The sequence below is a fragment of the Thermobia domestica genome, chromosome 4 (assembly GCF_964235325.1).
Source record: "Thermobia domestica chromosome 4, izTheDome1.hap1.1, whole genome shotgun sequence".
Taxonomy (NCBI): Eukaryota; Metazoa; Arthropoda; class Insecta; order Zygentoma; family Lepismatidae; genus Thermobia; species Thermobia domestica.
The window spans coordinates 225,665,188-225,943,039 of record NC_137457.1 but is presented as its reverse complement, the minus strand read 5'-3'; the positions used below and the strand labels follow the sequence as shown (position 1 = coordinate 225,943,039).

Sequence of the window (277,852 nt, the reverse complement as noted above, 5' to 3'; positions counted from 1 at the left end):
TCACAATCCTACTCAAATCTTCAGTAAATATTGTTCTATAATCAAAGTTCGGTTTTGCTATTAACTTTTCCACCCTCATTGGATCACATTCTAAGGTAATAGATGGCCTCTTTCTAATGTTTTCCATTGTTTTACCAAATACGCTATTGTTCATTAACTTGTAAAAATCTTTCTCGAAATCATTCTTACCTTTTGTTCTCATATTTGTATTTATATCAATATATTCCTTTAACCAGTTTTATTGCTTGAACTCCAATACTCTATGAATTTTCTTTAATATCATCCCAAGTGACATATATAGTTTTAAATTTCTGTAGTGAATAACATATCTTTCTTTATTGTAAAGCGTTGTTAATAATTTTGAATGTTTCGATCCTGGTGGACACATATTTTCTGGAGCTAATGGTAGATCTGTATGTTTATCATGTAAGTATTCTGGATATTCTAAATCAACTTCTAATATGTAGCCAGTTTCTGAATCATCTGGAACATTCATTATGTTTATGTAAGGTTGAACCCATTTAAAGTCTTTGTAAGGCATGTACTGACTCATAGCCCATCCATATAAATTATTTGCATCTAGATAAGCTAAATACTTTGAAGGTTCGTCTTTGTTATAATTTTCCATATACTTATTATTTGCTTTTACATATCTCTTACTACATTGTGAAATTCCACCTCTTATACCTTTTTCTATCATTAATATTTTGTCATAGTCAATTAACATTTCTAGTTTGATCTTCGTCATCTTTAACATTGAATCCCACGATAAACCAGGAGCAGTGAAATACCAAGCAGGATCTAAACCATATGCTTTTAAACACACATCTCTAAAACTTTCAAATACATCAGCTAATATTAATACATCTGTCTTGTTATAAAGTTCTGTATATTCACCTAGATTTTTAATATTGAATGACTTCCAAACATTTTCCGCATGCTCATAATCTTCATCACTGATGTGGGTGTTAGTAAGTTTATTAAAGAACATTTCTTTTGAAGGTAGTTTTGTTTCTTCTAATCTTTCAATTGAGTCAATATAATCATATGGGTACAAACCTTTTTAATTACTAAATCTAACAAATCATTAGGGAAGTACTTTGACGTTTCTCTATATTGTTCTTTTGTAAGATTATTTGCTAGTTCTGCTAAACTCCTTGGCACAAACCTAAATGAATCTAGAAATCGTAAATTAATTCCATTCTTTTTATCAACCTTCACATATTTTGAGTATGTTATATATTTTTCCTCATTATTTGCAATTAGTTTTATTTCATTCTTATCATAAGCAAGTTCTTTAACAAACAGGTGAGTATCATAACCACTTAAGTTGTGAATAAATACTGGAATAAAATTAGGATTTCGATAGCTTAAGTTACAATAACTGTGAGCTGCACCTCTAAACTTCCCAGTTAAATGATCATGATCTCTTACTTTTGCCTTATTTTTATTTATATCCTTTAAACATTTTCCTAATTCATGTTTCCATTCTTCTAACTTTTCAACCATGCTATCATTATCTTTAGCGAATTGTATTTTCTTATTTAACATATTTATTTGTTTTTCAATTGCTGGTGGTAAATCATTCAAGTTTCTCTCACATATATGACAACTATTGGAATTATTATATATATCTCGTTCTCATCTTTAGTTAGGCCATTCATTTTAACTTTTTTGTTACATATTTTCCTTATTTCTATTGCTTCTTGTTTTAACTTCTCCACAAACACCTTTGCAGCATCTAAACCAATATAACTAACAGGACGTTTATACACACCATTTGAGTATTTGATGTAATAACAGAAACTCATTGGTAAATGCTTTTGATACTTCACAGTTTTAGAACAATTATGGTCTACTTCCATTTTACATAACATACATTCAAAATCGGCATATATCGCAAATGGTACTCTAAATGATCTATTATAATTTTGGAACTGTATTTGATTGTCATATGGTTTTGGAAGTTATATTCTAACAGATTCATGCTCCTTACAATATAGTTCATGTTGTTGTAATTGCTCCTCATTTCTAAAACGTCTTGTTAAACACCTATCACAGAAGTATAATTTTTCAGTATGTTTTGTTACTTGACTTCTTATTAATCTCGATAAATCCTTTATCCAACAAAAATGACTATTATTTTCATCTTTTACATATAATAAATTAACGTGCTTGTTCTGCTTATTTTTTGTGATTTGAAGTGGATATATATTATATTCATCATCAGGGGTGCCCATCCCCCCCAAAGCTGATGGCGCGCTCCCCCCCAAAACTAATAATCTCTTCCCTCCTCAAAACTCAAGTCCTCTAAAAACAATTGCCCAGTGTAGCAGTAGTTTTTATAGTACTAGTAATTGTTATTTTTGTTGTTGTTTTTATTTCCTGTAGTAGTATTATAGAATGCTTGTAGTAGTAGTAGGGGCAGTAGTAATTATAAAAATGGCATTACTTTTATTAGTAGTCTTGGTAGTGTACAATACTAAATATGTTCTATAAGGATATTGAAGGGTATATAAAAACTTCTACACACTGTGTATGGCACAGGTATTCTTTTTTTTTTTACAATTAGTAGTATTATTTTTTCTTTATAAAATATTGATATAATTCCCTTGTACATGAAAAGTAAGACGCAAGTTACAAGTTATTGAGTTTGATACCAAAAGAAAATGTTATCCTCGAAATTAGCCTACAAAAAGAAGTGATATCCAACAAAAAACATTCCTGTAAAAGAGCAAAGTACGAGTGGCCTTAAAAAGAATTGAAATCACAAAAATAGGCGCCAAGTTCTGGTGGACAACAGTTACAAACACTCACTGGCTCACTTCAAATTTAGATTTGAAACGGCTGTTGTCTGTATGGTTACCACTAGCTCACAATTATGTCAAACTACTTTATAATTTTCAACAGACAACATAGGCAAGTTTCAAATCTAAATTTGAAAGTGATTCCTTGAGTGTTTGTAACTGTTGTTCACCAGAACTTGGCGCCATCCTTTCATATAGCAACTTGCGCGGTACTTCATTCATAGAGTTTCTAAGCAGGAGGTAGGGGGATTCATTCTCGAGATGTAAAAAAAAATCGCATCGTGTTCCAATGTTATTCTGACGACAGCAAAATTACTTATTCGACATTAGAGTAAAATTCTTCCCCAATGTTTTTATTCCCCCCAATTTTTTTCTCGATGGCACAACTTGCGGCATTCATCCTTCCTGTGGGCGGCCCTCTCTCTTAAAACGAACCAACCTTTCCTTTCATACGGCTACTTGCGCGTCATTCATCGAGTCGAAGCAGGGTGTACGGGGGTTCACCCCGGAAAATTTTTGAAAATTAGCTTCTCAAAATCGTGTTTTAATGCTATTCCGACAGTAAAATTGCTAGTTCGAAAGTAGAGTAAAATCCCCCCCAAAATTTTTCTCAATGGCGCAGCTTGCGCCATACATCCCCCCTGTGGGCGGCCCTGTTCATCATCATAACTATACACGTTAATGGATATGTTACTTCTCTTTTCAAACTTTACTATATCTTTTAATTGTACAGGAAATTCAATACCATTAAAATATTTATTTTGTAATTCATCCACAATTTCTGTATAGTGTGAAGGTCGTTGAGGATCTTTTTCTGCTGGTTTTAAATAACTTGCAATAGAATATAAGAAACATTTATTATCTTTATTTTGAACATTAATTATTGCTTTCTTGTCTTTAATTGGTTTAGGAAGGTCAATGTAGGAAGAAGCTCGTAATGGTACATATTTATTTAGTCTGATTTCTAAATGTTTAATTTGATGTAATGTCCATCCTGATCCTCTACCTTGAAATTCCTCCATCTCTCTACATAGTTTTTGTTTAGCATAGGTTATATATTCATCTAAGTCAGTTGATTGTAATATTCTTTCATTCATAGTTTTAAAATTGCGTTCTTGTACTTCTTTATCTTTAATATAATCACAAATGAATACAAGGTTGACTTTTAATGGATGGTGCTTTAATTCTTCCTTGATTTTGTTAATAACTACTTTCCCACTTATATTTAAAAACTTCACTGGATCTTTATATCCTCCTGTGTTTTCAATTGTGATAGTTTGTAATCGTTTCTGTATTGCTGTTTCCTTTGTTTCTACTTTAATTGGTATTCGTTGTGGTTTCGATTCTTCAAAAACATCTTGTTTAAATGGAAATATGTTTCTAATTTGTGATCTGTTTTGTTCATCTTCATATTTTTTAATACGGTCAATAAGTTCAGCCTTTCCTAATTTAGAATAACCTTTTATTCCTTTCCTTTTACAATGGTTTTTTAGTTCATCAACTTTCATTGTGTATATAACTTTCAATTCATCTGGTTCATTTTGATATTGTTCGATTTTTTTGATTAATTCACTCTTATTTAAAGAACTATAGTTACGGATTTTCTTGACTTTACATATTAGTTTTAGTTTTGTAATCGACATCTTCATCTCCTCACCAGTAAAATTAACATTATTTATACTCATATGAAAAAATACTGTATCGTTTATTTATATATTTACCAATTTTTTAGTTCATTTTCATAATATTTTTCTCATGTTATATATACCAACATTAGCATACTTATTTTTCCTAACACAACTGCTAATACTTGTACACTCCTGCAATTGTCTACATATATTAGTGTGTTGTGTTAGTATAGGGCTTTTATGAGATTACCTCATCAAAGTCATTATTAATATGATAAAAACTGAATCATTTTCATAAACTCACTCATCATCATAATTATCATTTACCTTCTTATCCTATTTACCTTTAATTAAATAACTATAAAAGATAACATTTATAATATTATATTACTTTTATTTATTTAATTATTATACAAATTATTAAATCCTAACCATTTAATAAACCCTAATTATTTAATAAACACTTTATTACCTTTTATGAAATAACATTTATAATATTATATTACTTTTATTTATTTAATAATTATACAAATTATTAAATCCTAACCATTTAATAAACATTTTATTACCTTTTATGAAATAACCATAAAAGATAAAATTTATAATATTATATTACTTATTATGCAAATTATTAAACCATAACCATTTAATAAACACTAACCATTTAATAAACAATTTATACCTTTTATGAAATAACATTTATAATATTATATTACTTTTATTTATTTAATTATTATACAAATTATTAAATCCTAACCATTTAACAAACCCTAACCATTTAATAAACAATTTATACCTTTTATGAAATAACATTTATAATATTATATTACTTTTATTTATTTAATTATTATGCAAATTATTAAACCCTAACCATTTAATAAACAATTTATACCTTTTATGAAATAACATTTATAATATTATATTAATTTTATTTATTTAATTATTATGCAAATTATTAAACCCTAACCATTTAATAAACAATTTATACCTTTTATGAAATAACATTTATAATATTATATTACTTTTATTTATTTAATTATTATACAAATTATTAAATCCTAACCATTTAACAAACAATTTATACCTTTTATGAAATAATCATAAAATATAACATTTATAATATTACATTACTCTTATCTATCCAACTATTATGTGAATCATCAAACCCTAACCATTTAACAAAAACTTTATTACCTTTCTTTCTCAATATTTTTTCAACCAAATACTCATCCTTATATTTAGTTTTCAATAATTCTGGTTCATAAAATCTTCCTCTAACTTCTTCATTGTTTAAATCTTTAATTTTATATGTTGGTGGATTAGATGGTATAACCTCATTAATAACAAACACTTCTGTTGACCAATTTGGTGTATATCCTTTTTCAAACAAACCTTTAATTTTACTTATACGAACATAATCACCAATCTTATACTTTAACTTAACAGACTTATATTCTTTCTTATATACTTTTTTCAATATCACATGCTCATTTTTCTTATTCACTTCTACAGGTTTCATGTCAATTGTTCTATGTACTTTGTTATTATATTCATCAACCAAACCTTGCAATATTTTTAACCATTTATAATTACCTTGAACAGTAATTTTTTTCCACATATTTTGTTTAAGTGTTTTGTTAAACCTTTCAACAACAGAAGCTTTTTTACCACTATATGTTGAGTAATGATTGATATTGTTTTTTCCCATCAAATCTTCAAATTCTTTATTATAAAACTCTTTACCTTGATCAGTTTGTAAATTATTAGGTTTTCTTACTTTTAACACTGATTCAAATGCTTCTGTAACATTCTTACCACTCTTATCTTTAACAGGAACAGCAAATGCATATTTTGAAAACACATCTATAATCGTTAGCAAATACTTATAACCTTTATTTAATTTTGAAACACCTTTTAACACACCACTATCCATTTCCACAAGATCCGCTTGCCATAAATCATCTATACCTTTAACAATAACACTTAACCTAGGATAATTTTTTCTAGATGGTTTATGAATTTCTTCTATAATATCTTCTCTAATACCTTCACCTTCATATAGTCAATCGCGCTTTTTAATGAATTGAGATTTATTAGTATCACATACAACACATATACCTTTCTTAACATATCTCCCATTCTTTGTCTGTTCTATTCTAATGTTATCTATTTTTGTATCTGTTGATTTCTTACACTTAACACAATACATCATTATTTATTAAAAGAAAATAATTAAGGTTCTCCTTCTATATACATAATAACTTCCAATAATTTTCCTTCTTCCATAGCTGAATTTTTTTGTGCTTGAAACATAATTTTATCACCCTTTTTAATGTTTAATGGCAAATTTACCACTAAAGTATTGTTCAAAAATATATCTAAAAAGTATCTATCCAAACTTAATTCCATATGCATTATTTTTCCATTGTAGAGAAACTCATAATCATTAGATAAATTAAATATTCTGAAGATTGGATTTGGAACATTTCTAGTTCTCAATCGACATAATAAATTTATAGTTTCTTTTTGCATAATTAGATTAAAAGTTTCCTTTTTCATCATTTGGAAATCTTGTTTTGTTGTAAGTGTATTTAATTGTGATGATATTTCTGACTTATATTGATTAAATTCTGAAACAGGAACTTTTGCTTTAAATAGAATAGTAACATTATTATTGGTCTTTTTAAATTCTTCCATATATTCACCTTTTAAAACCTCAATATCATCTTTCTTTATATGTGTGTCTTGTAATGATTTTAATACATCTTCAAATTTGTTTCTATCACTTTCTAATTGGTTGTTAATGTCGCTTTTCACTAACTCGAGCTGGTTTAACGTAATAGCATCTTGTTGATCAATACCATTAGTTATATTAACTAATCTTTTTTGTGTAAAATCAATCCAGGATCTATAATTTGTTGTGAAAATTTTATTTAGTTCAGATTTAAAATTTGTACGACTCATTAAATTTTGATGTGTGTCTCTTTTATATTTTTCAAATTCTTCATTCTTAACAACATTATCTAAATTCCTTAACTGCTCTTCACTAATATCACTTACCTTACTTTTAATATTACCAAAAATATCCATATTTATTATATAATAATTTGAGTTATTTAACAGCAAGTAAAACAGTTATACGAGCTCCACCAAAATCAATCAAATCACCATTCTCATCTTTAATTGAAACTTTGAAATTATTAAATTTATTCTGATGTATTGGGAAAAATATCTTTTCATTAGGTTCATATATAATTGGTTCTCTAAACTCTGCATTTGTTCTAAATGTTGCAATTAAGTCTGTTTCGTTGTGTGTTGTATCATTGTGTTTTAAAATCATACCTTCTGCTAAATCACACTGAATATTTATAGTATCAAACGGATGAAACATTGGCACCTTATCTCCAACATGTTCTATATTTTCAGCCAAGTTCTTTTCACTAAAACCTAATACAGTATTAATGGTATCTAAGGTTATATTACATTGCTGGCTAAATATTTTAACTCTATTTTTCCTTCTGTTCTCAGTAAATTGAATATTTTTAAAAGGATCGTTGGTATATGGAAGGTTTGATTTAATATATTCTTCTAATTCCTTTAAATTATATTGGCCAGGTTGAACTATGAATTGTTTTGTAAATTTTGAGTTACTATTACAAAATGTTAATTTGTTGTTCTTTTCTGTAATGTTTCGAGTTAAGTATGTTGTGTAAAATCCTGCAACAGCTACTTCTAAATCGTTTTCAAATGGGTAATGCAATGACATGTTTAATACAGATGAATAACCATTTAAATTAAATACCTTCATTTATTATATAATAAATAACTAATATGGATAATTGGGATATTAAAGTAAGGTTAACAGAAGAAACGGCGAAGAGTAAGAGGAATGGAGAGTTGTTACCTGATGATATAAGATGTTTAATAGTTGGGCCTAGTGGTTGTGGTAAAACGACGTTAATGATTGATAATTTTTTGTTAGCACCTAAATGGTTAAAATATGCAAATGTTTATATATATTCTAAAAGTTTAAATCAACCTAAATACCAACACTTAATACAACTTTTTCGAGATATAGAACGTAATATTAAAGACACAATAGCAATAATAAAAGGAAACAATGAAGAGATTATTCCATTAGATGAATGTGAGGACTATTCTGTGGTAGTATTTGATGATTTCATATTAGAAGAACAAAATCACGTTAGAGAATATTTTACTCGAGGGCGTCATAAGGGTTTGAACTGTTTCTATCTTGGACAAACATATTCTAAAGTGCCAAAACAATTAATTAGGGACAACTTAAACTTTCTTTGTATATTTAGACAGGACAATGTAAATTTAAAACATATATATGATGAATTTGTTGCATCTGATATGTCGTTTGAAAAATTACAATTATTATGTAGCAAGTGTTGGACTGAAGAACATGGTTTCTTAACAATAGATATGACTAGGAAGGTGAATAATGGTAAATATAGAAATAAAATTAAAGAATTTCTAAAAGTGTAAACTAAACGTATATGAATGCAGGTGAACGTATATATTATGTTATGTTATGTTATGTTATGTTATGTTATGTTTTTATTTTTTTCTTTATATAATAAATGGATGTTAATAAAGCTAAGAAGTATATTAAGTTAAAAGAAGAACTTGTTAAAAGATTTAAGGAAATTAAACAAAGTAATCGAAGTAAGTATGAAAAATTTTAAGAACAAGATCAGCCTGTTATTGATGCAATTAAAGATTTAGGGCAAGATATATCAAAAGTAGCAGAAGAAAATAAAAATCTAATTCAAGAGTTAGTTCCAGTTGTACATAAAAGTGCTAGAGTGGATTCAAGCTTATTAGAAACACCGCCTATGTATGATAGTCCTATAAATGAAAGTGATACGCCTATAACAGAAGAAATAAAACACATGAAAAAACAAATTAAATATAAAGTAGAAGGAATAGAATCTTTAGCAACAACTCATTTTGGTAAGATTGCTTCAAGATATTATGCAACTAGAGATGATAAAAGTTTTGGAATACAGCCATATGATGAAGATGGGAAAATTATACATATGATAGGAAATGCGGAAGTTAAAATTCATGGTGATGATTTAGTTATTAATAATCGACATTATACAGGAACAGAAGGTTTATGGGAATTATTGACAAAACATAATCCAACAAATTATAATGATGATGATCTAGAAAAATATAAACAAATAGTAATTGATTCTAGTGTTGCATTTCATAATAATGATCCAAGTACAAGAAAACAAAAATCTAGTAAAGGTAAAAAATATAAAGAAATTATCAAACCTATTTGGGATGAATATATAAAACCAACAACACCTTCAAAAAATACACCAAAATCTGGAGAAGGAATAAAGGTATATAACGAATTATCAAAAGAATACATATGGATGGATGATGTGAGAAAACTGATTGATCGCTTGATTGTTATTGATGGGGAAGAAAAATCTGGAAATGATAACTTTTATAATGGGCTATTTCCACGCGTGACGCACTCTACAAAGGAACATGCTCGTATATTTTAAACCTTAACTATGGTAACGAATGTAACGATTTTTAAATACAAACCACTAAATATGATTATAGAAAGGACATATTATAATTTCCAGATATTGGTATTTTTGTATTTAATTATTAAAGTACCACGTTATATTTATACACTAAAATGTGACTCACACTACAGAAAGGGGAAGTAAAATTTTACTCATATTTTGAATTTAGTAAATCTTCCTCCGTATGACTTTACAAAATGTATTTTGTACATAAACATTTTCCAGAAGGAATGCAGTGTTCCCACAACCACCGTTTCATTCGCACTTCACTGTAGTAAACATATGACAATGGAATTTCTCTGTGACGCACACTACAGTTCACTTGTGACGCACACTACACTTCCTTCAATGACAACACTTATATTTTCCTATTGTTTAGAATCTTATTGATTGTTTGAATTTGTTATTCATCGTACCTCGTACAGCTGTGGAATGTATTTCCGAAACATGCTACTGAGGTACTCTGTTGGTTCGCAGTCGGGAGATTGTGGGTTCGATACCACTGCCGACCATTATGACGGGTTTTTCTTCTTTTCCCTCAGTCCTACCAGACAAATGCCGGGATGGTACCTAGCAAATCCACTCTGGACGACACTTTCCCAAATCCTTTCCTTAGTGTAAAATGGCCTCTTAGCCGTATCTGGTGTTCGTTAAATAAATAAAAGCATTTTGGTGATTCAGTAAGCATATTGTTTCTTTTATTTTTTCAAATGCCTATCGATACCTGCAGTAGTTTCGTTTCAATAATGTTTGTTAGAAACCAAAACGCACTTTAAAAAAATAGGAAACTGAGGTGTATATGTCAAAAGGTATTCGAGAAATGAAAGAGCAAACTCAACTATACTTATTGAGCGACCAAAAAGGATTTAGCATGTTTCGGAAATGTGTAGTTTTCACTAAAATTTATTTGCATGATTATTGTGTTTTCCGGTACATTTTCTTTCAGGGAACCCCTGCTTGTCCTAGTGGCTAGCACGCTTGATTTCGGATAGCGTGGTCCCGGTTCGAATCCCAGTGGGGTTACAGTTGAAGGACCAAATGGTTAGAATTCCACTATAATCAGTAGGTCCACGTCATCTTTAGCCTAGCAGGCATAACCATGGGACGTTAAACTAAATCAACCCATTTTTTTCAGGTTTTTAAAATAATTTGCCTGGTGACGCAGTATCAATGCATGGTATAAAAACAGGTAGTTTATTCTATAGTTTTTTCATCACTTCCTTTAATGTTCTTGACATTTTCTCTTTCGGCACTTTGCCACTCTCATCAGTAGTCTATTGTTGATAGGTGATTTCCATATTCGTGTCCATTGGTTTAGTAGAGTTGAGAAGCGAAACGAACTTTGGTAATTCACCACATTCTTGTCAAGTATGAAACATACAGGTCTCAGATTCATCGTCGCACACTACGAGACGAAATCAGATCATTTGTGCTGTTTGACAGAAATGAACATGAATTTAACAGTAATCTAACATTCTCGTGATTGATACGCAGAAAGATTTGGTGGTGTTCGCGTTCAGCAGGCATGTTTCGGCCGAAGTTCACAGAATTTACAACTTCCAATCTCTATATCAGGATTCTGTTTCTTGCCTGTTAAGATATTTCATCGCATAAATAAAACTGAATAACTGCTTCTTCAGTTGCCGTTTTTGATGAACTTTGATCTAGTGTCTTGGCTGGCTTTTTATTGTCGGGTGCAAACTGTTGAAACAATTGTTTAACAACAACCTTACGCTTATTGGAACTATGAGGTACGCTTCTCTTAACTTTAGCCATAGCTTTCCCATATGAACACCGAGATGAAAACACTTTGTTAGGTGAAGATGCACTGGTACTTGTTTATTTAACCTAGCATCAATAGCTGTGCTTAATTTCTTCTTCTGACGATATCGTCTCATTTCTTCCCTCTTCTTCTTTTGCATATGCTCCTTCTATTCAATTGTAATATTTTTATTTTACCTTTCACGTCTAATTCTCTGTTTTTGAGTCTCTTTTCTTCGAAATTCGGTATTATTTCCGGGCGTACGGAGCCTTTCCGTGCTCTGTTTTACGTTGTGCAGCAGTTTTCACCATGCTTGAACGTGACACACACTACCCGTGACGCACACTACATACACTTCAGTAATTGTAAGTCTGTGTTTATTTGAGTTTCCAAATCAATATCACGGCAAATAGTTGCTCTATCTATCAAGAAGGAAAATTGAAAGTATTAAACCGTTACATGCAATAACTAACTTTCAGCAGGAAAAAATGTGTTTTTTTCGTGACGCACACTACAGCACAAGACCAGTTTTCTAATATGTAATACCACTTAAACAGCTGAAAGTAGACAACATTCGCATATGTAGTGATACACAATACGGTACTCTGCACTCAAAATTGTAAACACCTTTTTCTTCTCTTCTCAATAAAATGAATGATCGACAATTAAATGTCAGTCGATATGCCTTTCAGCTTGTCTCACAGAGCGGCCATATTGGATCAGCACTGTTGTCAGTTCAGCACTGTACAAACTGCAGCAAATTATATAGCATTCATAATTTTAGACCTCAATCGAAGATATGGGTGACAAAAACAAGCGAAACACATAAGTTTAGAAAATACACTTTTGGTGTACATTCCCGTGGAATTACCCAATGAGAAAGTAGGTATTGTGGATATGATTAATTCTAAACTTGCACAATTTATTCCTAATGATCCAAAAGGTATAGGTTATTTGATAAAGATATTGAATACGCTGCCACCAAAATTTTGGAATAGTGAAAAGTATGGAAAAGGATTAGTAAATGATTTGATTAATAAACTTCCATTTGAGTTGCATATTCCAGGATTTAGATTTTGCGGTCCGGGTACAAAACTTCAAGAAAGATTAGAAAGAGGTGATGAAGGTATTAACAAATTAGATGAGGCTTGTAAAGAACATGATATATACTATAGGGATAATAAAGATACAGAATCAAGACATATTGCAGATAAGGAATTAGAAAATAAAGCTTGGGAAAGAGTTTTTGATAAAGATGCTAATTTAATAACTGAAAAACTACCTGCTCTTGGAACTGCTTTAATGATGAATACAAAAGTAAGATTTGGTTTAGGTTTATAAGTAATGAAAGTAAGATTAGGTTTATAAGTATTTTTTAGATTTAGGTTTATATATGTACTTTTTATGGAAATTTTTCATAAAAAGCTTTTAATTTATATAATAAATATGCAGTTAAAAGGTTTTACATTTACGATTCCTAATCAGGAACTTAAACAATTAAATATAGATCACATTTTAACTAACAAACAACTCAAACAAAAGGAAGCAAAACTAAGTAAAGGACAATGTATGTCTCTATCTCTTTCTATACCACAACTTAAGAAAATAAACAAAGAAATGAAGGCAAATGATAATAAAAATCATTATGGTGGTTTTATATTTACTATTCCAACGATTTTAGCTTTAATAGGTGCTCTAGGTTCTGTTGCTGGAGGTGCGGCTGCTATTGCTAAGACTGTAGATGATGCAAAAAAGAATAAAATGGAATTAGAAGAACAAAAGCGACATAACTTAGCAATGGAAGAAAAACAAGGTGGTAAGCTTTCAAAAAACGTAAACTCCAAAACAGTAAAGAAAAAGAAGAAATTAAACCTTTAAGTAATTTAGATCTAATACAACTTGTTAAAAAACTTAAGATAAGAAACTTTAGAGGTGTATTTATGAGTGATGAATTGCCTAAACAACCAAGGAAGAATGAGTGTGGTATTGTTAATTTTGATACGTCTAAAAATATAGGAACGCATTGGATTTGTTATTGGAAAAAAGGAAATAAAAAGTATGTGTTTGATTCATTTGGAGGTAATCCACCAAAAACACTCGTAAAATATCTTGGTCATAATATAGAGTACAATAGCAGCCGTATACAACATTTTAACGAGGTAATTTGTGGACATTTATGCATTACAGTGTTAAAAATGTTTACAGATGGGTATAGTTTTTCAGAAATTATTAGTCAGTTGAATAGGAATAAGGATATTTGGAGAAGTTATATTTAAGTTTTTATGGGTTTATTTTATGGGCTTAATTCATAAAACGATTATAAATATTTTTTATAATAAATATGGATAAGATAGAATCATATGAATTACAATCCTTTAAACCTAATCAAAAAACAATCGAGAATTTAAATAAGCCAAACAGGTCTATTGAATTTGATATTGACGTGGGTGATGGCTTCATACATCCTTATTATGCTGATATTTATGTAACTTTTGAAATTAGAGGTAGAGATGGTGATGGGGAATATACTACTGGTCAAAATATTAGACTTATTAATAATTTCTTCCCACATTTGTTTTCTCAAATTCAAGTTAGTAAGCATGGACAGATATTAGATATTATAGATTATCCTGGTTTAACTTCAACAGCTGTAAACACATGTACGATTTCAAAACCAGAGGCAAATCACTATGATGAATGTGGATGGGAAGGAATTACGTGGGCAAGAACAGATGAAGAAATAGTGTTTTTGCTAAGACTTTTACCAGGATTTTGTTCAGATTTTAAAGATATTATGTGGAAAGGAGGTTTGAAATATACATTTAAAAGAAGTGGTTCTGATGATAATGCATTTGCTATTTGGAAAACAAAAAAGCAGGATGGAACATATGAGAATGATCAACCACATCCAGGTAAACTTAAGATTACAAATATGGAGTTAAGAATGCCTATTGTTAATTATGAACCTAACTATGTCATCTTGTTAAGATCTAATATGTTAAAAGAAGGTAAAATTCCTATTTCATTCAACACGTATCAATGTTTGCAGAAGACTGTTAGTGGAAAGTATTTAGAATTCGATTTAACCACACAATTTAACTCAAGTGAATTTGATATGCCTAATTTTGTGATTGCCTTTTTCCAAACTGATAGAAATGATAATCAAGAAAGAGATTCAAGCTATTTTGATCATTGTAAAGTTCAGAATATCCATTTTCGTAATTCTAGAAATGAATCTTTCCCATTAGAATCTTTAAACTTAGATTTTGCAAAACATAAGTATTTGAAAGTTTATGAAATGTATACGGTATATAAGCGAGCTACAATTGGAAATACTGAGATGTTTTATTATCCTAAGGAATTTTTAGAAAATAGGCCGATGTTTGTAATTAATACAAGCAAGCATAAATCAGTAACTGTAAGTGATAGAACTAACTTGAAACTGACTGTTAATTTTGAAAGCGATGTACCAGATAAAACAATTTGCTATGTTGTTATGATTGGTAACAAAAATTTAGAGTATGATGTTGAGAAAGAAAAAATAATTGAGAAGATATAAACCAATTATATGTTTATTAGATTAGTTTAGTTTGTAAGTGTTTTTATGATATTATCATAAAAACTTATTTAATAAAATGACTATTCCAGATAACATTCCACGTGAGAATTTAATTGTGTTAATTGAAGATACTATATTAAATCTTGAGAAGTTATTAATGAAAAACAAAAGAAAGTTTAAGAGAATAAAATGTGTTTATATTACTCTTATTACGTTATCAATTCTATTATCAGCTTCTACAGGGTTCATCAATGTGTTTATTCCTGTTACAGTGTATTCAATTATTACAACTGCATTTGCTTCGGCTTCTGCTGTTATCACTGGTCTATCAACACGGTTTAATATAGCTTCAAAGAAAGAATATTATAAAAATATGGTGAATCGAATTCGGCTGTTTAAAGATGAGCTTAATGTAATTAAGCTCATGAATGGTGAATTAACAGATGAAAATGTAAGAGATATTGTTAACAGAATCAATGACATACTTAACGAAATTCGAGGCTATTAGAAACTGATTTTTAAAAAGTTTTAATATAATAAATACGATGGCGAGTCATATTGAACTTTTAAATAAACTTGGAAGTCTTGAACAAAAACAGGTTATTGGATTAAGAGAATTAGAATTAAATACAGAATATAAGATTGTGAAAATGGAAAATATTAAAACTAAGTTTGGAAAGAGCATTTTAGTTGAATGTGAGGAGTTTAAGGTATTTCTTCCACCTAGATTTACAAAACACTTAACAGATAAAATGATTGATGAGATCGTTAAAGATGGAATAAAAATCAAATACACTGGTTTAAAAGATAATTATCCAACTGTTGAGTTCTGTATGTAATTTCAAATGATGATCGGTTTTGTGAATCCAAAAAATGATCAAAAATATGTTGTTAGAAGTAAAAAATGGAGTGAATAGAATGGATCCTCAAAAGAAATTTATACTTACTAATAACTTCAATGTAATTGTGAAAAATGTGCAGACCGAAGTTCAAGTAGTTTTTGATATTAACGGCTGTCTATTCAGCTTGAATTATGATCAGTGGACAGAGTTTAAGAAGTCATTGTTTCCTATTGAGAACGAGGTTAGCAGAAGATTCCATTATCAATATCCGAACTTGTAACTATCAATATACTAATTTGTAACTATTATGTAATTATGTAGAATTTAGTTAACTTTTATGGTAATATCATAAAAGTGTTTTTTAATTTTATTTTACTAGATTTAGTGATTTTTATAACTAGATTTAGTGATTTCTTTTTGTTTTTGTAACCAGATTTAGTGATTTTTGTAACCAGATTTAGTGATTTTTTGTAACTAGATTTAGTGATAGAATGCATTAGAAGTTATTATGAGTAAGATAGAAGTTATTTGAGATGTGATAGAAGTTATTTGGGGGATAAAAAGTGTTAAAAATTATTAGGGGGTAGATTAGAAGATATTTGGAAGCAGGGGTGTGCTATGTTATTGAGGGGTGGGGGTGAAAGTGCGCTAGAACATACATTTATCCCCTACTGTGAGGATTGGACGAAAGAACACTTTATACGTTTTCAGAAGCGTGTCGGCGTTAAGTCCCCAAGTAGTGCTTGTTAGACGCATATACGCTTTATTAGTAATGTCTTTTAAGTGAAGTTTCCAGGTGAGGTGATGATCAAATGTAATTCCAAGATATTTGACTATTTTTGTAGGTACTAAGGGTGTGCTGTCAACTGAAAGATTGAGAAAAGTAGGGTTGCGCTGGATACGGGAGCGAGCGTAAGGTGGAAGGAAGACTATTGTTTGAGTTTTAGATGCATTAATTTTGAAGCGCCAGGGATAACACCACGTGACGAATGTATCGATGGCTTGTTGCATATACGAGGGCTGCTATATATATTTCTGGCCTAATAATGAAAATACGAATATTTATCAACGAAAATGGTTTTATTGTTTTTCAAAATATTCTCCATCAAGATTTATACACTTTTGCATGCGCTCAAACCAATTTTCGAAGCACTTTTTCCACTCCGATTGAGACACCTCCAAAACATGGTTTTTGAATGCTTCAACAGCATTTTCTGGCGACGAAAATCGTTGACCACGCATTTTTTTCTTGATGTGTGGGAATAAAAAGAAGTCATTGGGTGCCAAGTCAGGGCTGTACGGCGGATGACCCATCACTTCGACGTTTTGGCCGGTCAAAAATGCGCTGGTTTGAGCCGATGTGTGAGAGCTCGCATTGTCATGGTGCACAATGATTCGTCTTCTCTTGTTCATTTTTCGAATTTCTCCGAAGACTTCAGGCAAACAAATGGTGGTGTACCACTCAGAATTGACCGTCCTACGTTGCTCAAGCGGAACAGTCGCCACATGACCAGTTATGCCGAAGAAACAGGCGACCATTTGCTTCGAAGTGCTTCTTCCACGAACAACTTTCGTTGGATTTGGCTCGTCTTGGAAGACCCACACGGTCGATTGCTGTTTTGTTTCGGGCTCATACGCATAGATCCATGATTCGTCACCTGTGACGATCTTATAAACGTCTTTTGAAGCACCGCGATCGTATTTTTTCAGCATTTCTTTACACCAATCCACACGAGCTTTCTTTTGAGCGATTGTCAAATTGTGCGGGATCCAACGAGAACAAACCTTTTTTACGGCCAGGTGTTCATGCAATATCGAATGTATGCTGGTGGAAGAAATGCCTAGGCATGCCTCTATCTCACGGTAAGTCACATGACGGTCTTGCATTATCAGTTCACGTACGGCATCGATGTTTTCTGGCACAACGGCTGTTTTTGGACGACCTTCACGGAATTCGTCTTTGAGCGAGCGTCGGCCACGATTGAATTCGTTGTACCAGTTTTTCACAGTGCTATAGGATGGTGCTTCGTCGCCATACAAAGATTTAAGTTCATCGATGCACTCTTGTCGTGATAATCCACGTCGAAAGTTGTGAAAAATGATCGCACGAAAATGTTCACGAGTTAATTCCATTTTTTTGCCAAGTTGATTTCTTCAAGTACCTGTAAAAGAAAAAAAAATTGTCGTAAGTCAAAAAGTTCTGAGTACATTTATGCTACAAAATGTCAAACTTTCCAATGGAAATGTCAGATTGCACCTGGCAACACTTAGTGTTGCCTAGGCCAGAAATATATATAGCAACCCTCGTAGACATTGATCTGATGAACAATATTATACGTGGCTAGTAGTGCAGTATCGTCGGCGTACTGGAACAAATGGACATTTGTTGGAAGAGAGGGAAAATCAGCGACAAACAGAATATAAAGGAGGGGAGAAAGTGCAGAGCCCTGAGAGACACCAGAGTGGATGAATATAGGAAAAGAAAAGGTGGAGTTAATGCAAACGTAGGCCAGGCGACAGGTGAGAAAGTTGAAGATGAATCGGATGTAAGATATGGGAAGTTTAAGCTTATTGAGTTTATAGATCAGTGCAGGATGCCATACCATATCGAATGCCTTTTCGAGATCAAAGAGAACTAAACAGAAAGGGCGTGAAGTATTGTAGTGATTGGTAATGTAATTACTGAGCCTGAGAAGTTGATCATTGATACTATAATATGGACGAAAGCCAGCTTGTTGAAAGGGGAGTATGTTTCTAGACGACAGAAAGATATGTAAGCGTTTAACTATGATGCCCTGTTTAAATTAATATAGATGTGAGTTGGATTGGACGGTATGACTTGGTGTCAGCGGGAGGTTTCTGTGGTTTCAAAAACATGAGTGTCTTAGAGGTTTTCCATTGAGCAGGAAAGTAACCAGTACGTAGGATGAAGATATAGATGGCCGATGAAAGGTATAGAAGGGAGAACGGACTCTCTTTGATCTGGCGATATGTAATGTTGTCCAGTCCAGGATCAGTGTTGCGTTGTTTGCGAGAATCAAGGTGATGTCTGGAACTGTGATTGGTGCTGTTAAAGGAGTGTCAGGAAGTGTGATTTATATGGGGTTGAACATTAGGCGAGGTTAGGTTCAGATGATCAGCTGAATGTGCGTGATGTGGTTTTGTAGACGGGAAAGGAGTAAAGATACCCTGCATATAACACTGTTCAACAACGAAAATGTAAATTGAACAAAATCAGCTAATTCTTATTGACTTTGTGGTGCTGATCACGAATTTGAAAGTTATTTTCGAATATTAGCTCTACTTTTCGTTTTACAGGCATGTCTAACAATAACGCTTTAAAAATAAATATATTCGCTTCGTTTTGGGTAAAATGTTACACTGATCCGGAAAACACTGCAGAAACTATATGAACTCTTGGTTTCATTGTGTTCCTTATCAAAATAGTGTTCTGCTATTGTTAGAAAAGACAGGTTTAGTGCAGTTATCAGCGTTTTGGGTGTGACGTTTGTGCAATGCAGGACATAAAAATACAACTACAAGTACGCAAAAATACTGGTATTTCGAATGTATATTTTTAAATAGTTGTCGGAACTATTTCAAGTGACATTTTGAGGATTTTAATAAACAAAAATGCCGCGAAATTGTGTAAACAGTGCGGATAGCTTCTGCTACGTGTGTGGGGAAGTGACATTTTCCTCACAAAAGCAGACTATAACACCGCTAATAAGAAAAGCCTATCAATATTACTTTGGTTGTAAAATTGGAGACCAAGATAAATCTTAGGCACCCCACATTGTGTGTAACACTTAAGCCAGCAATCTAAGAAATTGGATTAATGGGAAGGGGCGCTCAATGCCTATTGCAGTGCCCATGATTTGGAGGGAGCCAAGCGACCACATCAGAGACTGTTATTTTTGTATGGTTCCTTCCGTCAAGAAGGCAATTTCCACGAAGAAGGAGCGGGCCTTGATCTATCCTAACATTCCTTCTGCAATGCGCCCTCTTCCACACGGAGAAGGAATACCTGTTCCTGACCCACCTAAAGAATACGATCTTTTTTCTGATGATGATCAAGAAGTTGAAGCTCCTGAATCAAGTACTTCGAAGGACCCTACGTTTGTTGTAGAAGAACCTCCATGTGAACCACATAGACTTACTCAAGAGGAACTAAGTGATCTAATCAGAGACTTGGACCTCTCGAAAAGCAAAGCCGAAATTTTAACGTCACGCTTAAAGCAATGGAATTTATTGCAGAAAAAAAGTAAAAATTTCAGTGTATCGGAATAGGGAGAAGATGTTCACTTCATTTTTTACTATGGAAGACACACTTGTGGCATGTACAGATGTAAATGGTCTCATGAGGGCACTTAAAATTAATAACGAACCTACGGAGTGGAGGCTCTTTATAGATTCGTCCAAGGTGAGTTGAAAGGCAGTGCTTTTACATATTGGAAATGAACTTCCTTCAATTCCTGTAGGTTATGCAGTTCACATGAAGGAATCTTATGAAAACTTGAAACGTTTACTTCAAGCCATTAAATATTACGATTTTCAGTGGCTCATTTGTGGTCACCTTAAAGTAATAGCTAGGTATGCAGTTAGGGTATACAAAGTATTGTTGCTTTATATGTGAATGGGACAGTAGGGATCGTGGATCTCATTACCGCAAAAGTGATTGGAGTACCAGAGAAACTCTTCAGCCGGGAGTGTGCAGCATGAACCACTGGTGGATCGTAACCGAATTTTGCTTCAAGAGCGTGAACCAAGAGGATGAGGCCTATAAGTACCTAAGAGGACAATTCCCTCGATTAACTGATGCCAAAGTTAAAGAGGGTGTTTTCATAGAGCCACAGATTAGGCAACTATTCAAAGATCACAAGTTCGACGAAATTCTCCAAGGTGGGGAGAAAGCTGTGTGGGAAAGCTTGAAGAGTGTTTGTTCACAGTTTTTGGGAAGACAACGAGCAACAAATTACAAACAACTGGTAGCAAAGTTGTTATTGTGCTACGAAAATCTTGGTTGCAATATGTCTCTGAAACTCCACTTTCTTCATTCACATTTAGACTTCTTTCCCGAAGATTGTGGAGCAGTAAGTGACGAACATGGTGAACGTTTCCATTAAGATATTGCAGCCATGGAGAAGAGATATGAGGGAAAGTGGAGTTCTAACATATTGGCTCACTACTGTTGGACTGTTGCAAGGGATGCTCCAGATGTAACCTACAAAAGGCAAGCCAAGCGAAGACGCTCAAAATAAACATAATCCTGTACAAGGGATCACTTGAAACTTTTATCTACATTGCAGTGTAGTTCTTGCACAAAAAGGTATTTGTACATATTTTTCATGTTTTGATGTTAAGACTGATTTTTATTACGGAATTGTTAATGTTTAACTTGACCACGGTTACTTTATTTTCTGTATCGCTGTGAAACTGGTATTTGCGCAATTTTGAAAAAGGAAGTACAAGGGTATAGAAAGCTATAGGTTAGGGTACTTCTTAACTCCCCAGCTTATCACATCACAGTGAAATATATATATATATATAAAGTGAAATGTAGGTTTTTACAAGGATTTTGCTTAAATGTTCTATAAATATTAATACATTTGTATATATACAGCTACTGTTGTACAAGGGCGTTTTTTTCACAACCTGATCTAAGAAAATTCTTCTATTATCATTTCCTTTCATATTATGTTTAAATGAATGTAAAAATCGCAATTTCAAAGAATTTACATACTTTCGATCAAAATTTGTTGAACAGTGTAATTATCAAAGGTATTGGCTTTGTCAAGGTCAGTATGTAGAGGTTGATTTTGGTCTATTAGAGGATAGGTTGTACGAGTGTTCTGCCCAGTAAGAGTCTTAAAGCGCCTCCAGTACTGACTGGGGTGTGCTATAGTGCCTAGGTGGTTACAAGTTTTGATTCAAGAGCGTAAATTGTATGCCTTAAGGTAATTTCGGACGTGCGAAGAAGTTGACGATGATGGTGAAGGAACTCGACGTTGCCAGTATGTAACTAATCTCTGTATAACTGACGGGAGCGCTTAATGAGAGAAAGATAATGTGGAGGAGGAGGAGGGCGAGAGAAAGAACATTTAGATGAAGGGATGTATTGGGTTTTGGCAGAAGTGATAGCATTTGTGATAGTATCCACACAAGAATAGAGTTCAGACTCTGAAGTAGGAGGCAAAAGAGTATTTACGGTTTCCTGTATACAGTCTGTATTTTGCCCAGTCGACTCGATCAAAACGCAGCCTAGTACGAGTAGAGGTGTTGGATCGATCAATGGTAGCTGGTCTGAGATCTAGAACATCGATCGTAAACTGAGATGCGAGATTAGAGGAGATTATGACGGCGTCTGTTGTAGTCCGACTATCGGGGCGAGTAGGTTTCGGTGGAGGAAGTATCATGCCGGTCGTATGACCGGTGATAAAGTTATGAAAGCGGTTTCGTTGTGCTTCGGAACGGCTATGTAGATTAATATCTGCCATTATAAGATAGGTACGAAAGGTGTTAGATATATATTGAAAGAATAGTAATGGAATATTATGGCCGGGCCGCACGTATACTGTAACTAAGGTTATGTAGAAGTTCTTATAGTAGACAGTTGTGAGAAGGTGTTCAGGTAGGATGAGGACAGGCGAAAAATGCTGACGGTATGAATGGCAGGCGAAAAGCCAATAGTAACACCACCATTGGCACGGCGGAAGACATGTGGATTGTCGTGGCGGATAAGCTGGTACCCAGGAAGGCGACAATGGAGTTTGGAAGTAAGGCAGGTTTCATTCAGAATGAAAGTATTAACATGCTCTTCTTGGAGTAAGGCTTGAAACAGTAGTTTATGCTATTGCAAAGAACGAATAGTTAGAAATAAAAATGTAAGCGGCGGTGGCTCAGTGGTAGAGTGTTCACCTCCGGTACTTGGGGTCCCTGGTTCGATCCCAGCTCGCACCCTGTGGACTCTGTGGTGGACAAACACCGTGCTTGTGGGTTTTCTCGGGGTACTCCCGTTTCCTCCCACTTTCTTCATTCCACCATTTCACTCATCTCTCATCATCACCGTTTCCTTTAGCCTAACCGGCATAACCATGGGACGTAAAACTAAAGATTTCATTTCATTTTCAAAAATGTAAGCCCCATAATGAAAAAAGAACATGTATTGGATAATGAAGGAACTAAACTGCTGTTTCCTCAGTGCTGGAGTGAAAGTAAACATACGGTCCAGTGTATGTGGCATGGAGATTTGCATGAAAAATATTTGGCAGCTAACTGTATATGATGTAGGATATGAGTTCGCAAGAACGGATGTATGTTCTGGAGTAATAAGGTGATGAAAGAAAGCAATTATGAAATGATGACAGGTGCGTCCAATGAAGGTAGTGGCGCTGGTTGTGCTTGTTCCGGGAGACGTAATGAGACAACATTCTTTGGTTTAGACTGATCTGGTGATGGTTTAGATTGACATTTATAGCTATAGGTTGAATGTTTTCTGGACAGAGAGAGCACTGAGGGGGTTGCTGCATATTGGAGCATGTACGGGTCAGATGCGAACCTCACAGTAGCCGCACTTTGGTTGATTATGGCACTGATTAATAGGATGTTGGCTATAACTTTCGCAACGCTCACATCTAATAGGCACGCATTTAGATGTGTGAGACGACTCTACACGATGTCGTTTCTTGTAAATATAAGCTCCTAGATCCAAAAGATCATTGATGGTCTGCTGAGAATTGATGAGAACTCACACCATGTATGTCGGGCCTTGGTTATTGCGAATTCTCAGGCATTTAAGAATATTATTACCTTCTAGGGTGAGTTCCTCCAGAACACCTGTGTCAGTATACGTAGGATCTACTCCACGAATGACCACGGAGAGAGTAGGTGATCTACGAGGTGGGGGTGATTGCTTTAGATGTGAAGTAGAGAGAGTCTTGAGAGTTGCCTTTGTGTCGAAGATTTCGTAGCTATAGGAATTCAAAAGTTTGCGAGAGAATTCTGAATCAGTAGTCTTAATAATAATGCCATTTCGAGTACGAACTAATTGAGTAATAGCAGAACGTGGCATGTATTTGGTAATTTGCAGAAACAGATGTTTGAGGTCCTCATACTTAGGATCGTAGTGTTCTAAGAGAAATGAGTAGATTGGAGGCTTGAGTGTCTCGTGCAAAGTTGGAAACTGGTTCGTGTCAGTCATGTCAACAGACATGGATGAAGTATCTACTGGAATATCGTCATGAAGCTCATGTAGTCTCTTGGCTTGTGGGTGTGAAGTACTATTTGAAGCTATAGTGGGTGAGCTTGAACGAGAATGACTATCTAGGTTCTTCTCCAGAGATCGTGCCCTCCGTAACCCTGGTTTCCCAGACGTGGTAGAGGGGGCAAGGAGAACAGGTGGTAGATTAGAATTACAACCAGCCAAAGGTTGAGACGCCATTATGAAGATGCAGGCACTCCGGCCCGATGAATGTGTACAGAGTGAACCAGGTGAAGTAATAATATAGGTAAAGAGAACCCCGTTCGGACAGGTTCTCAGCTAGGCTTGAAGTCGTTTTTAGACTGCGTCGGTTTACTCTGATATTGGCTAGATCAGTCTGCCAGAACAAACACACAAGCTTTCAGCTTCTCCAGCCGGGAAGAGGATACGATCGGAAAAAACAGCCGTACTGACGTGTGGTACATCACAGCTGATAAGTACGATAGTGATATCAAAATGAAAGATGTATAAAAGCGCGGTCGTTCGTTCGTTCATAGCTAGTCATAATGACTAGCACCCTTTTAGAGGGTTACGCCCTCTCTTAGGGAGTTCTTTATGATAATAATTTTTAGGGTCTTAAGGATCTTTCCGATCCTTAACATTGGTAGGAAATTAACGAGGAATTGCAGTTAATTTATTATTGTACAGAACTGGAACAGCAGAAATATGATAGTAAGAATGGGTACCTAGTGGTAAGGCATATCATATTTATACAGAGTGTGAATGATGAGCATGAAGAATGAGGCGAGGTGTGTCATCACATCGCAACACTATAAGTGTTGGTCAGACAGACGAAGATATCTTCTCGCCTATGGGCTTATCGAGGTTTCGACGTAGATAATGGGAGCCCTGTTGGTAGCAGATGGATTCAGCGTGTAAATGATGGAAATATGAGTGGAAGGTGATCATGAACTTGATCGTCTGTGAGGAGCTCCTGGTCTAACGCGTCAAGGGGTAGAGTGTAGCAGTAGAGAGTATAGAGTAACGATAGCGGTGGGGGGTATAAAAGCGCCTGAACTCCAACCTCTAATTTTGGATTTCAAACCTTTGACTTACGGTTATTTGTGATTTCACGTTTAACAGAGAAAATATTTTAAAGTATGTGTACTTTAAACAAATTATTTAAATACATCTTTTTCTTGTAAAATTTATGTTTTAAAGCTGTTGCTCAAAGCCTTTGTATTTTAATAAGCCTTCTCCAAAATCAATGCAAATGAATTGTACTGCCATCTTTGGAGTTCTTTTAAACTATTTGTTTGTGGCCAATCCTTTCGACAATGAGATCTCGGAAACTACAGGCTCTAGAAAAATGATGTTTTCACTAATCGATTACAAATTTTGCATAGGTTGTCCAGTTCTAATTGAACCTTTAAAGAAATGGCCATTAATTCTTTATTACATTTTTACGGCTACACTGGAAGTGTTGAAATTAAAAAAAAAAAAACTAACGCATCATATCCTATGCATTATACATTCCAACACCACATTGTTGTATACACGGGTTGAATATGCCTCGGGCGTTTGTTTCCTGGCCAAATAATACTGAAAAAGGAAGGATAACCATTTCTCCGGTCTAAGATAAATCTTTATTTTTGGAGCATTTTGCCCAATGAACACCATATATAACTGACATTATAATTACTTATGTATCTAACGTATTTGCTTATTACATACTGCATGCAAGAAGAAAGAAAACGGTGGTCATACATGACTTAGAAACTCCAACCGGAAATAGGCTTACATTTTGCAAATTTTTTTATTAAGACGTCTTTCACTTGTGTCTGTAAAGGGACATGTACAGATGTTGTGAACAATAAGAAGGAGATTTATGCTCATATACGAATGATGCGCTGTGTAGGGAGCGCAGGTTCAGCTAGTATATATATATATATATATATATATATATATATATATATATATATATATATATATATATATATATATATAAAATTAACAATCACTATGTTTGTGACTCTAAATCTCCTGAACCGCCTGAGCGAACTCGATCAAATTTGTAACGTGGATGAGGTTCGAGGCTGGGCTGGTTTTAATCTATCCTCTTTGATGGTAGAACTTAGGGTTTGAAGGAGGGGCTATAAAAATAAATAAAACTTAATATCTCCTGAACCACTAAACCGATCTTGATCAAATTTTCAACATGTATGAATTTCAGGCCTGGGATTTTTTTTTTATGATTTAAATTTGACGGAACAACGTAGGGGAGGAGAAGGAGGGGGAGATATATAAAAATCAATTTATATAAGACTGAAAGTTACTTTTTTTGTAACTTAATAACTCTTGAACTATCCGACCGATCTCAATCAAATTTTCAAGATCCATGAGATTCGGATCTGGAAACATTTTTGTAATTTCACTTTAACGGTAGATCCTAGGAGAGGGGGAGAGGAGGGGACGCATAAATAAAAACTTATAAAACCTAATCTTTTTAACCACCCAATCAATCTCGATCAAATTTTCAACATGTATGAAGGTCGGGCCTTGAGTGTTTTTAGTCGTTTCACTTTGACAAGCCAACGTAGGGGAGGGGGGAGATATATGTAAAAAAATAAAAATAAAAATAACTGCTTTTGTGTCTTCATCACTCTTGAACCACCCGATCGATCTCAATCAAATTTTCAACATATATGAGCTTAGGTGCAGGAATTACTTTAGGCTATTTACTTTGACGATATAACGTAGGAGAGGGGAGGGGAGAGAAATTTAAAAATGATCAAAAATGACAGATATTAGGGTTGAATCTATAGTTTTCGGGCTCGATGAGAGAGTCAGTGAAACTTCTGATGCCCTTTCAATCCAAGTTCAGCTCTGATTCTTGGGGAGGGTAATAAACATTTAGAAATGATCTAAAATGACTAATATTATTGTCGAGTCCATAGTTTTAGGAGTACCTGAGATTAGCAGTGACAATTCTGTTGCCGTGTACCGCAACACGGAGGAGGGGGAGATATATATATATACCGTAGGGGAAGGGGAAGGAAATTTAAAAATGATTATAAATGACCGATATTAATTTTGAATCTATAGTTTTCGGGGTCAATGAGAAAAACAGTGACACTTCTGATGCTGTTTCAATCTAAATTCAGCCCTGGTAGTTGGGGAAGAGAAGGGTACAACGTACGAGAGGGAAATAAAAATTTACAAATGATCGAAAATGACTAATGTTAGTGTTGAATCCATAGTTTTAGGATTACCTGATATTAACAGTGACAATTCTGATGCCGTGTGCCGCACCACGGAGGAGGGGAAGGGTAGCTATATATAGTATAATAATAATCGAAAATGACCAATATTAGTGTCTAATTCATAGTTTTCGGGATCATTCGGATCATTTCCGATCCGGTTTAAATCTAATATCAGCCTCGCCACTCGGGGGAAGGGGAGAAAGAGATATATAAAAATGATGAAAATGGCTACTATCAGTGTCGATTTTGTAGTTTTCTGGGTCGCTTAGATGAACAGTGATACTTTCGATCCCGTTTAAATTCAAGTTCAACCCCTCAAATTGGGGAGGGGAGGAAGGGTTATTTAAAAATGACTGAAAAAGAGCGATATTAATGCTCAGTCCACATTTACGGGGGTCGCTGAGATGAACGGTGACACTTTCGATGCCATGGCAGCAACATTGGGGAGGGGGAAATATCCACGGTTTTTGGGGTCGCCGAGATTCTCAATGAAATTTCCGATGCTCTTTAAATCGATGCCATTAAAAACAAAAACAGCATATTTCACGGATACTAAACACATGAGATACGGAGTTGTGCATTTAAATTTTCATTTCAACCCAGCGAAGCAGGTAATATATGCTAGTAGTAGACTAGTTCTGAATAAATACGTCATCGAGGAAACAAAAAGTTACTTCCGTATTATATTGTTTCGGTTCTTATTAACATAAAAAATATACACTTTCTATAATGTTTTGTAAAGAAGAAAAAATGGATGGAATGAAATGGGATTCGATCTGGTGTCAAAACAGTATAAGAAATACCAATCCGCCACTCTACTCACTGGACCACACAGACTACCTTTTGTTTCTTGTCTTTTTCTTAACAAATAAATGTTCATGGCTATAGAGCATGTCACTTCCAAACTTAAGACAACAGTTTTTCTCTGTTTCTAGTACAACATCTTGGTTACAGATGCTAATTTATATTTGGCAGACAATTTACACCCTAGATTTAAGCCAATAAATGCAATATTTTACTCTACTTTCCAGTTCCTTGATTCAGCTCTCCCCCTATCAGTCGTGTTAATCCCTCTTCAATAATGCTCTGCTACTGCAAAAATCCCTCGAAAACATTATTGCCAGTATACACAAAACCGTACATAATTTTGTTTGTTGCTTATATTTTTATTATTTTATTATGTATTTTGGAAATATCTCCTTAGATGGATTGCTTTCTATTATTTCCACTTACTGATAACTGAATTTTACTCATAAACGTAAGGAAAATGGAATAATTGCGAAAAATCTTGTTACTGTATACGCATTTTTTTTCTTTTTTAGCATAGGGGTACATCACGTTGTGTGTCTTCGGCTTCTTCGAAAGTATTCGTAAGTTCTGAGCGGCTGGAAGTGCGGCTCTGGTTAATCCTTGTAGCAAACGAGGAAAACGTAATACAGTGCGGCTAGTGAATATTTTGGTCTCAATGCTAAAGCATACGGTAATCCGTGCACAGCTCTTGCAATATTATTAAGCTACAGAAGGTCTTTCCTGCAATTCTACTCTATATAGCATATCCAACAGTACAAATTCAGGACACTGTTAGACCAAATATCATTATTAACTGTTATTACCTGGCTTAAATTAAGCGCAATTCAACTCAAATGAAAGTACATTTATTCCACTAAAATAGCTGGTAGTTCTGCAGCACTTATACACAAGCCGCCCCTGAAATGTATACCCTTCATCCGAAGTCTGAAGAAGACAAGATGCTAGTGAAACGAATTTGCCGCAAAGCAGCCGATACTTTTACCAAGGAGGATTTTAGAAACTGTATCTATAACAACCAGAGCAAATGAAGCAGCAAACACAATTTGAATCAAACCACCATGAGATGTACCTGCATACTGTACGTGTCAATGAAATAGCCTGCTCTTGGATCCTCATGACTGGATGACGATAAAACGATATATTCTAGATTGTAACATACGTAGGTACATACACTACCATGGGACTATAAACAGGTATCAAACCGAGTTCAGAAGGTCAGTAGAATAAATCTAGATCACTCATTTTCTGTTAACATTCACTTTCTCTACTCGGTTAATAAATAGCAAAAATGGCGATACATTTGTTTGGGTACAGATGTTATCGGGAAAATCACCTTATGCTTTCCTATTTGACAGATGTAAAGACTAATCAACTAACATTTCGAGATGAACGACTTACAAAACTGAAAGCTGGATTAAGTGCTCTACGTAATGTCCTAATCAGTGATTCAAGCAAAGAGATTTCTTCAGCACAAGAACCATTGTTGGTGACATTTTAGAGGCGTGATAATGAACATAAAACGGTGATAGCCATGTATATAAAGCTCAAAAAGATGTCAATAAGATCTTTGCCGTTCTTCTGGCGCTTCAGTACGAGTTGAAGTTTCTGCGGGATCAATGTATTTCTAGTTCGGGTGTTCAAAACATTATTGCGATTTTTTGCGAAAAACTTGTTTTGCTTCCTCCTCTCTTTGGTATGATTTAGGGACAAGAAAACAAGTTATTTCCAATACCAATTAGAGTGAGTGATTTCCACTCACACTATTGTAAGTAGCAATTCTAATCAACAAAAATCGTATAATCGATATCCTACCATGTACATTGGGAAAGCTTCCAATAAAATGAAAGCTACATGGCAAATTATTCGGAAAGAATCTGGGGAACGAAAACCCTCCTCTAAGATAACTAGCTTTTCTTGTCAAAATAAAATTATTAAAAATACGACTGAAATTGCAAATGCTTTTAACGATTACTTCACGAATGAAGTGGAAAAGCTTATTACTAATAACGTGAACAATAAACTATCTACACCTCTGGTGCTAGGGGTCTTGGGTTCAAACCCTGCTCCCGCCAAGTGAACTTTGTGGTGGACAAACACCGTGTGTGTGGGTTTTCTCGGGGTTCTCCCATTTCCTCCCACTTTCTTCATTCCACCATTTCATTGATTACTCATTATCACCGTCTCCTTTAGCCTAACCGGCATAACCGTGGGACGTAAAACTCAAAATTTCATTTCATTTCAATAAACTATCTAGCAACCAATACGTTAGTAGACATAACGATATTTTCGAAAAATCATTGTTCTTGCACCCAGTAACTAGTCAGGAAATCATAATACTACACTAAAAATGACAAATAAGAGTTCTTCAGGATATGATGAAGTTCCTGATAAAATTCTAAAGCAATGCTGTTATGAAATTGCTGATATCTTATGTTTCATAGTAAATAACTCATTTAGTAGTGGCGTTTTTCCTGAGGCATTGAAGCTAGCAGTTGTTAAACCCTTATATAAAAGTGGCAAGAAAGAACTTACATCGAACTATAGACCAATATCATGTCTGTCTACCTTCTCTAAACTTTTTGAAAAGCTTATGTATATAAGACTAGTTAGCTTTCTAAATAATTTTAACTTAATATCTCCTGCTCAAAATGGCTTTAGATCAAATAAGTCTACTGAAACTGCTCTTTACTCCTTTCTCTATTCTGCTTTAAATTCAATAAACGCTAAGAAATATACAACCGGCATATTTCTTGATCTTGGCAAAGCTTTCGATACAATTGATCATCAAATTTTACTTTAAAAATTGCAAGATTATGGTATTAGGGGAAATGCTTATGAGTGGTTTAAATCGTGTATATCCAACAGAAGGCAAACTGTTGAAATTAACTGTCAAACTCGAGACACTCAGGGAATAAGCAAATGTTATTCAGATACCAAAGAGTTAAAATTTGGAGTTCCTCAAGGTTCCATCTTAGGCCCTATTCTATTTTTAATATATATAAATGATTTGCCACAATGTTTAGACTCTGCTAAAATTGTTCTGTATGCTGACGATACAAATATATTAGTAACTGGAGAAACTTACGTTGAGTTATGTAATGCAGTAGATTCCACCATGTCTGCCGTCAGTGACTGGATGGATATAAATAAACTAATACTAAACACAACAATGTCTTCGTGCATGTGCTTTCACGTAGCAAAAAACGAGATAAGAAAACGCCCTTGTGTAACAATTAACGGCAAAACGTTGAATTACGTCTCGGATATCAAATTTCTTGGTCTTTGGGTGTCAGATACATTAGGTTGGAAAATTCACATTCAAAAATTATCTAGTAAATTGGCTCAAACCTGTTACATGTTAAAGCTTTTACGAAATAGTGTCAGTCAACATGTTCTGCTCACAACTTATTTTGAACTTTTTCATTCTAATTTGAAATATGGTATTATATTCTGGGGATCTACTGCACTGCTAAATTCCATATTCGTTTTACAAAAGAGAGCTTTAAGGTTTATGACCTGAAGTAAACCTCGAACTTCTTGTAAACCTCTATTTAAATTTCTTGAAATTTTACCTCTTCCATGTTTATATATATATATGAACTTCTAAAATTTGTAAGAAAAGATATACAGATAGATACAAGCAGCTTCCGGTTGAACTCAGATATTCATATGCATAATACAAGACAAGCGTCTGACCTTCATGTAGAGTCCTCACGTTTAAAATTACATAAGAATAGTACATTTCCTATGGCAGTGAATATTTATAACAAGCTTCCTTCCACTTTAAAAAACAAAACATCTGGTTTCAATAAAGCAGTCAAGTCCTACCTACTCGAGCACTGTTTCTATTCTGTAGAAGAATATCTCGCCTGTAGTAAATAATGTTTAAAGTATATATATTTTGTATATCTATAATGTAAGGTTTTAACTGTTATGTTGTTTTATATCGATGTATGTAAATTAGAATAATGAAAAATTGTACCTTTTTTGTTTTATATAAATTCACACTATTTTAATATTGCATGTAGATTTAAATCTATACGTATGTACACATTCAGTGTTCTTATGACGTGTCCAACTCATACGTTCACGTTGTGAACAATTTGTATGAAAAAGGATGAAAATAAATACAATACAATACAATGAAGTACTTGAAATTATATTTTTAATGTACCATATTTAGCATTTGGTCCAGTCGGTTTGCTATAATTCATTAACACATATCATAAGAGGAAGAGATGGACATAAAAACCTTTTTTAAAGTATGTGAGCCCATCTTCCGTTGTCCTTAAAAATCCGCGTTTGAGGGGAAAAGGGGCAAGTTGTAAATACGAGGTCAATATGTAAAAGTGACGTGATTTTCTGTCTAATCATCATGGGAAATCGAATGAACCGTTTGAAATTAATATTTGAATACATTTAGTACTTGGAAGAAAATGGTTAGCTGACGTCCACTGGAAACTTGACAAAACTTCGATATAATTTAAAGGCTGGTCAACTATGGTTAAATATAACATTTCAGATGGAAGTGAACACGAGCACAGAAGTAACATCGGATTTAAGTTTAACAGTGAAAGTAAGTGAAAAACAATGTGATACGCGAAAACGAAAAAAAAAAAAAAAAAAAACGTAACTTTTTATAAGGTTTGAAGACATGATTAGCAGATCCCAACGGATCGGCTATTTCTTACGCATGTCTGAAGAGTTTAGTTGCGTTCTCAATTGGTATTGACTGATTTCGGCTATATTAAAATTTGTTTTTTATTAAATTTCATTACTAAACTTCACTTCAATCCCCATAACTTCTCCTCGTGTGTATTTCCACATGATTTTTTTTTCATGCAAGCATAATTGATCATTCTTTAAATAGTGTCCAAGTTCGCCAGCGGGCGCCAGGTGACCATTACTTACAAGGGGAAAGCAGACTATGTTAAACCTAAATGAACTTCGGGCCATCCTTCGCGAGGTAGTAGTGCACATTCAGTGTTAATATTACAAACTGGGAGAGCACAATAGCCAGAAATAGTGAAGAAAAAGCGTCTTAGAGATCCCGACACGCGCATATATGATGCGACGTGTGAAGTTATCATGCAACGGCGTAGCAGAGTTAGGAGCATCCACGACCTCCGTTCAAAGGGTCCCGGGTTGGATTCCTGCTCGAGTTAACTTCTTTGTTTTTTGCTTTAACCAACAAAGTAGCCATAAAATATTAATTCACCATATGCATATAATGCATAAAACAATAGGAATGTTCAAATCAGTTGTAAAATCTTTTAATGTTCCATGTTAATTAGCAATAAAATGTCACATATTCCGCGTTGTATATTGATATCACGAGTTATATTTTGCTTAGCACAGTCATTGTGTATTCTTGACGCTTCGTGTCTATATCTGTGGACAGTGTGCGAATTACAAGGGGGATGAGGGAGAAATTCCCTTTAATAATACTGGATGTATGCTATAACCACTGGCGTCATTTCAGACTTCGCTTGAAGGGGGCAAGAGCACCATCGACATGACTTTCATGTTTTGTACTAGTATATTAGTAGACAATCGATTAAAGTATATTTATTCATCAAACTCTTGAGGAGCAATTGCCCCTGTTCTCCCTAAATGACGGCCCTGGCTACAACTGTCATAGTTTGCCATGCTATTGTCGTCTGAAACACAATCCACCTCCCTTGCAAAAGTCCGGTCAATTCGTACACTGTTCACAGATGTAGACACGAAGCGTCAAGAATATTTTTACACAACGACTGTGCTAACCATAACCCGTGGCATCAACACACAACGCGGAATAGGTTACATTTTATTGCTAGTTAACATTGAATATTCAAAGTTTTTACAACTGATTTGAACATTTCTATTATTTTATGTATTATAAACATATGATGAATTAATATTTACTTGTACCTGCAAATGGTCACTTTTTTTGTTAAAGCAAAAAACAAAAATTACTCCAGCAGGAATCGAACCCAGGATCCTTTGTACGGGAATCATGGATCCTCCTAACTCTGCTACGCCATCACTTAATAACTTTACGCGCATTAATAACTTAATAATGTTATACATGCAGTGAGTTGGAATCTTTAAGACGCTCTTCCCCCACTATTTCTGGCTATTGCGCTCCTTCAGTTTGTAATATTAACACTTGAAATGTGCACTACTGCCTCGCGAAGGATAGCACCAAAGTTTATTTACCAAAGTCTACTTTCTCCATGTTAATTAACTCTGATCGGGCTTTTCTCATGTTACTTTCATACAATACATGTTCTAAGCGAGGAAAGGAGTATTAAAAATATACTCCAAAAAGAGTTTCTGACGAATATCTCATCATAGGAAGATGAAACTCGACATTTAAACTCCTCCTTAGAGATCTGTGACCACGTGGTCCATCGTTTTCAGAAATTCCAACTCTAGCAAAGAAAGCAAGGCAACTGCTACAATATCTTAATTTCCCATTTTGTGTTCATAAATTGGCCAAAGTCAGGAAGCATTTTAGCTCTTTAAAATAAATCTAGAAGATATTTACCAGTTGGATTCACTTGGATCTTTTTCATTTCACTTCGATTGATATGCTATTCTATTGAGGAACAGGTTTGGATATTTCGCAAAAAATATTTCCATAAACTTATTCTTCTCGATCGAAGAATAAGCATTTCAATTAGTTCGTGTCTGACCTTTAAAGATTACTCCGGCCTATAATATTAAATGAATTGTGTATTCTATTTTTCTTATTTTTAGAGTATATTTACCGATCTTTTGAACCCGTATTAGGAACCTAGAAGCACAATTTTAGGAAGCTAAAAATCAAGTTTAATTATGGCTCAAAATCATTTTCTTTCTTTTATACGCAGATTTGTGACTTTAATCTACAGGGTGGGCCATAAGTCCCTTACCACCCTGTGCAAAATCCGTGTTCGTGGAAAATAGTGAACAACAACCATGTAGTAACATACTAGGCCGAGGGGGAAGTCGGATTGTAATGGTGACCAAGATGGCGGCTATCTTGAATTCACGTCAAGATATTTAAATGGGAACATGGTCATGCGGCACATCATCTTGTCGTATTTTGTGTATTTTTTTTTTTTACTCTGTGAAGTCCTGTAATCGCGGCATAATGGGAAAAGTCAGAGACATTTCTCCACGTATAGTGGAAGTTGTCAAAACACTTTTGGCGGAAGGAAGATATACACAACGACAAATTGCTAGTAGAGTTGGGGTAGGGCAAAAATCTGCGAGTAAAACCTTTGTTGCAATAAACAAGAAGCAAATGTATCAGCAAAATAGGGTCGGGAAGTGTGGGCGAAAACCAAAGCTATCGCTAAGAGGTATCAGAAAACTAAAAAGATTGGCTCTGGGAAACAGAAACGCAACTTGTAGAGACTTAAGTATAAAAATGGTTGAGTATGGTGCAGACATTTTGCCTGAAAGTGTTCAAAGGATCCTTTGTGCTGCAGGAATAAAAGCACAGTCCAAGAAAGAAGCAAAAATTACTCCAATGATGGTAAGAACCGCCTCGAATGAGCACGAGGCCTAGAATTAGACTGCTGATGAGTGGAGAATAGTGTGTTTCGGTGATGAATCATGTGTTTTAGTGTCAGATGAATATTCACAATATGTGCGACGTCGACGTGGGGAAGAATTCAAGTTGGAATGTCTCCAACAAACCGTGAAGTATTCTTCTTCAGACACAGTCTGAGTTGTGATGTCTGTCTTCGGGCCTGGAAGAGTGTATATAATAGAGGGGACAATGAAGCACGACCAATACTTACAAGTTCTTCAAAAAGAACTAATTCGCCAGACTGTAGTCTGGTTTGATGACGCACACTTCATCTATATGACTGATGGAGTCCCATGCGAATGAGTCAAAGCTGACAAAATTATTTTGAGAACAACGAAATTTGTGTTCTTCAGTGGCCGGGCAATAGTCCTGATATTAATCCGATTGAAACCCTTTGGAGCGTTATGAAGGGAAAGCCAAAGAAGAAGCACGTTACAACGAAACATAATTGATCGAGGAGATTAACAATTTGTGGCATCATGATACTGGATTGAAGACAAAATGTGCTAAACTCGTACATAGCATGCCACAAAGGATAAAATATTTAATAAAGAATAAGGCATTTCATATGAAATATTAATCTTTGTGAGAGATCATTTTCTTGTAACTATTCCATTTCATTTTTTGTTTCCAATTTGGATATACACACTATATAGTAATTATATTTGAATGCACGTTCGCATTTGTTTTATTGATATAGAAAAGCATGTGCCACACCCACTAGAAATTAGAGCAGAGTAATTTGGACTAAGTTCGAACGTATTTTCTTACGTAATATTGTAACAACAGTAAAATATTCAGAAACTGAATGTTGAGTCTAATAATTTGAACAGGTCTGTATATTTTATTTATGGAAAGAAATTTACAATGCCCTTTTGATCTACCTAGGTAGAATCATACTTGCAGCCTTATATTATTATCTCAGACAAGAATAAGAAAAATCTAAAAGAATGAAGCCATATATAAAACTCTAATACTACGTACACGCAATGGCTGTTCCTTTGACGAAAAGAAGAAAGTAAATACTACAAATAGTGGCTGTTCTTTCGACAAAAAGAAAAAGAAAGTGCACTTGACGAAGATTCGAACATGGATCAGCTGATTGGTAGGTTTGAACGTTACCCACTACGCCACATACTCAGGTGCTTGTTTTCTTGCTATACACTTTAAACATTCAGCTTGTGATATTTGTTTCCGTCGTCTTATTACAGTTTCTCTGCTTTCCCTGCTTGTCACACTATTCGTGTTATTTGTGGTGTAAATTGCATTTGCAAACGTAATGTATTTTGTTGTTTTACAAAGATCCACAACGTTAAAAGTTTTTAAGATCAATTACATTACACGAAATGATTTTCTCATATCTTCCATCGCTTCAAGGGGCAAGAGATATTATCCCGCACAAAACATGCATTTTCTTATGTGACAGAGCGTCCCTTTATCAGTATACTTGCTTATGTAATATGTTATTTTCTTTGAGAAGAACCATGTCGTAATTGTACCTGTAATCCCCAGCCCTCCTTTGTTTCGAGTATTTTAACGTGACGACAACTATCCATCTTTAACACTGCACTATAACCAGTTCTTTGCATGTGCAAATACTCTTTATACTCTTTTAATAGATGCGCATCCTGTGCCAACAATGTTAGATAGTTTAGAGCATATGTCCTTTTCCACACGCTCATTAGAACATACTGGTACATGTCGATTTTTATACGTAGTTATTGCTGGTTATTTGGTTTGTCTCTTGCCAATGAACCAAACGGCAAACAGATTACTCCGACGTTTGTTCAAATATCCCGTAACGACTTGCCTGCATGTTACTTTTCAACTCACAATAGAATTACTACAGAAGGGTAACACCAATGAATTCTACGTAAAATTGCAGTGCTATTTGATATGCCACATGTAATATATACTTTCTCTTTTACATTGTGAATCCAAATTCAAAATGGCCACTTTCAATATGGCGGCCATAATGTTCATATTCTCCAACATATGGATCTTTTCATGCATTTACTAATAAACATTTGACCTTCATTTCTGTCACCATTCATGCGCGGAACGAGTGTTTCCTTAGCTTTTCGTGTTGTTGAGCCCTACGGTTCGCCATATTTCTTCCGGCGCTCATGCTTCTCTATGTTGCCCTTAGCCGATATAAATTTGCATATGTACATAGTTTCACACTCTCTTTTATGTCTGATACGTGTTGTTCAGCAACTCACGTACCCCATTCGGACCATTCCCTGATGCGAGAGCAGGGTAAACATATGCAGAAGAAAAAGTTATTAATACATGATGAATGACGCTGCCAAGTAAGCTCCAATTCTCCCTCGTCGTGGAGCCAGCTGAAACAAAAGGAGTAACAAAGGATACCGTAAGATGGAGTTACTTTGCACAAGATTTAAGGAATTTTAAAGAAAATCACAAGTAACTTACAAACGTAATGATTTAGAACACTGTATTTTACACATATAATAGCTAGATATACAATGAATTCATTAGTGCAAGTTCATTAGTAAACATTCAATATGACCACAGTTATAGAAATATAAACTTTGGTGCAAAGTAACCCAACAAAAAAGTATGTTTAACATACGAACATAATGTTTCTGGGCAATGTTTTCCCTTACTATTTATACATTTTACTTTCTACACAAAACTGTGTACAGTCAACAAATATTGATATTAGAATGATGGTACCGGTATTAGTACTTAGTTTGAATTATTGATATTTGTAAAGAAAATTATCTATTTTCTGGTGCCGGTACAGGAACCACATTCTAATTGTTTAGCATATGTCCCACAAAAATGGAACAGAAAAAAAAATACCCGTGAACTGATTTACCTTGGTTATTCCTTATGTTCAAGAATATAATCCCAACCGTAATCAGTGGAAGATTTACGGTGTTTGGGACTTTCAGACAGAAGCCCACCCAAATTGCATGATTTCTTTTTTTAAAAATCTAATGTTAGTCATTCCTATGCGTATAAGCTCCAAGCCCCCCCCCCCCCCCAAATCTAGTGATTTCTAAAGAAAAAAAAGAAAAAAAACGAAGTCTTTGTGAGGCCCCCTCAAACTACCTTTCTGGATCCGCTACTATTCATAATTTATTTTCCAACAAGAAATTCATGCCGGCATCTACCTACGTTTAGAATGCAGGAGGTTTCAGTGGTAATAATTTCCTACCTAAGCAGTATTTTGGACCGGTGCAAAGTAACCCCGAGTAGAAGCTGAAGCCGCCTTTTCCCCGTTTTACTAGTTTTATGACTTTAAAACGTTTCATACTTCAATTTCAACTATTGCATCAAAGTCCCATTGTACACAATAGTATGCTACAAAACTGACTTTGACGGAAATTCTTGCACGTGATATATTTCCAGTTTTGACGGCCTTTACAGTGACTGTTTTCCATACTTGTACAACAACGAACCCTCCCGGTAATTAGAACTAATGTTAACCGCGAACATTATAGTCAAAATAGAGTTAGATGTTCTATCTTACGGTGGAAGTTGAAACTTCCTCTTTACAGTTCATAGTTTTACAAACAGGACTGTGAAACTCTTTTCATATTTTGTGCAAAGTAACCCCTGATGTGCAAAGTAACCCCGCCTTACAGTACCTAAAGGATTCTTACCAAAAGGGGAAAAAATACGTACATCGTAATGCAAGCGTGCACATAATACTCTTTTTAATATTTTAAATTCTTTTTCGGCGCCAAAGTTGTATAAGGTAGTCAAATATCTTCAATTGCATACCTTAAGGAAATAGCCATAGATGGCTGCTTTTACAGATTCGCTACTCTACTCGCTGAGATCACATACTACATGTGCTCACTGAGCAGCGAAGAATTCCCAACTTAACTGGCCAGTAAAGTTATCTTCGTTCATCATGTTCATTACAGGTCTAGTTCATTGTCTGCCAACTTACATCGAGACGGCTCAAATTGTTCTTATTATATTTACATTATATTCATATTTTCCGAAAAGACCTCGTATTCACAGTTTGTTTAGCAATTGACGTTTGTCTATACTTAAAGTGCACAAAAACAACAATTTTTAGAAAATATCCTTAGACCAAGCTCACACGATGTATCTCCACCTTCAGTTCCTATGTTATTTACACTACAACAGTTTGGGGACAACTCACTATTGCGAATGTCAGCTAAACAAGTTTCAACATTCACATGGAATTATATATCCTTCATTTCATGCTGTGATCAATTGCTTATTCTGATAGCTGTAAATAAATAACACACTAACATCAGCTAGTGTTACAGACGTTTTCGAAACAAAGATGGAACTCCGAAATGGATGGATCAGCATGATGTATTTTCGACATCCGTGAATTCAATAGCCACCATGGGAAGCAGGATTGAAAAAAATCACGTTATTTTTGAAAAGAGAAAATTTTTGTAGACTAAAATTTGAATCACTCGTATCTGATTCTTTTTATATAAAAACGGAATATATTAAAATAATATCCCCACTGCAAACAGCAAAATTTTTGTATTACGTTGCGCAACAGGAATATTTTCTTTTCAAAGGTTATATATAAATTAAAATCAATTGTTTTATACTCCTTTCATTGTAACTTTCCCATGCTGAGTATCCGTGCCCTTTGCTTAAAATTATAAAATTATTCAAGGTAAACTTACATATTAGCATGAATTTTGTATGAATTTAAGTATTTGATTTCAAGTTATCTACATTCAGTATGACAAAAATAATACTAAATGTAAGATCTTTTAGTAGTAAGAGGTTTCTAACCAAGAATGTCTTTCTTCTCGAATAATTTTCCATTTTCTTCCTATTTACAGTATTAAAACTAGTTGGAATGCTCGTTCTTAGTACGAGAAGAATAGGTTTATGGTAAATACGGGAAAAGTACATTTCAACTCCCTTTGGATGCTGAAGTTCTTCACTTTCACTTTTACCCGAAAAGATGCCATTCATAAAGGCGCCTGCAATGAGTCTTTCTCTCCCTCCGATGGGCCGTACTAAGGTCATGTCTACGACTTGGCGTGAAAAAGCGCTACGACGTAGCCTTCCCAAAGCCGGTTCATTTTGGGAGTCATGATGCATACACCACACACACGCAAACTTCACGCGATAGTAGATGCCATTCATTTTTTCCTGTTTGCAACCATTCGGATCGGTCGATTATAGGAGCAGGGGGTAAAGATATGTGTGTGTGTGTGTGTGTGTGTGTGTGTGTGTGTGTGTGTGTATGTGTGTGTGTGTGTGTGTGTGTGTGTATGTGTGTGTGTGTGTGTGTGTGTGAGAGAGAGAGAGAGAGAGAGAGAGAGAGAGAGAGAGAGAGAGAGAGAGAGAGAGAGAGAGAGAGAGAGAGAGAAAGAGAAAGAGAAAGTAAACTTTCCAGTTACGGTAGAAAGGTTCTAAACTAAAACTTGTGAAATGTTAAATGAATTAAATCTTTTTTTTTTCAAAAGTTTCCTGTACAATATGAAATGATTAAATCAGTACATTGTCAAAATTCTTGGCTCATTAACTCTAATCTAAAAAAAACTATATACTTTGTTCTACTTTCATTATTAACATCTTACTATCATACAGATTACAATGAGAGTTTCAGACGAACTCAATGAACGTCCCGACTTGGTCAGATATATCGAGTTTTATTTGTTTGAAGCAAAATAGATTTGATTTAAATCACTGACTTTTCTTTATATATATATATATATATATATATATATATAAAGATTTAAATTAATCAATCCTGAGAGGAAGTTACAATAGTTCTGTTCTGACATTAAAATTATAATGAAATAAAAAATACTAACTTTTTTTTTTAAATTTCCAAAATAATAAAATTTAAAGAATAAAAATATCAAAAATAATTGGACAAGAAAATACATCTAAATAAACATAAATGGGGAACTTCTGCCAGCCTATGTGTATTTTTATCTAGAAACAATGCTGCTTTAAATGGTAAAAAATAACATGTAAGTGGAAATTGTGTCCTGTTGTTGAGCAGAAGTGGTGTAATTACCGGACTCATACATTTTATTTTTAGTAGAAGAAAACGAGATGGCTTTGAAGCACCAAAATTGGCATATTTCTCAGTGTTAAATGCACACAAAACATGGTATTTTATCATAATTTCCGAGTTTGCTAAAAGTAAAATTATCCTGATTGGATCTGACTTGGAACAGGGTAGTATTTACTGGCGAGCTTGTTTGTGTGGTGATGAACTTGTAAGTTTCTAACACCAAAATATGTGAATTAACTTAGAAAGGCTAAGGTACCATAAAGGCTCTTCCCACATACAGAGTATACAATAAGAAAACTAGATAGGGCATAAAATTCAATCATAACATGAACAACTATATTCAAATACCTTTAATATTTAAACTGGTTCTTACTAACAAATACATTTACAATATAATTTTTCTCTCTTTTTTACATTGATGTCAATAAAAGTTGAGGCGGATTAGCTAACATCACAAACTGTTACAAAGAGGAACAAAAGGGGAAATGGAATGTTATCTAGCTAGATAGAATAATCGCTACAAATACCTAGTACAAATTTCAATGTTAGGTACACGAGTTATACCTCTGAAATTTATCAGTGGTGATTCGTAGTATATGATACATTAATTTACACCAATATTTACTTTAATAGAAAATATGCCTAGAACTCTCAGCATACTCCAGGCAACGGAAATTATGTGATATGATAAGACTAACTAACAATGTTTCACAAAATAAATTGTTCAACGCAGTAGCAGAAATCCTGCTATTCACAGTTTAAATAAACCTAAACAAAAAAGAAAGCATTAATATATCGATTTACACTGGGTTATTATCAACAAAAATGAAATTTAAGTTTCAAATATTTTATAATGTATATATATATATCAAACCTCTTCTTACGTACTTCGTTATTAAGCACACACTAAGTGGCAGGAAGAATTCATTTAAACAATTAAAGACACAATGAAGATACCAGTTTCATGTTATGCAACAATATACAAACGTACACATAAAATATAGTTACCTTCTCAAATATTAAGATGTTCTAACAACAGCAACAACCTCTTGTGCTACTTTTCAACCTCGTCCTTGTATCGACTAATACCATCAAAAGTACATATTTAAACATAATTTGCACGATGTATACGAACTCGAGTAGGCAATATGATATATCCGTGGCAAGACAAATCTCAGCATGGTTGTATGATTTTTTTTCTTTCTTAAATTATTACATATATAAGAACACTAGCTGTTAAATATTTCGAAAGTCAACTGTTAAAAATTGTCTAGGTTCTTATTTTCTAGATTTCGAGAACCCGATGACTGAAAACCTTGACAGTTCATGCTCTAAATATTAAGTGTAATCTGAAGAAACATATGGAAGTAACAAATGTAACATACCAACATGGTTGCCTCGAGTATGTAATAATAATAATACGTAATATTCCTCCCCTTCCCTTTCTCGTATTTTTATCTTTTCTTTACATTCTGATTACGATCCGCTGATAAATAAGTCTCAATACAACTTATTATTTTTTACTGTTATACTAAGATATGCCATTTGTTCTTACCACAATATATATACACAGAGTCCCCTGACATAGGGTTACTCTGTTATTACCAGAATTACAAAAAAAATGTAAGAGGGGAAACCGTCTCTAAATATGTTGTTTTCAATCTAAAGTGAAGGAATTTTTTAAATCGGATGAGCTGTTTGGGTTGTATACTTTTTATGCGCCCAATATTAAATGAAAATGCAACGTTGCCATTAACCTCGGGCTGGAGGAGGGAAGGACGGGACGGGAGGTGGACAAATTTTGTCAGAGTATGGTGAATGGAGGCATCTTTGAAATGGGGGCTGGCCATCGACACGTCATCATAACAGACAGTAACTTCACTCACTTATGTTGTGGATCGACGCCAATGGCAACGTTTCATTTTCATTTAACATTGGGTGCATAAAGAGTGTACAGCCCAGACGGCTTGTCCGATTTAAAAATATTCCTGCACTTTATTGAAACCGTCATATTTGGAGACGGTTTCCCCTCTTACATTTTGTTGTAGCTCTAATAATAAGAGTTATGCCATGTCAGGGGACTTTTGAGACACCCTGTATATATACAATATATCTGACACATATTTATTTGTTCGAACCTAAATCAGTATTATGAAGATTCTGACGAATGAGGAATCTTTAAGAAATTCCACATTAATTACTTTTTCATGTGTGCCATATAAATCAATATCAATGTTTCATATATAAAATAATCTTTAAGAAAAAACACTGGAAACAATAAAAAACTATCTAGAGATTATGCCTTTCTTTTTCAAACACAATAATGTAACTAATACTACTACACAAAATATATGTAGTAGTACATACACTCTGAGGTTCAGTATATGATTTATCTAGTAAAGCAGGGTAGTTCCGAGAGATGTCTTTTATATATTCCTTATATGAACTACCTCACAACTCACTTAATTCAAATACTACATTTGTTGCTGTCGTTACGTGATAATTATATACAAAAGATTAGTTATAGGGTAAACTGCAACAGGCAAGAATATGAACTAATGCTTAAGCGACTTGAAGAAGCCATGGAACAAACATATGTCAATACCTGAAATGTGCGAGCACTGGTGTATTCACTGATTTCTGTTTTTACTTAATAATCTAGCATTTGGATTCATTTCTATGACAGTATAAATTCTCACAGGCACTCAATCACTGGGAAATGTAAACTTTGAAACATAACTGGTAAATACGAATTTTCATCAATTCCCAGGTTATTTCGAAGTGCTATTTTAGTATCTAGCACACAAACGCAGACAGAGGCACACATTAAACCTATTTATCAAGTCATGTGATTTTCTATATACAGTACTTGCAAAGAAGTAACTTCAACTTACTGAGGGTACAACATTCATTACTATTAAAATGATTTGATGCTTTTCAATTAATATATATACTTGTTTCCCAATCTAAAATTTCGTTTCGTGTGACAAAATATACAGAAAGAATAGAAATGTCGGAAACTTATTCCTTTATCACTTATTTCCAACTAACAGACCCCTGAGCTTAGATATTTAAAACAAACGTCATGCATAGTTTACACGTAAATCATACCAAGAAAATAAACGACATAAATATATTTAAACTGCAATGACACGTGCTATTAGACAGTTTTGGGCTAATATTTAATGTACCCCTTCATTCGTATTTAAAATATATGGTACAATAGTCACTAGATCGACTCATCCTTTTCCATGAATTTGAGGTGTTCAACAAGTTCATCTGACAAACTATCAATATGTCATACATTATGATTATACAGCACATTTTACTCTCCCATTACGTCCTTTTCCTATTCATTTTTTTTCTCGCCAAGTTGGTATTCACTTTTATTTAATTGCTGCGGAATGAAACAATATATCATGTAACGCGTGTTGATTATTTAAAATTAAACTCAAATTCTGCAGGATATATTACGACAGTAGAATCTGTAAAATTTACAGTAATTATTGTATATAAATATATATAGTTCTCATTGTTTATATGTTAAAGGCATACTGTGTAAGTTAACATTTAACTCAATAGAAAAGTTTTGATCGCGTATGAATTAATTAAAACACAGTATTACACACCTTACATACGTATTTCTGTAAAATACCTATGTAACTCTCTTGAATTCATCCTCTGATTTTAGTTAAACAAGAACGGTTTTTCCTATATGTATCTCATGAAGGCAGCGATATTTAAAAACAACAAATAGAAAATAAATTCTATTATGCAACTATCTTACAACCAAACAAATTTAACTATGTTCTCCTACTTAATACTATGGTCAAGCAAAATGTGAATATTTACAGCAGTCGTTCAACAGTTCCATATACACTGTCAACCAGCAAGTCCTCGGTTTGTTTGTTCATTATTTTCTTTAAAAAAAAAAAAAAAAAAAAAAAAAATACTTATTCTTTTTCACACGACAAGTTAATGGATCTCAACACATTCCACACATGATTTTTTTTTTTCAGTGATTCCATTTCTGAGTAATTATAAACTACTAATCTTTTCCCTATACAACACTTTTCTATCATGCCTTTCAGCAATATGTGACAGAAAGTAATTCCTTTTGTACGTTTGTTTGTTCCATTTCTATTTACCAGAGATTGAAAGTTGAGGGCTTGAAAGATTACGGTATCTTAACTGCCTATAACGGAATTAGGCATAGAACAAAATTCATGTTTCGCTTACTGCATCGTTAAAATATAAAATGTTTTATGAAGACTAAATGTTAAATTTTATTAATAATTTATAAATAAAACTCAAGAACACTCACATTTCAGTTCGTTAATAAGAATCGTCTGAAATCTTCGTAATATAAATTCCATTCATGTCTTTGTTTCAGAAACAAATAGTGCTACAGACCAGCTATTTTCTCTTTTGCTCTTTTTGGTCACACATCCTTTCATCCACACATACTCTCTTTCTCCCACACACACGATCAGTCAACTGTTTAGAAATATGCGGACGCAAAATACATCACATGGATTTTGGAGATGATATATAAACAAGTCTTTTAATATAAGCAAGATTATATGAATAAACGAACAGTTTGGAATACAAGCCATCCTTAATTACTTAGGATCTTATTCTAGTTGCATTTGAATACATAAATTACATTATGTATTACTTGATTTTAACTCCATAAATAAATTCGTGTTCCATTGCCTGGAGTACGAGAGTCATAAAATCCTATTTCTATACAAGTTAGTTTTCGCTCATTAGCTGTAGTACTATGTACAATGTTGAATTAACTTAGTTGATCGCACTGCTACATAAAAACATTAGTGGCAGAAGAAGAAACCTCCTGATTCTGTTGCTCTCTTCAAACAAATGGAAGTATTATATAATAAAACTATATGACTGTATGTAACAAAACAAGAAGCAAATAGTGGGTCACATGGCACTAACTGAGAATATTTCATTTTCACTATTCTCTCTCTTTTTTCTTTTTGTTCGTTTTTTTCTTTTTTTATATTTAATTATTCATTAAGAATTTTTAAACGGATAAAACAAGACAAAGCGATACCTTTGGCTGCCACCTTAAACCACTCAAACACACATTTTCCCTCATTGGCAGTATTGGCATATTATATAACCCATTTTTAGGGTTTTAATATTTAGGCTTTTAATATTCCCTTTGCTACGTAACTGTCTTTGTCAGAAATGGACATTATTCATAGGTCATGTATAAGTAACATTATAATTGCTTCAAAATACAGTATTATCCATTTTATTTTTTTAAAATTTAAATTCACAGGTCTGGTATCCAAATACCATCCTTCGCTACTGAAAAGCTATTATTTTATTATTAAAAATGGACACTCACGCTCACTTGGTTCGTAACATAGAACTTGACACATGATAAATTGCTTTTCTACTTTAAGCAAAGGAGTTTGTCCCTAGAAGAAACAAAAAGTAGCCTTTACATCATTACATTTGCTACCGCAATGAATTACTGTATTGAAATTCCAGTGCCTATTTCAAAAGTTCTTTTAAAAAAAGTGTCTGGACAAGAATGATTATTTTTATAATTATAATAATTATTATTATTATTATTATTACACATGATGGCACTTACACACACAAAACACACATGCAGCTTCTCGTCTCAATCTCACAAAATTTTTCACTAACATGCACCACCTTTGTTTGATCACTGTTCGTCAATTTCTATTTCAGGATTTACATAGCTTTCAGTATTCTTCACGCTATTAACCACTGAGACTTCAGGCATAAAATTCTCTATTTGAGTTTTTTGTATATGAATTTGAAGCGGGCGACCTCTTGGGTTCATCCAATGCGTATGATCCTTCGTCTTTCTTCCTCATTCGGTATACAATGAACATCACCACTAAAATTGCGCACAACAGACCAACAACAGCGCCTCCAATCACAGCTGAAAAAAATAACACGATTAATTAATCGTATCATAACAGCATCCTGAAATAAGTATGAACACACATTGAGTACTTACCATAATGTAACTTAAGCTAATATCTTGATTTTTTAATTTATATATATATATTAAAAGGTCTAATTAAAATGCATGTGGGATAAAAGATGGAGATACGAAAGAAACAAATAATTAGGATTACACACACTTCTTGATTAATTTAAATGTAGCCCTATCCAACATGCATAAACATATTCTGCATACAGGTATCCCTTGTCATACGCCACTAACAGATTCTGAGAAACGAAAATTCGTATAAAGTGAAAAGATTTTAAGATTGATATGAAAGACTCAAAAAGAGAAAATATACTATTTTTGAGCACACTGTTAAAACGGAAAAATAAAATCCTAAAATTTTTGAAAACGAATATAAATAAAAATTCTACATTATTTATCTTGCAATGTGTCTCACAAACTGGTACATTGTACAATAAAGCACTTGCCAAAGTGACACTCTTCAAAACTGCATGATGAATGAATTGTTTACTATTACTATTAACAATATTAATACCCTGAGTCAACCAGCTGATGGTTTTTAACTTTCTTTGATGAAATGTTGTATACTTTCAGTGAAACCAAACAAGTGTCATATGTCTAGGCACAAGTTCGCGACACAACTTAATCGTATTATCGCAAAATCACGTGTAAAGTGGGATACCTGTATTTACAACTATATACGATATTGTACTATTGATATATATACAGCAAGAGGAATACGGGTGTTGTGAAAAATAAATATATTAACTATGATAACAAAGACTTATCGAACTCTAAATTTAACTCTAGTCAATAGTTATTCTGTTGCCACACTATGTCCAAGTCTTTAGCAACAAATTCTGTCCTTCCGAACTCAGGAGTCAGACAACTCAATATGGGCATAAATAAAGCAAAATAATTTCTTACGCTTCTAACGAAATACATTTTCCTGTTAATCTGGCACAGATAACTGTAAAAAATTCATATTTAGCTTTCTGCAAATTTTCATTTAGTTATTCACATAATGCAAGATTTTAATTCAAATTTCTCACTGAACAAAGTATTCCAGCTGAATAATATACTAGTTTATCGAATTATAACGCTTAATAAGATGTTTATTTATTCGAAGTTAAAAAAAAAAAAAAAAAAATACTGCAAAGAGGATGGACAAACCTAAACCTGTTCTTCAATAATATTGTTTCACCTATCCCTATATCCCGTGTCAATCTTCTTTATATTAGTGAATTATGTTGGTTAGCGCTGTAACCTTCTTCAACACCAACTCTTCTAGTAAAGTTTGATTCGTTACATAATCATCGTAGAAGCTGTTTTCCAGTAAAAGATTTTTGAAAACCGTTTTATCTGAACTTTATAACTTTTTCCTTTTTTAGGAACCTTTTGTTATTGACATAGAAATTTTTATGGAAGTATTTCTTTTTCAATTTCTCCTACTTGAGTGAAGACAATAATTGACTTTTTTTTTTTTTTTTTTTTTTTAACACTAACATGTCGGATCAATTGTACCCCTAATAAAGACCAGCCGACCATCATTTGACAGTCTTCATACTTTCTTTAATACGAGGGTCACTACGAAAGTTTTGAGATACGCATTGTTGTGGCACAGTATTTGAATTCCATTGCGTTCGGTAATGGTATCCAGAGCGAAGAAGCGAAGCAAGTTTCAATTCGCCTCGCTTACCGGCGTGGAAGTATCGCCTTCACTTGTTTGTTGATGTGAGCAGTATTCGGCTGCCTAGAATGGAGCTCGAAAGGGAACATTTTCGGACAATGATCCTTTACAATTTCAAAAGTGGTTTGAACGAGACACAAAGCCTTAACCGTTTGCAGGGAGTATTTGGGGACCTTGCTCCTTCCCATGCTACATTTTTTCGGTGGTTTGGTGAATTCAGAAGAGGCTGGACATTGCTTAAAGATGAAGAGAGAGCTGGACGTCCAGCAACAGCTGTGTCAGATGAAAACAATGCCGCTGTGGAACAAATGATTCGAGAAAATCCTCAAACAACTTTCGAGGACATTGAATCTACAGTGAACATTGGATCGCCAGCAGTAACAAAAATTCTTCATGATCATCTTCGGCTCAGGAAGATCATCTGATCATCTTCATCTTCATGATCATCTTGGGTGCCTCACACTTTGACTGAACAGCAGAAGCGCATGCGTGTGGAATGGTGTGAAGAAATGCTTGCAAGATTTGATGGAGGCAATTCTCGACGCGTTTCTGACATTGTTACTGGTGACGAGACTTGGATCTATCAATCTGACCCTGAAAATAAACGCCAGTCTACAGTTTGGATCTTTACAGACGAAAATCCACCCACGAAAGTGAAGCGACCGCGAAGTGTTTGGAAGATACTCGCAACTTTCTTCTCCAAATCTGGCCATGTTGCAACTGTTTGACTTGAAGAACAAAGGACTGTTACTGCTCAGTGGTACACCACTGTTTGCCTAACAAAAGTGTTCCAGAAGCTTCGGGAACGGCGTCCAAGAACTGGATTGCGTGGGATCCTGCTTCATCATGATGCGTTCGCACACACGGCCAACATCACACTTCAGTTTTTAGAATCTACGGAGGTCAAACTTATGACATCCGCCGTATAGCCCTGACCTGGCCCCGTGTGATTTTTTTTTATTTTCCCCAGGATGAAAGATCGCATGCGTGGGAAGAGATTTTCAGCCCTGAAGAAGCTGTAGTGGCTTACGAGAATGAACTTTCAACACTTAAAGAAAAAGACTGGCAACACTGCTTCCAAAAGTGGTTTTCGAGGATGCAAAAGTGTGTACAGTGTAATGGTGAATACTTTGAGAATATGTAAGTGTTAAATTGATTTTAAGTATGTAAGTTTTTTCACACCTCAAAACTTTCGTAGTAACTCTCGTATTTACCTTACTTTATCAATTTATTATTTGAGTACTTTATTTGCTGTAATTAGGATCTAGTGTAGTGACATAATTACGAACGTATGTGTGAAAATAATTTAAAAAATGAGAACCGTGAAATGATTGTTCCTGGGCTTTAAAGGTAAATTCTTAAATGTGTCTAAAACTACCATAGTGACAACTTTAAGAAAAGGAGAAAACGCAAACTACATAAAAATATTAAAGTTATAAAACTGCAAATCACAATGAAGAAAACAAAGAGAGCAATATTTCTGTAAAATTCTCAAACGATTAAATGATTGGTACTGAACATTCTAGCGTTAACGAATTCCTGTGAATTTTGATTATTGATATTGTAAGGTTCCGCATGTCCCCATAACATGCGATAACCATGTGTAATACATATGCCAATAGTAAACTAAAACAACGCAGACGACGGACCCGAAGAGGAGTCGCCCACATTCGCTGGCAGCCGGCAAGACGGAGATCACCGATGGCAGCCGACACTCCAGGATAAAAGACAGCGGCACGCATCATCAAGCATCAATCTATCCAGGTTGATCAAACCACCTAAACCCCTCTCACGACGCTTGGTCACCGAGAGGTACCTCACCTGCAAAAGCCCTAAGACGCTTGGTCATTGGGTTCCTTTCTTTATTTTACCCAAATTATTAGTGGAATAGCTTATTGTATAGCTTTTGTATTTAAGAAGACAATTATATAATAAAAGGAGATGGAAAAGTCCAAACTCCCGTGTACAGTAATTGCTCTACCTTTATTGACTGAAAGAATTTTACAATATAGAACTACTGCATGTTTTCCACACAGAACAAATTCGTAACAAGATATAAGTGTTTTCAGTGGTTTGACAATTTCTGTATGGAAGAACATAAAGTGATTTTATATCAATAAACGAAATTCGCAGGAATTAGTTAAAACGGATGGCTACGTTTTTTCTTCATTCAGGTAGGAAGAATTACAGAAAAAAAAAAAAACTCAAACATTTCTATGATACCAACGAAGGATTCAAAAAAAAAAAAAAAAAAAAACGAGAAAATTTCGAGAGTAACAAGAAAAAAAAAGTAATAAGATTGTTAAAATGAATCTTTCCCAAAAATTTTACAGGGAAACAAATCCTATAAATGAATGAAGCTTTATAAGAAGAACTGGTGCTGAACATGGTTACCATGCCAACCGACATTATTCACTAATATAATAGAAACTGACACGGGATAGAGAGATAGGTTAAATAATTATTTGTGTGTTATGTCCCCTATAGCATCAACTAGTAAACATTCTTTAGTCATACAGTTTTGATGCCGAATTTTTAGTTTTATTGAATTGTACCTTACATGTTCTTTCAGTGTTTACTCGTCGATTTAACACCAGAGGCCACTGATTAGGTAATTGACTATTTATTGCTACCATGTTCAGAATATGGTAAAATATTAGGATAGACCACAGTTTCTGTCCCCGTCATATTTTGCTAAAACTTTTCTAAGTTTTTTTGTTATCGCAGAACATCACAATATCTGGTTTGCTTTTGTCCCAGGACTGGTGTATGGCTGGAGATAAGCATCATGACATCTACGACGGAAATACACAACCACTTCCGAAAATTAAAACATTTGTTGTACTTTTCCTTATTTGAGCTATTTAAAAAATCCAGAAATACAAATTGATCTACAATTGGATTATTTTGTAGTAATTTACTCTTGTTGGCTAAATCAGTGGTTCTCAAACTATTTTCTCGTTGTACTCCTTGACTTGACTAAAAGCCTGAGATTTCCGCATTAATATTTGCATGAATGATGCCTTCCTTCTTTTTGCGGATTGATGAGGTATCTTTGATATGTTGGGCACGTATCATGCGTAAACATATATGAACTATAACGAAGATATTCTTCAGAGTGGAGTAGTGACAACGTTATTTAGTTCCGTAATCAGATTTTTTTTTAGACAGAATCTTGCACACAAAGCATTCTAACGATTATTTCCCCGGCTTTCTCAGTTACACAGAACAGATAAATGGATGGAAGGGGACGATCTTCTTTTGCACAAATATATAATAGAACCTGACGTTTTTGTTTTATTGAGTGTTCCTACGATTAAAATGTTCATGATCTGTTAGAAAACAGAAACAAAACGAAAATCGCATTTAGTTTACAAGTCCTGCTCGGAAAAGAACTGCATTAAATATTATATAAAAGATTTTATTGAAATATATTTTACTAATACTTACAAGAGACTAGATCGTTTCTTTGTCTTTAACTTCATCCTTCACCTCGTCTTCGTTGTTGAAGCGCATTCCGACCAAATGTTATTTCACCTTACGAAACAGGTGTTGGTCGCTGGTTTGCTCAACCTTTGCAACTGTTTCGTCCAAAATTGACGGTCTCCCGCTCCTTTTTCGCCGTGAATTTCAGTACGATCAGCTGCAAACTTATTACACCACTTGCGGACGTTTTTGACATTCATGCACGACTCGCCATACACTTCCGTCAATTGACGATAAATTGCGATCGTTTTAACGCCTTTTACGTTCAAAAACTGAGTAGCTACGAGAACTTCGCCAAGTGGGAGCTCCATTACAAACGACTCCCATGCCAAGACGAAGTGTTCCTTCAGAAGTTCGCGCAGGCTTGTTCGTGAGTAAAGAAAACAACAAACACAACAGCTTGCCAGCCATACGAACAGTTTTCATGTGTTCTCAGCAGTTTGGAGATTATTTTTGGGATTACCCTCGTGTATGTCAACAAATATTTTTTACTAAAAGGTACAGGTGTTTTCTCAAAAGCAGCAAAGGTCCTAATTGAAACGTTAGCTTTATAGTAGTTCTCTACAACTACACGTAGATTTCAGTAAAGATTAGCATTATCAGTACCGCCAATTTATTACTACGATTACATATTCATACTTTCATTTCTCTTCAAAATACTCTCCAGCCAGTGCAATGCACTAGTCCACCTCTTCGATCACTTCTGGAACATCAGTAGAAACTATTTTTCGACAGTCCCTACAAACTCACTTCCGAATCTTTCACCGCTTGGAATTCATCGTTAAACCAACGTGTTGCCGTTAATTTTTGCAACAGGATATAGAAAAAATTCCAAGGGTGAGAGGGTACAGAAAAAAAATCACATGAGTGGAACAAATGGTCATATAAAATCATATGAGTGTTCCCACCTGTATTTTCAATATTTTGCATTATTTTTTTTCTTTTCTTCCCCTCCGTATCATTTTGCATTATTTTTTTCTTTTCTTCCCCTCCGTATCATTTTGCATTATTTTTTCTTTTCTTCCTCTCCGTATCTGATAAATCTATCAACGGAATACTCACAGTATATGTTTGATTATGGTTTCTCAATTTTCTAGTAAGATAGTTGCTATTTTCCCTGAAGCTTCTGGATTCTTTTCTATTAACTATAATTTGATAATTCATGGTTTATACTGGAATTCTAATATTGATTTCCCTGACTAAGTAAGTAAATTTTCCCTGACCCGGGATACCGCGAACGTTATCATTTATGGTTTGGTTTAGAGAAAAAAAAAGCCTCCATTTCCACAGTTGTCCAACGTTCTCCTTATTTTTTAAAATACTGTATATTCTTAAAATACTTGTTATTGTAAATACTATTATGAGCGAAACTTCCTGCATTTTAATACAATAAAACATTAATACCAAACAATACACTAACATAATATCTCGGCATTCTGAGTACATTCAAACATAACCACGACGTAATTTGGCTTATCTCTTTGTTTACTATAACCAATAAACCTAACTTTTTTTTTTCCTGTATCATTTAAATTTAAATTTTTCATTTAATTTGTTCTTACTTTGAAATTTCAACACATTTTCGTGCTCCTTAAACTTGTTTATTTTTAAAAATAAACATCTTCTTACAGCCTTTTTATTTTATTAATTTTATTTTAAATCCGCATTGATTTTCTGAGGTGTTCTTCATACCGTCTGTAAGCAGTTGTAATTACTGTTTGCATTACTTGAGTAACAGGAGTTCTAATTACCTTCATGAAATCTGATTGCATTTTCCGTGACCCTTGTGTGAACTTTAACAATTTTCCTGATTCTTGGTATATTTTGAAACGTTTCCCTGACTTTCCATGACCTTGCCCGACTTTCAAGGTCACTGTGAAAACTGTAAAAATTCATTTTAATGACTTTTACGTAAGCAATTTATTCATTTTATTTTATTTATTACTTTATTTTATTTTATTATAATTTTTTAACTTATTAGGTTTTAATTTCAATTGATTTAAAGTAATACAATCTGCTTTTCCTCTTACCAGCAAGTATTCCTGGTTGAGCAAAGAAAGATGTAGCTCTTTCGTCATTCTTCCTTCCAAAAATGTAAACATCATGATTCGCATCGTCACTTTCTGAATGATCATTTTTGTCCATGTCTTCTTCATGTGGGTGAGTTTCCACTTCCGGTTGCTGCCAATGACAAATACAACACACATGTAAGTATATACTTGTATATACAAGCGTAAAACATTCTTGATAGTTAACCTCCATACATATTACAACATAAATATTCAGCTATATTTCTCTTGCATTACTTCACGAACAATCACAACTCTGATTTGTAAACCGATCCATACTAAACAAACTACTGTCACGCTTAAATATGATAAATGGAGGAAATAACAGATTTTTCTTTCACACAAATTTCTCCATAGGTGCAAATTCAATGATATACGACTGAGAAAATGTGCTTTACCGAGAATCGAGATCACGTCTGTCTTACCATGTCTGTGAGTTTACCACTACGCTACCGAATGAACTCCCTGAACAACCGTACGTTATATCATTCTTGAAATTCTTGAAATAGGTGCTCAGCACCCAGATCACGTGGACTGTACCATAACTGCTTTTGTGCTTGGACAACCCATTGTCTACATTACAAAATATCTTTGACGGCTGATTTATATTTACTTCACACACAAATATGTTCTGGTGCTCTTAAGCTTTACGCTGTCGCTATGTTTGAAAATAATTATATTAATGTTATGATCTAGGATTTTTAACTGGATACTGTACCAAATTTGAAAGCTCTAAAGCTTTTGTTCTTTTCTCTGTTTGAAGTAAAGTATCGATTTCACACAAAAAGGGAGTCGTGCTGTGATCGAAGTTTCTCTTCGTACAAGTAAGTTCGGCGAAGGAAAGTTCTGATACAATGATAGAACACTAGGATACATCACAATGAAATATCAAAGTGTCCCAATTTTGATAGGACATTTCGGCACCAATGTTGAGGGACGTACAGGCAATCCTGTGGAGGTGACTTCTTTTGTGAATGTGGACAACTATGCATAGCGTGTTTCTTCAAGCAGGAGCATATCAACTACAGTACTGAGCCTGAAAATGGCACAAACATATGGGACATAACAAAGATTCTGCCAAATGGATTCCTTAATGTCCCAATGTGAACCTAGAAAGTGAACGTATAACAACTTCAACAGACATTTTGCGTTTTTTAAGTATTCACAATGGATGTGGCCTGGTTATTTTTTTACGATGCCGAGATGAACACAGCAGTCGAAGTGTGGAAACATTTAGGTTCTCGCCGACCAAAGGAATTCCGAAGGCGATGGTCTTGTGTTTTCAGACATAGATGGTACTGGGTCATTCCACGTCAATTCAACACAATTTCAGAGGAAATTCTGACTTGACATCTCAGATTCTAAAGACATACAGTTGTTGGCCTCATAGACCTATGAAAAAATTTTAAATTTTAGGTCTCTTGCTCCATTAGTTCTTAAGTTATCTAACTTTAAAATTTGAAAATTTCGAGAAAATTGGACGTTTTAAAATCTTTAATGAAGTGCAATGCAGTAATCAATTAAGATATAGACATGAGAGTGGTATTGTTTAAAAGCTCTTTCAATGGGCTTTCATAAGATGCTACTTGGTAGGGGTTATTTTAAAAAAAATCCATTTTTTTTAAATTTTCAAAATTATTTTTTTCAAAAAGTGACAATTTTAATATTTTGAAAAAAATCTCAAGATAAATTCATAATGTCTCCTTACATCACCCAAAGTTTTGTTCTGGGATCTCCATGTGATCAGAAGTTATAATACGTAATGACGTACTATTATACATCAAGTTACCAGAAAGGTACCTATTCTGTTCTTAAGACCACGGGCGGCGATTAGGGAGGGCAAGAGGGGGCTGTTGCCCTTTTCTTTTCGAAGTGATCCCTTAATGTATCTAGTTTTTTTTTTTTTTTTTTGAAATGTAAAGTTTTTGTATCTATTATTGGTTCATATAAAAAATGGTGTCATATAATATTTGCCGTTGTATGAGTACGTATTGGTTATTTGTCTTCCCGTAGAGTTGAGAAAGCTACAGGAATTGCGTTTTAATTGCAATTCAAAGCAATTAGTATTACAATTGGCGTATTTCTTTAAATGTCGTACCATATGCTTGTATTTGCTGCTTATCATTTTCTAAGAGTAATAACATACATTTAATGGCTTGTGTGGAATTAAAAATATAAGTTGTTTATTAATCCCCAGTTTCAATATAACTTCTACAAAACAAACCTCATTGTTTATTACTATGATTAATATTATCTTTTCTATTTATTTGTTTTGCAAATTGTTAGACCTATTAACCCGGGGAAACTCGCACCGGTCTTTCATGATGAGGTACGGACATTGCGTTGTTTTCAGTGTATTCAAATGGATTCTCAAGATGACCTGTGACCTTGATCTGACAGTGACCTCTGACCTTGATACTTGATTGACGCATATTTGGTCGGCTTGAGACATAGAATCATACAATACAGCTTTTCTTTGTTATCACTCTGATTTGTGTTTTTTCAGGATCTTTCAGAATTTACCATTGCAATCCCATAAGGAAAAAAATCAAAATTTGACCTTTGACCCTATCTCTTCAATCTTTAGTACGAATGACATACTTCTATGGCGAAACAAAACTTATGTCCGTCGTCTAAAGTTACACACCAAATTGCAAGGCTTTACCTCACATCACTTTTGCACAGGAACAAATGAAATTGACACACGAATTAATCAACCCTATATTATATATATATATATATACATATGAAAAATCAATTACCAGAAAATAGTGAAAACAAAGTAACATGCGATATAAAACTTCTTTGCTGAACACTTCATTATTAGATCGAGGGGCAAAGATGCAGAAAAGAAAATTTAAAGGAAAAAAAAGTAGTCTCTGTACGGGCACTTATTTTCTCTTTTGTATTTATAATTTTTTCTACCTACTGCTTCCCCTCCGTAACTTTATCTGATGTAGCTGAAGTTCTTAGTGTTTGTTTTTAAGAATTATGATTGTTTTTTCACTATTTTCTGGTTATATATATATACAGTCTGTTACAAAATAACTGGACCACCTCCTAAAATTTCATTGTTTTAATTTCTCTTCGAAAATTGTTAATTAATTTTATCTCTAAAGGGGTTTAACGTATCATACAATTGTTAGCCATTGCATTTTGATATGTTTTTGTGTATTACTGCTCATGGATTTTTTGTGCTCTTTGCTCAATAGGTGGCAGTGCATTCAGTATGCAAATGGCTGTCTCATGTATGCACAAGTGAATGGTGATCCGCTGATAGTTGTTAATAAAAATTTGTTCCATACGTGACCACTTGTGGTTGTGAGTTATTGCTTATGATCTGTATATGATATTTAGTGCTTTGTGATTGTTCCTCAATAGTTAGTGTAATTGCGTTCTAAAAATGTTTAAAATACTGTACGACACATCCTCTTGTAAGCAAGGGAAGATACTAGCGTTGTACCATCTCTGCATTTCGCAAGTCAAATTGCAAAACAACTTGAACTGCATCATACAACGGTTGGCAGAGTTATTAAAAAGCAAACAATGCATAATAAATCCTCTTTGACAGACAAATGTGGCCGAAGGCAAAAAACAGCCCTCGGACAGACAGAAAAATAAAGGCCCTAGCTTTGACAAGCAGAGCATCATCTTCACAACAAATTGCTCAAACTGTCTGATGATACTGGTATTAGTGTAAGCTACGTGACAATTGTTAGACGGTTAAAGGAACGAGTTCGAAAGAAAACACCTAGAAAGAAGCCGATACTTACCGCAAATCACCTAAGAGCCAGAAAATACTTTCTTAGCATGTACGAAGCATGGGGTGTTGAAGGACGAGAACATGTGGTTTTCTCCGATGAAAAAATGTTTAGGGTGCTTGGGAATGACAGTGGCGTCCAACTATAGATGAGAAGTGGGGAAGAACTTAATAGCGACTGTATATCACCGACAGAGAAGTTTGGTGAGAGTGTAATGGTGTGGTGGTGTTTCACGTCGAAAGGTGTCGGAAGACAAGAAATTTGCAATAGTTCAGTTAATGCACAGTATTACATGGGCATTTTAAACCGTAAACTTCTATCAACAGCATGGGATCATTTCTCAAGGCAAAAACTTAGATTACTTCATATTTCAAGAATGATAATGCGCCGAGTCACAGAGCTGCTGTGGTTAAGAAGTGGTTTTCAGATATGCATATCCAAAGGTTGTGGTGAACACCTAACTCTCCAGACATGAATCCTATTGAAAATTTATGGCATATCATGTCCCGCAAGCTTTCAGGGAAGTGCTTTGTAAGAAGGAAGAAGCTTATTGAAGCTGGTGCAAGTTTGGTTCCATGAGTTAGACGTATCCTTGTGCCAGTCTCTCGTACACAACATGCCAAGTAGGTTGGCAGCACTGAAAGCGGCACATGGGAAACATACAAAGTATTGAATGGGATATATACAAAGTTATGGCTTTTAAACACTTAACAGTACTGCAAAACAGCATAATTTCTTGTATATTAATGAGATGTTAACATGCGTTCATACAAAATGCATGAAAACAAATATGTTCATACTTTTTATAATAATGGCTATTTGTAGCGTATTATGTAATACATTATATATTACATAATAATATATAATGTATTATTGTATAGAGGAAGAAAATACAAGTATACAATAAAGAATACAACCGTTGTAGTATTTGAATCTTTTGTCTCTATATATGTAGTAGATAAAACACAAAACGATGTATGAGAAATAATTTGAAAATATTGCAATTAATATCCTTCATAATACATATAACAATTCGCAAAATGTATCGATTTTTCTTAGGTGGTGCAGTTATTTTGTAACACACACACACACACATTATATATACACGTTAAATCACGAACATTGCGTTTTCGACATGTGGAGAGACAACTACGGATATTTCGTTTTCGAAATACGACCACAATAACTTTTGCACTACTGGAATCCTGTTTATTATCGCACGCAAAGAGCTCGAATGGCTTCTGATATCACTTTGAAGAATGGAAAGAACAAAGAGGCCTAAATACTAACCCAAACATTAAAAGTTACGTTTTTTTTCAACCCTACGAAATCGGTTTAAATGGCTTCGTAGTTTACGAGACGCAGGATTTTTTAAACCGCCCGTAATTTAAAGGATTATATATATATAAGACAATATTGTGCTAGATCAATGATTACTGTAGTATTTAGGAAAATCATAATTAAAATATCCTACCTTGTGTACTATCGGTAAAGAATAATATTCAATGCTTCATCGGAACAGCATATCGTCACCCTAATTCGCAAATCTCGTAACTCACTTATAGAAAATTTTACAGGAGAGACGAAAAAAAGTTTTAAAAAATTATTTCCGAGTATATGTCATTTATTTTTTAGATAACATGTTTATTTTATTGCCTAGTTTTAGGAACTTTTACGTTTATGAACATTTCGAACAATATAAGTACCTTTTATTGACATTAATTGGAGTTACGAGTATTTCTCTCTCATAATCTGAAACTTTTATAAGGTGTCCAAGTAAGTTCTTGCCGTTTGTGATGGCCTTGTTGTTCGAGGGTCACAGACATGCTATGACGTTAGTCACGTGCGCGCGACGCGATAAGGAGGTAGGCAGAGCACTGACCGACATTAGCAGACACTCGTTGGGCACACTACAGAGACTTAGCTCGTCAAGTGGCACAGTGAAATGGAGGTGTCGAAACAACTCATTAGGGGGTGTTTGCTGTATGACTTCAAGGTAGGCCTATCAGTGGCCGCATGTTTGGGGAGAATGCCGTGAATGAATGCACCGCCCGACAGTGGTTTCAAAAATTCCCGACCGGCGATTTGGGCTTGAGTGATGAGCCCTGCAGTGGACGACCACATGTGTTGGATGACGACGCCTTGAAGACAGCCATCGAGGAGGACAGTACTATTACATGTTAGAAACTTGACACCCACACACATTGTTACCGACCAACAAACGACAGCGAGTTGAAGCCAGTTTATCCTTGCTCTCCAAGCACCAGAACATACCGATATTTGGTCGATTGATCACTAGTGACGAAAAGTGGGTCCTTTGCAACACACCCAAGCGTACTCGACATTGGTTGTCGCCACGTGACGCAGTTCCACACACCTCAAGACCACCTCTGCATCCCAAGAAAGTTATGCTATGCGTATGGTGGAATTATCGCCATGTGATTCATTATGAGCTCCTACCACCAGGCCAAACCATCAATGCGGATGTCTACTCCCAGAAGTTGCAACGAGTGCACCGTGCATTGCAGGAAAAGGAGCCGGCATTGGTTAATCGCAAAGGTGTGCTGGTTCTTCACGATTATGCAAAACCACACGTGGCAAAAAGGACCCGGGAAACCATTCTGCAACTTGGATGGGAAACTTTGTCATTCACCATATTCCCCTGACCTTTTCCCTACATATTACCACCTGTTTCATTCCCTGGACAATTACCTTCGGGGGATACAATTTGAAAATGAGAGAGACCTGCGGATCGCACTCACGGACTTCTTTGCTTCCAAGACCGCTGACTTTTATCACCATGGCATTGTACAGTTGCAGGAACGTTGGCAGAATGTGCTGGATGCATATGGTGATTACTTCGAGACGTAACCGTGAGTATTTTGTGCTACAACATAGACTCTGTGCGGACTCTGAAATCGGCAAAAACTTTTTTGGATACCTTGTACAAGGAGTTACGAGGTTTTAGTTTTTCATTGTTTTATTGATTCAAATGAAATCATAAAAAAAAAAGTTCGAATTATTTTAATTTTTTGAAAAATACAAAGAACAATGTAATGTCTAATTTCTGAATTGGGAAGACATTAAAATCATTAATAATTAATGTAAAATAATTGTCTGTTTCCAAGAATTTTCTTAGAACCATGTTTGTTCTTACATGGCTTAAGCTCTCGTAAGGCAAACTATCAGAAATAGTGGAAGTCTTTCGACACAGTCAATTTCAGAAGCTGAAGATTATATATATATATTGAAATGTTGAGCCTGTTCTTGTGAATTAGCGGCATATCTTCGAAACTTTTTGGATGTTTCTCATACTTGCGTTGGGGTAACAATTTCCAGTTCTCATGAAAATCCAATTTATAGTAAATATTTCCATCAGGAGAGTACCGTAATGCTCGCAAGTCGGATACTGTTGGTCCCGGTCTAATTGATGCATAAGTTTGTAACTGTTCAAAATTTTTGAAGAAATTGTGTTCCAAATATTTCACTGAATAGGGTCTTGGATTCATTCGAGCTTCTTCACACGCAGATACATAATCACCAGGAACATTGATCTTTTTGTTCTGCAGAACCCGTTCGATGATTGAGTGCATTGAGTCCACTTTCATCTGTGTGTCCTTTTTCTAAAAAAAAAATATTCGATGACAACATTCCTTAAAATGGATACTTGAAGCAGTGCATTTGAAAGAATAACGTTTCGATTTTGATAACCACAACCATCACTGAACAACATTTCCATGTTGGTTTCAGATATTTTTTTCTTTGTAGAGGCCCTACAATAGTGTGACTCCATAGTCGGTAGTGACTAAAGAAACTCCATAATTGACTGTTTCCTTTGCTTTTGAGTTCGGTCATCCAATATCCGCATTCTTTTGTTTCTTACTTCTCTTTCATTATCACTTTCAGTTTCGACACATCCTTCTGCTCCAGAAATTCCAGTTTCTCTGTCCCACTTCTTCTTCCAGTTCAATGCTGACCACTCACCCAGTCCTAGCGTATTCAGAAACATGGTTTTGCATACTCGCGCCTTCACAGCTTGAAATCTGAGGAAGTAACACACTGAAAACTTTCTCCTCGACTATTCACTTTTCTACCCCTGTGTCTTTTTGTTAGTACTTTCTCAAACAGATTAGCGACATATGATTTCTTTTCCTTCCAACTCATGCACCAAAACTTTTTGCAAATTCTCTCTGTCTGTCGTTTCCTGTAAATAATGAGCATTTCATGACTTTATTCTCACTATACGAACACTTGCACCGAACCTTCAAATTTCTACTTTTCCTATCTACATTGTAATTCCAATGATCATTTTCTTGTCGTTTCCCTTTGTAGCACTTTCTCTGTTCTCTTTATATTTTATCTTCATTTACCTTCTAAGTAGACTTGTCCATTTTATGTCGTTTTTTCCTCTCATTTCTGACTCGCACGAAAACTTCTGGTTTAGCTTATGTATTATCTTCTTCCACAATTTCTAACCCATCACTTTCTTCTTGTTGAGTTTGTTTCGTCTCCGTCAATTCTGCATCCATCCCTCATCCTTCGTCTGATACTTCATGGGTTGGCACACTGGTTAATATCGATTGTTCCACTTTCTGGTTCTTATTACTCACAACCTTCGGTTCATTTACGTTCTCTGATATATCTTTCCCATTTTCCTCTCGCACACTGCCATTGAACACGTGGCCTCTTCATTTTCGGACACAATAAATAGTTCAGCATTCATTATTGTATCAAAATCCGACCCCTCATCTGATTGCTTAGCATTTTGGAGTGCCATGCTAAGTATTTGTTTATTACGCCACATTACTAAAAACAAACACGAAGATTCAACTTGAAAACAATATGTCTTCTGCTTATTATTCACTTCACTAATTTGAATAATTTAATATGGGATCAATTACAATAGAGTTTCTGTAAGCGCTTTACAATAATGGCTCACCACAGTCTTGTGTAAACAGAAAAAACACCAACAATGTTGTAATCAAGGTTGCCAAGTCCTGGGGCTAGACTATTGGAAGGCGATAGCACCTATGCATTTTATGAGTGGCCAAATTCCTTGTTCTACCTGTTAGAACAGCTTTAAGCTCTGTCATGTTTCCTAATGCTGTGGTCAAGGAATGACAATAGATCTTCCGTTTAAACCGGTTCTTCCACGTGGAACAAGAAATATGATCAGTATGTATTGAAAAGAAAAAGAGGAGTTACGAGCTTTGATTACATAAAAATAGTGTGGTAGGAGTTACGAGTATTGTTAATTCAAAATAAAGTCATTGGGGATACAAGGTTTGATAAGTCTCTTATTTCGAGTTTTAGAAAACAGATGGCATCATGATATTCAAGGCTTAAAAAAATATAATTTTTTTCTGACCCGATAGTACAAAAATCTCAAAATCGCCAAAAAGTGGAGTTATGAGGTTTGCGAATTAGGGTGACGATGTCATACTTCGTTTTAGCAGTATTACCATATTATAATCAACATTTCTTTTTCTATAAATTATTGACATTTTTATTAAATAAAATATTTTATTTATGAAATTATTTTTTAAAAATTAAATTGATTTGAATATTGGAACAACAGCATGGAAGATTGGATATATACTTAAAAGATAACATGATCAATAGTTTCCACCACTTGCTTTCTTTCACTTGTTTAAAATGCTGATGTTTGCCTTCGCCACAACAAAATTCCGCTTAATGAAAGAATAAAGTTCGTATTTTTTGAGAGTATTTTCAGAAAAATAAACTCTCTTTAAAACATACTTTGGCCACAACTGCAACATCTTCCAGAAAATGTGAAAATGAGTTTTCTAAGATTAACGTTATAGTAACTTCATTTACGTCAACTTTGCTTGTGCGGAAGAATTCTGCACTGATGTTATTAGGACTGCCTCTCATAGGTTTAACCTTAGCAAAAAATATGGACTCATAGCAGCTTTGATGCTCTCATTCTACGGTTGATACCACGAGCAGCAAGAACCAATGTCGAGTTAACGTGGGTACGTCCTATGATATGTATTAATAACAACATATTCATGGTGAGTATCGACAGCTATTCAAGAAACTTATTTCATCCACTGAGTGAAATTATTTAATTTTTAATCTGAAACGTAAATAAATTAAAGCAAGTAAGTAGGTAGATAGATATAGATATACACCGATACCTTTTAATTATGCCTGACTTTATATGAATTCGCTAATTCTAAACCAATTACCTTACATCTTTACTATAGAGCAATTCACAAAATAAGACTTTAAAAAACCAGAAACTTACATTTGCATACAAACTGAAAAACAATGGTAAATGCAATAAAATACAAAAAGATTTAACATAGAACATGAATATTATGAAAATATATATGATTACGAAATCAATTTTATGCAGTGTTTCGAACAGACCGCTACAATCTCTCCAATGCTGGAGAGGAAATAATACGCGTTCTTTAAAATTCTGTAATAATGGGTACGTCCTATGATATGTATTAATAACATATTCATGGTGAGTATCGGCAGCTATTCAAGAAACATTATTTCATCCACTGAGTAGAATTATTTAATTTTTAATCTGAAACGTAACTAAATTAAAGCAAGTAAGTAGGTAGATAGATAGATAGATATAGATATATACCGATACCGTTTAATTATGCCTGACTTTATATGAATTCGCTAATTCTAAACCAATTACCTTACATCTTTACTACAGAGCAATTCACAAAATAAGGCTTTAAAAAACCAGAAACTTACATTTGCATACAAACTGAAAAAGAATGGGAAATGAAATAAAATACAGAAAGATTTAACATAGAACATGAATATTATGAAAATATAATTATATGATTACGAAATCAATTTTATGTAGTATTTCGAACAAATCACTACAATCTCTCCCATGCTGGAGAGGAAATAATACACTTTCTTTCAAGTTCTGTAATAAACAAACAACAGTTACATTACTTTCTATTAAACATCAAATTAAAATTGATTTGCTTATATCTAATTTAATTATTTCTTCATTTTCATATAAATATAAAAACGCTTTTACAAAATCAACACTGAAACGGAAGTAACATTAAATTTGAAGTACTTCTGGTTTTGGTAAACTGTTCGAGATAATCATGGTACCAAATTTCACACAATTAAATCCCCACGTTGAGCGGGTTTGCATATCCAGGCTCCTAACTATGAAAACATTTGCGATCACTCCAATCCCAATCATTTCACATACTAAACCTGTTGTATATAAGTTATTAGGACATAAAATTGAATATAATTTATACGAAAAAGACTTATGCATTGCAAGAGTTGTAACGTCCAAATATTCACCACAAACTTATAGCCGTATCGACATAAAAAAAAAAAAAAAAGAAAAAAAAGTGTGGAGCAGGAAACCACTTTATATAAGAGTCAAAAGAGGCTCAGTGAAGACATACGAACTGGTCGATCGGTTTGGGTCACTAGCCTATCAATCAGAAGTTTGTGTGTTCAAACCCTGTAGGAAGTATTGTTTTTTTCTTTCTTTCTTAAAAGTTAGTTGTTACTTTCATCAGAAGATTGAGAACATTTCTTTGAATACATCTTTGGCAACTACTTTTTTCTCAAATTCGATTAGAAGCGAACATTATATGAATGGTAAATCTAAAATCCATAGCTGAGAACAAAATATTAAGTGTGTTCAATATTTCATTATTATCCTTTGATTTGTAATGAAAAACTAATTATAAGCATTGACGATTTCAGAAGATTCTCCCCGGGGGATAGTCAATATATGAATAAGAGAAAACTAATAAAACATTATTAGTCCACTTTGAGCATGGTCGAAGATAACTTATGTCGACAAGGTCTCAAATTCTACGACAGGTCATGCCCTGAAATCATCACCGTTTGAAAGTTTTCTTAACAAATAGAATATTACATTTATTTCTCGTTCTACGTTTTGAAATGGAAAACTCATAATTTTAAAGAGAATTATAATACGATAAGCATAAAGATTTATAGAACTAATAAAGTAAATATTCTTGTGTAAGTTATCGATTCTAATCGGATCTCTCTATATGATTCTTACTGGAAAGCATGTTTAACTCCAATTACTTAATCAATATTTTTAATAATATATTCTTATTGTAATACTTTTACTATTCAATGTCATATGCACTTCATTTCCCAAAGCAAAACCTCGCAAATTTATAATGGACTAGTAAATATTATCAAATAAATTATCATTTAGTTTACGTAAATACTGCATCGCCCGATTTGAAACTTCGTACTTTAAATAATAATAATAATAATAATAATAATAATAATAATAATATAATAATAATAATAATAATAATAATATCAGAAATTTATATTTCCAGCAAGATTTTTGCATACCCTCCTAGTGCAGTATTATGTTTTTAAACGGTCATTATAAAATTGTCAAGCTTAATTTTAAAAGTCATTATATGTGGTGCTTTATTTATTTATTTCACAATTCATTTCTGCCAGTAGCTTTCGCCCCCTTACTCCCTCTTCATGCTTACTCAGGAGGAAGCTTCGCGTCCCCAGGTTGGGAACCACTGCTTTCCATTAAGAAATTCTGACAGCCTGTTATAAATTTGTATTCTGACTAGTATCATTAAACTGCATTCTTCTGTTTCTACTGCGCATGGAAGATCATGAATAATTCTGATAATTTATATAATATTTATGGACGAATATGTAATACAACATATATCAATAACATATATCATTCCTCAAAGTAACGAATACGGTAAACATTAAAAATCAATCGACATATACAGCAGGCTGAAATAGGAATCACTTCAGACACTACAGAATACATTTCACTCGCTCTTCCCGCTGGTCTAGTGGGTAGCACGTGTGCTTTGAGTGTATGGGGTACCGGGTTCGATTCCCGGTGGGAGAAGTTAGGAATTTTAACTGTCCTATCTAGGAAGATGTTTTTGTTCGTGTTCTTGTCGTTCAGGGTTAATGGAAATGATTGTAAAACGTGTATAACCGAGCAGAAAATAGAGACAAGTTACTCAGATACGTTCGGTGAATCAGTTAACTTAAAGAAAAGGAAAAAGTGTTTAAGTCACTTGTCCGTAAACTGTAAAAAACTCTTAAAGGTTACTTCCAATCCCACAAAACTAACATTTTTCTTTTTACCTGTTCTCGAAGTTTCTGTTTGTATTTCTATTGGATTCGATTAAATAGAACTTCGAATAAAGACTACGTTGAATTTTATTGACTAAGCCTGAAATTCTGATGAAGATATGGCTATGATATTATTATTATTATTTAAAGTACGAAGTTTCAAATCAGGCGATGTAGTATTTACGTAAACTAAATGATAATTTATTTAATAATATTCACTAGTTCACTATAAATTTGCGAGGTTTTGCTTTGGGAAATGAAGCGTATACAGCATTGAATAGTAAAAGTATTACAATAAGAATATATTATTAAAAATATTGATTAAGTAATTGGAGTTAAACATGCTTTCCAGTAAGAATTATATAGAGAGATGATTTACTTTAAAGTGCGATGCAAACGAATATTCGAGTTTTAATCCGATTAGAAATCGATAGCTTACACAAGAATATTTACTTTATTAGTTCTATAAATCTTTATGCTTATCGTATTATAATTCTTCTTAAAATTATGAGTTTTCCATTTCAAAACGTAGAACGAGAAATAAATGTAATATTCTATTTGTTAAGAAAACTTTCAAACGGTGATGATTTCAGGGCATGACCTGTCGTAGAATTTGAGACCTTGTCGACATAAGTTATCTTCGACCATGCTCAAAGTGGACTAATAATGTTTTATTAGTTTTCTCTCATTCATATATTGACTATCCCCCGGGGAGAATCTTCTGAAATCGTCAATGCTTATAATTAGTTTTTCATTACAAATCAAAGGATAATAATGAAATATTGAACACACTTAATATTTTGTTCTCAGCTATGGATTTTAGATTTGCCATTCATATAATGTTCGCTTCTAATCGAATTTGAGAAAAAAGTAGTTGCCAAAGATGTATTCAAAGAAATGTTCTCAATCTTCTGATGAAAGTAACAACTAACTTTTAAGAAAGAAAGAAAAAAAAACAATACTTCCTACAGGGTTTGAACACACAAACTTCTGATTGATAGGCTAGTGACCCAAACCGATCGACCAGTTCGTATGTCTTCACTGAGCCTCTTTTGACTCTTATATAAAGTGGTTTCCTGCTCCACACTTTTTTTTTTTATGTCGATACGGCTATAAGTTTGTGGTGAATATTTGGACGTTACAACTCTTGCAATGCATAAGTCTTTTTCGTATAAATTATATTCAATTTTATGTCCTAATAACTTATATACAACAGGTTTAATATATGAAATGATTGGGATTGGAGTGATCGCAAATGTTTTCATAGTTAGGAGCCTGGATATGCAAACCCGCTTAACATGGGGATTTAATTGTGTGAAATTTGGTACGTTGACTTGAGACGCTGAATCTTCTGCAAGAAACCGCTTCTCGCTATTTGTTAGAGTTTTCGTTCTATGGCAATAAACGTTGAAACTGGAAATGACTAATTTGAACCAATTTCCGTTTTAACAGAAAGTAACCAGAGAAGAATGAATCCATTCTTGAGTCCGTATCTTTATCCCTTACCGTTTTTGCTTTGTTACCTGTCGAAAGACGGACGGACAAAGCTGTTTTATAAGACTTTCGACATTTTTACATAGCATAGTTTGCAAGTCTAAAATGACAGAGAGCAGATTGTATCAAAAAATACTATGAAATAAGTATTTCCAGGACTTTTCTTATAGCCTAGAAATCTAAGAACGCAGTTTATAACGTTGTAAATATTGGGCACCAAAGGTGCTGCACTACATGACAGTTTGAAAACAATTATTAGGTTAATTAATACGCGTAGCACATTGTAAGTACTGAATAACCTATTTCCCAAAACGTCATGTTATTGAATTACTTGCAAGAATTATAAGAAAAAAAAACTCCTGCTCTTTATCATATTTTAATTCTTTCAACTCTAATGGACAGAACCCAAAAAATCCCGGGCACCAGGTCGCCACGGCACTGGAAAATACTAGTCTGGCACTTTTTTTTTTGTAGTATTCCCAATTTTTACCGCCCATTAGTTCTGATTCTTATGTGCCTGAATAAATTAGAAAGAAATAATAATAAATTCGTTATACGTTCAAACTTTCAAATTTATCTTCAATCTCAAATATATTTAATTCCAAGTGATGTAAATCACAGAAAAGCAATGAAAAAAAAAATAAATAAATAAAGATTTAAAGACTTCGAAATGTGGATGCGGAAAATAATGAAGAAAAACAGCTGGTCAAACTAGTGAAGTGTTACAAACAATGGGGAAGAAAAGAACAATTTTAGATATAATTGAAAAGAGGAAGAGAAACTGGTTGGGGCACTAGCTGAGAAGGCAGTGTATCATGAGGGACGTACTAGAGAGTATGGTGGAACGAAAGTAAAGGAGCAGCGACGAAAACTACAGTTAATGGAAGGCATTAAAACAGAAAAGTCATACGTGAAAATAAAGAGCTTAGCTGAAGATCGTGGTGTGTGGAAGCTTCTCAGTTACGGCAAGTGACCTGCCAATAATGACAGTATAGTGATGAATTCTACTATGAAATTCGAAAACGCAAAATAAAACCTTCATCACGAATGACAAGAAATTGAAGTGCCTGGCAAGACGATGAAGTTAACGAACTTTTGAGAAAAGTCGTCATAGATTTTCGATTTTAGGCAAGCTTCAATTTATTTATTTATTTTTTTTTTTAAGGTGTCGGTATTACCGGCGACAAGTGTTCCTTGTAAATAAGGATTTAGTTTAATGAACTTATATAATTTGAGGTCATCAGTGGGGTCAGATAGACTTAATAATTAGTGTTTATTAACATTATGACAATCATTAGAGGATTCTGATGCATCTAAAACGGTGGACAATTGGTATTTCAGCGCTCAAAATACAAATACGTACATGACACAAAACATACACTGCTACTTTGGAAAACTTTACTTACATTGTCTTTAATTGCTGATACGAAGTCTACTACCACACCAAATTTGGTCAAGATCGGATCAGTATCGTCGACAGCATACTAGATAATGACATTTCACTAACTAGGGATGATTCCATTCCGGGACCAAGTACATGGGGAAAACCTATATATCGTTTAAAAGCTCTTGCCAACAGAAGTACGAAACCGTTTTCAAATCACGGGCAAACCCGCAACCTGATCCTACAAGGGACTAGTTTTTGTGACCTGTTAGTGTTTGTGACCCTATGTACTGCATATACGACAGAAGTAAAAATGAATGTTACGATGCATCACGCGTAAGCCCATCATGCCATCATATTTCGTTTTGGCTCATTGCTAGAACGTAACTCGGACAAGAATTTGATAATATCGCTTTGCAACCCGACATACCCATTTGGTCAGTGTTGCCAACCAATTGTAAATACAATGTGGCAGCTGGTTTCTGTATCACTGGATGTATATGCATGAAACTTGGCATAAACATCATTCGTCACTAGAAAAAATATACTGTGCACGTATTCCTCTTCCAAGGAACCCAGTTTGTCAGTGTTACCAACCAACTATAAAAATGAGAAGGTGTAAAGCAGATTTCGTACGAAGAGACGTTTATGCACCAAGATTGGCAGAAATATCACAAGACATTATAGCAAAAATACGTTGAGTGTGACCGTATTCCAACCATTCCAGGTTGTCAGTGTTGTCAACCATCACAATGTTGCAAATGGGGTACGTGCCATTGAACGAACATAGAACAAATGTGACAGAAACAGCATTGGACAATGGAAAACATAGTATGAGTGTTCCCAGGCACCCCAATTTGGCAGTATTGCCAACCATTCTGAAATATATTTCTCGAAACGTTGCCTGATCATTGAATGCATAAAGATCATTCGACACAACAGCAAACATTCTATGGTTGTTACCAGTGGCGGATCCAGGATATGATCAAGGGAGGGGCTAAACCATAGTTTGCAGTTTTATCCAGTGTAAAGCAGGATTGAAGCCCATTTTATCCAGTGTAAACCTGAGCGTCAAGGGGGGAGGGCTATAGCCCCCATAGCCCTCCCCTTGGATCCGCCACTGGTTGTTACCATTCCTCAAGCATTCCAATCTGTCAGTATTGCTAACATTTTCAAAATGGAAGTTCTTCAAATAGTAGTATACTAGCTTCTTGGTATTTTTATATTGTCTAATGGTATGAATGGTATTTCTTGTGATATTTCTGCCAATCTTGGTGCATAAAACGTCTCATTGTACGAAACCTGCTTAACACCTTCTCATTTTTACATTTGGTTGGTAACACTGACAAACTGGGTTCCTTGGAAGAGGAATACGTCCATAGTATATTTTTTGTAGTGACGAATGATGTTTATGCCACGTTTCATGGATATACATCCAGTGGCACAGAAACCATCTTCCACATTGTATTTACAATTGGTTGGCACCACTGACCAAATGGGTATGTCTGGGTGCAAAGCGATATTATCAAACCCTTGCCCGAGTTACGTTCTAGCAGTGAGCCAAAACGAAACATGATGGGCTTACGCGTGATGCATCGTAACATTCATTTTTACTTCTGTCGAATATGCAATACATAGGGTCACAAACACCAACAAACTAGCCCCTTATAGGATCAGGTTGCAGGTTTGCCCGTGATTTAAAAACTGTTTCGTGCTCCTGTTGGCAAGAGCTTTCAAACGATATATAGGTTTTCCCCAGGTACTTGGTAACGGAATGGAATCATCCCTAGTAAGTCGAACTTCAACTTTGATGGACACTAGTCAGGAACAGGCAGGCACACCATATTTCATTTGTGAACTAAGTTCGTCACGTTCAGCGTGAGTCGACTATCATATTAACCTGCAGTACATATAACCTTCAGACTTCCAAGAACGTTCAACTCAGTTCAAAACGAACCATTTCATGTCGTATATTTCATCATTTTGAAGTATGGGAACAGCGATGGGATGTAATCAGCACTCAAACAGAGATTAATGAACTCGTTCTTTACGCAAGCTGATTCGAATCCTGCTCGAAGCACGAGATCATTTTTCCTTAGAATATCCTCAAACGAATTCATACACCTGAAGGTCGTAACATTTCGGGATTCTTGTACAGGGCCGTGCCGTGGAAAATCAGCGCCCGGGGCGAGAGTATACGACGGCGCCCCCATACATATAGTCCAAGTCATTTTTCCTATCTTTCTTCCTTTTTTCTCCCGAATTTTTCGCTCCCCTTACTTCGGCGCCCGGGGCCGTCGCCCTGCTCCCCCCCCCCACGGCACAGCCCTGTTCTTGTATTATATTGTTTCAACAAAATCTTTTGCGCAGTACAATCACTGATGTCTATAATACTTATCAAACGTTTTCCCAGTAAACTAACGAGTGTTCGAAGCTGATTACAAAAAATGAGAAAATGTCATTACAGTTACTCTTTCAACAGGAAAATTCTTCCCTTGTAATACGTTTTTCTTATGTAGCAACTCCAATTAACAGAAGAAACTTACTTTACGTGTTTCTTTCCGCCTTCAATACTAAATGTAATTCCTTTAGTGATAAGAAGGCAGAATTTGAGGGGGAAACTAACATACATATCATCGTCCTGCACGTAGCTAACAGTTGTGCAACTACTACTTTTTCGGTTATTGATTGCCTATGGTTAATGGGGATGTCCACCAGCAAGAATATTTGTCCTCAGCATTAAACTACTTTCCGTGATTTCGTTGATTTTTACTAATGTGTCTGTAGTTTCAGTGTAACTGCATCAGGGTGAAAACAGATAGCTCATTTTAATTCTAATAAATCAAAGATACCACAGGAAATTTACTGGAACTGGACTTCCAAAATTTCTTGTAAAATTCATCTCTGCATTAAAATAATAATAATAATAATAATAATAATAATAATAATAATAATAATAATAATAATAAGAAGAAGAAGAAGAAGAAGAAGAAGAATACTTTAAAAAGTTTCATGTTTCACATGGATCGTGACATAACTTTCAGGTTAATAACGGCTTTCGTTTATTCTATTGTTGGGATGTGAACTTGTTTCCTCCATTAGTATGATTACGACAGTGAAAGAGGAAAGGAAAAAGTAAGAATGAAAACGACATTTTAAATCATATACACAATTAAAAGTCTTTTATTTAATTGTTTTGAAGGGTAAAAAAATACACATATAGTTTGCAATTCTTCATTGGAACCCTTTCTACAAAGTGACAAAAATCTCTATTACAAGCAGGGAGAGATGGAAATAACTGATCATCATCTTTCGCATCCCAAGTATCATGCCTAAATGTGGAAAATAAATTCTTGTATAATACTGAAGTAAGCAAAATTCTTCGTAAGTTGCGTGTGGATCTGGACATTTGACCTTCTTTAGTGACTTAATCGCACCATTATTCCGAATACGTAAAAAATTGCTATGAAAAAAAAAAAAAACTACAAACAGTCAAAAATGAAATGAAATCTTTCAGTTTTACGTCCCACGATTATGCCGGTTAGGATAAAGAAGACGGTGATGATAAGGAATGAATGAAATAGTGGAATGAAGAAAGTGGGAGGAAACGGGAGAACCCTGAGGAAACCCACGCACACGGTGTTTGTCCACCACAAAGTTCACTTGGAGGGGGCTGGGATCGAACCCAGGACCCCATACAAACAGTCAAGACTAGCGAGAAAGGATGATGTAGAATTTCTAAGTCATCAATGTCTGACAAATGCTTGCGTGACTTGTGAATTGAGTGTTGTCGAATCTCACTGGAGAATATCCTTTTGCCCCATCTTTATTGCATAAGATACAATAGATCATCATCCATCTGCTCAAACTGATCGGTACACAGATTCCCATGGATGACAAATTTAACGAAACAAGACCTTTTTGTCGAAACATCCTTGCGATGCATTACCTTGTCCTAATTATTAGGACAAAGTTCTTTGTTTTCAGTATCTAGAACACAGTTATCATTAATCACTATAGGCCGACCACAATAATTCGATGTTCGCAACGATGGTTATCATTTGAACTTATATCTTATAAAAAGCAAATACCATCATATTAACATCTACTTGGAACAGCTTATCCAGAATAAGGTATTTCTAACTAGTATCGGCTTCGTTTTACTACGTAACGACTTTAACGGTATTTTAAAATTCAGTTCCTAGATCTGACAGCTATCATCATTATGGTTTTTATATAAAAGTTCGAAATCCATTATTTGTCGACGGAACTAATGGCTAAAAATTCTCGAAGAGTTGGAACTATTTTCTCGGTGTTGCAGGATCGTTACCCTCCATCTCTTTGTACGTTAACTGCACAAGATGAAGTTGCTCGGATATTCACGTCTCGACTGGTAAGTTTACCGGTTTGCTTCAACATATAGACACTTCTGCAAGACTTTCACTGCACATTTAAGACATATTTCGAAACCAGGACTCAGTACACCAAAACGCTACAAACTTACGACAAAATAAATTGATCTGAACAAAAAAAGGTTGTATATTGTTCGCACTAGCTTTGGATCTATCTATTTACTAGTAGGAATAAATAATATCTGACCAAACCAATAACTAAATGGGAGTTAATAACTTCCATTACCATTTTGGCTACTTATCATTGCCTTATCATACATATTATGGAATAGAAGTTTTTTTTTTTTCCTTCTTGACATGACCATGAAGAAAAAAGAGGGAAATTCAAAACCAAGTGGTAAAGGAAACTCAATAATTTACAAAAGATGAAACTCGTTTATACGTACGGAAAAAGTACTTTCTCCTTAGGATAGGTATTTCAATGAAAGTGTAGTGATAAAATTCATAAGATACTCTATGTTACCTATAACTTTCGAAAAACCCTGACCTCATAGAATACGCCCTTTAATCAAAGCGGTGTGATAAACATCAAGCTTGAGATGGGTAATAACTACGTATCAAAAGTCATTTCAAACGGATCAGACGATTTCCCGACCCAGAAAACTACGGATTCGACACTAACCATAATCATTTGGAGCATTTTATTTTCACCCTTTCTCACCCTTCATGTCGATGAGGGCTGAACCCGGACTTAAACCGAATTGGGAGAGTCAGTATTCATTTCAGAGACCCCGAAAATATAAAGCTTTGACACTAACATTGGAGGTTTTTGATTATTTTTACATGTTACATCTTCTCACCCATATCCAAAGAGTGCTACATATGTCTTACACTCGATTAAACTTGAGCTTGAAGGTCATCGGAACTATCACTGATCAGCTCTACAATTCCGAAAACTATGAATTCGACATTAATATCGGTTGTTTACAATTATTTCTGTCACTCCTTTTCTACGCCCTAAGGAGATGCTAGGAGAGTGTTAACCTCAGCTTTCCTTTTTTTTCAGACTGTAAGTCATATGTGTGCTACGTTTGGTTGAAATTGCTTCACGTGTTACATATATCGAACTTAAGACAGTTCGAGTCGAAAACTGCCAGCCCAGAAAAAGCTGTATTGATAACCATAATTATTAATAACCCCATAAAGTAAATCTGCACCGAGGAATATAAAGTTGCATATAAAATATCATTTTTGAAATTATAGAGTATATATTGTTATACTGTTCAAAAAGTGGGTCATAGTAATTATTTTTTATTGGTACACCTATTCTTAATCTGCACTGTATTGGTATCTAGTTGTAGATAATTGTATAACATTCGTGAGGGATACTTTATTCTTAGCAAAAAGGTATCTTCCTTCCCTCCCTCCCCCCTTTGGACTGGATCGTTAGAGAAGTATAGCGTCCCTTTTGAGTAACGACCCTATGTGATAGGTTTGACTTCTAGTTCAACGTGGATACGGATCACCATAATGCGTACAATACTCTCTCATTGGGAATCGAAGCCGGGACGCTGTAGCCAAAGGCACGCACGTTAGCTACTACATCAGTGGGAAGGGCTTTTCTTAGAATAATATTTCAATAAACTTTTTTTTGAGCTCCTTCGTGGCTAAGCGGTTAGCGTACGCGCCTTTGACGGAAGAGACCTGGGTCCGATTCCCGGCAGGAGCTCATGTGGTTCGGATTCCGTTAATCAATAGGTCCCGTCTCATATGCCTCGCTGCTGAAAGGGACGTTGAACTCAAAATCAACTCAACCCAAACTCTTTCTTATCCCTTGCTTCCATGACAAAAAATTTGATACAAATGATGGCTGGCGTTGATGAGTGAGTCACTGACTCTTTTGTATAACAGTATAAATATAGTAAGTAATGTGGATGAGGGGAAAAAAGGATATAGCTGGTAGATAATGGAGTAAAGAGAACGAAAGAACACATTCTAATTTGCTGGTTGAAAATGGATTTTAAAAAAAATAGATATTGCGCACTGGATATGAAACAGAATACTTAAAAGATCTATTGAAGGAAGGAGTAAGAAAGTGCAGAAAGGGGGTACAAAGTTGACTTTTTATAAAAAATGGAAGAAAGAAAAAGAAGTTCATTACTTGCAGCAGACTTGCATTCCTTTCATTCTAAAAGTATATTTAAGTTAACACATGGTGTTAATAATATACAGGTTGAGTTTTTTCTTTAATTTCAGACTGCAAAATACCTGAAGAAATACGCAACGGATGAAAACATCTCCGAAATAAAAACATAGTATTTTGGAGGGGAAAATTCACCTAAGATAAAATTAGCCCCCGTGGCCTCCCTATGGGTGAGGTGGGAGTAACTGAAAACTTCAGTGGGGAAACCCATTTTTCATTACAGATTCAGATTCTACGGGGGGTAAATAATTTAATTTTATTCGAAACTTTTTTTTCAAATCGTGACAGGGCGAAAACTAGTTCCAATAAGGTTTCTTTAATTGGGAGCTCCTACGTTTCATGCCAGAATAAATCTGCGACAAACAGTAGCACTCTTTTGTATTAACCCTTTAACGCACCCTTTTCCGATCAAATTGATTTTTTTTTAAAATTTGGAGTGGTTTTTGTGTAGGAAACAAGGGATTTTTTAAAAAAGAATTAATGCAAATAATATATGGTCTATGGGATATTTTATGGTGTTTGCTTATAGGGTCTATGCAAAGTTGCAAGCTGACATCTGCAAAGTCCACTAAAACCAGATAGTACCAATAAAACGCGACGAATGTCAGCGTACTTGCACTCTTGCACTCTTGCACTCATTACACTTCTGTCTAACATAGAAAAAGTCAACAGTTCAAAACTTGTCCCTCTAAACGAGTAATGAAAGCTCAAAGATGACAAGATGACAACTCTGAGTGCAGCAAGTAACACAAAGAGACCAATGCTGGCTTACCATAACATCTAGCGGGAAATTCAGAACTTCATTCGTGAAAGGGCATCTTAGCTGATACGCAAAGCTGCTTTTCTATATCGGAACTACAAACTACATGGTGCAATACAATTTCAAAGTAAACTTTGCATATATGCAAAGCTGCGCGCTAAAGGGTTAAATACTTTCTCGATTGTGGAAGGTGGCCTGAAAGATAATAATGCATGCAGCGTAAATTCAAATGTGACATTGCAATTAAATGTAGTCTGAGATGGTAATCGTAGTTGACTTCCAAGCATTTTATCGGCTGCATCGCTCCGTAGTTATAAAACTAGGTAGAACTAGTTCAAAAACGACAAATGAATACAGTTCAAAAATGAAGCAACTCAACGAATGTAGTAAAAAATATTCAATTGAATGTGGTGTCAGAAGTACTCAAAATGTGAAATAAAATACACCTCAAAAGTAATACAAACTTAACGAATAAAAGTTTTTTATTATTTTTTAAAATTAACAATCAGATTAACATCTTTCTCAAAGAAGTGGATGTCATATATGAAAAAATACCGGATAGCCTCTAAAGTACCGTCGGCGAGGACACGGAGACATGCAGTCAATAAAATTCCTGGCAGCCAACTACGATTACCTCCGCACACTGAACGTAACTGACTGTCTCATTTGAATTACCTGAATTCACACCGAATATAAAGATGGGTACTGTTTATCGCAAATTTACTCTGGACTGAAACACGGAGGTTCCCCAATGAAGGAACCTTGGTAAAACTAGTAACAGCGCCATTTATCACGAATCTAAAAATGACGTTTCGAATAAAAGTTACTTACTTTTCCCTGTAGAATCCAAATCTGCTATGAAAAGAAAGACCTTATTTAAGTTTAGATTTCGAAGTTGCTTCACCCCAAGTGGTAGGGGCTAATTTTATCACAGGTGAATTTCCTCTCCCAAATACTAACTTTTTATTTCGGACATTTTTTCATTCGATGCTTATTTCTCCAGATATTTTGAAGTCTCAAGTTAAAGCATTGACCTTGTAAAACACAAATTTTTAGTATTTACTTACTGACTTGGTCAAACTTGTTATTTGTCTAAGACATGTGGTAACGGTAGTTACAAATAAAATCAAAAACCGAAGGATGAAAATAGAAATATATGGATATGGGTTCCATCTCTCGAGCTCATCATGGTGATCTGTGACCTATCATCTTTGTAATACATATTTATTATAATTACTTTAATATTACTGTAAAGTTTGTAACTGTTTGTTTGAATTCTGAACTGAAACAGGAAATATAAAACATAGCACACGAGCATGTGAATTAAGAAGCAGGGTATTAGTTTCATGTTCCGCATATATGTTCTTCTGAAGATTAGTGCGCATAATAGATATCAGTTTCTGTATTTTTTTGAATATGTTAATATAAATACCAAGAAATATAAAATAAAAGATCAACATTTGCAATAAATATATTTACTTTACACGTTCACACAAAAACTTCCAACAAAAAATATGCCACTAGTATAGCTGTTTATTACGGCTGTTTCAAATTAATATGAAATTAAAAGAATTTATGTTGTTGGCTGCCATTCAAGTTTACAAGAAGTGTAAAGAAATCCTACTTCACTTTCAAGGATTTTTTCCAGTCTTTCCTCCCCATTTGGATCATTTGTATACAACATTTTTTAAGCTCTAAAACTAACATAATCAGTGAAGTAATATATCACGCCGCATTCTAAAACTACTTATAATACGAGCTGAAGTTTTCCTGGTGATGTGCTGTAAATAACTATTCTCGACATATCAACTAGTTGGTGTGCTCGTTGTCCAATGTTTCGAGAACAGACACTGCTCTTATCTTCAGTGTCAGTATTGGGAAGACCTGACAGAAAAACTGTATATACACGATCTGTGGTGGACAAGGCGAGTTATGACTGGATGTTAGAATGTCCAATCAGTTGTCAGCCCGAAGACAGGTTGTGATTGCTCGGTGTATGATGTTTTCTGTAAGTTCGGCCCAAACAAATTGGGATTGGCAGATCACACTAAAAGAAAAAGGCATATCACATCATTTTTTGAAACTCATGTACTTTCCAGATGTTCGCGATATTAGGATTGGAAAACCAAAGAAGCCATAGCTATATATATTAATGAAAGGAGGAAACAACCGATTTATTTTACACCACAATCCTCTGTAGGTGCGAATTAAACAACTTACAAAGAGTGAAAAAGTGACTTGACTGGACCGGGATTCGGCATACCGTGCCGATGCGTTAACCACTACGCTACCCAGTCTGCTTCCCAGAACAGCCAAACACTCTCTCAATCCTGCAGTCGGTGCTCTCTACTCAGACCAAATGGCTTGTACCACAGCCTAAGCTGCTGTGCTTGGACAATCCAGTGTCCATATATTGAGAACACCTTTAACGGTTGTGATTTCATATATACTGTGGTCTGAGTAGAGAGCACCGACTGGAGAACAGAGAGTGTTTCGCTGTTCTGGGAAGCGGACTGGGTGGCGTAGTGGTTAACGCATCGGCACGGTATGCCGGAGATCCCGGGCTCGAGTCCCGGTCCAGTCAGGCCACTTTTTCACTCTTTGTAAGCCATAGCTATATTGAAAAGAGGCGGCAATCTCAACAGAGGTGTTTGTTACCAACTTAGTTGTGATAACAACTGTTATCAACTTACAAAATGGATTTTTCAAATAAAAAAGAATCAGCCATTAACCAATCACAGCGAGTCTTCAGACCGAAAATTCATTGGACAATCCATCAACCAATCATAGCCCGCAATGTTCACTGCAGACCACTTCCGTATATATGCTCCTCCTCTGTCTGTTAGGCTTTTCATACTGACCCTGACTGATTTGATTTTTTGAGTTTAATGTCCCTTTTAGCAGCGAGGCTATATGAGGCGGGACCTATTGATTAACGTGGAATCCGAAAACCGCGAGCTGTTCTGGGAAGCGGACTGGGTGGCGTAGTGGTTAACGCATCGGCACGGTATGCCAGAGATCCCGGGCTCGGGTCCCGGTCCAGTCAGGCCACTTTTTCACTCTTTGTAAGCCATAGCTATATTGAAAAGAGGTGGCAATCTCAACAGAGGTGTCTGTTACCAACTTAGTAGTGATAACAACTGTTATCAACTTACAAAATGGATTTCTCAAAAAGGAATCAGCCATTAACCAATCACAGCGAATCTTCAGACCGAAAATTCATTGGACAACCCATCAACCAATCATAGCCCGCAATGTTCACTGCAGACCACTTCCGTATATATGCTCCTCCTCTGTCTATTAGGCTTTTCATACTGACCCTGACTGATTTGATTTTTTGAGTTTAATGTCCCTTTTAGCAGCGAGGCTATATGAGGCGGGACCTATTGATTAACGTGGAATCCGAACCCCGCGAGCTCCTGCCGGGAATCGAACCCGGGTCTCCCACGTCAAAGGAGCGTACGCTAACCGCTTACCCACGAAGAAGCTCTATAATGACCCTGAATATGAGAATAATGTATGTTCTCGAAACGTTGGACATCATCCAGTGGATATCTCGAGGACAATTGTAAAACTACATGTTTAAAATTATTTATTACATTATGTTTATCAATCAAATATCTTCCTAAGATAGTCATTTGCTTATCTTTCGTTGATAGAGAAGCATAATATTCAAACTTTGACCTCTTCATTTCTATCATTATCATACTTCATATTTCTTCAATCGACAGTTCTTCAATTTTAATTCATCAGAAGTTCCTCCTCTTAATGGAGCATCTTTCTTCTATTCTTCCGACCTTTTATGATCTTTTGTTTCTTTACTCTGGATTATTTAAATCTTTATTATTTAATCTTGTTCAGGAAACTATTTAAATCATTTTTGTACTTCATTGTTTCAACTGCGTTTTCTTCTTTTCTTTCCGCGAATAGCGACTTTTTACCTTGAAGAACAGTCAGAATTATGTTCGTAATTTGTATATGTATTTAATTATTTTATTTTTTGGAAAGAAATGATGGCAATGAAAAGCAACCAATTTCGGTACAATTCGACTGAATTCAACGAGTGATGACCTCTTCTCTGAAATAAAGTAAAGAAAATAATATTCACAAAATATTTAATCACAATGTTACACTTCATTTTCTCCTGTACTTGAAATAAATGGTAACACTCTTATTATTTTAGTTAGTTACGGTTCAAGGGAAAGAGAAAAAGAAAACTTTCATGGTGGAAAATTAGAGGACAATCTTATAGATAAGGAAACTTTAAGCTTGGTTTTTAGAAAGCTTATCTTCGTATTCACTGCACTTTCTCCCATATTCTCCTTGTATAAAAATGTCTCTTTTGCTTCTACAGGGTATCTACTAAAATTCCAAAATGATATTTCGTGACTCTTCCTTGACCCTTTCTTTACCAAACTATAAAATTTTGTAACACTCTCAAGAACGAATTTTGGTGCGAATCAGGCCGAATTTTCATGCATGCGATAGAAGCGTGCTTTGCTTACAATTTGCTAGCGTCTAAAGAAGACCATATACATTTTTGGCGGTGAATTTTGACGTTGCATAGAACAAAGTTTTACAGTCAGTATTTTTATGTGTTCAGATAAAAAGATCATAACCCAAAAGCTAAATTTCGTAACTTTTTCTTGACTTTCATGACCATTTTCTGATTTCGTGACTTTCCTGACCGATAGACACCATCTTCTACCCATTTCTTGTCTTCGGCTAAACAGAATTTTGTAATTGGAATGTAACAATGTTAAGTGTATTCTTGGAACATCATTTATAATTCATTTGAAAAAAATTCTTAGGTTTTCCCGGCAAAGTTGACAAACGTCACACAGAGTTTGTTAACCGAATAATGTCTTCTTATTTCCTTGTAGCATTCGGCTTGCTAATAGTATATCAAATCCGGATCTCAATACCAGTAATTTAAGATCCACAGTATTGCATTTCAATGAAAGAATGTAAACATCAATGACCAAAACATCCAAACAAACGAGCATTAAACAGCCAATTTCACACAAATGACATAAACGACATTGTAGTTCATTTCTTCAAGTACATTTTTCTCGCGATATACGATTCCCTTTTACTACGAAAGAAATTTTAGAACATTTACGCAAAATTCCATACAAAGGAACTTAGTATCATTAATTTTCAATTATTTTAAAAATGATTTACATTTTCGGCTGACCTAAAGGACGTAGGACGTTGACGTTGTTTAAGGTGTCATTTAAAAGCTTGCGAAAAGAACTTTCAGATGATATTTAACACTAAAAAAAATTTTTTTTTAAGTAGAGATGCAAAAAAGCCAGCTTTTTTGAATCGATGGCTTTTGCACATAAAAAGCAGACTTTTTTGGGGAAAAAACGAGAATTTTGGAAATTTTGGCTTGTTTCATTTTCATGATTCTTCTATTTAAATAGCTTTCTTATAGTATACTCTAAAGTTAAATAAGATTTCATGACCTCAATGCTATATTTCGCTCTGGAATTCACCATCATGATGGATGGAACACATGTTTTATGAATTAAAATAAACAAAGTACGTAGTATTTGAGGGCAACTGTAGAAGATATTTAACTTTATTTTATCTTTTGAGTTGACATTTTTTCTTTTCTACATCATATTTTTTTTAGTCATCCGTGTTTCATTTCCTAGAGATTAGTAGGCCTACTCTAGCTTCTAGCACATAAGTTAAATTTTGTTTTTCAATATATCCGTCAGAGCGTACGTTTGTCAGTATATCTGTCAAAGCACACTTCCACATTTTTGTTATACGTAGCTGTGCACTGATTTTGCAATAATCATCCGGATACAACCTTGAATACCATTTTATACAAATAATCAGTAGCGGATTCAGGAAAGTATTTTGGGAGGTGTTTCTCTGTTTAAAGTTTGGTTTTTCTAAAATTTCCTAATTTTTATTGGGAGTTTATGAGTACAAGCATAACTTAATACTTCGTTTTATTTGTATATTCAGCAATAACCTTCCGGATACAACCTTGAAGACCATTTTATACAGATAATCAGTGGCGGATTTAGAAAAGTATTTTGGGAGGGGTTTTTCTTATTAATGTTTAGTTTTTCTAAAAATATCTAATTTTTATTTGAGAAGAGCTTGAAGTTTATGAGTAAAGGCATAACAAATATTTCGTTTGTTTTAGAAATTCTCTAATTTCGGGGTACAAGCTTCACCCGTAAAACATCCCCACCTTAACTCCCTTCGCAAATCTGTCACTGCTGGTAATTAGTAATAACAACGATTTTAAAACGATAAGAAAGGAAGTCGGCCAGAACTCACAGTACACGCATTATTTCTACATTCACAGATACAATTAAGAAAATGTTTTGTCGAATGTGGGGTTGAATCCCGGACTTCACGATTGAAGCGCAAAAGCTAATCACTCACTCATAGTTGTTGTTAAGTTGTGCTTAACTTTAATATATTCTCGCTCTATGGCCTATGGAATCCGAAGGTTCAATGCTGCGTTCACAAAAGCTCTCCACTGACTTCAATCCTTAGCCAACTGGATCCAGTTTTTACTTTGTATTCCTATTTCTGCGAGATCCATTTTAATATTGTCCTCCCATCTGCGCCTAAGTCTTCCTAATGGACGTTTTCTGATTGGATTTCCAGTTAAAACTTTGAAAGCGTTCCTACCTCCTTCCATTCTGGCTGCATGACCTGCCCATCTGAGCCTCCTAGACTTGATGACCGTAACGTTTGGTAAACCGTATAAATTATGCAGTTCTTCGTTATGAAGTTTCTTTCATTCCCGTTCCTCTTGGGTCCGAATATTCGTCTCAGGATTTTATTTTCAAATATTTTCAGTCTACGTTCTTCTCTCAAGCGACCATGTTTTACAACCATAATACACAACAGGCATGATTATCAATTTACATATTTTAAGCTTTAAATTCCTCGACAGAATTCGCGACGACAAAACACTTTGAACTGAATAATAACACGAATTTCTTGATTTCAGTCGACATTTAATTTCTTTGTGGATATGATTTTGGTATGGTGATATTAATCCCAAATATTTGAAAGTATCCACTTTGTCGAAAGTATTATTTGATATTTTAACGCACCCATAATTTGCGATGTTACAATCCCGGTGAACTTCCATGTATTTAGTTTTCTCTGCATTTACTTCTAAACCAATGTCACTGCAAGCGTTTAATAAGGACTCTGCATTTCTTTCTATTGTTCTCCTATTCATCCCCTATTAAATTTACATCATCAGCATACACCGTAACCTGGTGAATACAATTCAGCTCTAGGGCCTGGTTGCTATTTTTAATTTTCCTTATAGCGTACTCCAGAACAAAACTGAACAATAATGGCGATAACGCACTCTTTGTTTCAGGCCATTCTCGACGTGGAAGCTCATGGACTAGAATTTTTCTGCTCGGTCTTTACTTTGAGATTCATTTAAACACATTTTAATTAATCTAACTAGCTTTTTCGGTATTCTGAATTCTGTAAGAACGTTGTACAATGTTTCCCTTCTATCCGAGTCGTAAGCCTTTTTAAAACCAATAAACAGCTGATGTACTGGGTAATATATTTCCATTTCTTTTCGAAATTTATCGAATAGTAAATATCTGGTCGATAGTTGATCGATTTCCCTAAATCCACACTGATAATCTCCAATAATTTCATCTGCGTATGGAATCAATCTTGTTAATAAAATGCTAAGAGATAATGCCTCGATAATTATTTGGTCTAGGAATTAATTCGTGCGGGTGGACAAGAGATGGCGCAACGAACGGAGCGTCCCACAGTTCCGTGTATCCACACATGTGTTGCAAACCCCTGTCATCGCGTATCGTTCGTAGTATAGGGCAGTGGATTAAAGCGTCAACAACACCAGTTTGTAGTTAAGTGAACATGGCGCAATTTGTGCCTGATAAAGGGTTTTTGTTTGCGGGGTGTCCTGCTGCATTACTTTAACATGCAGAAAAGTGCGACTGAAAGTCATCGTATTTTGGTGGAAGTGTATGGTGACCATGCTCTAGCTGAGCGAACGTGTCAGCAAGTGGTTTGCACGGTTTAGAAGTGGTGATTTCGGCTTGGCAGACCAAGAGCAAGCTGGACAGCCAAAAAAAATTTCAAGACGAAGAATTGACAGCATTGCTCGAGCAGGATTCGTGTCAAACGCAGGAACAACTTGCAGCAGCATTAGGCGTTGATCAAACAACAGTCTCCAAACGCTTGAAAGCCATGGGAATGATTCAAAAGATGTCACATTGGGTTCCACATGAATTGAAAGACAGAGACGTTGAAAGACGAAAAACAATTTGCGAATTGCTGCTTCAACGACAGAGCAGAAAGGGGTTTCTGCATCGAATTATTACGGGTGATGAGAAGTGGATCCATTACGAGAACCCTAAACGAAAAAAGGCCTGGGTGAAACCAGGTGAACCACAACCAAAACGAGATATTCACTGTGCAAAGGTTATGCTGTGCATATGGTGGGATATGAAAGGTGTGGTGTACTATGAGCTGCTGCAACCGGGTGAAACTATGAATGGAGAACGTTATCGACGACAATTAATGCGTTTGAAGCAAGCTCTGGCCAGAACACGACCAGAATGGGAGAACAGACATGATAAACTTATTGTTCAACATGATAACGCTCGCCCACATGTCGCAAAACCGGTCAAAACCTATTTAGAAAATGTCGGATGGGAAGTTTTACCCACCCGCCGTATTCACCAGACGTTGCTCCTTCGGACTACTACTTGTTCGATTGCATGAACAACGATTTGATTGGACAGCGGTTTACTTCTTCAGAAGATATCGAAACATGGGTCTCTGACTGGATCGCTTCCAAGGATGAGGACTTCTTTCGCCACGGAATCCGTACATTGCCTGACAGATGGGCGAAAGTGGTGGCTAGCGATGGACAATATTTTTCTTAAGGTATTTATGTATTTTGTGTTTGTACTACAGCTTCAATGTGTGCGTACCAACCGCACGAATTAATTCCTAGACCAAATATTACATTCAGTTTTATCGCCTTTCTTGTGAATTGGAACAGTGATTGATTCCTTCCACTCTTCTTAAATGTATTCCATAGTTTTTTTTAAAAGTTTCATAATGATGTTAAATTCCTGTCGTTAAAAATTCAGAAACCTTCAGGACTGGGTAAATCGTGATGGTGGTTATGTCTAGGAAACCGCAAGATCAGATGAACAGTCTATTAAGCATATGATCCATTAACAGAAAATTTGGTACTTTCGCGATTCTGAACAAGCTTAAGGAACAGTCAATGCATTATAGAATTCGAAATTTTACCGATTTTGCAGATTCCAAGCACCTGATAGGTGGTAACATTATTACGTATGTGATCAATGAATGAAAAATTTGTTCGAAATATTCATACAATGTATATGAAAGTTAGAACTTAAAAATTTCAAGAATGTACAGAACCACCCGAAACAAAGCTCTTGATGTGCAGCTTTTAAGATTATCATATAAATGTATTTCCCTCATGTTTTATTTTGTGTTTCAAAAAGAGGGGGTGTGATATTTTGAAGTAAAAATAATACATACAATTTTGCTAGTTATTTGTGTATCTTTTTTTTTTTAAAGTACTTATTTTGTATATAAGAAGTTAAAAAATCATTATATATATATATATATATATATATTGGTTAATCCTTTGGAATTCATAATGTAAATATGTTAAGAATTTTTAAAGAATCTTTTCAAAATTCATGGCTTATTTTAGAGGTTCTATATTATTATTATTATCTACAACACCACTAATCAAATGAGTTCTTGTCCTGTAGAGAAGCGAAACAAAGTCTGCTTTATCAATTTAAAGCAAAATTTTGAAAAAAGCCAAAAATTTCCCAAGCAAAAAAGCGAAGCAGAAAAAACCGTTTTCTTTTTCAAAAAAGCCGGTTTTTTCCCAAGCCTTTGCATCTCTACTTTTAATTCCAAAAACTGAATTTGATATTCTCAAAAAAGCCATATTTTGTAAGAACTTTTGTTTGACTATTATGAATGTATTTTCAAAGTTTTATTTTAAGGCCAGCATAGGATTATTTGTTACGTGAGTTTCTATTTTCAAATGCGTAACATAGTGGATTACGTCACGAAGAAGCATTATATATGTGGGAGCTGAACTCGTCTTGGCGATTTATACACATTCAGGGGCATACACGCTGACACGTATCGACTGCTTGGCACTGAGGTACTGAACTCAGTTATCTAGCAGAGGTGAAAGAGATTGGATGCATCAGCAATTATAGCGATGTTTTACGTGCGAGTTAGAACTCGATATTTTGTGTTGTGATGAATACAAAAGGATTTGCAGCATCCATATATAAATAATAATACAATTCTCACACCTCGGCAGCTTTTTGACTGCGCAGTGGCCAATTTTACAAGAGTACACTTTACACTTCTCAGTCAAAAGGAGTTCACAAAGTCAGCAATATACAAGATCGCTTCAACAAAGCACAAACAAATCCTGGGACACAGAAATTTCACGAGTTCATTCCTGCAGCCAAAATCCTACACTTTTTCTCAAGGCATTTTCGTACTGACTGAGTTCATTTGAACAGACATTCACCAAATTCAACAAGCTAGCAGTGGCAGACATTAATTGGATTCATAACCGCAACCTAAGACAATAGATGGTGGCTGACATACGTTTTCGGAAAAGATGAAATGAAAGTGACTTTTCTCTATCTAATTGGTCCGTGTCTATTTTTTACATATCCTGAGGAATCAGATATTCTCCTGATTTGTGAAGTGGTTGTATTGTGTAGCTGAACCTTGTGACCCCGACAGGTCGACCTTGCCTTACAAAAATGTCAGGACAACCGAAAGTGTCATTCAAGTTTACTTCACACTAACCTGTAAGCAGTATCTAGAGAAGCCTTGAACTTCCAAATACGCACAAAAGTCTGGTTAATGTTCTTTTTGACACTGTGATATGTTGTTAATTTGATTTCAACATATCCTTATTTCTTTCGTCTGATTTTATTTTTATTTAATTTTTTTATGAAAACAAATTAACTCTATTTTTAACTCTACATTTGGAAGTGGAAACTGTTCTAACAAATGATCGCATGCTGATCCCACAATAAAACTCTGGGGCTATATTTGTCACAGTCCGAATGGTTTTATAAAATATCGAGTTCCAAAAATGGCGCCTACGAACCACAGAGCATTATCCTACAAGCCAAAATTAAGCAAGACATATATATTTGTATACCTTTCGAGTTTCGAGTCCTCGTCTGGAGACACAAATTGCACTATGTGGCAATGGCGCAAATAAAGAAAAAAAGATTAGATCTACCAATCTATCAAATAGTTATATCGATTCTTTGAAGATGGCAGTTAAAGTCGATACTGATTGACACTAGCATCACATGTAGCAATTGATTCAACTGCTTGTTGTATTAGCAGAATAACGCTAATGGCTCCAAGTTAATTTGTGACGTTGCCACATTGTGAAATTTTGATTCCCCCTAGCGGCTGAAGGGGGCTCCGGAGGGCATATCATCATATAACATTTTCGTTTTATTTTGGCCTATAGAATAGTGTTCTGTGGTCCGTGGGCGCCATTAAAATTTTCAAATATGGGATTTTGAAGAAATTAAATTCAAAACTTTGACTTCTTAATTATTTTTTTTAACAAATTCTACTGTCCTAATTTACCATCTGAAAGTTCTGTTTACAAGCTTTAAAACGATAGGGTGTCTACTGAGTTTCATTTTCAAAATTCCAGTATATCCAGTATAACTATCAGCAAATTCCAGTACTTAATACAATGATTTTTTTTCACGTTCTTATGAATAATCACACTCTTGATGATTTCAGGTTGGTACAGTAATTGTTTTACCATCAAAAAATATTTTATTTTTAATAAATTTAGTTAGCCTTGATTTTTTGAAATACAAATAATTTTTTTAACCTTTTTAAAGGGCCTCCCAACTTCCCTCACAGCCCTCCACTCCACCCATTGCTTTAAATGTCTAATCACAAAATGTATACAACTTTTGCTTTGGAAAAATTTACAATTTCAATGGATACAAAATTGTTTCTAAGACTTAGCATTAACAAATTACCAGTTTCATGATTTTTCCAGTATCTGGATCAAAATGCAAGTACCAAAATTAAATTCCAGTATAATTCAAATATTTCCAGTATCAGCAGATACCTTGTTTAACCATTGTTCTATGTCCTTTAGGTTAGGCGCAAGTGCAAATCGAACAAATATTACTCAAGCCGTTTTGGGAAAATTTTGAGAATTTCGGGGGCCTGTAATTTCGTAACTGGTTCGTAAATCAACTTAAGCTTTCCGTGTGATAGCGGTCAGAATACGAAAACTCACTGTAATTTGTAAGGGCTGAAATGAAATGAAATGAAATTTTGAGTTGTACGTCCTACGGTTATGCCGGTTAGGCTAAAGGAGATGGTAATGATGAGAGATGAATGAAATGGTGGAATGAAGAAAGTGGGAGAAGTGGGAGAACCCGAGAAAACCCACGCACACGATGTTTGTCCACCACAAAGTTCACTTGGCGGGAGCAGGGTTTGAACCCGAGACCCCTAGCACCAGAGGTGAACGCTCTACCACTGAGCCACCGCGGCCCTAATTTGTAAGGGCTGATTTGAACCTTGTGCTGATTTGATACAGACTGACCCACCCATGAAAACCTTCTTATATGTTTTATTAAATCATGACCATGTTCATTTCATTTTCTTTTTTTTCTTTCTTTCTTTTCTTTTTTTTCATTTAATCTCGTGAATTTCTGACTGATATACAGTTTCGCTCCAAAAGATTTACAAAACGTAATCAAAATTTACGTTTACTTTTCAATAATGTGATTGTCTCCGAAATTAACATTAACTTTACAATTACCTTTGCCTTTTCAAATTCTTTTTCATCTACTTCGGACGTTTCCTTTGGATGAGATCCTATTCGATCTGTTTTACCTGAAACATACAAAAATATACTCAAATCAAGCGTTAAACACTTTAGTAAAATATAAGTACTTACATATATTTCAACACAGAAAGCATAAATTAGTTTCAGCACTGAAGTGTAAGTGACAATTGAATTATTTAAACCGATAATTTATTATCTTCTATTGTTATCACAATGATTTTAGTACTAACGTTTATTAACCACACTTAGCAAGAAAGACAAACTTTTAGGTTCAAATGGAACAAAATGTGATAAATCTTAAGAACAAATGAATTGGAAGAATTGTGAAAAAGAGCAATAAGCTTATTCTTCAATCATGGAAACTCATCGTGGAGCACAAGTAAATTCAGTTAAATCTAGTACATTTTTACCAATATGAGGCATAGGTAAAAACATTAATTACAAAAATAAAAACAAAGTATTCCATCTTTACAGAGAACACAACAAGAAGAAACCCACATTACAGGACCACACCCAGAAGAACACACACACTATTAGAGTCACTTCCCTTCACTTTTTTGTTCCTTGACTGATAGTAATTTCTCAACATACTGCAGACATCGAAAACGATAAAATGTCAAAATTTCACTTGGATCAACTTGAGTTTCACGCTAGTGTTTCTTCTACTCCCTTCGGGAAATGGTAATTGACATTTTTGAGCCGTCCGATCTTCTTATAATACAAAACCTTTTCCTTTCCGCCTCTCCTTCAATACGGCACCATGTCTTGGCCTAAATTTCCAACAAGTTTCAACATCCTGCCTAGTCTTTGTACATACGAAGACTTTGCAACGTCTTCTCTTCATCTTAGATCTTTTCCCATATTACTTTTTTTTTCAATATTTTCCTTGGTCTTTATCGGGGTTGTTTTCCTCACGTGTATAAACTCCTTAATCACTCTTTTTACATGCCCATACAAATGTGCCTAAATTCTATGTTTTCTCGGTTACCCTTAGTTGAGTGTATTCTTGACTATTTTATTTCTTGTCTTCCCGAGAATGCTTCTAAGAAATCGCATTTTTGTCGCTAGGATTCTGCTCCACTTTCCTTGCGCCATTATTCAGTTTCAAAAGCGAACGTTATTGTAGATATGAAGTTCCTGTAATATATTAGCATTTTAGCTTTTCTGTGTATGTTCCAATCTCATATCAGATTTCAAATTTTGGTAAAATTTTCCTTCTCGACGTAATCTCGTAGTAATTTCTTTGTTTATTCTGCTATCTGTCATGACTTCTGAATCGAAATACTTCTGAAGGTTTCTGTTATCTTCAATGGCTTTTTTTTTTTTTTTTTTTTTAATTTTATAGTTTTGCTTTCCTTCTTGGCGTTTGTTTCCTGCAATGACCAAAGCCCACCTTTTCTCTTAGTTTACACGGAATCAATATTTTTCTGTTCAGTTCTCTCGAACATCCTACATGTCTTTGTATTTCGGTTTTTCTCCCAAATAATCACGCTGTCCGCAAATATAAACATGTTTCTATCCCTACTCTTCTATTCTAGAAACTATCTCTTCCTTAGCGACACTGAGTGATGCAGGAGACAGCACACTGCCTTTTCTACGTTTCGTTTGCACTCGAACTGCTGATCCGCAATATTCCTTCTTTTTTCATCCCAATCTACTGACATTCTTCCCGTATACGGTCCCTTGACATGTTATCACATGTTTTCTCTAGATCTGTTTCAAAAAGAATATACTTATTTCGAATGCATATATTTATTAAACTTTAAGACATACGCATATGAAATTTTACACACATATTTACGAACCTCTCAAGTTCAAATTACAGTTCAAAGTTCAAATTATAGATGTTCAATATGTCCTCCATCAGCGACACGAACAATATCACATCGATACTCAAATTCCTCCCATACTCGGGCAATCATGTCCTGCCTCACTGATGTTATGGCAGTATGGATCCGGTTCTTCAACTCTTCCAGATTCTGTGGGAGTGGTAGTGCATAAACGTTGTCTAAACGAAACCCCCCACAGGAAGTCAAAGGGTGTCGAATCCGGTGACCGTGGAGGCCAGTAGAGACATGCTAAGTCGCCAGCTCCTGGACGACCAATCCAACGGTTCGGTAGTTTCATTCAGATATTCACGCACTTGGAGACTACAGTGAGGGGGTACTCCGTCTTCTTGAAAAATGAAGTTGCCTTTGTGCAGCCTCATAACTGGCACGATGAGTTGATTTTGAAGGACTACGTTGGAAATCAGTTTGAATCGCGCATCTTCAGGAACACGAGGGCGGCCAGGACTCTTTCCTTTACATACACATCCTGTATCTACAAACTGTCGATAACTGTATCTACAAACTGTCGATAACATTTGCGAATGTTCCACCCATTCGGAAGATCAATTTGGTACCTCAACCTGAAACGTCTTTGCGCTGTAATCACGGAATTGCACTTCGCAAACTCGAGAACACAAAATGATTTCTGCTGCGGAGTAGCCAACGGTTACCAAGCAAAACAGAAGACAACTAACATCTAGCGGCTATTAATATAAATTACGCTATGTATTTGTTTCTCCAATAGCCGAGCCGAGGCGCAGCGATCGATGGTTTGGGCAAAATAATTCTTCGTAATACGTATATTCTTTTTGAAACAGGGTGTATTTCTAGCTCCTTTAATCACCTGTCTCATTGTAAATTATATCTATTATTGATCTTACTATTCTTAATCCTAACAGCATGTTAATACCTCTCACGTTAAGCTTGATTTTGGATGTGCTATTCTATAACTCTTTAGAAAAAAAATCAACACCAGATATCTCGATCATTCGCAGATATTTCTCCCGTCACTTTTATCAATGCTTCTTTAACCCTCGCTTTTACACAGTATATTCAAATATACAAAGTGTTCTTGTCAAGTTATAACTAAATTTATGAAGTATTCAGATGTATTTTCTTTCGAAGTTGCCACGCGGCATCACGAGTAAAATGTGGATGGAAGCTGTAAATAAGCGTGCTTCTCAAGAGTGTGTCTGTCACTGTACATCTAGATACAATGCGCAGAAGTGTTTCAGTTTCTTATAGTAAGTTGAATAACGTATCCCCCTGCTCTTGTCTCTTCTTCTTTATCACTTAAATAGTTATGAGAACTTTACTCAGCTATCATCAACAGAAAAAAAGTTAGAACAGCAACAATGAAAATTTTACTGACGGGATCTTTTTCCTTGTGGTCTCTCGCACAAATCACAACCGAAAAGCAAAGTGACACTTATAACATAGATAATGCAATTCAGTATATACTTCCAACACAAGAAATAAGTAAAAAAGACTTACAATCAACGGAACAATGTCTAATATACGTAATCTGCAACAGATGGGCAGACCATCGAGATGGTGGAAGTTCTAAATTAGAAAACCGGCAACTAATAATTTGCAAAACATTTGATATATGTAAAATCCGGGAGTGCATGCATTTACGGATGATCCTGCGTTTGTTTTTACCTATTTCGGAAGACCAAATTACATGCTTCTATGAATTTCTGACAAGACAAATTAAAGGACGTTTTCGACCAAGACCAGTGTCAGATGCAGTATGGTTTCCAATTATGTCCGTGTCTGCGCATGGTTTTCAATAATGTCCGTGCCTTAAAAGACAATGCTTCTGTTCCGAACTCCCAGCACGTAAATGACTGACTTGCTTTGATTCACTGAATTTAACTACTTCTTTCAGCACCAAGATCATATACCCACTGTGAATCGAACCCAGGATGATACACGGAAAAAGTAAGTGCACTGATCACTTCGACACAAAGGGCTTATTACTAAATGGAATCATGGTTTCAATTATCATCTGTGTTATTCATCTGACTTCTACCTTTTATCCTTTATGGATTTATTTCTGAGAAGCAGGCACTTTTTATCAAGTTATCGATCCACTCTGAGTCTTTTATAAAAGGCTGCAGCAACAAAGTGGTTCTGGATTGGAAACTAATAACTAGACCAATCTGTGTTACTTCCAACCCACGTAAATGTGTCAGAAGAAATCTGTATTGAACATCTCCCTGAAATATCCCGTGAAATAACAATATATCAACATTACTCCCAAGCCATATTTGAATCTATATACCCCCATTTTCCTCAATATTTAAAAAACAACCATCATCAGGTTTTCTGGGTGATTTTTAAATAACAAAATCACAGATCAGAACTTCATTATAGTCCATTCTTTCTCTCCTGATTAAAGTTTACAATTTAGAATTAAGAAAAAAGGGGAAAAAAAATTCTCATATATTACCACCGGTTTATGACTTCTTTCTCTTTCTGGAAATCTCCGCTCACTAAATTCTAATCATTATCCATTCTCACGTTAGAGATCACTTTCACGCCCTGAGAACTTTTCGCATCAAATCAGCAATTATGTAGTCTATCAATGATTATATTTTTCCGTCTCTGATGTATTTTATTGGTTTGTGGCTTTCCTTTCCTTAAACCAACCGCATCCGTTCTTAGTCCATTTCAGAGACATAAATCCAGTAATTTATTTCCTTCTGCATTTCGTTCTCCGAAACAGAGTTATTCCAATAATATATATCTTTGTTTATTCTTACCAATTAACTGGGTATTCGTGCTTCATAATATTATTCAGTATTTCCATTTCCAGATCTGAAAATTCAACAAATCAAAAAAGGAGACCCTTAACAACAGTATATGAAGCACAAAGGCTGGGCGGCGAAGTACGTATTTCATATATGAACAGTAACAAAGTTGTCGCAACCGCTGTAACATTCGATTAAGTTACCATAAGTACCAACAAACACTCGACTGTGTTCCTAAAAACACAAGATAAATATTCACAAATGGCTTTTGAGAATTCGTTTTCGGATATGTGGAATAAAGATTTTAACTGACGATTTGCTTCGAACGAGATATGTATCTAGCGTTTGCATGTGTGAGAAGGTAATTCAGTAAGTACTGACGTTGGCAAAAGCTGTTTAAGAGTGATTTGGGGAAATATCATTTGGAAGAAAGATCATGATTTCCATAGAATGACATGAATCTACATTTTCGAGTGCGGGAACTTCGTGAAAATTCATTTCCGGGAATCCCAGGATGTCGCCAAACATTTCTGTCAAATGGAGTAAATCTTTTTTTTCCTGAGTACCAGAAAATGACTTAATGTGTCCATACTTTGGGAACAAATTTTTCAGGCAAGTTCAGAAATATTCATTGAGTAAAGGTTAACAATTTCAATGACATGTTACATTTGAGTGCGGGAAGGTGGTTAACTACGTCTCGGAATTGGAAAAAACTATCTGCGAAGGGAAGGAGCTATAGGAAAGCATTCTACTTGCGTCACGGAGTTTGTACATCTTTCAAATATCTTGATGTAATTTCACAACTCCCGTGTAAAGAAAGTACATTTCTACTACAACTCGTTTGAACCTTCAATTTCTTCAATATATATATATATATATATATATATATATATATATATATATATATATATATATATATTAAATTACGGTAAACAATCGATGAAAATATTACAACAATTCATTATGGAATTTTGAAGGTACTAGCATTGCTTTTCCACATATGATATCGTAACAATCATGTTGGCTTGATGTCATGCAATAAATAATTTAATCTCGATACTAATACAAAAAAACTTAATATTATTCAAACGTACTTCTCAGAACAAATGCTATTAACTAAGAGTATTTAATTTAGAGAATGAATAAGAATGTTGTCTAAAACTGTTACAAACAGACGAATCAAAAGTCCTTCATTACAGTTTTACGTATATTACGAATTACGTGTATCATGTTACTTTGTAATAAAACTAATATATAAATACGATTGTTACCATTGTCTTCATCGTCAGGAGGCCCATATCCAGAACCAGCTTCAGGTCCATATCCGGAGCCACTTGATTCCAAATCATCCTTCACCTCTCGGTGTCCTTCCAAAACTTCGTCATCAATGTAGATTTCATCTTTATTCCATGTATCAAATGTATTTCCCTACAATAAGAAAATGTTCCACAATCAAACTTTATATGCTAGCTTATATACATGTACAAAATTTAATATAGCATGCATAAATACGGTAGTAACAGAAAGCAATATTTGTTTTAGCACGTCGATCGACGACACAAACTATAAACGATGGGTTACAGCTTCGTATAATTTGAAAATTACAACAACTGTAGCAAAATCTCTGTACAAAAGCAAGTATTATTAATTAGTATAGTACAAATAGTAGTGTTCTTATTGGCCTAAACCCAATTATAAAGTTGTGCAAGAAAATACTGCGTCTCTACGCATCAACATGTTCGACGAGCGAATGATGCTATTTTTTAATTTGTCCACTCTGAAGACAGTGTTTATATTGTATGTCATTGCGAGGAAGAGAATATTTATCTACCTATATCTATATCTATGGGGCAAGGGGGTTGCAAAATAATGAGAACGTCTGAATAATATTCAATATCAAATCTCATCTATTTTGAATCCAAAATATGCTTTCTGATCAAATTTGCAAATTGTGAATGCCCTGGTATATGTAATTATATTTAGTACTACCTTTTTGTTGAATTAATTATCCTTCTCTTAGGTTTTGTTAAGCATGGACTTGAAAAAATGCCTGAAGTAACGCAACTGCGATCTCAATATTACTTTGTCATGCATGATTGATACATGACCAATATCTGCATAGAATTTTCCTTGGTGTACTCCCGTTTCCTTGCGCCTTATTATTCCGGGGGAAAAAAATCGTCAGGTCATATCTCGAGTCCCTATCACTCTGATCACAATCTTAGTTTTAACTCTTCGCTATGGAAGTCTCAATAATAACTGCATTACTACGTCAGTAAAATTACTTTCGACTGTTGTACCAAAAGTGATTCAATGAGAAGAGAATGTCACTGATTCAAATCATGTTTTAATTAGATCAGATCAAGATTTAATACAGGATGGCGCACGAAATGATCCACCTTTATTATTATTATTATTATTATTATTATTATTATTATTATTATTATTTTATCGTTTCAGGGGAACAAGAAATTGCAATGTACACTTTTACAGCAGTAGCAGTACAGTTTGGAGAAGAAATTGACATCTAGCTCCCCCTGCCGCTGCTAGAGGGCTAGTCTTCAAGATGGCTGACAAGAGCTGACTGTCCACAGGGCAGCGCTCAACAATCGTGCTTTTGTTCCATGAATCAAAAAGTGTTATTGTTGCTCAAAGACGGTTTCGAGAGAGGTTTAATACCCGATGGGCTCCCTCCAACAAAACCATCCACAGACTGTATGAAAACTTTCAGAGGGAAGGAACAATATTGGAACCGAAGCGTTCTGGACAGAAGCCTGTTTTCGCCTCAGAATATTGAAGCTGTTAAGAGTTGCAATGCAGAGGAGCCCCGGGAAGTCGACAATAAAGGCAGCAGTGCAACTTAGCATATCAAGACGTTCGGTTCAACGATTTCTGAAGAGTGACCTCCATTTTTATCCATACAATATGACTGTTGTGCAACGATTCACAAATGATTACAAGCAGCAAAGATTAGTGTTCGCGCAATGGGCAGAGGGTAAGCAACGAATCCTTCACAACGCTTGGTTTTCTGACGAGGCGCATTTCCATTTGGACGGAGTGGTCAACAAACAAAATGTGTATTTTTGGGTCAATGAAAATCCACGGTTGATTCATGGAAAACAACACCACGCTACCAGGATTACAGTGTGGGTTGTAATTTCCAGCCATGGACTAATTAGGCCATTCTTCTTCGAAGAAACAGTAAACAGTGAGCGGTACTTGACTATGCTCCGGAATAACTTGGTCCCGCAGTTGCTTGCTACTGCTCTGCCCATCAACACGCAGTGGTTCATGCAAGATGGAGCCAAACTGCACACTGCGAATGATGTCTTGGATTTCTTACACGAAATTTTTCACATGCGTGTTATTTCTGATCGGTTTCCAGACCGGTTTCAGCTGGACAATCTTGACCACCTCATAGTCCTGATCTTAACCCATGTGATTACTTTCTGTGGGGGTATTTGAAGGAAAAGATTTTTCCGAAACATCCCAACAATTTGGTAGAGCTCAGACGACTTCTTGTTCAGGCTTGCAGTGAAATTAATGAAAACATGTGTCGTCGAGTAGTGAATAACATGAATGTTCGATTAAATGCAGTTCAGGTCAAAAATGGCGGCCACATTGAACATGTTTTGAATTAGAACATTTCTCCACAGTACACTCTTTCTTGTGATGTGAATTTCTTTCTGTTCTGGTTGTGAATAAAGTTTTTATTTAAAAAGAAAATGGTGGATCCTTTCGTGCGCCACCCTGTATATCGAGAAAGAAACCGCTAGCATGAATAAAACAGTATACGATAATAAACTAAGCTTTTCAACCATAATAAAATTTAGTAAATTCTACGATATTTAAAACTCCTGAATTTTAAGATCAATATAAATGCAAGATACTATTTGATTCATGTTAGATTAATTTTTACTTAAAAAAAAAATCACATGCAATTTAGCTCATACATAATACATAATACTTGTCGTTGTAAAGTAATTCGACTATCAAGCTCGAGTATTTATTCACAATTTACAAGACAACAACATTATTGAAATCGATACTGTATATTGCATAAATATGTCAGAAAGAGAAATTTTCTTCCTCATTTATGTGTTTTTGAAATAAATATAAAATTAATCTTGAACTTAATTGTACTTTTCTGCAAATCGATGTTTCTAATCCATATGGGGTTCGTCTACAGGTTTTTCAAAAAATTAAAAGAAGAAAAACCAACACGAATCAGCCCTACATGTAATTCCACTGAAGTAAACTCCCACAGAAACTTCATCTACACATGATTCTATAGTGCCGCCATATTATCTTGCAGATATATGGCTTATGGCGACATCATAGGATCATATATAAGCAAAGTCTCCGTGGATATTTATCTCAGTAACATTACCTACATATGGAACGAATCACTGCAGGCTTTCCTTTTAATTCCTTTTTCTCCCCTTCTCCTTTAAAACACCTGAAGACGAATCCCGTGTGGATTCGAAACGTCAATGTTTTTTTCGCAGAAATATAGGTGTGTTTAATGTAAGAATAATTCTATATCTGATAAGAAGGCACGACCCATATATAATCCTTAACCCTCTTCCCTTGTTTATCTCACAATTTATAATTACTTTCAACAGACACACCTACACGGCAAGTCGTTGCCATGGCAATACATCGTATGACGCATGATAACGTTATTCTTTTCTTTATTTCTTTGAAATCTCTGAAGATATATATATATATATATATATATATATATATATATATATATATATATATGAAATTCACAATAAAAATAAATAACTACCTCACTAAATTTCTTGGAATATGCATTTAACTATTCCCTGTTGTCTTTTCCGGTAATAATAATAATATGATAAGAAGAGGTAAGAGAAGAAAGAATTGGTACGAAAAAAAGGAGGTAAGAGTCATGTTAAACATTTCTTTTTCATTAAAATACAGCCCCACAGCAAAACATGCCGCGATCTGCGATATAATAGCAGAATATTTGCCATGCCTGTGCAGAAAAATTGCCAGATGAAAGAAAATATTACCAACAGAAAAGTGTAAAACTTGCCTGTTATATGTAGATATCTTAAATGCACGGACGACTCGCATAAATATAGTTTGAACTGTTTTTTACGTCGCGTAAAGCGTATTTTTTACAATTACAAGTGTTTCTTCTGCAGAAAATTTTTGACTTACTAAAGCTCATCGCAGAAAGACAAAGAAAGTTCTGCCATCGTGAAATACAGCAGTGTGAGGTTATTTGCTCCGTTTTATTATCATATTTACAAGTTAACATTAGCTGGAATTACTTCTACAAAGATGATGTCTTTTCTTACCAATGTTTTGTCGATCGATCGCAAAGTTGGTATACTGGTACACTTGAAAAGCTTAGTATACATAAGCAGTATTATGGTGTGTAGTCGTTTGGTTACAGGCCATCAAAGTTTGAGTTTGGATTTAGTCAGTTACAAATAAAAAAAATAAAAAAAAATTTAAAAATCATGAAACAAATTTGTTGCTGAACGATAATTTTGAGACATGAGAAAGTAAATAATGGGATGGTTGATTAACTATGTCGTAAGGTCAGTATATCTATAATAGAAATTTCATTTTAAAAAATTAACCAATGAGAGAGAGAGCTTTTTCGCAATAGGGAACTTACTAGTTCCAGTTTCCTTATCATTTGGAATAATAATAATAATAATAATAATAATAATAATAATAATAATAATAATAATAAAACTACGCATTAAATTAGTCAAATGCATGGTCTACTAATTTACAGCAATACAGAAAATTGAGTATTACCTGTTATTCTTTCTACTTGTAAGCCCTTGTTGACATACAAAGCACTACAGCAAATGTTCTCCTTCAACATTTACAGCAAATTTACATTTAAAACGCTTACTGTAGTACATGAAGTAATAGACTGTTTAAGAACATGTAGTTTTACCTCAAAATCGACCGATTTCATTGAAACTATTACCGCCTTCAATGGATATATCACGGTAGTTATAGATCATTTATCAGCAAGCTTAGACCATATGGAACTGACCAAATAGATAAAACGAGGAACAAGTTGTATGAAATATAGAGTAACTAATTTCCTTTTATTGCCTAACGATTTTGGGAGTATGAGAACGCGAATAAAATTCAAGTACGAACTCCATGCTATACTAAAAAATCTAAACAAGAAGATAATGAACTAGGAATGTTGGGAAACAGGAATGTAACCCAAGTGAAATCTCGTCGAATTTTCGTCCCTCGTCAAAGGTAACTGTTACCGAAATACTTGGTAAAAATCAAAGACGACATACCAAGGTACGTGATTTTGCTTATTTTATTATCATACACTAATACACACGTATCTAAATAAAAAACTGAATATGTTAACGTTTTATTGCTCATTAATCTTATATTTTATCACGAATAGAAAGGACACTTCACTTACGAAGTTACAATGTACAAAAAAGCTGCATTATCTTCTTCAAATGGCATTCATTTATTTACATACTCACTCATAATCACTCACTCACACACACACTCTCTCTCTCTTCAGGAGAGTACCAAATTCAGAACGATTTTACAATAAATTCCTTAGGAACTATTTCGTCATAACTGATTAAGTTTTACACTTAACCCTCCATAGCCCGCGTAGTCAATTGTAACAATAAGGCACGCGTGCGGAGTCTCAATCCGCAATATTTATTTATCTTAATTCTAATTTGTATTTTGTTTTTAAGATATATTAAATTGTTTAATATTTTCTTTGCAATGTTTTTGACAATTGCCCACGTATATTTTACAGCAAAAATTCCTTTAGCAGTTCTAAGAAAATTAAAATTTCTCTATCCGTGGAGTGTGACTCCGCGGTGCGTGCTACAGCGGATTTAAAAAACAAAAACGGTCTGGATATGCAAAAACACACTGAATTCAATATTACTAAATTCTGACGGTCCAGAAATTGTCTATTTTAAAGTATAGTAAAACTTTAATTGTCCGAATCAATTGGGGCCGTACCCCATTCAGATAATCAAAAATTCGAATAAATGGATTTTAATTATTTACTGTATGCTACATTATATATATATATATATACGTGTGTGTGTGTGTGTGTGTGTGTGTGTGTGTTGAAAATGGGAGAAAAGAATTATTTTTAAAGAAAAAAGAGCTTTTAATTAATTAAATTAAAAATCAACACTTTTACATGTTAAGTGTACTTACAAGTGCTGTACATTAGTACAGTATGTACTCTACTACACAGTACATGTTCGTGTTGGGCCTACACTAGCTTCACGGAGGGAACGAGAATAGCGCGCGTAATCAGAATCATAATTTTGCAAATCGCAGTACGTTTGTCTTTTTGTTTTTCCAAATTCTGAAAGCGATTCGGATAATCAGGATTCGGATAGTCGGAGTTTGGATAATTAAAGTTCTACTGTATAACTATTAAATAAAAACTTTCAAACATAAAGTTTCGAACATTTCATGATCAGCCCCCATAAATGATATTAAGAATTTCAGCTTATCCACCAATGCAGCAAAATTGTTTTTTCGAACTTCTGCGTTTGCATTTTAACAGATAATACTAAAAATATTACTGAATCAGGATACTTTCTTCCACTTCCATTCAGGAGAGATCAAATTATAATGCTCTTTAGTATTTCCATAAATACGAATTACTTATTCCGTCATTACAGTTTTAAAAAAAAAAGCAAATGTCAGACCGAACTGAGAATTGAAGCCGGATCGACAATCAATTAGCTAACAACTATTGATGCCGATGCACTACCCACTACGGTACCCAGTCCGCTTCCTGATAAACCTAACATGAGATTGGTGTTCAGCCACTTAACCACAATGACTGTACCACATCTTTTATTGTGTATATTAGTGAACCCATGTGTATATTAGTGAACATGTATAACGCGGATTTTGGGTCCGTCCACATCCTTTACACTCACTGAATTTTACTAAATACGAAACCTACACAGAAGACAGTGTGATAAAACGGGTCGTTATCTTCATTACATAGTACAAGCTAAACCATTAACTTTCTTAGGTTCCATTAACTTTTAAACTAATGGGCAAAAAACTATGAAATTTTGCAGTATGCATATGTCGACAGGAGGACACGGTTTGGGCTACTTTATGGTACCACAAAGTTAACAGTGTTGCCAACCTAACATAAAATAATCTTTTCTCAAATGGCAGGGCTCATAGTCTGGTCTGGTCTCTTGCAAATAGTTAAAAAAGTGATCAAAAGCACACGAAAAAGTGATCAAAATCTCATCATGCCCCTTTTTCCTTTGTCGATTTCTCCATCATCTCTCTCGTTGTTTGTTGTTTTGTTTCATCTTTTCTTCTTTACAGGTTTTGTAAGTATGCTTTGTAGTTACGGTAAGCAGACTTACAAGCAATGTACAGAACAAGGCACGATCAGATCCGACTCAAACTTCGCCCAGAGAACATATAATAGAAAAGTAGAAAAAATGCCAAATTAGAGCTGTCCCCATCCAGAAACACCAGAGATATGCTCCGCAACATAACGCACCACGCGACAATATGATATAAGGTAAACGTCGCAAGATACCCTTTATGTCGGAAACGGAAAGGATGGGCAGCACCAGGATATCAAGATATTTGATATGCTATAACACTGACTTGGCGGCCATCTTGAAAGCCGCCATCTTGGATATGGCGTAAGGTGTTGAAATGAGAAGCGGGGTGTATGATATATCAATGTAAGGTAAAATGCAAAAGAAAAACCAATGATGTAACCGCGAAAAACGTATGTGTGATGGTATGGACGGGACGAGGTGCAGAAGACTCGGGCAAAACAAACGTGTATTCGAAGGGCAGAATAATAGGGCAAGACTCCACGATAAATGATACGTGACAAGTAACTGCAACAGTGTCTGTGCATGGAAGTGTATCCTCCGCCTTGACAGATTATGCCTTCCGAGGATATTGGGATTCCGTTTGGAACAGTGAAAACCATAATTGCAACCCGCGATACGATCACTTATTTGGAGACTACATAATCTACAAAGAACTATCTCTTATGGAACAGCAATTCGGCACCTCACTCCGGAGTGTAGGACATATCATCTTGGATTGGTGATCCAAAGCGCGACCTACCTGTGATTGAAGCCCACTCCTGGACACCGTTTTGTATGTTTCTTGTTCAATTTTCTTGCAGTTTCGTGTGAACAAGAGACATTTCGGCCCACGTTTGTTTAAACAACACTATCTGAAACAAAGCACGTACGGATGAGAAAGGCCAGCCCTGTTCTAGCTTACATTTCTTTACGAATGTATCCTTTCCTTTGCACGGTTTGCTACACTGTTTCACGACGGTCCCAAACAGTCACAATATCAGGGAAAGGCACCAATATCTTCGGAAGGCATAATCGGTCAAGGCGGATGCACTTCCATGCACAGACACTGTTGCAGTTACTTGTCGCGTACCATTTATCGTGGGGTCTTGCCCTATTATTCTGCCCTTCGAATACACGTTTGTTTTGCCCGAGTCCTCTACACTTCGTCCCGTCCATACCATTACACATATGTTTTTCGCGATTACATCATTGGTTTTCCTTTTGCATTTTACCTTACATTGATATATCATACACTCCGCTTCTCATTTCAATACCTTACGCTATATCCAAGATGGCGGCTTTCAAGATGGCCGCCCAAGTCAGTGTTACAGCATATCAAATATCTTGATATCCTGGTGCTGCCCATCCTTTCCGTTTCCAACATAAACTGGTATCTTGCGATGTTTACCTTATATCATATTGTCGCGTGGTGCGTTATGTTGCGGAGCATATCTCCGGTGTTTCTGGATGGGGCAGCTCCAATTTGGCATTTTTTCTTCTTTTCTATTATGTGTTCTCTGGGCGAAGATTAAGAAGCTTCTGAATAAGTGGAACCAGCTCTGGCCTATTTCCGAATTTCTTTATCCCAGACAATGTATTTAACTTAGCATTGAGAGTTCTCAAAGCCATGAAATATTCAAATTCATCACCTACTCTTAAGAAGAACATATAAGAAGCATGATGAACCACACAAATACACACACACACAACGTTGAGCGGAGCGTTAACTATTACGAGAGAAAACTAAAAAACTATTATGATAGAAGAAAGAAAAGACACAGAAGAAATCTCAACCCTATCTTGAGAGCTTAAGCATCCACCAACCATCCACTGTGCTTTAGAAAGAATAAAAGCTGGAGTGAGAATAAAGCTGACTGTTTCACATGTGGCAGCAAGTACTGAAGCTTTCAGAAGAGTAATGAGTAACAGGTTTCGGCATTTTCCATTCATTTTTATAATATTTTTCTTAGAAAACTGCCATTGCAAAACATAAATCACACGAAAAAGTCAATGTGTCTGAGGAAGGCTATGTTACACAGCCGAAATTGTAACACAAATATATATTCTTAATATATACACTGCTTTGGTCAGTTGAAGTTTTATCAGTAATCTTGAATTTTTCGAAAGCTACAATGAATAATTTACGAGAAAGAAAATTTACCTCCCAAAAAAAGTAAATTTTAGTGACAAATTTGGAAAAAAAAAAAAAAAAAAAAAAACCTTTTAGTGACCAACTTGAAAAGAAATAACTTTCTGTTAAGAAAGTTACTCGCTATGAGCCCTGAAATGCCACTACGTCAGATTATTACATATTTCAAACCTATGTAGATATAAAAGGAAAACATTTAATAAAACACTTGCCATGCAGGGTTGCAAACTATAGACGCTACACTATCACAAACATCGAAAAACAACCAAATTTTGGAGGTTTCTACTGAGGATAACAACGGAAGCGAGAAGGGTGAAGTAATACACATCCTCAGTACTATAATGTTGAGTACTATGGTTATCATATGACGCATTTCGAACAACTAGAAACACAGTTATATGAAACTCAAAAATTTTTTTTCAAGGGATTTTATTTCGAAAATATGTTTAGGTAAGTATTACATTGAATTACGTAAGTAGTTGTCAGTAGACATAAAGATCATAATGCCGTTTACAGCAATCTGATATCTCAAACCACTCGGGAGATATGAAGAAAATGATGAAATTTGATATATTGCTTAAAATGGCGTATTTGTGGAAGCATTCTTAAATAATTTTTCATTTACTTTATTTCTATAACATTAAAACAATACCTTTTGGTAGGTATAATTACAGCAAGTTCTCGAAGTTACATAATTTTAAGCAGTGTTGCAAACCTTAATAGTTTTTACCATATACCTTAAATGGTTTGAGATATCGAATTGCTGTAAATGAAATTATGATCTTCAAATCTATTGAAAAAATCTATGCAATTACACGAGGTACCCATATGCGGGAAAAAAAAGCGCGTATACTGTAACTCACGAATTTTCGCATTTATTCCATTTTCCTTAGGTTTGTGGGTAAAAGTCAGTTATTAGTAAATGGAGGTAATAGAAAGCAATCCATCTAAGGAGGTATTTCCAAAAAATATAATAAAATAAAAATATAAGCAAAAAACAAAATTATGCTAGGTTTAGTGTATACTGGCAATCATGCTTTCGAGGTATTTTTGCAGTAGCATAGCACAATTGCAGTGGGATTTTCACAACTTCCAGCTGGATCAAGGTACTGAAAAGTGAAGTAAAATATTGCATTTATTGGTTTTACAGCTGGTGTGTAGATTAGCCAAATATAAATTAGCTTCTGTAACCAAAATGTCGTACGAAAATAATAGAAACAATTAGGAAACTTTTGTCTTAAAATTTGAAATGACTCGCACCATGGCTATGAGCATTTATTTGTTAAGAAAAAGAACGCAAACCAAACGTAGTCTCTGTGGTTAGGTGGGTAGAGTGGCGGACTAATAGTTTTTGTACTGTTTTGATAGCAGATCGAATCCCATCCCATGCTGTCTTTTTATTTATTTATTTATTATTACAGAAGATTATAAGAAGTGTATAATTGTCATGTTAAGAACAACAGAAACAATATAATAACGAAATAACTTATTGATAGTATCCTTTAATCGATGTATTTATTCAGGATTAGAATATTATTGGTATATAACAGTGATTGTTTTCAGTTTATGGTCTTCTATGGTTCTTCCCTGGCAGTTTTTACACAACTCACTTCACAGAAAAAAGAACATAACGCGACCTTCAGTCTTTCCAAATTTAGAACCAAACGTTACAGTGAATGAAGTAGAACGGCTTGTTGTGATGAAAAAAAAGGAAGAAATAAGCTGATGTCAAATTATCGTTCTCCTGTGTGTGTGTGTGTGTGTGTATGTGTGTGTGTGTGTGTTTTCTTTCTAGAGTATTGACTTTCTCTCTCTCTCTCTTTTTTTTTTTTTCCAGATCCCCAAGTGCAAGAAGTGCAATCATAAGTCTCTGTAAGGAATAAAGAATGCTTTCTTTGAACAAAACTAAATTATACAGATCTATTTGTGCGGAAGACGAACGCTTTCAAAAGAGTATGGATATGAACGATAATCATACCATTCTTCTAAATTATACAGTAGCGTGAAAAACTGATATTAAAATGATACAAAATGCAGGCATAAGCTTTTTCTCTAGCATGGTAACACATTAAACGTAACTTATTAACGTTTTGGGAGTACAAATTATCACTTTACGTGTCGGTGTAGGCCTATTCGTTTTCACATTCGAGCGACGAAAGAAGAAATTGTGGTAATAGTGATAAAAATCGAATTGGAGATTTCAACGAATTCAAGTTTAATGGCCCTACATATCGAAAAAGTCATTTTGATGTCTGTCCATCTGTCGTCTGTCGGTTCGTCACGCTTTTACATGCACTCAAATAGAGGCCATAATGTTCAATATATTTGGACCGAATTCTAGACATGAGGTTTTTATAACATTTTATCGTTTCGAATTCTATATCCTCCGACACCTTAAAAAGAAAGAAAATAAAAAGTAGTTTACTGAAGGATGAAAATTTAAAATACAAGTAATTAAATTTTTCTCAAAAACAGCTGTAATGATTTTGTTTATTTCTTACAAATATATTTTTATTAACAACCCTCCACCGTAGTATGAACCATTTCTCTGAAAAAATACATAAGGTGTAATTTACTGTATGATGCCTTTTTTTTGAACAATTTTTCATAAATCACATTTCATAAATAAACGTATCATTAATAACTTAACAATATGACATAACTCGTTCGTCATGTAAACATTCAGAAGGGGTGGTTTATTCTTAGAGTGAACATTTCCCCGATGCTTTTCCCATTAACGTCTCGGGCAATTTTGTAAACAAATGTTTCATTAATAACCTAATATACTGCATAACTTGCTTGTCCTCAAAACAACCAGGAGTATTTTTCTCAAGGAGTGATTTTTTTTTTTTTTTTTTTTTACAATTTTCTTAGTAATACATGGATTTGTTCTAATTTCAGCAATAAATATTTCAGTAGTAACTTTACAATATGGTACAACTCGCTTGTCCCGAAAAGAAAAATCCGAAAGAGGTAGTTTACTTTGACGGTGAAATTTTTCCCGACCATTTGCTTAAAAATTACGCGAGCTACTTGGTCCAGATTTCATAAATAAATTACCATTTGGAGTAAATCATTTATCCTCAAAATTACACATAGAAAATAGTTTACCTTTGGGGGTAAGTTTTTTCCCGATGACCTTCGCAGAAACAACTCAGGTGATGTTTGTTGTTCATATTTCATAAATAATTGTTACATACATAACCTAATGATATGATATAATTCCATCATTCTGAAAATCTAGTTTATACTTGGGGGTGACTTTTTCGACGACTGTCTCAGAAATTATTCAGACGCTTTTGCTCATAGTTCACATTCAATTATTTCCTTAATAATTCTAATATATGACATAAGTTATTTCTAACGGAAATATTACTAATGGATACTTAACGCTTGCGCCTAAAATTTCTTCGAACAAAGTTTTCCAAAACTCATTATTTTATTCGCATTTTTCAAATAAATGTTTTAGTAAAGCTGCAGCCTAACACGATCCAGTTTAAGAAATTTCAGAGAGAAAGTTCAGAGCGTTTGGTCCATACCCTTTCTTAAATATTTTAAATGTAACATCTAATCACAATTTTCCTAACAAAATTGAAACTCCTTTTTAAATTTGCCTTGTTGTGGCCAAATGGTTCAAGTGCATTGGTTCTGGATTTGATTCCCGGTGAGAGAGAATATTTTCATCCAACGTTAAGGTATAGATGACACGTCGGTGCAAAGAAAAAAGTGTTTAAATAAGCGTAACCAAGCTAATCAATGATACAAAGAAATAGTACAATTTTACGAAATTATCGAAGAAACGTTGTTAATATTAGGTAGGTGCGACTGAAGTGTCCAACCGATAATTGTCAATTCCAAATGAAAAAAAAAAAAAAAAAATACAATACCAGGTTAACCAGTGGTCTCTAGGTAAAGTTATCCTACTAAGAAAAAAAATGTTATAATCGCTGGGAAACATGTTAGAAGAACACAGTGGGTGAGAGAGAGGCTCCTTAACCTTCGATTTAGAAATAAGGTTGGCGAGAATTGTATTTAAAACAATAATAATACTGCAAATCAAACATAGTCTGTACTTTTGTTTGAGGGTGAGTATTGAAGTTCGTATATAGGTTTGCATTGAAATGAACTTTAAAATAAAATACCTGTTGATCATTGCTGGAGGTTTGCGGACAGGTTTGTAAGTGCATTTCACGAGGTTCGATATTGTAACGATCCTAGAGAACTCCTGAACCTTCCTCACTGTACACTATAATTCATGCTTAATTAAAACTCTTATTTGTTAAAATTTCAAACTATGGACCGTTATCACCTGTGCACCACAGGCAACATTTTGCCAGTAATTCTTTGTTTTCGCCCTATAAATGTCTTTGTTCATAAATTTCTCTGTGTATGGTTTTGCATATACGTGGCGTGGACATTAAATTTTGACTTCTATGCCATATGTATCTAATTACATACACAACTATAGAACGAACACAAGAAACTTGGAAAATATTATTTGTGTATGGAAAATCACACACGCGGCACTGCACGGGAGAGCCGTGTGTATGGAATTCCATATACATGGCAGTCAACGTGTTAAGAAACGTATAATAATAATAATAATAATAATAATAATAATAATAATAATAATAATAATCTTAAATAAATTTAAAACTCTGGGCTTAGTGCATTGGCACAATTCCACGAATTAAAAAGAATTTGTTTCCCTCTCATGTAAATGTAGAAGGACTTAGTCCCTGTTGCTTTCAATATACGATTGAAGTGTGAAACTGTCAAATGATAAGCTACATAAAAGGCCCTAAGCAACGTCATATAGTATAGGGTCTTCATTTCTAGGTTGTCTAAAGAACACTCGTTTCAGCACAGAAAAGAAAAATAGAAAATGCTCAGTTTTAATCTATGTAGAACAGGGTTTCCCACCGGTGTGCCGCGAGGAAATCGAAACAAATTATTAATTCTATAGGAACCAAATTGCAAGACATAGGGTAAAATATATATTTGTATTTCACATTACTATGAACCTCTACTATAAATCTATAATTTTAAGTTTCATACTGCGTTACTTTTCTGTACATTTTTAATGTTGAAAAACGTATTTATCATTGCCATGACCATTATTGCTTCTTTGTTGTTGCGAACTATTTTGTAACTTGAAATTTTAACATATCATTCAATAAATTCAACAAAGCAATCATGCATACAAATTACCTACATTTGTGTTTTTAAAGTATAGGAGATTTGTTTATTTGTTCGTTATTTAGTGACCTTCCCTTTTAGTTAAAGGTTAGATACAGTTTTCGAAAGAGAAAGTGGATTGTTAAAAACCCGAGTCCTATATTTCATTGCAATTGTTTTCTATTTTAAAATTAGAATGAAAAATAAGCATAATGATTTATCAGGGGGGAAAATCAGTGATCGAGCTTTCTTCTCTGTAAGAAGGAGATCAGTAATCACATTAAAATACCACGGTATTTTATATTTACAAATAATAATAGTAATTATATATATATATATATATATATATATATATATATATGGGTGTGCCGCGAGAATTCAAGTTGCACCTGTAGTGTGCCGCAAGTTGAAAACGGTTGGGAAACGCTGATGTAGAGAGTTTGTTTTTGTATGTGTATGTATTAGACTCTCACACAGAAAAAAGAGAAGGGACAGCAACAGTATGTGAGACTACAACTTACGTAACATGTTAACTACCTGTCTTATCATAGTTGAAAGACTAAAGATCAAATCATTGTCAAGGTTTTACAACGTTGTATTGGTAGCCAATCAAAATACTAGTTTCTAAGCTTTACGACTATGAATATAAAGTAAACCATTCGAAAAGTCATTATATCGGTGCAATGGCTGAGAAACAGAGTTCGAAAAGCAAAGTTCTTGTTTTGGTTCAAGAAGGTTACAGTGCAAAGCAAGCCGCTGAAATATGCGGGGTTTCTCCACGAACTGCTCAATTTTGGGTACAACGGTGTCGAGAGACAGAAGAAACTGAGCGCCGTCCTGGAAGTAGGAGAAAGCGTGTTACCTCTCCTGAAGAAGATCAGATGCTTGTGAGGACTGCAGTAGAAAGACCATTCCTCACTTCCAGGCGATTGAGGCAAGCAGCAAGTTTCCCTGCGTCTCGCGATACCGCGCGGAGGCGGCTGAGGGCTGCTATTCTCTTTGCGAGGAGGGCGGCAGTCAAAGAGTTCCTGTCGGAAGGACATATCTGCTCAAGAAAATGTGAATCGTGACTGGAAGGATGTAATCTTCAGTGACGAGTGCACATTTTCTTCTTCAAATGATGGCCCCGTTGTTGTGTACCGTCCAAATGGAACGAGATATGACTCACAATACGTTTATCAAAGAAGATTCTCTGGTAGGGTACCTGTGTCCGCTTGGGGATTCGTCTCCTCTCATGGACTTCAGTTCTTCATCGGGTAGAGGGGAGATTAGCAGCTGCGCAGTATTTATACATTCTTCAGGAAGTAATGCTGCCAGCTGTTCGCTTCCTCTATCCAAATGGAGTAATCCATTTCCAACATGATAGATCTCCGATCTACATGTCTCGATTGGTTCAAGGATGGCTTTCTAGTGAAGCACACCTTGACGTCTTAGAATGGCCTCCCAGAGGGGCTGATATGAACCCAATTGAGAACGTGTGGTCTGAGGTCACAAGAGAATAATGAGAGATACGTGGCCCTCACCGCCTCCAACAACACAACACAGTTTGTGGGAATTAGTAGAGAAGGTTTGGGAAGACTTAGAAAGCCATAATTACATCAGAAGGCTTATAGAAAGCATGCCACGACGGCTTGAGGCCGTAATTGATGCAGAAGGGCTTGGACTTCCTACTGAACTCTTTGGAACAATTAATCAGCCCTTTTAAGGGCTACATTTTAAATTCCAAAATGGTAAATTAAAACACAAATTAACATGAATCCGTTATTCTAAATAATGTTAAGTAAAAAAAGTTTTAAAAATTTCTCCGAGTGGATTCGAACCATTGACCTTTAGTTTGAAAAGCTCACATCTTCCCACTGCCCCACACCTCATTCTCTACAAAAAATACTTGAAGGAACGGATTAAGAAGCACAAACTTAAGTTGAATAATTCCTGTGTTATTCTTTTTTCATTTTAGAAAAGAACTCAGGGAGGGACAGAAATAAGGAAAAGATGCACAGAACTGTCGAATATTAAATGTAGTTTTGATTAATGGAGTAAGACACTGTAAATAGTTGATTGTTTGAAATATACTGGGAGTGACAAGACATTACCTCATGAAAACGACGAAGTGATATGTTAGTGGTGTTAGTTGCAAACTGTTGTAGAAGTGAAAAATTTAAGGAAATCTCTAAAACTCTGAAATCACAGATCCAAATTAACTGACTGTTAAGTAAAGGTGCTAAATCTGACTAAAGAAAGAAAAAGTATTAATAACCTGTGTTACATTTTCAGACATATCATTCTCATATCAAAACTACGATAGAAGTAAAGTATGAATAAAGGTGAATTTACAGTTCTGGAATACCAACAAATGATTTTGCTAGATGTAAATTTTGGGAAAACTTTTTTTTATAAGACTTTAGATTTATTTATTAGTTTGTTTGTTTATTAGCTTTCTCATGCCGTAAACGACGCCAACACCTAGTGGCCCACTTGCCGATAAATGGCGCTCGTCGAGATAGCGCCGCGTTGAGGGATTGCCGCTACTATGCCACTAGTAGTACGGATTCGTCGAGTCGAAGCAGATATCTAGAGTCGAGGGTATTCAAGTTACCACCACGTAACTTAGGTCCACGGACTTCATTTAGGTCCGCGCTCCTTCGATTTGTCGCGGCAATCGCGAAGGGACCAACATGAACTATCGCCTGTCATGTGCATGCGGTTATCATCATATATTATTTTTCCATGACGAAGGGGTCAAGAGTAACTCCTGCCTTTACATCATAAAGTGATAAATCTTGAGATGGGTGCGTATAATTGTATGAATTTAGATGGCAACTGTCGCCGATCACTAGCAAGTGAATATGGGAGAACTATGAAAAAAGTAAATAGACGCTTGCCATATTGTTATAAAATTACATGGCGAGTGCATTTGATCTGATTCCAAACATTTATCGTCTAATATACACGGTTAAAGGAGCACTCTAATTAGAAATACTAAAAAGACTTCGATTTATCACTCTATAAGCTGTGTTTTCTTCATTGCCTCCGTGACGAATTCGGAAGAACACGCAACTAATAATCCGAAGGTTGGTGGTTCACGGCCAGCTCGGGGCACTATTTTTTTTTTTTTTTTTTAACTTTTAAAATAAAATTTAGACTCACCTTCATGCAAACAAATTACACGTTATAGGCGATTTAACGTGTTTTGGGGGAATAATTTTGTGGTTCGTTGGCATTCCGTCGCTTCTCTGCCGCTGGTGGTATAATTTTCAGTGGGGCCACCGCCGATCGTCGCTGCGGGGCCGTCAATTTTTGGCGACATGTGGCTAGTTCCTATCGGTGGTCCACCGATGCTTACGGCATGGGGTTGTCCCCTCACAAGTGAGGCAGATTGTAGTCGACAAAGAAGGTTTTCGAAAAATGGGGAACATCTTCCGACTTCGACTTTTGAATAATCCCTTTAGGATCAAGTCGAATCAAGGCTGCCCCACGGTAAGGTAGGAAAAGTGAGGCAATCGCTCCAACGCTTGAGGGCCTCGTCTCATTCAAGACAGACTCTTCAGGAAAAGTAACAAGTTTATTACTTGTAATTTATTCTTTGAGTCAAAGTATTTTGCAATAAACCATCGTTTTGTAAGATATTTTTACGACTGTATACTATCAATTTCGAAAATTGTACTCATAATATAATTTCCCATCATGGATATGAAAAAATCAAAGTTCGAACAAAGAAAGACCTCCGATCCACATGTCTCTTCATGTTTGATATGGAAGTTTCATCTTCATTATTGACCCTTAATTTATTTTTGTCCTAGGCAACGCGAATCGACGGGATGGCTCCAAGTGAAAACATTTATTTAGATGGTTAAGTAATTAGGAAGCTGCTATTTCACGAAACACAACAGATCTTAAGGGAAAAAAAAACAATTTTGCTTACCAGGGGAGGGAATAAATTATCTGTTACGTTTGCTTAACTAGGGAGAAGGTCTAGTGACATGAATAAAAATGTGATAACGTAATACTTGAACAACTCTATCTAATGGAGGAACGTAAATTAGTATTTAACACTTCTTTTCATTTTAAGCATTTCAAAGATTCTCGTAATTTAGTAGCATCCCGGATTTGCATTTTTGAAATATGGGAACTCTATCTATACCTTAACGTGGGAATCGGTTTCAGACCATGCACTTAAGCCGCTTTGCCACAAGAGGCACACAGCAGTTTTTCTTTCGATTTCCTTAGGAATATTGCGAATGGTATGACTTTTAAAAATTATGTTTAAAAGAGAATACACATCAACACACAAGATGATAATCTGATACCTACGAAATATATTGTTTTCAATTTGTTCTCACGCTACCAAAACAGTACTTATGCTTTTTTATTCCAGCTTTTTAATATAAGCATTTCACACTATTGTCTGTTCTAGAACGATACAATTCTAGTTCATGTATATGCTATCTTTGGAAGTACAGTAGAGTTTCGCTTATCCGACATAAAACAGGCAGGCAGAACGCCGGATAATATGGATGTGTTAAGAAAAGACCTATTAAAAGTAAAACTATGATATAATTTTACATATTACGCATCTAATAATGTTTTATAACAAATAAATGCAATGCCCTGAATCAGGAACGTATCCAGCGTGAGGTCCTGGGGGCTGTTCCCCTTCGAAACTCAAGCACTTTTTAATAAACTTGCTTTTACCCTTTTGAGGTTCTTTTATATCAGTTCACTTGGAGTCAGTGTCCAAACTTTGGGCAATGTGTTAATGTTTTGTTATAATTCTAGGAACATATTAAATACCATTTATACCAGGTGGAATTAAAGAAAAGTTTTAAATAGGATTAACATTTCGTTTCCGTTTCTGTCTTTACCTTTAATATATTAAAACGATACATTCATTGCCTTCTTGCTATTTTTGTTATGTGATATACGTAGCAGACAGTTTTCCTTAGTTACATTTCTCTCGAAAATATGTTTGATTTTGTTTGTGGTATAATGCAGTTTGTTCAAAGTAAACCGGTTTATAAATGAAAAGTACGACAACGTGTTGTTGTTGTTGTTGTATTGATATTTTTAAAATCATTAGAATTACGTGCTTACGAGGATTCGTGTTGGGACCCCCTCCGAATAGAGAACCTGGATACGTGTTTGCACTGAATGATAGACATACGAGTCATGGTGTAGACGGGCGCGCTAGGCGATAGACTCCAGAGCATGAAAAATAGATTAAGACCACAACTTGCAGTTCTTCTTGCCGATTGATGCTATCTGCAATGATATGTCGGATCATACGGTATGTGCAACAAAGGAAGATCGGATAAGCGAGACCATGGTGTATTGGCGTTTCACGCACCTAAACCTGTATAAAATGTTTGTATAAACAATTATCTTTCACTCCCTAGCTAAATTTGTGGGTATGATCACACTTCTTGCTTTATGAAGTATAGTCTTATAAAGAAAAAAAAAAAATTTAGCTAAAAGCTAAAGTGAAACCAATAATTTGCTTGTTTTTTTTATTATTTTTTTTTTTTAAATAATGGCAAACTAGTCCATTTCATCACGATAAATCACGTTTGGTACTATTGTTTCTGTCGGTATATATCCTTCACACTTTGTTGGAGACAAAATTGTTCTTTTCCCAAGGAAACAGGATGAGAGAAGCTATACAACAGCATGAACTGAAAACAATAGCTATTACCAATAGTACTCTAATACTGGATAAATACGTCATTACAGCAAAATATCAATAAGTTATGTCCTTATTATATTGCTTCGGTACTTATTAACATGAAAATTATGTTTTGTTAAAAAAAAAGGATGGATGGGATGGGATTCGATCTAGTGTCAAAAAATGTAAGAATACTAATCCACCACGCTACCCACCTAACCACGGAAACTACTTTTCACTTGTTCTCTTTTTCTTAACAAATAAATGCTAATATCCATAGCGCATGTCACTTCCAACCTCAAGGTAAGAGATTTTCTGTTTGTTTCTACATTTCCGTACGACATCTTTGTTACAGAAGCTAATTTATATTTGGCAATCTACACACTAGGTTTTAACCAATAAATGCAACATTTTACTCCACTATCCAGTTCCTTGATCCAACTCCCCGACTCCCCTACTGAATTCCCTCCGCAATCGTGCCCTGCTACTGGAAAAAATCCCTCGAAAGCATGATTGCCAGTATAATTTTGTTTTTTGCTTATATTTTTATTATGTTTTATATTTTTGGATATATCTCCTTAGATTGATTGCTTTCTATTATCTCCACTTACTAATAACTGGATTTTACCCGTAAACCTAAGGAAAATGGAATAAATGCGAAAATTCGTGAGTTATAGTATACACGCAATTTTTATTGCGCATAAGAGTACAAGCAGTTTTTTTTCTTTTTTTAAATAAATGCTTTTGATAAAAAGTGAAATTTTCAATCCTTTGTTAACTTTGTTCGTATTCACTTGAAAACCGTCGCATCATGATCACAGTATTAGATATTTAAGTACTCTGGATGTTCATTGTCCCGTCTGTCTCGTTTGTGTTATTACTAATGTAGGAGGTTATCAAAATTTGAATATTTTTTACGCCGTAGTTTCTTAGTTTACAACACTGCATGATAAGTGTGGTACTGTATGTTTTCCTTTTACATGTAGATCTGAAATATGTAATAACCTGACGTAGCACCACTTGAAAAAAATATATAACAAAGTTAGGTTAGCAATACTGTTAAATTTGTGGTATCACATTGTATACCAAAGAACGTCACCCCTGCCGATATTTCCATGGTACAACATTTCAGCGGTTTTAGTCATCTGAAATACCTATTCTTCGCATGGGGGCTGCATTTGGGAAGTCAACGCCTGTTGGAGTATAACCATTCATCTCAGCGACCGTGAAAACTATGAATGTGACCTAATATCCGTCATTTTATATTATTTTTACATGTCTCGGTAAATGCCCCTTCACGGTTCGAAAATTGAAAAAACGCTTCGTTTTGGTTTGGGGCCTGGACCAATGTACCCGCGACTGAAATTTGGTAACTCTCGGTCCACTTGTCTGGTCCCCAGGCCGCACACAGATAAATTCTGTATTTTATTTATATTAGATAGATAAGATATACTGAAGTTAGTTAGGTCATGGAAATCAAAATAGCAGAGCCCGAATAAAAAGGAAGAAAACATACATGTTGAAATCTTAAAAGGAATTTAACTTACTTTTTCCTCCTACCTAGCTATCTATCAGGGTAGCAGCGATCCCCCCCTCTCACGAGTCTCTTATGCGTCCTTGAACTTCGCTGATAACAAAATATCAGTTCTCTATTAGCCTTCTCTGCTGATACCGACAAAAGTTCTATAATTTTCTGATAAATTGATGCTTGATATCAGTTCGTATGGCGAAATAGGGACACAAAAAGTTTCCACCTGAAGAGAACACTAGCCATGGGTTTCTGTAACCAACGTGGATTCAGAACAAAGTTTTAAGGCAGATTATTTATCTTCTACAAAAGGCAGTCATTTCTCTAATGACGTTACATCAATACAAACAGTTGGATCAGATACGTCAAAATTTCTCTCTCTATATAAATGGATATATGTGAGTGTATGTTCTACTATAACTCTCGAGCACCAGTAGTAATTTTAACTAAGCATGGTACACGTATTACTTGCAGTTTGAAAAACAATACGGTTGGGGTAAGATCCCCCTAGTACCCCTAGAGGAAGGAAGGGGAGACATGAAAATAATCGAAAATTACCGATATTAGCGTCGGATCCACAGTTTTCGGGGTCGCTGAAATGAATACTGATACTCCCAATGCCGTTTAAGTCAAGTTCATCTCCATTTGCAGAGGCGGGGTGGGGAAGGTGAAAAATAAAATGTCCAAAATGACTGAGTTTTGTGTTAAATTCATAGTTGGCAGGGTCGGGAAAACGTATAACCCGACTGAAATGACTTTTGGAAGATGGATAGTACCCATTTCAAGCTGGGTCTTTTATTCATATCAATTTGATTAAAGGCGTATTCTGTGTGGGTACGGTATTTGGACATTTATGTCAATAGTTGTGAATCTTCTGTATTTTTTTCATTAATCTTTCATTGAAATAAATATTCTACGGGAAGGAGATTCTCCCATAAATTATTCTCCCCGTGCGAAGAACTGATATTTCAGCTAGCAGACTACGAATAGAACTGACAGCATTTGAAAGAGTGAAGCAATGCTGATCAATAAGATTTTTTAAAATTCTGATTTGATTTTGCAGTCCCTTTCGGCAGCGAGGCTTATAACACGTAGACCTACAGCTTAACGTGAGATCTGAAACAGATGAGCTCCCGCCGGTAGTCGAACCGAGTACCACGTGCCAAAGGTCTATCAATAAGAGCAACATTTTTTTTTTTTTTTTTTTTTTTTTTAAGAAGCATCCCGAGTTACTCGAAGATACATATATCAATCCAGACGATTAAACATTGGTTTCAGAACGACTTAGGATTGTATCCCCGATGTGATGCCAAACAAACATTTCCGACCAGTACTATGAACGAAAAAACTTGAATTGTGTACGAAATATCAACATTGGAGACAAGAATACTGGAAGAAGTTAAGAAGAGCAAAAAGCATGTTACACTGTGAAGACAAATCAAACATTGAAATAATATGGAGTGCTTTCATTGGGGAAGAATTATGCATATTTCCATATAATGTAACAATGAAAGAAAGCAACTATTAGAATGTTTTAGGGCACCATGGAATCACAAATGCTCAACGGACTGAAGAAATTCATCGAAGCCAAGGAAGACACAACGACATACTAATTCCATCAACATGCCTTCAATAACACGTTATAAGAACTTTATTTTTTAGTTCTTTTTATCATTTCTTGATTAATGTAACATTTTTGGACAGGAGATTGGAAGCTATTTAACTTTCCTCTTCACGGAGTTGCACTGCGTAAGAATGGGTATAATATTATTCTGAAAACCATTCATAACTTATCAGCCATTATTCTATGAACGAGAGGTACGTTATCTTTCGGATTATGTTTAAGAAAATAATGTGCCTGGTTCTAAATTTCCATCGCCACTGTGAGCAAAATTCTCTTATTTTCTTATACGAACAACAAATACTTTCTAAAGCTTGAAGTGTGAACGGTATGATCCACATAACACTCATATTCAAACGTTCGTCATTCGTCAACTGCTACAAGCCACCAATGAAGTACACATCTCATCTTACGTAGAAAGGCATTATGGAAATGTTACTAATATTACACGAATCACGAAATTCAATAAAACAAGAAATTTATGTATCAATAAAAGGATCAAGTTTGGACATGGTGAAATCATTAGGTTACATTATATCAAAACCATATAATACAAATGTTTGCCATGTTTAATGCGGGAACAAAGTGATTGTAGTCTACATTAAAAAGTTCTCAGCCTTCTTATCCATATATATATATAAAAAACAATCTTTGAAAGCTGCAAAATTCCCTTGAAATTGTTCATTCACACTAGTAATTCTAAAGTTGTACTTAAAACATTACTGAGTCCATGTGTATCCAGAGCTATATACTTATAACGAAATAAATAATAAAATCTGGCCAAACAGTAACCATATATTAATTAGTGTTACAGTTTCGACAAATTATTTGGTCTAGGAATTAATTCGTGCGGGTGGACAAGAGATGGCGCAACGAACGGAGCGTCCCACAGTTCCGTGTATCCACACATGTGTTGCAAACCCCTGTCATCGCGTATCGTTCGTAGTATAGGGCAGTGGATTAAAGCGTCAACAACACCAGTTTGTAGTTAAGTGAACATGGCGTAATTTGTGCCTGATAAAGTGTTTTTGCGGGGTGTCCTGCTGCATTACTTTAACATGCAGAAAAGTGCGACTGAAAGTCATCGTATTTTGGTGGAAGTGTATGGTGACCATGATCTAGCTGAGCGAACGTGTCAGAAGTGGTTTGCACGGTTTAGAAGTGGTGATTTCGGCTTGGCAGACCAAGAGCGAGCTGGACAGCCAAAAAAATTTCAAGACGAAGAATTGACAGCATTGCTCGAGCAGGATTCGTGTCAAACGCAGGAACAACTTGCAGCAGCATTAGGCGTTGATCAAACAACAGTCTCCAAACGCTTGAAAGCCATGGGAATGATTCAAAAGATGTCACATTGAGTTCCACATGAATTGAAAGACAGAGACGTTGAAAGACGAAAAACCATTTGCGAATTGCTGCTTCAACGACAGAGCAGAAAGGGGTTTCTGCATCGAATTATTACGGGTGATGAGAAGTGGATCCATTACGAGAACCCTAAACGAAAAAAGGCCTGGGTGAAACCAGGTGAACCAGGTCCATCACAACCAAAACGAGATATTCACTGTGCAAAGGTTATGCTGTGCATATGGTGTGATATGAAAGGTGTGGTGTACTATGAGCTGCTGCAACCGGGTGAAACTATGAATGGAGAACGTTATCGACGACAATTAATGCGTTTGAAGCAAGCTCTGGCCAGAGCACGACCAGAATGGGAGAACAGACATGATAAACTTATTGTTCAACATGATAACGCTCGCCCACATGTCGCAAAACCGGTCAAAACCTATTTAGAAAATGTCGGATGGGAAGTTTTACCCCACCCGCCGTATTCACCAGACGTTGCTCCTTCGGACTACTACTTGTTCGATTGCATGAACAACGATTTGATTGGACAGCGGTTTACTTCTTCAGAAGATATCGAAACATGGGTCTCTGACTGGATCGCTTCCAAGGATGAGGACTTCTTTCGCCACGGAATCCGTACATTGCCTGACAGATGGGCGAAAGTGGTGGCTAGCGATGGACAATATTTTTCTTAAGGTATTTATGTATTTTGTGTTTGTACTACAGCTTCAATGTGTGCGTACCAACCGCACGAATTAATTCCTACACCAAATATTATTTCCTACATCAGGCGCATTAGGGAATTGTAAGTTTGATGAAGAAAATTACGAACTGATGCAACAATTCTAACATAAGTTACTATGAATATATAGCTAGTTCTTTGATTAGATTTTGTTATTTATTCATAGATCTAAAGGTAGTATTAAAAACATACAAAAGTCTCCTCAAAAATATCAGGTTGTTTAAAAAGTATTGAACCATTGGAGGTCAGAATTCAAAATACATTTATTATTTGAAAATAACATTATGAAACCGTATATGCACCATTTTCTTCGACGACCTGCCATATTTCCGGCAGAATCATATCCCATCGCTATAGAACTTCTGTAGTTCCTGGTCAAAAAATTGATGCACGTGGCTTTCACTGTTACTTAACATCATTCAGGAGTTCTGTACAAAGCGAAACAAATGATAGTCTGACATGCTTGCATATACAGTGGATGCATTAAAATCTCGCAGCCAAGTTATCTTAAATTCTGATGGGTTTTTAAAGATCTGTTGTTATCACAGCGTGGTATACATCTTTTCTGTTGCCAATTTCCAACCGTTTCTTTTGAATTCCTAGATGCACTCACACTAATTATCAGCAGTACATGTTTGAATTATCGTTCTACTTCGTGGCAGCAGCTCGTAATGCGTTTCTAATCCCACCAAGCGCACAGCATAACCCTTTTGGGCGTCAAGTGTGAGCATGGCTAAGATGTGGAGCTTCTCCTCGCTTAGACCACAATCTTGTTCGCACATTGCTGTCATAAGTTAACCACTTTTCCTTCACTCCTGATCAATCGTTTTAGAAATGGCTCGAATTCATTGTGCTGGAATAGAGATTTGCAGACAAATCCTATCGAGTGAATGTTCTTGGGTCAGATCATGTGGCATCCAAACGTCGAGTTTCTTTTTGTAGCTAGTTTTATCCAAATGGTTTAACACTGTTTGGTAATGGATGTTTAGGTCACTGGCGATATCATGAATGCTTACATGCCAGTTTTGTTCGACTTTCGCCAGAATATTTTCCACTTTTGCTATGATTGGTCGATTATTGCAAGGAATATCTTGGACATCGCAATTTTCAGAACGAAACCGACCCGTAAACAGCACTACTTTCTTCACACCCTTGCTTTTATTGAAATAAAACTGTAAAACGTAACACTGTTTTGTGGAAAGTTCACTTATCTTCACAGTACAATACCTTATGTCTGATTACAAAACCTCCAACACTTTTCGCATATTATATTTGCATCGCACGGCATTATGTCTGACCTGTTGCGACTCATATACCCTGAGATTTGCGACACTAACCCCATCTAGTGTGCTAAAGGCTCACAACATTTAGACTACCTGATAAATGAATACATCAACTCTTATCCGAGATTTGTCTGAAGTTGCTGATTTCATTATTCGTCCTATAATCATCGTTCATAGATAGGAATGTTTAGAACATTATTATTTGTAACACGCTAAGAAGATAAAACAAGATTCCATAGGTTTCTACAATTGCCAATCAAAAAGATGTTATTTGGATCATTCAAATTTTAACACCGTTTCAAATAAGCCACACAAAGAATTTTGCGTAAATAACAATTTGTAAACCTAAACTTAATCCCTCTCAAAGTTTTCTTATTTCTATACTATTTGAACTTCTTACATAAACTGAACCAAAAACTATATGTAGTTCCATTTATACAATATATATATATACCTCATACAGCATTATTTGTGAAATAAGGCTGCATAGTATGCATTTTCTTGGGCTGCTATTTTCTCCTGTTAAATATTTCGCCAATTAGTTAATTATCATTCATTTGTATTGACAAATTGTCACTTGGTTAAAACAACTGTTTAACATTTTCTCGCTAGTTTAACTTATTTTTCCTTTTTTCTACCAACAACTTGTAGAAATAAAAATGTAATGTAAATAAAAATGAAATAAAAATATCCACCAGAGGAAACAATACGCAACATATCCAACATTATAAATGGTGTTCAAAAATATACAGAACTCAAACACTCCAAGCGAACACACAAGAATCTGTTCCAGAATGAAGCTGATCGCAGAGATGCTGAATGATCTATGAATCCAGACATCTGGGAGGTCAAGGCCGAATACATATATCGAATAAAGCATGTTGGGTTGCCCTGGCAGCTGAGACCACGATATTCAGATGGAAAGTGAGGGGGGGGGGGGTTCGACAAAATGTTCAGATAAGTCCAGGACAAGATTAACAACTTCATGAATGTACGACACATTAGACATACTTCATTAAATGGTAACTAACGAGGAAGGTCCATAAACCGTGAGAGTTGAATTTTGATGAAAATTTGTGACAAGATTCAGTTCAAGTTGCTAAGTAACGTAGTAATAGTCACTCGATGCGCAAATGCTTCGTTGAGCTGCTACACCGACGCCATCTTGAAATCCAGTGGGCAATGTCCAAAAATACCCTTTTGACACAAAAATGAAAAAAGCTTTTGATAGATCTGACTTCAGTATTGTAATCCAAGGTAGACCATCTATATGTGGGAGTACTTCCAGTGCATGATCGCCATCTTGAAAGGCGCCATATTGAATCGCCGTCAAATATGATAAATAGCAAGGGGGTCATGTGGGGTATCAATTAGCACTGGAATTTACTCCTGAATCCATTTGCGTAACCAAAGTTTACATATCTGTTTTCACTTGAGAGTTAAGAGGCCTCTTACCCACAAGAATATATAAAAACTGTGCGAGTTAGACTTGTATTATGAAACACGTTCGTGCGAGCACTTGCAGGATTTTAACTAATGCAGTAGTTAATGCAGTATAATAGCTACTATAGCAATCAAATCTTGAGACTAGTAAGAGAAATCGTTAATTAAATTGAAATGTCTGTAGTGAAGAATGGAATAGCAGCATGCTACAAGTTATACCTATTTCAAAGTGCGCTATATATATGAGTATGTGTGTGTTGCGATTATGCATAGCATTTAAATGCTGTAATATATGTTAGTTGCGACGGCACATATGATTTTACAAGAATATGTCTTGAAGTTATTAGAAAATTAATAGAAAAATAATAGAAAAATTATTAGAAAAATAATATAAACTGGTGCACATAAGCAAATATTAACCTACTAACCTTTTGCTCTTTAGTTGTGATGATGGATATCTAAAACGAAGTGATTAGCACACAGCATCATGGAGCAGTGCAAACACTTAACAAATGCACTTTCGTCACAATTTTCATGTCCACAGACACTATTTTTTACTAGTCTCCAGAACATTTGTAAATGAATGAACTATTGCTCCTGTTACGTACCCACATTTCTGCCATGCATATGCAAGCATGTCCTTTAGGACTGGCGCACAAAATTGACGATACACTACAGAATGGATTTTCTTTATGTAGATTCTTACATATACCTTGTCCACCGAACAAGTGAACACCTGCTACAATTAGTTATTTATCACAGTTTTGATATGAAAACTAGTCTTGCCCTTATTATAAGCAAGTGTTTTATCGTTAAAGGTGGGAAGATGCAGATATTTAATTATTTAATATTCTAGGAAAAGCAAGGAAGAGGCTTGTTTTATGGATTGCAACTTGGTATTGAATCTTGTAATATTTATTGCCATCTATTTTTAGCAGGTATGTATGTATTCTCTTATCACTAATAGCAGAACAGACACAAGAAAAGTGAATTCTGAGTTTCCAGGTGAATCTTCTTCTAAAAATTGGCTGTGAGCCGATAATTTAAATCCACTTCATTGTTCAATGCGGCAGCAATAAATCGATTGTATTTAGACAAACTGGCAATAAATACATTAAAGTTTTTTTACCTTCGTAATATACACGGTAAATTATAGGTTGTCAAGTATGAGTATTGGAAAAGAATGCAATATTCTGCAACAATTATGGTCTTTGCGTAAGATGTCAAGATTAGAGAAGAAAACTTAACACACTATAATGGGTCACGTAAAATTGCCTAAAATAGATTTTTGGTTTGATACAGTTCAACGTTCTACACTTATGCCTGCTACGCTAAAGGAGACGTGGACCTACTGATTATAGTGGAATCCGAACCATTTTGGTCGTTCAAATAATATGCACCAGTTCATATCATTTTTCTAATATATTTCCGAACAATTCCTTTGGTATTCTCTGCTCGTCAGCGCTATTAGGCATGTGTTTCATCGACCAGCAGTCTATTCTATCGCACTTTGAAATAGGTATAACTTGTAGCATGCTGCTATTCCATTTTTCACTACAGACATTTCAATTTAATTAACGATTTCTCTTACTAGTCTCAAGATCTGATTGGTATAGTGGCTATTGTACTTCATTAACTACTGCATTAGTTAAAGTCCTGCAAGTGCTCGCACGAACGTGTTTCATAATACAAGTCTAACTCGCACAGTTTTAATATATTCCTGTGGGTAAGAGACCTCTTAACTCTCAAGTGAAAACAGATATGTAAACTTTGGTTACGGGAATGGATTCAGGAGTAAATTCCAGTGCTAATTGATACCCCACATGACCCCCTTGCTATTTATCATATTTGACGGCGATTCAATATGGCGCCTTTCAAGATGGCGATCATGCACTGGAAGTACTCCCACATATAGATGGTCTACCTTGGATTACAATACTGAAGTCAGATCTATCAAAAGCTTTTTTCATTTTTGTGTCAAAAGGGTATTTTTGGACATTGCCCACTGGATTTCAAGATGGCGTCGGTGTAGCAGCTCAACGAAGCATTTGCGCATCGAGTGATTATTACTACGTTACTCAGCAACTTGAACTGAATCTTGTCACAAATTTTCATCAAAATTCAACTCTCACGGTTTATGGACCTTCCTCGTAAGTCTAGCAGGATTTGCAATTTCTTGCTCAATATGCCAGAATGCTAGATGTGTGACCTGTATAAAGAGTGCGAATACACACTGAATTTTGGCACATCTAAGGGTATTTATAAGACAGTTTTTATGTTTGAAACAGGAATGGGAATACAAAACAGGAATGAAAATACAACTGCCCTCTTTCTTCCTCGCCACTGTAATCTCTCCCGATAACCCTAATGACATTACAGCGAGGAGTAAATGTAAGAGAATTGTGCAAGAAGAATTACCAACAATAGATTATTTATTCGTGCATTCACATAAGGGGGTGGGGCTGATTCCACTGGCTGCTGCAGTTTTGTCCGTTAGGGCAACCTAAACAATCTTTCTGTCCAGGGGCTCCCCGGTGTGTCGCAGGGCCATATCTATTTATGGACTCGTTCTCTTTCCACCCATTGTGTGCATTACCGATGGATTACTGATGTGTCACGACACACACGAATGGTAAATCTACGGAACGATCGTTTGACCTTTCTGTCATTTTGACGATAAAGGAGAAATCTTAAATCTGAAACAATGGTTTATTATTTTGCTACATACACTCCAAATTTGGATCAAATATGTAAAAAAAAAAAAAAAAAAAAAAAAAAAAAGTTTTTCCACAAATCACTTCTGGGCAGTTTTGGTAGCTCCAACTATCACGATTAAATTTAGTGTATGGCACAAATTTGGCTATATTTTTGTGTTATGTTTCGTATGTTGAAGTTTAGCGTTTATTTTCACTACTGAGGTTACATCAAATATGGATTATAGTTTAAAATTGAATCCGAGCACACGTAAGGCGTTGCCAGCCATTAGACCAGTGGAGAAGTCAAACACATTAAGTTTTTGTTCCAATGAACACCAAGACGAATATTCGAGTGAAAGTTCAAACAGAACAAACACCTTAAAAACTATGCCTAGAACTTCCCTGAATTTGCTAATACTCATGTTGGATTAAGAAATTTATTTTTACGTACAAATACTGGTTTATGTTGTGCAACAATACACGACTGCACGATCAAGTTGGTGAAAGTATACGTTAAATAGTACAGTTTAACCACATGATGTCAGTCGTTTTGCCCTTATAAATGCAAGAAACATATCTTTTCAAAATATTAAAATATTAAATACTATAACTAAATTCTCAATGTTGCATTAAATGGTGAAAATTTAAACTTCCGTAACAGACCGGAAATGGTCATTCTCCGGTTTTTAAAAATGGAAAATTGTATTCTTTTCATTAAAAAAAAATCCAATTCGGAACGCAAGCAAAGAAACAAGAAAATTTTGTTTCAACATGTTTCCGAAAATGCCTTGAAAATGTGACGCGAAGTTGCACATAAAGCATTAATTTTTCACGTAATTTTACTGGCAAAGTAACCATTATGAAAATCTGTCTGAAACCACAGGTTCTTATTTTCTTGTGTATTTCTGGAGTCTGGAGCAAACATGACAACGTTTAATTTTTAAACAATGAACTTCGGTCTGGATAAACCACTCCTTGTCTGTTATTGAAAAATAAAATATGTAACACTGTACAGTGTGAATATACTGGGGAAATTGCTCTCTAACCACCAAAAAGTGAACTTTACGTACTAGCTTTGTTTTAGTTCGTTGTTAAGGAAACATCACAAGCACCGATATATGAAAACCATATACCAAATGTAATATGCAAACCAAAAAATTAGTGAAAAGAACAAAAAGCTATTTTTTTTTCGTGCAACATACTTGTTCGTACACCATCTATGCTTTCAGAAGGGTGACACTTTTTCTTGGTCTGTCTGAGCTTGCTACATAGTCGCCGCCTAGAGGCACAGAGTACATTACGAAAGACGAGTGTACAGTAGTTTACACTGCGAACCTACTTTGAAGAAAATGGGACGTCGAAAGAAGTAGTGATGATTGTAAAGCTTGCCTTAAAAGGTAAGTCACCTAGAAATATAGGAAAAAATTGTGAACAAATCCCATTCAACTGTTCAGTACATTGTGAACAAATTTACGGTAAATACAACGGCTCAATTAGAAATTTACCGCGCGGGGCACCAGCTGTGGAAAAACAACTACCATGGTGGAAGAGTAAGGAAAAGGCCATATGTTAGCAAGAAAAGTGCTCTTAAACGTGAGTTTGCTAAGAAGCATCTGAAAGCACGTGCGATGTCTTTTTGTTTGTCTATGGCGATCGTTTTTCTCCACGCTCTTGTGATGCTATCTGAGCCAAATAAGTTTATTTTTGTCTCATTTGACCAGATGACACTAGCCAATTCACGTCCAGAAGCACGATTTTTTTTTTTTTTTTTTTTTTTTTTTTTTTTTTTTTTTTTTTTTGCTAACATGGCCTTTTCCTCACTCCTCCATCATGGTAGCCAACAGACTCCACGGATTGTCTGGTTGGACACTACTTCCCTACCATTAAACTCAACTCAACTACTTTCCCACGCACACTTTCTACTACTGGACGAAGTTGTGGTACACTAATTTTGGGATTTCGTTTTATTTCATTCACAATCATTTACTCATCTCTTTTATTTAGTTTCTTTTCTGGCGCCCCGCGCGGTAAATTTCTGGTTGAGTCATCGTATTTAAATTTGTTCACAATATACTGAACAGCTGAATGGGATTTGTTCACAATTTTTTCCTATTTTTCTAGGTAACTTACCTATTAAGGCATGGTTTACAATCACTTTCTTCAAATCACTACTTAACTCCTTTCCACGTCCCATTTTCTTCAAAGCAGATTCTCAGCATGAACTACTGTATACAATCGTTTACAAGAAAAGATGTCACCCTTTTGAAAACAGATGATGTAGGAACAATGCACGAAAAAATAATTTTTTGTTCTTTTCACTAATTTTAGGATTTGCATGTCACATTTGGTTCGTGGTTTTCATATATCGGTGCTTGTGATGTTTCCTTACAACAAACTAAAACAAAGTTAGTACATAAAGTTCACTTTTTGGAGGTTAGAGAGTAATTTCCCTAGTATATTCACACTGTACGAACAAGTGTGTTACATACTGTATCACCATTAAATCTGACAACTGAACTTTACATGTTTGAAGTTTAGGAGCAATACAATACAAACCAAATAAAGGGCCTGGTAGGAACCAAAAGCTTCATCCGATATACGAGGCATGTCCGGAAAGTACTATTTTGAAATTTTATATATATATATATATATATATATATATATATATATATATATATATATATATATATATATATATATATATATATATATACTAAAACATATTTGTTAAAGCCAAATTCATCTTTATATGAAAGAGCACACTGAACTATTTTTCGACAGTTTCCACCAATGCTATGCTCAAATGCTCAAACACTTGTTAGAGCGGGTGACTAACTCTTGTCCAAACCTTCCTCAACCAGACATCCCGCCACTGACGGCGCTCCGCGCATGCGTGCTAGTTTCACTGGTTCATTGCTTTTCCACTGACGCCAGTACGGTTCAGTTGTCGCGAGTTTTGCTGAACCGGTGTCTTCCCGTTTGGCCTTTCCAGTTTCGCCCTATGCTTGTTTCATTACTTCAGGCTATAATGCTAGGATAGTGTGTGTTAATTTCATTGTAAGCCGAAACGGGAATTCCCGTTTCGCCTTTCACCAGAATAGGGAATTTTCTAATTATGACAGGGAAATTTAGTATCATTTTGCAAAACATTTGTAAGACTAGTAGTATTTACGTCTGAATGAATAGAACATCGTATAATCAAAGTATCCAGAGTAATGTATTATTTGGGTCACTGTTTAAAGAGAGGTTTAATAAAAACTTAATTCAAAGCGAGTGAGAGGTATGGTTATGCTATAACTATGTTGGCCAATACGAGGGTCACTACGAAAGTTTTGAGATGTGAAATAACTTACATACTTAAAATCAATTTAACACTTACATATTCTCAAAGTATTCACCATTACACTGCACACACTTTTGCATCCTCGAAAACCACTTTTGGAAGCAGTATTGCCAGTCTTTTTCTTCAAGTGTTGAAAGTTCATTCTCGTAAGCCACTACAGCTTCGTCAGGGCTAAAAATCTCTTCCCACGCATGCGATCTTTCATCCTGGGCAACAGAAAAAAATCACACGGGGCCAGGTCAGGGCTATACAGTGGATGAGTCATAAATTTGACCTCCGTAGATTCTAAAAACTGAATTGTGATGTTGGCCGTGTGTGCGGACGCGTTGTCATGAAGCAAGATCCCACGCAATCCAGTTCTTGGACGCCGTTCCCGAAGCTTTTGGAACACTTTTGTCAGGCAAACAGTGGTGTACCACTGAGCAGTAACAGTCCTTTGTTCTTCAAGTCGAACAGTTGCAACATGGCCAGATTTGGAGAAGAAAGTTGCGACCATCTTCTCGCGGTCGCTTCACTTCGTGGGTGGATTTTCGTCTGTAAAGATCCAAACTGTAGACTGGCGTTTATTTTCAAGGTTAAATTGATAGATCCAAGTCTCATCACCAGTAACAATGTCAGAGACGCGTCGAGAATTGTCTCCATCAAATCTTGCAAGCATTTCTTCACACCATTCCACACGCATGAGCTTCTGCTGTTCAGTCAAAGTGTGAGGCACCCAACGAGATGAAGATGATCAGATGATCTTCCTGAGCCTAAGATGATCATGAAGAATTTTTGTTACTGCTGGCGATCCAATGTTCACTGTAGATTCAATGTCCTTGAAAGTTGTTCGAGGATTTTCTCGAATCATTTGTTCCACAGCGGCAATGTTTTCATCTGACACAGCTGTTGCCGGACGTCCAGCTCTCTCTTCATTTTTAAGCGATGTCCGGCCTCTTCTGAATTAATCAAACCACTGAAAAATTGTAGCACGGGAAGGAGCAAGGTTCCCAAATGCCCCCTGCAAACGGTCAAGGCTTTGTGTCTCGTTCAAACCACTTTTGAAATCGTAAAGGATTATTGCCCGAAAATGTTCCCTTTCGAGCTCCATTCTAGACAGCCGAATACTGCTCACATCAACAAACAAGTGAAGGCGATACGGCCACGCCGATAAGCGAGGCGAGTTGAAACTTGCTTCGCTTCTTCGCTCTAGGTACCATTATCGAACGCAATTGTTGGAATTCAAATACTGTGCCACAACAATGCGTATCTCAAAACTTTTCGTAGTGACCCTCGTAGATTTGCAAAGACTTTTAATAAAATGTTAGCTGAGCAAATACACAGAAATAAACATAAGAATAAATATTACAAACTGAAGTAATTCTACACATGATTAATACTTTAATACTTGTTTATTTTACATATTTTTAGAAATAAAATTAGTTTACTGAACACAGCAATATTCTATATATAACAGTTTCAACACACAACAAATTGGCTTCATCACACACTATGAGACAACAGAGGAAACATGAATACAAAAGGATAGCTACAATTATACCCTTAGCATGTGATTGGCCAACTTCCGCCCAGTGGCGAAGCGTAATCCCACAAGTAGGGTAGGCCCGATAAACTAATAACATAAATAACATTTAATATAGAGAGGTTGGACAAAAAATCTAAAAACACTTTTTGTTTTCAATGTGTCATGTGGACCTTCCTCTTCCGCCAGCAGTAACCAATTCACCTGTGAGTGTCGTGGCGTGAAAGCGGTGCGGTAAAATGTGAGACCTGACCGACTTCCAAAGAGACATGATTGTTGGTGCCCGTCTGGTTGAAGCTTCAGTGGCAACAGTGCCGAACATTGTGGGGGCATCGAAAGGTATTGTGTCCAATGTCACGACGACATTCACAATTCATAGGCAAACGACGTCTGCAAAGCACAACAGTGGTCGAAAGACAATCCTGTCAGATAGGGACCGGAGGGCATTAGAACTGATTGTAGCAGCTAAAAAGAAGACCACTGCAATGAAAATTACGTCTGAACTAAATTTCGGCCTACAGAACCCGGTTTCATCGAAAACAGTGCGACGGGAACTTCATAAAATGAAAATTCATGGCAAGGCCGTTATGCCAAACCCCTGGTCACAGCAGTAAATGCGAAGAGGCGTATCCAGTGATGCAAGGACCACAAGGCGTGAATTCATGAGCAGGGGAAACACGTAATGTGGTCCGATGAATCGACCTTCAGCTTGTTTCCAACAACCGGTCGTGTTTACGTATGGAGAGCACCGTCGCAGGGCTATGATACAGACTGTTTGCTCCCAACTGTAAAGCATGGGAGTGGTTCTATTACAGTATGGGCAGTGATATCGTGGCTTTCTGCAGGTCCCATCATAGCTCTGCATGGAATGATGAATGCAAAAGCGTATGAGGCCATTTTGGGGAACCAGGTTCTACCAATGGCCCAAATATTGTTCCCTGATGGTGATGGCATCTACCAAGATGATTTGGCACCCTGTCGCGCTGCAAAAACGGTGAAATCATGATTTGAGAAGCATGACCAGGAGCTATCACATCCCCTGGGTCCTACAATCATCATTGAGCCATTGTGGTCTGAGTTAGAGGCGTGTTCGGTCTCATTACCCTCCACCAACATCCCTTAAGGAACTGGAGCATGTTTTGGAGGAACAATGATACAAAATTCCACACACCACGATTCAGGAGCTGTATACGTCGATTCCACGTCGGGTCCAAGCTGTTTTGGACGTAAAAGGATGCCCCCACACCATACTAGATATGATTTTCACACTTTTGCAAACGTTTTAGATTTTTTTTGTCCAACTCCTGTATTATAAAATGTTTAAAATTATAATCAGAATTCTATTTTCCTTATTGACTTAAATAAAAGAAACTACCAAATCTATTTATTTTAAACAACTTTCTAAGCTGTATTCCTAACACTGTTTAGAATTAAATTTATGTGCATGTATACATGGTAGTTTCTTTTTTTAACAAGAAAGAATGAATATTTATGTAAGCAAATGTAGTCGGAAAGTAGTTTATAATAATAATAATAATAATAATTTATTCAAATATTTACATGAGGAAAAGATGTAAAATGTATAAATGGAATATTTCTATTTAGCTCCAATACAAATATTTTGAAGCGCAGTTCATATTTTCGTCTGTTTGAGATTTGCAGAGGGGTTCAGAGGAATTTCTCCCTCACTTGCACTTTTCATTTCCTGCATATTTGAAAATGAAGGGAGAGAAAAAGAATGTACATTCTTACAGTTAGCTGTCAATTTTCTTGGATAAGCGTTATAAAGTAAAGTAAGTACAATATTGCATTTAATTAATGCATCACGTGATAATGACTTCATTAGAAATATTGGATATAGTAGGCGTAAAAACGTGTCACTTCCAGAAGGAGTTGGACGCTCATACTTTTAGGGATTATTCATTGAGTATCTACGAACTTACCAAGGGGTAACAAACCGACTTTGATTTACTTCTCGAGTGATACGAAAATAAAAAACAACGTACCTGTTTGTTGTTCTTCTGACCTTATTTTTGTTGGCGTTTTCTGATGTGCAAATGTCTGAGGTGTATCGAGTAGTACCAGGTCAAGCATGATTGCTTAGCGGTGTTTGCAGACAGAAAGGAACTCTGGGGATCATTTCGTACAGGTTTTCGTGAAGGGGATGCAACGCGAAGTTTGCTTTTTCATGTTTACTTTTAGTTTTTAGTAATTTCCATGCGAACTATAATGCTTAGAATTAGGTGTATAAATTGAGTAAAATTCCTCGGTGATCGTATTACATCTTGGAACTCTAAGTATAGGTGTGTTGTCCGTGCAGATGCCATTCCTAGTTTTGGGTCTGTGCACATTGACGGTAGGTGTTCTTCCGGTAGAAGAAGATAGAAGAAGGAAGATGGAGCGAGGAAAATTTATGTAACTTCGTGTTGTTAACAATGTTGGTTATAAATGCATCATCTACTGGAAATAAGTACAAAATAAAAAAAAAACTAGTGAACTGCGCTGCTTCGGACGGGTAAGTTGTGTTATGTATGTGGTAGGGATGCGGTTTTGGGGAACAAAAGACATCATCATTTCGTCGGACATGTGGCCTCCTTTCTTTTGAAGAAAAAGTATCCCCTACAAACGCGGTTTCATAACTTTCTCTTGGAAGTAGCTCGAATATATCCTCCTAGTATTTGATTGTGATTCGATATGAATGCTTTCTGCTCCTTATTGTCTTTTTACTTTCATTCCTCACATTTACCCTTGTACTTTATAATATTTGCATGTGTAGTGCCCTTGTACTTTATCTATGACTGTGTGGGGGGAAGATTTAACGCATATCGCATGTCTTGTGCTCCTTATTGTCTTTTTACTTTCATTCTTCACATTTGCCCTTGTACTTTATCTATGACTGTGTGTGGGGGAGGGGGGATTTAACGCATATCGCATGTCTTGTGCTCCAGGATACTTCTTACTCTTGCATTATGTAGGGAAATGGTATTTCATGTCGAAGTGGTAATAGAACACAGGAGAAACGCAGATTAGTGTGTATTCACACTTTATATTGGACTGTGAATACAACATGATCTGGGTTTCCTCTGTGTTCTGTTACCACTTGCACATGAAATAACATCATTTCCCTACGTAATGCAAGAGTAAGAAGTATCCTGGAGCACCGAAAACAAGGGCGATCTCATGTATACTATTACCGAAATGTTAATGCTCAGAAGGAACTTCACTTGAATCAACGGAAGATAATTAATATTATATTCTATGCAGTGACATATTTTAAGGCGGTGGTTTCCGGACTTAAGCACTCACCGAAATTTTATCACAACTTTTTATTGTTTATGTATATATATATATATATATATATATATATTGCTCAATTTTCACATTTCCAGGAATCAAGTTAGCAAAGTTCCTCCCGAAACAAAATCGTAACTACCCCACTGATTTTATGAAATGAAAAACTCAATTAAAATTACACAGAAATATTATTATTTTATCCTGTACGGTAGCGTTTGGTAAATTTTTATATGTTTAACACATCAGACATATTCTACAAGCTATTATTTTGCAGGCCCCATGTAGGAAAAAAAAAAAGAGCTACTCTGAATAACTCCTGAGAGTATATACCTAAATTAAACAAATTATGACAACACATAATTGTACACACAAACTTCTTACTCTAAGTTAAGGAAATAATTTTATAACATATTAGCATTGAAAGATACCTTCAACGCTAAAACTAGACTCCCAGAGGCGAGTCTTCGCACCTTTCCTCAATGCGTGCAATCCTTAGCGATAATGGCTTCGCTCCCTGAGCAGCATAGCCCGCAAGCCTGTCTAGCGAGCTGGCGAGGCTCAGACGGAAGGATCTCCAAGTGTTTCCAACCTACTATTTTGTTACCGAAAAATCGAAATGTTGAAGTATTGACTTTATTTTATAAGCAACCAAAGGCAAAGAAAATATACAGTAAAAAAACAAGGTAGGCCCGGCATCAGAGCCTAGTAGTTCGCTTCGCCACTGCTTCTGCCCATCCTACCAATTACATTTCAGGATTTCTTTACACTTTACAGCAGGTCTTCTCACACCAAAACAAGGGGGATGACGGAATCAGGACTCTTCGGACTCGGTGTAAAACGTAAACAAATCCTGAAATGTGATTGGTGGGATGGGCAGAAGTTAGCCAATCACATGTTGAACATACAATTGTAGCTGTCCTTTTATGTTCATGTTTTCCCATGTTGTCTCATATTGTCTGATGAACCCAATAAGTTATGTGGTGAAAATATTGCACAGTTAAGTAACTTTATATATGAAACTATGAGCAATTGCTTCAGTGTGTAATATACGTTTGTAGAAGACGGAGGTCTTCAGAATCTTTTTTTTAAAACAATGTATAATTCATTAGTCGTAGTTTAAGAATAGTGAAATCGATGTAATTTCATATATTGATGCTATTTCGTATTTCATCCACGTAGACGCTTGATATGTTATTTTCAGTGTGACAATAAAATTTATGATTTTATAAGACATTTGAGTTTGCCTAAAATAGAAGAGAAGTTTCGGTTGAAAATAAAATAAATCCCTTTTAGTTACAGAGTGAAAATTCCCTTGTATGTTATAAGGCGAAACGGGAAAAGGCCGAATGGGAATTCCCGTTCCGCCTTAAGATATCCTTATCGGTTGTCTCTCAAAATATGTTTTGAGGGCTAAGGCGAAACGGGATATGGGGAAACGAGCATAAATCGCCGACTGTGAGATTCGTTCTGTTATCCGGTTTTTGATAGGAATTCGTTCTGTTACCAAAAAACGTTACACCGGCCGAAATACATCGTCAAATTGTAAAGACTTACGGCGAAAACACAATGAATGATGGACGGACAAATGTCCACAACGAACACGAAGTAGAGTTTTGATTGTCTTCACAAGCGGGACGTTTCTTTGAGGAAGGTTTGGACAAGTTGGTCACCTGCTATAAGAAGTGTTTGAACATTGGTGGAAACTATTGGTGGAAAATAGTTTGAAGTGTGCTCTTTCACGTGAAAATAAATTTGTCTAGAACAAACATGTTTTAATATATATTTTTTAAAACGATACTTACGTTCCGGACATGCCTCGTATTTTGTATATATATATATATATATATATATATATATATATATATATATATATATATATATATATATATATATATATACAGAATTAGTGCAACTTTAATTACTTCATTGCTCTCTCATGTGTCTACGGGGATTTGTAGGATAAATGGAAAAATCAGATGTAAGTGTGACAATTATAACCAATATAATATCGTATTATATGAACTCCCTGCAAACGGCTCTCAAACCCGCAACTTTATCTTGGGCTCGCCAGCTTGTGCTTCAGTCTATTTAACTACACTTCGCCATTTTTCAGAATAGAGTACACAATGGTAGTGCACATATTACAAATGAAAAGGCAGAATGATGTATAAAATATTTATTTAGCAAATACAGTTACAACCATTTTGGCGTAATTTCCTTATTTAGTTGATAACATTGTTAATTGTTACGCTTTTGCTGACTGCTATTGTACTGAATAGTTTTTCAACTTCCTTCAGAGACGGTAAACCAGTAATAATTATGTTACAGATTCCTCTGAATATGATAATCATAATACTGGCTTAGACCATCGACTGTCACCCTCATTATATGAATAATTTCTACTAAAATGTTCACTGGATATCAGGGATTCACATACATTTAAGTAATGAACATATAAACTTACCTGAAAGACTATATACTTCCAATAGATACACAAATACTAGATATAAACAAATACTGTATATGAATTGGCAGCTAAACAGTAAATATGAGGGCAGAAATATTACTAGCTTTAATAATACTCCACCAATCAACGATATCACTTTTAACAGTGTGACACATAAATAGTTTATTCTATTTACAGTTTCTCACTTTTCATGTCGTGGATTCTATTATTATGAAATATCTTTACAACATACAGTACCTGTGAGTCCTATGTTTAATCCGGAGCCTATCTTGATCAATTTTCAAACTGACATTGTGTTTCTATGCAGATGCAACCAATATCTCAACAGCAAAAAATGAAATGAAATCAAATTTTTGAAAATGAAATGAAATGAAATCTTTGAGTTTTACGTCCCACGGTTATGCCGGTTAGGCTAAAGGAGACGGTGATTATGATAAATGAATGAAATGGTGGAATGAACATATTGGGAGGAAACGGGAGAACCCCGAAGAAACAACCACACACGGGGTTTATCCACTACAAAGTTCACTTGGCGCGAGCTGGGATCGAACCAGGGACCCCATACATCAGAGGTGAACGCTCTACCACTAAGCCACCGCGGCCCAAAATATCAACAGCGTCGTCTAGGTTTCCTAACTTACCTATCAAATTGCATCAAAATTAGTTATACATCTTGTCATATATACACACAGGGTGTCTCACGTAACTGCGACCTGAAATATTTACGAAATTACAAATAATGTGACAAATCTAATTACGTAAGAATGTACCTATGTCTGGGGCCTATAAAATTCTGTAAACAACAAGTGCACCTGGGGTCCCATCATATAGCTCCAGGGGGCAACTTGAAATTTTTAAATGGAAACCTCCTATTTTAAATGCAGATTCTGATTCTGCGATCAAAACTACGCAACTTTTACTTGAACCACTTTTTCGTTACTCTAATAGATGGCGCTGTAATCGCAAAAAATGAATATCATCGTAAGTACGTCTTCTAACTTTGCGACCTGAATTATTTCCGAAATGACAAAAAATGTGACAAATCTAGTTACGTAAGAATGTACGCATGTCAGGGGCCTATAAAATTCTGTAAACAACACGTGCCCCCAGGTTCCCATTATATAGCCCCAGGGGCCAACTTGAAAGTTTTAAATTGAAAATCCCTATTTGTATTGCAGATTCTGATTCTGCGACCGAAAATACACAAATTTTACTTGAAGTACTTTTCGTTATTCTACTAGACGGCGCTGTACTCAAAAAAAAAAAAAAAAAAAAAGTATATATATATATCATCGTACGCTACCTGGATTGATAAACTAAATATCTCGAGAAATACACGTGCAATTACAAAGCACGAAATACGTGTCCAATATTTTAAAAAGGCTTAACATAAAATAAAATTGCTTTCATTTACATTTCAATGCAACCGTTGTAGACCATTACGATATGGAAAAGAAAGTTTTTGTGTTTTGCAATAAGAAACATCTTCCCTAGAATTCTAAAGGTCAAGTAGACCAATATGTTTGTTAAATATCACGTGACCCGGACAGATTAAGTAAAATCATTATTTCACACTAGTACGTAAAAGCAAAAAATGACAAATGATATTTTACAGAACAAATTTAGAAAACCGGATAAAGCGCCAAGAAACTTAATTGATATACAGGGCTATTGTAAATGATCTTCCCGATTTCAAAGGTTAATGACTCACGTGTGTTTAGTCACAATGACATGATGCTTATGTTAAATGACAGAAAACTCAAAATTATTTCTTGTTTATAAATACATGCGTTGTCAAAGTTGCTCAAGATGAGTGCCGTTTGTAATTCAACATACATCAGTTTGATAGTCTAATTCTTGGTACATTCTTTTTTACATCCCACAATCAGGAGACCCATCTGCTTTTTAAATGCATTCTCAAAGTTCAGTTTAATTGTTAGGGATGGGCGACTGATACACTTGGATTTAACATAAGCCTAACTTCGTTGAAAAATCCGTTTCACATAAAAGTAGAGAATTACAACACATTTTGCTTTCTTCGTTTCCTGATATCTAGATTTACTGTTACCCTACTTACGGAATGCGTAACTACACATCACCTTTACTAACCACGTAGTGTCTTCCCGCTTTTTTTTTATATTTATTTTATTTACTTATTATTCTTCTCCGAAGAACTTGATTATCATGAGTCTCCTTGCCTCTCACGACTTGGTTGTCTAAAATTGGCAGATGAACAAAGTGTAACTGATGTTTCACAGCATGTGATCAAACTGCGCACCTTTCTTGGTATGACACTGAGCAATTCGATCGTAAAACACAAATACTGCATTCCTGATGACGTCCAGTTCAATAAGAGCAAAATCATCAATAACCCTTTGACGAAGATTATCCAAAGTGGTTGGCATTGTTTGATATACTCGGATTTTTAGATAAACCCAGAAAAAGTGGTTTAGTGGCGATAAATTAGGAGAAGAGAGAACCAGTGGGCCACCCAATCTCACCTCCTCTGCCAATCTGTTATTTAGGTAATTCCGTGTTCCATATTTACACAGTTGTGCGGTCCTGCACATCTTGCTGAAACTATCTGTGGGCAGAATTGTCTCTTATTGCTGCAACTACTTGATTTCGAAGCATCTCCTCACACAGTTCAGAAGTCAAATTGTTATTAACAAAGAAAAAAAGGGGGGACCAATTATTGCATATTTAGAACTACCGGCCAGATATTCAACTTTTCAGGATGTAGAAGGTGTTTGAAAGGACCAATGAGATTGCTGTCAAATCAATACCTGCAATGACTTCTATTAATGAAACCAGTTAGGTGGAACGTGACTTCATCGGAGAACACATTGCTGGTAAGAAAAGTAGGATCATCATTGATTTATTTCATCATATCTTAACAAATTCTACACGCCAATCAAAGACATATTCATTCAGCTGGTGTATCAGATGAATTTTGTATCGGTGGAACTTCATTTTCTTCATTCTTTTGGCAGAAATGTGACTAATGCCATGTTGTTCAGCAGCTTTATGAATGCTAAGTTGAGTATTTTCAACAAATAACTTCAACATCAAGCTGTTTGTCGCCGATTTCGGTCGACCAGGAATCCTTTATAGTTACTGTTTCCTCGACGCGTCTTACGATGCACTCAACAGTAGATCTCGAAATGGGATTGTGTGGAACGCGATTTTTTCTGTTAAATATTATCCTTACTTCAGCACATGACCTTAGGTGATTGTTCCATCCTCGTATCATCGAGCGCGTTAGAACTTTACTTGAGAGCTCTAATACAAACCAGTTGATATACAGCTTGAGTGTTCAGAGGTACTCTGTATAATGCTTACTGCTACCAATCTAATGGCTTCTACGTTGCTGGATCGTAATTTACAATCAACCATAAGAATTTACAGAACATGACATATTGGTGACACATATGTGCCTTCTGTTCAAATGTTATTTGTTACACTAAATTTATAAGAGCACATTTGCTCTCTTAGATCTACGGATCAACTTTACATATTCATATTTACTTTCCCTTCTCAGATGGAATTACATGTAGTTTCAAATCAAATCATAATTATACACATCTACATAAAGGTCACTCCGTCAAGTGGACCAATGGTCCCCACTTCATCATCTCCGATTTTTTTCAAATTTTGCACAAATGTTACCTGACACCAACGATAAAGAATGGTCAAATTTAAGTTGAAGATCTCTATTGGTTGTAGTAGTAGGGCGTTTTGAAAATGGCTCCTGTCTCAGCAACAATGAGTAGCAAACGTCTTCTCCCATTTTCAAGTGCTTGCCACTTTGAACTGGAAGCTCTGGCAACCTTCAAAATTTGTCTCCTAGAAGAACTATTAGAGTAGATGAAAGTCAGTTGGTCACAAATTCCCTTGGGGATTCAGAATTTTTACAATAAATTAGTAAAGTTGGTTAAAAAGTTGGTGCACTTTTAATGTGTACCATATTTAGACCCCCATAAAATTGTATTAAGTCAAGTTAGTAGAATGATATTTGAAAGAGAGAAACCATAACATACATACTTTAGAACAGATAAAACATTTAGCCTTTAGCACATTGGGTTTAAGGGATATGTGGCCTTAAAAATGGGAAAAAATGAAAGTATGTCCCCCCCCCCAAAAAAAAGGACCTTTTTGTTACCCAAAAATGGCCATGTTGCCAACCTTGCACCAACTTGTATCTATAACCAATGCAAAGAGCATGTCTTGATTTAATTAAGAATGAATTTTGGTTTTGGTGCCTTGCTGGGTTTTTGGTTTACAGCCAATTTTACTATGCGTTTGATATATTATTATTATTATTATTATTATTAATCCTGCGTTGGTTTATGGTGCCGAAGCAATTACCAATCTCCCAAAATTACTGATGTATTAATCTAGGTGTTACCAAACTTTCTGATATATTTCCTTAGATACCACAATTGTAGTGTGATGCCCCTGCAAATGAGTGAATGGGATAGAACGGGTAGTATGTTGACCCTCTCGTGTGGAGTTAGTTTTTATTATTCTCACAGCCGCAGAAATACCTCGTGACCCGCTGCTGTGAAAATTGGAATAGCTAGCGAAGATTGGAATTTTCCATTACTATACAAGGATGAAGACATGACATCTGTGGCTGAGAATGGTGAGACAGCTCGCTATTGCGACATTTGGTTTGGAAATTCCTACCAATAGTCAATAAAATATGTAAAAATTAAAGATTTGGCTCATACAATGAAGAGATTAGTAACCCCATCGCCAAGGGGCCATGCCTGATAGTTGTACAGGTCCAGGCACAGGCCCACTCACCCACCAATGATGTCGTCTTAACTGTCTCTATGAGTCTAGCACACACAGCTTGTTTAAACGAAAAAGCGAAAAATGTCCGTAAAAGCGTAAGTGTTCGTAAAATCTTGATGAACACACATTTGTGGGTTATCATGTTTCACTCCCGCATATTATTCGTATTATATTCAGACCTAAATTCCCCATTCATTACTCAAAGGGATTATACTACAAAAGCAACTTTTGTTTTTTTGTATGAGTTTATGAATATTTCTTATGTGATTTTTAGAGTTTATTATTAATATTATTATTATGCACAGTGGCGGCGATAAGGGCCCCGCAGACCCCGCGGTGCGGGGGGGCCTCGGACCTGAGGGGGCCCCTACAAAGTACGCTCAGTAAGGCATCTTTTATATGTTATTTATAACTTTAATGCATTTTGAAAGTGTTTCTACACAGCATATAACTAATTCTAACAGTTTCACTGAATTAAATAATGAAGTAACCATTAAAATTAAATAATGAAGTATGATTGTGAATATGAATGTCAGGTTGCTCTTTACAATTTTCCAAGGATTTTATTTTTCTGTGTAACATTTGTATATTATTATGTTAGTCTATTATGCTATATTTTCGTTTCGTGTATCTTAGACAACAATTTCTGTGTATTACAATAAATTATCGTGTATACCGGAAATATCTACCAAGAAAACAATTCGAGATATTGCAACTTGTTAATTGAAGAAGACAGTTGTTTACTGAGTAGTTTGTCGGGCTTGACTACTGCCTTACAGCTGTACCTCACACTTCCTGTCACAACTACTGCAGCAGAGAGGTTTTTCAAAATTAAAAATTATCAAGAATTATTTACGGAACATCATAAGAAAAGGTAGATTGCGTGCGCTTGCCATTTTGAGCATCGTACATGAAAAAAAAAAGAAATAAAATGGATAAAATTATAGACAAATTCTTGCCCCTGAAGAACTAAAGGTTATTGTGTAATTCCATACCAAGTGAAGTATAGGAATAATGATGCTTACAATACCTCTCCTAAGTTTTATCAAGTGTGTGACGATACAATAAGTGTTTCCCTTCCGTTTTATTCTAGGCAATGAGAGTACTGTTCGCAATTTACGCGAGTACACAAAAATATGCTATGTTAATTTTCCTCTGTGTGGAAGGTAGTTACAGTATAATCCTGGATAGCCGAAGCCCGAATTATCGGAAATCGCAAATCTAATAAACATTTACTTTACTGTACGGGAATAATCTAGAGGATGGGGACGCGCTAGACTGTTTAATCCATATGCTATAAAGATAAGTATTACAGTACTAACTACATATAGATGTAGGGCCGGCCTCATCTCTGGTAGAGCGTTCACGTCTGGTACATGGAGTCTGGGTCGATCCATGTACCAGATCCATCCGTCGATCCCAGCTCGCGAGAAGTGAACTTTGTGGTGAACAAACACCATGTGCGTGGGTTTCCTCGGGTTTCTCCCGTTTCCTTCCACTTTCTTCATTCCATCATTTCATTGATTTCCCAACATCACCATTTCGTTTAGCCTAGACGACATAATCGTGGGACGTAAAACTCAAAGATTTCATTTCATTTTTACATATAGATGCACTGTAGTCCTAAAAAGATTCATTTACTTACAAAAACTAAAAACTGAAACCACTGGCGTAACAGACCTTAAGTCGTGAGTCAGGCCCAACGTTATGTTAACGACTGGTGGACCTAGGACCACCTGAGTGACGAACAGGTGGTTAGCCCGTTGCGTCACCCTCCACCAACAGGAGCATCACTCCCCAGTTTTCCTCACGACGCTGGACAGACGCCAAAAATTTGGAGTACTCCAGCGGAGGATTGAACTCGGGATGACATGGATATGAATCCAACGCTCTAACCACTAGAGTATGGAGCTCTTTAAGTTTAATAAAGAACGTAAGTGTAGCCTACAAAGAGAGTTTTGAAGTTATTTGATCTTCAATACATTTCAGATAAATAAAAGGTACTGAAGTATAGGCAAGGTAATAGATGTCCATGACTTCACAAACAAAAAAATCTGAAATAAGGCCCGTGCTTTAGTTCGGTTACCTGTGGTTATACTGTATTATTATTATTATTATTATTATTATTATTATTATTATTATTATTATTATTATTATTATTATTATTATTATTATTATTATATTATTATTATTATTAGTAGTAGTAGTAGTAGCAGTAGTTGCAATCATAGTGGTAATACTGTTAACATTGTGAAATGGTACATTAGTACGTATATAGAAATTGTAAATGAAGTTCGAGTAACACATGGCCTTTTGTTCAGTTTTTGCGGGGGGGGCCCGAAGCCGGTATCGCCGCCACTGATTATGCACTTGCAATCAAAGAAAATTTCTAAATATTGTTTCGTTCTAATAATATTTACTATTGATAAAATACATCGAAATACCGTACTTGGGGGGGGGGGGAGTCATACAAACCGCACGAGAGGCATTTATTAAAATCAGAAGTATTTTTGGTATCTATTTATGTATAAATGGGTCAAAGTGGACTCAAATAATTCGTATCTTTATAAACTTTTCGTACTGATACGCAAATTAAGTCGTTGTATTTCTTTAGCTTGGACTAATAAAAGTTGTAGTGAACTAACTTGGACTAAATTAGTTCTTTTGTACTCTGCAGTATTTTGAAATTGTCCATATGTAAATCACTATAATGATTTCACTTGTTCAACTAATTACCGTTTTGTTCTTCTGAAATGACTATTGCCAATTATATTAACAAGTATGTAAAGATCAGTACAACGTATTTTTATCAGAAGTCCTTCGTGAGTGAGTCGGCAGACGTATCGCAGTTGTTGCCAATTAGTCCCGGTTTCGAGTCCAAAAGAAGGACAATTTCCCTCGGACGTAAGTCGAGAAGCGATTGGATTCCGCTTTAAGCGTAACCCGGTTGTAGCATAGTAACACCAAGGCGAAACAAACTTATTTCTGTCTATATGTGATATAAATACATAGAGCAAATTATTTAAAAAAAAAAAAAAAAAAAACGGGTTTAAACAAAAAAAAAACGGTTGTTTTTTTTTTCAATAAAAACCATGGTTTTTGCCAACACTGAAAACAAACAAACAAGAAAAGACAGAGCAAGGGTGCTTTTGGTTAGAAAAAATGTGTATTTTAATTTCTTTCTGGCAGAATATGCAAGGAGAGAAGGTGTCCTTCAAAAAGATTTCCATCGCCCAATAAATAGCCTAAATAATCGTTATATCGCTTGTACAGTGTAGCTTTGTTATTGTTTCTCTTCAATATATTATTTCTAATTTCATTCTTGGTAAAACGAAAAAGTTACATGTATCTTTAAACTATTATGATCATATCCGAAAGTGAAACAAACCATTTTCAGAGGCGAGTACGTAAACTTCTTTATATAACCCGCTCAAAGCTAGTTTCTTTGTAACCAGCTAGCTGAACAGGAAGCGGAAATGATGTTTTCTTCACCAGCGTATTTTAACTTTCTTTGGTGATTAGGGAACCAAACCAAAACAGATACAATACAAAATATATTTAAAATCTGATATACATACCTAGGCCGTATGCATTTATGTAGAAATATGATTTTTTTTAGTTTAGCGTCCCACGCATATGCCCTTTAAGCTACGGGAGACAGATGATTAAAGCAAGTGAATGATTATGGAATTGGTGGAATGAGAATGTGGGAGGAAACGGGAGTACCTCGGGAAAAAAAACACGGGCACGATGTTGTCCACCACAAACTTACTTGGCCGAAGATCGAACTAGGGACAACACGCACCAGAGGTAAGTGCTCTACCACTGAGCTATTTATGTGAACAAAAGCGTGTTTGTGGATTCTTCTGAATGTTCTCAACTGCTTTCATTATTTTTCATTCCACCAATTCTCCTATTAACTTGTGCAGTTGGAAATTTCACGCACATAACCCATCTACACAAAACTGTCTTTCGGTTCCAAAATATTAAAATGTGTTAGAAAAGACTGACATATCTGCAAACATCAACACTGAATTCGGGACAGGAGTGTAGAATGAACGTATTATATGCCGTTGGTTTCTTAAATTTCGTGTAATGACATATCACTGAAAATTAAGTCCCGAGCCATCGACCAACAGCATGTTCTGATGAATTCCTCGCATGTACACTCATGTCCAAAATTATTGTCGCATGTCTATAAATATGTTGTTGTAGGAATATAATTTGATAACGAATTCCCTCCGTATTTCTTACAATGTTAGTGTGTGTATAATCGGCAAAGACAAGTATGTGGAAAATTTCATGTCAAAAGAGCAGTAAATAAGAACAATAAAACAAAAACAAAACTTTTTCATTCTTTTGGCAACATTTTGTTTTATTAACTCGAATTTTCGTATTTATATTTTTTTCCTATGAAATTTATCACAAATATACATTTCCCGATTATACACATACAGGTAGTATCAGTATTAAAGAACCCTGCAAAATCATTATCAAATTACATTCTTACAAGAAGACAGTTATAGATATGCGACAATTATTTTGGACATGAGTGTACTTTGTAAAGAGGACCCTCAAAAAAGTGTTGGTGCAACTGCAGACGAGTTCAGTATACACCACATCATTGTCAATCGGCGGTTCCGGGCAACAGAAAAGTTGGACTGATAGATACCAGATTTGACACCAGCCAACAAGAATCAACGGCCTGGAAAGTGCAGGTTTGAGAATATAAGGAATAATAGGGAAAGTTTCCTGCACTGAATTGGCACTGGACTATATATTTACAAAAAACTGCTACAACAATCGTAAGTGATCAGAAAATGGCTGGATCGTGATCAACGTCTACGGTTTCCAACACCTCCCCTTCGCCTACAGAAGGTGAAGCAGATGTTATGGTGATCTGTGGAAGTGTGATCTATCATGTCTCCCTCTGCTAAGAAACCATCACAACGGATCTTTAAAGTGTTAAGCTCAATGAAGTGCATCACAAACTTCATCGGAAATATTTAGTAACAGCAATGTCGGCTGGTAGTAAAAATACTGAGCGCGCTATAAAATCCCCTAAGAGTTGGTCAAATACCTTTTTCACCCGTAGCTAAAGGAAATTAAATTGCTATTATATGTCAATATTGTGCACTTACGTTTCTTCTGACAACGTATCTTGCAGGTTACATGACAAAACATGCTGAAGTAAAGAACGTATCACCAATTTTCTGAAATATTGTCTCCCATACACGACTCTGAGCTCTGTTTACAATCTATTATTCTCCAAGGTGGGGTAATTTTGAATAGCACATTCGAGCTTTCTTTCTGGAAATCATAAAATTTGTCACAACAACTTTCCCGCATCAAGATAGCATAGTGTCTCAAAAACTTGACGAATCTGTTGCACAATTCTACCACAAACTTCTTTTGATAAGCAGATAATAATTAGCTAGTGAATTAATTACAAATGAGTATGTATGATATGAACTATAATAGTTATTGCTTCAAAATGCACCTATTTGCTAAAAATTGGTCTCTTTTTAATAGAACCGATGACATAAAAACGAAAAAAACTTTATTGTTTTATCATTTACGAATACAATTGGGTCTTCAGCCATGGATAGTTTGCAAAAAAAAATCGGATTCGATTCCCAGTCAGAGCTCATATGGTTCTCATTTCACGTTAAGCACGTCTCATTTAACTTAAGTGCTGAAAGAGATATTACATTCCGAAACAACCAGCCGAATAACATATAATAAATCTATAATATAAAAACATTGTGTGTATTAAATATTTGAGTTCATCATTCGCACTGCATGATTTAAATATAGGCTAAGTTTAACATGCTAATTACCTAGAAAACCCTACGGCTACCCTGGTGTAGTAGCTGGCGCGCATTTGTTGCACATGGTCCGAGCTCGATTCTTAGTTCCAACACACTGAAATTTAAGCACATTATGGTGGTTTGGATGTCATCTTAAACTATAAGTACACGTCTCATACATAGTCAGGGTGCTGAAACGGAAAGCTGAACTTACTTACTTAAACGTTGAAATGAATGTTGAACACTAGGAAACAAGGAATTGCATTATAATTGAACTACTACAAGTGCCACGTGTATGTAACGTGGAGTTTGGTTTGCACGACATAATATTTTCTCGATTAATATTGAAACCTGAGACTGTAGTAGATCACAACCACTTCCGGTTTTAGTAGAGAGAGATTAGAGTGGAAATGGAATGTATTTTCGTGATTATTAACGGATTGCACAAAATCGCTTCTCGTTATCTATTACCGTTTTCACTTTATAGCGTTCAACGTTAAAACAGGAAATGGTTGGTTATGCCACTTTCGGTTTGAATAGAGGGTTAAGAGAGAAGATGATACATATTCTTAGAACATTAAATCAGTTTCAAAAAAAAAAATCTCGATATCTCATCGTTTTTGCTCTATGTAAATCAATATTGAAGCCGGAAGTTATAGTGGATTTCTATCAGGGTTGGCAAAAACCATGGTTTTTATTGAAAAAACCAAAAAACCAGGTTTTTTTTTGTTTAAACCTTTTTTTTTTTTTTTTTGTTGTTTAAATAATATACTCTATGTATTTATATTAGATATGGACAGAAATTAGTTTGTTTCGCCTTGGCGTTATTATGCAACAACAAGGTTATGCTGGAAGGGGTCACATAAGCTTAAAGCGGAATCCAAACCGCTTCTCGGTTTCATCCAAGAAAAATTGTCCATTTCGACACGAAACCGGGACTAATTGGTCACAAATGCGATTGCCGACTCACTCACGAAGGACTCCTGATAAAAATACGTTGTACTGATCTTTACATAGGCTTACTTATTAATATAATTGTCAAGAGTCATTTCAGAAGGACAAAAAGATAAACAGTTACACAAGTAAAAACATTATTCAATTATATATAAATCGGGAAACTCCCGCCTTAGCCATTGGGAAAATCCTGTTATTACTTTAAATGTATTTGTATATAAAATTTTAAGCTCAACGTATCATAATCACTACGCTAAAACTGAGGTATTAAATTACAAATTTGGTATGTAGATATCATTCAATAAAATTAAAACAAAGTAAAATCCAAGCTGATGTTGGAAGCTGCGTAGGCAGTTGATAAATTTTGCCAATTTCTATCAATATATTTAAGCAACTTTGGCTTCTTTATAAAACAACAGGTATTCAGGCAAGTAGAAATATATAATTTGGTTTCGTTTCGTATGTTTAGGCTTAACACCCTTATGAAATACCAAGGTTATCACGGAGAAGACTTTCGCTTAAAGGGACACCTTGAATCGCTACTTGGTTTACACTTGAAAGATGGGTTGTGGTTCGACCGAGAATTGAACACGAGACCCCTTGATTAAAAGGTGAAAAGTACATAAACGTAATGCAGATGGTTTCATATGTGGAGACGTCACCATGAAGTTCACACGATTTAAAGCATTTTTCGTTCTTTTGTTGTTTGGTTTAAACCAGTTGTTTTTTTTTAAAAAAAAAAAACAGCCAACCCTGATTTCTATCACTTCTAGTTTTAGTATAATGTTACGGATGGGGATGAAATATATTCTTGAAACATTTAATCCGTTGCAGGAAACCTCTTCTTGCTTTCTATGGCTGTGTTTGTTCTACAGTTCTCAACCTTAAAACCGGAAATGTTTGATTTCTCCGTTTTGGATTTTAATATTATCTACATCAACGAACTCCAATCCTAAATTCTGACCCTCTACATCATGGTCAAAACTGATGGTGAGCCATTAAAGAGTTCTTGAGATTCTTTGCCTCCTGGACGGACAGACCCGCGCAACACATACGAAGTGTCTGAAAAGTCCCCTGACATAGGCTAACTCTGTTATTATCAGAGTTACAAAATATAAGAGGGGAAACCGTCTCCAAATATGATTCTTTTGAATCTAAAGTGAAGGAATTTTTACAATCGGACGAGTCATTTGGGCTGTACACTCTTTATGCGGCCAATGTTAAATGAAAATGCAACGTTGCCATTTATCTGAACCCACAACATAAGTGAATGAAGTTACTCTTTGAAATGTGGGGGCTGGCCATCGACATGTTAGCGTAAAAGACAGTAACTTCATTCACTTACGTTGTGGTAGTCCCCTCCCACAGAACTCTGCAGGTGACGTCATCCCAAAGGTTAGCAACACTGCTGTCCAGTCGGCAAGCCTACGAAGCGGCTATCCTCGGCAAGAGCGGGAGAGACTCGTTCACTTCGAACTCGACGGTGGCTGGAGCAGGCAGGAACTGGGAATCCGACGGCAGAGGAGCAAGTAGTGAGCTCCTAATCAAGAAAGAATAGGAAAACACGTGCTACATGGCAGAACAACTATCATAAGTATCACAGTTTATCTGAATAGTGGACGAATATTTTGGACAAATATTTAGTTAAATACTTCCGCAGTGTAAAATACTTTAAATTGTATATTTAAATATTGAGGCCCTCAGCCAATTAAAAATTGTGGTTTATATTCGGTTGTTTTCGTTCATCAACTTGGTTAAGTCGCATGTCATTAGCTGTAGCATCTACGTTTTAAGTAAGTAACGAGGAAGCGTATTCCTGCTGTTAGCTGCCGTGGCCAATAACAGTGAAATTTTCACTTGTTGTGAGGGTTTGTGGGTCCCCGGATCATTTAATTTCGAATATTTCTTCAAAATTCTTCTAATTAAATGAGCCGGTGCCCACAATGTTGTCGGTCCAGATAAATGGCAATGTTGCATTTTCATTTGATATTGGGAGTGTACAGTCCAAATGGCTTGTCCAATTTAGAAAATTCCTTCACTTTAGATTGAAAACATCATATTTGGAGATGGTCTCCCCTATTACATTTTGTTGTAACTTTGATAATAACAGAGCCTATGTCAGGGACTTCTGAGACATCCATATATATATATATATAAAAGGGCGGATCTAGTAGCCCCCCCTTGACGCTCAGGTTTACACTGGATAAAATGGGCTTCAATTCAGCTTTACACTGGATAAAACGGCAAATTATGGTTTAGCCCATCCCTTGATCATATCCTGGATCCGCCACTGTATATATATATATATATATATATATATATATATATATATATATATATATATATATATACGCGGACAAAGTAACGAAATGTAAAGGAGTTTTGGTACACCAAACTCCTTAAAAATGGAAAAATCTTGTTGTTGTTGGGTTTTTTTTATCAACTAGTAAACACATAATTGTAAATTACGACAATGATGTCACCTTCAATTATAAATCAATTTTAATATTCTTGCCCCAAAGAAGAAACTTAACGAGTCATTTCATGTCAAATCAACACAAGCCCCAACTCGACCATCTCAGATTTTTATGAAATTGGTGTTGGTGATTCTAATCGAGTTACCATGGTAATTTGTAGTCCTATATCTCTTTTAGTTTTGAAATGATTTCAGGTTAAAGTTCATAGAAGGTGCCAATTCTTAGAGCATGTAGCTATCTTTCTTCAAATTGCTGTACCTCTGATCTTAATTGGTTTAGAAAACTGAAATTAAGCTTGTTGCCTAATGAATTGAAGAAGCTTTCCAATGATATGTAACAAGCCTATGTTAGTGCAACACTTGTAGACAAGGTCACATGACCTGACCTTAGATAATGAGTATCTTAAAACATATCTCCTTCAGAAAATTCTGAAAAAAGTATATTTCCTTTTCCATGCTTCACTATACAACATATTAAAAAATCAAGGTGTGACAGCATTGGGACTGCGAGACATAAAAAATTTGTATAGCTATATGATGTATTTAAGCCTCACGTATAACATTCAGGATAGTGCATGTGTATAAACATCAAAATAACTTGTAAGATTAAAGTATAAAAACACTGAAGAGAAGGGAAGAGCTTTATATTCAGGACTATTTGTTGCCAGCTACACAAATACAATCATAGGGGAGTTATAATACAATGAATGGAAAAACATTAATACATTTCATGCATAAAGTAATCTGATTACCGTGTAAAAGCCATGAAGTAACTTTCAAAGTTGAAAGCAATTAAAAAGGAAGGCCAGTAAGTGTGCCTTTGAAACCACAAAACACAAATGCCTATAACTATTTAATTTTCAAAATACGATGACTTCTGACCTTCAATTATGCAAAACATGATAGCACAATCCAATCCAAAAGCATGAGTGGAAAGCATGGCAAACAGGTTCAAATTTACACAAACAAAAACGATTTTAAATGTATCCATAGCTCTTATTTTGCCTCAATACTGGTTTGTAAGATGTCAAATTGTTTGTGTATCTGGATGAGATAAGATAAATTCGTCCTGTTGGTGTTCTCTGTTGGTTGGCCTTTGTAAGAATGGCCTTCTTGTGAACACTAAAGATGTCAGGTTTCCCAGAGTATACAAATGAAGGTGAAGAGCCATAAAGATGTGGGAAGCTAAGTTTAACACCATTGGTATCTTCATTTACATATAAAACACATTCAAGCAACCAGTGACCATTGTACACGCATGCTACAAACCCTGTGATATTACTGAGGTATGATTCTTGTTGTTTCAGTGTTAGTGATAAATTCAGTGTTGTGAATTCATTTCTTTTATCTGATAAATTTGAGAACAATTTTGTTTGGATGGTATTGTGGTTAGCTGGAATAACAGTGTAACTTTTGTATACTTGGAACTGTGAGAATCTTTTCAAGAAGCGCTTGAAAGAGGGAGTCTTCTTCATCATCCTCAACGTTGGTTGTATAATGAAAGTGACACAATATAATGTTTTTGGAACGCCTTTCAAACTACTGTCTGGATCTTAATATCTACGAGTTGTATTAGCAATGCAGACTAGCACGGGTAGCAAGTATCTTGATAGCAGGGTTGGCAAAAATCATAGTTTTAATTGGGAAAAAAAAAACTTTTTTTTTTTTTTTTTTTGTTTAAATAATTTGCTCTATGTTTTTATATTACATATGGACAGAAATAAGTTTGTTTCGCCTTGGCGTTATTATGCAACAACAGGATTATGCTGGAAGGGATCACATAAGCTTAAAAGGAATCCAAACCGCTTCTCGGTTTACATCCAAGAGAAATTAACCATTTCAACACGAAACCGGGACTAACTGGTCACAAATGCGATGAGTCTGCCGACTCACTCATGAAGAACTCCTGATAAAAATATGTTGTACTGATCTTTACATAGGCTTACTTGTTAATATAATTGTCAAGAGTCATTTCAGCAGGACAAAAAGATAAACAGTTACACAAGTAAAAACATTATACAGAATTATATATAAATCGGGAAACTCCCGCCTTAGCCATTGGGAAAATCCTGTTATTACTTTAAATGTATTTGCACGTAAAATTTTAAGGTCAACGTATCATAATCAGTACGCTGAAACTAAAGTATTAAATTATAAATTTAGTATGCAGATATAATTCAATAAAATTAAAACAAAGTCCAATCCAAGCTAATGTTGGCTACGTAGGCAGCTGATAAATTTTTGCCAATTTCTATCAATATATTTAAGTAACCTTGGCTTCTTTATAAATAACAGGCATTCAGGCAAGCAGAAATATACAATTCGGTTTCATTTCGTATGTTTAGGCTTAACACCTTTATGTAACACCGAGGTTATCAAGAAGACTTTCGTTTAAGGTGACATGCGAACCCCTACTTGGTTTACACTTGAAAGAAGCATTGTGGTTCAACCGAGAATTGAACACGGGACGCCTTGATTAAAAGGTGAAAAGGAGATAAAACTAATGTAGATGGTTTGATATGTGGAAACATCACTATGAAGTTCACACGATTTAAAGCATTTTTCTTTCTTTCTTTTTTGTTTGTTTGTTTGTTTATACCAGCCAACCCTGCTTGATAGTACCAGCGACACCATCACATGGTCCTTTGCAGTGGCAAAGAAATACCACTCGGCGCAGACATTGAAATCACTCTGATGATAACGTATGTTTGCAAAATTCTTCTTGCTCTTAAACTAGGCTAAAAGTAATGCTTCTTGTTTTTATACTAGGCTAAAAGAAATACATGTACATACTTAGACGTTCTATTGAAATGGAATATCATGAAGTTAATCAAATGACGCTGGAAAGTTGAACGCTCACAGGGTCATCTTTAAGGCACTTTGATATTGTAACAAAGGAAATAAGATCTACTGCAAGGGTTTCTAAATTTCTACAATAACAAATGGGTGAATGGTAGCCTGAGCATTGTTTCAGTGGATCCTTGTACTTAATCCTGCAACAAAGCTCCTCTTTCAGAGCTTCTAAAAATTCACATTGTTGGGTGACTATGAAGAAGAACAGAAGGAGCTGTTGTAATTTTTCTTCAGATGTTTCCAAAAATTCTTCCACAGAAGAAAAAAAAAAGTATTGAGTTGTTCTATCTGTAGGTGTCAATAGTTCATACGTTATTTCATTAATTCCACTTACCTCAAGCAACTCAACTAATTATTTCACGAAGAAATGTATCTGGACAGATCCCACATGATGACATGTAACATTTTGTCTGTGCAGTATTACAATTATCTTAGCAAGACAGTATTTGTAAGTATTAAGTTGACAGTCAGCATCACTGCAGCCTTCCACCATTAACTCATGTGTTGGCGTCAACTGCAAATACACATACTATAGGTATCCCCTGCACCAGCCAAAACAAAAGTTCTTTGGTTGTATTTGGCAAAATTTGGATAATCCTATTTCCAATTCCTGATGTCCATTTTTAAATCCTTGATATAGCTTCTTAAGAATTCCTAGGTTTCCGAAAACCAGCTGTTACTCTTTATGAACCTTGGTTCCATTTTCCTTGTCAAAAACCAAACCTTTTCAGGCAACAGCGGTTTATATCATCTTTGGTGAACAAGGTAACTAAACAAGTTCTTGCTGTTTTTGACGTCCCATTAACTATGCGCTCACAGAGAAGAAACGAAATGAGCCACGTGCCTGCCAAGCGATCGGGAGTTACTCTTTGACCATCGACTTCAGTAATACAGGCACGTTGCGCACATACAGCAGTCATAGTTCGTTCAGTCGAAGAGAAATGAAGGTATCGAAGCAGCTTGTTCGAATGTGTTTGTTGTATGACTTTGAAGTGGGCCTGTCAGCTGCCCAATCAAGTCGCCACATGTCAGACTTTCGAAGAGAATGCTGTGAACGAACGCACCGCCAGGCACTGGTTCCAGAAATTCCGTTTGGGAGAGGTGAGCCTTTCGGATAAACCTCTTAGTGGATGACCACGTGCTGCACACACTGTCGGCAGCCAACAAGAAACAACTAGTGACAGCCTGTTTGTTCTTGCTCATTCAGTCATTTGCGACATATTTATATCGCAATGATTTTATAGGTACAGACAAAATAACGGTCCGGGCTAGCCTTTTTCCCCTTCACCAATTTATTATACAATCTGCTAAGTGCAATGTATTTGATTTACAAAGAATAAGTAGTGTCTTTTCCTTAGTGACCAGATGAAGGGATATCGATGTTTTGCCGGGTGTCCCTTCCGCTCAAGGCAGCACCCAGAATACTGGCAAGGTTTATACGTGAGATTGTGGATAACCCCGTCAGCTCACGGCAGCCTCGCAAGGTTTCAGTTGAAGATGGAATCCCTAGTCCAGTGCGACATAGGATATAGGAAAGGTATACTCCTAGTCCAATGCGACCTCAGAGCAGGTGATGGTTAGTTGATCAGATGTTCGATTGATGCCAGGTCCCTCCGTGGTTGCGCTTTTATTTGTCCTCTTCGGACCCTTCGTGAGGTCCGTCACCTTTCGGCTTCCTCCGGTGTCTTCCGTGTTGACTTCTCGTCTGCTTCATTGTTTGTAATCAATAACATGTGTTGTATTAACATGTGCTTCTGTTATGATGTGGGGATCCTTAGAAAAAAAAATTATATATATATAGGGATTGAACAAAAAAAAATCTAAAAACTCTTCATACAGGACATGTAAGTATGGCTCTCCACTGTACAACACGTGTTGCGGTTGCCGATCGCTTTTTGTTTTCAATGTGTCATGTGGACCTTCCTCTTCCGTCAGCAGTAACCAGTTCACCTGTGAGTGTCGTGGTGTGAAAGTGATGCAGTAAAATGGGCGACCTGACAGATTTCTAAAGAAGCATGACCGTTGGTGGCCGTCTGGTTGGAGCTTCAGTGGCAACAGTGGCGAACGTTGTGGTGGTATCGAAAGGCATTGTGTCCAATGTCACGACGGCATACACAATTCATGGGCAAACGATGACAGACTGTTCGGAAAAGCACGTAACAGATACGTCGGTTGATGGAAACGATTTGTCTGAAAATACAGCACGCTGTCTTGTCTAATGTCATCACATGCAAAAAAGCACGGAAGTAACCCTCTTTACTTAATCCTTATTAATTCCTGATCTTACGAATTCCTTGTTAGGAAAACACGTATAAATGATCTATCAACTTTTAAAGATAGTGCGGAATCTCATGCTTTTATTGTATCTAAAATCACTAACTCAGTAAACTTACTGTATATCTTAGATAGAAGTAAGACGGGATGTCCTTAATTTACTGGAATGTAACAACAGATGTAATGTCCGATTACACTGTTCATTTTTCAGAATATGCACTTCACTTTAAACCTGGTAAGACAGTCAGCATAAATATCAGTTTTCAATTCTAGGAAAGACTTCTTTTGTTCGTTTATTTCCTGAAGTTTAACGCCCCTTCCAGCGTCAGGATTATATGAGGCGTGGACCTATAGCTTTAGGTGGAATCCGAACCTCGGTAGTATCTTCAATGCTCCTCCATCGGAAATCGAAATCACACTCCGTATATGAAAAGGCGCGGGGACACGACAAGATTCCTGTATGCTTTGTACATTATACTGTAAATGTGGATGGCAAATGTAAACTTCGCATCGAACATACACCTAGATCATTTATAGTGTTTATAACGAGAAGATGAGTTTAGTTTACTGTGTACAGAAATTGTACTAGCTTACGTTTAAGGAAAGTAATGATTTTAGATATATATAAATATTTACAATCAGTATGTTACTTTGGCACTACTTAACTACTGTATTTATATCTTGTTGAAATTCAATAGTATCATTTATGGATTTGATATATTTGAAAAGTCTGAGATCATCAACATGTACCACTGTATGTGATAGAAATTATAAGGAGTGCTGGTGCGTGACACTGAAATCCGTTTTTAATAAAGTTCACATAGTTATTTATTAAGAGTGTTTTAATTAGCTTATTTTTATTTATTTATTTTAATTCTTATATATGTAGATGTTACAAAGAAAGGTCATACGAACTCAACATGCCATAATTTTTAACTTCTAAACACTAACCTTACAAGTGTACCGAACATCATAACTATTACACATTTATATAATAATAAACTCACAGATTACATTCAATACTTATCTGTGACTAGAATAATTCAGATACAAAAAAATCTAAAATACAAATGTCGATGACGGAATTGTACGTTCATCAAATACAATACGTAGAAAATTATTTACAACATACTTTAGAAGATACAAAAATCTAAATACAAAGAATCGACGATGAGATTTAACGTTCAAAAGAAAAAAAATATATAATTCCTGTCTATACAATATATTGTCTACATTTTCTTCCTTTTTAACGAGAGGATCTTAAAATTTGCAATTGAATCTACGAAACACGTCGAACTTACCGTTAAAAAAAAGTTTTCTTTATTTGCAATATCTAATTACTTAGAATTTACTTGTTGCGATTTTAAGTACTTACAAACTGTAACCCATCATAGCAGAAAGAAAAAGCTACATAGCACTAATACTCTCATGCATAACACCAACTTAAAAAGATTATCTTTATTGAGTTCGTAAAAACATTATTTTATACTACAAAGCGAATTTTAGTGTCAAGATTTTAAAAATTAACACTAGCTACATAACATACACTGAAAATGCCTACTCGTTCCATTCTTTTTTAAAAAACTGTTTTCACACACATGCAAATACGCGTTAAAGGATAAAACATTTACCTCGAAAACTATCCATTTTTCTGATGATATCTACTAGCAGTTCGTCCTTATATCTTCAATCTTCGAAGATAAAAAATTCGTTTCAAAAGTCCTGACCTCTTTCTTTTCGTTCTTTACTTGGGTGGAATGCGATCAAGTTAATCAAAACATATTTAACACAACTGTATGAGTTTTGAAGAACTTTTATTTAGTTCATATTTTTCAAAATAATTTAGAATATTACATCAATATACCTAGTTATAATGGTGCAAGTTGTTTCGTTTTATTTCTTATGTTCTGTGCGTTTTTAAATTATTAACATCACGTTTCCTAAAATCTGAATGAAAACTGAAATATTTTATTTGATGAAATACATTCTGCTACTGCATGTAAAAAATGAATCAGGTTCAAAATTACATTGTTTACATCACCGGAATAGCTACTTGATTTAATGGGACGCATATCCAGTATTTATTAAAACTGTACATATCTCAAAACACATATACCAATTGTCAATCAACTGTGAGCGTTTCGGCAAAGATTTATTTCAATTCTCAGCACAGATTCTTTCAGTAAATTAACGTTGCCTATAGAACTACGTCGTTGATTATCTACTTCAGTGTATTGTAATTAGTACATAACAAGAGAAGTATATAGGTACAAGGAACATTTCACTGGAAGACTGTAAGAGTTACGAGTTATGATATACAGAAAAAAGTAATCAATGGAAAGCAGATCTACAAGCAAGTTAGTTTTCTAAAAAGGGTATGTGCTAAGAACGTTAAAAGCTGAATTATAATTTGGGAGTTTTGAGGTAAAGTACAGTTTGTATTATCAGTATTTAGCAATATCTTGATTTATGTCAAAGCTCTCGTGGGCAACAAGAAAGACAAACTTCCTTTTAGCAAATTATGAGGTAACACTGTAACTAACATGAAGAGGAAAGAATTTCCAAATTATGTGTACTTTTATCGTAAGTTTGACATACTATGATTTAATAATAAAATTATATTAGGTTACTAAGCTGCATACAAAAAATGTAATTAAAGTCGAAACACGCAGAAGTCTCTGGTTTGATTCCCGTGGAGGGTTCATGTGGTTCGGATCCCACATTAAGCTGGTTTCATAACTTACATAGCCTCGGTGCTGAACGGGACGCTAAACTGTAAATCAAACAACCAATCACAACAAGCATTTTATATCATTGAAGATTTCCTTTATGCCTCGATTAGATCATACTCGAGTGTTTGACCTTCTGTAGAAATTTCGCTACTTCAATTTCTACTGCCTTTCCAATGCCACTTAAGACACACAATTCTACACATAGATGTTCGATCCTTGAAAGGACCATTAAAAACTACAAAACGCAATGGCTTTTCAGTCATATATATATATATATATATATATATATATATATATGGGTGATTCTACGAAAAAGGGGAATTTTCACTTGGAAAATTTTTGTTCCGTTGATGGTCGCCTATTTCGAAGAAAATATCAGATGCACTTACTACTACTAAGTACATGTTAATTAGGTGTTCAGCAGAGCTGAATCGTTGTTGGTGTAGTAAATAAAAAATAATAAACTTTTCAGCACCCACGGAGTTGAGACCATAGATCACGGAGTTGAGATTAGTGAACACGGAGTTGAAAATTACTGTGGAGTTGAGAAACATGATACATCTGGGTGATAAGTTTTGGTTTATAAGTGATTAAGATTATAATTGTCTAGTTGTCTATAATTGTCTAATTGTCTACTATGGTCTGCTTTATTTGTTTTCTGAGCTTATGTAAACCGTCTGTCTTCTCTGTGTGATCAAGTCAACACGTCGAAAGTGCAATACTTTTTCAACATTTGGTAAGTGTATTTGTATATTTGGTATATATACAAGGTGTTTCAAAACAATACACACATCGTTTGGAAGCTGATTCCTGACACCAAGATAAGACGAAAAGTATAGACAACCTGGGTGCACAAATGCTTCCTTTCGGAGTTATAAGCTGCCGAAAAGATGAAAAAAAAAAAAAAGAAAAAACTTTAAAGGTCCATAGCTCCAAAACTATGAGACCTGCCGTAGTCGGGTCACGACCTCACTTAGGAACTAATATAACAATCAATCAATCAAGAGAGGAAATAAACCAATATCAATTAATTTACACACCTGCTCTCCATGCACAAAAATATTTTTCTTATTGCTTCTTTAAAAGCTTCTTGTTGGTGCGCATAACACATAGATTGAGACGTCAATAGGTTAAAAACAGACACCATCTTGACTTGACTGAAGTTTTACGTCCGGCTACCTGATAGCCCCAAATCTGAACTTCCGCGAAACACTCCTTAAATGGGCTAGGATCCACCAGCCGGCCTTTGAGTGTGAATGACACGTGGTCAGGGTGTCGGCTCCTACGGCCCTTGTGATGGTCTGCGCGATCAGGTTTCAGTACATCTCTACTCAAATGAGTTTTTCAATTGCCTTACTGTGCGAAGTAAACACCATTAATTTTTGAGCTTCCACCGGGAAACAAACCCAGAACCACGCACGAAAGGCGAGCGTACTAGTAACTAGACCATAAACGAGCTTTATTTCTATCATTATGTTGAAAGAAAAAATATTTGGAAGAGCATGTGCATAACAAAACTATAGGATTATCAAATCCGTGAACTTGTCTCAACTCCGTGGATTCCTTAGTTTTCAAATGGACATGGAGTTGAGAAAATTGAATATAATTTATCTTTACCGGCCCACTTTTTAACCAGAATATGTGAGTAATTGTGTATGAATTTTCTACGTTAAGGCGTAGGTTTCTCAAGGGAAAGAAGGTATATACCATACAAATACATTCAGTAATAAATACCATGGTGTTGGGTATCAATTAATATACGCACCTGCTTTCCACACACAAAAATATTTTTCCTATAGCTTTTAACACATGCACACAACATTTTCTGTTCTTCAGTCAAACATGTCTGCCTTGTCTTCTTGTGGGTGTTGCCAATGTGGACGACCATGCTATCTGTTGAGATCAATGACAATTTTTTCTCATGCCATGGAGTTGAGACGAAATAGAGGTGACAGAAACGAAGCATAGTCAAGCTTTCGAAAATAATCGTTATAAAGGTTTACTTTCCATAAAACCGAAACATTCAAGTGTTCTCTTCTCATTACCATTAAATTACCATTAAATGACCTTTGATTTGCGACTTCAGTTGTAATTTATTGATTAAAATCAGTCAACTGTAGTCTGTGACAGCCCACGGTGTTGAGAAATCTGGGTAATAATTAATTTTTTAAGTATGTTTCGTGTTATATTTGCAAACTGTTATACATGGGATACCTACTTTGTGACGGTTACTACCAAACAAAATTAAAATGAGGTGATTCTTCCTAGTAGTAGTTTGAAAAAATGCCCGTGACAGAAAATTTCCCTTTTTCGTGGAATCACCCATATATATATATATATATATATATATATATAAATGGCTTAAATATATTATGTTTAGATTATTAAAAACTGTCCTTTTAAGAATACGTTTTTTTTTTAACTCTAGTCGCATAGATAACTCAACAGTTTAAATGAGCAATAAAAGTACCGATTTACATCTCGACGTGCCCTTGTAAATGATAATCTCAGAACTGAAGACAAACTGAAACATTTAGTACTCTGCACTCCTATGAACAGTACCAGATTTTCCAGTAATGTTAACAGCGACATTATCCGAATTCAAGAAATCACTGCTAACACTACAGAGAAACAGACAAACAAAAGTTCGACTTGGCTTTCCAGAAATAATACTGAGAAACACTTTCAATTCATCTAAAGGAGAGGAGTTGTTATACATTTCCAGTACTTCAACTTTAGCCTTCCTCCTTTCGCTTTCTTCGTCCTTATTTTCACGGCTATCAGCAACTGTTTCCATTATGAGACAAGTTCAAACTTCGATTACAAAAATAGCACACATCTGACTCAAGTAAAGAAAATGAATATGTTTATTAACTTCCTGTCGATGCGACAGCTTCATTACAGATCGTAAGTAAGTTAAACGAAATAAGACTGGTTTAAGTAGTTTACTGTCACCATTCTTTAAAGAAAAAAAGCACTAATGTGATACGCATTAGTTTTTTTTTTTTTAATTAGGATGAATAAAAAGATTACAAAAACAAACCAGCACCATGATTTTCAAAATTAATAGTTTATACTCAGAGTACAGAATCACGTCAAAATTAAAAAGTCTGGTGAGACTTAAATTTAACAAAGTCGTGTTCGAGAAAGCAGGGGATCTCCCAAACATTTTTTTTTTTTTTTTTTTTTTTTTTTAATATTCCTTAACAATATAACAAGTTATTAGAGAAACTTGATTGAAGGAGGAGGATGTCAACAGCGGGGCTATTTGTCGCGCAAATATTTAGAATTTTTCATATAAATAATGGTTTAATTTATATGAATTCAAAGAGAAAAAAATATACGACTGGCCAAGGATTCAAACTTCGGCTTACTGTTCTAAAGACTAAGGTACTAGGTCCGGTCCTTAACCAGCTACATATATTCAATCTTGACTCATCGATTACACGAAACGTATAATTCGTTTACTCAATAGAAGTGCAGTTCGGAAAATTTCTTTCAAGTTCCCACGTTGATTTTTACAACAGCATTCCTTTCTCCCTCCAAACCTCTTTTGGCTGCATCTGCGGGGTTGCAACGTCTTAATCCTCCAATACGCGCGCGGGCTACTATTGAAGCCCAGCGTCTTTGTTTTCCTTGCCGCAAAGTAATTCGAGATGCTAACACAAAGGGTGTCTGTGTACCTTTCTATCAACTGTCATTCTGCGTGTTTAGTGTGTGGTCAAACGTAAAATCGAAAGGAGCTCATTGTTATTCTGCTTGAAAGTTTCATGGACTACACATGTAGTCCGTGCGACTATTGCTGTCACGAGTGTTCCAAAACGTCGAAAGTTTTTTCATCATAGTTTGAGTGCCGATCATATGGTCAATGAGTTTGTAAAATGCTAATTCTGATGAGGAATGTTTTCTAGATGGCGATAGTGATGGTGGAGAACATTTTGAAACTGAAGAAGTACATTTTTCGGACACAAGAAATAGTGAAAATTCAGAAGATGTGACTGAGAATTCCGGGCAGCAAGGATCACGGACAAATGTTGATGATAGCTGTAGTAAAGATAGTTGTGAAGTAAATTATTACGTAGCAAAAGACAATTTCAAATAGAAAAAAAGACACTTCTACTCGTAATATTAGCACTCGTGCTCATAATATTCTGCTTCGTTTTCTAGGACTTAAAGGTGAGGCTAGGTCTGCGTTGTCGCAACTTGAATGTCTAGAACTGCTTTTAGATCCAAACATTTTGAGACTTAAGATTGATTGTACCAACATTTACATTGACAGTGTTAGAAAGATTTGTACGTGACCGTGATGCAAAACTTACAGACGAGACTGAAATACGTGCCCTTATTGCCATTTTGATGCTTTTGATGAATGGTCAATGCTTGAAGGAAAGTATGCATTGACCACTCATCACTTCTGTGCAGAATACGCTTAAAGGGACATGAATAGGGAAACAGAAAAACAAAAATATATGATTGTAAATAGCATATGTATAATTATGCAAAATCGTAATCAAACTTTGATAGCAAAAGATCATTTTTATAAAATCGCTGAAAAGGTATATGTTTTGTGGATAATACGTTTATTTATAAGCTTTGTAAATTTTTTGTAAAATAATACATAAATTTAAAGAATTCTGACATATAAGTTTACGATGAAGAAAAGTTTAAAATGAGCCAGATTGGTACATTTATTGCTCTTAGTCTTATTCGTGTATTACTTTTGAAAAACGAATGGTGTTGGCCTTCTTTGTATATACATAACTTTGAAACTAAACATATTTCTCAAATTGTGAATAAAAACCTTAAAACAGTTTATAAATACAACTGTCTACAAGAAAGACAGAAATACTAAGAAAGCTAGGCAATATAATAAAATAAAAACAAGGGCTACAGTGGTAGCCCGCGCGACTATCCACGTCCCAAAAATCCACCCACTATGTTTGCAGGGTTAACACCCACTATGTCTGTTCTTTCGTCCCAATACTATGGCTAATATGAAACAGATGTCAGGCAATGTAAGAACAAGGAAGCTGATTTTGGGAACAGGTAATCGAACACTAACTTTAAGGACAACTTTGGAAATGTGGCAACTACGACTCCAAGTCGAGTTGACAAGCGACTGTCAATTGTGTGAAATGGGAGTTCTGGTTGGTCATTTAGTTATCGGAGGTGTTTTCCGCAGACGATGACTTATTTATGGCACGAATCACCATAAGTAGAAGGCGGCATTCTTCATATGAGAACTGCAGTTTCTTTGAAGAAACGAACTATACCACTTACTGTTTTTAATAATTCAATCGATATTAATAGACGCCTATGAGAAATGAAATAAATCTTGTATTAGAAATGGTCAGAATTTTCAACTGAATTTTTACAGTGAAAGAAAAAAGTTGTTATTTTCCTATATTTCAATGTAGTCACTGTGTTGTTAGTACAGTACGTCGGTCCAATGCCAAAACCGCGAATGTGCAAATTTTGCTATTTTTACCTAAGTGCAGTTTCATGTTATTTGGGGCACACAGATTCCAATAGCAAAGTCCCATTTGTGAAATCTGAGTATATTTTTAGAAGTTATCGTCAATTCCTAAAACATGTACACTCATGTCCAAAATGATTGTCGCATATCTATAACTGTCTTCTTGTAAGAATATAAGTTGATGATTTTGCAGGATACTTTTAATACTGGTAATATGTGCATAATCGGGAAATGTATATTTGTGGTAAATTTCATAGGAAAAAAATTATAAATACGAAAATTAGCGTGAGTAAAACAAAATGTTGTTAAATGGGCAGAAAAGTTTTATTTTCGTTTTATGGTTCTTATTTACTACTCCTTTGACAATGAAATTTGCAACATACATGTCTTTACCGATTATAAAAATACTATCATTATAAGAAATAACGGGCGAATTCGTTATCAAATTATACTTGTACAACATATTTATAGACACGCAACAATAATTTTGGACATGAGTGTACCTAAGTCTATATATTGATTTTTCGGGGCAAGTTGAATATTAAAATGCTTATAACTCAAAGTCAAATTTAGCACATTCGCGGTTTTGGCATTGGATCGACGTGTAGTAATAATCGCAGAGATCAGGATTAAGCATTAATCTCACGGGTGAAAATAGTAGTTGCTATAGAAACACATAGGGTAAAGTATTAGTGGCTATATGAATAGCGTGCGTGCCGTGCCTTTAGTATGGGAGACCCGGGTACTATTCTCGGTGGAAGGTCATGTGGTTCGAATATTACGTTAAGTTGCAGGTCCATGTTTCATATAGCCTTGCTGCTGAAAGGAGCGCTAAACTCAAATCTAAGCTACTAGCTAGTGCATATTTACGCAGAATAGTAAACTGAAGAACCGGATTCGATTCACAGCACAGCCACATTTTTCCACTTAACCAACCTGGCAATATTTACGAAAGATACTGGTCGAATATTTCCTCTACTTTTCGTAATGAATCATAGTTATACGATGGAATCTTTTTCTTTTTAAAAAGAAACATTTCTGACCATCAGATCTGGATTAATAAATTACAAATCAGGATTGCCACAATAAGGATAAGGATAAAACGGTAAGAATGGATTGACTACCATATAAATTTTTCAGCATCATAAATAAGTAAATAAAAAAGTAAGAATAGTCCTCACTAGAGTTCATTCGCCTTCTTCCTAGCAGCTTAGTCTGTCACTACTTATTTTTGACAAAAGTATTTTATATGTTTTTACATATTTCGGATAGGCAGCTCATGGAAGGAATACTCAAAATTCTAACTTTCAGATAACTCTACCATGTTATAAACCACTCCACTCATCGCTGCTATGATGGTACTTTAGGTACTGCACAGTTTCCGAACACTTGGAAACAGCAAGTGTTCACAGCAGAGAGCAACCAGAGCTGATAGTACGAACATATTATGTGTTGACTTGTAAAAAGACGACTGATCGTGAGTGGTTGCATGGCACCAAAAATCCCTGTCTTCTAGGAGGGGCACATCTGTGCCATTTCTGACATTGGTTATAGTTAAGACCAGATAATTACACAGTGCAAGATGAAAGTCTTCTATATGTCAAAGAAGGGCATCCACGTAGCGCTAAATCGCCGAAAAGCTTGCACCGTACCTGTTACTGGAACCAGTCAAAGTAGACCTCGAACACATCGAAAGCCTAAGCGTCCCCCCTCTGCTGTACGGAAAATGGGCTCCTTGGTGTGACATGATATCCCGGTAACACAAAAAGTAACTGCACAGTAGTGCAATGTTCCCCCGTAATTGTAAACATCATAGGCCAAGATGCGGAAGATCAATGCTCAAGTTCATAAGCTGCGGTTTCCCACGTCCAGGAGAGGAAAACCAACAGCCAAAAGCTCTACGAACGCCATCTGGCTGAAGTATGGAGTGTCACTGGATGAAGCATAGATGTAACTGTCGGTGTGACAAATAAATAAATAAATAAAAAGCCATCTACTATCGTCCACGTAATTCCAGAGGTCGATCTGATTGAATATGTGAATATGCTGAAAGTTTTCCGCGTTGAGTTCATGGTTACTGCTATACCGATAAACTTCCAATGCCCAGAGTGGACAAAAAGGTTAGAATTAACGCTGCCTACTACCAGAAGATTTTGTAGCCACTCTGGAGACATGTTATTTCTTCTCTTTAAGGGCAGCGATACATCTCAATGTTGTCATCCACCAGGACAAGGCATCCAGCCATACAGCAAAGTCCACGCAGGCAAACAAGGATCGGATAGCACGTGAATCGGGTATTCGTGAAATACTCTTTACAGACATCCCTGTTAAATCCCCTGATGCCTCTCCCATGGATTTTTGTGAGTTTCCATTGTAGAAACGGACCTTGGGAAGCAGATGTCCCCGCACAATTGAGGGTATTGGAAAAGTGGTCAGGAGGAATGGGATCATTTGGACCAAAGTGTTCAATTCAAACTCCACTGCAGGCCATTGTTGCAAGACAGGGGTATCACGTGGGACACAATCGCCGGTGACGTCACAGTTTTTCTTAAGGTAAGGCGAGTTCAAACTTCGTTATCATAGATATGAAACGACCTTCTGTAATACTAAGAAATTATCCAAATGGACTTGGAACTCGGAAAGTGAAATCTTTAACGTCCCACGGTTATATTCATTAGGTTAAAGGAGACAGATTAATGAAAATAAATGTTAAAAAAGGTGAAATGTGAATGTGCGACGAAATCTGCAAACCCCCCGCATACGATGCTTTCCATAAGTAGTTTTCGATGGATTTTTACACCGTTAGTTCGAAGAACTTTTAAACTGTTTCTGAAGAAGACGAAAAGAGTCGCTGAAACGTAGCGACGATTTCGCGTCAACATTTAGATGCTTAAGTTAGTATACTTCAATTTTCAATACAATAATGCAGTCAGATTCAATTTTAACGTTTCTCTCAAAAAGAAATTGAATCAACAATATGGGGATTATCTAACCTGTATTTTGTTTTGTTTACTACTGTGAGGGATTAAATATTGGAAGCATGTTCTGAGGTGTCGTCTTCTCAATAATAAATGAAATAAAATTAAAAAAAAAAAAAAAAAAAAAAAAAAAGTGCGGAAATTAGCCTACCTTCTGAATATTGATTCAATGTGTCTTTGGGTGAAATTATAACATGCATCTCTTGAATTTACTTCACTTATAAACGTTTCTGCTCCATAAAAAAGCACATATTGGAAAGAGAGGAGAAAATGTGCTGCTATCTATAGTGATAATTGTAAAGTCATTTACAGCAAAGTTTGTCCTATTTTATACTTTCAGAAATAATTAATACATAAGATAAAATGAATACGTAGAGAACACACCTTCAATAATTTCAAATTTTAAAAACACACTCAGGGATTGTAACTATCATTCTACTTACAGGTTTCTGTAATTTCTGAATCTTTAGGGTCCCAAGCTTTCGACTCTCCCCTGGATTCTTGGTCGCGGAGGTTAAAAACAGGAAGAAAAAGAACAGAAACATCAAGCAATAAAAAGAAACGGACTTACCAAAGGGAAGAGCTGTGTCCATAAAAAAAGAACGTTATCATCTGCAGATCGCTGACACACCTGAAACGTTTTTTTTCTGGACGACACAGCTCTTCCCCTGTGGAGTGGAGAGGAATAGAGAGATTAACTGGGTCGAAAAGGAAACAAATAAGGTTTTAGAAATAGTGAGAGGAAGGAAAAATGATATGAAATGAAATCTTTGAGTTTTACGTCCCACGGTTATGCTGGTTGGGCTAAAGGAAACGGTGATGATGTGCAATGAATGAAAATGGTGGAATGAAGAAAGTGGGAGGAAACGGGAGAACCCCGAGGAAACCAACGCACACGGTGTTTGTCAACCACAAAGTTCACTTTGCGGGGGCTGGGATCGAACCCGGAACCCCAAGCACCAGAGGTGAACGCTCTACTACTGAACCACCGCGGTCCATGAGAGGAAGGAACTATATCATGAGGGACGTGCTAGAAAGTGTGGTGGCAAGAAAGAGAGAAAAGAGCCGAAGGAGACTACAGCTGATGAACGATAGCTAAACAGAAAAGTTTGCATGAAAGCTTCTCGTGGTGCATGAAAGCTTCTCAATTCCGGCAATGGACTGCCAATAATGACAGAAAGCTTCTTATAATGATGCATGGATTTGTTTCATCGCTATCTTGGAGTTAACATGCGTAAGTTTATCGAATTAAATCACCAGATCATATGATAAAGTAGATATTTTAAGACGTTGGAAAGTTATTTATCTTAACGTGAAGTAGGAAAAGTAATTCCTCGCACTATCATAAAGCTTCTTTAGATGTAAACTGCCGCGCAAAGCTCAATTTAATTAAAACTTGTTTCCAAAAGTAGTCCATTAATGTAACAAGAATAATACAGAAAATCTCATTAATAAAGATATTACTTAGCGTATATTTATTTCAGAATTTGTCTTGCTATCTAAAAGCCCAAGAGGAAAAATATGAAAAATCACAATAAGGACCTATAAACAAAGAATATCTTTAATTTTTAAATCTTAACTATCCATACCAGGTATGTGACTATCCAAATACTGAAACGGAAGTTCATAAAAATTCCTTATAAGCGAAATACAAAAACAACTTGAAGCAGATCGCACTCAAATTAAAGAACTTCAAAGGAAGGTTGTAATTATGGAATATCTATCTTAAGGTTGTTTTAAAGGGACAAGTTTTGCCGATAGATGTCACTACAGTCTTCGTATCTCTTTCATGTATTTTTTTACTTTTCATGAAAATTCACTATTTCTCTTACAAATTTCAACCTACAGACTTCAATTTTTTATAGAAGGAACTTCATAACCTATCAAAGGCAACAATCCGTGCCAATTTTTTATTTAGAATTTTCTTCATTGTTGAAATGGCTTGATTGTTGAAATGGATATCCAAACCTTTAACAATGAAACTCTTTCAACAATGAAGAAAATTCTAAATAAAAAATCAGTACGCATTGTTGATTTCGATAGGTTAAGTTCCTTCTCTAAAAATTTGAAATTTGTAGATTGAAATTTGTAAGAATAATAATAATAATAATAATTTTTCTACAAACATAAGTCTGTGACACTTTCTAATGGTCAAGTCGGTACTCGTAAACATCCTTAATTAATCTCTATTCTACTAACTAGCATTTATTGTAATTGCTAGATTTGACTGGCAATTAGAATAAATCCGCTTCCGATGTACAAAACCTCGTCTCGGGAAACATTTCTGCGGAAAACGTAGTTTACCCTCAAGCAAAAATTTATTGATCTAAACAAAGCATATTCAAAAAATTCATCTCTATAATATAATGAGGACGACGTCGTTGGAGGAAGTAATAAAGTTATAAGGCATAAGTTAAACACATTTATTCACGAAAGTCTGTATACAGATAGCTGAATAAACAGAAATCAATCATCTTATTTATATGCTTTAAATATTAATACCACAATACGACTCATTGGGAACGAATAAATCTATACGAAAACAATTTTCCCACAGCGTCTATTCACTCATCACTTTTGATGTAAGTACTGTTTATTGGTGGTGTACCGGGGAGTGATCCGATAATCTTTTCCTCCTCCCGAACATATTTCAAGTACTTGAGAAAAATCCGAATGGGCTGCTAAATCATGTGTTACATTTAGCCAGTTGCTATGACAACGATCCTGCTATGAGTTAACAACAAACCAGCTAAAGGCCCATTATAATGAACTCGCAATTATTGAATGTTAAGCTTCGATTTCCAAACTATGCTATGCATAAGTGTCGGAAGCCTTACACCATGGCTATGTCCGTCTATCGTCTATATATCGACAGATATCAGAGCAAAATGTTAAGAGATAACGGGATGTGGTCTTTCGCTATCGATTTAGAATGCCAAGAATAAATCCCATCTCCTCGGTTGACGACCTATTCAAATTGGAAGTGTCAGAAATCAACCTTTCCGGTTTCAACGTTTATTGCCATAGAACAAAAACGGTAACAGATAGCGACAAGCGGTCTTTTGCAATCCATTCAGCGTCTCAAGAAAAGACACCATCATCATCCGCAACACTCTACCAAAATAGAAAGTAACTGAAAGGAACAAGTATCTTCAGCTTCAATACTGATTTGCATAGAGCAAAAACGATAAAATATATCGTTTTTTATATCTTTTTGCAATCGACTCAAGTGTCCGAAGAGTAGATTCCATCTCTTTCATTAACCCTCTATTCAAACCGGAAGTGTTAGAAATCAATCATTTCGATTTTCAACGTTGAACGCCATAGAACAAAAACGGTAAGAGATAGAAATGAGCGTGTTTTTGCAATCGATTCAACATTTTAAAAGAACATGTCATCATTACCCACAACACTATCAAAACCGGAAATCGTCGAAAGATTCAACGCCTTCTGTTTACCTGTTCAAACCAGATATGGTGAAAATCTACGATTTCCGGTTAGAACATTGATCACATGATCAATAAAATGAAAACAGATAACAACAAGCAGAACTCAAGAATATGCTTCACTTCTGATTTTCTTCTTAATATGGATTCCGCGTTCAAGGAACAGATTCTTCGCATGATCTTATACCTCTACTAAGGTAGTCATAGAAGCACTACGTCAAGTTTGAGTATTGAATTTTCATAGTTTGGAAGTATACCGTAGTTTTACACTGTAAAACAAGACTCACTTGTAAACTGAAACGTAAAATGACAATTTGCTCAAGATGTCTATGTCCTGTTTTCTGTCAAGCAAGGAGCATTTCAATAGGACTTAAGTTTCGACTTGCAACCACTATTTGCAATTCAGTATCGTTTTCAATATTTGAACGTTAAGTCATCCGTCAAGTCCTGTCAAGTTACCTCGAAAATGACAACGCTGTATGTCAAACAACACCGTCATACAACATATTAATAAGCTATTGAAATATTGATGTAAACTATTTCGTTGAAAATAATTCTAAATTTAAAACTTACGTCACAGTTTATTAATAACTAGCAGATGTGCCCTTCTACGCACGATTTGATTTGATTTTGAATTTAGCGTCCGTTTGAGTAGCGAGGCTATATGAGACGTACTGCTGCTACAGCTTAAAGTGGGATTCGAAACACGTGAACTCCCTTCGGGAATCGAACCCGGATCTCCCATGCAAAAGACGCATACGCTAACCACTTTCTGCGCACGAGAACAACATGGTTTAAAGAATATAAGTAATAAATTTCAATCTTGTAAAAATTGTGGGACGCAGACAAGGTTGGACGACGACAAGCCTGGACACTTAATTTTGGTCGCTCCCGACAAGGTTGGACGACGACAAGCTTGGACACTTCTCAATTTATCCTCTTGCGCCAAACTCGAACGAATTCCTGAGGTGTCCAAGCTTGTCGTGGCCGATCCCGACAAGCCTGGACACATCTAATTTTGGGTCGCTGATGACAAGGCTGGTCGACGACAAGCCTGGACACATTCCTGGGGTGTCCAAGCTTGTCGTGGTCGACCCCGACAAACCTAGACACATCTAATTTTGGGTCGCTGACGACAAGGTTGGCCAACGACAAGCCTGGACACATTCCTGAGGTGTCCAGGCTTGTCGGAATCGATTTTGGATCGCTGACGACAAGGTTGGCCCACGACAAGCCTGGACACATTCCAATGGGCCGATTTGGTGCATTCAAAGCACGTAGCAATAAGTTTGTGTAGCGCTGAAAGAGCACATTGCGTGAATTTCCACCAGAAAAGTTTCGTTCCGTTTCCAGGTTCGGGAGATGATAAATACCCCGGAAAGTAGCATCGCAGGCTCCATGAAGTTGCTTTGTTCTTTTTTACCAAAAATTTTTCAATCCAAATATAAATTTTGTGAAAATGAATATATTTGTGCGTGTGTATGAAAAGGTACAAGTTCGCGGGTATTGAGCTATTGGTGTTTTCTTAATGTTTGTGAAAAGTAATAACCATATAGAATGCGGTTTGAATACTGATTAACATAAACGCCGAACTGAGCGGGTCCGTCAGGCTTTAACGCAGCACCTAGTCACAATTAACCGCACATGCATTTAATACAAAAGAGAACGCTAAGACTGCGGCTATTCGCCGTGAAAAGCAATTGCATAAACTTTAAACGTGTTCACCTCTAGTATTTGTGATTGTATTACGTGGTGAACTTTTTGGATTTCCAATTCAAAATAGAATCAATTTCCAACTAACGTATTCATTGATTTTTTTGCGTCTGAAATGTAGAATGGGACTGTTTTCTACATGCTTTCAATTTATGTTTTAAATCATGTTCACTTTCACACGCGATCACTTAAGAAAATGCAATGTTATGCATTTGATTTGCAAGATATCTTGATCAAAAATTGTTATAGTACATTCTCCTATCCTTCGACAGTAAGGATATAAAACTAAACTATGATCACTCTGGCGGTTTCTTATACAATTTTTGTCAGTGCGCATCTCAGAACGTTTAGTTCCTAGACCCGGGCTTAGTAGGCCTATTGGGAAATCTGGGCCTGCAGGAACAGATAATGAAATCTAATTGGAAACTTTCGAAATGTGGGCATAGAGAGAAAGGTAAATTATCAGACAAAATATATAACGAAGGAGAGCAGGAGAAATTAAGTGCTGTAACAGCAATATTAAAAAGATGGAATTAAAGAGAAGTAGAATGGGTGAGACTACGCACTAACTGAAGAATGCGATAAGCCAGGGGGCGAGAAAGAAGCTTAGTATTAATGCATACTCTTCAGATCAAATTTTTAACACTTGTACGAAAAGCAAGTATCATCATTTAGCTGCCCGTCTGTCTCATTTTCCTTGGATTAGAGTCATAAAACTATCAACTCTTTCATACACTGATGTCAAGCGAGAGAGTTCCACACAGAATTTTCTCTACCATTCAAGACTACATCTGTATAACTCAAACGATTTATTCAATTCTAACATTGCAGTTTGGAAACCCACACTTTCTTGTAACATTGTTCTCCATCGAGATGTCGTCCGTAGAAAAACACACTGTGTGATATTGGAATATTCTTGGTTTATATTTCAAAATTGCTCATGTTCTCATAGTCCGAAAATAACATCAAGATTAGCACAAATACTTGTTGTCCCAGCCTAATGCTGCTATGACACTGTTAGTTTCCTTTATTGTAGGTACTGGTTTAAATAAAATACAGTGATGCACCTATGAAAATATTGTAAATATGGTCTATACCCTCCTCAAAACATTCTAAATATGGCCTATACCCTCCTCAAACAAATCCTGGGTACGGCCCTCTTTAAGACGAACCCCATTCTCAGCTTTTGAACATCCTACTAAGAGGCACGCAAACAAAAATTCTCTACATGGTCATAGATCATGATTTTTTTTAGATATTCCTTGTTCTATCAGATAGTCTTCTAGAAACCAGATATACTTAATTTGCTTACGATTGCTCACCAGATGATCTCCCCAAATAACTCACTTCCATAGTTGTTCATCAAAAAAGTCCAATTTTTTTGCGAGGTGTAGGCCTACTCACGTTAATAATTGATTCACCTCCCGTAATGAAATAAGCGTTTTCACGAAAATAATTTCATAACACTAGGCATTTAACCTGATCAAAGAAAGCATTTAACCTGATCGATGTTTAAGAACGCGCCCCTAGAGTCAGCGGTGCATGAAAACGTGGCTTTCACGGCAGAGTCGCACGGTCCATACTTACCATGATTTTTTGGCGGAAAAATTGCAACGATTGCTAAATACTGTTTGTAATTTTTTAAGTAAAACGAAAATTTTGTAAATAACAATCTATTTTAATAAAAGATAAATAAATTTAAAATAAATCGAAAATCCTCTAGTAGAGGGCAGTAGCTGACTGGCGAGAATCAGCCAATAGCGATATAGATGCGATCCATGCAACTCTATATTGAAGGGCATGTATGTATGAACTGGAACTGGTAGATGTTTATTGGAACAGACATTTCAAATTAGGTCGTTGACGACAAGCCTGGACACATTCCTGGGGTGTCCAGGTTTGTCGCGGTAGATCCCGACAAGCCTGGACACATCTAATTTTGGGTCGTTGACGACAAGGTTGGACGACGACAAGCCTGGACACGTTCCTGAGGTGTCCAAGCTTGTCGTGGTCGACCCCGACAAACCTGGACACTTCTAATTTTGGGTCGCTGACGACAAGGTTGGCCAACGACAAGCCTGGACACATTCCTGAAGGTGTCCAGGCTTGTCGCGATCGACCCCGAGATGGTTTGACATATCTCATTTTGGGTCGCTGACGACAAGGTTGCCCAACGACAAGCTTGGACACAAAAAGTGTCCAGGCTTGTCGTCGTCCAACCTTGGCGCGGTCCCAAAATTGTTCCTCCCTTTTAGAACTACAGTCTCTGAAAACGCTGAAACAGCATTTTCTCATTTTTAATCAAAAGCTTATATACCGAATATCAAGCCTACAACTTAAGCGAACTTTTATACTGGGCACTTGAGGAATAAAAAATCGGAAAGCTGAATATTGCAGGAACTACGTCTCTCCCCTTTTAACGAGTAGAATTTTTGAAAACACAAACATGTTTCGATTACTTCTACTGAAGAGTTTATATACCGAGCTTTATTTCCCTAACATGAAATAGCTAGTTGGATACTCTTGTTTCTCAAAATAGTACGTTTTCTTCCTTATTTTCATTACAAAGGGAATATTCTGTGCAAATTACACGCATCTAGTTGTAATACAGCCTGGGCGTTAATGAGTTACTTTTACTCTTTTATACAGTAATATACATGACTGATTGTTTTATGTTGGACTACAAACGTAATTGGAAACTTCTATTTTCTAATATAACTTAGTTCTAACTTATATCATTTTCTATACTGCAGTTATCGCTTCCCAACAGTCTTCCTGCTCTTATGCATTGTGAATAAATACTCTACATGCCTGAGAGCCAAAGTATACCAGGGGAAGACATTAAAGTGAAATTTCTTGACGGGAGTCAGTAACCTTACTTATTCACGTAATTGTCTAATTGTCGAATAAAAATTCAATTCTAAAAGTTCTTTTTGTTCTTGTACTGAACACTAGATCCATCAGAATGCAGTATATCTTTTTCGATCTCTGGTTTCTCAAGAACAGCAAGTTTCTGCTGGAAGAAATATATAGCCACAGTGTTGTGTTCGATACTTCAATATTACAATATTACAATGTAACTGACATTCTCTGCTTTTTTTCTCTTACAGTAGACAACAAACAGTGGCCACGCCAGCTTTAATTTCCTGGACTGGGGGCAAACGCAGGAGCAAAGAAAATAATTTTTGTTTTCTTTTTAAAGGAAATTATCCCATGTTGATCCCAAAATAAAAGTTCAGGGATACATTCACAACAGTCCAAATATTTTTTCCTTTTAATTTCTCGAAAAAGTTCGAAAATAATCTTGAATCTTTCGATTTCTTAAAATTCTAGTCTGTTACACACAATCTGTAAGCTTTATCATAAGCTCCTTACTCAACGTCCTAGATCCTTTAGATAAACGAACCAAAAATTCTGAGAACTTTGGGGGCCTGCAATTTCGAACCCACTTCACACACAATCAAAATGTGGCAAGATAACATGGAATTTGTTGGAACATAGTATTGATTTGACATTGAATGGCCCAATGACGGGTTGACAATGGGTAACCTTCTAATTACGCTTTAGAACGCCCAACAGGGTATAACTGCAGCGTAACACTAGTGTTAAATGAACTGGATAAGCTACCTGCATATGCGGATGATCCAGACTTCAAAGAAAAAGATAACCGGTTAATGCAAGAAAATGCAATTATCTTTCTGGTGATGTGCACAGAAATCGATCTTGAACTAAACAGAGAGCATGATTACAAAACAGAGACCGTATACGCTGAAATATCGTAGTCTATAATAATAATAATGATATAACAGACCAGAAAAGGTCAATAGATTTAAATACTTAGGCATATTGAAATACACGAACCAAATAATGTAAGATATAGGGGAAGGAAAGTCATTAAATAAAAAGTCTAGCTCAGGATAGCAAAGAGTGGAAAACTGCGCCAAATACGAAAGATTGCTGACCCGAGAAGATGACATTTTGATTATACAAATAAAAGAGAAACCACAGAAAAATTAAAAATCAAATGACTAAAATTCCATGTAATGTGGTTTCCTGTCACAACGGCATGGCGCATCCTCAAGTAGCAGATCAAAAAGGCCTTTAGATATAGAGGTTACATGCTAATATATTGAACAAGCAATAACGAACAGACGACAAGGAATGGTCCTTCAGCATGGGAGGTTGGCGTGAGGCTAACAACCTCATCCTGTATTATTATTATTTAAAAAAAAAAAAAAAAAATCAAAAATATTTACAGAAGCCTCGGATCAGGACTGGTAACTTGGCACGACCTCAGAAAAGTAAAATGGATATGAGATTTGAACATGGAATATAAGTTTTTATAGGGCAAGCACGGAAAAAATCCGTAACGAGTTAGAGAAATAGATGTTGGACCTAGTAGGAGCTCAGGAAATTAGATGGGAAGTGAGCAGTGAAATCCGGACATTTTGCATTCTTTACAGGAAAGGAAATAAAGATCACCGATTAGGAACAGAGTTTTTTTGTTTACATCGAATAATATCAGCAATTAAACGGGTTCAGTTTGTTAATGTATATTTTATTTTATTGCTCTTAGGTCGGTCGTCTTGTTCTGAATGTATATGCCCCAACGGAAGCTGGAGGACGATATAAAAGAGTTTTTACGAAGAAATAGAATGAATATTTGACCAACTCCTGCGACACTATATAAAAATTGTATTAGAGGATTTCAATGCAAAGATAGGAGGGTGGGATGTTTTCAAACCAATTATAGGGAATGAAAATTGCGTAAGGAAAGCATTGACAACGGCGTTAGACTGGTGAAGTTTGCAACATTCAAAAACTTTATCGTAAAAACTACGAAATTCTCACATCGCGAAGCTGAATCTCACCAGCTGGAAAAACACATAATCAAATTAATCACCTTTTAATATACAGCAGTCTACATAATTGATGTTCGGTCGTTCAGAGGAGCTGACACTGATCACTACCTATAGTAGCGATAAGAGATAGATTAATTAAACATCTGAAAACAGAGAGACTTAACTTAAAAGAAATTTAAAGAGAGCAGGTGAGAGAAGAATACCAGAGTCTCGAATAGGGTCCCGCTTTTAGAAGATTCGAAATGCACTAGTGTTGAGGACACTTGGATTGAAATTAGTGATAGCATTAAAATTTCAGCAAAAGAAAAATTGAGGCACGCGGAAATACGTAGGTACAAACCATGGTTAGACCAGAAATGCACTAAACTAGCAAAGATGAAAAACAGGCAAAATTACGATGACTACCAAATCCAAACAAAATAACTACACAAAATTTCGCTGACATCAGGTGGGAAACTTCCAAAACTTTTAGAGCAAAGAAACGCGAAGCTAAAATTTATGAACTTGAAGATAATACTGAAAACAAAAACATTCGGGACATATATAAGGGCATCAACGAATTTAAGAAAGTTTATCAATCTCGCGCTTATATATTAAAGAAAGTCGACGGAACAATTATCACTGATTCAGGTAGCATCTTGAATAGATGAAAAGAACCCTATTTGCGTAACACACACAAAAACTATTGTTCGTGGAGAAAAGGAAACCAGAGCCAAACCGAACGTAGTAGAAATTGCTGTAAAGAAATTAAAGAAACACAAATCTCCAAGTATAGACGAAATTCGGGGTGTGTTAATTTTAGCTGGAGTGGAAAATCTGTAGAACAAGATACACAAACTCATTTTCCTTACCTGGAACGAGAAGGAACTGCCACAACAGTGGAAAGAATCAATCTTCGTTCCAATTCACAAGAAAGACGACAAAACTGATTGTAATAATTACCAAGGCATATCGCTTCTGTCCAGGGTTTGAAAAAACCCGGGTTTTTCTGGAAAAAACCAACCCACCTAGGCCCATATGGTTTTTTCGGGTTTCATTGGGATTCTTCGAAATATTTCAATGCCTTTGGGGAAATGACTTATACTTCAAGATTGTCATTGTTACAACTTGCAACAGTTTTTATTCACTGTTGTTTTCGAAAAGTAGCCGCCATTTTGAAATTTTAGATTGGATCATCGAGAAAATCTATCAGCAAACTTAGAATGTCTCGTGCTTCTATCCTCAAAATTTCAGCTTAAAAGTGCGAAAATTGCACTCTGAAGTGGGATACCCACTATTCTGAAAATTGGCCGCTATTTTGAAATTTTACGTAGGATCGCCGCCTAAATCTATATAGCTAATTTAGAGTGTCTCGTGCTTCTACTCTGAAAATTTTAACTTAAAAGACCGAAAATTGCACTTGGTAGCGTGCATACCCGTTATTTTTTGGGGGTCGCCATTTTGAAATTTTACGCTGGTATGTCACCACAATTTATACAGGAAATTTAGTGTGTCTCGTGCTTGTACCTGAAAATTTAGACTTAAAGGCCGAAAATTTTACCCTGTAGTGTATGTGGTACAGGCAGATAAACGAACAAATGTACATCGAGTCATCCTAGGAGCCTCACAAGGGAACATCTTATATTGAAAATGGCATTGCTCAGTCAATGCGCAATCGATAGAGTGAAAAAAAAAGTGAGAAATCTAAAGTCTTATGGGCCGACAACCAGAAACACAGGAGATACAGAGGAAGGAAGGATCTAGAATCATGAGAGAGAGAGCAATGCAAAAGATACACTGACACAGAAAGACTTTCAAAAGTAATAAAAATGACCTTTACACAACAGTATAGTAAGCAAACATTGCACCCACAGACATGTTCAATAACATCATATGTAATGCAGTGTTGCCATCTAGCTTTCGTTTATCTTTTATTTGTGTGTCGGGTGTCTGAGTTGTTGTCTGTGAAACTTTTATGACAATTTAAAAATTTCAAAATTTCACATTTCGGGAAAAATTGTTGGATTGAAGGAGTCTCAAAACATCTGTTCTCAAATAAAAAACACACAATAACTTGACAGGGTTCTTGAAAATCGATGGCGTATCGAGACTTTACATTTAAAACTGGGACTGTCTCCCAAAGATTCAACAAAGAGAGTTTATATATGATTTTTATGTTTGGACAATCTCAGGTTTGAAGTCATACTTCAATTTCTTAATTTTTTTGTCTTGCCAAAACTAATTCAAGTTTAAAAACTGTTCACACCCTGCTGAAGAAAGGGCATAGGTGGATTAGTAAAATAGCCCCAGATCAATCTTGAGAGAACAAGTGGGTGGTAATGTAGGTACCCCGAGGAGACATTAATCCCTCAAGTTTCAAACCTGACTCTGATTTGTTCATAAGCAATTAAGTAAACTCGGAAAAGATGTGTGAATTATTTCTCAAGATTAGCTATATCGATGTTGTTCAAACTTAAATGTATGTATGGGTATACACAAGGGCTTCGTCTGAAAATTGTAACAGGTCACCTCCCCCCCCCCCACTATTTCCCCCTGTCAAAAAATTTGTTTCAATATTTTGACCTCATCTTTACCTATGAAGTATTTCGAGAAAAAATATTTAAAAAATAGGTTTTAGATGTCGCTTTAATCTAGAATAACATATAATATCCAAAATTGTACCGCGGGTGAACCATGGTCAAAATTGCCTGCAAAACCGCACCGCACCTGGACAGGGTCAATTTGTTATTATTTTGCACATTTATAGTGAATGAACGAGAATTCACGCTCGAGAGACCCCAAAATCCAGAAGAACTTAATTGGTATGGTTAACAATTCTTAAAACTTCATATTAGTTTAACTTTCGTAAAATACTCATTTTTTGGGTAGGTAAATACAAAAGGGGTAAATACCCGTTTTTATTTACCTACCCACTGGGTATTTACCCGAGCCACATCTCTAGTAGACACTAGTGCATGTGGTTCCAGGTTCGATTCCCAGCGGGAAAGTCTTGAAAATTGACCGCATTACAGTGATTCGGATTCGCATTCAAGTAGGTTCATGCCTCATATAGCTTCGAAGCTGCAAGGGCCTGTACTAATCAACTAACAGAACCCAATCACACAGCATGCCTCAGGCTGCGCAATAAACCTATGTTTACACGCTGAACGGTGTACGTTGACTATGAAACAAACTAGAGGGTTAGGAAAACTACCCATAAAAGAAAAACAATTTGCATTCCAAAACCAAACCTTCCCATTTGATCGCAGTCTGCTAAACTTTCGGAGATAAAGAATGGGCTTGAACCTTAAAAAATAGGTTGCAATGTACCGTATTCATTCTTTGATGCGAGTGTGATGTGAAGCAAATAAAGCAGTGATGTTAGAACTGGGCACGAAATTTCAGGTCTGAACCCAGTAGTCAGATCATAGAGTTTGGACCCCATTAGTGCTTCGAAATTCGAAAGCAAAGATATTGCCTATCGATAATGCCTAAAAATATTCAGTCGTCAGCAGGAACCTTGTGATCGGAAATTTCGTGCCCTGTATCAGAATATTTTTTTAAAGAGTTGGCAGCCAAGACTGGAAAGAAATATTTTTATTGTTTTCCTGTAAAGCGAAATTTTCCAATTTAAATTTCTTATATTACAATAAAATAAATAAATAACTCCTAATCCATTCTGAAGATGGATTCAGGTACACAAGGCCGGAAATTAAGCAGATTAAATTAAAATGAAATTGACGCATTTCTCCTAAGCAAATATGGTGGAAATCAAATAAATTGTGCTACTGCTGCGAAATCATGAGAGATGCTAATGGTAGATAATAATAATAAAAATAAAGAAAAAATCCTAACTGATCCTTCATGTTCCGGAAATATACTTGAATTAAAAAAACAAATCAATTAGAATCAAAACGGGATGTATCAAGAGAATGCTGGAATACTTTAACAAGAGAATGCTTAAATACTTCTTAAGTAATATATGGTCCATATGATAGTTTGCTTACACAGAATAGGCCTCTACATTTTCTTTTCAACATACGGTATTCAATAAGCCACCAGTTGGAATTAATTCCTCTTTTTACGTATCAGTACTGCAGTATGCTTTTTAATTTATACCACTTTACTACCTCCCAAGTGTTCACAAACATCTATTTGCAAATTTTCAAAATTAAACCGCTACAAAACAAACTTTACCCCACGCAAAAGTACAAGAGCTTTTCATGCAGTTTCTCTCGTACACAATAACAGGTATGACATTGTCACAGAATGTGACATAATAATAGTGATTAGTTTGAAAATCATAAAAGTTCTTGACAACACTTTTATAAATATAATGTAAAATGGTCATCCTAATGTAATGCAAGTTGTCATACCTCAATTATAAATCCTAGCGAAGTATACAGTGACGCAAGAAAGTGTGTGGAAAAACACTATTTACATTTGCGAGTCACTGCATGATGTATGGCCTGTTTCCATTAATATATTACATGTCAAACAATCAAACAAATACACCTGGTTAAGTTTATGGTTATAATCCAGCTCATTGGCGTAGACAAGGGAGACGGCAACAAATGCCCTGAATCTGATTTACACCAAGAACCAATGCTGAAGTTAACACAGCGTGATTATCTACATTTCTTATCTAATTACACTTAAGGTTACATAAGAATATTGTCTTTCAAGTCGTCTCCTGAAGTCCACAGACCTAATGAAGTTACTGCAATATTAGTGCACAGGATTAACTACTTCAGAAATTACGAACTTAAAACTCATTTCTATGACGAGTATGTACGCCGTAATATATATACAAAATATAACTTTGTACTGTAAACCAGGAAATCTTGATAATAAAATACCAAATGCACCACTCAATGCACGAAGAACGCAATAATTAGCCCTACACAATGGCTCTGAAACGCCGGGATTAATTACTGCCGTAGAACACTTGGTCCTTCATATATGAACGGAAATGCAGATATCTTTTCGTTAACGATAACTGCAGAAAATTTACTCACTCTCATGGAACTACAATTTAAGATAAGAGTTGCGTAACCCATGATATCTTCGGATGTCGGCCATGTCATTGAGATGAACCACCTAAGATTTATCCTAAACAATAAATCTGTTTTTCTTACCTCTTGAGCACGAGTGTATCCGAGCAGGATTACACTTAACAGAACTGCATAGCTCCGTAGATTCATTACCACTTCAAATAATGAAAATGTAACACAACACTTCACTGGGTGAAATAAAATACCTTGAAATAACACAGACCCACAAACTCAACTACTGATCAATGAATCTTACAATGTTGCCGCATCCTATACAGTCAAGGATCTTGCAGTATTGTCATCTATGTTCTTGGAATAAGCATCCATTATCAGCGGTTTTCCAAATCAAATAACTGCACCGTTCTATAGCTTTACGTTCCTAAAGCATGTCTCAGACGGGACTCAAGTAAGGCTGCGATTCACGACCTTACTTAACGATTGTGTGAGAAGTAACTTTCCCCTAGTTCAGGTTGAAATTTTCTGCTGTCCTTATTTGGATCCTGACTTGGAAGAAATAGAAAGAGTTCCTATTTTCTTCTGGACTTGCATACAACTACCAATCAGAAAAGAGTAGCGCCTGACGACATTCAAATTTATTTCTCGCTGTAATTTCAAAACAATGCTGCCTGGACAAGAGAAGCAACCGAAAAATATGAATTTTTGTATAACATGAAGCACGATTTACATTATTTAAAAAATGCAAGAATAAAGACCTTAGAGAAGGTATACAGTGAAGGTATCAGTCCGAACACTACAGATGTAAACAAATGTAATTACATCTTTTATGGCCAGTCCTACAATATCCTGATATTCTTTCTGATTACTATCAGTCAGAATTAGATATCAGGAAGTTGTCAGTTACTTTAACCCGTGGTTCGTTCTACAATATACTGTGCCTGATATATACTCTACAGCGGCGTGCCGTCAAAAGGACTAGGGGACTAGGCTAGTCCCCTGGCATTTTAATTAAAGCATTTTGTGATAAATATATACCAAAGAAAACGAAAACATTGTTTGTATTTCTCTATTTTCGTAAAATAACACTATTTCAATTGTTCTGACAACTTCAGTCAGCGCCCGTGTGCTGGATGCGACAGCGAAGTGGAGATCGGAAATGCTCGGGTTTTAATCGGCTTTTCTCGAGAAAGGGAACAGGGTCCAGCCAGCTAGTCCTCATATTATGTTGTCTAAGCTCTAAGCACGGGCGTTCTGTCGTAAGCGAATTTAATGCTCGTTTGCTTTTTACAGTTAATAGTTCTAACGCAATTAAATTTACAGTATTAATCTTGACACTTTAAGAGATGTAGTGAAGTGTGAACTTTTTAGATTATCAATATATTTTGAAAATGACTCAAAGAATAAAGTATGGAAGGGGACTCGTCTGAGAAACCGAGTCCCTTGCAGCAAAGCGATGGCGCAAGCAGTGATATTACTTCAATTGGTACAGGAGACAGTAGGGGTGGGGATCGGCCGTTTCAGTGTTGTATTCTGGACCAATTATTCATGGTATCATTTGGATTCCTTAATTTTCAAGAAAAGTCACAAATAATAACCAGTGGTAGAACAACTTTAAGCATTTCCATTTAGACAAAAATGAAAGATTATATACATAATATCAAAACAGATTGTTTTGCTTCTTCAAAATAGTTGACTGCATGTAAGACAAGAAACAAACTGTATTGCTGGCCTTGTATTCTGTTCCACATAGAAAAGGACGTGTGGAACAATGATGGCTTTTGTGACATGAACAATTTTCACAAACCCAAGTTGCGCCACGAAAAGTATTATTCACACCTGTCCACAATAACTAAATTGAAAACTTTCGGGAAGCCAGAATTGATTTTCAATTGAGCGAGCAATGAAGAAGTTGATTCAAACCGAGAACTAATGAACCGATTGATTTATGCCTTTGTTTTATGGCTAAACAAGAGCCATCATTTAGAGGTCATAACGAACAGGAAGATTCCGTCAATTAGGGAAACTATATCCAAATAATTCAATTACAGTAGAGCGTCGATTATCCGAAGTAATTGGGGGACATGGGTGTTCGGAAAACTGGTTTGTTCGGATAATCGAACTGTACATATTTATTTGCCAAAAAGAAGTACTGTACAGTAAATTTATTCATAAAAGGAAGTGTGCTGATTATTGAAACACAGCGACTGGCGGCTTGGCCGGTCAGCAGCACCTTATGAAGGCCCCATTAGAAGCAATGTTCCGCCAGCGGTGGCTCAATGCGGTGACTACTGTGGGAAACTTGGTTTGGGAGTGAGGGGGATGATGGACGGTAGGATGGGAGAGTAACAGGTGCGAGCGAGTACACAGTTCGGTTAAGCGGTCGTTCGGTTGACCGTCGTCCGGATAATCGACGCTCTACTGTACTTTTTAAGTAAGATACTAAATGGACTTGCAGGGGCGCCCGAAGAAAATGTTCTAGGGAGGGGCCCATCTCCATGGATGCTATGTTGCGTCTGGTATTTCTGGTATTTAATATACGTGGTTTGCTTTATTACGTATACATTTTCGTGAGCCAGAGGAAGTCAATGTTGACTTCCTCTGGCGCCATGTTGACTTGTCATCTTCACAGCACAGGAGAGTTTAAAGGAACATCAAACAGAATTCAGAATTATATTATTAAATGTGTTGGTGACGTAATTCTGGATAAAATTAAGTCAGAAATAAACAATGCACTTTTTACAACAATAATGTTGGACAAAACTACGGACATTGCAAAGATCTCTCAACATTCAATCGGTACGTGAAAGACGGCAATATTCATGAAAGATTATTTGTTTTGCGGATGCTACTACTGATTGCGCTGCGACTGCCCTAAGTGCAGGGGCGATTCCAGGGGGGCGAGCAGGGCTATCCCCCCGCAGAAGAGGAAACTTTATTTTATATATATACAAATAAAACCCATCCCAAAGTTTGGAGCTCTTAGAAGTAGCAGTATAACAACCCATCGCCCCCCTCCCAGAATTCGGTCCTGGATCCGCCCCTGTCTAAGTGAGCATGCTTTCCAACTCCTCTCTTACTTTAATTGTAAGCAAAAGCTTGTAGCACCATGGAGCTGCCACATTTTCTGGACATTTGAACGGTTTACAGAATCTTTTATGAAAAGGTGTTTGAGTGCACTCACCATACACTGCTATGCTCACAGACTCAATGTCGTTGATCCACAGTCTATTAATCACACCAAGGAATGTAAAATATTTTTTTTTAGAATAAGTGGCACTCCAAATTTCTTTTCATATTCATCGAAACGCTGTAACGCGCTTGCTGAATCAGAAGTAACTAAGAGATTTCCAACAGTTGCCAATATAAGATGGAATTAGAATTCCACAATTGTGAATGCAGTAAATGAAAATCAAATACAACTGTTACGGTGTTCTGAGAACATTGTAGAGGATTCAGATAATTGCGACACCGAAGCTTTCATGACTACAAAAAAATGTGTGAGTTATCATTGAAGGATTTCGATTTTGCATTTCTACTAAAAGTTTTCAGTCATTTTTTTTTTTCGCGCACGGATATACTATTCACCATTCTTTAAAGTAAAACCTTGGATGTGAAATATTGCATCCAAAAAGTACAAAAGATGGTATCTCAACTTAGAAATGCAAGAAGCGATTTTGAAGAGACTTATAGAAAAGTAGAATTAGATGACAACGGGAACCTTCTAATAAAAGACGTAGACTAAAGAAGATGACTCAACAGATCTAAAAATTAAATATGTGCGTCTCTTCAATGACATTATTGATACTGTGATTGGACAAATGGAGGTGAGATTTAAAGTTCTCATTGAGTTACAATTTCTTGAGCTGTTAGATTTAAAGAATTTTCAGTGCTTCAAATCTCGATTTCCTGATTGTTTGTTTTTGACCCTTAAATCAAGTTACAGGGGGTTTGTTTTTTAATTTTAACAATTTGCGGAGTGAATTAATATAGGTTTACAGACACTTAGATTTTTCAAATAAAACTGTGACTGAAAGTATCCATTTCTTGAAAGAAAGAGGCTTGGTATAAGAAGCGTTTACAGAAATTATAAATTGTGTTATTTGGTGTCAACAATACTAGTCTGGACCTCCACTGTACAGCACACATTCTTTTCGAACCTAGTCCCCTGTGAGAAAAGTCACCGCACGCCACTGCTCTGTCAGATAGTTAACCCGAAGCAAGGTTTTAACGGACTATTTGATTGGTTGGTTTTTTGTTGCTCATACTGAAAACAATTGAAACGTCAAGTGCGTTTTCAGTATGCTTGTTTAAATTATCCTATTGAAAACACGGGAAACAGAAATGAGTACCGGTATTTTTTGTTATACACGTTATTGTCTAGGGGTACACTATCGTAAAGGCAAACACAAACTTAAGTAATAAACTACATTTTATAATACTACACGTAATAACACAATCTGAGCTTTTAATTAATTCATTTATTTGATATTCCACCTCTAAAAATATGTAAATTAGATTAATAATTTAGATGTTTTTATATATCATTCAATTTCAATAATTAAACTCTATATTTTATATAAAATATATTTCTTCATCTTCTAACTACACAAATTACATGGCGCTTACGTCCGGGCACTTGTAGCCAACGGGTACTACTTATCGTTATAAATTGGCATATATTCGAGCTAAATGGTCTTCCAGGCCTCGCTATATATTGAACAATCTCCTCATCGTCCTCTGACAACATCAACAATTCTTCGATTTCGTCCATGATTCACTACACGACAACTAACAAGTAGCTGATACCTGTTAACAGGCAATTGAACTTCCTGTCAAAGTACCAACCAGCTGACAGGGTTTATCAGTCACCTGATTGTTATCAGGACATTGTAGAACACTTATCGGAAAAATGTCAGGAGGATATTTATATCAGATAGATATCAGAAGATGGTAGGATTGGCCCTTAGAAGAATAAACATAGGTGATTTAAGTATATTGTGCAATTTGTATACAAAAAAAAATGTAACATGTTAAAAAAGCCTGCAAGTTTACTTTTGGCGCACCACTCCAAATAATTGTTCAAAAATTAGAATTCTTTCACCAATTAACTTCTTATTGTTTTCTAAGGGCCAGTCCTACAATATCCTGATATTCTTTCTGATTACTATCAGTCAGTATTAGATATCAGGAAGTTGTCAGGTACTTTAGCCCGTGGTTCGTTCTACAATGTACTGTGCCTGATATATACTCTGTCAGATAGTTAACCCGAAGCAAGGTTCTAGCGGACCATTTGATCGGTTGGTTTTCTGTTGCTCATACTGAAAACAATTGAATCGTCAAGTGCGTTTTCAGTGTGCTTGTTTAAATTATCCTATTGAAAACATGGGAAACAGAAATGAGTACCGGTATTTTTTGTTATGCATGTTATAGTCTAGGGATACACTATCGTAAAGGCAAACACAAACTTAAGTAATAAACACTTTTTAGACTACACTTACATATGCATTGGTAACATAGGCTATACATAGAAATATTGCTGTTCGTCCTTACAACCTAAGAAGCAATATTAAAATTTATAACGTTAATTTCGTTATATATTACATTCCATTTTATAATACTACACGTGATAACACAATCTGAGCTTTTAATTAATTCATTTATTTGATATTCCACCTCTAAACATATGTAAATTAGATTAATAATTTAGATATGTTTTTACATATCATTCAATTTCAATAATTAAACTCTATATTTTTATATAGAATATATTTTTTCACCTCCTAACTACACAAATTACATGGCGCTTATATACGGGCACTTGTAGCCAACGGGTACTATTTATCGTTATAAATTGGCATATATTCGAACTAAAACTTACCTATCAGTTTGAGTTCTTACGTATCTTGTCAGCAATTTCCTCATACAGCTGACGACAATTGTCTTTTGTCAATCGAAATCGATCAAAAAAACTCTTCTTCAGCCCATTTTTCAAAGTGATCGATTCGTTGTCTGATGATTTTTGGTCTTCTAGGCCTCGCTATATATTGAACAATCTCCTCATCGTCCTCTGACAACATCAACAATTTTTCGATTTCGTCCATGATTCACTACACGACAACTAACAAGTAGCTGATAGCTGTTAACAGGCAATTGAACTTCCTGTCAAAGTACCAACCAGCTGATAGGGTTTATCAGAAACCTGATTGTTATCAGGAACTTGTAGAACACTTATCGGAAAGATGTCAGGAGGATATTTATATCAGACAGATATCAGAAGATGGTAGAATTGGTCCTAAATGATTTATGCTGGGCGACATGAAAATATCCACATGGAATAGTTAAAATTCAAGGAGGTGTCATAAGCAATTGTTGAAAAACTATAATTATTTTACGATTTGCGTATAAATACAGCGTCCGGATGCGTGCATAAAAACTACAGCCCAAAAAACTAAAACAACCTGCACTAGAACACCACTAAAAAAGCATAAATGCTATCTAACCGAGTCATAACTATCAACATCGTCCAATTTAAATGTGAAATAATGTATTCAAACACACTATTTTACAATACACTCAGGACCGGATTTAGGAGGGTGCAAAGGTGCACCCCCTGCGTTGTAAATATACACTATCTAAAATGAGAAGCTAGGAGTGAAATCAGCAACCCTTTCCGAAAATTTCTGTCATAATGTTTCCATTTGGGGCTTAAAATAAAGCTGAACTTAGCAAAAGCAATAGTTTAAGTCGATTTTCTGAATGTTGAAGGAAAAGGATTGACCACACAAAATAATATAACATTTGTCAAGTAGGGAATAAAACAGAAGCCAGGAGGAGAGAAGAACATTTTTTTCCTGCATAACACTTGCGACCCTCTTTGAAATACTTTTCTCCGTTCTATGCATCAGTGTTGTCAGGGATAAAGAATAATGTCACATGTCATTTTGAAGAGTTTCAGTGTGGTTGGTTATTTGGTAGTATCAGTGCACTCCTATCAAACAATCCTGGATCCGACCCTGAATACACTAGTCTAAATTCACAAAAATAACATTTTTTTAAATCGTATATATCCAAGATTACAGTATCCCGTTTTCAATTTTGTCAAGAAGCCGTAAGGAATTAATGCAAATTGGGAGAAGTGTAAATTTCAGGAGGTGACGAGACCCACAAAATATTACCATATTCCTACACTCTCCATAACTTACAGCTACATGCAAAAGTATTCTATCGGATAGCGAAATATTAATAAATAATATAATCTGTGATTTTCACTGTTATAAACTTTGCTCTTCTTCTGTCATGAGTAACAAATTAATAAATAGTAATAGCTGCATAACCAAGAAAGGATGAAAGAAGAAGAAAGGAAAGCTTTAAGAAGGCTGAACACTAGTGAACAAGCACATATGTAAGTAAAGTTTAGAATCCTACATGGCATTAAAAGACTTTCGCAATTCGCATTCTAAATGTGGTCCAACCCGTGTAGTATGTAAATGATAGGTTGTGCAGTGGTGTAACTGAGGGGCCGCAGAGCCTGCAGTGCGGGGAGGCCAGCAGGGTTTGGGGGCTCACTGCGAAGCTAATGCCAAGAACTATAGGTTACAAAAAGTGAGCTGAATACGGAATATTCATTTCCCTCAACAACATTATTTACTTTAGAAAAGAAAAATATGCTCTGGGTGAAAAGTCATTAATTCTAGCACTCGAAGGTTAAGAGAAATATTTTTTGCCTTTTCGGTGAGTATTAATTTTAATTGTAATTGTATTATATTCCATGAGTTTATTCTTCTACAGGGACAAAATATAGTGTGAAGTTAATGGACATGAGAAGGGGGCCCAAAAATAATCCTGCGGAAGGGCTCGACATTTTTAGCCAAAAATAGGAAGTCATGATTGATTTCGTTGTCAAGACAGGCAGCATTAATTAAAACACGGCATGCCGAAAGGCGTTATGACGTATTGGTTTACGTCAACATAACGCATAATTTGCATTTGAGTTTTTTGATAATTGGCAGAGCACTTATAACCAAAGGCGTCCAAACTCATGAGGTCGGCGCTTATGAATTTGGAACTCACGCTCACTCGACCTCGACCTCATGAAATGAGCGTGAGGTCAGACTGGTTATGTGAGCTTGGGGTTGAGTGAGCGTGAGGTTAGAATGATGTTGTGAGCGTGAAATCAAACTGGTTATGAAATTAGACTGGTTATGTGAGCGTGAGGTCAGACTGGTGAGGTGAGCGTGAGGTCGAAATGAGTTTGTGAGGTCAGACTGGTGAGGTGACCCTTTATGTTGGTCTACTTACCTTGATTTGAAACTTTCAAATTTCATCCTTTTTTCCACTGAAAAGTATTGATAATTCAACAAGGAAATAATTATACTATGATAATTTAATTTAAATTCATCGTAATTTGGCACATGGCAAACAACAGTGTAGTAATTGAAGGGGAAGAAGGAGGGAAATTCCCATTCACCTCTGAACACTCCAGGAACCTCGTTCCCTTTCGCTTTCTAGACGGGGGAGGGAACTTGGTAATGGCATCAAACCTTCATATGTAATTACAAAAATTAAATTTATAAACAAATAAGAAATCATCAATTTATCAGGCTTTAATTGATAATTTATTCACAAGATTCCCTATCGAAGGCGTGGTAGATGAAGTTTCTGTTCTCCATGAGTCGACATTGCCAACTGGCATGGTCGATATGGAAAAGATGTATGGTGATAGAGAGATTATACTTCTTACTGAATATTTCAAAACTGACTAAGAAAAATCGTTATCAGACTTAAGTCAAACAAGCAGATTGTCGATGAGGGGTTGCAGAAATCGGGTAGAACTATTATCAATTTCCACGACAGAGTGCGAACGGGGATTTCCCCTTATGAATTTATAGATGACTGGTATTAGAAATAAACTAAGTGCTCAAACATTGTCTAACTTGTTGTTCATCAATGTTAGTGGCCCACCGCTAGACAAGCTCAAAGTAGACGAGCTAGTTATTTCTTTGGCTGAAGGATGGACATCATTCCATTGCGGATGATTTACCACGAAAAAGTTTCCAACAGGAAATAAACCCGATTTCAGATTTGTTTTAAGGTGGAAAATTACGAGTTATAGAAAATGTATACTTGTATTACTAATGGCTTATTTGTGTTATTCAACTTTGTACCTATTTTTTAGTAAGTCTCTTCTATGCTTTAGGTAAACTACTTTGAATAAATATTCATAATAATTGCAATTATGCATATTTGTAACTTAAATTTAACGTAGTGTTTTAGTGATTACACAAATTACAACATACTTTATGGAGATGCTGTCACATGGGGTACCCGAGCACCTTTATAAACTATGAAAAACTGATTTTTCAAGTTTTTTGTGAGAAAAATACTGTGAACTGAGAAATCATAACCTTTTAAATATTGTACAGGGGTATTTTCCTGCGAAAAGAAGTTTCTTTTGGAATGCGTTGAGAAATAAACACTTGCAAGAATACTCTCTTAGTACAAGTATATTTTAGGCACACACTAATTTCCCCCCACCTCGAACTGTTTCAATTTCCTCACTGACAAACACTTTACCATTTTATATCATAAAGGTCAGATCCACCGTTATTGTAACAGAGTGGTGCTTGAGCGATTGACTAGAAATTCAAACTCTGATTAGTGACAATTTCACAGTCTAGTTTGATTACAAGTGTAAACTCTTTAGTCAGTACAGAAGAGGCCGTGGATCGTGTTCAGAGTTGATGACGATGGATTTTGGTGAGTCAGAATAGGTCACAGTGGATTAGGGTGGTTCATGGTGGGTCACGGTGGGTGGTGGGTCATAGTAGATCACTGTGGATGGTGGGTCAGAGTGGGTCACGGTGGGTGGTGGATCATGGTGGGTCAGAGTGGGTCGCGGTGGGTGGTGGGTCAGTGGGTCGTGGGTCAAGTTTTCATTGACCCACGCCAACTCTGTTGTGAGGCACACTGGAGTATTTGGCCTCGAAATCAAGAATATTCATAATTTAGTATCATAAAATAACCAATTAAATTAAATTGTTTTGTATTTACCTAAATTTTTAAAGATACATTACCGCCAAAACTGGTTCGAATATTTTCTTTTGTCCCTTTAACTATAGTTTTCTCTTGTGATTTCGCTTGCCATTGTTTAATAGGGATTTTGTAGGCTAAGTCAGTGTTTTATTTACGAATTTTCTAGAGGGGACGGGAATCTTGAATCTTGGGTTACCAGTTAACCACATAAGAATTGCAGCCCTTTCCCGCCCTTGGCCGAGGGGAGCCCATCTCTCCAACTACCTGGGCGCAATTTCCCCCAAATATACTATTCGCCCCCAAAACAGAGTGCTTAAATTCTTAGCGAGATTCCCCCTCCCCAATGAGTTTCCACACTGGTTTGCATGTCGAATACATTGCAGGCTACATCACTTAGTAGCCGTTGTCCATTCTTTCTAAACAGGATCAATCTATACAGTATTTTCTTCCACCTTCCGTCATAATTTTTCCTTTCAAGCCACAGAGAATACATTCATTCACCTTTACAGTTGCCGCTCTTAAAAGGAAAATTATAGTATAATTAAAAGTGCGATTCTGTCACTTTGAAAGAAAATATGCCCTTCCCCGAAAAAAAAAATTCTACCGGGTGCAACCAACTCCCTAAAACCAGCCTGTGGGCACCCCTGCCTGCTCCAAATAGAAAATGGAATTTACATATTTCCTGGGTGAGTATTTGAGAGACATTATTACATCTTGATAAGTATATAGAATTTCATGTACACCGACTATTTACTTGGAAATAAAATTTATATAGTTTGCAAGTAATTGTTTTTGTACAAATATAACTACGCAGAACAGCTATAAATAAATGTTTTGTATTACTAGGGTAAATGTGACAGTCCCCGACCACTTAACTCATTTTCGTATAATCCTTTAATCGTTGTTCAGAGAGCGTAACAACTTAGGAGGATGCAACTAGCTCACGTGTATTCCTAAAGCTATATTTTATCCAAAACGGAGATAACTTATACCGTTTATGTAATATTAGTCGGACAAACACCCATGATTGATTTATTTTTAGTGCTCGACCAGGTCTGGATTTAATGTTTTGTCACCCCTAGGTCCAAAAGCATTTGGCGCTCCCCTCCCCCCGTCGATGAACAAAATTTTAGCAATACAAAATAATCATATAGAAAAAACTTATTTTATAAATATCTTCGTTTTTGTACAAATTTTAATGCATTTTTACTTTGTACCCTGTAAAGAAAGATTTGAATTGTTATAAATTCATTTTTTTAAAGTAAATTTACAGAGATGATTAATTTGAGTTTTACAATACGAGCTAGTTCAATAATACAAGAAATTCGTTTCGAATTTTCGACTGTACGTAATAGTTTTAATTTTGAAACTACCGAGAGTGTCTCTAAAATGACCAGAATAACTGTTTGGACTGTTGAAATTTATGTAGATAGAGATTGGTAAGGTGGCAGATGACGAGGGTCACATGCGAAAGAGAACTTAGGGAAGGAGGCGAAGCGCATCATACGGATCGGCCTTTATGCAAATGTCTACTGCAAGTATAAGGTTAAAATTTCACTTAACTTCGACCAATGATTCAAGCCATAGATTTGCAAAATCAATTATTTCTTGGAGAGCTTCATTTTACTTTATTATTATTATTATTATTATTATTATTATTATTATTATTATTATTATTATTATTATTATTATTATTATTATTATTATTATTGAACTTTGACTTCACCTCTGGTGCGTAGGGACCCGGGTTCGATCCCAGCCCCCGCCAAGTGGACTTTGTGGTGGACAAACATCGCGTGCGTGGGTTTTCTCGGGGTTCTCCCGTTTCCTCCCACTATTTCATCCATTATTTCATCATCACCGTCTCCTTTGGCTTAACCGGCGTAAGCGTGGGACGTTAAACTCAAAAATTTCATTTAGAATGAAGGGTTACGAGAGATGACAACAATTCTTACAAGGAAGGGTCACGCACTGGCTCCGCTGAAATCCGAACGAGACAATTGTGTTTACATTTGATATGTTATAACTAGACGAATCCCAAAGTTCTACGTGCCACCGGGCGGAATGTCGTGAGTTACAACATATTTTCTAATATAAAAGCTACAAAGCTGGCAGAATAGTTTGAACCGAATCATTTGTTCGGAAACGGTTGGGTAAATGGAAAACTCGGACAATACGTATCCCATCATTTTCAAGGACATACTTTTCGGATAAAATAAAGTTTGCCCCAAGGCCCTCGCATTGTCCCAGACGGGGTCCAACTAAATTTTTTTAAATGGCAAGGGGGTTAAGTTGCACATCGTTTGAAAGTTGTTGTAAAATGAAAGAAAATGCAACAAGTCTCGGCTCTCTACGACAACCCTGTGCAAAATGGCGGAGGGTCAAAATGTAATCAAAAACTTTATTGAAAAGTCCATGCTCACCCCTATATATCGTAAACGGTGAGACAAATATGAAAATAGGAAAGGGAGTGTGGCATTATTTTCAAAGTACAACAATTTAAGTTAAAGCGTCTTGTCGTCCCAGCGTGCCCACAGGGTCCCAGATAGGGTCCAACTAAAAAGTTTCAAATGGCAAGAGAGGTTAAGCAGCTCATCGTTTGCAAGATCTTGTTAAATGAAAGTAGATGGAGCAAGTCTTGACTTTCTACGACAACCCTGTCCAAAATTGCGGTGGATCAAAATGTAAACAAAAGCTTAATTGATAAACTATGCTCACCTTGAATCCAAGATGGCCGCTTAAAACCTATGTCATTCATAACAGTACAAATCTAAATCTCTATTTTTCTCTATTATGTATTTAGAAATAATAGGAAGACTACAGAACAATTGAATTTCGATTCACTTCAACTATTATTTCATTCGGTAACAACACATATATGTTTTGTTCTTAATGCACGTTCGTCACGGTTCTTTCGACATTATTTACTTGAATATAACGAATATGCGATGAACGCACAACTTTGACTTCCTACTAATACTGCTAAACAAAAATTGAATACCTTCGGGTATTTTTCTAATTTTGTCATACGTAGTTCATACAGAAAGAACTTGCTGCACCAATAGGTTGGGGGCTCTATTACAACGTATTCGTGATGGTTACATTTGTATGTCATTCGTTGGTTTGATCGCAATGCTTCAAGCAATACCAAATATACAAAAAAAAAAAAATCATTTGCAAGATTGGCGAGTAGTACCAAATATGTGTAAGTCATTTCAGTACATCTAGCTGCGTCAAACTTTGTCACGGTATTCCAAGAAATAACATATTTATATACAAACTCATTTTTCACGCTGGCAGCCATATTGAATTACAGATTATACTCTTTGATAGTTTGTGGATATCTACTATTAACTATAAACGTTCGTTTCTCCAACACCAGTGGTGTGAGTTGGATATGTGTTCGATACATAGTGCGGCATTTTGAACTCAAGATGTCGCGTTTTTGAACATTTTGCATATTTTAGTCACTTAATCAACATTAATGCCAAATTTGTTTTCCTAGCTTCAACAGTTTGGTATGCTTCGGCCATCTTGGATTCAAGGTGGCCATAGATTTTCAATTATGCTTTTTGTTTACATTTTGACCCACCGCAATTTTGGACAGGGTTTTCGTAGAAAGTCGAGACGTGTTTTCAAACAATGTCCTACCTCTCTTACCATTTGCAACTTTTTAGTTGGACCCCACCTGGGACCATGTAGGGACCCTGGGACAAGACGTTTTCACTTAATCGTTGTACTATGAAAATAATGCCACACTTCCTTTCTTGTTTTCACATTTGTCTCACCGTTTCCGATTTATAGGGGTGGCCATGGACTTTTCAATTAAGTTCTTGTTTACACTTTGACCCGTCGCCATTTTGCACAGGGTTGTTGTAAAGAGTCGAGACTTGCTGCATTTTATTCCATTTTACAACAGCTTTCAAGTGATGTGCCACTTAACCTCCCTTGCCATTTGAAAATTTTGAGTTGGACCCTATCTGGGACCCTGAGGGGGACCTGGGGACAAAGTTATTTACCCCAAAAAGTTTTTCGTTGAAAATGATGGGATACGTGTTGGCCGAGTTTTCCACTTACCCAACCGTTTCCGAACAAATGACAGTTAAAACTATTCTGCCAGTTTTTTTTTTTTTTTTTTTTTTTTTTTTTTTTTTTTTTTTAAGTTCTTACATTATAAAATATGTTGTAACTCACGATATTCCGCCCGGTGGCACGAATAACTTTGGGATTCATCTAGTTATGACATATCAAATGCAAAAACAATTGCCTCGTTCAGATCTCAAGGGAGCCACTGCGTGACCCTTCCTTGTTAGATGCCTAACCAGATTCCAAAACCTACTTCTCGCTAGTTCTTCCTTTTCTGCAATATGTATTGAATCATTTCTATCATTTCCGATTTCGATGAAAAGATAAGGATGGTAACTAAAGGTATTCTTGGGAGGTTTAAGTAATTTTAAAAAAAACGCTTATCTCTATTAGTTTTTACTTTATAGTGATCAACGTTAGAACCGAACGTGGTTGATTTCTGCCATTTTCAGTTTAAATAGAAGGTTAAGAGTAAATGTAAGAACTTTTCTTAGAAAACTAAATCGATTCTTTTTTTAAAAAAAAACTATATTTTTTTAAATATAGTTTTTGATCTATGTAGATCAATACTGAGACTGAAAGTTGTAGTAAATTTACGGTGTATATCACTCCCAGTAACGTAGCGTGAAGTTTTGAAATAGGTAGGCTAAAATTAGATTCGTAGCTAGAGGGTGGCTAGGAGGGGCCCAATCCACTGAAACTTGCACTTTTTGTTGTATGTATATATGATTGTAAAGTGAATTTAAGTTACCCCCCTCAAAAAAAAAACTATCCCGCCCTTATTTAAACGATCACATCTTAGTATTCTGACTAAGCTGTAATGCTTGATAGAAAAATGTTAATTCATGCAATATATAAGTATAAGAGCATGCAAGAAAAAGTATAAGAGTGGTTCTGCTTCATATTTCCCTTACACATACGGTTTCCTTACATATGCGATACTCGCATATCACATAAATACTGTATTACTGTTTCAAAGAAACAAATAAAAACGGATAGCTATAGGATGATCTTAAGTGTAACTTCCCCAAATCATAGACAAACTTAAGCACTTCACCCACAACAACATTTATCAGTATAGGGGAAAGTGGGGGAATACCACGCACTTAAGGTACATTTTCCAATATCTCACTACAAATTAAACAAATTAATATGAGGAAAATGTATGTTGTAACTTAATCATTCTAGTTTCATATTCGGTCGTTGGTAGTGCTCCTTGATTTTCATAGGTTTTGTAAAAATAAATTTTGTGGAAAACGAGAAACGCGTGGTATTCCCCACCACATCGGGTAATCACACGCATTTCATCGGGTATTGGCACGCACTAATTACTAGCGCAAATTCCTTAACGTGAAGCATCAGAATCACTTTCCAAAAACTTCAGTCTTTTGTTGACTGTACATTTAGGTCAACTTCTAGTTTGTTTCCTCAGGTTGTCTTCACATTTTCCACCAACATCGAATTTTTGAGTTTTCTTTTCAACTTTGCTTTCTGGTGCTTTCTTCGCTTAGAGCTCTTTCTGAATTCAGCTTCTTCCAATATTCGTTTGGTTGGAGCAGAAGTTAAGATTTCTGAACGCTTTTTGTTATTTCGAGGAGTTGACTTGACAGACCTGGAGATAGGAGAAACCTGTGAGACTTTCACAGCCGCATTTTGTAAAGAAGACGGTTGGACAAGCAATGGTAACTGCTGGGATGATGTTCCGGGTAGTTAATGTTCTTCTTGATTTAACCCTACTTTCGTCGAAGATGGTTGTTCATTTTGTCGTAGACCTATAATAGTTTGAGCATCGGAAAGCGATTGGGAATTCATTTCTTCAGAAGTCTCTCTTTCACCTTCAAGTTCTACGGCCTGGAATTGCTGAGCAACTTCCGCCGTTTATTGCTCCTATGGCGTTTGGTAGCTGTTCTAATGTCCATTTGCACTTCTCTGCTTGCCTAATATAGTGTCATGGCATCTGCAATATACATAAAAAAGGAAAAGAAACGCAGCATAAACTTTTTTGATAACTGCTTCGTGAAGGGACAATACCACGCACAATGGACGACATGCGTGCAATTACCCCATTCCAAGCAGAGAAAGAAAAAATGAACCTTCAGAAGTTTCACGTCGTTTCATATAAACAGATTTAGCATGAACTTACTACTAACACACTACGCTAAAACACTGTATACAAAATATAAAAATCAACTAAGTATTTCAATACATACCTCTAAATCTGCAAACGAAGTAAATTAGAAAAAATTACAGCAAAACAACATTTCGCCATGCCATGAACCACACCTAGCAGCAACTGGCGCCTCGATCATGCAATATCTCTTTCATAGTCTAAACTAGATAGTAGCACTAATCTGAATTAGTTTCGAAGCATTACAAGTGAGAAAATAGGGTGCGTGGTATTCCCCCACTTTCCCCTACTAATGGAAAACAGTGGAGCAGTAGCTCACAGTCAATTGATGATTTTTACAGAAAAAGCTATTTTTAATTGAAAGTATGAAAAAAAGAAAGAAAGAAAGAAACTATAGCTACCTCATCTGAGGTCTCCTTCAGTATCGATCTTCGAAAAACTTGCGGATAGCAACGCAACGCAAAAAATACAACAAGCAATTATAACTGCTATGTCAATTATCGAAAACTAAAATGTAAATTTTACGCTGTGATAACTCAAACCAGTTTGCAATAACGTCCCTGATGTATTAATACTATTTATAATAACATAACATTTTAATTCTCTCTGTCTCTATGTTTTTTTCTTGGTCAAAATTCGTTACTGAATGTGAGCTTCTAAATTTTTCATAGTCTCTGTTCTATATTTTCTTACAAGACCGCATCCTGTCGCTTTTGTTTCGCCAAACACCCGAAAGGCTAGCCTTTCGTCAACATTCGTCCACTTTCGTTGCATCATGTTGAATTTGTGTATAGCTCAAGAAGTATTCGTCTGCTGAGGGTGGCGGGAAAGTGAATGTTACCGCCCCATTCTTCTAATTCCATGAGTGAAGCGAAAGGCTAGCCGCCTATAACCTTCAATGCATTTTTGCAGAAGCTTCGCTTCAACTCGCTTGATGTTAAAACGGCGTATTATAAAATAAATCCATTTTAATAAAATTAATTATATCAATATCCAAAAGCAACATTTGAGGCTGATGTATAAATAAATGGATAGGCTAAGCCTTTTTAGTACATTGTTAAAGATGGAGATGAAAGGTCTTCTTGGGACGCTGGATCAATTGCAAGAAACCATGTCTCGCTATATGTTACTATCTTTGCTCTAGAGTAATCAATGTTAAACCGAAAATGGCTAATTTTTTACCTCTACCCATGAGTAAATCATCTTCATTAACGAACTTTTCGAAATAATTATTTTAGCTATCGATCCTAGGAGACGGAATTCAGTAATTCACTTGCATTTAGTAGTTCGCGTGTGAAGCAAAAGTCGTATAGGCGTACGAACTAATATTACAATATTGTAAATCCCACTTGAGTGATCCTGGTAAATCGACATGTGTTTGTCATATTTGGTTGTATTAGGTAGTAAACCTGTGGAACAGAGAACGTTGAAGTATTGTAAGTCTAGGTCGTGTTATATGAATAGTTTTCGTTATGTTGAGAAAGTGGTACCGGTAGCCTACCTTGAAATTGAAAACAAGAAAACATCGAAAACTATCCAAATACTGAAAACTATCGAAAAATCGACATCTAAAAATCGCCGACATTTCAAACTATTGATCGATAAATTGAAATATCGCAAGTCCTAACCACAATCCTGTGCACCAAATGTGCGCGTGCTAGCCAATAGGCTAGCGGGAAGAGCTGTGCTCAAACTCACGAAATCGGCGCTCACGAGTTCGGAACTCACGTTCATTCGACCTCAACCTCACGAAGTGAGCGTGAGGTTGAGTGAGTGTGAGGTCAGACTAGTGAGGTGAGCGTGAGATCAGACTGGTGATGTGAGTGTGAGGTCAGACTAGTGAGGTGAGCGTGAGGTCAGACTGGTGAGGTGAGTGTGAGGTCAGACTGGTGAGGTGAGCGTGAGGTCAGACCGGTGAGGTGAGCGTGAGGTCGAGTAAGCGTGAGATCGAAATGAGTTTGTGAGCGTGAGGTTGAAATGAGTTTGTGAGCGTGAGGTTGAGTGAGGTTAGGTCAAAGTGATCACCTCTGCTTATAACTGCTTGTTACACATGTTCAGTGGCGATATGTTGTGATGCGCAAATTTTGCCAAGACTGATACAGTACATAATGATACTACAGTTCCATTATGTGTCATATCATCTTTTTACGCTATAGATGGACATGACTTGATGTAAATAGCGCAAAATTAAAATTCCATAGACGTAAACACAATTTATTAAAATATAGTAAAAGGCTTGAAAACCTTAAATGAATGAACGAAAAAACGGGATAATACTAGACAATATTTTAGAGGAAACAATGTTAGTATTTACAATCCAGGGGACTCTCGATTCATCCTTACTGCTCTCATTTTTCCAGAATACTTTGTGATATGTGATGTCACTTGTAGGTATCACCATGGATGTTATAAAATAGATCTATCAATACCACAAAATCTTGAAACCATACGTCACAGCTATACGTATCCTGTGATCAAGGGCGCCGATTTCTCTGTAAATTGCGGGGGGGGGGATTCAGATGCAGAAGGTATATATAAGAGGATTTTAATACAAATTACATTCAAATTATGCCTAATATTGTATATTCATAAATACAATAGGGGCCCAGATGAGCTTTGGGGGGCGACCCCTCAGGATCGGCGCCCTTGCCTGTGATTGGTGTTTTCTTACCTGTGAACGGTTATTCCGGGTAATTTCTTCTTACTCTTACTTGTACACCCTTACGTTTAGCATGTAACCACTATGTAATATAAATCTGAAGCAACGACTTAAATAAAATTAAACGACAAACGCACTACATATCTACATATAACGATCGCAATGTTTTGAGCCAACATATATGGTGGAAACGAGAGTAACCAATCAGACGTGCCGATGTCAGGTTTTTTCCTTCATTCAGTTAATGGGATGAAGATACATATAGGCAGATCTTGAGTTGAGTTAAGTTGATTTTGAGTTTAACGTCCCGTTCAGCAGCGAGGCTTATGAGACGTGGACCTACTGATTAACGTGGAATCCGAACCACATCCGCTCCCGCCGGAAATCGAATCCGGGCCTCCCATAGCCAGATCTTGAGTTGAGTTCGTTTTAGTTTCGCATCCATTTCAGCAGCGAGGGTATATGAGACATGGACCCACTGATTGATGTGGAATCAGAACCACATGAGCTCCCGGGAATCGAACCCGATTCTCACATGCCAGAGGTGCGTATGCTAAAAGCTTAGTCACGAGAGAGCTCTGGGCAGATTTTATAACATCCTTTGGTAACGCGAGGTATCGTTCAAAAGAACAAGTGAAATACTGCATACGCAATTACGCTAGTTAGTATATTGTTTCAAGGAGGACAAGAGCCTCTCCCACATAACGTAATGGACAGGAAGCCAATCAGAACGCTAAACGCGAACTGGGGTTACCTGTTATTTTATATACCTTGAGATAGATTGGCAAGCGAAATATTTAACATGGAGGTCGTCACTTTATCAGTATCTTCCTTCAGTTTATAGTGGCAATGGTGACAACAACGACTGATACGTGAACTGTTATTGCGTGTTCAAACTCGGGCATAACGTTGCGGCAGCAACACATATCATTCCTTATGCAAAAGGAGAAGGTACAGTGAGCCACGATACAGTACTCGTTCGTTCCAGAAATTTCGTAGAGTTTTTAAAAATGTTGAGCATCAGCGATGGTCCAACCGCCTCAGTGCAACAGATTCTGAGATCATACGACACGCCATTGAGGAAAAGCTCTCCACGAGCACACAATTCAAACCAGCTGGGCATGTTCCACTTTGCGTTACATTCATTAACTCGGGAAGATAACCATATGTTGCCGTATTGCACCAAATGAGATGGTCCTAGATCAGGCCCAAACATATGGTGACAACTGGAAAATCCACGAGTTGGTCGTTTCCTGAAACAGATTGTCACATGTAACGAAAAGCGGGTTTTATTTTTCTGGGCGAAATTCGAATCTGCAAAACTAGTGGTTGAGAAGGGCCAACTATCTCATAAAGCCAACCATTCCAGAGTCAGTCGTCAAATAATGTCGTTTTGACCATAAAGCCATAAAGTGAAGAAACTACTAGGGGGCAAGTCACTTCAATTTCGTTCCTAACGGCAGTACCATCAATAGGACCTTTATTCTGGACAGTTGGAGGTTTTATACTGCACTACGCCAAAACTATCCTGCATGTAAACCGAAAGCGCGTCTTGCTGCAACAGGATAACGCAAAACCACACTATGCTCGAAAAACGCAATAAAATTGAGTAATTTGATTACATCAAGCCAAGGATGTCACACCCGACATATAGTCCTGACATTGCTCCTTCAGATTATTATCTGTTTCGGTCCATGGCGCATTTCCTGAAATCAATATGCTTCACCAAACAGCAAGAGGTAAAAAGAGCAGTGACTAGCTTCTTTGCCTCTAAGGACAACATGTTGTATCCATATGAAATCGAGGAATTGCCAGTAAGGTGGCTGGAGACAGTCCAACATCAGAGGTTTTACTTTGAATGTTGACCAGCTTTCATTGTACTGTAATAAATATAGTTATATTGTGTACCAGAATGTTGTAATATTTATGACTTATCCTTGTAGATATCCATTCTAACTGCATGTAGATATTTCTTTATAGTTTGGTTGAGATCTCACGGTGCGTACTGTGGTTGGGGCGTTCTTATATTTACTTATTTGTAGCACTCTTTCAGTATTGGGAGAAAAGGGACAGTGGAATGACACCTCAGTAATCTGACTTCAACCTAATGGATTTTCCCACATGAGAATATTGGCGAATGTAAAAATATGGGATCATGTCCAGGAGACAAGAAATATTACAAGAGTCGATCTGATTCTCAGATGCTGAAATGCAGTGATGGTGATTCCAGGGGTTGGCTCGGAGAATTCCTCCACTCTGGAGCTTCGTAATTCTCCCCGCAGCAAATCTCCCATTGTTCTCAATAAGATTTACTAGTATCTTCGCAGTTTATACTTTATGTATTGAACCCCCGTGAGAAATTGTCTAAAATAATCTCTGCTGAAACAGATTCAAAGAAAATTGGTGGAGCTTTTGAGGTTGAGTGTTGAGAATAGTTGCGGACTTGTGAGTACTTTTCAAAAATAAGACTTGGTCTATGTGTCGTTCCTAAGTTTTTTAACTTGACTCTAGGGAGCACGATGATCAATGATACTGAGTTTAACTATTTTGCGAGTGGAAAGATCCCAGATCATGTGAGTTTGCGGTGCACGATATCGTGTATGTGAGTTCTTTTGGTTCTTTCGTTTTCTCACACCTTAGTAGTGATATGCAGTTATGTGTACTGTCAAATTTGATTGATTAATAATGAAGAGTATGTGAGAAAAAAGGGGAGGAGGATGAGACCATGTAAACAAAAGAGTATAGTAGAAAATGGTGATGGTTGGAGTGAGAACGGATATAGAATGTAAACAAAAGAAAGATTAGTAGAGGGTAGAAGAGAAGTCGTGTATACAGTGCTTTGCAGCTGTATGGTTTAAATAATAACTGTATAGAAAAGAAAAGAGGTGGGTGTGGGAAAAGAATTGTTGTTGACTTGCGAAAGATGAATTGTAAACAAAAAGAAAGAATAGTACCAGATGTTGGTGTTGTGGGGGAAGAGAACCCTGTATACAGTGCTTTGTAGGTGGTATGATTCTAAAAAAATCAGCTATGGATTGCACACATAGAGGTTATTATTATCATTATTATTATTAAAAAAGCAAATGAATGTTTGTTTATGATTGTTTAACCTTCAGTAACGACACGTACGCATTGAATTTTCAAGAAGAGAAAAGTATTTGTTTTGAATGGACACATGAGAAGAATTCTGGGATCTTTGTGTAAAGAATTGCTTGCTTGTATACTGGATATGATGTTTTTGAATATATTGGAAAAAATATAGGTGGCGCGAGAAAAAAGAATATTGTCCTTGAACGGAATAGGAGAGTTGTAAGAACATGGTGTTGTTAGGACGCCATTTTGTTTGACGTAATCGTTTAAATATGGGGTTTAGGAAAATGTATGTATTGCTGCTATGGCTCCTGTACGGAAGTTAGTTTCTGATGAGGATGACAACACTGTACCGTGTTCACCATCTCCAGTGAAAACAAAGTTGACGACGGAAAGTATGGATTTACCGGGGGAAAAGTCAAAGCACAGACCGGATTTCCCGTACTGCGTCGAAGTTGTATATTTATCATCATCTTCGGATGATGATATTTCATCTTCAAATGAAACGGATTTTGAAGAAGTTTGCCATATACCATCACCAGCAGTTTCACCTTCTCCACCGTGTTCTCCGTCGATATTGTCAAATAAAGGAACAACATTTTGGAGTTTGGGTTGTACGTGTACCAATTCTAAAGTGGACCCGAATTGTATTTTGAAAGCCCTTAAAGAGTGGAAAACAGAGAAAATTTTAATCTACTATGGATGTAGTGAAGCTGTACAGAACCAAATGGCCGACGAGCCTTTTCATGTATGAAGAAGAATTGGTGGAAAGAGCGGTAAGAAATTTAATTGATATAGAAATTGACGAACTTTTTTTCCTATGCTAAATCACATATTATTGGAATATGCACACAGGAAATCTTTTATGAAACGTACTATGATCTGATTCAAGAAAGGGACAATAACTTGGAGAATAAAGTGATTGAGATTTTTAAAAATAAAGACAGAAAGAAATCATATTCGAAGTATGTTTTTAAACGTGTGAAGATAGATTATGTATTAGTGAAGTGAACTGTGAGCTGAACATATAGTGTATATTGTGTATATGTGTATATAGTTTTAAAGACCCGCAGAAAGTGAAACGTGACTGTGTAAATACTTTTAAACTATATGAAGAAGAAAAAACATTTAAACTATTTGGCTACGTTTAATCAGGTGTTTGTGTTTTAAAATATATTTTTGCATATTAATGAACTTGGTAATGTTGAAATATCAGTGAAGTTCGTGTTTTAAAAACTATAAGTGTATACTTACATTTAAACAATAATTCTTGTGAATATCATTGCTTATTTCTTCACGATATTGAAACTTTTTTCTGTAGAACATTTATCCAACGAAAGAATTCTTATTAATTTGCCTGAAGCTTTTGAAGAACAACATAGTGAAATTTCAAGTATCAACTTTATACGAAAAGCGCGCAAACACGAACACAGCGTTTTTCTTACAACATAAACATAAATTTTTACCATGTGTTAATGAATACATTATTGACATACATGGTTTCAAGATTTCAAATCATAAATTTATTATTCGTGAATTTTGTTTAACTGCATGTGATGATAAGTAAATTTGCATTGTTTAATAAAATAACTAGTAGAATACAATTTACTGCCGTTAGGTTGTCAAAAACAAATTTAATGGTTAAATTTAAACTTTGTAAACAAGATACAAGTTTTTATTTGAAAGGTGTAGAAAAACACTGGATTACAAAAAATTTTGCAGTAGCAGAACATTATTAATTTGGAAAATAAACAATGTCCACTATTAAACACACTGTATGTAAACAATGCACAATAATTATGTTTGGGTGGAACGTTTAATAACATTAACTATTGCATTTTAATGATGTAATTTTTGTAAGTGAATGATAAAAAAATATAAACAAATAAACTTTTCATTACAGGAAAATGAAAATTTGTTCTTTTCTTTTTGAAAAAAATAACATTGAAATAAATAAATAGAAAAAATGTATTGTTTGAAATATACTGGGAATGACCAACCAATTACCTATGGAAATATCGAAAGAGATATATTAATTAGGAAAAGTTTTTATAAGGCTTTAAATTGATTTATTGGTTTATGTTTATTAGCTTCCCCATGCCGTAAACGTCGCCAACACCTAGTGGCTCACTTGTCGGTAAATGGCGATCGTCGATATATGACGCGTCGAAGGATTACCGCTAGTGTGCCACTAGTGTCAGGGATTCGTCGAGTCGAAGCAGATATCCGGAATCGGGGGTATTGAAGTACCACCGCGTAACAGCGGACTTAATTTTGATCCGCGCACCTTTGATTTGTCATGGAGAATCGCAAAGAGACCAACACGAACTATTCCTAGTCACGTGCATGCGGTTATTATTTCATATAATTTTTCCCTGACGAATTGTTGTTTTAAGGACAATACTTGAGCTCCGGGGGTCAAGAGTAACTCCTGCCTTTACATCATGAAGTGAAAAATCTTGAGATGTGTGCGTATAATTGTACGAATTTAGATGCCAACTGTCACCGATCACTAGCAAGTGAATATGGGAGAACTATGAAAAAAGTAAATAGACGCTTGCCATTTTTAAGACATTAGAATTACGTGCTTACGAGGATACGTGTTGGGCCCCCTCCGAATAGAAAACCTGGATACGTGTCTGCACTGAATGATAGACATATGAGTCAATGTGTAGACGGGCGCACTAGGCGATAGACTCCAGAGCATGAAAAATAGATTAAGACCACAACTTGCAGTTCTTGATGTCGATTGGTGCTATCTGCAATGATATGTTGGATCATACGGTATGTGGAACAAAGCAAGGTGGTGTATTGGTGTTTCACATACATTAACCTGTGAAATGTTTGTATAAACAATTATCTTTCACTCCCTAGCTAAATCTGTGGGTATGATCACACACCTTGGATTATAAAGTATAGTCTTATAAAGAAAAAACACTTTTTAGCTAAAAGCTAAAGAAAAGCCAACTTCAATACTTTAGTTTTTTTAATAATGGCAAATTAGTCCATTTCATCACGATAAATCACGTTTGGTACTAAGATTCTTTTTCTGTCAGTATATATCCTTCACACTTTGTTGGAGACAAGATTGTTCTTTTCCCAAGAAAACAGGATGAGGGAAGCTATACAACAGCATGAACTGAAAACAATAGTTATTTCCAATAGTGCTCTAATACTGGATAAATACGTCATTACAGCAAAATATCCATAAGCTATGTCCTTATTATGCTATATTGCTTCGGTTCTTATTAACATGAAAATTATAATGTTTTGTAAAAAAAGGATGGATGGGATGAGATTCGATCTAGTGTCAAAATAGTGTAAGAACTAATAATTCACCACGCTACCCACCTAACCATGGAAACTACTTTTTGCTTGTACTCTTTTTCTTAACAAATAAATGCTAATATCCATAGCGCATGTCACTTCTGACCTTAAGACATGAGATTTCCTCTTTGTTTCTATATTTTCGTACGCCATCTTGGTTACAGAAGCTAATTTATATTTGACAAACCATCTAGACACTAGGTTTAAACCAATAAAATCAATATTTTACTCCACTTTCCAGTTCCTTCCGCCAGCTCGTGCACTGTCTATTTTTAATTTCCCTCTGCAATCGTGCTTTGCTACTGAAAAAATCCCTAGAAATCATGATTGCCAGTATACACAAAACCGAGCATAATTTTTTTCTTGCTTATATTTTAAATTATTTTATTATATTTTTTGGAAATATCTGTTTAGATGGATTGCTTTCTATTATCTCCACATACCAATAACTGAGTTTTACCCATAAACGTAAGGAAAATGGAATAAATGCGAAAACTCGTGAGTTACAGTATAGGCGCAATTTTTATTCATTTGAGCATTGGTTTGATCGAATCCTGTTTACATTTTTTTGAAAGTAAAAAATCAGCATTTTACTGACAAAGAGCATTCGTGTTTTAATAGAAGAACTTTATAAATATATCACAGATATGTATTTTAGTACATTCGAACATATATTTTAAGCAAAATGACAGATTATTCTCCTCTTATCTCTAACGTTTACTTTGGCACAAGAAATCAATATTCGATTACCTGCGTAATCTCATGTGGTTCGGATTCCACGTTAATCAATAGATCCAACTCTTATATAGCTTCTACGTTGAAAAGGACGCTAAACTCCAATAGAGCTGAGTGTAATGTCTACTCTTAAAGCAGAAAGCAATATGGAAAAATGTTTACCTTAGAAAGTACTTCTTTAGTATTTCGCAGAAACAAGGACATCATTTAGGAAGAACAGGGGGAAATTGCCCCGCCCTGAATTTAAGATGTAGGCTATATACTTTTTAAACAAATATAATAATATGAAAATGAGAAACGTGAACTATGCATATCGGTGCGTCTTGCACCCTCCAAGTACCTACCTAAAATGACGTTACTGCGCTCAAAGGGAAGGATTGTGTAAGAAAATAAATAGTAGCTAAATTATATGAATAATATCAGAATATGATAGAAAAGACAGCGATATACCTGTAGTTACTTAATCACTGGAGTCATGACAGAAAATGCATGCGTATACTTGTAATCACTAGTAGTACTTGCTGGTGTTCAGGACACTCTGCTCTGATTGACTCTTGGGAGTCACATTCTCTGATCATGTGGTATGACGTCATCGATTTTAATGACCTCTTGGTTTTGGGAAGTGAACAACCCCCACCTCAAAAACTTCAAAGGGATACATTGGCACAGTTCCCTTAAATTTGGGAATTTTCGAAAAGTAAAAATTTAGGAGGAGTCTATGGGTCCAAAATATGTACCTCTGAAAATTTCAGACCTAGCTCGTTATCTTGGATGGGTCAAAATCGATAAAAATTGAACAATGCAAGTTTTTTCTGTTATTTGTCCTCTATAATGGGTCTAATGGTCCTATGGAAGGGTACCTCACTCTCTTTCATGGGTATCTAGGAGCAGGTCCTTTTTGTTCCCTGAGATAGGTGAAGTGGGCAACCCTACACTCTTAAGCTCTAAATGGGTGCATATAGTCCTATTTATGTATAGATGCTTGGTCCTATGAATGTGTCCCGTACACTTTTGCATGGGTGTCTAAATTGCCTCTTTGGCTCATTTGAATGTGTGTGAGTTGTTCCATTGAATGGGTAAAAGTTGTCAAAATTTCAAGGTTTTCGACGTTGTTTGTCAACTAAGAGGAGAGGTAAATCATACCCTTTGATGAATATGTAAAATGAGACACTTACTCTTGATCTTTTCGATGCACAGACTAACCCTGCGTCTTCTCGTATTCTGAAATGGGCCAATAAGACTATTAAAGATACCGAAACTGGAATTTTTATTTTTGAATACAGGAAATACTAATCGACCTCTACCGAAAAATCGAAATACCGAAAATATTGAACCATACCGAATACCTAAAATACCGATCAATCTGAATGAATTTTTAAACTATTTTTTCCTTCTCTCTTCTTAAAGCAGAAATCTAGTCTTTCTTTCTATTTTACATACAAGTATATTATAGGCATATTTTATCTTTCTTGTATATTATCTTATTATCTTTCTTGTATAAAAAAGCGATGCTTGGATTTTTCCGGTTCTTTGTCAGTTTACTTTCGAATTCAACTTCCTCCTGCAACACTGGGGTATCTTTGTTTCTTCATCTTCGGTTTATTTCACTTCTGCGTCATCACTTGAATGTAATTTGTTGTTGAATAGTTAAATCAAATGTATTTCAGTATTTCTTCACAGTTTTTGGTAATTGTGCTATTTTTCTTTTCTTTTCAGCGTTTCGATTTAGTTCAGTCTATTCCTTAGGTTCTGCTTTACCTTCTTAAGGCCCATGTTATATTCAATTTTTTTTGTACATGATTGCCAAAAAACATTCCACATTGTTTTGCAGAATTCCGCATGTTCTATATGTTGCATTTCCACTATTATCTTTTTTATTTATCACAGGTGTTTCTTTTGTAGATTACGTTCTCATTCTACTTTCCGTTTATACTTCCAATTTTCTTAGCTGTGTGCTCGTTAGTTTCTGTTGTGACCTCCTCGTTAGTTTCTAAAATATTCATACCCTTTTCGATTGCATCAGTCCTAGTTGAAATACATTACGTAGCTCTTGAGAAATCTTTTCTGTGTACGTTCCTCTCGCCCTACGAACTGTTTGATTTTCAGAGGCGACGTTTGCACCAAACTACTGTGTTACTTCCCATGTTGAAGCTGTTTAGAATATTTCAGTCTTCAATCGTGTATATTCTGTTTGACATGGTGTAGTCCGTTTCGCTTTTTCTTCCACTCGGGTGTCGCCATGTCTATTTTTATGGAACATTTCCTAGAAAGAATTTATAAAGTAAATCTTGTATGGCCTATTGACAAGGGACAGAGCCGTGTGGGTGTTCCGTACATTTACAAGAATTGAGGTTCTCTTGTTCTGGCGCTAAGAATCAATACCTCCCACTCATGCAGACTGGAACTTGTTATTAGATGGTGAAAATTACAGGTTTAACTAATGATAGGTGGGCGGACAGGGAGTGTTATCACTAAGAAACTTGGAAAGCAGGGTATTTTTTGCTCAAATAACTAGAAACTTCTTTTAACAATCATGACAGAATAAGCCAACATCCACATTACTCGAAAGTTGAATTGTGAATGGGTAAGATAACGTTCAGAATGACATCAGGTAGAGGGTGCCAAGAATACTTAGAGCTACAGATTACGTCGTCATTTAAAATTGACATTGTAACAAATATTGCGAAATTTTTTGTCATCAGAAGCAAGAGAGTTATTGAAGATCACTGGAATATAATCGGATTAGTCGAGAAAGTGGGATAAACTAATCGAGGTGAAGTACATTTACTTATCCTGTTACACAAAATCAGAATGTGACATGGCTGACAGTGTTGAATTTCTTATCAATGAAAAATTGAATGCAATATCTTGAAAGTAAATAGTAGATACATATAGTCGAGTAGCAAGGCTTTTCATCAAACTCTTCCGTATATATTAAGTTGCTCCAAAAAATTCCTTCTGACTTGGGTATCAGTTAGGAAAACAGACGACACAATAATACAAATGGAATTTCATAGGTAATCCTATATATTCAGGCACCAGATTCGTATTTTCAAATACATTCCTATCTGGAGAAGAAGCAATGATGTGACTGGTTGATTTTACTGTTGCTGCTTGATGAATGTGTGTTAAAATCAGATCAGCCGCCTCTTCGTGTGCCCAATGTAGTAGTTCATTTTCTTTTCTGCAGCGTGAAGGAAATTGCATATTTCAGGTCGTTAGCATGAGCATCTTCAAGGTCGATGATTACATGCTCTGGAATGATAGCGGCTGTTTGGACTGATAAAAAAATACCGAAATTTTATCTTACTGCTAGAAGACTACCAATACTGTTCTATTTGTACTGGGAGTGGGGTGTTGATTTTTGGTGGAGGGACTTCAAAGGCATCTGCTTTCACACGTCGAAGCTTCTTTGGAGATTTAACACTGTCTACTTTATAAAACATCAAAAATGATGTCGAGTCGCAGAATATTCGGATTCACTATAATAATTCTTTTCCATATATGATTTGTTAATTCGCACAGCAAACAAAAAGCAATTCCCTCTTTCTAGAATAAACTCCGTCATGATAGTAACACATTTTTCATCTCTTGCTGTTGTAGTTGATAAAGATTCATTATGTAGAGAACATTCGTCTTCGTCCATAAGATCACAACATTGCGCAAAGAGTAAGAATTTTTTTGTTTATGTTTAATTATATCATGCTGAGCAACTGCTTGTTTTCTACGTCTGCATCTGATTACACCTCCATGTCCTTTGGCTGGTTTGTTGTAATTTTGCTCAAACTTCTAATCAATTGGAATAGAACTCAATTTGTGAGAAGTGCCTTTTACTACAAACCCGCCATCAAGTCCTCGATATTGTGGAGAAATGATTTTGCAATATCAGACAATTCTGTAGAAACACTGTTCCCCGCGAGAATAGTCGATCTTATCAAACATAAATAATATACAGACTGTCTTGGACAATGTTAACAGACAGCTCCCAGTTTTGCTTGACTGCGTGCTCAAGTTAAATTTCGTAACAATACATACTAAACACTGATAACACACAAACTGATGTCAGTAATTAAATATGTAACTATTCTGTTCGACATTATCCACAAATTTCTTGAAGGATTTGTCATAAACAGAAAACTGATCGTTTACGGAATCTACATGTTTCTGCGTTTCACTTGCGTATTTGAGATTAACGGATGAATTCAGTAGGGCTACTGTCGCTGCTAGTTCATTACATAAGTTGTGTTTGTCCATTCAAGAAATGCTACCCACTGTAAATGCAGCATTGTTTCTGATAAGATGCTAAAACCTCTCAATTCTCGTGAATGTGCATCTACTTAAAATATTCTTTGTAACATGTAGCCCAAATGTTTCAGTCTCAACCAAGGATGTTATAAAATAGAGGATCTGCCCATATGTATCTTCATCCTATTGAATCAATGAAGCCAAAAAACAACCTAGCATCGCCAAGTCTGATTGGCTACTCTCGTTTCTTGCATCGTCTGATTGGCTACTTTCGTTTCTGCCATGATTGTTGGCTCAAAACATTGCGATCCTATTGGGCAGAGTGGGCAGAGTAGGGGTGATGAAGCTGTGAGGTGGCTTCATGATTTTGTTGTAAGGGCAGATCCTATATTTTATAAGACCTTAGGTCTCAACAAATACATTTTCTATACAAGTATCCAGAAGATAATCATCGCTACAGATCATGATTTCTTTTGAGAAGTGGAAAAATCGCAATCCAATGAAGATAATTTTAAATTTGTCTGGTAACAACAGCAGAATTCCTTTAGCGATTCTGTAGACACCATCATCATACCAAAGAGATGCACCCTGCTTGTTTGTTTAAGCCATACAGTCCTGTAAATTCACCATGCATGCAAATATAGTGTCGTACTGAGTCGCTGGATGAGGGGTGATGGGAGTAAATGCTACTTTCATAAGTAACGTAGTGTATTCTCCTAACAAACTGTGAAATGCACGCCACAACAATATTAGAGGGCTGTCTGGAGTAGGGACGGCACTAAGGGTGGGCGGGGGTGGGCGACCGCCCACCCGATGAATGGCCTTGCCCACCCATCCGCCCACCCCAACAGATGTAGAATAATGAAGGTGATATCCTGTACTTCAAAAGCAATAGGTATTACTATTGATTGTAATGTAATAGGTTCTAAAACCCTGTTTAACTCTGCAATGAACAACGATTTTATTTACAAACATAATTCCAAATACAGCTGAACGCCAATTTACACTGGAATAAGCTGTCTTCACCCTAAAACTGAACATTTCCTCTCATTTGAGAAAATTGAACCACTTGCACGATATTATGGATGTGATGTCGATAGTGTAGAGGTGGAAATGAAACTTCTCCCGAAAGTTTTGAAACGTTATGAGGAGGAAAAGCAATGCAAAATTACCTCTGTTTCTCAGTTTACTGAAGTGATGGATCGTTTCAAAATTGCTTGTAATAAAATTCACAGATTAGCCGTAATTGCTGTCACCATTCCTGTATCTAGTTCACCATGTGAACGTTCTTTCTCTTGTCAGACGGGTTAAAACATATCTAAGAAATCGAATGGCAAACTGTCACCTAAGCGATCTTTATTTCCTTTCAGTAGAAAGAAAACGTGTAATAAATATTGTTGTAGAGAATGTTGTAAAATTATTCGATGTAGGACATAACAATCAACGCAATGTACTCCACTAAAGTGCAGGTATAAAAGTTTATTGTAAGCTTGTTCGTACCATGTGATCAGTCCTTCATAGTTTAAAATACATTGTTGTTTCTGTAGATCATGGTGAAGTTTTCTTAATTGCTATGTATTATACGTCTTTATTCAATTTATAATTGTTTTAGATTTTTTTAAAACTTGAGTTTCAGTTTCAAAGATTTCTGTGTAAGATATGATCAAACAATCATGCTGTCGAATTTCCCTATTCTTTTAGTATCATAGATCTTTGCTGTTGCATATAGAGATCACGTCAAAAAATCTACTGTGCACAAATTATAGATATACGAGAGAAAATATAAATTATTTATATTTTTTGTCTCTTGCTTTTTTGTAATAAATGCTTCAAAGATAAAAAAATGTTTGCAATAGCCTATTTTATTCTCGTTTTACTTTACTTACTTATTGTGTATTTTATGATATTAACGAAAGGTAGAGTATTATCTGTTAGTCTGTGTTGTTTGAACATTCTTTTATTTCTATGCATTCATGTGCATTCTTGGAGAGAGTTGAGTTGAATTTCAGTTTAGCGTTCCTTTCAGCAGCGAGGCTTTGTGAGACGTGGACCTACTGATTAACGTGGAATCCGAACCACATGAGCTCCCGCCGAATTCTTGGAGAGAGAGAAGGTAAAGCTGTCTTGAACTTCATCGACTACACAGTACACACCGTTATTATTGTTAATAAAACTTGAAGTAGAGGTAGTGTGTCTGCTACGCGGAATTCGGTAGGTCGAGCATATAGCCACGAACTCCGCGTAGCAATCTATCTATCGAGCTACAGAGTTTAAAGATTGAAACTTAATTATTGTCCAAAAAATGTCTACATTGCCCAGTTCTTATTTTCATTGTCCGCCCACCCAGCAACTAGGTCCGCCTTTTTCCGCCCACCCCATCAAACGTTTCTGGCGCCGTCCCTGGTCTGGAGCGTATCCAGCGAATCATAACTCATCCATAACCCCATGCCGTTGAGCGTTTGGATGAGAGTCTTACATTGTTAGAACGGATCATCTCGTGAAGAGCCTGTGCATCGCTGGCATGCATTGGCATTTTCATTTTCCCGTCATAGATTATCCAGTGCATGATCTGGAAGATAGCATCACATTTACGTTTAACTGCTGGTGACTTAAAGTAGGACGGGAACAAGATTGCGAAGAAAACAGTCCAAGATTGAGGACCAGAGCTTTGGTACTAACTAGGGATGATACCATACCGGGACCAAGAACCTGGGGAAAACCTATATATCTTCTGAAAGCTCTTGCCATGAGAAGTACGAAACCGTTTTCAAATCACGGGCAAACCCGCAACCTGACCCTATAAGGAGCCAGTTTGTTGGTGTTTCTGCCCCTATGTATGGTATATTGGACAGAAGTAAAAATGAATGTTACACGATGCATCACGCTTAAACGCCTGACCCATCATGTTCGTTTTCGGCTCATTGCTAGAACGTGACTCGAGAAAGAGTTTGATACTATTACTTTGCACCCAGACGTACCCATTTGGTCAGTGTTGCCAACGAATTGTAAATACAATGTGGCGGATGTTTTTTGTACCACTTGAAGTATATCTATGAAATGTAGCATAAACATCATTCGTCCCTAAAAAATGTACTGTAGATCTATTCTTCTCCTAAGGACCCCAGTCTGTCAGTGTTACCAGCCGAGTGAAAAAAGAAGTTGTAAAACAGGTTCCGTTCCATGAGACGTTTATACATCAAGCTTGGCAGAAATATCACACGACACTATAGCAAAAAGACGCAGAGTGTGATTATCTCCCAACCATTCTCGGTTTCCAGTGTTGTCAACCAAGTGTAAACATCTGAATGATGGAAATGGCGTGCGTAACATTGAAGAAATATATAACAAATGTGACTGAAGCAGCATTGGACAATGGAAAACATACTGTGAGTGTCCTCGTCTCCATACTAGGTTTGCAGTATGTTAGTGTGAACCCACTAGCACACAGGTTGTCAGTGTCTCCAACTACTCTAAATACATTTTCTTGAAAGATTGCCTGACCATTGCATGCATAGAGACAAAACTTGACATAATCATCATTCGACACAACAGCAAACACACCATGGTTGTTACCATTCCCCGATCATCGCAGTGTGCGAGTATTGCTAACGTTTTCAAAATGGAAGTTCGTCAAATAGTAGTATACTAGCTTGGTGATAGTTTTATACACATGCAGCACTTGCTGCCTGTTGCGATGTGAAAGAGTGTTTCGTCTTATCTTGAGATCGGATCTGGCAATACACACGTCTTTCGGTGCTCGTGGAGTCAGAGTTCATGGCATAATCATTTCATAATTAAATCCACTCTGATCAACGTTGACAACCTGTTCCAGTGTATACTTTTTGTCGTGAATGGTTCCTTGTATATCTTAAACGAAACCATCCGCTTCCACTGACCGACATCCTGCTTCGCATGACTACCCAATTACGAATTAGGTGAATTTCCGTGACCAAACATTTAATTTCTTCTTGATTCGGAAAATCCATTTCCGAGAAGCTATAAATCCAACAATCCCAAGATTGGCTGATCGATTGCGTGCATATATCCCAAGTCCTCTTCAGTAATTCGATGATACTTTTGAACAGAATGTTCAGACAGAATCCAAGACTTTACAGATACGCGAAGAGTGCTCAACTTAAGGTTCTTCGAATCCCGGTTCAATTGCCGTCCCGTGTGCTGGATACCAGGTATCCTGGCAGTGATTGCAGCTCTTACTCTTCCAGATACTTATTTAACCTGTTTGCCTCTTGGTGCACCATCGTAGACTTCAACTACTGCACCGGTCTTGGCAGACTTCCAAAATCGCCACCCCGCAGTTTCTTCCGAGAAGTGAATGTCTCCTCCTTGCCCACATGGGCATCTGACTCACCACCAAGAGCAAGCGGTATACCTGACAAGCGGTTTACTTAAAAATACCACCAAGCTAGTATACTGCTATTTGACGAACTTCCATTTTGAAAACGTTAGCAATACTGACTGACGGGAGTGCTTGGGGAATGGTAACAATTACGTTATGTTTGCTGTTGTGTCGAACGATGTTTATGTCAAGTTTTGTCTCTATGCATGCAATGGTCAGGTAACCTTTCAAGAAAATGTATTTTAGAATGGTTGGAGACACTGACAACATGTGTGCTTGTGGGTTCACATTAACATACTACAAACCTAGTGTGGATCACAATCTAATTATGTCCGCCAATGCTATAGATGTCATGCGGAAATCTTGAATGTTCACATTTGTTGGCAACACTACCACACTGGAGTGTTTGGGAGACGAGGACACTCACAGTATGTTTTCTGTTGTTCAAGTTGCTTCAGTCTCATTTGTTATATATTTGTTCAATGTTACGCACGCCATTTCCATCATTCAGATGTTTACACTTGGTTGATAACACTGGAAACCGAGAATGGTTGGGAGATAATCACACTCTACGTCTTTTTGCTATAGTGTCGTGTGATATTTCTGCCAAGCTTGATATATAAACGTCTCATCGAACGGAACTTGTTTTACAACTTCTATTTTTTTACTCGGTTGGTAACACTGACAGACTGGGGTCCTTAGGAGAATAGATCTACAGTACATTTTTTAGGGACGAATGATGTTTATGCTACATTTCATAGATATACTTCAAGTGGTACAAAAAACATCCGCCACATTGTATTTACAATTCGTTGGCAACACTGACCAAATGGGTACGTCTGGGTGCAAAGTAATAGTATCAAACTCTTTCTCGAGTCACGTTCTAGCAATGAGCCGAAAACGAACATGATGGGTCAGGCGTTTAAGCGTGATGCATCGTGTAACATTCATTTTTACTTCTGTCCAATATGCCATACATAGGGGCAGAAACACCAACAAACTGGCTCCTTATAGGGTCAGGTTGCGGGTTTGCCCGTGATTTGAAAACGGTTTCGTACTTCTCATGGCAAGAGCATTCAGAAGATATATAGGTTTTCCCCAGGTTCTTGGTCCCGGTATGGTATCATCCATAGTAAGTTAGAGATTTTGATAGACTTGCTGCATCCAGAAAGAATCACTTAGCTGAAAATTAAAATTTTACACTCTATCCGCAGCTTTTCCCCACACGCTTTCACGCTATTTGTATTCCGTGCTCACTCAGCTAACAGACTTACATTGATATCACTCACAAATACCATCTGTGATTCTGATTTATATTTTGGATATGTGAAACAATCTTTTTCGCCGAATTCACCTATCAACATTGTTTTAACTTTTGGTTTGATACATATTGGTCAGGTGATCGATCGAATTGAATTGATCACGTAAAGACGATATTGCATATCCTTTATTTTAAAGCTGGAGGGTAGAGATAACGTTTCTAAATCCGCCTAAAACAATTGTCTTCGTAATCGATTTTTATTAACTTTTCATATCTATCACACATGTGCTTCCTAATACAGTTCTTGTGTCACATAATATCAGCAGCAAATATACTGTGGAGATCGTTCATAGTGCACACACGATTAAAAAAAATGCATCTTGAAAATATTTACCAGTTTTTAGAAGACCTACCACGAGATTCTTCACAAATATGATATAAGTGCTCATCTTTCTTATCTGTGGTTTGATTGCAGATGATGCACACACTGGTTCTTCCCCTTATGATCAAATGTACTGTACGGAAGCTGTGCCGCCGGAAACATGGTATACTATCTGCGCTCTTTTCGATGGTACTTACTGCTCTATTTGTTGCACCTTCTTTTACTTTAGCTCTCTTATCTTGCAGAATTAGGGATTTGATTTCTGGGCTTTCGGCATCTATGGCCATGTTAGCCCATTACACATATGAGGGATGATATCCTTTGGCGATCACACTGCCCGGGGAATTGGAGAGGAAAAAAAGGAATGATGAGGGAAGTGGCCTGGGACCATTATGTTAGGTACCATCTCGGCGTTTGCATGATGTGAATGAGGAAAACCCAGGAAAAAACTCACTCAGGGTGGCTGGCCAGAAAAAAACTATTATACCTTTTCCACCGAGTATCCCCACCGGGAATCGAACCCGGGACCTCTGACACCAAAGGCCATGCGTTAGCTACATCGCTACGCAGATCCACTCTCTCACCTTTCAGTACATATGGTTGATGTTGACATGCCATATGATACACAAAGAATTTCGATCATTAGTGAGTAGTGAGTACAGAAGGTTGTCTCTAAGACATTCGGAAGCCTTGCACACTTTCTTCCGCCCGTTTTCATCTCCGCAAGTTGACGTCATTTTCTTATTCACCTGACAAATAATACATTTTGATACAGCTTTGACCTCATCTTATCTTTTTTGGGAACTTCTCGGTGGAACTTCTATTGCTGTTTGTTCATGTTCACTCAATGAGGAGGTATAAATCTGGAACATAAAGAATACAAACAAATGCATTAGACACGATTGGAACATACATTACTTAAAGAAATTAACTTTGTTGCAAAACAGCTCATTTACAATCAGAACATTAAAAAAAAGCAAAAAAACAAAACATATGAATTGGTATAGTAAAATTGATGTGAGTGTAATTTCCTTCAAGTTTGTTCAGATGAAAATTTTTCGTAGGACGTGTCATTTTGTGACAAAGCGGACATAAATGCAAAATATACAGGGTAACAAAGTGACCATATTGGAATCTAAGATGAGAGCCTTACCGAACACCCGCACCCACAATTTATATACTGAAAGGTCTCGATATATATACAAGAGGACTACCTCAAACATGAATTTAAAATCAAACAACCGAGACCTTTCAGTTCATATGGGACCAGAACACGCTTATGCTTGCCCGACATATTGGTGATGTCATTGTAGACCATTGTCTAAATTCAATTTTCGTCGATTTACAAAACCACATTGAAGATGCGTATGCAACACACCGGAAGTTGTGCAATGCATTCCGAACTCACGATTAACACGTTGCATAGATGTGGGAGGACAGCTATTTGAACATCTTCTGTAGGTACGTTTATTGTTACCACACATGACTGACTTGTTTGTAGTTCTATTGTGTGTAAGATACTAGGTAACAAATCAAATACGTCGTTGTGTATTCTGCCTGTTATTTTATTACATTACGCGACTAGTTATACATGTTCTTATTTCTACCCTCTCTCTGCAAGTTTCTATCTGGTGTACCATTTTCCATTGCCACATGATATTATGCAACCGTGCTAAGAGGTCTGCTTTGACTCCAGTTGTACATGTGCGTGCAATCGTGCCATGGATAACAACTTTTTTCTGTATAGTTTCCATCTTAACTGCACCGTTTATTACACCTGCCGTACACACATTCGGTGAATCCCTAAATGACGTATGGAGAATCTGGCGCAGTTATGTAACAGGCGTTTAGCATGTTAAGTCGATATGATTTTTATGTATTTATGAACCCCTTCCTAGTTCCTATGAATATTTCGGTGGCAGGTGTGAAGTTCCTTTCCCCCACATTCGAAGTTGTTTAGCTCCGTCCCTGTCCACTTCCCGACTATATATCATATAAACGTTTTTTCTTGTTTTGTTGCCAGGAATCTGTTATTTTATTTTTCGCCATTACTTTTGGGACACCCTGTATATTAGCATTACGCGAAACGTGGGTTTATGAATGAATGGGATATGGATAATCACCGCTTAAAGTCACCGTTACCGATGAAGATGATAACGGGTTGATTCTTTTTACGAACTCGGTCGAGATAAACTTGTCTATTTCAAGAAAAGAAAGAAAAAGAGAGAGAAAAGAAACGAATATTTTAGAAAGTCGCTTTTGTTCAAGGATTTCGTGCCAAGTAATAGACGGACGGACGCACTAGCATTAGAATCTTATATGATCCTAACCCTAATGAGTGCGCAAATTATGAAAGCGAATATAGTAATACTAATTACGTGATTCATTGCTAGTTGACTAATCCGGCTGATATCATTATCTCTTTCCTAGAAATTAAACATGTTTCTTTCCTTATACTCCATTCTTCGTCTCTCTCCCTATCTGTCATATCTTATTTTTCTCCCTGCATTGCCCCAGATTACTCCAAAAGTCCCGGATGTAATATGAAAATTTCCTGAGACACTCCTAATCATATTAGGGTCATGGTTCGTACATGGTTCTATTCAGAACAGAATATACTCTCTAACGGTAGCATCCTCATGTCTCCATCATGTATCTCAGGTGGAAAAATCGACGTGTGGCAAGGTAGTATACACATATTTAGCCAACACGACCAAAAGTATACTATCGTTAGTGCTGGTTAGTGCTAGTTTCCCAACGTTAGTGCTGCTATACTTTAAAAAATAAAGCGACTTTTTTGTTGTATGTCAACTTGTCTTCAAGTTAGCATACACATATGCAAAAAATAAAGCACTAACGAAAGTACCTATACCAATCGTTACTGCCACGTTAGTGCTCGTTAGTGCTAGCTTCCCAACGTTAGTGCTGCTATACTTAAAAATAAAACGCCATTTTTGTTGTATACCAACTTGACGTCAAGTTAGCATACACATATGCAAAAAATTAAAGCACTAACGAAAGTAACTATACCAAACGTTAGAGCTCGTTAGTCCTGGTTAGTGCTGGCTTCCCAACTTGAGTGCTGCTATACTTAAAAAATAGAACGACTTTAGTAAACCAGGAGCTTCTTATCGTCTACAATACAACAGCAGGGGTCTAATTTAACTGATAGTTGACGAATTTCTTGTCTGTGGTCCAGGTGGGGCAGGACAGGTCCCTGGGAGGGGGAGGATTTATTGGTAGTGGGATAGAAGGGTTTGAGGTGGACCCTGGAAGGGTGAATGTTCTCTTTCCTGTTTGAAACATGATTTTACACGTTTCTTTAATCGAAATTTTATAAAAGTAGGATCAAATTAAAATTAAAATGTGTTTCAGATCATTAGAAGTATGCTATAAAGATTGAAACGCGATCTCTAGCTCCCTCAAGCTTTTTCTCCTTAATTTAATTGTGATCCTACTAAAAAAAGCTCGTAAGTACTTGAACACAATGTGTGAACGTGCTAAATTATAATTAAATTCAAAATAATTAATATGATTACACCATCTTTTGAAACATTACCCTTCAAGTTCCCGCATTATCCATGGATTTCCTATGCTTACCAATGATTTTAATGGCTTGCTTTTATAGCAATTTTAGTTGGTTTGATTGTTACACAAATTTACTGTTAAAACGTTGTAGACTTAGAAAAGAATTCCTTGGAAACTTATAAGAAGAGCTACGCAATGATTCTACAAATAATTTGGCTGTTGCAAACTTTGAAAAATTTTTCTGAAGGTTGAGCACTGTGTGTGTGCGTACTAAAATGTTTGAACAGAAATAAGATGTCCCAGAAAGGGAAGCAAAGGGAAGAAGGAATGAATATTTGTTTATTTTTCATTTTTTCGCTGCGAAACGAACTCTGCGAGACGAAAAACTTCCTTCTGCAGAAACGTAGATAGAGCCACCTGTCCTCCACCCCGGCTTTCTCTTATCTCGTTCTGTATGGAAAGACCAGCCAGTTTATCCCTGGTAGCGCATGCGCATTTGAGCTCCACTCCCTCTCTGGTTTTCTTTCTCTCTCTCTTTTCGTGAGCGATCATAGTAGTGATCGCGATTGCGAGAGGTTCTAAGAATCGAAAGGTTCCTTATCGAGAGGTTCCACTTATAGATTGTTTCGATTGCTTAGCGAGAGGTTTGTATAATCCAAAGGTTCCTCTCGATTGTTGCATTCGCTAAGGGAAATCGTCTGAAATTGTCTGTATTAACGAGCAGGAGCAGGTTTCAACCTGAATATTCGTACTTCGCTTTTATTGGCTCACGCCAATTCCATATAGTCTAAGGTCAATTTTCTCATCATTTCTTGCACAAAAACAGGTTTTCGCGATTATCAACATTTCGTTCATGGCACACCAATAAAGATTATAGCAAATGTTGTGGAACAGATGTCCTTGTTTAATATATGGTATGTATAATCAGATTCGAAAGAAAAGGAAAGGAAGATGGATTGTGCAGTACATAAACGCTGCTTAAAGCTATTTGTTTCTTTCTTTCTTTCAATAAACATTTTCTTAAAAATGTAAAAAAAGCAACTACACACGACAAAGAGAATTGAAAGCAGCTCGTGCTGAATTACATAACATCATTTGAAGTTTCGTTTCTTATTGGAAATTGTTCTTCATCCTTACATATACAGACACTATATATATTCTCAAGCTAGAGAACGACACGTATAATTGATTTCGCCTTCGGTGCGAGCAGTGGGGTCACTTGGTCGAAAAAATGTAACAGCTTTCTCCGGTGAGCCATTCTGAGTGAGGTTTTTCCTAGGTTTTCCTCACTCACACCAGGCAAATGCCTGGATGGTATTTAACAAATAGGTCCCAGCATGCCACTTTCTTTTCTCCTCAATCTTTTCTTCCTTCCGTTTCTCCGGGTGATGTGCTCGCCGAGAGACGTCATTCCTTAGATGTTACGGGCTTAAGGCCGTTGCTGCCGGTAATGCCCACAAAAATGTATCAATCAATAACGAATAATTGAACTTTCGAATGTTTAGTTTTAACGGCCTTTCCAGCAGCAGCCGTAGCCACTTCCGCCCCTCTGAACGAATATTTTCTAGTCACTAATGAAAGGAGAAATAGACTTAGTTCAGAAAAACTCGATCAAATATTTTTTGAATTGAAACATAAAGATCGTGCAATAAATTAAAGAAAAATGCTATTGATTTTTTAAGGCTTTACAACAGAAGAGACAGTATTTCTTTTACCAATCATGTGTGCATTTAATTTTAATTTTCTTCTTTACTCTAATATACTGTTACAATTATCAGTACTTTATGTTTAAGACAAAAAAATCTTGCATTTAAAAAATGTTTTTAAAATGTGCACAGTGTAAAGTGTTGGAAAGTGACTGATTTATTGCTGACTACAATGTGCGAGATTTCACTGGATCTTCGCTGGTTTGTATGTTTATGTTATCTTATATTTTACAATAAACATATTTTTATACTCTTTAATGGTTAATATTACACTGCATTGTATTACATCACTAGCTGAAGTGTCCGCCCTTCGTACGGGCGATCGGATGAATGTTTATAGATAAGGACCTCCAAACAAACATTCTGGATACGCCACTGAGAATAGATGTACTATATCTTGCCAAAAATCTTCGAGGGAGTGAACTTTCGAAAGTTTCAAGGCGATTGGGTGATTATAGATAAGCCCCCAAAAAATCCTGGGTACGCCACTGAGGATAGATATACTATGTCCTGCCAAAAACGTCGAGGGAGTATATTCAACAACCTTCTTAAGTCTCATGGTGATCGGATGGTTATAGGTAAGGTCTCCCAAACAAAAATCCTGGCTACGCCACTGAGTTAAGATTTACTATGCCAAAGACCTTCGCGGGATTGTGCTCAACTTCCAAAGTTTCATGGCGCTCGAATGAATGGGGTTGTAATACATAAAGGACTGACAAACATACATACATACTTCATTATTATATAATACTGGCTGAAGTGCCCAGCCTTGTGTGGGGAGAATAGATTTATAAGAATATAAAGCCCCCCAAAAAATCCGAACTATGCCATTGAGGATAGATGTACTATGCCCTACCAAGAACCTTTGCGGAGTGTACTCAACAACCTACCAAAGTTTCATGGTGATCGGATGGTTATAAATGAGGTCCCCAAAAAATTCTGGCTACGCCACTGAGGACAGATTTAATATGCTAAAACCTTCACGGGAGCGTACTGAACAACTTCCCAAACTTTAATGGCGATTGAATTAATGATTTAGGAGTCTATAAAGGACAAACAGACAGATAGATAAGGTCCCCCCAAAAAGTCCTGGCTACGCCACTGAGCAGAGATGCACTATGCTCTATCAGAAACCTTTGCTGGAGTGTGCTGAACAACTTACTAAAGTTTCATAGCGATCGGGTGGTTATAAGTGAGCCCCCCAAAAAATCCTGTCTACGCCACTGAGGATACATTTAATATCCCAAAGAACCTTCCCGGGAACGTACTCAACAAGTTCCCAAAGTTTCATAGCGATTAGGAGTCCATAAAGAACAGATAGACACACACACAAACACACACATACTTTCATTATATATATATATATATATATATATATATATATATATATATATATATATACTAGCAGAAATACCCGTCCTTCGTACATCTAGTTTAGAACCTCTCCTTTAAGACTTCGATTGTCCAGTACGAGAATAGATGCCACATCTAAACGAAATATTTCGTTAGAAACATCTTGGTCGGAACCTCTCGGTAAGAACATCTCGCTAAGAATCTCTTGTTAAGGAAATCCCAATTGAAATATCTCGAGAGGTTCAAACAATCGAAACGTTTCGATTGTAACATCTCGCAATCGCGCATCTCAAGATCATAGATCTGAGTGGCTCTTTAGCTGTCTGTCACTCATCTTCTTCCAACCTGCGTTCATTGACAACGGTTTTCCTCTTGTGAACAGGTAAACGCCGCCTTCCCTGCGATGATTGACCAGTTACATCGGTCTCTCTCTTTCTTGTAATTATCCGGACAGGTAGTCAGGAATACACCCCTCCTTTCCCCGCTGACAGGATTTCTTTCTGTCTGGGGACAACCCTTTCTGCGAGTTGAAGTTCACCCTACCTGTTTTCTGCTGTGAAAAGGGTGTATGGGTTTCCCACTGCTTCTTTTTTTTTCTTGTGTGCTGTTCGCCGACACCTAGCAGGATGCTGAAGGGTTGAATTTATTGGTCCCTTTTGTTTCTTTCCAATATCAATAACGTGTTGGGTGCTTGCATTCTCTGCACCTGCTTTTCGGGCGCCCAATTGGTGGTCATAAAACACTATGTGGGAGATCTTTAATTCATGTTGAGTGGAACTACATGGCTCCTTTGTTTATTGGCCTGTGTGTACTCAGATATATGATTTTCTTGTTTCTGCATGAATACATTTATGGAGATATAAGTTGAATTGAAGGTTATAAATTTACACTAGTATAAAACTGACATCAGTTTTCATATTTCTTCGTTCATATGTATGGGTCAATACATTTATGATACTTTGAAAATGCCGCATACAATTCATGCCGCCTGTTATTGTATCTCTCCCTTTGAGAATACAACCCGTAAAAGGATTTTTCTAGAATTGGTTTTCGCTACCCTTTGTATATTTTAGCTTGTATTTTTTGTGAGGCAACATGTATTATTAAACCCGTCAACATGTTTCTTGTTGGTAGCTTTGCACGCCTAAATTTTTAGACAGTTGCAATAAAATCTGGCGACCAGAGTTCTTATGAACAGTGTGAATTTTGTCTGATAACGGTTATTACTTTGAAGAAAATTATATTTAATGAGCATCTGAGATCATAAGTATTCTGCGGAACTTACTGTGGAACTATAGGAAAGAAACAAAATTGCTTATCTTTGAATGTATTCTGTCATATTATTGAAAGAAGAAAATAAATTGTGAATTGATCACTATAGATCCGACAGGATGTCTGGATACGAAATATTCCTTCCTTTTCCTCTTTGTATTTGGTCTAGGAATTAATTCGTGCGGTTGGTACGCACACATTGAAGCTGTAGTACAAACACAAAATACATAAATACCTTAAGAAAAATATTGTCCATCGCTAGCCACCACTTTCGCCCATCTGTCAGGCAATGTACGGATTCCGTGGCGAAAGAAGTCCTCATCCTTGGAAGCGATCCAGTCAGAGACCCATGTTTCGATATCTTCTGAAGAAGTAAACCGCTGTCCAATCAAATCGTCGTTCATGCAATCGAAAAAGTAGTAGTCCGAAGGAGCAACGTCTGGTGAATACGGCGGGTGGGGTAAAACTTCCCATCCGACATTTTCTAAATAGGTTTTGACCGGTTTTGCGACATGTGGGCGAGCGTTATCATGTTGAACAATAAGTTTATCATGTCTGTTCTCCCATTCTGGTCGTGTTCTGGCCAGAGCTTGCTTCAAACGCATTAATTGTCGTCGATAACGTTCTCCATTCATAGTTTCACCCGGTTGCAGCAGCTCATAGTACACCACACCTTTCATATCACACCATATGCACAGCATAACCTTTGCACAGTGAATATCTCGTTTTGGTTGTGATGGACCTGGTTCACCTGGTTTCACCCAGGCCTTTTTTCGTTTAGGGTTCTCGTAATGGATCCACTTCTCATCACCCGTAATAATTCGATGCAGAAACCCCTTTCTGCTCTGTCGTTGAAGCAGCAATTCGCAAATGGTTTTTCGTCTTTCAACGTCTCTGTCTTTCAATTCATGTGGAACCCAATGTGACATCTTTTGAATCATTCCCATGGCTTTCAAGCGTTTGGAGACTGTTGTTTGATCAACGCCTAATGCTGCTGCAAGTTGTTCCTGCGTTTGACACGAATCCTGCTCGAGCAATGCTGTCAATTCTTCGTCTTGAAATTTTTTTGGCTGTCCAGCTCGCTCTTGGTCTGCCAAGCCGAAATCACCACTTCTAAACCGTGCAAACCACTTCTGACACGTTCGCTCAGCTAGATCATGGTCACCATACACTTCCACCAAAATACGATGACTTTCAGTCGCACTTTTCTGCATGTTAAAGTAATGCAGCAGGACACCCCGCAAAAACACTTTATCAGGCACAAATTGCGCCATGTTCACTTAACTACAAACTGGTGTTGTTGACGCTTTAATCCACTGCCCTATACTACGAACGATACGCGATGACAGGGGTTTGCAACACATGTGTGGATACACGGAACTGTGGGACGCTCCGTTCGTTGCGCCATCTCTTGTCCACCCGCACGATTCATTCCTAGACCAAATACATAGACACTTATTACTACCTAAGCGACATTACATAGGAAAAATTATTCCCCTATACCTACCTCCTCTCATGTTAATAAATAAAGTGCATATATAAATTGAATGCAGCTACATTTTTCTAAAAGTAATTTCACTGTTGCGACTAGATATCTTTCGTAGTGTAAGAAATTGTGTTTTTAATAATGTTTCTCTTATGCTTCTTGTCTATATTCTTTAAGAGGTCTTATCAAATTCAAGTAAGTTTTTTTACATTATTATTATTGTACTGATATATTTGTAATGAGAGCAAACCCTCAGGAAATCCACACATATGTTGATTCTTAAGAAGATAATTGAAAAGGAGCTAGAATCGAACTATGAACTATCAAGCAACACTGAGCCAGTGTTTCTCAAACGGGAAAAAACCACCGTTGAACCACGTCCCACACAATTCACAGTATCACTGAGCTACCGTGTCCCCACGAACGAGAGATATTTGCTTTTTTTGAAAAGATTAGTTGAGGGTGCTAGTGCACCAGTGTTACCCTATGAATTTTGTGAAGATTTTATTTCTTCATGAACCGAAATATTATGTTGAACAAGGTAGCGTCTTATTTACAGGGAAAATATCTGAACTAGTTACAAAAAGAAAAAAGTCAGGCTTTTTAGATATGCTTGCTGATGTACATTAGAGCCCCAATGATGCGGAAAATGATTTAGTGGAGTTCACACTTCATAGTTTAATGCTGAAACCAAGTGTGGAATTTCTTGTGATCTTTATAACTGAATGCTTTTTACGTATTTCTGAAAGTTGGATTAAACAGAATTGCGTACTGACCAACATTTTTGATTGTTTGTAGATAGTATGTAAATACAATGTGTGTGAACTATTTGTTGAGAATCTGTGACCCTATTGGCAAGTGTTTCCGGAAAAAAATTAAGACTACACACGGAAAATGAACAAGAATGAATGAATGGCGAGAAAAGGGAAAAGACGTTCGTATCTGATTGAATGCACCTCGTGGTCTAGTAGTCATAGTACTGAATTTCTGCAATCAAGGTAGCATGTTCAAAACTGAGCGCGCTCGATAAACTTTTTTCTTTTTTAATTGTCTCGTTTTGTAACATTGTTACTCTGTTTGATAAATATTTGGTTCTCTTTTTTTCGTAATTGTTCAATGAGCAATTTTTTTAAAAAAATTGTGATCCTACTAAAAACTTCGAAAATCGTGGTCCTGAAAAATGTAGATATAATTATGTAACCAGCTAGAAATGGATAGATATGAGGGAAAAGATGTTTCAGCTTGTGCTGGACACTTTCTAGAGATAGATTTGATCATCGCAAAAATTGCTTTGCTAATTTTAACGCGGGTGGAAAGAAACAAATAGAGAAAAGAGGTTTCAGTTTGTCGCGCGTAGTTTTCACCGAGAGAGATTTGATCATTGCAAAAATTTCTTTTGCTTATTTAACGTATAAATAAAGGAGGATGAACAAATAAAGAAGAGGTTTCAGTTTGTGGTGGGGAGTTTCCCAAGATAGATTTGATCATCGCAAAAATTGCTTATTTTAACGTGCGTAGGAAGAAACAAAGAGAAGAGGTTTCAGTTTGTGGCACGCAGTTTTACCGAGATATATTGTACATCGCAAATATTGCGTTTGCTTATTTTAACATAGATGTGCAAGAATTTCTGTAGATTTGAGGCACCTTTTTACAGATAGATTTGAAAGAAAGAAACACGGTCGTTTATTTTAATAATGAAAGCTTGATCCCTTTGAATTTGCAGGCGAACAGTATTCCAATTGTAAAAATTGCTATGCGTAAAGAACGCTGACTTGCTTTCCAAGGCGCAAGAAATATCGGTTCGTGCTTTGGTAAGAAACATTGAAGTTAGATGTTGTTTTATGGTTGTTTGTCTTGGTACAAGCAGCGGCGAAAACCCCCTCTGAAAATGTAATAACTACGGACCTGCGTATTATAAACATAAAATATTGTTAGGCTTTGTTTTAGGATATAGAAGAAAATTCAAGAAGCTACTGCACACATACATGCCTCGCTGAGAGGGGCTTTACCCGTATTTTTAAAAGTAAATTCGCCCTAGACTTTTCTGTCACTGAGCGCTATTTATGGTTTATAGTTGGTTTCCCCAAAGCGAACACTTCTTAGGCTTGCTGAGAGAAATAGGAGTCTTTGCCCGTGTTTTAACAGTAAATTTACCTTAGACTTTCTGCATCATTGAGAGCGATTCACTCCATCTCTTTCGTAATAGGATTTCCAATAAAACGTTTATTGCAATAGTGCGAGAGGGAGCTAAGAATGATGCTAGTAGGGTCCCCCAACTAAATATAATTGCTTTGCGGAAAGATAATTCTTTATGCCCCTATTCACCCCAATAATACAACTTAATATTAAGTTTACTCATACTTCTATTGATCCCCAATAGTTTATATTAGGATCACCAGAGCATAATGCATATCTATGGGAATATTGAAAATGTCTGAATCTTGTGGGTGAAAGAAAACTTAACGCATGGTAGAAATGAGCTGTTAGTAATAACTACTGTCTCACATTAAGATTGAAATAGCAAATAGCTTTCCGACACAATGGAAAGAAGTAATACAAATATACTATTTATTGAAATAAACAGTATTATACTCACCTTAAAATATAGAATTATACGGGACAATCGCGCATATACGCGTGCAGTGAAGAACATCCACCGCCCAACTTACCTCTAATTTAGAATTCTGCCGCTAGGTGTCACTGGTAGTAGTGGTGGCGCGATACATGATAGGAGATGATATAACGTATTTGCCGTGTGCGGGGATCATTTCCTTTGAAGTCAGCGTACGATGAAGACCGTAGAGAACCTTGCCTTGTCTGCTAAGCAGTTCTGTTTAAAATACATTATATAGATATATAAAAATTAAAGATAAAGAAAGACCCAAGATATTCATGGAACCCTATTATATTACAGAGAAAAAAGCCTTTGTGAACCCTGAGTGGTGGTAACAGCATTAAGGAAAGGCAGCCATTTTGTTGACCGGTCTTATTACGACGTAGAGACATTTCTTCTTTTGAGAGATTATTAAAATCAACTAAGGCTTCAGAGGTGTTTATCTTATATTTCTTATACTTACTGATTTTTAAAGAAAGAAATCATACATATTCTAATTATTCTTGAGTTCTTCTTAAGCATTAATAATGAAAAGAGGGAGACAATTTTTTAATACCTATTTGTTTTTTTTAAAAAAATAATAGTTTACAACTAGATATAAAGTGAATATTTATTTATTCCTCTTCATAAACTAATCTGATTCTTTCTTTTACATACCATTTAACTGAAGCTTGAAAATAAGTGATTCGTTTCTGTTTTGCATTCTATTTAACTGAAGCTAGAAAACAAGTGATTGCTTTATCTTTTACATATTATTGTTTAACTATAGCGTTAAAATAATTGATTGGTCTCTCTCTTTTTTATCAAAGTGATATATTAAAGTGAACTTGATAACTCAAAATAGCTGTTTCTGTTTTATTTGCTTCAGATGGATTTCTTCTGCCCAACCGAGGAAATTAATGATTGACGAGATCTACCTGCAAGAATTGGTGCGTGGTCTAAACGACTACCCAAGGGTCTTCAGTACTTGGAAATATATCATGGAGATGTAGCGCCTCGGACATCGGGGGTCGGAGAGATGCGATGCACTCCTACGCGCCCTTCGTACCTTTGAAGGTAATGATATACTAATTCTCCAGCACTGTGTATACAGTGCTGATGTACTAGACTTATTTGTGTATGTTTTTTTCGAACTAAAGAAAGTTATGATCATGCTGGGCAGAAACTTATGTATTTATTATCTTGTGGGGAAGGTCAGATGGATAGGAAAAAAGATACAGAGTTATCGAACTTTTTGATTTTGGAACGCAGTTTGTTTCGGAACCATGCTTTAACCCATCTGAAAATAATACCATAGTCGTTGTAACGTAATAGTCCCAAAAATATATTTGTAGTTTTTACTATGTATCAGAAAATGTTGTAAGAGCACAATGATTAAAATTCTGTAAAGAGATAATCTGTTGAATACTAGCCTGTATCTGAAGTGTGCTGCCATCTGCTGGGCAATTGCAGTACTAGAGACGGAATTTAACCGTGTCGTACCGATTTCCACTCACTTTGGATTTTCGCAGGTAAGATTACGATATTTACTACTTTTTTATAGGTCAAAATTTACATAATGTAACTAAATTCTTTCTAAAATATATTTGTAAATGGAAAAGGATGTTATACGGTACCATCCCGGCATAAAAAGACCTCATTTAATTACACATTTAGTCTTATTAATCTTGAAAAAATATTGCTAACTTGTCACGAGGCCCTTTGCTCAGGTATCATTTGTGCGCACTTTGATATTTTATTTCAAGAGTTATTTATAATATTGAGTATAAAAAAGTATTTATGGTTAAGAAATATTTAAAGAATGCAATATATACATTTCTGTTTCTAAACTTCGTATCCTACGTATCACCTGTCGTTCAAAGGAATGAACTGGGTTACCTTGTTATTCAACGTGTAGAAAAAATCATTCTTTTATTTGTTAATAAATATTTGTTGAGATTCAAATGTCGTTTTATAATTCACACGATATATACTTCATTTGACCTGTGTGGCTTCAGTCTTTGCAAAATTAGTAGATGCCTTGCACATTATATCATCCTTCAAGAAAATCATACCTTGAGTCATAATAATAATATAAATCAATTAACCGATGAAGCTTTCTTAGAACGATTTAGCTTTCTTAGATGAAGTGGATGGGACTGGCAATCTAAATTTCGATGAAATACCAGTTGAACAAATGAGGAGTTTGGTTCGATATGAGGACAACGCTGTGGTTATACCCACGCAACAGGTCCAGGGAGAAAATCCTATATACAATCCCCATCAACACTGTACAGAATAACTATGACTATGGGAACCAAATGTTTTTCTCTACTCAGCCTGAGCCGTCATATACTAGTGATCCAACAATGGTTGAGCATGGAATATCAACAATAATAGTACAAGTGGTACTACTAGTAGTGCTAATAGTGGTAGTACAACTGGTAGTAGTAGTGATAATAATGACGGGCAAAATCAAAGAAATAGAAATTTCAAAGTTGTATGAGAAAGCAGACAAGTTTCATCTTAGAAATTACCGTTACACTTGTGGATGAACGGAACGTTAATAACTTAGAGACTATATCGAAAGTTTAATCGATTTTGCGTTGGAACATGTGATCTCCAATGTACGCTCCTTGGACTACATTAGACTATACATAGATAGTAGCAACAGTACCAACAATAAACCAGTGTATGTCCCGTGGAGAAGAAAAGGCAATTTCTCTGCTAGGACATTCCTCACTTCAATCAAACGTGAAGTAAATTCAAATGAGGTGTTCCGTTTGGAGCAAGAAGTACTGTTTCGATTCCACATAGCCGACAGCATGCATGGCCAGAGAAGAAATAATACGAGTGCCGTTGCCAAATATTCAAAATATCATGACTATTTTGAAAAGCGTTTAATACGTATTGAAAATTAGAATATTTACTACCTTCCCGTGATTATAATATAGGGCAAGTAAAGCTCCACGATAGTAAAGATAATTTGTATAACTTAAAAAGAAATGACCGGGATACATGGCTTCTTAAAGCAGAAGTTCTCTGCGAGATGACAGGAGTTAACGTTCAAAGTAAGGGAGGCTGTGACTTTTCAGATGTTGATGCTTTCCAGTCATATTTGAAAGGAAAGTTTCAAATCGAGATTTGTTGAGGAACACGAAAAGAATGACCGGAAATATATAGTTCGTTACCCGGGAAAACCAGTAGATAATAAGATCTTTATCCACTATCAAAATGATAACACTTTTGGTCATTACTAGCCCATTCGTAAAATTAGTACTTTCCTCAAAGCTCGGAAGTATTTTTATTGTTTGCAAGCCTATGATGAGAGAGACCGTACACACAAGTGTAAAACGCTTACTTTTGCGAGCACTTGCACGAACGTGATTGTATAGAATCATGTAAAGCTTAATAAAACGGCTAGATCTGTATGTGATAATGTAAAGGTCTGTATCGATTGTGGTGTTATCTTTGGTTTGTGGTTATAATAGAGGACGAAAATCTGATCACGTGTGTGGTGAACATTTCTGTTCAACGTGCCCTACATATGGTGATACAAACGCACATGTTTTGTTCGGAGACAGCGGCCTGTTCATACGAAAAGGTTTATGTACATCACCTATGATATAGAGACAATGTTGGGGGCACCGAATGAGCGCGGTTAATGGGAACACGAAGTTCTAATGGTCTGTTGTCATCATGTTTGTCACGCCTGTATAAGGAAAGATATCGATGAGCCTCGTATGTAAAACGTGCGGTGATAATGTTGTAAACCGTTAGTTTTTTAAAGACAGTAACGGCCTTGATTAACCAAGTGTTAGTAGAGGGTCCTGTCTTTCAGAAGATAATAGCGATCGCCCACAGTAGTAGTCGCTACGATGGCCTCTTCTGCCTTAAATTTCTAAAAGAAGACCAGTATATTATTCCTAATGTTCTTATCCAGGGTCAGAAGATTTTTAATATTTGCATAGGTAATCGTATCTTCCGTGATCCTTTCCTTTTTCTTGGCGTTAAATTATCCAAATTACCGAAAACTTTAGATCTTAGTCAAAACTTAGCGATGGGAGATTTCCCATATTTGTTTAATACAGAAGAGAATCAAAATTATGTCGGTCCCTATCCTCCGCTTGAGTACTATGAGCCTCATACGCGAAGCACGGAAGAAAGATAACTGGAAGTCTGGCAACCAGAACGTACAGTAAGTGGCGAGGAGTTTAACCTGCAGAAGGAAATGCTGGCTTATTGTGAAACTGACGTTAGAATTCCAACAGAAACGGTCATGAAATTTAGCGATATAATCGAAAACAAAACGGAGGGTTTGGAATGTTTCATTACTTCATCCACCATTCCACGTCTCGTGATGCGGACTTATCGTACTTTCACTTACCCGAGAATACTATTCCTGTAATTTCCGCGTTGGGTTTTCATCATAAGACCAAGTATAGTACTAAAGCTATGCAATAGCTTATGTACACCCAGTTTCAAAAATAATATACGTATAAAGAAGAAGTATTTTGTACAAACTATCGATCGCTGTGTCTCGGCTCGGCTATTGGAAAAACGAATACGTAGTCTAGTTTATGTTAATAGCCGCGAGTTGTCAGTTGTCTTCTGTTTTCCTTGGTAACCGTCAAATGCTTAAAATGGCAACCCATCAGTAGAAATCATTTTGTGTTCTTGAGTTTGCGAAGTGCAATTCCGTGATTACAGTGCAAAGACGTTTCAGGTTACGTACCAAATTGATCCTCCGAATGGGTGGAACATTCGCAGATGGTATCGACAGTTTGTAGATACAGGATGTGTATGTAAAATAAAAGAGTCCTGGTCGCTCTCGTATTCCTGAAGAAAATGTTGCACTAATTCAAACTGCTTTCCAACGTAGTCCTTCAAAATCAACTCGTCGTGCCAGTCGGGAGTTACAAGTGCCGACAACAACAATTTGGCCTGTTGTGAGACGTCGGTTGGTTTTGAAGCCGTACAAGTTACAGCTGTTTCAAGCTCTGCGTCCTGATGACAAACGCAAACGTGTGACATTTTGTAACGAGATTCTGGATGCTATTGACAATGGTAACATTTTTACACAACGCATCGTGTTCAGTGATGAAGCGACTTTCCATGTTAGTAGCCAGGTAAACAAACAAAATGATCGAATTTGGGGCCTACAGAACCCACATGCGGTCATTGAACATGTACGAGATTCGCCCAAAGTCAATGTTTTTTGTGCGATAGCTGGATCATCTGTTTACGGCCCATTCTTCTTTAATGGAAACACGGTTAACAGTAAGTAGTATCTCGCAATGTTTCAAAACTGGTTCTCTCCAAGGCTGCATGAAGACTCCATTTTTCAGCAAGACGGGGCACCTCCTCACTAGAGTTGCCAAGTGCGTGAATATCTGAATGAAACTCTACCGAACCGTTGGATTAGTCGTCAAGGAGCTGGCGAATTATCATATATCAGCTGGCCTCCACGATCACCAGATTTGAACATATTGTGAATTCTTCTTCTGGGGTTTCGTTAAAGATAACGTTTATGTACCACCACTTCCACATAACCTGGAAGAGTTGAAGAACCAGATCCGTACTGCCATAACATCAGTGACGCAGGACATGCTTGCCCGAATATGGGAGGAATTTTAGTATCTATGTGATATTGTTCGTGTCGCTGGTGGAGGACATATTGAACATCTGTAATTTGAACTTTGAACTGTAATTTGAACTTGAGAGGTTCGTAAATGTTTGTAAGATATCATATTCATATGTCTTAAAGTTTAAAAAATATATGCTTCGAAATACGTATATTCTTTTTGAAACAGCGTGTATATGGAAGACCAATTACGGATAGAAATCCAGCATGCTAGGAGAGGTGGGGAAAAGTATATTGGTAAGTACAAGGTCGATGAATGGTACGAAGGACTCAACGCTGTCTTCAACTTTTATGGGTGTTATTTCCATGCCTGTAGACTGTTTCCCTTTTAACCGTGACGCCATTCTGCACGATGCTCAATACTCGTACAATACGATGGAGAAACGATATGAGCAAAGCATTCTACACCGCAGGCAACTGAAAATTATATGTGTAAACCTATACGAAATATAGGAATGTTCTTCGAAGAATAAGGTAAAGACGAAAAAGAAAGTACAAAAGTTTGTTCAAGAACGTTGTACTAATCTACCTGATTTTCTTATTCCTAAGAACTGTTACAACGGTGGTCGCACGGAAGTCTTTCAATCCTACGGCAATTGTTTGAGTGATGAGCGAATCGCCTATGCCGATGTATCAAGTCTATACCCAAGGGTGATGGCACGTAAACATATTAGGGTTAAATCACCTAAGATTCATACGAGGAATTACTTTACAGATATGGGAAGTATTCACGGTGTAGTAAAATGCACCATCTTGTCTCCAAAACAACTATTTTCCGATCTTACCATACGTTGCGGGAGGTCGATTACTTTTTGGTTTTTGCCGCACATCCATGGAAGAAGAAAACACTAACGACTGTACTTACAGTGAGGCTGAGTTTGCTCTTACAGGAACATTTTGTACTCCAGAGTAACAGATTGCTGTTCAAAAGGGTTACATGATAATCGATGTACATGAGATACGGGAATTTCAACTCTTGGATCCTGAAGAGGGGAATTCCGGTGGTCTGTTCGGGACTTATGTGAATTCCTTCCTTCAGATGAAGCAGGAAGCCTCTAGATTTCCTGCTTACTGTACTACTGAAGAAGACAAACAAAAATATATCGAAGAATATTATGCCCATTAAGGCATACCATTAAATTATGACAACATTAAGATTAAGGCAACATTAAGGCATACATTAATTAAGACAACATTAAGGCATACCCTTAAATTATGACAACACTCGGGATTGAGCCAATGTGCGAAACTATACCTTAACTCATTGAACCAGACCGAGCAATCTACTGTGACACTGACAGCATGTTGTACCTACAGAAAAAGACGAGGATACCTTGTTACCACTCAGCAATTATTTGGGTGATCTGACAAATGAAATTCCAGAAGGTTGGGAGTTTACAACCTTTATCGGCTTAGGCGCCAAAAATTACGCTATGAGGCTAACAAATGCCCAAGGGGATGTTCGGCATACAATCAAAATTAGGGAATAACACCAAATGATAGGACCTCAAAGAAAATCAACTTCGAGAGTTTCTATAAATTAGTGTCTGGACAATTAGAATCAACCGTAATAGAAAATTCAAATAGTATCGTTAGTAGACCAGGGTTCCGTATCTTTAGCTGCAGAGATAGACACACCGTGAGGTCAACAAAAACGAAAACGTATTGACGAACTTGACGTGACTCACGATGAACCTATACGAAAACATGCAAGTGTACCTTACGGTTATAGGCCCACGAACGAGTGAATGTGACATGTATGAATGTCTCTTTTCGTGGTGTGAACCCCTTAAATTATTTATTTTTAATTTATTGTTAATTTATTCTTGATTTATTTCTTTTTTGTTTTATCGTATGGAATGCATACTCGTTGTTATTAATTATTGGATTGGTTTCTCTGAAACTTCATCTTATTTATTGGATCGTATGCATAGCAAACTCATTTATTGGATCGTATGCAAGCATATTCAAAGCTTTAAAAATTTTCAAACTTTCATAATCTTTTAATACAGTGAGTGTGTGTGTATATAAAGGAAATGTTCCATTGTATGCAATCATTTGAGTAGAAGATGTTAATGTTTCAACATCCCTCAATATCTCTGGTCCTTTAAGGGCTGGTAAAACTTGTTTTGTAAATCGTTTACTTAATGAACGTGGTCAAATATTTGGTATAACATTTAATGACATTGTTTGGTGTTATGGTGCACTAATGCCAAAATTAAACGCAAATGAAAAATACGTTTTGTAGAGGGAATACCTGACATGAATAATTTTGAAATTAAAGAAAATTCATTACTTGAACATTTACTGTCAGAAACTAATGATGATGTTGCTAATTTATTTACAAACTATGCATATCATAAAAAGTTGACTGTAATATTTATTATTCAAAATTTATTTCCAAAAGTAAAATATGCACGTGATATTAGTTTAAATGCACATTATATTATATTATAGTATTTAAAAATCCACGTGATAAATTACAAATACAATATTTAGCAAGGCAAGTTATGCCTCGGTGTAGCAAAGAAATAGTGAATGAGCTTGAAGAAGTAACACGCGAGCCTCTCTCTTACTTATTATTAGACTTGACAAGAAAACAAACGATGCATACAAATATCTTTCCCAATGAAAACATGTATGTGTGCGCAAACGTAAAAGACATGCATACAGAAATTTTTGTTTAGTCGGCATCAATATGTTGCAGGTAAAACAACAATACAACACGCTCCGGGCTCTGTGCAAATGCAAGAATACAGAACGAAACAATTTTACAGTCTGCTTCAGGGCATTTAATAAGAACAATTTCTCAAGTAGCTAAAAAACAATAGAAGGAAACAGCCCTTTGAATTATGGTCAGAAGCAACGTTTCGGTAGACATAAAAGATCTTAAGTGCTCTATCTCAGCAGCGTACTGAATTAAAGAAAAAGAAGTTGTTACTACAAAAATTGGTGCGCTCGTAACGGTAATCTTGGAACCACTTCTTGCAGCAGTAGGAAATAGTTTTTATAGTCGTTAAGTATGTCAGAATTAAGTAAAATGATTTTAGTTCCTGAAAATGCTGTACACAAAATTCAATCGAATCTTAAAGCCATAGATTCACATCAGTTACGTTTATATGAAGAAGTGACTAACATTTTAAAACGTCGTGATCTTAGTATACAACAAAAGTAGAAATTATATCAAAAAGCTTTGCATCGTTATTTGATGTATACTACATCTTTACATAAAACCTATTACTTTACCTGTCATTCAAAAGGAAGAAAAATCATGAACTTTCCAACATGATAACAATACTTCTATTTTACCATCTGTATCAGTCATTTTACAATAAGTACCGAAAACACTTCGTAGGAAAACAGATCTATTATTAAAACAGTTGACAAGTTCTGATAAAATTCAGTGGATAAGTCTGATATTTTACGTATTCATGGAAAAGCAATACAAGGTTTAAATATTATATATTTAGTGAATGATGATGTTCGTACAATAAAATAAACAAAAAATCCTATAGGTATTAACGAATTTAAAAATCTATTAGAAGATCTTAATCTTTCTAAAGAATTTATTGGTCCACCTATTAGCGCACAAGCATCGAAAGTAAATAGTAGTAGTAGACAGTGTTCGTAAAGTAAGAAAATCACCTAGTCCTACAGTAGTAGCTAATTTATTTAAACATTGGAAAGAAAATAGCATGTAAAAATTACACTTTCAAAAATATAATTATTCAAATCCTGATGGTTTATCAAATATACAAATATTACATCATAAAACAAAGTTATCTAAAAAGAAAATTAAAAAATGGTTAGCTTCTAAAGATGCATATACATTATATGCGCAAGGTCGTAAAGTTTTTGAATGTAAAAGTATTATGTTAGTGCACCAAATGAAACATTACAAGTGGATTTAGCAGATATGCAAAATATTTCAAAGTACAATAAAATATAATGTTGTATTGATATTTTTTCACGTTACGCATATCGTTCCGTTAAAAACAAAGAAAGATCCTGAAATGGTAAAAGCAATAACAGAAATTTTTAAAACTTCAAGTTGCCCGTATTCAACGTACAAACACATTTAGGTGGTGAATTTTATATTCGTCATGTGAAACAATTGTTTAAAGAATATGAAATTAATCATTATAGTGTTCATTCCGAAATTAAATGCGCGTTAGAAGAACGTTTTATACGTACATTAAAAGAAAGATTGTATCGTTATGTTACTGCAAAGAATACTTATCGTTATACTAATGTATTTGATAAAATTGTATGTAATTATAATCATTCATATCATTATGTATAAAAATGGCACTTGCAAAAGTAAATAATTCCAATGTGAATCAAGTGTGGGAAACATTATACAGAAATAGAATGAATAAAAAGAATATAACTTGTAAATTTAGTCGGGGTGATTACGTGGGTGTTAGTAAGTATAAACATATATTAGAGAAGGGATATTTATCTAAATGGTCACAACAAATGTTTATTGATAAATGTATTAAATCAGATCCTGTCACTTGTAAATTAAAAGATTGGAATGGTAAAGAAATTAAAGGAATGTTTTATGCACAAAAACTACAAAAAGTAATTATAAATTCAAAGAAAACTTATCTCATTGAAAAGGTATTGAAACGTAAAAATGGATTCTGTATGTAAAACGGTTAGGATATCCATTAAGCATGAATTTGTGGATTAGATCAGAATCTATTCAGTCCGCAAAATGAATTTGAACTTTACACAGACTTTTATGTGTTTCTTCTCTCAAATGCAAGTATCAAAATTTTTGATAATACATCATCTCGAGTTAAGTTATGGGGAACAGGTTGTTGCATTAACACAAATTAATATTCCGTGGAGTTTTTATCATGTTGATGAAAATGAAGAAATTATAATTACTACTGTTATCGATGATAAAGTTGAACGTCATCATGTTCAAATAACACCGGGATATTATTTATCAATTGAATCTATTCTATAGTTGATTCCTGATAATGTTCGTATGTTACATTATGTACAAAAAATCAAATTGTCATTAAACATTATTTTTAAATTAGAAGATCAATGTATGATTGGTATTACGCCAGGATTACAACATATTTTTGGATTTATTAATGAAACTACATTTGATATTAAAAAAATGTTGTATACACAAGTTAGAAATGTTGATTTAATGTTAACACGTTGAAAATTTCCATGTGATTTAGATCATTATATTCCCAATACAATTAATATGTGGGTTGGTATTGTAAAATAACAACAAAGGATAGGACCATTAGTTCGAAAATTTAATGTATATAATGTACAACACGGTCACTTAAAATCTTTTGTGTTTCACACACCAGATTATCTTAAAGTTGAAAAGAAATATTTTGATAAGATAGTAGTAAACTTAGATGATGAACACGGGTTTCAAGTTACCATTTCGTTTTGGAACTTCAAATTTAACACTTCACTTTAAACGAAAATGATTTCTGAATATATTGATGATAGGTTTTACATTACATTAGTTTCAAATGCTAGTTCAGATGTATATCTTTTAAATAGTCCGAAATATTTTATTAATCAATTTAAAAAATTATATTCGTTTATCAGAATCTGGCATATAGTGTTAAGTGAAGTGCATATTCCTTTAACATGTTATAATGTTAGCGAAGGTAAAATGTTACATGGTGCAAATTTAAAAATTCTGTTCCTATGGAAAGTAAAATTATTGTTAGATATTATCCATTCATTCGTCATTTACTAGAAGAATTTAACGCAATATCAAGTTTTATAAGATTTAGTTTTTCAAATGTACATGTTGAATGTAATGAATGTGTAGAATCAGTTTCATTGTCGCCTACATTAGCTTTCCAATTAGTTTTTTTCTGAAAAATCAGATCTTATTACACAATCTCGTGGATTCAAACAACCATACGTAGATATCGGATATCCACATCAAATTTTCATCATACAATATCAATTTTTAGGTTATACAAAATCACCATTATTACTTATAGCAACAATCTCTGATATGAAATACGGAAAAGTTTAAAAAAATACCTTTGAAGATATTCATTATATGCCACTTGCAAAATTTTGTTTTAACAGAATTGAAATACTATTAAAAGATCATGGAGAGCGAAATTTTCCATTTCGTTCTGGGACACTGACCGTAACACAACATTTTAAACGCTCTCCTACATCTGCAAAATAATAATAGTAGTAAATAATAAAGATGAGAACAAGACAGGATCTGTATATCAAAGGGGACATGGGTTAGGTAGTTCCTTCAGAGTTAATTCGTTTGCTTTACCATTCTTAAAGCTTTCAGCCCTGGCGGTAACATATATGTACATCATATTTTAAGATTAATATAAATACTCTGCAGGATTCAAAATTTCTGGGTTTTCATGACAGTATTCTTTGAACTTGTCTAAATCATTTTCTGCTATTTCATTGGTGCTTTCATTTGTTGTCAGGACATGCTTTCATTTGTTGTCATTTCTTGTAGAGTACTTGCACGGGCTATGACGGTGGACGAAGCTCAGGCATGTAGGCTGTTTTATAGTTGGCGAAAAACTATTTGCAATAAATCCTCTTTCTGATATAGTGATGTGTTTTGAGTTTCTAAACAATGTAGATCACAATGATGTTTTCGATTGAAGCCATTTTGGTATTTACATACGTATTTCAACTTTAATGCACGCAAATTTTACTTCCATAATTCTCTAAATATGAAAGCCGCAAACAAAGTGACAGCTGTATTTCACTTCTTAAATAAAAAGGAATAACACAAAATAAAAATAAAATCGGTGATTAAACAAAAAATCATGGTTATAAGGATTAAACAAGGTGCAAAAAGTGTAGGACGTCAAGCATTACAAATGGGTATACAAGTTGTGGTGATGTATTAGAAAATCGTCCATTTAAAGAATCTTAAAGCACGTGTTAAAGAAGGTGGTGATAGTTTAAAGATAAAAGCCATTGATAAAGTCGGACAGTTGCTAACTGGTATCGGCAAGAGACGGTCACGCAAGAGGAAAGCTCCTGCAATTGTAAAGTTTGGACCACTAACCAAACGTAAACATATAAACGACAACATTTCGTAATGGCCCTCCTAAATTCAAATAGTTCTGAATGTTGTACCAATTAATTTGATTTCTTTTCTATACCAATAACACAAAGAGCTATTGAAGCAACTACAAATGCTGAATATCATCCTATTTCTACATTAACCTGAGAAGGACCTACTGAATTTATTATTCCTGGGGAAACAGGGGAATTTATTCATCCGGTATACCTATATCTTTATGTACGTTGGAAAATTAAAAAAGCTGATAGTACAACTTTAACTCAAGATGATACTCTTGAACCGGTAAATAATTTCTTACATTCATTATTTAGTCAAATTGATATTTAATTAAATGATAAATTAATTAGTTCTTCATCAGGATCTTATCATTATAGTGCATACATTAAAACATAATTAAATTATTCTTACGATGCTTTTGAAATGCATTTAGCATGTGCTATGTGGCAATAAGATATTGCAAAACATTTTAATAAATTAGATAATACAAATGCTGGTTTTGAAAAAACGCGCTAATAAGATGAAAAATAGTAAATCTTGAAATGTACGGACGTCTTCATTCTGATGTAAGTTTAGATCGTATGCTTTCCAACAAAGTACGTTTACACGTAAAATTACAGCGTAGTAAAGATAATTTTTGCATAATGTCTCTTGAAAATGCAAGTTATAAAATTGTGCTTGAGGAAATTATTCTTGATGTACGCCGCATTGATGTAGCTGCAGATTTAGCTGTGCAACTAAATACGCGAATGGTTTTGGAAACGGTCTCTGACAATCACATCTTAATCCCTATGAATCTCGAAACTTTAACGTTAACAAACTGCTATTACAAGTCGGCTCAAAATCATTTCCACTCAACTCCCTCACCCCTGATTTTAAAAACGATTTATACCTTGTAATTTAGTATACTTTGATTTCAGGTACTGGTATATATTATCAAAATTATTCACATACTTTTACTGTTGATGAATATCCAAACGGATATGCTCTGTATCCTTTTATTCTATTTCCAACAAGAACTTTGGATGACAACACATGGTATGTAGTACGCGATTCCCCTGTAAATTTAAAAGTATCATTTTCAGAAACTTTAAGTAAACCTGTTACATGCATTGTGTATGCACAATTTGATTCCTTAGCACAAGTAGACAAAGATAGATATATTTATACTGATAACAGATAATTTATTCAGTTGAGTACGATTAGGGTTGTACAGCGGGGGACACTTCTGGATGGTACAGCCATATGGAGATTTACGGCAAGAGTGCTCCACCAGTTGAGTCCAAAGTATTTGCCGGGAAGTATTGCAACCGAATTAACTTAAAAAGAAGGCGGGTGGCATAATCGCCAGGCACTGAAAATTCCCGTACACTTGGGTGAAATTCCCACTACCGTCTACAGCATCATTTTTCCAAAATGAGACGAATCTTAGACGTTTAGTTCTTATGCCAAACATACTACTTGATATTTGTCCTATTCGTGAAGATAAAGTGCAACAACAAATGAAAGCCCAATCCTGTTGCTGTTGGAATGAACTCTCTTTAAGTCGTTTGATCTGAAATGACTTTGCAGAACCTAAATAAATATTCTGTCACTTCAGAAGGGGAGGGGTAGGAAGAGCGAATGCTCCCCTCCTACAGTATAAAAACATATACTTTTAATCAAATGCTTAGCGAGAATGAGCCCATTGGTATAGCGCTTTTATGATTTGAAATCTTGCTCCCAAGCCATCTTTTCTCATAACTGACAACATAGGAGAACGGGAGATGCAAATATGATGAAGGAGAAATACACTCACATGTGCAAATTCAGAATTGGAGACAAAATGTTCGGATAGCATCCATATTTTGTCGAAAATTTTGATTTTGTAAGTAGACATGTAAAAGCTCACCCGAACTTGAGAGCATCCCATTACCAGTGGTTGAATTCAAGTGGAGAACTCAGTTGAGAGCATCAGATGATTAGGGAGGAAGAGAAACATCTTAAGATATGGGGAACGAACAATGGAAAAAAATACCAACAGGCCTCAACCGGACTCGAACCCTAAACCACATGATTACCATGCCACGCCTTTGCTCACTCATCCACGGAGCCACACAGACTGAGAGACGGTCATACGTCAGGAAAAGCGTTCGTTACGACCAGTGATTTATTTGTAGGGGGAAGCTAGGGAAATTCTCCGTCTCTAGTTTTTCTTTCCTTGGCACTAACTTAATTACTGTTGTCCCAGCCTGAGAAGAATATTTTCCACCTCTCTAGAAAATTTCCTAACAATTTGCATACATTTTAAGCAACACAAAACATTTATTCATCGCTGTTCTGCATAATTATACTTACACAAATGAATTATTTCCAATTCTATGAATTCCCGTACCAAGTAAACAGAAGTACTGAGTATGAAATTCTATATCTCGCGAATAGTTTTGCAGAAAATACCTAAACTAAATTTTCTATTGGGAACAGGGAGAAGCACACACGCGGAGCTTAGGAAGCAGATTGCGCCCATAAGATTTGTTTTGGTCAGTAAGGGACATAAATTTACATTCAAATGGCAAAATCACACGTTTAATTATGCTATAATTTTACTTTTGGTTTTACTTAAACTTTTTCCCGGGGTGAACCCCCGGACACATCCCAAATGAACATTTAGCCAGCGGTCCTCCTGAATTCAAATCCTGGCTACGCCCCTGCTACCAAGTGATATATTCTCTGTCACATAAGAAAATTCATGTTTTCCGTGGGATACTATCTTTTTCCCATTACTATTAGAATGAAATCGCTACACATTCCTTGCTACCGTATCGCGACTTAATTAAATGTTTTAAAAGTTTTTAATGCTCAATCCCTAACCAAATTGATAACTGCATGATCTATCTGTTTGCAGTTCACTTAAAACACTATAGAAATATCGTAAAACTTAATTAAAGGAAAAACAGTTCTTTCACAGCGTGAAGCTTACGATTATTGCCATATACTTATAGCGTAGATGATTCGTGTAGCTTCTTCCGTAGCTCATTGGATCCGAGCAGAATTCCCATTCTTGCGACCCGGGTTCGAATCTTCACCTAGTTACTTTTAATTTTTATTTTATTATTGATCAGGTAGGACTCCAGTAGAAAGTAACATATGGTTACAGTTCAAGGTGTGATTCGATATTCTGCAAGTATTTATTTATTTTTTTCTTGTCAAGCGAAAAAATGAAGTAGAATTTTAGATGCGTAAAACTTCTAGATTTGATAGTTAATAAGAACTATGAATAAGATTACAGCTCAAAATAAATTGAATTCTCTTCAATTGTAGTCCATAATTAGCTATGGTCAAGGAAATGGATTTAAGCTGTTTTGTGTGTAATCAGCACAATGACTTCGATCATCCCTATTTCTGGAACTAAATATCACTAATTTTGTTGGTTTTTTTTCGTTTATATATAAAATTCTCATCCTTAAGTCCTTAACAAAAGAGAGATTATTGTTCAAACTGTCACTATGGGATTATATTTCATTATATAAAGAAATAAAATTAACTATATATATATATATATATATATATATATATATATATATATATATATATATATATACTTAAAAATATCGAAAATAATATGACAAATATTATGAACAATTTTATAATAGAACTAAGCAATGTTTTATAATACACTAAATTGAATGAAATACAGGGTATTTGAAGTTAGCAATAATATTGCCAGTAGATTCTGAAATACAAGTTTCTTGAACAGATAGGGACACTTCACCTTGAAATATACACCTTGAATTTGATTCTCGATAGAATCTGAAATATGTTAAGAACTTTAAACCTTGAATAACGCAACACAAGTTTGAATCCCGTGTTGTAATTGTGTCGTTACAAACTCACTCTTTTTATATAAATCAACCAATCTAAAGCCGGATCTTTGTTCAAAAAGTATTTTATCCTTTGCGTATATTTCAGGGAGAACATTTAACGTCAACTTTTTATTAGCAAATGTAGCAACTGATCAAATTGAATAATGCTAAAAATAGCCTACTTCGCTTGCTAGAACTTATGTTTGGTAGAAGTTCATACATCAAATCTTTTTTTTTTTTTTTTTTTTTTTTGGTTTCTTAGGTTTCTGAATACTTCGGAAGATTTTAACAGAATCCTTGTAATTATACATTTATGTTTGCTCTGTTTGATATAAAAAAAATACTTCTTATGAAGAAAATGGTCTGCAGAGCTCTTTGTAGAATGTCTGTTATTAGTTGTAGTAGTTGCTTTTACTTTAGCGTCCCATTCAGCAGCGAGGCTATATGAGACATGGACTTATAGCTTAACGTGGGATTCGGAACCATAGGCTTCTACTGAGAATCGAGCTCCGTTTTTAGAAAAAAAATCTAACCACAGTCAGTTCCTACCCGTTGGCGTTAGAACATACCCTATTATTATACTGGTATTTGGAAGCAGTGATAATTGGTTACGGATTTCGCAATCACACTCGTGTCCCGGCATGATGGAACAGACCTGAAGACGACGACACGTCGTCATACGCACGATGAATGTGTATGATACTGTTAAATATTAAAGTTAATACATCATTTTTATATCAATAAATAAATAAAAAAGACAGTAACAATACTATTAACGTATATCTACATAGTATATAAATTAAAAATACGTTGTCTATCATATTAGTTGTCAATTAAAAGTGTAGCAAGTGATAGTTCTAAACTCAAGTAGAATATTCACTCTGCTTCATTTAAATAACAGACATTTTACAAAAATAATGATCTTTTGGCTGTATCGTAAATATTTTAGTAAATAAATAAATAAAATACATATTTATAATTTAATCATCGCAACTGGATAGCTGATTCTGTGGGTGAAGATAATGAAAATTACTACAAACTGTTACAAAGGTGGGGGCCGCAGTGGCCCAGTGGAAGCCGGTGGGTGTAGCTAAGCAGCCTGTAGTGTTGTCAACGGCTCGAGCGGCTCGGCTCACGACTCAGTCACCTCAACATACCGAGCCGGTTCGAAATCCATAAAAGTGATTAGATGCTAATACAATATGAAGTATATATTCTATAAGCCTTTCCCACAATTCTACTGCTTGGGGCTGAAATTAGTCAATACTGAGGAAGTGTATTATTCGTCCCTGACTGAAAACTGTTCCGCGAAGACATCTTTAACAAATCCCATTTTTATGGAACATAGTGAAATTGATCAAAGACAAGCGCTACAATTCGACTCAACTTACAATTGTGTGTATGTGCGGCCGTTTGCCTGTTCCACAACTATCTTTTATTGTTTTGGATTCATTTTAATGAAATTTGGCTTATGGTTTCAACTAATAATCCTATTGTTTGGGATTTAACTCTATCAAGAATAAGGGGTGAAAGCTAAAACACTCACCCTTTGCACATACACATATAAAACAATTTTGTGTTATAGGCAAAACAACTTGAAGATCATTTGATTAGACAAAACATAGGCTATTTTTTACTTTAGGCCATCCGCATCATTCGAACTGGTTGCGGGTGAAATTGGCAATGGATAAGCGCGTAAAAGGGACCAAGTTCCTCTGAACTTCGAAACTTGGTTATTTAAATATTATAATAAAATATGTTTAAAAATAACTTCCACCATATTGAGTCAATTTGATTCAATATGGCGTATATTTTCTTTGGGGCTTCTCGATCATCCCTATTAAACGAAGTCAATTGGGGTCAAGAGAAAAATGAAATTAACTTTTTCAGTTTTACGTCCAAAGATTATGCCCTGTAGACAAAGGGGGGCGATGATTGAGGGATGTGAATTATGATGGTAGACTTGGTGGAATGGTAATGTGGGAGGAGACAGAAGTAAGCCGGCCATCAAGAATTATAGGTTTAATTACTTTACCCTGTCGTTTTAAAAAGATCCAGTATAACTTCTGTAAAAAGTATTTAATTTTTAAAGAATATGGTGCGAGTGTAATTTGGAGTTTATGAACAAGCGACACTTTCAGGGGTAAAATCAGTCAAGAATGACCAATCGCCCCCTCCCAATCATGTTCCTTTAGAAAATTCCAAATATTTTGTAGGTTTTCAATTAACTCCGCTGTTTGGAATTATAATTGGCCAATAATAAAGGAGTAAATTTCATTCCTCTTGTCATGTAAGAAGAAATATTTCGTGCAAATTAGAGTTTTGTGAAACATAATGTGTTTTGTTTGAAATTAGAGGCATAAAGTTATTGTTTTGAGTTGAAGTTGGAGGAAAAAAAGGTGAATTAATTTCATTTCGTGAAACTGTTAACAACATTTTTTCTCCAAAGTTCCCAATTTTCATGAAATAGTAGGTATTTTTTCTTTCAGGCTGTAGTTAGGTCTATTGTTTATGCTGTTATGCATGAGAGTTGGGGAAATTAAGCCAATTTCAAGATTACATTTTACGATAACTTCTGTGTTTTTGTTAAACCTGATTTCAGGAAGCAACATTTTTTTTTTTTGAAAGTGTAAGAACTACTATTGTTGGTAGGGACTGAAACTGATGAAGAGAAAGATAATGTAAATGTAAAAGTTGAAAAGAAATCCGCTCGCTTCTTTAACACACAGCACAAGTAGTGGTGATAAAACGTTATTTTGTAAAGAAGAAATAAAATATGTAATTCTAGCCCCAAATGTCTTTTCGGCATTAATTAGGAAAAAATAAAATTAAAACTAATTTTTCTAAAAACGAAATAAAATATTTAACTTTAGCTCCAAAGGTCTCTTGAACATTAATTGGGATGAAAATAAAATCAAAGTTGAATTTGATGAAGAAAACGTAAGACATTTAATCCAGCTTCAAATGTCTTTTAGGTTAATTGAGAACAAAAATGAGATGTATAAGTTCTTTACCATTCAACAAAAGAAGAAAAGATCAATAAAAGGCAAATATTTGGAAATGAAAGAATTCTAGTATTTTATGTAGTCACCTTCTGCTTCTATAACGTCACCCAAACTATTTGGTATACTAGCTACAAGATTCGAGAATATAGTTGGATGTTGTTGGATATTATTCCAGAGTTCTATTCATGTGCCTCAAGAATTCCTTTGTTACGGTCTTGTCGACGTTCTTCCCATTCTTGAACCATTAACGCCCAAAGATGTTCTATGGGGTTAAGGTTTGGCGATCGAGGAGGCCATTCTATACATATTAGCTCTGGATGATCTTCCAACCATGCTTGAGTTTGCCTCGAGGTATGAACACCGCTGTTGTCTTCCATAAACACGAATTCCTCTTGTTCTGGAAATTTTTCGTGTAGAGAAGGAAGCAGTGTATCCTCCAGTACTTGGATATAAGTCGCACTAGTCATTCGTCCAGGAACAATAACGATCTCGCCCGGACCTTCAGCTGTCATATAGCCCCAAAAATGAGCTGAAACTCGTCTCGAATGTTCGGTGCGAATGACATGTTGTGGAAGTATTGTGTCCCGCGTGGCCTGTATAATATCATTCTCCCTTGCAGATCAGAGAGAAACACTTTCTCGTCAGACCAGATGACGAGATACCATTAGGCTTGTGGAAGACTCACGTTCTTCTTAGCCCATTCTGAACGCCTTTCCTTGTGGTAATCTGTCAAAATAGTTCTCATAGCTGGTTGTGCGTGATGGAGTCCAGCCGCAGTAAACCGTTGCCTTACTGTCTTGTGTGAACATCCTAGTTCAACAGCTTTGTCTCTCAACACAGACCGATGACGCAAAGGATGGTTCTGTACTTCTTCAACGAGAGCTTCATCTTGGGTCTTTGATATTGTCCGCGGTCTTCCACTTCTGGGTCTTGACTTAGTCCATTCTCTGTTTCCCTGCTCCCCATGACGATCCAGCCACTTCCTCACGGTTCTAGGATCACCCCAAAATCTTTAGCAATGAGAGACAATTTCTCACCATTAGCAGCACGGCCAATAATTTCGCCTTTTTGAGCGGCAGTTAACTCCAAAGCGTCTTTAGTTCTAGGCACTTTTGTTGACACTAGAATCACAAACGAAATACTCCACAGGATGTATGAATGTGAAGGCGTGTGTTAAGGATCAGAGTAATATTATGTGTTGATTTATTTATTGATGCATGTTCATTGTGAGTATTATTAATTTTATTTTTGTAAAGAAGCAAGTTACTACCCGCAAATATAAATATAACTCTAACTAAACTCTTTTTCTATTTTTGACAAAATAATATGAAGAGTGTGGATCTTTTTATTTGTTTTTGGGTGTGAGACTGTTGACCAGGGTGAAAAAATCATGTTTTTTTAAATATCATTTTTGTTGATGTTTTAAATTTAAATCGATTGTTTTATTTGAATCAAAACTTTCTCCTCGTATAATACAAGTCGCGAACTACAGAAAAGACATTAGAAATTAGTATTAAATGTTAATTATGTCATTTAGGTGGAAGTATTGGGATTTAATTTTGAATTAATCCCCAATCGTTTACCTATTTCAATCCCAAACAATGTGTCTCAAGCATTAAGGAAAAAACTTACAGCAACGTTTATCAATATGACACTTTTCTTTTTGCGAAAGTTACTGATGTTTGGCAGGACCATATTTAAAAAAAAAATCGAAACTAGCTAGCCGCACGAAATACATATAAAGTCCATAAATTTCGCCTAAAATTAACTCTAACTCTATGGCGTATGGAACCCATAGGATCAATTCCACGTTCACAACAGCTTTCCCTGACTTCTATCCTTAGGCAACTGGATCCAGTTTCTAATTTGTATTCCTATATCTGCGAAATCCATCTAAAAGTTGTCCTCCCATCTGCGCGTAGGTCTTCCTAATGGTCGTTTTCCGATTGGTCTTCCAGTTAAGACTTTGAAAGCGTTCCTACTTTTTTCCATCCTGGCTACATGACCTGCCCACCTGAGTCTCCTAGACTTGATGACCCTAACAATGTTTGGTGAACCGTACAAATTATGTAGTTCCTCGTTATGAAGTTTCCGCCATTCCCCATTCCCGTTCCTTTTAGGTCCGAATATTCGTCTGAGGATCTTGTTCTCAAATACTTTCAGTCTATTCTCTTCCCTCATAGATAGCGACCATGTTTCGCAACCATATAGAGCAACAGGCATGATTATCGTTTTATATATTTTAAGCTTCAAATTTCTCGACAGAATTTGCGACGACAAGAGATTTTGAACTAAATAATAACACGAATCCCCTGCTTTTAGTCGACATTTAATTTCTTCGTGAATATCGTTTTCGTCTGTTAATATTGATCTTAGATATTTGAAAGTATTCACTTTATCAAAAGAATTATTATTTTTTTTAACGCATCCAAAATTTGCCGTATTACGATCCCGAATAACTTCTATGTATTTAGTACATAAATTTCGCCTGAAGTTTTAAAATCTATTATTTTTTTTCACAGAGGGGATCGAGCTTTCCTAAATACGACCCTATTACCTGAAAACAAACAAATAGACGTGGGCACAAAAGAACTTTCGTCTTAAATTTTCATGATGATTTCTCCGTTGGAACAGTTTTAACGATTTGAAAACCTTATGGTACTAAGAGAAGAAAGCAGGATTCACCCGTTACCCGTTCAAAACGGGATTTTCTCTAATCATCCTCTGCATGATACTCGTTTTCATATTGTGCTTACGTAATTTGAGTCTCATTGTATTTTCTTATTATCTTCCATAATCGAAATAACAGAACAGAAACGGGATTTTACTTATTTTCACTTTAAATTAATTTATTTCGGATTTTGATTTAAACCAACGACTTTTATTCAAAACATCAAGTGATTTAAATCTTGGTTAAATTCGTGATTTAAACCACATTGATTTAAATCAATTCACCCTGCTGTTCACCCAATGAAATTTCCTTCAGTAGTAAGCAACTACTTATTCAATGAGTCATCACTAAACGCTAGAGGCAAAGAAAGGCACAGCAATATCGCCTGAAGGTCGTTTGAAATGCGTGTCTTGTCTTTGGTTTACCTGTGAAGTGAAGCATTTTGCTTCTTCTACTAAGTTCTGACACATTATGTCAATGAAATATTGGTCTGTTTGTGAAAACAAAGAGAGGAAAGAAAAAAATATGAGCTATCCGCGTCAGTCTATTAGATCTTTAAGCATGTTGGAAAAATAAACCATGTCCTGTATTTAACCAAAATATGGTTAATAAACTAGTGTTATTATCATTAAAGGCCGTATGTGTCCTGGAACCTTGTATTATACCTGGAAAAGTTCGTGTCAGATTCAGAGGAAATGTAACATTTTATGATTATGCAACGATAAATGAAAAAATGGAAGTACACTCTATCTTAGTGTTTGGTGCGGAAGACCTGGGTTCGATTTCCAGTGTGAGTTTATCTGGTTTGGGATAACACGTTAGGCTGTAGGCCCATGTCTCATATAATCTTGGTGCTGCAAGTTAAGTTAAAATTCTAACCATTCAATCCATCAGTCTTAGAGCTCATAGGATTATGAGAAAGTGATTGGTGTGATCCGTGATGCGTTGCAATTAAAAAAGCCACAATGAGAATCACAATGCTGGATATAAAAGTTCATTTCTCGCTGAAGCATCGTGACATATAATTAAATTTCAGATTTTTAGCTTCTAAAAATTGGGCCTATGGGTCCCTAATATAAGCTTGGCAAAGTAGTTAATACTGATGCGCACGAGTCGAGTCGAGACAGAATTTTTCTGAGAAAATTCGAGTCGAGACACAGCTCTTCCAATAGAAAAATATACGTTTTTCGAGTCGAGACATCACTTTTACAGCACATTTTCGAGACGAGATAGCCTCAAATCTTGTTTCGTGCGCATCTCTAGTAGTTAAATATATTCTAAAACTCATGAAATAGAATCAACAATTAATTTAAAATTATTGACTGTGTATAACTGTAAACCCAGGGTTTAAAAAGAAATATGTAAAAATAATTAGACACATAGTTGCATTCGTCTGGATTTTCAACTGTTCACATCAGTTTAAAAATTATCAACCAACTAATTACAATTTCCATTCTCCACACGAGAAGAATAAGTGTACGAAAATGTTATTTGGGAAATATTTAAGCCCCTTTTCCTCTCCCAGAAAAACAGCGAATGATAAAAGCTATCCCAGTCAATTCACGTGTTAACTACGTATGTTCAAAATTCATTGTAAACAATTAAATTACTTCCTTGCTTTGACCATTTCAATAGGATCGTGTAGCAATAACCCCCGTTCCCCACCCTGTACATTCTACAAGACAAATTTTACTGGCTCGCTTGATTGAATTTTGACAATCGCTTAACATCAAATAACTTATCTTTTCTGTTATTCTCAAGCGCTTATACTCTTACAGACCTTGCAGTTATCTTTCAATGCAATGTTTTGACACACACAGACGCACTCATCAAACAAGAAAGGCAAATATAAATTTAGTAAGAAGAGAAAGCAGAATCGTGTTGTTATAATTCCACTTAAAACTTAAATGAACATTAATGAAAAATTAGTTTAACGTTCCACGATAATGTCCTTTAGGCTAAAGGAGACGGATCATCAACGAAACTAATGTTTCTTGAAGTAAAGTTTTAATGATCTCCTAACGAAAATCGAATCCCAGACTAAACGAACCACAGGCGCACACGCTACCCACTAGATCAACAGAAACGGTTAGGGCTTCTTTACCTCTGTCGTAGGCACTTTCATTTCCATCGTCTCCAGGTTTGTTAGGTCATACCGGATCCAGGTAATGAAATTCTTATCTAGTTTCATTACTGATTCCCAATAACAAATTAATTTCATTTTTCTCTTGACCCCAATTGACTTCGTTTAATAGGGATGATCGAGAAGCCCCAAAGAAAATATACGCCATATTGAATCAAATTGACTCAATATGGTGGAAGTTATTTTTAAACATATTTTATTATAATATTTAAATAACCAAGTTTCGAAGTTCAGAGGAACTTGGTCCCTTTTACGCGCTTATCCATTGCCAATTTCACCCGCAACCAATTCGAATGATGCGGATGGCCTAAAGTAAAAATAGCCTATGTTTTGTCTAATCAAATGATCTTCAAGTTGTTTTGCCTACAACACAAAATTGTTTTATATGTGTATGTGCAAAGGGTGAGTGTTTTAGCTTTCACCCCTTATTCTTGATAGAGTTAAATCCCAAACAATAGGATTATTAGTTGAAACCATAAGCCAATTATCATTAAAATGAATCCAAAACAATAAAAGATAGTTGTGAAACAGGCAAACGGCCGCACATACACACAAATGTAAGTTGAGTCGAATTGTAGCGCTTGTCTTTGATCAATTTCACTATGTTCCATAAAAATGGGATTTGTTTAAAGATGTCTTCGCGGAACAGTTTTCAGCCAGGGACGACCTCAGTATTTCTCTTCTGTCAACATCCTATAAAATCCTTTCAAATATTCTGTTAGCAAGATTGACCCCATACGCAGATGAAATTATTGGAGATTATCAGTGCGGATTTAAACGAAATCGATCAACTATCGACCAAATATTTACCATTCGCCAAATACTCGAAAAGAAGTGGGAATACAATACCCCGGTACATCAACTATTTATTGATTTTAGAAAGGCTTACGACTCGGTTAGGAGAGAAACATTATACAACGTTCTTACAGAACTTGGAATACCGAGAAAGCTAATTAGATTAATTAAGCTATGTTTAAGTGAATCCCAAAGTAAAGTCCGGGTAGGAAAATTTTTGTCCACGAGCTTCCACGTCGAAAATGGCCTGAAACAAGGAGATGCGTTGTCGCCATTATTATTTAACTTTGTGCTGGAATACGCCATAAGGAAAATCAAAGATAGCAACCAGGCCTAAAGTTGAACTGCATTCACCAGGTTATGGCATATGCTGATGATGTAAATTTAATAGGGGATGATAGGAGAACAGTAGAAATAAATGCAGAGATCTTATTAAACGCTTGCAGGGACATGGGTTTAGAAGTAAATGCAGAGAAAACTAAATATATGGAAGTGCGTCGGGACCGTAATACGGCAAATTGTGGAGGCGTTAAAATATTAAATAATGCTTTTGATAAAGTGGATACTTTCAAATATTTAGGATCAATATTAACAGACGAAAATCATATTCACGAAGAAATTACATGTCGACTAAAAGCAGGGAATTCGTGTTACTATTCGGTTCAAAATCTCTTGTCGTCGCGAATTCTGTCGAGGAATTTGAAGCTTAAGATATATAAAACGATAATCATGCCTGTTGTTCTGTATGGTTGCGAAACATGGTCACTTACTCTGAGGGAAGAACATAGACTGAAAGTATTTGAGAACAGGATCCTGAGAAGAATATTCGGACCCAAGAGGAACGAGAATGGGGAATGGCGGAAGCTTCATAACGAGGAACTACATAGTTTATACGGTTTACCCAACATTGTTAGGGTTGTCAAGTCTAGGAGGCTTAGCTGAGCAGGTCATGTAGCTAGAATGGAAGAAAGTAGAAACGCTTTCAAAGTCTTGACTGGTAGACCCATAGGAAAACGACCATTAGGAAGACCTAGGCGCAGATGGGAGGATAATATTAAGATGGATCTCGCAGAGATAGGAATACAAAGTAGAAACTGGATGCAATTAGCTAAGGATAGAAGTCAGTGGGGAGCTTTTGTGAACGCGGCACTGAACCTCCGGGTTCCATAGGCCATAGAGTTAGTTAGTTAGTTCAGTATTGACTGATTTCAGCCCCAAGCAGTAGAATTGTGGGAAGAATTGTGGGAAAGGCTTATAGAACATATACTTCATATTGTATTAGCATCTAATCACTTTTATGGATTTCGAACCGGCTCGGTATGTTGAGGTGACTGAGTCGTGAGCCGAGCCGCTCGAGCCGTTGACAACACTACAGGCTGTTTAGCTACACCCACCGGCTTCCACTGGGCCACTGCGGCCCCCACCTTTGTAACAGTTTGTAGTAATATTCATTATCTTCACCCACAGAATCAGCTATCCAGTTGCGATGATTAAATTATAAATATGTATTTTATTTATTTATTTACTAAAATATTTACGATACAGCCAAAAGATCATTATTTTTGTAAAATGTCTGTTATTTAAATGAAGCAGAGTGAATATTCTACTTGAGTTTAGAACTATCACTTGCTACACTTTTAATTGACAACTAATATAGTTTATGCATTATTTCTGACAATTTTCTACAAATTACTTGCAGAGACTATTCAGAGTAAACGTTTTACTTAGTTTAGTCATATTTTATTTTAATATATTTTAAATATATTTTATTTTATTCTTTTTGTTTAATAAATATAAATATATTTTTCTTTCTTCTTCTATGGGAATTAACAATTCTCATTTTTTCTTTTTATTATGGGAATAAGGAAAAATATTCTGAACAATTTTAAAGCACTTAATGCCAAGGCATAGATAAATATGCTATTTTATTTCGTTATCTGTGTGATATATGAGATACTATATTTTTCTTTCATATATAGGAGAATTAACGTTTCTCTTTAGTCTCCTAAGGAAATTAGAAAAATGGATATTCATAACAGCATTGGTTTCAAACACTTAATGTCAAGGAGCAGATAGACTATTATATTTTGTTCTCCCCATGAAATAAGCATACCTTTTTCTTTCTTTCTTTCTGCATGGTGGCCCTTAAGACTTACCTAGTCGATAGCCAGAAGTTTGCCTGAAGGCATAACATCGCGTAGCAAACAACTCGGTTCGACACGTGCCAATATACCTACCTTCTGAATAGAGTTGGAAGTCATTTTTTTTTTATTTTCATGATTTCATGGAAAGTTATATATATATCTTCGCTTCTGTACTACTACTACCACTACTACTTATCTCCCCAAAAGTAAGCAAATCTCCTTTTTGAGTACTTTTTTCATCATATTTTATTGAAAAAAAGTGTTATGAACGATTTAAAAAAATAGAAAAATTTCCTTCGGCTGGATTTGAACTCACGCCAAAAGCAATTCTTGTTACCAGCCTACAACGCTAGCGCACACGGCCACGAGGACCGATAGTAACAAGTATATGATTTCTGTTATGTACATAGATACAGGCTACGTAGCAAGATACGGATAACGCCAACCAATCAGAATCGTGTATTTAGTTACTACTACCGGGAGTACTCTCCCGAGCAAGATCTCAACAACCTAGTGCAAGCTAGAGGTTAACTATGTCAATAAAATTCATTTCAAACGGTTCAGCCATTTTTCGCTATGATAGACAACGTATTTTTAATTTATATACTATGTAGATATACGTTAATAGCATTGTTACTGTCTTTTTTAAAAGTTATTTATTGATATAAAAATGATGTATTAACTTTAATATTTAACAGTATCATACAAATTCATCGTGCGTATGACGACGTGTCGTCGTCTTCAGGTCTGTTCCGTCATGCCGGGACACGAGTGTGATTGCGAAATCCGTAACCAATTATCACTGCTTCCAAATACCAGTATAATAATAGGGTATGTTCTAACCCCAACGGGTAGGAACTGACTGTGGTTAGATTTTTTTTCTAAAAACGGAGCTCGATTCTCAGGTTTCGGATCCAACGTTTAGCTATAAGTCCATGTCTCATATAGCCTCGCTGCTGAATGGGACGCTAAAGTAAAAGCAACTACTACAACTAATAACAGACATTCTACAAAGAGCTCTGCAGACCATTTTCTTCATAAGAAGTATTTTTTTTATATCAAACAGAGCAAACATAAATGTATAATTACAAGGATTCTGTTAAAATCTTCCGAAGTATTCAGAAACCTAAGAAACCAAAAAAAAAAAAAAAAAAAAAAAAAGATTTGATGTATGAACTTCTACCAAACATAAGTTCTAGCAAGCGAAGTAGGCTATTTTTAGCATTATTCAATTTGATCAGTTGCTACATTTGCTAATAAAAAGTTGACGTTAAATGTTCTCCCTGAAATATACGCAAAGGATAAAATACTTTTTGAACAAAGATCCGGCTTTAGATTGGTTGATTTATATAAAAAGAGTGAGTTTGTAACGACACAATTACAACACGGGATTCAAACTTGTGTTGCGTTATTCAAGGTTTAAAGTTCTTAACATATTTCAGATTCTATCGAGAATCAAATTCAAGGTGTATATTTCAAGGTGAAGTGTCCCTATCTGTTCAAGAAACTTGTATTTCAGAATCTACTGGCAATATTATTGCTAACTTCAAATACCCTGTATTTCATTCAATTTAGTGTATTATAAAACATTGCTTAGTTCTATTATAAAATTGTTCATAATATTTGTCATATTATTTTCGATATTTTTAAGTATATATATATATATATATATATATATATATATATATATATATATATATATATATATATATATATATATATAGTTAATTTTATTTCTTTATATAATGAAATATAATCCCATAGTGACAGTTTGAACAATAATCTCTCTTTTGTTAAGGACTTAAGGATGAGAATTTTATATATAAACGAAAAAAAAACAACAAAATTAGTGATATTTAGTTCCAGAAATAGGGATGATCGAAGTCATTGTGCTGATTACACACAAAACAGCTTAAATCCATTTCCTTGACCATAGCTAATTATGGACTACAATTGAAGAGAATTCAATTTATTTTGAGCTGTAATCTTATTCATAGTTCTTATTAACTATCAAATCTAGAAGTTTTATGCATCTAAAATTCTACTTCATTTTTTCGCTTGACAAGAAAAAAATAAATAAATACTTGCAGAATATCGAATCACACCTTGAACTGTAACCATATGTTACTTTCTACTGGAGTCCTACCTGATCAATAATAAAATAAAAATTAAAAGTGACTAGGCGAAGATTCGAACCCGGGTCGCAAGAATGGGAATTCTGCTCGGATCCAATGAGCTACGGAAGAAGCTACACAAATCATCTACGCTATAAGTATATGGCAATAATCGTAAGCTTCACGCTGTGAAAGAACTGTTTTTCCTTTAATTAAGTTTTACGATATTTCTATAGTGTTTTAAGTGAACTGCAAACAGATAGATCATGCAGTTATCAATTTGGTTAGGGATTGAGCATTAAAAACTTTTAAAACATTTAATTAAATCGCGATACGGTAGCAAGGAATGTGTAGCGATTTCATTCTAATAGTAATGGGAAAAAGATAGTATCCCACGGAAAACATGAATTTTCTTATGTGACAGAGAATATATCACTTGGTAGCAGGGGCGTAGCCAGGATTTGAATTCAGGAGGACCGCTGGCTAAATGTTCATTTGGGATGTGTCCGGGGGTTCACCCCGGGAAAAAGTTTAAGTAAAACCAAAAGTAAAATTATAGCATAATTAAACGTGTGATTTTGCCATTTGAATGTAAATTTATGTCCCTTACTGACCAAAACAAATCTTATGGGCGCAATCTGCTTCCTAAGCTCCGCGTGTGTGCTTCTCCCTGTTCCCAATAGAAAATTTAGTTTAGGTATTTTCTGCAAAACTATTCGCGAGATATAGAATTTCATACTCAGTACTTCTGTTTACTTGGTACGGGAATTCATAGAATTGGAAATAATTCATTTGTGTAAGTATAATTATGCAGAACAGCGATGAATAAATGTTTTGTGTTGCTTAAAATGTATGCAAATTGTTAGGAAATTTTCTAGAGAGGTGGAAAATATTCTTCTCAGGCTGGGACAACAGTAATTAAGTTAGTGCCAAGGAAAGAAAAACTAGAGACGGAGAATTTCCCTAGCTTCCCCCTACAAATAAATCACTGGTCGTAACGAACGCTTTTCCTGACGTATGACCGTCTCTCAGTCTGTGTGGCTCCGTGGATGAGTGAGCAAAGGCGTGGCATGGTAATCATGTGGTTTAGGGTTCGAGTCCGGTTGAGGCCTGTTGGTATTTTTTTCCATTGTTCGTTCCCCATATCTTAAGATGTTTCTCTTCCTCCCTAATCATCTGATGCTCTCAACTGAGTTCTCCACTTGAATTCAACCACTGGTAATGGGATGCTCTCAAGTTCGGGTGAGCTTTTACATGTCTACTTACAAAATCAAAATTTTCGACAAAATATGGATGCTATCCGAACATTTTGTCTCCAATTCTGAATTTGCACATGTGAGTGTATTTCTCCTTCATCATATTTGCATCTCCCGTTCTCCTATGTTGTCAGTTATGAGAAAAGATGGCTTGGGAGCAAGATTTCAAATCATAAAAGCGCTATACCAATGGGCTCATTCTCGCTAAGCATTTGATTAAAAGTATATGTTTTTATACTGTAGGAGGGGAGCATTCGCTCTTCCTACCCCCCCCCTCCTGAAGTGACAGAATATTTATTTAGGTTCTGCAAAGTCATTTCAGATCAAACGACTTAAAGAGAGTTCATTCCAACAGCAACATGATTGGGCTTTCATTTGTTGTTGCACTTTATCTTCACGAATAGGACAAATATCAAGTAGTATGTTTGGCATAAGAACTAAACGTCTAAGATTCATCTCATTTTGGAAAAATGATGCTGTAGACGGTAGTGGGAAAATCACCCAAGTGTACGGGAATTTTCAGTGCCTGGCTATTATGCCACCCGCCTTCTTTTTAAGTTAATTCGGTTGCAATACTTCCCGGCAAATACTTTGGACTCAACTGGTGGAGCACTCTTGCCGTAAATCTCCATATGGCTGTACCATCCAGAAGTGTCCCCCGCTGTACACTTCTCAGCCTATCACGATAATGATGATTAGTTTATTGTGAAGAAGCTAGCCATAGTAAATCCTGACGTTCCCTTTCTTCAAAATTCGATTTTTCAACCACCATTTCCTTTAAATAAGTTAGTTGAGCCGATCATAACTACAAACAAGTATCTAAGTGAGAAGGTGTATGGCATTACCTGGCACGAAGGCGATTTAGAATATTCACATCTTAAGGAAATACTTCAATCATATGGTTTGAATAGTACAACCATATACACATACGGAATAACTAGAAAGTGTTTTCTTCAAAAAATTCTTCAAAGAGATGTTACAAATCTACAAGAAATAAACTGTCCAAAGTATACTGCTTTAAGTTTTCATAGGTGTGCACATAATAAACATCGTTTCGGACAATAGAGGTGCACTGTTCATGAAATATTACTGTGTAGTGAATATGTGAAAGTGTATGACAGTGTTACATGTGAATAGCAGTAATACTTACATACCTACTACGATTAAAAATAATAATCTTCATCATATATAGTGACGAATTGTTAACTGTGTTACTAACTGATAAAGTGACTGGTGCAAGTGTTACTGGGAATTGCCCTATTGACAGACTTCCTGTAACGGTAGAACCTCCTGCTGCACTTGTGATTAATTTCGATACATCTGATTCGAGTGGATCGCATTGCGTTTCAGTGTACGTCGACAAGACAAACATGGTTATTTCTTTGATAGTCTTGCTATGGACGGTCCCATGGAAATAAAAAACTTTTTATCAGAAAATACTAAAATATATTTTACGAATAACCATCAATATCAACACGATAGTTCTGTTGTGCGGATATTTTGTTTTATTTTTTGCACCATATTATTGGCACTCATTCTTTCAAAAGTGTTTTAAAATGTTTAACAAGTAAATTTTGAAAAACAATCATGATATCGCTTATAAACGTAAACATTTTTTGAAAAAAGAAAACGTAAATCATTTTCTATTTTTTATTTTTATTATATTTACATTTTTAATTTTTTTTATTATATATACCATTTTTTAATTTTTCAACATTTTTTAAACTTGCATCTGTGCATTTTATTTACAATTCCTAAGAAAAAAATTATAATCTTGATAATGCATTAGTTAATGCTGCTGATCTGTCATATTTCCAACAATAATTCAACTTTTCTGCATTACGATATGCACATCCTGATTTCATTTCAATATTTGTGTCAAAAGAACAATATTCATTAAACGTGTTTCCGCATGATTTACTTAATGAATGACAATGTATTATTTCTAAATCAATGATATTATCTAAGGCGAATATTATTTAATCCAAAGAGATTTCTCTAAACCTTCACAATAAAATGTTGAATTGTTTGCACATAATTGATGTACAAGGTTCCGTATGCATGATACAGTATATCCATTTTTGCTATTCCATTTCAAACCGTGTACATTTAATGTTAACCAATCAATTTGTTTTTGACAACTTAGTGATAATAAATTATAATCTAATGGAGATTTTATCATGCAATGGAAATCTACTGTATCATTGTATGCATTTAAACAAAACTCACGAATGATAAATTCGTTATCAGACATTTTAAAACCTTCATTAACGATAATATACTGATTTACGCATGGTGAAGTTTCATTTGTGTGATGCGCTAAAATCTGTCCAACATATTCTGTATTTTTTAAAAGATCACAAATTTTGCGCACAAACCGTATAAATAAGATTTCACTGTGTTCTTGTTCAAACACTTCAAAAAGATCACTAAGAGTTTCATCAAGAGATAAACACTTCGCTGCAAATGATCCAGTATTATGAAGATAAGAAAATCATGAGGAAGATTTAACTTATATTCCATGTATTCAATAGGACTATTGTTACGTAAGTATACTTTTATAGATTTTAATACACAATTCACATTAATGTTTTCACTACTACATAACACGCATGAAACACTAGCACTATATGAATACAATTTTTCAATCTGGAATGCCCGAATTCCGTCTCTCTTTTCTTATGAAAATGTCCAGGAATTCCGGAAGATAATGTATATCACTTAATAATTCCCCACACGTTTCATGGATTTTTTCTCTTATTAATATTCCAATAATATACCTGTTTGCATGCAAATAAAACACATCTTCAACACTAGGACTTGCTATAATACTAAAAGCACGGGTTTCCAATGATTTTGGGCACACATTCATACAATCATGAGCAAAATCGTGATAGGATATTTCTCTACATCCTTCGCATATTAATGAATCGTTCAAATCCCAATTTCAATAGCCTTCTTTATACATTCACGGTCTACTGTTTGACTATAACAACAACAATCTAAACCCCAAAATCGCAATGTTCTTGATAATACATCTGAAGATGACGGTGGGGTTGGTCTAACTGTTAGCACTGGTGATTCTATTGCATCAAAATCACATTTTTCATCTATCGATGATTCGTATATTTCCGCTTCAGCATCAGATATTGCTTCAGTGTTAACTTAGCAGGGTTCCTCTTTCTCAAGAAGATGCATATCCCTATATATATATTTCCCGCTATAACCCGTATTTAAAGTATTTTCATACCCGTAAGGTAATCACGTGTTCAGCATTCTTGGCGCCAAACTTCTTTTCTATTGACAATTACCATAGGGGCATGATTCAACATGTTGATTTACCACAACCCCAATCTTTGTATTCTCCGCCGACAATGTCTTATGTTCACCTACCGCGGCACCAAAATTATTTTAATACTCTTTCGCCATTCTGTGATGTGTACCCGGCGCGGCGTCGGTCTTCTGTATTTCTCTTCATGTTTTAACATACCTGCAAGGTCATTACCCGACAATACCATCTTTCACTCTCTGGTTTCCAAAATGCGAAAAGTTCAGTTCATCTCTTGAGTTCACCAGCGAAAGACGTACGAGAACCACGCTCTGTATATGTACCAATATAGCGTATCATGCAAAACTAATTTTTAATATGTTCACACTCAAAGAGTGTTCTAAATTTGCTAACCAAATTATCGAATTAAAAAGTCCCGCATGAATAAAGTTTATTCTCTCCCATCTCTTAGTACTTCGAAACAGAGTGTCTCTTGAGTAGGTATAACATACGATTTGGGAAAAATAATATGATCACAATCACATTTAGCAATGAATATTATTATAAATAATATTATGTAATTAAATAAATAAAAACGCTCCGATAAATAATCTGGATTCGAGATTAATATGATTTTTTGTATGATCACAGCATAGGTGTTCTACGGAGTATGCTTTAGCAAACGAACAAATTAAATAAAATAATTAAGAATGAGTATGGTATGCATGCGAACAAATGAAATAAAATAATATTATTGAATTAAATAAAATAAAATGTCATTTTGATTTTTCCCAAGTGTATGTTATGCATATTTTAACAACCTTTCTAGAAACTACATCATCACTAATAACGGTAAATCTTTCCAGGATCCAGTCTGACCACCTAACGTTCTAGCAATAAATCTTTCCCTACTAATGACTTGTCCGGCCGCACCTGGCTCACAGACAAGAAATTCCTCATACTATCAGTTTAATTAGACCCCCTGCTGTTCTATTGTTGACGATAAGACGCTCCTGGTCTACTGACTTTTTTGTTGTATGCCAACTTTATGTCAAGTTAGCATACACATATGGAAGAATTAAAGCACAAACGAAAGTAGCTACACCAATCGGTAGTGCTGCGTTAGTGCTGGGTAGTGCTAGCTTCCCAACGTTAATGCTGCTACACTTAAAAATATAGAGCGACTTTTGAAATTAACTATACCAACCGTAAATAGGAATATGAATCTGATATTCTCTAACTTGATGAGAAAGTTGCTCTTTTAAGGTAAAATTTTAAAATTTTAAAAAATAACATTCTTATTAGTTTGTTAAAACTGATTATTTCATTTATTAAATCTAATTGTTGAAACAGTTGTTTTATAATTTAATCTTATTATTGTCAAATTTCAAATGTTAATTGACTTTGAATGTTGCAAATTTGAATAAGGTCGTAGGTTATATCAATATTTGATTGTTGAATTTTAAATGTAAAATAATTAAGCAAAAATTTCTTTGTTTGTGATTATTAAAAAAATGATAATTAAATATTTATAATTATGACAGTTATATCAAATCGGATACTAATAGTATAATAACAAAAATAAATTAAGTTGGCCCAAACAAAGGCGATAGTTTTAGCATAAAATCAATATCTTTTAAAAATAGAAACTCCGTTTTTTATTCCTTTATTAATGGCGGACAGTTTTATTGGTCCGTCTAACACAAAGCTTTCATAATGGTTTCGTATTGGTGTGAGCGGAACATTTTATGGAGATTGAAACAACTCGATGGCTTGATGCGATAATTTGGAGAACGGTGATCACGAATCTAAATGAAACCTTATCTTTCTACGTCCGTGAATTTGTCCCCCTACATAACGCACTAACGATAAAATGACTGTCAATCGTTATTGCTTCTTAGTGGATCAATCCCTAACGTTGGTGTTTCATTAGTGTAGGTGCTACAAGTAAAAAATCTTTGTGATGGCACGTTCACGCTGCCACACCACTTTATGTAATAACAAAAATTTTAGTGCCAGTGGTTAGTATATCGTTAGTGCTTCTTAGTACACCAACCTGTAACTTTAGTGTTTCATTACTGTAGGCTCTAGAGCTAAACAATGGTATACGCTGCCCCCAATTCAAGCACCAACGAATAAATTAGTGCCATTCGTTAGTGCATCGTTAGTGCTTCTAGAAAACACCAATTGTTTCGTTAGTGCTTCTCTATTAGTATAGATATGGCAAATTATACGTCACGAGACTTCCATAAGAAGTACATGGAGATATTTTTTCTTTGCGTCAAATTCCCACCAAATTCAAAAATACTAATGACATCTTCTAGTGCTATCGTTAGTGCTTCTTAGTGCACCAACCCCTTACGTTAGTGCTTCATTAGTGTAGGGTGTAGAGCCAAAACAATTCTACACGCTGGCCGCCACATTACACACTAACCAATAAATTTGTGCCAATCTTTAGTCCATCGTTAGTGCTTCTAGAAAACACTAATAGTTTCGTTAGTTCTTCACTATTAGTGAAGATACAGGCAATTATATGTCACGAAACTCCCATAATAAATACATGGGGAAGTTTTAATTACATCAAATTTCCGCCAAATTCAAAAGCACTAATAATTTCTTTTAGTGCAATAGTTAAAGCTTCGTTAGTGCTTCTTAGAGCACCATCCTCCAAGATTAATAGGTTGAATAGGTTGAACGCTATAAGCAAAAAGCGTTAGTCCCCAAGAAATCACTAACGATGAAACCTAGTGCAATCGATAGTGTTTCATTAGTGCTTCTAGAAAATACTAATAGTTCCGTTAGTGCTTCAATATTAGTTTAGATATTGCCAATTATGTGTCACGAGACTCCCATAAGAAAACCATGGGGAATTGTTTCGTTGGATCAAATTCTCGCCAAACTCAAAAGCAGTAATAATATATTCTAGTGCAATCGTTAGTGCTTCGTAAGTGCTTCCTAGTGCATCAACTCCGAACATTACCGCTCCTCATTGTGAATGCTTCTGTAGGGAGGAGCTAGCGTGTAGTAAGTTTTATTTTCTAGCGTCCATACTATTAAAGCAGTAATGATGGGAGTTCTGCAATAAGACCGCCCAACGAAGTAGTAACCATTACACTATGTATGGCCACTAGTGCTTTTAAATTTAGCAGGAATTTTACAAAATGAAAAATGTTATGTGTCTGAAGTTCGCCCCGTTAAATGCTACTAAAACTTTTTTACTTGTTTAGTGCTTCAATTTGTGCACAGCACTGCACTAAACACTAACGTTAGTGCTATGATACTTTAGAAGTTATTAATGAATAACTCGGGCGGGGCTAACTTTAATCTTTCGAATTTTATACACTTTTACACTAATTGTCAGACAGAAGTGAGATAAAAGCCAACGGTCAGTGCACTATTGGTAACCCCTCCCCACAAAAGCTTTCACGACAAGAAGCAGTAATGTTCCGAGTTGCTGCACTAGCAAGCACTAACGATTGCAGTAGAAGATACATTGCTGCTTTTGAATTAGGTGGGAATTTGATCCAACGAAAAATTCCCCATGTATTTCTTATGGGAGTTTCGTGATACAATTGGCCAATCAACACTAATAGTGAAGTACTAACGAAGCCCCCCAAAGGTTTCTTACTTATAGCACCTACACTAATGAAGAACTAACACTAGAGATTGGTGTACTAAGAAGCGCTAACACTTGACACTAATTTTATCGTTAGTGAGTTATGCGGGGGCCCAAATTCACGGACGTAGAAAAACAAGGTTTAGAATCATGATCAGCGTTCTCCAAATATCGCATCAGGCTGTTTCAATCTCCATAAAATGTTCCGTTCACACTGATTTTATGCAAAACAATCGCCTTTGTATGAGCCAACTTAATTTATTTATATGATGATACTAATTTAATTTATTTAACAATCAGTAGATACAGCTCAGAGGCCATTTTACACTGGAAATCTAACAACAACAAGAAAAATGGAAAGGATTTGGGAAGGTATCGGCCAGGGCCTGTTTAGTAGGTACCATCCCGGCATTTGCCTGGTAATACTGAGAAAAACCCCAGTCAGGATGGTCGGCAGCGGGAATCGAACCTACGACCTCCCAAATGCGAAGTCAATGCTCCATCACTTGAGCTACATCGCCCAGTATATAATGATACTATTAATATTAGCTTTGATATAACAGTCATAATTAAAAATTTAATTAACATTTTTTAAAATCACAAACAAAGCAATTTTTATTTGCCTACTTATTTTACATTTAAAATTTAATAATCAAATATTGTTATAAACCACGGCCTCATTCAAATTCGGAACATTCAAAGTTAATTAACATTGGAAAATTTTACAATAATAATATATTATAAACCATTGTTTCAAAAATTAGATTTAATGAATGAAATAATCATTTTTAACAAACCAATAAGAATGTTATTTTTTTTTTAACATTTTACCTAACAAAAAGCAACGTTCTCGTCAAGTTAGAGAATAGCAGATTCATATTCGCATTTACGGATGGTATAGTTAATTTCAAAAGTCGTTCTATTTTTTTAGTATAGCAGCACTAAAGTTGGGAAGCTAGCACTAACCAGCACTAACGTAGCACTAACGATTCGTATAGTTACTTTTCGGTAGTGCCTTAATTTTTGCATATGTGTATGCTAACTTGACGTCACGATGGCATACAACAACAAAAGTCGCTCAATTCTTTTAGTACAGCTGCACAAACGTTGGGAAGCTAGTATCAACCAACACTAACATAGCACTAACGATTGGTATAGTTACTTTCGTTAATGATTTAATTTTTGCATATGTGTATGCTAATTTGATGTCAAGTTGGCATACAACAAAAAAGTCGTTCTATTTTTTAAGTATAGCAGCACTAATGTTGGGAAGCTAGCACTAACCGGCACTAACGCAACACTAACGATTTGTACAGTACTTTCTTCAATGCCTTAATTTTTGCATATGTTGCTAACTTGACGTCAAGTTAGCATAAAACAAAAAATCGCCTATTTTTTAAGTATAGCAGCACCAACGTTGCGAAGTTAGCACTAACCAACACTAACAGAGCACTAACGATTGATATAGTTACTTTCGTTAGTGCTTCAATTTTTGCACATGTGTATGCTAACTTGACGTCACGATGGCATAAAACAAAAAAAAAGTTTTCTATTTTTTAAGCATAGCAGTACTAACCTTGGGAAGCTAGCACTAACGATTGGTATAGTACTTTCGTTAGTGCTTTAATTTTTGCATATCTGTATGCTAACTTGACGTGAAGTTGGCATACAACAAAAAAGTCGTTCTATTTTTTCAAGTATAGCAGCACAAATATTGAGAAGCTAGTACTAACCAACACTAACGTAGCACTAACGATTGGTATAGTTACTTTCGTTAGTGGTTTTATTTTTGCATATGTGTATGCTAATTTGATGTCAAGTTAGCATACAACAAAAAAGTCGTTCTATTTTTTAAGTATAGCAGCACTAACGTTGGGAAGCTAGCACTAACCAGCACTAAGGCAACACTAACGATCCGTACAGTACTTTCTTCAATGGGCATACAACAAAAAAGTCGCCTATTTTTTAAGTATCTATAGCAGCACAAACGTTGCGAAGTTAGCATTAACCAACACTAACGTAGCACTAACGATTGATATAGTTACTTTCGTTAGTGCTTTAATTTTTGCATATCTGTATGCTAATTTGACGTCAAGTTGGCATACAACAAAAGAGTTGCTCTATTTTTTCAAGTATAGCTGCACAAATATTGGGAAGCTAGTACTAACCAGCACTAACGTAGCACTAACGATTGGTATAGTTACTTTCGTTAGTGATTTTATTTTTGCATATGTGTATGCTAATTTGACGTCAAGTTGGCATACAACAAAAAAGGCGTTCTAGTTTTTCAAGTATAGCAGCACAAATATTGGGAAGTATAGCAGCACTAACCAGCACTAAGGCAACACTAACGATCCGTACAGTACTTTCTTCAATGGGCATACAACAAAAAAGTCGCCTATGTTTTAAGTATCTATAGCAGCACAAACGTTGCGAAGTTAGCACTAACCAACACTAACGTAGCACTAACGATTGATAAAGTTACTTTCGTTAGTGCTTTAATTTTTGCATATCTGTATGCTAACTTGACGTGAAGTTGGCATACAACAAAAAAGTCGTTCTATTTTTTCAAGTATAGCAGCACAAATATTGGGAAGCTAGTACTAACCAGCACTAACGTAGCACTAACGATTGGTATAGTTACTTTCGTTAGTGATTTTATTTTTGCATATGTGTATGCTAATTTGATGTCAAGTTGGCATACAACAAAAAAGTCGTTCTATTTTTTAAGTATAGCAGCACTAACGTTGGGAAGCTAGCACTAACAAGCACTAACGTAGCACTAACAATTGTATACTTTTGGTCGTGTTGGCTAAATGTGTGTATCCTACTTGACACGTGTGAAAATTCGCGACAAAGGGGATTTTTGTTAAAATTAAAATATCCATTTATTTATTTATTTATTTATTTTTACCTTTTTGCCTTTCTGGACCCCTGTTTTAACGCAGAGATCTGAAAATGTCCGAAAATCACTAAGGATGCACTGAATTTGTGTGAATTTCAGTCTTCTAGTTGCAAAAGTAAGCTCGTTAAAATAAAATCCCCACACCATCTCAGATTCCAGTATGAAATACAATCTGAGGTAAACATATCCTGAGACATCCCTATTTACCCTAGGATCATGGTTCGTACATCATTTTCTTCAGATTAGAACAGTCTTTCAAACGACACCATTCACATGTCTCCATCACGCAACTGAGGCGGGAAAATGGCGAAAAAAAGAGATTTTTTTAAAAAATTTAAAATATCTCTTCTTAAATTTTTGCCCCTCTGGACCAGTGGTGGATGTAGAAAGTAAAAACAGGGTGCCCCAGCCAAAACCCAGATTACAATAGGTATATCATGAGTTTGCTATAATGTTCCAAATAATAGTTTAAGTTATTTTTGTCAATCTATAAACTGGGGTCTAGGCCTTTGATCCCGGGCTAGAGCCGCCACTGCTCTAACCCCTGTTTAAACGCATCTGAAAAGTACTAAGGGGGTGCACTGGATGTGTGTGCAAAATTTCAATCTTCTAGGTGCAAAAGTAAGCTTACCAAAAAAATAATAAAAATAAGCATAAACAAAAAATATTTTAAAAAAATATTATGTCATTATCCCTACGTCTCGACGCAGAAATGCGTCAAACTACACAAAAAAAAAAAACAAAGGAACAACAACAACAACAAAAAACGAAGTATAAAAAAAATATACATTTTTAATAAAATAATTAAGACACTACTTTAGTGCCTATATACAGTAAATGTACTAGCAAGGCCGTACTGGTCAGGCGGGAAACCAGCAAATTTCCCGGTGGGCCCTGGACTGTGAATTTTTCAGTGGGCCCTCCGCCTTGTATGGCAAATAGCGGTAGACCTATTGTATACAAAAAGGCACACGTTACGCATTCCTCGCACACGAGAATAACGGAATGAAGGACGATAAGACGTCGAGTATTAGGAATACAGTCAGCTAATCCCAGATCAGCATGGCTACCCCATGATGCTGCGAAAACAGCCTTTCACATTTTTCGTAATTCAACCCTTGAAAGGTTCCTGATTTTCCACTCTGCTTTAAAGTTTTGCTAATATTGAAGTATTGAACTAAATTGAAATCTCAAATAATGCAATAACTTGAAATTAAACAATAATTTACATTTTACAGCACGGTTATTTTCAATATAGAAAATATACAGTGCCAGATTAAAGCCATTGGGGGCCTTGCAGCGGAAAAATACAGAGACCCATCAAAAAAATTTTGATGGGCCCTCTCTGAATATGTTCAAAAGGGTCCATGGATTATATAGAAGAGATTTATGACATGTTTTTTAAACTTTTATGGTGAAAATGTTTTCAGTATTTTTTTTTAATTTTGAAGATTCTCTTGGTCAGGGAGTTCTGGAGCAAAAAATGAAACTCAACTCAATTTTTTCTTTTCTAAAAAAGGAAAATATTTATATCTTTAGAGGAAACTCACAGAAGCAATCATTATGTTGCAGGTAACTAATCTTTTAAATTATGTGTTTTAAAACTCATGTTAAGAGCGTTATACGGGGCCTTGTGAAGATGCAAATTTAAGTCAGTTTTATTTCCGTTCCCCCAAAAATGCTTAAAGGAAATAAATAAAATTCATTCATTTGTACCTTACTTTAAAAGGATTTACCTACGTAGGGTTTTCCTAAGGCCTGTGGTTCAGTGTGAAATAAATCCTTCATGGATCCATAGTCTTGGCTTGTGCAAAATAAGTACAATATACTATACATTTGCTTTGAATTGTGCGTACTGCCAGTATGCAGTACATAGATGTTGGGGAAAGGGCATACATGTGTATGAGCCTCCTAGAAAGTACCTCGTCGTGGGCCCCTGGGTTGCAGTACGGCCCTGGGTACTAGAACTTACAAGGGTTAATATGTTTTATAACTAATATTTTTACTAACTTCAATAAGTTTAAATTACTTTATAATCAGTAGGTCCACGTGTTATATAGCCTCGCTGCTGAACGGGACGCTAAACTAAAATCAATTCAACTCAACTCACAAATTATCTCATTGCTCTTCTAAAATAGACTCTTTTTACTACTCTCCCTTCTTACGTTTTGATCATAAAAACAATATTAGTAGGTCAAGGTTCGAATTCCAGTCATGGGTAAGCAGACGAAGATGAAGCTGACTATATCTTAGACCCGATTGAGGATCACTATTTGTTTGGTTTTAATAGTGAAACAGGGTCGAATTCCGATATGAATGTGGGTCCGCATCTAGCATCGACTCAAAATTGCGCAGTCTGAAAACTGTAGACGGGTGACCCCAACATTTGTCTATTGCAGGTTCAAATCTCGCTAAGTGCATGAATGTTATGTATGACCATTTCAACATTATTTGATTATCATCATTCATTTATCATTATTTTATTTGAAACAAAGGGCAGAGTCATGGGATTTTAAACTCTCTCTCTCTCTCTCTCTCGCCCTCTCTCTCACACACATATACACACACACTCACAGTCAAACATACATACACATACGTTAACCTCATCGCTGAAAAGAAAAATAAAATCATACTGAATATTTTGTTCTACTTTCGTTACGTGTTTTTTTTTACTTTGTGTTTATTATTTTTTAGGTGTATTATATTGTACGTATACTACGTTGTGTGTATAGTGTATTAGGCAAACTATAGTTACAAATAAATAATTCAACATACAATATATTCCCTGTTAACATATCACCACAGAACTGGACCCTGGTCGGATAACGAAAAGTCGGTTAAACCGAAAATCACCGTTTCCCAAACTCCTAAATTATAGTAACTTTATAATGATTTTTAAAAAAAATGTTTAAAATGTAATTCGATAAATTTAACTTTCTAAAACCATAAGCTTTGACAAGCTCCTCCAGTGATAATCAACTGAACGAAACACTGTATATTGAATAAATTTAATTAAGACTATCATAGAAATCACTTATTTAAAATATACGTGTATATTGAAGAAAAACACAAAACCGAAAATAATACAACGATCCTACAATATTGAATAAAGTACAGTAGGCCCTAAAGTATTTTATAAACATAATTAATAATCGAAAAGAAACACATATTATTTTATTGTGGAACATTGAGCACAGTTAATAAAACAAATGACTTCTTTCTTGGACTACCTCTGGTATGTAGAGTTCCTGGTTCGATTCCCACAAGTAAATTTGTGTATGGACAACATGGTATTCGTGGGTTTTCTCGGGGTACTTCAGTTTCCTCCCAAATTCTCGTTCTGCCAAGTTTTCCGTAATCATTCACTTGCTTTAATCACCGTCCTCCTTATCCTAAATGAACATAATTGTGGGACGTTAAAATGAAAGATGTATTCCTGGGAAGATAGGCAGTTACGAGAGAGAGAGCACTTGTCTTAGAAAATTATCTGAACTGATTGTATCATACAATTGCTTAAACAAATGAAATGAAATATTTCAGTTTTACGTCCCACAACTATGCCATGTAGGCTAACGGAGACGATAATGATTAGAATGAACGAAATAGTGAAATGAAGAAAGTGGTAAGAAACCGGAAAACCCCGAGAAAACTCACGCACATGATGTTTTTCCCCCACAATACCTACTAGGCGCGAACCAAGAATCCCATGAAGAAGAGGTAAACGCTCTACCACCAAGCCATTACGACCCAACTAAACAAATAAAATGCTTAAAAAATAAAACAAAGTAAGCAAGGTTGCCTAAGAACTTCATTTACTTTGTGCAAGAAAGTACAGTACTTCAACACATATGTAAATAAAATGCAAGACACTCAATAGCACAAATAATATAGAAAGGACTCACGGGGATCCAGGTTTTCTGAAATATTAAATTTGTTTAAGTGTTATATTACAGTGAATGTTTAATAAAGGAAGTATTAATGGGAGAGCTGGATTAATCCATCTGGAGGTCCAGGGCTAGAAAATATATGTGGCCCCTGCTGACTTCACCTAATGCATTTCTATGAAAGTACAGTAGGCAAATTAAGAGAATATGTTTCATATTTTTGTCATATTTTATTCTATGATGATGATTGCATCTTCATGATTCTTTTTAGATAGTCAGTTGAGATTTTGATCAGAGTGGAGGCTCATGTCCACTTGAAGGCCCGTAGCTATAGCCCCCTACGCCCCTCCCTTAATCCGGCCCTGGTTAATGGGAATTCGGGATTTCAAGATTGGGAATCAGATCATTTGATCACGTTTGCAGATGATATGGTTATTATAGCTAGAATCGAAGAAGGACTATAACAGATAATAGACAAAATAGTTGGCACTGGAAAACTATATGGAATGGGAATTAACATCGAAAAATCGAAAGTTATGAGAATATCCGCCCTTACAAGTCAGGGTAGAACATAGAGAACTTGAAGAGATCGATAATTTCAAGTATTTGAGAAGTATTTTGACGAAAAACGCTTATTGTACCAATGAGATCAGGTCGAGAATTGCCATAGCCAAAGAAACATTCAACAAGTAAAGATCACTCTTAACTAGCAGCCTTAATATTGGACTAAGGAAGAAATTGGTCAAGTGCTATATATGGAGCATTGGACTGTATGGTTCAGAGACTTGGACATTACGGAAGTTAGAGAAGAAATATTTAGAAAGTTTCCAAATGTGGTGCTGATGGAAGATAGAGAAGATAAAATGGACAGAGGTTACAAACAAGGTGTTTTATAACGTATAGGAGAGAAGACGCTTTCATCCAGCATCCTTCGAAGGAAGACCACTTGGATTGGACACATCTTGCTAAGAAATTATCTTCTTCATACCGCCAAAGAAGGAAAGATAGTAGGAAAGCGAGGAACAGGAAGAAGAAGAGCAAAAATGATTTATAGTTTCAAAAATAGAAGAAAAGAAGAAAATATTGGGAGTCAAAATCGAGAAACGTGGAAGAGAATATCGAGAAACAAACATACAAAGAAATAAACAATTAAAAAAAACTCCTCATTAGTCAAAGGACTTGCTAAAGGGCAAAATACTTAATAATAATAATAATAATAATAATAATAATAATAATAATAATAATAATAATAATAATAATAATAATAATAATAATAATAATAATAATAATAATAATAATAATATAATAGAAGAATGTAGACTAGTTGTTTCCCACAGAGACATTAGCTGTAGAGTATAGTTTAAAATCGTTCTTAATTAAAAACCTTAATGGTTTACACTTA

At 35.6% G+C, this 277,852-nt stretch overlaps 1 protein-coding gene and 1 non-coding gene across 2 annotated transcripts; one reads left to right on the top strand and one right to left on the bottom strand.

The window, feature by feature from the left end:
* Window positions 1–42,356: 42,356 nt before the first annotated feature.
* On the bottom strand, window positions 42,357–184,173 carry LOC145683880 (uncharacterized). Its single transcript, XM_081755513.1, has 5 exons — window positions 183,978–184,173; window positions 97,114–97,270; window positions 91,231–91,304; window positions 55,208–55,358; window positions 42,357–47,968 (listed from the first exon to the last, which is right to left on the bottom strand). Exons 1-5 carry the CDS (start codon window positions 184,041–184,043, stop codon window positions 47,799–47,801), a joined length of 618 nt encoding a protein of 205 aa, XP_081611639.1. The 5' UTR covers window positions 184,044–184,173; the 3' UTR covers window positions 42,357–47,798.
* Window positions 80,847–80,919, top strand: TRNAT-GGU (transfer RNA threonine (anticodon GGU)). The gene has a single exon. It is a non-coding gene; the product is annotated as a tRNA-Thr (tRNA).
* Window positions 184,174–277,852: the final 93,679 nt, after the last annotated feature.

What these genes read in the sequence shown, in the direction of transcription:
- LOC145683880 (XM_081755513.1), bottom strand. Translation starts at nt 184,043, where the DNA reads ATGAATCTACGGAGCTATGCAGTTCTGTTAAGTGTAATCCTGCTCGGA. An exon ending in GATACACTCGTGCTCAAGAG is followed by an intron (nt 97,271 to 183,977) that starts GTAAGAAAAACA and finishes TTCTTATTGTAG; the next exon opens with GGAAATACATTTGATACATG. An exon ending in TCAACCAGGAATACTTGCTG is followed by an intron (nt 47,969 to 55,207) that starts GTAAGAGGAAAA and finishes TATTTTTTTCAG; the next exon opens with CTGTGATTGGAGGCGCTGTT.